This window comes from Heloderma suspectum, chromosome 1 (genome assembly GCF_057233095.1).
Source record: "Heloderma suspectum isolate Gila_16-S chromosome 1, 16-S_ref, whole genome shotgun sequence".
Taxonomy (NCBI): Eukaryota; Metazoa; Chordata; class Lepidosauria; order Squamata; family Helodermatidae; genus Heloderma; species Heloderma suspectum.
The window spans coordinates 382,738,484-382,982,276 of NC_139458.1; the positions used below are offsets into that span (position 1 = coordinate 382,738,484).

Consider the following 243,793-nt stretch of genomic DNA (forward strand, 5'->3'; position numbering starts at 1 on the left):
GGGGGAAACCCCTCTGCATTTCCAGGATTACATTTCCAGCAATTATATGTTTTAGAGTATACATCTTGTTCACTTTACCAGTTCCACTGGTGTATTAACTCACACTGACTTTCTTTGAAATTCAGACACAGAAAATTAATCTATCTGAACATTTTAAAACATTCTACAATTTTTAGCATTACTTCTGAGCCAATTTTTAGTCCATTTTTATTTCTGTAACGTATTAATCACCTTTCTGCCTCAAAGCATCCAAGGCAGCAATAAATACGTTTCTGAAATCTCAGTAATGCATCTTAAAATGAGAAAAATAAGAAAGCAAAGACCAAAGCTTGCCATTGCCCTTTTCAATCCAAAAGGATATTTTAAACTCCAGACTGTAGTTAGTTCTTTTGTGTATCTATTTAAGGAATCTTTTCAAAATTATGTAATTATATACTGACTCATTTTTGAGATTCAAAATGCCCAATTTGAAGATATTGGTAAAATAATGGCTTTTAGCCCTGCATTCTTTCTACTACCACTTAGAATGAAATAATTACATTTGCTTAAATTACATCCTTGAATCTATATAAACCCTGCAACTCTTATAATACAGAGTTTCCTGCAGATTTATTCAAATTGAAGATTCGTTGAGTATTACCAAGAAGCAAAAGGGTTGATGTGAGAGCTAAGTTTCAAGGTTTAGCATGATGCATAAGTATTTGATTAGATACTGGTTTTTTTTTCCATTAGTCCTTTCCAATTACTCTTATTAATCCAAGTCAATGCAAACTGTTGTACAGATATGAAATGTTATCCCAAGTCAGACTATTAAGTTGTAGAATCAAACAGAAACCAATATGATAACTATACTCACTCACTGGGCTCGCATGATCACAGAAGGCTGACCAGGTGTGGCGGGGGATTTGCATAACTCCCCTTGTCAGCGCAGCTTGCCGTGTTGTGTGAACTCAGCAAGGGTGGCTTGTTGCAGTGGTTACCAAGCTACTCAGAAACCATGGGCTCTCTTAGGGTTCTGGGGTGGCTTGTTAACCATGGCAAGGAGCCACCCTCGCGGAGGTTCGCACAACATGGTAAGCCCTGCTCGTAAGGATAATTATGCAAATTCCCTGGCATGCGCAGTAGGGGAAATAAACCACCATGGCTTATTTCGCCTTCTGTGATCATGCAAACAGGCCCACATGCCTCAGACATCATGAAATCAGAAGTCAGCTAATACCATCAGAAGAAGGCACATATGCATTGCTTGACCTGATATAGTAGTGACATATAACTGGTTGAGTACAGTGAGGCCTTTGACCTAACTTGTCAACTTGCCTCTTTATCACAGTTTGTTTGCAACATGTCTCCCTTGAACACCAAGATATCAGCATGAAATGTGTTATGCATGTTCAGGACACAATTCTACATTTCAGGTTGGAGTCCCAGAGTGACGCAACTCATCCATCTTCAAAGAAGGGAGGAAAATGATGTAACAATTGCAGCTTGGAATGCTCCTGTTCAGGATTCCAGCCAGCCAGCCTGGAATCCAAGATACTCCATCCCAACCCATTATCTGGATCCATTCCAGTCTGGGTTCAGACCTGGTTTTGGGACCGAATTGGCCTTGGTCGCCCTGATGGATGACCTTCTTTGAGAGAGGGGCAGTGCAATCCTGTTGATTCTTCTCGATCTCTCAACGGCTTTTGATACTGTTGTCTGGGGTCTGGCTCAAGCATTACAGAAGGCATTAGCACTGAGGGGTCTGGGTCTGATTCCAAATCAGAGAGGGATGATTTAGACTGGTAATGGAAACCACAAGGCCTGAGAACTTGGCACAGCCTGGCTCTGCAACTGATTCCATGACAACGGGGAGTGTAGCTTCAGATCTGGACCAGCTGCAAGATAAGGTGTTATGTCACACCCATGATTTAGTGCCCAAGACAGTGGGAACCGGAGAACAAGAAGACTCTGAAGAGGATGGGGGACTGGGTATGTCACCCAGGGCAAGACATCAAATCAAGAGGGAGGAGCAGCTATGCCCCCTGCAGCGTTCTCTGCATTCACAGGCTAAGGGTTCAGGTCAGGAACAGTGGTCAGAAGAAAGGCATTTACTAGGCCTACCCTAGTATTTAAAGTAGGCCCTAGCTAATGAGACCACAGACAGCGGAGACTGGTGGCTAATCTGACTGGGGGGAGGGGAGGCCAGGTCAGCAGAGGCAGAGCCAATGGGTCACAGGAGGCGGAATGGTCTTTGTATCCCCAACAGCCAGGAACCCATACCACAGAAAGGAAGAACTGAGGCACATAAACTTTAAAATTGTACGTGCAGAGGAAGGGGTGGGAAAATCACAGCCACACAAAAGCACTCCTTTGGACCCACACTCTCTTGTTCCAGAAACAACTCCGATCCCACAGAGAATCATGAGTGAACGGGTGTGTGTGTGTCACACAATCACACAAAACCATGATGCTGCCACTCCTAATGATGAAATTCTCAGAGCCACACAGCCAGGGCCAACTCAAGGCCATGATGCACCCCAGGGTGGCTATCCACAGTGAGCTTCCTACTCTGCCTCCAATACTGAACTCACATACAACTTACAGTGAGAGACAGAGAGAAAGAAAGAGAGTCAACAATATACAATAATAATGCAAAAATGTTTTTCACTACATATTTTTGTGGAAATAATCTTCCATGCTTTCCTGGAAGCAAAAGACATCTATTCCATAGAAGAAAACTCAAATACAAATACAAGCTTTTGCTTTTATAACATACAGCACACAGACACAGAACACATACACATACACTGATGCACTCTGTCATACACACACACGCTCAAGAAAGAGGCATAAACTGACACATGCTGACTCCTCACTGGACACCCACGTACATGGCCACTGCTGGCCCAGGATATTCTGCTGCCTGAGGAGGACCAGCAAATGCCTCCCATTTCTCATGGGATGATCTGGGCCAGTCACTACCTCTCAGCCTGACCTACCTCACAGTATTGTTGTGAGGGTAAAAATGTGGAGGAAAGGCAGAACATAAATGCAATAAAATGAAGTCAATAATTTTATACTAGAGAAACACAATTGTCTTACACTGTGTTCCTAATGAGCCTCCTAGCATGTAAAATGGCCATCTGTGAATCGCATTACTGTGTGCACATCTTTACATTCATGTGCACTAGAGAGGAGAAGCATCCTGTATTCCACTTGTGTATTTATCTTATGCAGACCCTGGGGAGGGAGCCTGAAGCCTGACACCAACTTTTATATATCATACTAAACATTCAAAATTTGTAAAACCTCTTGCTAATCATATGCCCCACCCATACTCACACAACGAGGCATTTACACAGAAAGACACATCTATCCTGTTTCCTTAAGGCTTCAGTCCTATGCATACTTACATGGGAGTAAGTCCCATTGATTTCAGTGAGACTTACTTCTTAGTAGACCTATAGGATTGCTCTACATATCCCATTAACACCTTAACGCCTACCCGCCTCTCTCTTACACACACACACCAATTTCTCCAGAGTATATAACAACACAGAGAATGGCAGAGTCCAGATTTAAAGCAAAAGTAGGAGTGGGGGGGAGTGATGATGATGAAGGATATACTCCTCCCCCTGCCCTCCCCCTATTTAAAGAAGTTAACATACCAGGATTGTGCTGAGCCAGGCTAGCACCTCAAAGTAAACAGAGAAATAGGTAGCAAGTGAGCAAGCCAGCTGCAGTGTCTGCACGCGCACACACACACAGACACACACACACACTGGCTTTTCTCTCTTTTTTCTACCTCTTCTTTAACTTAATGATTGGCTGGCTTGGCCAGCAGAACGACCCCATCGGACAAAAGACCCCCTCCCTTGCGGAGGGAAGGGGTCCTCTCCAATTGGATAGTACAGGCTCAGCATTTGTGCTGAGCAGATTTCATTATTTTTTTTTTTTACGTGCCTCGAGGCAGCGGGCTCACCCAGAGCAACTGGACAGCCTCTAAGCCTTTCAAGGCAGTTGCAGAAAGGAAGCTACCACGCTGGGGAAGGACACTCTCAGCACGGGGACAGGCACGACCGCAGCAGCAGCCCTACTCGCTGCAAAGGGAAGCAGTTGGGCAAAGGCTTGTTTTTGTTTTTTAAATACAGGGGGCGATTTGGCAGCCCCTGAAAGACCCACCGTCCCTGCTCACAGAGATCAACGTCTTTTATGCGTAGATAGCTACCAGTCTGAATTCTCTCGGTCACTCTACGAACTGTTGTTTATGATAATTTGGTATCACGTTTATGAATCGCAACCTTTTGCCGGCAACTACAACACTGAAAGGGTTTTAGCTTAAGGCTGCCTTCCTGAACTCGTGCTGAGGAGTCCTTGCTGTGAAGAAGCCAGTTCTTTTACCCAGTTTAAGTGCTGCAAGCTATTCCACATGTACTAACGAAATTGATTCGCGGTGGGGGGGAGGTGCTCCGTCCCTCCCCCCGAAATTCTGGCGGGCGGGGGGGCGCTCCGTCCCCCCCCCCCCAATCCTGGCCGGCCAGGTCTGCAAATGGTGGCGGCCATAGCCACCACCGTTTGCGTCCCTGCAGTCAGCCGTGATAGGCTACGTAAATGTTTACGTAGCCTATCACGGCTGATTTTAAAAAAAAACAACGCGTGTACGCAAATGGCGGCGCCCATGGGCGCCGCCATTTGCGTACACGCATTTTTTTTCTTTTAAATCAGCCGTGATAGGCTACGTAAACATTTACGTAGCCTATCACGGTATTTTTTAAAAATCTAGCCGTGATAGGCTACGTAAAGATTTATGTAGCCTATCACATTTTTTTTTTGTTTTTTGTTTTTTTTACTCGAAATGGCAGCGGTGGCAGCTGGTTGGAAGACCAGCCGCCGCAGCCACCACTGCCAAACCGCCGCCGAACCGCTGCCGGAGCCGCCGCCGCCAGGAAGATTCACCCAAGGTAAGTCCCGTCCCGGGGGGGGGCAGGGGGCAGACCATTTCGCCACTGATTTCGGGGGGCCGAATGCGCTGGCATTCAGCCTCCCCGAGGTTCGTGGCGAAATTCTCTGGCATCCCTACTTTAGAATGCATGTTTGTGCAACCTGATCTATGGAAATAAAAACCTGAACGCAAAAAGGCCTCTTGTGTTGTATTGCTGGAGGAGCCAGGTAGCCAAGCCTGGACACATTGACCACAGTATCCTCCTGAAATGGCTTCATGAATTGGGAGTTGGGGGACCATTTTCTGGTAGTTCAGCTCTTACTTACTTAAAAGGTCAGTTCCAGAGAATAACATTGGGTAACTGTGTCTTGGCTCCCTGGCAGTTGAAATGTGGAGTGCTACAGGGCACTATTCTGTCCCCAATTTTGCTTTATATTTATGTGTAGCTGTTGAGAGTGGTCAGCAGGAGATTTGGGGCAAGGTGTCATCAGTATGCTGATGACACTCAGCTCTATTTTACAGTAACATCTGAATCTGGAGAGGCCGTGCACATTCTGAACAGGTGCCTGGAAGCAGTTATGGCTTGGATGAGGGCTAATAAATTAAAGCTAAATCCTGGCAAGACAGAGACACTATTGGTACGTGGTTCCCAGGTCTGGAAACTGGGTTATTTGCCTGTTTTGGATGGGATTGCATTCCCTCTGAAGGAACAGGTATGTGGTCTGGGGGTGCTCCTGGATCCATCGTTGTCACCAGAGGGCCAGGTGACCTCAGTGGCTTGGAGGCAGAGCATCCATTACCAGCTTAAGCTGGTGTGCTAATTATGCCCACTCCTGGCTAGGGATAGCCTGGCTACTGTGATCCATGTACTGGAAATCTCATAATTAGACTTCTGTAGTGTGCTTTACATGGGGCTGCCCTTGCACGTCGTTCAGAAACTGCAGCTAGTGCATATAATGGAAAAGCTAGGATGCTCAGTGGCGCACCAAGCTATAAACACATTACACCTGTATTAAAGGAACTGCACTAGTGGCCTATTAGCCACTGAGCCATGTTCCAGATTTTGCTGCTGATATTCAAAGCCCTAAATGACTCAGGACCAGGATTTCTAGCCGATTGTTTTGTATATACCATCAACCCCTGAGAACTTCTGAGGAAGCCTTACTGGTCATTCCAGGTCCAACAGAATGTTTCCAGATAGCAAGGCACAAGCAGGCCTTTTCAGTGGTGGCACCCATCCCCTGGAACACTCCCACATGTGAACCAACCTTCCCCCTTCCGCACTTCCTCGCAGGCAGCATAAAACAGCCCCACACTCCGCACTCCAAAGAGGAGCCAAAGTGGCCAAAACGGGGTGCTCCATGGGGCATTCCAGGGCAAGGAAGGTGGAAATGCCGGAACAACACATCCTATGTGTCTTTCAGCAGCCTCCTCCCCCACTCTGCCTTCTCATGGCTAGACAGTCAAAATCAGCTGCCTAGCCACAATCCCCTCCGTGCTTCTCCTGCCCTGCATTGGATAGGCAGTCACCTCCAAGTTTGGAGGCGGCCGCCTATCCCCATAGGATTGCACCCTCATTCACACAGGCTTTCCCTGACCCATGAGGGACACAGTTACTACCCTGTTTCTATTGTTCTATTATTGTAATGTTTTAACATTTTTAAATTATTTGTTATTTTACCTCAGCTGTTATGTTGTATTTTAATGTGAACTGCTTAGGAATTTTAATATATTAAGCTGTATAGAAGTATTTAAATAAAATAAATCCCTGCTTTTGCCCCTCCCTCCCTCCCTCCCTCCCTCCCCAGTTCTCATTAGGTTGCTTTTGGGGTCCCTGCTTAAGTATTTCCTCATTTTTATTTTTTTTATTTTTTTGGTACTTGTGCAGGCCTTGGGGTTCCCTGAAGCCTGATCTCTCCCTCCTGTGCATAGATGGAAATATTTTGGTTACATAAATATTGATCCTCAGAAAATGAGTTTGCAGATGCACAACCCATAGCCCATATGTGGCCTTCAGGGCCCCCTCTGTGGCCAACCAATGCCCTAGATGTTTCCTTGAATGACTCCCCGGCTGGTGTCACTGAGTTCCTCACCATCACTACTGAAAACATTACCAGAGCCAGCCGCACTCAAAGGCCTGAAAGCAATGTTCTGCCACCTGTTTCCTGCTTCCTCCCAGCTGATTCCAGAGCATGCCAAACAGAGCAACTACCCAGCGCTCTACCTGACGTGCTCTATGGTCAGGCATCACGGACCGGATGTTGTACTACATTTGACAGTCATTTGTTTGTGGAGGGCATCTGAGGAGTACATGTCATTTTCTGAAGAGTGATTTAAATTTTAAAGCAATGTAAGTTGCCTGTGTGTCATCTATCATGGAAGAGGAGGAGTGTGAGGGGGGACTGGGGGGAGGGATTGGCCACACTAGTGGCCAGCCCAGAACCTGCCCACCACTGCCTTCAGCCATGCACACCATTGGCATGTGCACCTTCTCCCTACCCACTGTCCATGTGCAACCCCTGGAGGCAAAAAAAGTTGTCTGCCTGTGCTTTAAGGAAACTCTACAGAAAAGAAATGGAAAGGAGTGTAGAGGACTCCTTGTTTATAACAGATAACACACCATATAAGTTTAAGGTAGTATTTTATTGTACTGGGTAAAATAATGGCCAACCTGGACTGGGTTTTATTTAAACACTTGCTGTATTTCATTGCCATTTTTGTAATTAAATTTCTATATGGAAAGTTTATTTAGAAGTTGTCAAGGTCAAATGGCTAGTACAATAAAATTGCTGATAATAAGGCTACATAAGACTGGCAATTGGAGAATGAATTTGCTATTAGTATTAAATAGCTAGTTATTCCCTTTGCTTTGGCTGCATGGGATACTGTGTGGAGGGAGGATTAAAATGGAGGAGGAAAGAGTGGGATGGGGGTTACGTTCATGTGAACAGAAGAGAAGGCTTAGTAACAGAGAGAGCACTGAGGGACGAGATCTGCTTACTCCCACCTGAATGTGTATAGGATTGCAGACTCTGGCACTTAGGCAGTCCCAGATGCCTGGGAAAATTTATTAGCCCAAAAGGTACCCCAGGCCATGTTGGCCACTCTCAGCCACCAACAGCTTTAAATTTAGTTATTTCTTATATTCTTCATACTATTCAAATGGATTGTCTTAAGCACAGAGATTGTGAGATGTTCAAGGTTATACAGACAGAAACTATACAAGACAGGCAGAAATATAACTTCAGAAAATAGTTATCCTTAATGACCATTTGCATACGGATAGATCCTTCAGCATTCATTTAACAACAGAGGAAGCCAAAGCCACCTCTCCCTTCAAATTCCATCTCAAAAATCAGCCTCTTCCATTAGGCCTTTGGCCTTACCCTTAATTATAATCTCCACCCAAAATGGACCCTCTATTTGCATATAAGTGTATGTGTAACTAGATTTGCTCTCTTTTTTTGGTCTTTATTGTTCCTTATTATATGTGACTCTCCCATTCCTCCCCTCTCACATTTGTTACCCTTGCCTTCCTTGCTTTCTCCTTCTGCTGTCTCCTCCAGTGTTTACACGTATATTGGGAAAGTAAGGACATATCTTAACTACTTATACAGCACCATCAATGTAAACACTGATGGTGCTGTAAAAATATATTAATAATAAATTATAAATCCTGATGGATTACACCCATCAGAATACTGATTTAGGGTGCAATCCTATGGCTGCTAGTCAGTGGCTAGACAGCCATAGGATAGGTCTGTTCCTATCCTATAGGTTGGTTCCAACCTCGGAGCCTGCACTCAGAGCGCCGACCTCCACCTCCTCCCACGCTGCCTCATAGATTGCGCAGATCGGCCCCACACTACATGTTCGGAAGAGGAGCACAGAGCGGTGAAAACAGGGTGTTCCTGGGGGCGTGCCAGGGTAGGGAGGCCAGAAGTGCCATTCCAATGCTTCCCATGTGTCATCTGGCATGTGTGCCCCCCCCCCCCGCTCGGACTTCCTGCGGCTAGACAGCCAAAATCGGCTGTCTACCCGCGAATGCAGGGTGGCTGAAGCTTGGAGGGGATGATCCCCTCTGCACTTCTCCTGCCCTGCATTGGATAGGCAGTCGCCTCCGAGTTCGGAGGTGGCCACCTATCCCAATAGGATTGCATCCTTAATTATGGAAAACAGAAAGGGGGTCAAGCAAAAACAAAAAGGTTGCCATACAAATGCTGGTATGATGTCCATTTATTCCAATGCCCTCCATCTGACTTAGTAAACATTTTATTTTTATTTTTTATAGTACAATGTTTTAGACAGAGAGCAGACAATTTGGCAGTAGACTACGGTGAGACCATTTGGGGGATGTTCTTGCTTAGCTGTCATCCAATTTAATGCCTAAAGCTCTATGGTCTACATTTTTTCATATCAACAGAGATACAGGAATGTATAAGTAACTTTATCCGTATTTAATTATCCTTTTAAATAACAATATCTAAATTACTTTCCTTCCTAATAAGTATATAATCCCATTCTGATTCATTCTGATCTCTTAAACTCAATTTTACCTCATGGGGATGAGCTAAATTATGCATTGTGCAAAAAAAAACACAAAACTCTTCTTTTCCCCTTTCAGTTGAACTGAACATTGTCTTGCTATATTTTGTGAAAGAATAAACAAGAACAGCTGCATTTTATTCTCTTAGAACAAAGAGTCTTGTGGCACCTTAAGAACGAACACATTTATTCTGGCATAAGCTTCTGTGGACAACGTCCTCGAAAGCTAATGCCAGAATAAATATGTTTGTTTTAAGATGTCACAAGTCTCTTTGTTGTTTTTCTTGCTACAGACTAACACAGCCACCCCCCTGGAAATGTTATTCTCCGTACTGTTCATTATTTGGGTGTCCTGTCCTGTTTCCTTGATTCTTGAGTTCTCCATAATGAACAGCTCCAGTCTGTTCAATCTCTACATAGACTTTATTGCATCAATAATTTTAATCCTTGTAATCACAGCAGCTTCTACCTCTAACTGACTTTTGGTTATATCCCTTTTACATTTCTTTTCTAACCGAGTCAGAACTCACTGTATCATCTTATGCCTAGAGCCTGCAATAGTTTCAATATTATGCAGGATATTGTGTGGGCCTGCTAAAATTGTTCATTTGTACAATTGTCACGTCTTTTGAGGTCTTTTTTGAGCAGTGCATAGAGTCAACAAGGATGCCTTCCAAAACTGCTACAGTTAATTTAGAGTCCATTGACATGAAAGAGTAGTTTAAAAGAGTGCATTTACTTTGCGTTTTTCACTACTAGATTTTTACCTGTCACCATACTGTTCATTCAGCGACCACTTCATTAGCCACAACAACTGTTATATGTCGATTTTAACCACCTCATTATTCAGTTCTTCTCCTAGACCTTTAATGGTAAACACTTGAAACATGCAGCAGTTCATTGTTAGCATTTGATTATACTGAGCTTCAGCCATTTGCTATTTTCCTTTGCTTTCGTTTTTTTTAAGTAGCTGTTGATCCATGACTTCGCATCTTGACCCATATTTACTTGTCATAGTTAATTCCTGTTTTCTAGGGACCTTGGGCCTCTTGGCAATCAGAGAAGTATGATATCTGTGCAGTTGTTGTTGTTTTATTAATGCGTTTAGCTGGTTTTCACAATTTAAATTGCAGCCATGAATGAGAATAAGGAGAAAAGGAGAAATGAAAAATAAGAGGCAGAAGTTGTAATAATTTATAACTATGTTATGTGTCCACATGTAGTATCCTTTATGAAATGATAACCCTTCCCTAAATGTTCCCAGATAATGTTCTTCCATGATTAACTAAAGTTCTGATAATATTTAGATTGGACTACTACAATGTACTCTACATGGGACTGTCTTCGAGCATTAGAGAACACACACCTTGCCAGTTTTGAAAGAACTATGCTTTCCTCATCCCAAACCATTTAGAGTTCTAAAGATTATATGAAGGACTGCTTGCACCCATGCAAACCTGCCCAATGACCACTAATGTATTATCTTCAGAGGCCTGTTCTGAGTGCTCACCTCCACCACCTCCTCCTCCTCCTGCCTGTGATGTCCCTTTCCCTGCTGCCGCTGTGCTCTCATCTTCCTCCTCCCACTCCGCCTGTCCACGATTTCCTTCCCCACCAGCCACCACTGCACTCACCTCCTTCTGCTTCCTCCCTGCTGAGATGAGTGGGGAGGAAATAGGTGGTGGTAGTGGGGGTCTGGCAGGTGCCACGGAGTCTGCAGGAACCATGTTGGTGATCTCTGGCAGTGGCATAGCATGTAGCTGAGGCATATCTTTTTGTTTACTCCAGACCCTACAGTAAATGTGTGTCGTTTGAAGTAGGATTGCACCACCACACACTGGGAGTGGAGGATTAAACCTTCTCCACCCCATTCGTTGCTTCCCAAAATTACTGCCCTGCCCCCAATGTTAAAAAAAGGGGAAAAAATCTCAGTGTTCAACAATGGAGGTTCCCCCCACCTTAAAAAAAAAAAATTTCTCTGTGTGTGTGTGGAATTTTGGGAAGCAAATGGTGCAGGGTGGGGAGAGGCTTAATCCTGACCTCCTAGTGCATGGTGGTCCCAATCTGAATCGGGGCCGCAAAAAGATAAGCACTAGCTATACAAAGTAACGTGTAGTTTGACCCCTAAGTGTATATAGGATCACAGCCTTAAATCATTGAATTCTATTCAACTTGCTTCTGAGCAGACATGTAGGATTGCACTGGAAGGGATAGAAATAATAAATAATTCTTCTGCTTTGCTGTGTCTTAACAAGGCCCGTCACAGTGTTTGTGACACTGCCTGCCTGATCCTTAATTGGGGAAGTAGGTCAATAGAAGAGTAAAGAAAGGAGGAGAGAGAAAGGTCAGGGGAGGGTTGCCCAGGTATGGTATAGGAAGGGATACTCAGGAAGGGGCCCCCACCAAGGGCATTTTGCCAAAGAGCTCCCCAAAATCTTACTCTGGCTCTTTTCTCCTGCTTCCCACATAATGCTCTTTAAGAATGATAGGTTTGGGGGGGCGAAGGTCAGGAACCTGAAAAAAAACTGTCTCCCACTAAACTTAGTTAAAAACCTATGGTAACAAGCCACAACTAAGCCACTTCTTTGCAGTTTAAGAGACATTTTGTCATGCCTCTCTTTGTATTTCTGCTTTGAATTTGGAGCAATTGACAGTCCCTGAAAGATCACTCTTAATAGACTTCAGTAGCAATGCCGCACTAAACTTACATTAGTACCTGCCATACCAATGTATCCCAGCAGACTTTCCAAATAATAGATGAAAGCTTCTGCTTTCATGAGCCAAAGTCGGAGCTTTAGAGGACAACAATTAAGTTTGGGGTTTTAAAACAATGACAAGCTTGACGTTATTAGTTTCAAAAGGATAATTCATCAGTACTACAGAGATTTCAGATGGATCAATCAAGGGCAGAAGTAGAGAGGGGTTGCAAATGCTATAAGCTAGGGTCAGAAATGATATAATATTCAATAAACAAAAACCTACAGTTTACCTGCCCCAGCCACCAAAGCTAAGTCTATACATTCAATAAATTAAAAAACCTACAGTGTGCTTTAAAAAAAAGAGATAAAGCTGTACAGTTTTCAACCAAGCACCAAAAAGCAGATAAATTATGAGCTAAGGCTCACAAGCTTTAACGCCACAACCTCCCTAAGGAGGCAGAAAGTGCAAGTGAAATTCTCATTCTCCCAAAGCAGATAACCATGTAGACAGGATGGAGAATATGACCCAGCTTGCATGATCGCCACAGCCCTTTGTGGCTTATTTAAGCCACGGTGAGTTGTGGTGCCTGCTGGCAGCCATTTTGAATATTCAAGTAGTGGTGGGTGTTCCCCGTAGTTTATTGTATCATCTGCAAAAGACAAGGGTGGGTTATAGGCATGGGTAACAAACCACTCACAACCCATGGGCTGTTTCACAACCATGCCAACAACCTACCCTTGCTGGGTTTATATGACACAGTAAGCCATGGTGACCACCTGCTGCAACTTAAATATTCAAAATGGCTGCTGGCATGCACCACAACCCACCATGACTTCAATAAGCCATGGTGGGCTGCAGTGATCATGTGAACTGGATCACTGATATGCAGAGGTGACTGTGGGGTTTTGGAAAACTGATGACGAACAACTTAGGGCCACCTACTTTTCTTTTTTTTAGAGCAGCCTTCCCCAACCTGATGCCCTCCAGATGTGTTGGACTGCAACTCCCATTATTGCTAGCCAGCTGGCAATGATGGGGTTTGCAGTCCAATACATTTGGAGGGAACCAGGTTGGGGAAGGCTGATCTAGAGCACTGTCTTTTCTAGAATAAGGTAATCCACCAAGGAGCTGCAAAACAGGGGCAGCGCTTTAAATAGACTATCCTAAACCAAATGAGGAGACAACTAATGAATCTTGAACACCTAATCAAGACAGTTCTGCAGACTCCAAATTTGGTTCTCAATGCATGGCACAAGTTTCCCATTTATTGAATATCGGATATAAGGTGTTGGGGGACTAACATGGGCGATTCCTCCTTATGTGGTCAGCCATGTACGATCAAAGCAGAGCTAGCACCTAATATTCTCATGTGTAAAAATAATTTAAAAATTAATGACAAAAATGATTTTTGTGTTCCCCATAACATGCTACGACAGCATTGATTTCGTAGGGAATGATGCAGTCCCTCTTTTTTGGCAATATATAAGTGGCTACACTATTCAGCAAGGAAGAAAGCCATAATGTCATTCTATCTTCACCATGATACAGTTTTTAAATAAACTAAGGGTGCAATCCTATCAGGATTCCTGTCAGCCTCTGTACTCGAAGGCTGATGGGAATCCTATTAGGGCTGTGCACTGCTTCGGAGCTGAATCCGAAACCTGAAGCAAATCGGGGTGCTTCGGGGTGCTTTGTTGAGCTCCGAAGTGAGTCAGAACGGCCCTGAGGCAGTCCAAAGCGAATTGGGTTGTCCCCAAAGCACCTTGGTGTGCCTCAGAGATTTGGAACTATTCTGAAGCCCAGACAGCCTGTCTCTAAAATGTATCAACTTGCGAAAGACCAGAGAGGGGGCGAGGAGGAGGTAGGGGGGAAATAGTGAACCTTGGTGAATGGCAACTCTAGTTGCCAGATGAGGGCTGAACGTAACCCAGCATCTCCAATCAGTGACAGTGGTGGAGGAGCAGGGAGAATGTATATAGCAGGAGATCTGTTAGGGATGTGTGAAACCCCCTTAGCTGGCATCCGCAGAGGGGGGGAGGTGATCCGTCCCTCCCCCCTGGAATCCTTGCCGGCCAGCTCCACTCCGTGGCAAGTCCGCCGAGCTGCCAGCCGGCTCCCAAATGCCAGCAATATGGCTGCCATTGCTGTATCGTTGGCTGGGTGGATTGACTGCAGTGCGGCCGCAAATGGCGTCTGGGACGCCATTTGTGGCCGTAAAGTCCTTAGTTTAAGGTAAATGCTGCCATGAATGGCTGCATTTACCTTAAACTAAGGCCTTTACGGCCACAAATGGCATCCTGGATGCCATTTGTGGCCTCAGTCAATCCACCCAGCCAGCGATATGGCAATGGCGGCCATATCGCTGGCACTCCGGAGCCGGCCGGCAGGGAGGATCTGGCCAGCAAGGATTTCTCCAGGAGGCGGAGATAAGTCTTCTGATCCTCCACGGACTCCGGGGGGCCGGATTCTTTTGAATCTGGCCTCACTGGGGTCCGTGGAGGATTTCTCCCCCATCCCTAAGATCTGTCTGCTTTAAGGATGTTGGAGAATTCTGCCACAGACTCCAGTGAGACCGGATTCTAAAGAATCTGGGCCCCCTGAATCTGTGGCGGAACGGCCTCATCCCCCCGCCATCCCTGCCCGGAACGGACCTACCTGGCGGCGGATGCGGCGGCGGTGGCTCCAGGTCGTCTTCTGGGCTGCTGCGGCCGCAAATGGCGGTTGTCATGGCAGCCGCCATTTGCGTCCCTGCTGTAGCCGTGATAGGCTACGTAAATATTTATGTAGCCTATAATGGCTAAAGCGGGGACGCAAATGGCGGCCGCTACACCATTTGCATCCCTGCTTTTGCAGTGATAGGCTACTTAAGTATCTACGTAGCCTATCATGGCAAAAGACAGGGACGCAAATGGCGGCCGCTACGCCTTCCGGCCGTGGCCGGTCTGCAGACACAAATGGAGTCCAGTGAAGGGGACGCCATTTGCATCCCTGCCGTTGGCCATGATTGGCTACGTAAATAATTACGTAGCCAATCACAGCCAACAGCAGGGACGCGAATGGCGTCTGCTACACCATTGGTGTCCCTGCTCTTTGCCGTAAATAAGGAACGCGAATGGTGGCTCCCTATGGGGGCCGCCATTAGCGTACGCACTTTTTTTTTTTTTAAGTCACCCGTGATAGGCTACATGACGATTAACCTAGCCTATCACGGCTGACTTTGCAGATCTAGCCGTGATAGGCTACGTTAATCGTCACGTAGCCTATCACGGGGGCGGGTTTTTTTTAAAAAACAACAACAATGGAGTTCGCGGCCGGGCGAGGCGGGAAGCCTCCTCCCGGCCTGAATTTCGGCCAGGCGAGGCGGGAAGCCTCCCCCCCGGCCTGAATTTCGGCTGGGGCAAGGCGGGAAGCCTCCCCCCCTGGCCTGAACTTCGCGGGGGGAGCCGCGAAGCGCCTCCCCCCCACCGCGAACAAGCTTCGACGAAAGGTAAGTGCCTTTCGTCCACCCCTAGCAGCAACCTCAAATAACCCATGGGCTGTTGTTGACTTATTTGAGGGTCACTGCCCATCCCAAACAAGCCATGCTGCCCAGGTTCAGATGACACAGCAAGCCACACCAATTTAGGGAAATCTGTCTGGCATGCGTGGCAGCTGCAACAAGCCACAGTGACTTGTTTCGGCTGCCATGATTGTGTGAACTGGGCCAGTGTCTGACACCTGGAGGTATCACAACAATTTTAACCTCCCCCAACCTGACATTCTCCAGATGGTTTGGACTTCAATTCCCACCCCCACCCCCTGCAAGCCTGGTCAATGTTCAGGAATGTTTAGAGTTGTAGTCCAAAACATCTGGGGGGCATCAGGTTGGGGAAGGCTGTTCTAAAGCATCTTCTTCCAGAATTAAGACAGAATATATGCACTTCATCAAGGAAGCATAAAACAGGTGCAGCACTTTAAATAGACTATCTTAGAACTGCTTTGATTATGCGTTCAGGTTTCATTATTTGTCTCCTCATTTAGTTTAAGGTAGTCTATTTAAAGCGCTGCGCCCGTTTTGGAGTTCCTAAGTGAAGCGAATATCTTCTATCCTAATTCTGGAAAAGTCGATGCTCTAGAGCATTGCCAGCTGGCTAGCAATAATGAGAGTTGCAGTCCAAAACATCTGGAGGGCATCAGGTTGGGGAAGGCTGCTCTAAAAAAAGAGAGAAATAGGTGGCCTTAAGTTGTTCGTCATCAGTTTTCCACAACCCCACAGTCACCTCTGCATAGCATATTCTCCATCCTCCCCACTTGGTTTATCTATTTTGGGAAAATAAGAATTTCACTTGCACTTTCTACCTCCTTAGGGAGGTTGTGGTGTTAAGGTTTGTGAGCCTTGGCTCACAATTTCCCTGCTGTTCGGTGCTTGGTTGAAAACTGTACAGCCTTAACTTAAAAAAAAAAAAAGCAAACTGTAGGATTTTTTTATTTATTAAATTTCATGAATGTGTTTCATGAACATGAAAACATAAGAACCTAAGAAGAGCCATGCTGGATCAGACCAAAGGTCCATCTGGTCCAGCATTCTGTTTACACAGTGGCCAACCAGGATCCCACAAGCAGGACACAAGTGCAACAGCATCCTCCTGCCCATGTTCCCCAGCAACTGGGGTAAATAGGCTCACTGCCTCTGGTACTGGAGGTAGCATATAGCCATCAGTACTGGTAGCCACTGATAGACTTCTCCAGGAATTTGTCTTCTTGTTGTTGTTCAGTCGTTCAGTCATGTCCGACTCTTTGTGACCCCATGGACCATAGCACGCCTGGCCTTTTGTCTAACCCCCTTTTAAAGCCATCCAAATTGGTGGCCATGGAGGAATGGAATTGCAGATATTATGAAGTTGGCAACCAAGCCACTGTTTCCTTTATTGTTTATCATTTCATTTTACTTCCAAGTGGGGATAGTCTGTACCTGCGCTCCAGGTATCACTGCTTTCCAAAATTGTTAGCTTCCTTAAACCTCTTTTTCATTTAGGCTGCAATCCTACACCTACTTACCTGAGAGTCAGCCCCACTGAACTCAGTGGGACTTGGTTCTGAGTAAACACACATAGGATTGCTTGGTTAATCTCATACCACAATTCACACACATGCACACGCCAAGAAACACCTCTTTAGGCAGAGGGCGGGAGGCATGAATCTGTTTGGAAACAGGTGCGTGAGGAGAGTACACTTCAGGTATCCCCCTGCCCCTCTTCACCAGCCCACAAAACAGCTCTTTGGTGGGGCGAGAACCTTAAATCTGCTGGAGAACAGGGAGAACCAGGCGAAGAATTACCTTTCACTTTCTCAGTTACATTCTCGGCAATGTGAAACTGGGGTCCCACATTAATCATTTCTGAGGTTCAGGTGGAGGATTTCTTGGGTAGATTTGAGAAACCTACAAATATCCTGAAGCTCCATCATGCTTGCTGCCATCATCTCCCCCCACCTCCCCCAAACTCCACCTTGGCACATTCAGAGGTGCGTGGTTGGGGGGAAAACATGGCTGCCTCTTCCAAAACAAACGAACAAGCCAGTCAAAACCTCTTGTTCCTGGTGCCCTACTACTTCTGATCAAGGGAGAGACTGATAGGTTTGAACTCGTTCGGTTGAACTCATTTGTCTTTCCTTTCTCCTAAGGGCTGCAAAATTCTTAAGACTTTGTGGGCAGTTTGAAGGTGGGGGTTGTTACTTTTCTCTTTTTATCAATTAACACAGTAGCTTGTCTTTACTTTTAACTCTTTTCCCCCCTTTCATCAAACAGGAACTGGAGAGGAGGCTGCTGGGAAGAGAAAAACTGAATGAAACTCTGCTAGCTGCCATGGCAACAAATGGCTTGCTGTTGACAGTACATTGTCAGATATTACTGACTCCAAGCTAAAAATTCCCTTGTGTGTCCATAGAGATATAACTGCAAAGTTTAATATGTGATGATCCAAACCCCACCCCCACCCCTGGGCACATAAATAATAACTGGGTAGGAAAGAATCTATATACATCTTAGATTTTAACCTCTGATGTCACTTTTGCCCCAAGCATGATAAAAGTAAACAAACTGATGAAGGAAATCAGACCCATGAAATTCTGCAGGGCAGAATCCAATGGTGTCATTCCACAAATTCAAATACCACTAGCAGAGCTCCGCTGAAACTTTCCATTGCACAAGCCGTTGTGCATTATGCCTGCACAAGCATAATGCGCAGCAAGCATAATGCACAACTGGTTGTGCAACTGCACTTGTGCAAATGTATCTTTAGTTGGATTCTCCTCTTGCACATAGTTCGGAACTTAGTTTCTGCTAGCGCAACATCATTTGCGGTAGTGGAATGACACAGTTGGACACTGCCCCTTGTTACTGTTGCACTTTTCCACTGATCAGAAGCTTCTGCATTGTCAGGGCCCAGCTTCAGTACTGCAGTGGGCCTTGCAGGTTTTAGCCAGGATTTGATCAGAAGTAGCCTGGAAGGGCTTGGGCCTATTTAGTTCTGGAATGCCAGAGTCTGTGTGAGCTTATCTCTGTCAGTGTTCTCAGAGCAGAGCCAGGGGGAGTCACTCAAGTCCCTGTCCACCTGCTGGTCTGGCCTTGGCAGGCAGGGAAGCTGGAAGCTGTCCATGAGAACCAGACAGAGGTGGGGTGAGGTTTGCAGAAGGGTTGCCCAGGTTGAAGCGTCACTGCTGGAGGGCTGAGCAATGATGCCCTGTTCAGACAGGGGCCTTGCTGAAAGGTTAAAGGCCCTTGTCTGTCAGTGGATCTAGAGGGGTGTCCTACAGTCACCCCCTTCATGGATCACTGCCTTATTGTGGCGAAGGGGCTTGCGTAACTCAGTGAAGCCATAAGCTATGCTGTGCAGGGCCACCCAAGACAGACAGGTCATGGCAGAGAGTTCGGACAAAATGTGGTCCACTGGAGAAGGAAATGGCAACCCACTCCAGTATTCTTGCCAAGAAAACCCCATGGAACGTATCACAAGGCTAAAAGATATGACGCCGGAAGATGAGACCCTCAAGTCAGAAGGTGTCCAATATACTACTGGGGAAGAGCAGAGGGTATTTCCAAGTAGCGCCAGAAAGAATGAAGCGGCTGGGCCAAAGCCGAAAGGACACTCAGCTGTGGAAGTGTCTGGTGCTGAAAAGAAAATCCGATGCTGTAAACAACAATATTGTTTAGGAACCTGGAATGTCAGATCAATGAATCAAGGTAAGCTGGAGGTGGTCAAACATGAGATGGCAAGACTGAACATCGACATCTTGGGAATCAGCGAACTAAAATGGACAGGCATGGGCGAATTTAATTCAGGTGACCATCATATCTACTACTGTGAGCAAGAATCCCTTAGAAGAAATGGAGTAGCACTCATAGTCAACAAAAGGGTGGGAAAAGCAGTACTGGGGTACAATCGCAAAAACGACAGAATGATCTCAGTACGAATCCAAGGCAAACCATTCAACATCACAGTAATTCAAGTCTACGCCCCAAACACTGATGCCGAAGAAGCTGAGGTTGATCGGTTCTATGAAGACCTACAACACCTTCTAGAACTAACACCAAAAAAAGATGTCCTCTTCATCATAGGGGATTGGAGTGCTAAAGTAGGAAGTCAAGAAATCACCGGGATAACAGGCAGGCATGGCCTTGGTGTACAAAATGAAGCAGGACAAAAGCTAATAGAGTTTTGCCAAGAGAACACGCTTGATCATAGCAAACACTCTTTTCCAACAGCACAAGAGATGATTCTACACATGGACATCACCCGATGGTCAATATCGAAATCAGATTGATTATGTCCTTTGCAGCCAAAGATGCAGAAGCTCTATACAGTCAGTAAAAACAAGACCTGGAGCTGACTGTGGCTCAAATTCTTGCAAAATTTCGGCTTAAATGAAGAACGTAGGGAAAACCACTAAACCATTCAGGTATGACCTAAATCATATCCCTGATGAATATACAGTGGAGGTGAGGAATAGATTTAAGGGATTAGACCTGATAGACAGGGTGCCTGAGGAACTATGGACGGAGGCCCGTAACATTGTTCAGGAGGCAGCAACGAAATCCATCCCAAAGAAAAAGAAATGCAAGAAAGCCAAGTGGCTGTCTGATGAGGCTTTACAAGTAGCTGAGGAAAGAAGGGAAGCGAAAAGCAAGGGAGAAAGGGGAAGATATATCCAACTGAATGCAGAGTTCCAGAGAATAGCAAGGAGAGACAAGAAGGCCTTCTTAAATGAACAATGCAAAGAAATCGAGGAAAACAACAGAATGGGAAAGACTAGAGATCTCTTCAAGAAAATTGGAGATCTCAAGGGAACGTTTTGTGCAAAGACGGGCATGATAAAGGACAAAGAAGGCAGGGATCTAACAGAAGCATATGAGATTAAGAAGAGGTGGCAAGAATACACAGAAGAACTATACAGGAAAGATCTGAATGTCCCTGATAGCCATGATAGTGCGGTCACTGAACTTGAGCCGGACATCCTAGAGAGTGAAGTCAAGTGGGTCTTAGGAAGCATTAGTAACAACAAAGCTAGCGGAGATGACAGTATTCCAGCTGAGCTTTTTAAAATCCTAAAAGATGATGCTGTTAAAGTGCTGCACTCAATATGCCAACAAATTTGGAACACTCAACAGTGGCCACAAAACTGGAAAAGGTCAGTCTACATTCCATTTCCAAAGAAGGGCAACGCCAAAGAGTGTTCAAACTACCGCACAATTGCGCTCATTTCACATGCCAGCAAGGTGATGCTCAAAATCCTACAAGGTAGGCTTCAGCAGCATGTGAACCGAGAACTACCAGAAGTACAAGCTGGGTTTTGAAGAGGCAGAGGAACTAGAGATCAAATCGCCAACATTTGCTGGATCATGGAGAAAGCAAGAGAATTCCAGAAAAACATCTATTTCTGCTTCATTGACTATGCTAAAGCCTTTGATTGTGTGGATCACAACAAACTGTGGCAAATTCTTAAAGTGATGGGAGTACCAGACCACCTTACCTGTCTCCTGAGAAACCTGTACGAGGGTCAAGAAGCAACAGAAAGAACCAGACATGGAACAACCGATTGGTTCAAAATTGGGAAAGGAGTACGACAAGGCTGCATATTGTCACCCTGCTTATTTAATTTATATGCAGAGTACATCATGAGAAACACCGGGTTGGATGAATCACAGGTCAGAATTAAGATTGCCGGGAGAATTATCAGCAACAACAGATACGCAGATGATACCACCCTAATGGCAGAAAGCGAAGAGGATCTCAAGAGCCTCTTGTTGAGGGTGAAAGAGGAGAGTGCAAAAGCTGGTTTGAAACTCAACATTAACAAAAGTAAGATCATGGCATCTGGCCCCATCACTTCCTGGCATATGGAAGGGGAAGAAATGGAAGCAGTGACAGATTTTATTTTCTTGGGCTCCAAGATCACTGCAGATGGTGACTGTAGCCATGAAATTAAAAGACGCTTGCTCCTTGGGAGGAAAGCTATGGCAAACCTAGACAGCATAGTAAGAAGCAGAGACATCACCTTGCCAACAAAGGTCCGTCTAATCAAAGCTATGGTTTTCCCAGTAGTAATGTATGGCTGTGAGAGCTGGACTATAAGGAAGGCTGAGCGCTGAAGAATTGATGCTTTCGAACTGTGGTGCTGGAGAAGACTCTTACGAGTCCCCTGGACTGCAAGGAGGTCAAATCAGTCCATCCTAAAGGAAATCAAGCCTGAGTGCTCATTGGAAGGACAGATACTGAAGCTGAAGCTCAAATATTTTGGCCACCTAATGCGAATAGAAAACTCTCTGGAAAAGACCCTGATGCTGGGAAAGACTGAAGGCAAAAGGAGAAGGGGACGGCAGAGGATGAGATGGCTAGATAGCATCACCGATGCAATGAATATGAACTTGAGCACACTCCGGGAGAGAGCGCAGGACAGGAAGGCCTGGCATGCTATGGTCCATGGGGTCACGAAGAGTCGGACACGACTGAACGACTGAACAACAACCTACAGTCACACCTTCCCTTTTAAGCTGATGCAAAGGCGAAAAGCCTTTGCTAGGAACGTCTCGTCTTCATTGTCCGAAGCCTTATCTTTTTGGATCCATCATCATCTGGGTTTTTGGAGGCACTTTGCACATGGACTGGAACTTTGGATTGTTAAGGACTTGCCATGGAAAGTACTGTGAGGCTTTTCATAGACTTGAACTCTCGTTGCTGTGGATTGTGTGTCTGCATTTGTAGTCAGCTCAGTGTTCGGCAGGCTGGGTTTGATCTATGACTTTTGGACTTCCCTCTGCCAGAACTCATGCAGCATGGAGTTGCCAGTGCGAAAGCAGTGACCTGGAACTCCTTGTGTGTGTGGGCATACCCTTCCCTTGATTTTGATCGGCCTTGACCATGTAGCCTGGAGTTATCAACAAAAGATTCAAAGTTGGACTCTCTATGGGTGTGGGTTATTTAGGCCTTTCAAGAAGTTATTCCTTGATTGTCTGATGGGTTCATTCCAGGAATCATTCCCTTTCCATGTCCGGGGTTGGATCCCCCTGGATCCAGAGTCCCTTCCCTTGTATTCAGAACTGTGGAGATGGCAGTGGAGAAACCATGTTGATGAGGATCTCAGTCATGGTAATAGTGTTGAGCTTTGGACTGTTCTGGAATTACATAGAGCCTATAGCTACTGACCATCAGCTATGTGATTTCTGAAGAGTGTAACCATTAAGCTTTTGCCATGGGATTCCCTGCAATAAAGAAATCTCACTGATTTGGGTGTCCGGTGTCAGATTGCCTGAGCGTGTGCGCTGGGGGGATCGGGAAACTTGATATGCATATTGTTGCAAAATAAAAATGGCAAAACTAAAGTTACTTGTGAGCACGCCCCACAGAACACAATGGTATTTCTTTTAAGTAAACATGCATGACTGTACCTTACTCCCTTCAGTAGACCTGAAGGAATCCTCCTAGCTCTTATCAATGCAGGTAAATGTTCACTTGTTTCACCCAAAACACCTCATAGAGATGGGACTATCTTTCCCAGCTGAATTTTTGCCTGTGTTTTCTGGAGACAATGGAAGTGGTCCCCTCCCTTCTTTTATCGCTTTGCAGAATTTGAAGCTCAAACTACATTATTGCTCTAACCACTGTACCTTATTCCCTTCAGCTGGGAGTCCTTCCAGCTCCAGCAAGAACTGTGTGGTGGGCTGGGTGTGGGTTGACTCTGTTGGGCAATCAGAGTGTAAGGAGAGTCCTCCTTACATGCTGGTTTCCCAGAAGATTACGCCCCCAACCCACCAAAACTGTTATTTTCTCCTTCTCAACCATGAATAATATGAGGTAAACAGCATTTCCCCCCTCTCAAAAGTCTAAAACAGCTAGGGGAGTGAGGGAGAGTGCTACAGACATGCTCTGGCTTATGTTTAGCCCCATTCACTATCATTTTTGTTGTTGTTGTTTATTCGTTCAGTTGCTTCCGACTCTTCGTGACTTCATGGACCAGCCCACGCCAGAGCTTCCTGTTTGCCGTCGCCACCCCCAGCTCCCCCAAGGTCGAGTCCGTCACCTTCAGAATATCATCCATCCACCTTGCCCTTGGTCGGCCCCTCTTCCTTTTGCCTTCCACTTTCCCTAGCATCAGCATCTTCTCCAGGGGATCCTGTTTTCTCATTATGTGGCCAAAGTACTTCAGTTTTGCCTTTAATATCCTTCCCTCAAGTGAGCAGTCTGGCTTGATTTCCTGGAGTATGGACTGGTTTGATCTTCTTGCAGTCCAAGGCACTCTCAGAATTTTCCCCCAGCACCACAATTCAAAAGTATCTATCTTCCTTCGCTCAGCCTTCCTTATGGTCCAGCTCTTGCAGCCATAGTGTCAGGAGCGCCCTGGCGGCCTCTTTCAGTCTACTCCAATAGCTAACTCAAGACACAGACAAAAGGATTCTTTTCAAGGCTTTAATCCTTTTACAACTTAATGACTCTTTCAGATGCTAATCACCAGCGACTAAGCAAGGAACAGCACTGGGGAAAGATAGCAGAGTAGCCTATGCTCCAGGTTAGGCAGTTGGTCCCTGTTTGAAGGAGAATTACAGGAAGACCCTGAACTTATGGGCTAGGGAGAGATCCTCCCTCTTTCCCTTGGGTCCTTGGGATGCGACCGTTGCTTGCGCACCAAACGAGCGCTACGCCTCCTTTCCGCGCCCTCCAGCTGTCGTCGCTCCCGGTGTCGGCGTCAAGTGTCCAGCAAGCCCCCCTCCAGCGCTCTCTCACTGCCAGGGTCACTATCTCAGGAATGCTGGCAGGAGGAATCTGCCAGCTGCTGTGCCTGTGAGAGATGAGCACGCTCCTCTCCCACGGATTGCTGTTCCTTCTCAGAATCAGAACTGCTCTGGGGTTCTATCGGCTCAGTTTCCACCCTGACACATAGGTTACCACAGGGAATACCATCGCTTTAACTAGGTGGACCTTTGTTGTGAGTGTGATGTCTCTGCTCTTAACTATTTTATCCAGATTGGTCATTGCTCTCCTCCCAAGGAGTAAACGTCTTCTGATTTCCTGGCTATAGTCAGCATCTGCAGTAATCTTTGTGCCTAGAAATACAAAGTCTGTCACTGCCTCCATGTTTTCTCCCTCTACTTGCCAGTTATCAATCAAGCTGGTTGCCATAATCTTGGGGGGGGGGGGGTTAGGTTTAACTGCAACCCAGCTTTTGCACTTTCTTCTTTCACCTTCATCATAAGGTTCCTCAGCTCCTCCTCGCTTTCAGCCATCAAAGTGGTATCATCTTCATATCTGAGATGGTTAATGTTTCTTCCAGCGATTTTAATTCCAGCCTTGGATTCATCAAGCCCAGCACGTCGCATGATGTGTTCTGCGTACAGGTTGAATAGGTAGGGTGACAGTATACAACCCTGCTGTACTCCTTTTTCACTATCATTACATGTAAACAAAACACACACAAAATATTATTTTAAAGACTAAATGAAATGGAACTTAAGATAAAAAACATTTTCCACCAACTCCAATACAAGAAGAATAGAAAACCATCATTGTTTCGGGTGAAAACCCTCTGGTCACTTCAGGAATTTATTTATTTATTTATTACATTTATATCCCACCTTTTCTCCTCTTTGAGGAACCCAAGGTGGCGTACATAATCCTCCTCCTCTCCATTTTAGCCTCTCAACAACCCTGTGAGGTAGGCTGGGCTGAGAGTCTCTGACTGGCCCAAAGTCACCCAGTGAGCTTCCATGGCCGAGTGGGGACTAGAACCCAGATCTCCTGGCTCCCAGTCCAACACTCTCACCACTACACCACACTGGCTCTCAGTTGTGACTACAAAATGGTCGCCAATGTATTTTTCAGTCACTTTAACAGAGAGGGTGTTTGTTTTCGCTTTTTGTCTTCAAGCTGCTCTTTCTCCCTCAAACTTTCACTAATCTTCCTGAATTTTTCAGAGTATGTAAAACCAGCACTTCCTTTCAAACTCCTGAAAATTTCAGACAGATTGATGAAACCATTTCAATTTTATGAGGGTTCAAATGATTTCCCCCACCGAATTACCATTTTACATGGTGGAACCCCCCCCCCCCTTTAGGGCCTTAACAATATTTGCCCCCTGATCTACAGACAGCTTCGCCAGAAAAAAGCTGGCAGACAACACCTAAGAATGTGATTGCCAGTTAACAAAACAAAACTGTTCCTTCTTTTGTCCCTTTATAGAAATTTAACAGATGATGCATTTCCTGGCAAGGGAATATTTTCTGCATGTCAGATTTTGATTTCTGCTATTAAAACACAGTAGCAAGTACTCTTAAAAAAATAAAAACCTGGCAACCCATCCTCAGAAATAAACAGCTAGCGATCTTTTCAACAGCTATGGGTAATTAGAGATGTCAATAAAATAAAGGTTCTGTGAGAGCTTCATGAGTCCCTCTTTGGTGCTGTGGTGACAAACTTAGAGAGAGTATTGTTGTTAACAGATTGTGAGAAAAGACAGACATCACTTCTTGTAGAAATATGTTCTTCATTTTGTTCCTAGTAGATTAATCCTAAGTATGTTTTCTCAGAAGTGCATCCACAGAACTTAATGTATAATCTTCGGTATGTTTACTCAGAAATCTACCCCACACAGCAGGTCTGAGTAGACTTTAGGTTTGCAGGGTCTACTTTGTTTTTCACTAGAACCCCAAGGTCCACCAATGGGAGCAAGGGGCAAAATTGGGGCTCAGGAAAGCGGACATAAAACTTTGGAACAAGATATTTCTGACTAAATGCTCAGCCCAGGAATTTCTTTTCAGTACCAAAGATAGAGCTTCCACACAAATCCTTTCACGCATAAATCTACTCCTATTTCTCTCAAGTTTATTTGATTTCATTTCAGCAGTCTAATTCAAGTGGTAGGGGAAATGGGGGTGTACGAAACGCTGCTTACCTGGTTCCGCCGGGTTCCGCAGGTGGGGGGAGGCAATCCGTTCCTCCCCCTGGAATCCTCGACGGGGGGGAGGCAATCCGTTCCTCCCACCTGAATCCTGCCCGGCTGGCTCCGCTCCGCGGCCAGGCCGTGGAGCCGCCAGCCGGGTCAATCCGCAGCGGGGCCTCCAGCCACTGCCGGGCTGGTGCGGACGCAAATGGGGTCCTGTGTAGGGGACGCCATTTGCATCCCTTTTCTGGCCCATGATAGGCTATGCAAATATTTATGTAGCCTATCACCAAAAAAAAGCGAACGCAAATGGCAGCGGCTACAGCGGTCGCCATTTGCGTTCCCTTTTTTTTCTGCTGTGATACGCTACGTAAATATTTACGTAGCCTCTCATGGAAAACAGAGGGGTGCAAATGGCGGCCACTACACCATTTGTGCCCCTCTGTTTTGCCATGATAGGCTAGGTAAATATTTACGTAGCCTATCACAGCGGAAAAAAAAGGGAACGCAAATGGCGGCCGCCGTAGCCGCCATTTGCGTTCCCTTAGTTTTGCTGTGATAGGCTATGTAAATACTTACGTAGCCTATCACGGCTTCCGCAGGGACGCAAATGGCGTCCCTGCATTAGCCATGATAGGCTACGTAAGTATTTACGTAGCCTACCACGGCTATATGGACGAAGCGAATGGCGGCCGTGGTAGGCTACGTAAGTATTTACGTAGCCTACCACGGCTATATGGACGAAGCGAATGGCGGCCGTGGCTGCCATTCACTATGCAGCGCAGACTGCAGCAGGTGGGTGCTCCATTCCGGGCCCATTTCACGGGGTGGGGGGGTTTCGTTCCATCACGGATTTCGGGGGCCCGAATGTACTGGGATCCGTGGCGGAATTCTCCGCCATGCCTAGAGGGAAAGGCTTGTTGTCATTATTGTCGATCCATTGGGAGCCAGAAACCCTTGTTGATCTATTACAAGTTACCTGGAGATCTATGAGGAGGTCACAATTTACCTTCTGATCATCCTTGCCATAGAACTTAATGGTGATTACTCCATAGTAAGCGTGCTCAGGATTGCAGCAACCCTTTGTAGACCAGTGCCTTTTGCAACCCTTTGGATACCAGTGCCTTTAACCACTGCATCAGAAATTGCATTACAAATAAGGAGAGCCACACAAAGAAAGGGGCTCAGTGGTGGAAGAGCACCTGCCTTGCATGCAAAAGGTCTCAGGTTCAATCCCTGGCATCCCCAGATAGGGCTAAGAAAGATTCCTGCCTAAAACCCTGGAGAGCCACTGCCAGTCAGTGACCGGGTTCAGATACCACGCTGAGGCTTATCATGAGTTATTTAATCTGTGATGAGTTGTGGCACCCAGAGGCACCAGACTGCAAATGGAACCCCCACTTGGGGGTTGTGTCATGTGAACCCAGTGCATGCAAGTTATGTGAGGGTTAAACAACCCTTGCATAACCCTTAAACAGACCATGGGTTGTTTAACCCTCACATAATCCATGCTTGTCAGATTCGCAAGATACAACAACTCCTGAGTGGGGGTTGCGTATTCAAAATGGTGATCACACAGGTCGTGCAAACAGCTCCAGCACTGACAATACTGACCAACGATCAAACTCAATATAAGGCTGCTTCCTATGAAGCCTCATTAAATTCAGATGCACTTGCTTCTGACAAGACACATGCATTTGATTGGCTCTTGTATATAGTATAGCTCTGGAATTGTTTTTCTTATTTAACTTTTATGACTGAGGGTAACCAGCTTATTTTCTGCTCGAAGGGTTCCAGTGCCATTAACAGTGGCATAACAAGCAGAAATTAAGCAGGAGAAGCTTTCCTGTCATCATTGGATCCTGTCTGACATGCTGCTGTTAAAGGTATAGGTGCCTTGGCAGAAAAAGTTGTTGAGCCCCTAGGCTGAGGGCAGTGGCATGATGTATTAAAGTGAAGGGGAAGGAGATGGGAGCGTGATGCAGTGGTAGTAAGGTGAAGGGCTGGGGTGCAACGTGATAAAAGGAAAGGTCAGGGGGGTATGATGTGATAAAGGGAACATGACACAGCAAGGGGATGGAGGCAGCATCCTGAACAGGAGCACTCCATACTGCAGAATTTTGTTGCAGGTCCTACTTGTCATGCTATAGTTTACACCAACAGAATTTGCCTGTGACTAGAAGAATATTTACACTTGTTTTATAATGGCTAATATTGAGCTGGCTCTGTATAATATTCACTCCTGTAGGGAGTGACAGTCACAGCAGAACAATGTGTAGTGCATCCTTCATGTGAGATGACCGGTATTATAAACACACGATTGCCTCTATTTTCATCTGTGTAATGCTGGAGAGATGAAGGCATAGTATGGGTGGCAATTTTCGCTTTGTTTATTAGTAGAAATGTGCCCATTTATTCTAGCACAACTCTTGTAGGCAGACAGAAGGTCAGTTGTTTTCCTTTTTATGAAATTCAACAGGTGAAATATTTTTCAGCATAGTATCACCATGCTGCGAGAAACTGTACCACACTTATTGTCCAGGACTCAGTTTTTCAGTCTGTATAATAGGTGATGCCATTTATTCATTTATTTGCTTATCTGATTTATATCCCACCCTTCCTCACAAAGAACCTAAGGCAGCTAACAACATATATACAACACAGTACACCACATACATAACATTAAAATCACAACTCTAGAATCACAAATATATAATAAAATACAATAAAACCATCAACACAATCAGTCAAAAAACAAATAAAGCACTTGCTTATACCCCCACAGCCTGCACAGATAAATTGGTCTTTAAGTGATTCCTAAATGATGACAACATTGGGGATAACTGAATCTCTACTGGAAGGGAGTTCCAGAGGTGGTGCCACCACTGAAAAGGCCCTGCCATATGTGGTAGCCCCACAGACCATGTTCCTCAAGGGCACCATAAGCAAAGCCTCCCTGGCCGATCTTAAATCCCAGGATGGTCAGTAAGGGGGAATGCAGTCTAAGTATTGGCAGAAGCAGCCTATACAAGTGAAAGAGAAAGCCTGCATTAATGCTGCTTTTGTACATGAATGTGTGTTATCTTTTGGTTTTCTCCTTCTCACCATCTATGGGGGGCGCAATCCTCTGGCCATTAGTCAGTGGCTAGACAGCCATAGCATATCTGGTTTTCCAGGTACCAACCTCAGAGCCCGTGCTCCAAGCTTGTTTCCCAGAGGACCGACCTTCCCCCACTTCAGCGCTGCCTCGCAGGCAGCACGGAACAGCCCCACGCTCTGTGCTCTGAAGAGGAGTGCAGAGCGGCCAAAACAGGGCATTCCGGGGGGCATTCTGGGGCAGGGAAGACAGAAATGCCAGTACGACACATCTTATGTGTCATCCAGCAGCCTCCTCCCCCACTCTGCCTTCCTGTGGCTAGACAGCCAAAATCAGCTGTCTGGCTGCAAATGCAGGGCAGGAGAAGCACAGAGAGAATGATCCCTGCTGTGCTTCTCCTGCCCTGTATTTGATAGGTGGCTGCCTCCGAGTTCGGAGGTGGCCGCCTATCCCCATAGGATTGCACGCTAAGTATAGTAGCAAAGGAAATCAAGATTCATATACCTTTAAGAGTTTCTGAGAAGAGGGAATTTCAGCAGGTACCATGTTTTCAATGCATGAGAATTTGCACTGCTATTGGCTAACCTTACCCTTTCTATGTAACTGTTAAAGGTACAGGAGCCCCCTCCTTCTTTGCCTATGGATACTCTAAGCGTAGAATGCACAGCATTCTAAGTGCATAAAAAAACGAGAGGAAAGGTAAACAGGGTTGCCATCAACCACTAAAAGCCTGTCCCCCTCTTGTCCTTTAGCAGCATCTTAAAAGTACACAAATCAGCAGGTGAAGATTTATACAGCATGAAGATGAACATTATTGCCTGCCTGTTATGCTTGTGCTTCAAGCTGATCCTCAAAGCAAAGCTACAAGGAACAGCTGAAGAGTTGGCAATCCTATCTGCAGAATACATTGAAGTGTTGCTCTCAGCAGTGACTGCTGTAATTTCTTTGTGATTTCTGATAAAACCTTCAGTCTTTTAGGTGAAGATTCTTCAGCCAGTCATTAACTCCTGGTTTTCATTTGTTATTGAGCCAGAGTTCAGATCAATTAGCTACTTAACTGCTGCACCATTGATTTCAATCAGCTTTATATATGGACAGAGCTTGAAGCACATACATGTGAGCCCAAACACAATATTTTCTTTGGGATAGGGGATGATGAAATCATCATATTATTGCTTCTTTCTGTTTGTGGCGGTAGTGAGGAAAGCAGAGGACTGTCCTGTGTGGGACATGCAGCAGCAGCATAAGACATCCCACCACCAGAAGCAGGAGGATGCAGGCTGCCACTCCCCTTGCTGCCACTGTCTTCCTCCCACTCCCCATTACTGTGCTCCCCACCCACGAAATGAGAGATCAGACACACAGCCTCTCTGGAGAGCTGCCCAGTCCTGAATGCCACACTTTTAGGGGTTCTTCCTCCAAGCAAGGTATTGTGAGGTGGCCCTGGAGACTGTCCACCTGACTTTTCACTCCGGAAGAGTCCTCAAAGCAAGGGATTGGATGGACGGGTGGGCTCTCTGGAGTGGCCGCCTGCCTGATCCCTCACTTTGGGAGAGTCCTTAAAGCAAGAGACCAGGCAGGCAGGCGGCTTCTCTAGATTGCCCACCTGCCAGATCTCTTGCTCAGAGCCTTCTCCCAAGGTGAGAGATGGGGGGGCAGCCTCTCTGGAGAGCCCGCCTACCTGATCTCTTGCTGTGGGAGTGGGCTCAGAGTGAAAGTTGGGGGCAGCTGCTTCTCTAGGGAACCCTGCTTGCTTCTTTCCCGCTGTGGCATTTGCTGCAGCAGGCAAGCAGTGGCCAGTGCAGTGGTGGCAGTGCCCACAGGGCCCCTCCTGATTGAGCGTGGAATCCACCTCTCCTCCCAATCCACTGCCTGAGCAGGGGATTCACCCTGCCTCATGGGAAGGCTAGCCCTGGGGGAATGGCTAGAACGGGTCTCCCACCCAAAGCCCTGTCTCCCCCTGCAAGGAGAGAAGAGTTGTCACCTTTTTCTGGTAAGGCTTCTGAACCTTTCATACCTATGAGACAAGGAGAAAAACTGAGCTTGACCCATCTGCTCAAACTATCAATTCAGAACATTATACAGATGAAAAAAATTTCCACAACACCTCTTCACTCCCCCTTTCCCCCTTTTAAAAATGTTGTTCCATGCACTTACCTGGACTGAAGGAAAAAGCCAGTTTCTACAATATCCCCACAGGTGTAGTGCTTGAAGGATCAGAACAAAATAACAATTTAATGTTTTGTTTTGTTTAAGCAGCTGGTACCTATTGTGAAAACCTTTGGGCCAACTTCCTAACTCCTTAAGAAAAAAAAGGGCTGGAATTTGGCTCAGAGTTCAAAGCTTACACAAACAAGATATTAATTTCCCCCCCCTAGGTTTACCAACTTGACTATCTGAATGTGTCCCTGCACTTTCCTGTGTTTCAAATATACTAGACAAAGTTGTGTCTGTACATAATCAACCTGTTCCTTTGTTGTTTATTTTGGTTCAGGTATGATTGCCAATTGAGGTACACATAAGAGAATCCTAAAGAGGGGCTGGTGGAGTAGACCACAAGTGGTACACATCTTTCTTCCCATCTTGAGGGCTAAATTACCATAAATTGAGGAAAACCACTCATATGGTTCCAATCTGTTAGAGAGATTCTTCATCTGATTGAAATAATCACTTTTTAAAACTAACACTCTTCTTGCTATCCTCCCTCCTTCTCTCTCGCCACTCAATTGGTATTCTATTCTCCTGCCTCAGAACACATTTCTCTGAGAATATCACCACTTTTAAAACTCTGAAAGCAAACAACACAGAGAAAAGATGAACAAATAGTGCATGTTTGAATTGTTGGAGTTCCAGAAAGGGAAAAACCACAACAGATCGAGAGAGAGAGAGAGAGAGAGAGAGAGAGAGACTTTATAATCTAGAACCTACACAGATTTTTCTGTTTCTCTGAGATGCTGCTGGCAACAAAGCAATTAGAAAGGCCCAGACAGGTGTTATTACACATGACTCATGCTCAGTGGCATTGGTGACAAGACCTACATAAAACATGTCATCTTAACATACAGGTTTGAATTACCTGTGAATTGAAAGATGTTGGTATTTAAAACATGTGATTTTACTTCAGGGATTGAGTTCAGTTCCCAACCTAGTCACTGGTTTAGTGGACAAAATTTATGTATTTAAAAAAAAAAAATTATACCTCCCATCAACACAGTCTACTGCGACAAGTTACAAAGGGTTGTTCAGAAAACTCAAGTAACATTGTGGGGAAAATAAGTTTCACTTTAAAGTAGGGATGTACGAAAGTCACTTACATTTTCACGGATGTGATTCGCGGTGGGGGGGAGATGCTCCATCCCTCCCCCTGGAAACCTTGACGGGAGGGGGCGATCCGGTCCTCCACCCTGGAATCCTGCCCGGCCGGCTCCGCAGAGCAGCCGGCCAGGGCCGGCCACGGCCGGAGTTCCGGCCGCGGACAGGCTGCTGCGGACGCAAATGGCGGCCACCGTAGCCGCCGCCATTTGCGTCCAGCCAGGCTGCCGTGATAGGCTACATAAGTATTTACGTAGCCTATCACGGCAGGCAAAAAAAAAAAAACAGCATATGCAAATGGCGGCGGCTATGGCGGCCGCCATTTGCGTTCCCTATTTTTCGCTGTTTTATCTTACGTAAATATTTACGTAGGCTATTACAGCAAAAAAAAGGGGGAGCGCAAATAGCGTAGTGGGCGCTATGTGCGTTCCCCTTTTTTTCCCCGCCGTAATAGCCTACGTAAATATTTACATAGGATAAAATGGCGAAAAATAGGGAATGCAAATGACGGCCGCCGTAGTGGCTGCCATTTGCATACGTGTTGTTGTTGTTGTTTTTGCTTGCTGATAGGCTATGTAAATACTTACGTAGCCTATCATGGCCTCCACAGGGACGCAAAAGGCGTCCCTGCATTAGCCGTGATAGGCTACATAAGTATTTACGTAGCCTATCACAGCTATGATCAGGAAGTGAATGGCAGCCGCAGGGCGGCCGCCATTCGCAAGTCAGCGCGGACAGCAGCAGGTAAGTGCTCCATTTCGCGTGACTTTCATGGGTTGGGGGCTCCGTTCCGTGTGCCTTTCGTGGGTTGGGGGGGCAGGGGCTTCGTTCCACCATGGATTTCGGGGGGCCGAATGCACTGGCATTCGGCCTCACCGCGATCTGTGGCAGAATTCTCCACCATCCCTACTTTAAAGAACTCACTTTCCTGAAACCAGACCAGAAATGGTATACTTATCAGTGAGAGCACCTGAGATTTGATTTTAAAGGCCTCATATTCTCCTAGAACATCACCAGGTGCAAATGTGCTCTTAGTTACAGCCAGGAATATTGATAGCAAGGCCTACTATGGAAAATATTGAGAGCCTGTGTTCTGCTTTAGTTTTCCCTCTTAAAATCCCTTTGGTTTTAAAACTGTAAGCATAAACACAATCTGCCAAGTCACAGCAGGAGTCGAAGTGGCACTGATAAAATTGGACTCTTCATAGAAATAGTTCCATGTGAAGTATCTTGAATATATCCAGCTGATACTTAAAAACAAGTATTCTGAAGGATAAAATGATATCGTTTATCCATGCAATCCCATTCAAATTTGCTACAAGCAACGTATTTGACAAGATACATTGACTCTCTAGTCGATGGAAACTAATAAATGAAGTGTAAAAAAGCCCATTTAAAATAAAAATATAGCTTTCCTTCCTTCTTTTTTGTTATATTAACTCAGCCTTTCCAATTTCAGCCTGAACCTGATTATCTGAAGTGTATTGGTTTCAGTCTGATGCTGAAGGCAACCAACCCTAAAGGGCAGTTAGATTTCTAGAATACATATAGATTAACAGGATGAGCTCGCACATGAAGTCTAGGGAAGAGAGAGAACATGAATCATTAGGTCTGAAGACAAGGTTGGTTTTCCTCCTTGTGGATCGCAAATAGTTGTGGGTGACTGACTGGCTGCTGCCTCTTAAATGCATCACATTTTCAGAGTAGGGGTTGTGTGGGGGTAAGGGAGCAACTGAATAAAGAATTAAATTAAGCAAGGGAATGAGGTTATTATGTGAAAATAAGGAAAGCAAAATACACTCTTTGGAAGAGACAGCTGGATAACTGCTATTCCAACAATCAATGGAGTCAATAGATGCCAATCAGAATAACTCTGCCTAATCACATGAACATAAAAGGAAACAACCTTCTGCTCCAGGAACCCTCCCCTCAGAACTACTAATTTGTCAAAGGCACCCTTTTGCCTCATCCTGACCACAAACCCCTAGAAATAGCACACATAAATCAATTGCAAAACAAATGCCTATTTGTGGTGATGTCACGAAGTTCTCACATGGATCTTTGGACAGCCCACCTTGGGTTATTTAACTGACAGTGAGGCTGCAGCACGAGAGACTAGGGATGTACGAAAGTTCCACCACGGATCTCGGGGAGGCCGAATGCCAGCGCATTCGGCCCCCAGAAATCAGTGGCGGAACAGCCCCCTGCCCCCCCCGGGACGGGACTTACCTTAGGCAGATCTTCCTGGAGGCGGCAGCTCCGGCTGCGGCTCCGGCGGCGGGGCGGCGGCGGCAACAGCTGCAGCGGCCGGTCTTCTGACCGGCTGCTGCCACTGCCATTTCCAGGTTAAAAAAACAAAAAAAGTGATAGGCTACGTAAAGATTTACGTAGCCTATCACGGCTAGATTTTAAAAAAACACCGTGATAGGCTACGTAAATGTTTACGTAGCCTGTCATGGCTGATTAAAAAAAACAAAAAACAAAACGCGCGTACGCAAATGGCGGCGCCCATGGGCGCCGCCATTTGCGTTCCCCTTATTTTGGCACGTCTTAGTCTATGTAAACATTTACGTAGACTAAGCGAAAATAAGGGGAACGCAAATAGCGTAGCGTCTATGCTATTTGCGTTCTCCTTATTTTCGCCGTCTTAGTCTACGTAAATGTTTACATAGACTAAGACGTGCCAAAATAAGGGGAACGCAAATGGCGGCGCCCATGGGCGCCGCCATTTGCGTATGCGCGTTTTTTTAAAAAAAATCAGCCATGATAAACATTTACGTAGCCTATCACGGCTGACTGCAGGGATGCAAACAGCGGCGGCTATGGCCGCCGCCATTTGCGTCCCAGCAGACAATGAGGTTTCGCAGCCGGAGGGACGGGGCGCCTCCCCCCCGGCCAGAATTTCGGCCGGTGGGACGGGGCGCCTCCCCCCCGCCCAGAATTTCAGGGGGGAGGGATGGGGCGCCTCCCCCCCGCCCAGAATTTCAGGGGGAGGGATGGAGCGCCTCCCCACCACCACGAAGCAAGCTGCGGGATCAGGTAAGGGACTGTCGTCCATCCCTACGGATGTCCGGCTACTGGCAGAGCCGGCCGGCGGCTCCGCAGAATCTCTGCAGAGCCGGCTGGTCAGGATTCCGGGGGGGAGGAACAGAGTGCCTCCCCCCCCCAGCCAGGATTCCGGGGGGGGGGGAGGGACGGAACGCCTCCCCCCCAGCATCAGCATAATCCGCAGAAAGGTAAGTACCTTTCGCACATCCCTACGAGAGACCGCCATTTTCCATTTGCATCCCCCGCTTGCTGGTTGTCATGTTGTGCCAACCCATGGCTTAAATAACCCACAATGAGCCATGGCGTTCATTCGAAACCATTCACTGAGTTTCTTGAGCAACTTAACTCTGATTTAGTCTGTAGCTATTGTAAGCTTGTACTCACACAGTAGGTTTTCAGAGACTTGGTGGTGTTGCAGTTGTATGCCCGTGAGCATCTTTCTTTGTACAGAACTCTCATTGCCTTTTGTGTGTGTGTGTGTGTGTGTGTGTGTGTGTGTTCCACCATATTATCTAGTGCATCACACATTTATGAAGCTCTTAAAGCTAGGATGTGGGCAAGCCTAAACTTGTCCAGGGATGTGTGACCAGTGTTGCTGCAACAGACACATACCCAAGTTGCCCTTGTATATTGCAGACAACTTCATAACAAGCAACATACATCCCACCCACTCTCATGCCCAGAGTAGTTTTGGAACTGGTAACATTTTTATTTTTAATTATTAAAAGATGAGTGGTTATCCACATAAATGCTAATACCATCTTCTTTTTTCTTCTTTTTTTAAAGAAAGAATAGTGCAAGGCTACCTGCTTTCACTCCAGCAATGCTCCACCGTTTTGGGAACATCTTCTTTTTCTTCTTTAAAAAAACAAATAACAACAAATGTCCTTTGTTGTTCCTCTCCAACATTAACAGTGCAATCCTATTAATCTCTCTTAAGTATGTATATGACTGCTGCCTAAATATCAAAAAAAGAATAATAGACTTCTAAAGGGCTACATCAGCGAACCCCCCGTGCCCCCCCATCCCATATTTACAATTATCAATCTACTGAAGCACCCAAATGACCACCCAGAGAGTGGCAGGTGATGAGGGCAGCAGAAACAAACATCATTTTATTCCTGTGGTCATGATGGTGCTATGATTTAAGTCAGTTAAAAATGCAAATCTGCACATGCTCCGGGAACCGACCTCGGAGCGCAGGCTCCAAGGTCGGTTCCTGGAAACGCACTTATCCTATGGCCGTCTAGCCGCTGACTAATGGCCATAGGATTGCTCCCTCCGTGCAGAGTCTAAAATGGACTAGCTGCACCACTGCTGGTAAGATACTAGAGGTGCTTCTAGATAGAGGGCTGTTAACAGTAACAATCAAAAGAGAATGTGCAGCTATTCTGTCTTTCCCTCTTTAACAGAATGTTTTTCCTGTTAATAGACAGAAGCAGCAGTGGGAAAACACGGGATAGTCATAAATGGAAGATGCCATCATCTGGACACCCCCCCCCCAAAAAAAAAATGCTGTGAGTAAAACAGGGTGATTGCACAATAAAAAGCCTTATCTGGAAGCACCCTGAGACTTGATTCATTGACAATAGCCACCACAGAGACTCAACACAGCAAGCTGGAGTACGCTGGTGGCAAAGGAAACTACTGAGCTGAAGGGAGCAGAAGGATTGGCATGTTTACTGTTTACTGTCATGTTTACTTTATTGGATTGGCATGTTAGAACTTTAAGGTGCAATCCTATGCATGTTTAGACAGAAAAAAGTCCTACAACTCCCAGCATTCCCCAGCCAGCATGGGACATGCATAGGACTGCACCCATAAGTAGATGAACAGATAAGAGATATAGGGCCTTCTAGTTTAATGACTCAGAGCATAGGTCTTTTCTGCTATCCCAAGCATTTCTACCATTATTAGAAGTGTCAATAGCTTGCATTTTAAATGCATCCACTAGCCGCCCCCAGCCCCAGCCCGAAATTTCCTGTCTTTCATAGCAGCCTGACATACAGAAATTTAGCAGGTAAACTTCCAACATGAATATAAAGGGATGGGAAAATGTTTACCTACGTTTTTACTTTGTGTTATTTTCTTCATGGCTGCTGTTAAAGGCACAGGTGCAGGGCTAGTATTTATTTATTTATTTATTAGCATTGTATACCACGCAACTGGCAGTACCCTTGGGTGGTTCACGATAATAAAAAACAAAACAAAAAACAAAATAACCAAACCAAAAACACAACAATAAAAACATCAAAATAATATAACATTAAACATTAAAAACATTAAGGAGCCAGTTGTAAAATTAATAATCAAAGCAACATATTAAAAATTAAATGCCTGCTGGAAAAGTGCCACACTGGACAGCCAGTGTGGTATAGTGGCAAGAGTGTTGGACTGGGAGATGGGAGATCTGGGTTCTAGTCCCCACTCGGCCATGGAAGCTCACTGGGTGACTTTGGGCCAGTCACACACTCTCAGCCCAACCTACCTCACAGGGTTGTTGTGAGGATAAAATGGAGAGGAGGAGGATAATGTAAGCCGCCTTGGGTTCCTTGCAAGAGGAAAAAAGGCAGGATATAAATGCAAAATAGATAGATAGATAGATAGATAGATAGATAGATAGATAGATAGATAGATAGATGAATGTAAGGTCTTAACCAGGGATCTTAACCAGTGCTGAAAACAGCACTGTTGCAGGAGGCATTCCTTAATTGATCAGTTACTGTTCTTATTGGCATTGTGCTTTTAAACAAGTATAATTTAAATGCGGTGTTTTGTTCTTTTTATTCTCCTGTTTTATTTTTTGTGTTCACTGCTTCAAAATCTGTTCTAGATACGGAGCGGTATATAAATATTGTAAATAAATAAACCTGGTGTCTAACTATATTCTGTGAAATGTATACAGTAAAAAAGGTAATAACCTTATTTTTCCACCTGGTAGCAATGCTCTTCTGCATTCTGCATAGGACAAAAAACTGCAGTCTCTATGCAAAAGAATCAATGGACACAAATCTGAGATAAGAAAGGGCAACATCCAGAATCCAGTGGCAGAACATTTCAACTGCCAAGACATTGCTTGTGACCTGGCTGAAACTGAAAGTGGCCATACTTAAAAAAAGGAACTTTAGTGGGAGATTCCAGTGTGAAACTTCACAATTACAGTTTATCAAAAAGTTCATTCCTGTCATTTTAGGCTTGAATAAGAACACTGGTTTGTGTTTCCATTGCATATTTTAACGGAATTGTCTGACTATGCTTTTTGCATTCTCTTGCCATTTGACCCCACTGTTGGCAACTTTGTTTTCTCTTTTGTTTTACACCCATGTATATATAAGCCTGCCAACTGAGGACAATCCTTCATGCATCTGATGGACTTCAGGCCATGAAAGCTTATGCCATTAAATATATGTTCAAAGTACTACAGCACTCTTTGTTGTTTTAGCAGCTTTCAGTGTTTTTTTTAAATCCATATTAATTGTAGAATATACTGAGTAGGCATGCACAGTATAGCGTTACACAGCTAGAAATATTTTGCAGCGCCATAATACTGCAAATCAGATTCCATTCCACTTTTTTCTCTCGCTTGCTCTTTTTAAAACGTTATAACCTCCAATATCACAAAGATAGCAGGAGGCACAAGGCATAGGCAGAGTTGCCAACGTAATGGGACAGCTTCCATCCCCTTAACATGACAGTAGAAAATTTAGCAGAAGAAGGATCTGCAGATTGAGGGACATCCCCCAACCTTGTTGTTGTTGTTCAGTCGTGTCCGACTTTTCGTGACCCCATGGACCATAGCACGCCAGGCCTTCCTGTCCTGCGCTCTCTCCCGGAGCGTGCTCAAGTTCGGGTTTCTTTTATTGTTATCCCCGTCATGCAAGAGTTTAAAGGCACAGAACGGGGGGTCTTTACAAGGAGAGAAGGGGAAAGCTGACACTCTCCCTCAGCCTTTTTCCTGAACTGGAGGCTGTCAGCGCAATCCTATGCATGTTTGCTCAGAAGTAAATCCAGCTAAGTTTAATGGGGTTTACACCCAGGTAAGTCAGCACAAGACTGCAGCTGGAATCCTGCCATCTGAACATTCTCCCCCTCTAGCGTGGAGACTGACTCCCGCAGCGAGGAGAAAAGAAGACACAGGAGAAACCCACGCCGGTCGGGCAACCCCAGCAGGAATTCCCGGGGTTGTTCCCGCCTAGACAGGGAATTCCATAAGCGCGGGGGAGGGGAACCTCCCAGGAGAGGCTCCACTTCACGCTTACTTCCGGGTTTCTACTCTCACGCAAGCGCAGAGCCTTATCTGCCTCACCCCGGACCCAATCACTTTAGACCGTACCATTGGTAGACAATAGCGCAGGGGGTGCCTGGTCGCTCCCTAAATACCATCCTTGCGCTCATTTGCCACTGAACGCTTTCGGCTTTAAAACCAGGGCAGTTCCGCCCGTCACGAAAATTGCCCTTTTCGGCCTCGGGCTTCCCTCCGCTCCATACTCGTCCCCACCTCTCCCGGGACGTTGGTACGCTCCTTTCCCAGCCGATCCTGCGGCCGGGCAAGACCACCCTACTCGCCTGAGGGGGAGGAGCCGAGGGCATTGTTGGGTCAGGGGGCGCGCGCTGCCCGCGGGGGTGGTGTGTTGCGGGCCCGTCACAACCCCCCGGTCGCCGCCGCCCGCAGCTCAGTGTCACCTCGAGCACCACAGGGCGCGGCTGCCTCCTCTGCCGCCGCCGCCGACCCGCCGCCGCCGCCTGTTCAGCCACCCACCCACCCTGCCATCGCCGCAGTGGTAGCGCCCGGCTCCAGCTGACCGGCCTGGAATCCCGGCTTCGAGCCCCGGCCTGCACCGTCCGCCGTGAGCGACCCCTCCTCTGCCCCGGCCCTGAGACCTGGTGTCGCCGCCGCCGCCATGGGAGACGCCGGCAGCGAGCGCAGCAAAGCCCCGAGCTTGCCGCCCCGCTGCCCCTGCGGGTTCTGGGGGTGAGTACGTGGTCGGGGAGGGGGCGAAGGGGAAAGGGCCCGGCCTGCTTGCCCGCCCGGGGCTGGGCGTGGGGTGGCTGCTGGGCTGGGGCGTCCCCAGTCCAGGGGAGTGGCTGGTGAGCGAGGACCACGGTCTGGCCTGGTGGCGCAGGGCGTGAGGCCGGGCCAGGAGGAGCAGAAGGACTGAGGAGGGGCGTCGTTGCTTCCTTGGTCTCCGAAAGGCTGGGCTCCCTCCTTCCACTCCCTGCTCCTGAGAGGAGGGGCGGCCCTTCTCCTGTCACAGGGATCCCTCCCCGAGACTTGGCTCACTGGCGGGCACCGCAGTGGTGGGCAAGTAGGGGCCGGAGGGCCTAGCTGGCCCTCCTGAAAGGGGTGGGGCGAGGTGGTGGCGAAGCAAACCACACTGATCCCCGCTATTTGATCTTCCCCCTTATCTCCTTCACACGCACCCCACTCTGCTCAGTGATTCAATCTACAGGCTGCCTGTTTCTTTCCTTCCTTCTGTCTTTTCTCTTGGAATGTGGTCTGTGGCTGCAATATACTTCTCAGGTATTGCTGTATGTCAACTTTCTCTTACTCCCCCTAGGTGTGACAACTTTGTGTTCCCCTCCCCATTCTTCAGGGAAAAGGCAGAGAACTTTCTGCTTTTCCCATCAACCAAAGTTAACACAAACATTTGCTCCAGCCTCTCAGCTGAATAATAATAATGGCATGAGCAGTGTGGTGACAGTGGCACTGATACAGAAGAATGCTTCCTTTCTTTTGGTTTAAAGACAAAGTGATAATCTTGTCTGTGATGAGCTTGTAGGCCTCTCCTTCTAAAGGTTATTCCTCTGGCCTATAGAAAAGGAAGTAGGGATGTTAATACATACGGTGAAGATCCTGACTTCTAGTTTTTGTTCTTTTGGGATCCTCCCCCCCCCCCGCCCTTACTATAGTTTCTTAGATTAAGAAAGCAGAATGTAGGTGTCTGGCAGAAGCTTGAATGGCTCTTTTTAGGAGTTATCCAATAGGTAGCGGGGAGCAGGGGTGAGGCAATGCAGCCCCCTGACCCCTGGAAGTTGCCCACCCCTGCAATAGAAGCATCCTGGAAAAGAGAAGTTGGTATAAGAAGACTGATTGATTTAGTAAAGTGAACTATCAATAGTCTATTTTATGTGGCTTCAGAATGGTAAGATTATTATAAATAAAATTCCACCTGTGAATTATGACATAAACACTGGGTTGGATCCAGCTTCATACCATCTGACTTCCCCTGGTGCAACAGGACTTCCCCATCCTCTCCCACCCACCCCCGCAGCCTCCTGCATGCATCCTAAATCTGCTCCAAAGGGCCCCCAAACCCTCAGAACAGGGTTTGCGTGTGGAGCTTCAGGGAGGAGGGGAGTTTCCATCCACTAGTGGGTGACCAGTGTTGGCTCCAACCCATTGTGTATGTAATAGGTGGAATGTGACTTCAAAATCATATTCAGTGTGTGAGTGGAATTCATAATCTAATCCAGAAAAGTTTATGCTCTAACAAATTTATTAATCTTTAAGGTGCCACAGGATTCTTTTTTGTGTTTACCTCAAATATGTTGACAAAGATAATGAAGGAACTATATACATAAGCTCAGCATTGAATATTGCTAATATTTGTGGACTCAGTGTCATGTTTCTGTAAATAGTCACCCAGCCTGGTCACCTGTGGTGAATAGGAATTTCCTCTAGGAAGGAAAACTTTTGTACATTGGATCTTTTAATTTTTTTTAACAACGTAGGTATCCCTGGATAGATTGGTAAACTTGATTGCGCATGTACAGCTTGAGAGAATGTGGTGCCTTAATTTTGATGCCTTCAAGAAATGGCTATTTCAACTAAGGGATGTTTGTAATAGAAACTTCCAATACATAGATTAAAGGAGAGCTCAAATTCTTTCAGGCTTTACTGTACCCGAGTTACTTTGACAAGTGGCTGCCAAGCCTTTTAACATTTGATAAAGAAAATTCCATAATTTAGGCAAGTTTTGTTTCCCAAGCCTTTTAAAACTATGAGATCCTTTAATTTGTACTTACTGAATCTGTATGTAGTGGTTTCTTATGCTACACTCGCAGGCATTGAAGAATAATTAATCTCAGACATATTTTTTGCACCTCCCTTACCCTTTGCTCATCTTACTTAGTTCCTTTGACTTTTCCCTAAAGATTTTCATTCCTGTGCTCTTTCTTCTCATTTAATCCCATTTCACTTTGCATTATTTAAAGTGTACTAATATCCCAGACTGGACACGCACCTGCACATAAATTCATAAAGTAAAAATTACAAAAGGTGACTATTGAATATGTATGTAAAGTTAGAATATTTTTTTGCATTTGAAGTTAAAATGTCTCCATCTGGGGACAAATTGGATGTACTATCCAGAAAATCTATCCTGTTCTCCCAGTCTTTTTGCTATTAAGACATAAGGAGCGATAAGGGAAAGAGGATGCAACTAGTACATAATTATTTGGCTATATTTTAAAAACGTTTTTAGCAGTGTGAGGACCTACACGGTTACTTTCAATTTCGTGTTTGTCTCAGCCTGAAAGTTTTGACTATTTTCTTCACTTCCAACTTGGCTATCTGAAACATTCACAGTATTTCTAAATGTACCATGTGTTCCATCAGCAAGAAGTGTAGGGCCTAACTCAAAGAAGTATTGGAGATAATAGTGCATATAGACAGAGATTTTGTTGTACGCAGAGCTGAAGAAGCAAGATGCATGTTGAAATGAAGTGTTTTGGCTATTTAGTAGTGGAAACTTCAAAGAAACCTTCACTTCCATGTGAACATCTCACTGTATATAGTTTTGATTGCATTGCAGCTATACTTTTATGAATAGCAGTGTTGGATGTTTATACACTTGTGGAGGTACAGTTGATGAGTCATACGTCAATATTAATATTAATAATATTAATCTCTTCTGCGTTGTTTGTGTGTGCCTGCCTTATAGTAGTCCTGTATCAGCCGTTTCCCCCGAACTATTTAGCAGACTTCAGTAGGACCTCATCAGTTCTTGCTGAAGTAGTCATATAAATATATTGCATTCCACATATTTCTTCACTTAGCTTTGTTAACAGTAGAATCATTGACTGATTTGGCGCTTTTTTTGTACTTGATCCATTTTCAGACAGGTGCTTATTACAAACACAGCTGTGTTATTTTTCCTTAAGTTTCAGTTTTGGGGGTTCTTAACTGTCTAGGATGTTCTCAAAGAATCTCAGGATAAATAACTTCAAGATCTAGACAGCTAATTTTTTCTTACCATAATTGTAGGACTGTGGTCAATTCAAAGTGATCTAATAACCACATTGAGCTACCACCACCCTGAAAGCCATCTCTGACATCCATAGCCCATCTTTGTTTTTTTAAAATCTTCCTAACTTTCTCTTTGCAATTCTGTCTCCCTTTTTCAAAAAAGGAAACATTGATCAACTTGTTTTGTCTTTAATGGCTCACCTTTCTTATTGAGCACAGTGACCTTGTGGTTTCTTTTGTCCATTAACTGTATAATCCAGTGCATGTTTACTCAGAAGTAAGCTCCACTGTTGTCAGTGAGAGCTTAGTCCCTTGCAAGTATTTAGAACTGCAGCCTAAGTCCAAGTTACCAGTCATTTGACATTTATGTTGACTGAATGTCACCTTTAGTTGAACTGAGGTACGCTGGTAGTCAAAAATTGAGACCACACACCTGCTGTCTGCACAATTTTTTTGAAACTACTCAAAGTGAGTTCTGTTTATCAATAGCATTTCCCAAGACATGTACTGGGGAGGTGGGGAGGACTTTAAGGGAAGGAGGAGGAATTACTGAGGCCAGACAACTTCAGGCACTGAGACTTAAGACAAAGCACAGTCTGCCTTTGCACTTCCTTATTGCAGGGCCTATGCCTATTTTCAAGCCAAGCCAAACCAAACCCTAGAATAGCATAGATCCAACTACATAAACATGCTTTTCCTGTGGTGCATAGCATAGCTGCCAGCATTCAAGACTGGCAACTTTGCCAGGCTCAGATCTGAGGTAGAAAACAATTTTAGATAATCCGGTTCAGAGCCCCCCCCCCCCCCCCCCGCGCGCGCTACTTTACTGAAGTATCTAACCAAGCATGAACTTTAAAACACATTTAAGGCAAATGGAACATGTTCTGCTAAAATACATATCCAGACTTGTAGTTAAATTGTTCAGTCACCTCATTCATTTTTCTTGGGGGGGGGGGGGTGTGTGTGTACACATGTCTGCATGCCTATATTCCCTTTTACCTATTTGATTGTCAGCAGTGGACATTTTTTAAGCCTAAGGTGCATGCCTAAGGCTATCTTGCAAAGTGTCCTCATATTGGCATGTGCAGAGTGGGATGCATATAGAATTCTTTGATAGTTTTGAGAACAAGAACTGAGTTTCAAGCTTTTGGCATTTGCATTCAGATTTCTGTTTGTCTTGTGTACTTTACAATTTATTTCCCAAGTAACTAGTATATTGAAGTGTACTTTGATTTAACTTCCTGAATCTAAGTTTTGTTTCATGAAAAAAAAGTTTATTTGGTCCTGAATATGAAAAGACTGTTGTTGTAATTGATGTAACCAAAATTCTTTAATGTTTGGGACTAGTACTTACCAAAGTTTACTCTTTCTACAGTAACACAGTGGTATTGTAAGGGAAGTGCCTGAAGGCACACACAAAGTAAATAGGTCTTGAATGTGAAAATATTTGCTATTCCTCTTTGCACTAAAATGTGTACTTGGAGTATATTTTGATTGTGATTTTATCAGTTCTAAGTTTCTGAAACATGATATGTGAAAATAGTGTGGGTTGCTCCAATACTGCTTCAAAATGACTTTTGCATAGTTAACATTTTAAAACATTTCAAAAACATACTGGTTTGTTGCTATTACTAGTGGAAGCTCTCATTTTTGCCCAGGGTATAATCACTCTAGTAACTGAAGCACTACTAAAATGGTGGTATTATAGAAGATGAGAGAAAGGGAGCAAATGTTTCTGCTGTTAGGCATGGTGGCTCACTTCTGTTACCAGCACTGCACAGTGGTGATGGCTTGTACTTAGACATGAAAGGCTACTGGGTAACCAATGTTCCAGAGCCAGGATATTGAATTTGAGCATTTCTGGAAAAAACCTGCTTCCTTAACACCTTACCTCTTTTTCATGCAAAGCACTTCTCTGAGAAAACTCAGCATAACTCCAACCCTCATTTTGTGAATGGGCAAGCAGAATATCAGGTGTCTGTGTCAGGATTGAAACTTAGGACTCAGCTGTACCTACCTGGGTATGTTGGTAAGTCAATGACATAGAATAATCTGTTTTTCTTTTGTAGGATCATTCTCTAGTTCTAAAACAAATGAATTCTTCCTCTTGAAATTATGGCTATCAGGAAGAAGATGAATAGAAACAAATTGATTTGTTTTGTTCGTTCATATTTCCAGTAATGTACTAAAATATACTCTTTCAGTTAGACAAAAGGTGTCAGGCTTTGTTGGAGAAGAAGCCCACACAGTTTGTGTAGAATGCTATTATATTTTTATTCTTTCTGACAGTGCATCATATGCATAGTGACACATTTTGTCACAGGGTGCTACTAACAGCAAGGGGGTAGAGATCTAGAATGTTATACTTAAGACCAGATCTAGATGATAGGCTGCTGCTGCTGTGCAGAATAGGTATTTTATTTATTTATATTTCAATATTACATTTCTATACCACCCAATAGTCAAAGCTCTTGTATCCTGCTTTATCATTACGAACAAGTCAAAATGGTTAACTATTAAAAGTAATTAAACAGCAATAGTTTCAGAGCAAGAAGAATAAAATAGAAAAGGCAAGTTACATACAGTGAAGACAAGAATATAATTAATTAATAATTACAGAAAATGTTGGGTATTACCCAGCACCAAATGCCTCTCTGAAAAGCCAGGTTTTCAACAGGCATCCAAAAACATTAAGTAGGGAAGGCATTCTGTAAGGTTTGTACCACCACTAAAAAAGATCCTCCTGTTTGTGGATGCCTACTATGCTTTGGTCAGCAGGGAAGCACGGAACAGGATCTCAGATGCTAAAATGCTATTAAAAGGTTATATGAAAGAAAAATCAGCCTATAAACCTCACAGTAATTATAGTGATGCATTTTTGGCAGCTTATTCTTCTGTTTTCTAAACAAGACTTAAGAAAAATCTGTTGGAAATACTTTGGATGGCCATTTGGGATTGCAGCTGTTCCTTTATTGAAATACTAGGCAATTGTGTGTTCTTACTAATATCTGATCCATCTTTGTCCTTCCTTACAGAACTAAATATATTTTTGTGAGCTTCATTTTGGTTTAACTGGTGTCAAATCGCCCCCTTTGGACATCCAAATCAGACTGGAATGGGAAGTAGTAGAATTTTTTAAAATCCTTTTAAAAATAAGGAAATGCTTTTTCCATTCAGCAGTGCACTAGCTTAGAATGACTTTCCTTAAGAGCTATTATGGTGGAGATGAATGTGAACTGGGAAGAAGCTGTCTCAAATCTCACCTCACTTACCTCATGTGATGGCTTACCGTCTCAATATCTCTCACTTCACCATCTCTCCTGTTGCCTCATCTGCAGTGTTGGTGTCATATGGACCTATTATACAAGGTTCTTGTAAAGGTAATAGAGAGAATGTCTAAAATGCATAAAATATTCTAAACCAGGGATAAGCAACCTGATGCACTCCAAGTGTTTTGGACTGTAACTCCCATAATCCCTTACCACTGGCCTTTCTGCCTGGGGCTGTTGTCCAAAACATCTGGAGGGCACCAGGTTGCCTACTCCTGCTATACGCTTCAGAGTATTCAAGCATTCTAGACACTTTGTGTCTTTAGACCCTAAGGTATTGTACAAATAGTAGTTAGCGGTATTATTATTGAGGAGATGATGATGATAATGCCTGAATGCAAATTCTGGATTAGTTGGGGAAACTTCAGTTGTCCTACTTTTGAGAAATGTCTTGGGGTGATAGGAAACTTATTTAATATTTGCTTTTTAATAATGGGCTAATGAATTGGATTGAGTATTAGAGGCCAAGTTAGAGCTCTGGACAGAGAAAAGGGAATGGATAGAGCATTGAAATTTAAATATTATAAAAAGTGTTTCTTTGCTGATCCTAATGCTTTTCCCTTCATTTGTAACAAATGCTTATGCCAGTTGTTCCTTCAGAGAATAAAGGAGCATCTTCCTTTTACATACTGAGAATAGTAGTGGCAAAATTGGTATAACTTGCTAATAATACTCGTTAATTTTCCTGTTCCAGTTAAGGAATTCCAAGTAACCAGAAGAACTGGGGAAAGGGTGACTAAATCCTACTATGCTCTCTTACCTAGGAGTAAATATAATTGAATATAGTGAGTTACTTCTGAGTAAATATGGATAGGATTGAGCTGTCAGTTACTGATGATTTAAAAGGACCTGATTTATAGCACTTTAATACACTAAGTTGACCACCATTGTTGTAAGTAAATGGATGACATAGTAAGGACTATTAGAACATTTAACAAAATCCTTTGGTCAAATGTTCTTCAGTGGCAGAATTCCCCAGACACAGCCCATTACTGTTATGTGCATTCATTCTCCTCTTATGGTATCCCTTCAGGCAAAAAAACCACTACGATCTCCTTGAGCAACTTTGGGTGGTGGTGGTGGTGGTGTTGTTGTTGTTGTTCAGTCGTTAAGTCGTGTCCAACTCTTCATGACCCCATGGACCATAGCACGCCAGGCCTTCCTGTCCTGCGCTCTCTCCTGGAGTATGCTCAAGTCCATATTCATTGCATCAGTGATGCTATCTAGCCATCTCATCCTCTGCCGTCCCCTTCTCCTTTTGCCTTCAATCTTTCCCAGCATCAGGGTCTTTTCCAGGGAGTTTTCTCTTCGCATTAGGTGGCCAAAATATTTGAGCTTCAGTTTCAGTATCTGTCCTTCCAATGAGCAGTCAGGGTTGATTTCCTTTAGGATGGACTGATTTGACCTCCTTGCAGTCCAGGGGACTTGTAAGAGTCTTCTCCAGCACCACAGTTTGAAAGCATCGATTCTTCGGCCCTCAGCCTTCCTTATAGTCCAGCTCTCACAGCCATACATTACTGCTGGGAAAACCACAGCTTTGATTATAACGAACCTTTGTCAGCAAGGTGATGTCTCTGCTTCTTACTATGCTGTCTAGGTTTGCCATAGCTTTCCTCCCAAGGAGCAAGCGTCTTTTAATTTCATGGCTACAGTCACCGTCTGCAGTGATCTTGGAGCCCAAGAAAGTAAAATCTGTCACTGCTTCCATTTCTTCCCCTTCTATGTGCCAGGAAGTGATGGGGCCAGATGCCATGATTTCAGTTTTTTTAATGTTGAGTTTCAAACCAGCTTTTGTACTCTCCACTTTCACCCTCAACAAGAGGCTCTTGAGATCCTCTTCGCTTTCTGCCATTAGGGTGGTATTGTCTGCGTATCTGAGGTTGTTGATAATTCTCCTGGCAATCTTAATTCTGACCTGTGATTCATCCAACGTGGTGTTTCTCATGATGTACTCTGCATATAAATTAAATAAGCAGGGTGACAATTTAAAACTACCTTGCTGTCAACTGAAGCTGTTGGTGCTTGTCCTTCTCTAGGTGACTTTTTGCCCCACGTGAATTATAAAAGTAAAGTATTATTGATTTATTAAATCTTAAAACTGTACTTGCTTGCATAAGCCTATTCACATGGGAGAACTTGTTCCCTCTAAATGTAAACTTGGTGTTAACATTTAGAAAATGAATGCTGCTGCTGAAGATGTGCTAGCAAAGTGGAAGAAAAGGTTAAACTACAAGTTGGGGTTTCATTTGAATTAGTAATAGTAGGGTTGCCAGCAAACATAATTTAAGATGGGTTTGTTTCAAAATGTGAGAAATAGTAGGCAGGAGAATTGACTTCTTACTGTAACAAATCAGTTGAATTATTACAGAAATAATAAGGCAGAAATAAAAATATCGGACTGGATCCAAAGAGATGTATGACTAATTTTGCATGTGTAAGGGAGCATTGTATGTGTTCCTTGAGCAGCATCCCCCCGCCCCCCATGCCACATAACAAACCTCTTTTCAAACTCAGGGGAGTGTCAGCAGCCATTTGTGATATGGAGCTGGGTGGTGGTCCTCCATTCAAATGAAAAAGTAGGACTGTTGCCCAATTAAAAATGCAGTGGATCAATTAAAGATCAAATGAATCAACCAAATCTGCATATGACTAAACTGTTCTAAAGGAAGGCTGTTGTAGGTAACGCACATGCTTGTTGCTGTAGGTTCCATTTCTGAGGCATTCCCTCTTCTGTGAGAGGTGCTGATGTTCTAAGATGGTATCTGCCACCTATAGTTTTTTATAAGTACCACTATTGTACACTGTAGGGTTTAAAAAAAAATAAAAAAAAAATCTGCCTGATTAAGCAGGAACATCCCCTTTGATAGATCGGCTAAATGTTGCAGCCCTACGCAGAAGTAAAAAATACAATAGCGTGTCTAAAGTAACTCTTTGGATCTTAACCTAGATATCTGTAATAGGTGAAATAAGTCAATCACAAGCCCATATACTAAATGACTAGTAATTAATCTAGATCTATAACTCTTCCTTGTATCCCCATAATCTCTCATAGAATTGAGTTTTTTCTTCACTATGATTTGCATTTCAGTTATTTCATTTCTATACTACCCAATAGCCAATGCTATCTGGGTTGTTCACAAAGATTAAAAGCCTTAAGTATAATATTGCACACATTATAAAAACCACAGACATATGAACATATAAGCAGGTGATATCCATACACAACCTATCTAAACATTTTTGCTTTTTCTTATGAGAACAAACTGAACTATGTAACATTTGAACTACAGACCAAGGATGCATGCGTCTAGGTGAATCCTTTGATCCTGGAACTGAGTGCTATATTGGCTTCATTTTACTTGAATCAGTTGCCTAGCATTATAATTGTCCCTGTGTCTATATCACTGAATACTTGGGTAGCAGGAATCTAGCAACATTCTAAAATTTTGTGTTGCAATGGGAGAGCCAGGATTTGGCTAAAATGTGTGGTCATCGTCTTTATATATACATTGGGCCAGTTCACACAACACAACAGCCCATTCTGTGTTAATTTGCTGCCATGATGAATATGCAAGCCCTGGTCCGGGTTCTCATGTGAACCAGTTGGTGGGGTTTATTTGAGGGTTAAACAACTTTTGAATAACCCTAAAACAGACCATATTTAACCCACAGTGGGCTGTCATGTCATCCAAACATGGTTATTGTGTAAACAGTATTGGTGCCTTTCAGATGCTTTGGACTACCATTCCCATAATCCCTGGCCATTGGCCATCCTGGCTGTGACTGATAGGAGTTCTAGTCTCAAACATCTGGAGGGTACCAGATTGCCCACCCCTGCTATAGAGCCTAGCAGTTCTCAGACAAAAGAATACTACTCGTTTCTTGTCTCAACCTTGGGGGATACGTATGTGAAGATCAGATTGACAAAATAATGTGCATTTCAGGTGATGCATTGATTGTATATAATGTTTTCATATGATAAGGGCATGCCCTTACATTGCTTTCGTAAATAATGGTTGTATTTACAGTTTTTCAGCATTCTTAAATAGTTACATCCAAAGTCATATTTTGTTTTTAAATAAGCCTGGATTCAACAAGCAGACTTCTTGAAGAGAAGACTTGTAAGAGGAACAAACTTTTCCATGTCATTCTAGACACGCTTTCCTAGAAATAAATTCCATTGAAAACAATGGGACTTATTTTGGGGTAAACATACATAGGATTGCATTGTCAAACTGTGATATCCTTGTTTCTAAGAACACTGAATGTTGAGAGGTGTGGAATTAATTTTCAGGGTGTGTGGAAATAATTTTAATTTTTACCTCCCTCTGCCCACGATTACTCCAATAGGGGCACCCCATTCCTTCCCTCGCGCCTGGGATTCACCTGAGCACATGTACAACTTTAAAATACTATAAAAATAAAAACAAAAGGCCAGTACAGCCAAGCAAACAAACCAGGTTAGTAAAAGGTTGTAGCAACAACCTAAAATTAAAATAAGCCTACTCTACCTCCCCCCCTCCAACACTCCACATTTCTACATTCCCATAAGGCTGTCATCCAGGCTATGGCTAGCCAATTGCCCCCACCCCATAGCTCTCACCTAAGGGATGATTGGACCACAGCCTCCGCAGCTATCCCACACTCTCACCCTGGGATAGCGCACTCACCCAAAGCATGCACGTGCGCGCGCACACATGAAGTTGCTCAAGGAGGGGGTGGTGCCCTCACCCTTGTCACTCCCTGAAGGAGCGACCCGAAGGAGCTGCCTGCCACCTAAGCCAGCCAGCTTATATATCTCTTTCCAAGAAGGGAACAGGTGGAAGTCTTATATTATTTTTTGTATTTATATCCCACCTTTTTTCCTCTGGCAAGTAAGCCAAGGCGGCTTACATGATCCTCCTCCTCTCCGTTTTTTCCTCACAACAACCACCCTGTGACGTAGGTTGGGCTGAGAGTCTGTGACTGGCCGAAAGTCACCCAGTGAGCTTCCATGGCCGAGTGGGGACTAGAACCTGGATCTCCTGGCTCCCAGTCCAACACTCTCACTACTACACCAGCAACAGCTGGGACCTGGTCCTGTAGGGAATGGTGGTCTGCCAGGCAGAAGTCCACAGGAAGAGAGCAGCGTTGATGATAGTAGTTATGGCAGCAGCAGGCACACCCTCTTCCTTGTACTACCCCTTTCTTTGATGGTAGCTTCTTCTCTTACAGGTACTGGCTCTCCCCAGTAATGCAACAACAAAGTGAAATAAAAACTGGCCTGGCTTGTAGATAATGCTAACCCATGATACGAGTTGTTGAATTGTGAGTTGGCGTGATGTATGAACATGGTTGTGCTAACAAACCGTAATTTGTTAACAACAAACCACCCAAAAGGAGAACGCATGGTTTGTTAGATTGTAAGCTCTGGCTTTTTTAAACCATGGGTACCTGTTACATATTTAACTTATGTGCAGAGCACATCATGAGAAACGCCAGGTTGGATGAATCACAGGTCAGAATTAAGATTGCCAGGAGAATAATCAACAACCTCAGATACGCAGACAATACCACCCCAATGGCAGAAAGCGAAGAAGATCTAAAGAGCCTCTTGTTGAGGGTGAAAGTGGAGAGTGCAAAAGCTGGTTTGAAACTCAGCATTAAAAAAACGAAGATCATGGCATCTGGCCCCATCACTTCTTGGCATATAGAAGGGGAAGAAATGGAAGCAGTGACAGATTTTATTTTCTTGGGCTCCAAGATCACCGCAGACGGTGACTGCAGCCATGAAATTAATGGATGCTTGCTCCTTGGGAGGAAAGCTATGGCAAACTTTGACAGCATAGTAAGAAGCAGAGACATCACCTTGCCAACAAAGGTTCGTATAATCAAAGCTGTGGTTTTCCCAGCAGTAATGTATGGCTGTGAGAGCTGGACTATAAGGAAGGCTGAGGGCCGAAGAATTGATGCTTTCGAACTGTGGTGCTGGAGAAGACTCTTACGAGTCCCCTGGACTTGCAAGGAGGTCAAATCAGTCCATCCTAAAGGAAATCAACCCTGAGTGCTCCTTGGAAGGACAGATACCGAAGCTGAAGCTCAAATATTTTGGCCACCTAATGTGAAGAGAAAACTCCCTGGAAAAGACCCTGATGCTGGGAAAGATTGAAGGCAAAAGGAGAAGGGGACGGCAGAGGATGAAATGGCTAGACAGCATCACCGATGCAATGAATATGAACTTGAGCATGCTCCGGGAGAGAACGCAGGACAGGAAGGCCTGTTGTGCTATGGTTCACGGGGTCACGAAGAGTCGGACAAGTCTTAATGACTGAACAACAACAACTTGTTACATGTGAACCCAGGACCATGGGTTGTTCATGGGTTTCACCAGGCTACAGAGGCAGTGGGCAAGAGCGATTAAGAACCACTGCCACTCTACATGCCAGTTTTACAGCACCGCAAAGGCATATAGGAGTCAGGGTGAAGTAGGAGGGAAACAAGTAACCCAGGAATTGAGAAAATAAACTATGGTTTGTTCAATCATCTCCTAGACAACCCTTGGGTAGGGCAAGAAACCCGGGTTTAAATAAACCATAGGCTAGCATTATGTGTGAACCAGGCCACTATGTTTATTGTAGGATTGGGCTGACTGCCATCTTTCAAGGTCTTCTTTTGGACTATTGATGTGTGTAAAACAGGTGGGGAACCTCTTTTGGCCCGAGGGCCCAATTCCATTTTGGAGACACTCTTGAGGGCAATGTTCTGGTGATAGGTGGGGCAAGAGGCATACATGAGCAGGGCTGAAAAATCCATCCCCGCAATTCCATTGTTACCAACTTATAGTAGGAAGCATATCTACTCATAAGTAAGCAGGGCTAGTCTCTGCATGTTGAATCAGAATTAAGGAGGACAAGCCGGATAAGGCTCAGAAGGAAGCAGGATTGAATCATTCAGTAGTTTTCTTCCCAGGCCCTGCCCCCCCCCCCCCCGTCCCGCAGGAAAAAGCTCTTATCTTTGATCAGCAGCTGATCAGCTCAGTCTAGAGATGACTTCAGCCACTTTTCGCTATCCCTGATTGGGGAAGGCAAGGGGCAAGCGAAGCCCATCGAGTCAGCACATCAAGGAATATCGATCAGGGAAAGACAAGGGAGGAGCAAAGCCAGCTGACCTTCTCTCTCCGATGGGGCAGGTCTTTGGGGAGTAGATCACCTGATGGGCCAAATTCAGCCCATGGGCCAAAGGTTCCCTGTCAGTGTTATAGACACTTACCTTTGAGTTGAGTTTCATTGAACTCAGGGGACCTTCTCAGTATACATGTGTAGGATTGCACTATGTAGTATTTGCAGAAATCTCTACAATAAGCAGGCATTAGGTGAACCACTGGAAATTGCTAGTGGTTTACTGGAAATGATGATCTACCATTTACTCACCCCAGAACTAGTGTACTCCACTTGGTTAATAGGTACTATTTATAAAGGCTCTACTTATAAATCAATGTATCTTAATGGCTATAACAAACAACGAAGATGTATGTTTAGGAAATATCTATAGTTCAAATGGTAAACATGAACATGAAAATGGTAAACATGAGTTAAATCAGTCGTAATGACTTAAAATAATTTTTAAGGTTACTTAAAGTCAGTCCACCCTAATAAGATGTTATTAAGTATCCATGTAAAGGTGTTGGTATAGTTGATAAAGGGTATTTATTTATTTATTTATTCATTCATTCATTCATTCATTCATTTCATTTCTATACCGCCCAATAGCTGAAGCTCTCTGGGCGGTTCACAAAAATTAAAACCAAACAACACACAATAAAACAATTTAAAATATATAGAACATTAAAACCACAATATAACAATACAACCACAATAAAACCTAGCAGCAGTGCAGGAGTTTAAAATACAGATTTAAAACAGCAAAGCTAAAAATTCAGAAAGCTAAAATGCTAAAATGCCTGGGAAAATAAAAAGGTCTTCACCTGGCGCCGAAAGGAATACAATGTAGGTGCCAGGCAAACCTCACCAGGGAGCTCATTCCAGAGCCGGGGTGCTGCTGCAGAAAAAGTCCTCCTCCTAGTAGCCGCCCGCCTCACTTCCTTTGGCAGGGGCTCATGGGGAAGGGCTGCTGAGGATGATCTTAAGGTCCGGGCAGGCACATATAGGAGGAGGCGATCCTTCAGATAACCTGGCCCCAAGCCGTTAAGGGCTTTGAATGTTAACACCAGCACTTTCAATCGGGCCCAGAAATGGGCTGGCAGCCAGTGCAGCTGGAAAAGTACTGGCATAATATGAGCTCGCATCTTGCTGCCCTATTTTGGACCAGCTGAAGTTTCCGGACCGTTTTCAAAGGCAGCCCCACGTATAACGCATTATAGTAATCCAGACAAGAAGTTATGAGAGCATGGATAACTGTAGCTAGGCTATCTCTGTCCAGATAAGGGCATAGTTGGTATACCAGCCTAAGCTGATAAAAAGTGCTCCGTGCCACTGAGTTCACCTGTGCCTCAAGTGACCCCGCCTTTTTCCTAGTACTGGTTCACAAAGCGGCTTACAAAAAATTGATATGAATAGTTGGAAAACCTGTTGTACTTGCAGATATATTTCAATTGTTTTGACATCTGACCTAATTAGAGTTTCCTGGATTTCATCTCCCAACATTGATCATCTGTTAATGCATTTGTGGCAATGATGGAGCAATTGTTTAAGTGGAAAATAATCTAACACCTTCTAATATATTTTTATTTTTGACATTGTGCACAGTCTAATACAATGAGAGAGGAATGCCTAAACTGTAGTCAATTGCCCTCATGATTCTGTGGATCCTCGGCAAATCAGCTGTACATTGGGCTACCTCATATCCAAACAGAAGCTTTATCATTCTACTTTCACTAATGTGCTGTGTGCATGTGTGTGTATGCACATCAGAGAGACCCCCCAGCTTGACCAGTAAAGAGTGATGAAAGCAGTTGTTTCAGGCTTCCGTGTGAACATGGCAGGCAGATGTTGTTTGCTTGTCTTTCAGCAAATGTGGTTGTTAGGTTTGATGCTGTTTTGCTTTTTAATTTAATGATTGGGTCAGAGCTACCTGCAGCAAAATACAAATCTGGATTTCAGTCAAATATCTCCATTGTTCTGTATTCATGCCTATCTGTGGTGTGATGGATCAAATCCTAGATACCGTTATGAGTTTTTGCGTTAGCTTTCTGTGATAATGTTTACATCTTTCCTCTCAATTGTAATATTTGTCTTGGCTTAACCCACCCTATGTCACAGTTAGGGATGGCTGCCACAGGGAAATCCAGCCCTTTTTGGGAAATCCAGCCCTCACTTGTATGTGCGAGCTGAGCCACAGGCTTTCCCCTGGAATCCGGGAAATTTCTCACATTTTTTTCCTAAAATCACAATTTATGCAAATTGCAGTCACAATTTGTGTAATTTGCATAAATTTTGGCTGTAATTTGCAGCCGTAAATTGCTTAATTTTGCACAAATCGCACTTGCAATTTGCATAAGTGGCGACTTTGGTTGCGGGGGGGGGATGGAAATATGTGAGCTGGCCCAATTCATAAAGATTGAGTTGGGCCAGCTTGTGGGTTAGCAAGCCAGAGTCCGGGGGGCTGAGCTGCTTTAAGCTCAGTAAACTTCACTTCCTGGACAGATTCCTCCGACATCCCTAGTCACAGTACACATGTACCAGTTGCCCTTTATGACCCAGCAGTAACAGTGATGATGGATCTGAGCATAGCCTCCATATAATTGCCCTGTTTAATACTAGTCAGTGTTAATTATATATGCCTGTATGCCTTTTTATCCCCTCCACCAACTTCAAAGGATTATGATTGGGCCAGCTTGTCTGAGGGCATTATTACTTGTCACAAGTGTCCATGCAATCACTACATTATAAAGTTGTTAACCCTACTGATCACACATCATTACTCTTGGTCCATCCCACTTAAACTACACTCTTAAGGAAATCTTTTGCATCCCACATTCATGTCTCTTGTAGTTGCCCAACCTTTCATTGCTTTATAGTTGGAAGTAAAGTTATCCCCTTCATTGGGCCTGATAAATCATTTGCATAAACTTGAGGATTATTTAGCTGATCTGATGGTTTTCTTTGAGGAGAACACTTATTGCACTATGGTTCCATAATGCTGGCAGTACTCATTATAGCATGGTCAGTGATATGGGATGGGAATTTTTCCAGTGCTTAATTTTTCTGCATTCATTAGTAAAAATGTATGTATGCCAGTTACAAATACAATATTAGGCAAACTTGGCAGTTTCAATGATGTAATTAACGTTTTTCAGGTGATTATCCTTAGCAAGTATGTGAGAGAATACATATATATCATTGAAATACATACATGTCTCAGACTGAATTGGAACTAATAAATAGTGACAGTGAAACTGAAGGTGCCCCAACAACCTTAGTGGAAAAGAGTTGAACTCTGTTGAAATAGATGAGTGGCTGTCAGCATGTCATGCACATTTCTTTGGGTTGCTAAAATTAGAGTGTCTACAGTTTTCAATACCTTTGTTTTTTCTTAAATTTAAAAAATGTAGGGGAAGTACATTCTGTGTCTTCAAATTTCTACAAGTATCCTAATAAACATTTCTACATAATATAACATTTAAATCACATTAAGTGTGGTTTAATTTTTCCCCCTCAAATATGTAGGTCAGATACTTCTGATGTATTGGGACAAAACACTAACATGGTGTACTTTTTTAGCATTGTTTACTAAATACAAGTAAAACAAACATGCTAAATTAGATCTTTCTAGGGCAGGGGTGGGCAACTTATGGCCCTTCAGATATTTTGGTCTATGGCTCCCATCAGCTGTAGCCAGCATAGACAATGGTGAGGGGTGATAGGAGTTGTAGGCCAAAAGATCTGGAAGGCCACAAGTTGCCCACCCCTCAGGACATAAGAACATTTTCTGATGCGAACTGAAAATTTTCCTATGCAAATGACCTTATGCCAATGAACTTAATTTGCACTGCAAAACTTTTAAAACATTTTCCAGAAAGCCCATATTACTGAACATAGTTCAGTTTGAGGCAGGCCATTACATTAATTAATTAAATAAATAATATATTTATTAAGTTTCTTAATCACCCATCTGGCCAGTCACCCGGCCACTCTGGGCGATATACAATGGTACAACTTAAAACCGTAAAATTATACATTAAAACATTATTTAAAAATACCCTAGCCCGCCCCAAATGCCTGCCTGAGTAACCAAGTTTTCAGTGCGTGGTGGAAGCTCATTAAAGAGGGGTCATGGCAGAGTTCCCTAGGGAGGGAGTTCCACAGAGTGGGGGCTACCACAGAGAAGGCCCTCTCCCTCGTCCTCACTAGCCTAGCTGTCCTGGCTGATGGGACAGAGAGAAGGCCATCTGAGGCTGATCTTGTTAAGCAGCCTCTCTGGTGTTGCTGGAGGTGCTCCTTGAGATAGGCTGGGCTGGAACCATATAGGGTTTTAAAAGTCAAAACCAACACCTTGAATTTTGCCTGGAAAACAACTGGTAACCAGTGCAACTCCTTCAGCACCGGAATGATGTGATCACGCTGGCGGCTGCCTTTAATCAGGCGAGCCGCCACGTTCTGCACCAGCTGCACCTTCCAAACCGTCTTCAAGGGTGACCCCATGTAGAGTGCATTACAGTAGTCTAGACAAGAGGAGACCAGGGCATGTACTACCGATGGGAGCAGATGGTCGGGAAGTAGGGGCGCAGCGCTGTATCAGATAGAGTTGGTACTGTGCTGTCGAGCTCACAGCTGACACCTGAGCCCCCATGGACAGCTGGGAGTGTAAAATGACTCCCAGGCTGCTGACCTGGTCTTTCAAGGGTAGCCATACCCCATTCAACACCAGGTCAACATCCCCCAGCCTCCTCTTGTCTCCCACCAAAAGTACCTCAGTCTTGTCAGGGTTCAGCTTATTCCTCCCCATCCAGCCACTCACAGTCTCCAGACATTTAGACAGGGATTCCACGGCCAACCCTGGTGAAGATTTGAACAAGAGGTAGAGCTGCATGTCATCCACATATTGATGACACCGCACCCCAAACCTCCTGATGATAGCCCCCAGCAACTTCACATAGATGTTAAATAGCATCAGGGAGAGGATGGAACCCTGTGGCACCCCATATGTGAGTGGCTATGGGTCTGATACCTCCTCACCCAGTGCTACCTTCTGGTACCTGCTGGAGAGGAAGGACCGGAACCACCATAATACAATGTCTCCAATGCCCATCCTCTCCAGGCGGTCCAGGAGGATACCGTGGACAACGATATCAAAAGCCGCTGAGAGGTCAAGGAGAACAAGGAAGGAGCATTCACCCCTATCCAGAGCCCTCCTCATATCATCCACCGACGCGACCAAGGCCATTTCTGTCCCATGCCCAAGCCTGTAGCCCGATTGAAATGGATCTAGATAATCAGCTTCTTCCAAGTGTGCCTTCAACTGCATCGCTCAATGATCTTGCCCAAGAATGGCAGATTCAAGACTGGGCAAAGGTTGTTCAAAACTTGAAGATCCAAGGATGGCTTCTTTAACAGCTGTGTTATCATTGCCTCCTTGAGGGCTGATAGCATCCCTCCCTCCTCAAGGGAGGCATTCACCACCACCCTGATCCCCTCACCCAGTCTCCCTCTGCAGCTCATGATGAGCCAAGATGGGCAAGGATCAAGTAAGCAAGTGGTTGGCTTTACAGTTGAAAGCACCTTGTCCACTTGATTAGAAGGAAGGAAGAAGCTGGAACCAATCCCACAAAACCGGTTTGCCACAGGCCACCTCTCGCTCGCTAAGTGTATCTGCAGCGCATGGAATAACACTCCTGATCTGATCAATGTTATCCGCAAAGTGCCTTGCCAAGGCCTCACAGGAGGCCTTAGAATGCTCCAACAGTTCCAGAGCAACTGGACCAACCAGGCTCTGGACCACTTGGAACAGGCTCCTGGGACAGCACTCTGAGGATGTGATAGAGGCAGCACAGTATTCTTTTTTTGCTGCCTTCACCAGCACGTGATAGGCTGAAGATACAGCTCTAGACCATGTCCGATCATCTTCGGAGGGAGACTTCCACCACCGGCGCTCTAGCCATCTCACCTCCTGTTTCAGGGCTCGTAACCGCGGATTGAACCATGGTGCAGTTCGATCCCTGTTCAGAGGGAGAGGGCGTTTCGGAGCCACCCGATCTAATGCCCCAGTGATTGCAGCATTCCAGCCACCCACTAGGGCCTCGACCGAGTGGCCGTTTGCGTGCTCCAGAGAATCACCAAGCACATTCAGGAATCCATTTGGATCCATAAGATGCCTTGGGCGGACTGTTTTAATGGGTCCTCCACCCCTTTGGAGGGGTTGTTGAACCTAAAAGTCCAACGTCACCAGATAGTGATCTGATGATGACGGGGGGGGGGGGTGGATATACCCCCGACTTCCAGATAACTCCCCAATTCTCCAGAAACAAATACAAGGTGTAGTGCATGACCAGCTACATGGGTGGGCCCAGTTAGAATAGGGTACAGCTCCCAGGAAGCCATGGTCTCCATGAAGTCCCGAGGTACCCCCGTGAGGATGGCTTCTCAATGTACATTGAAGTCCCCCAACACCAATAAGTTAGGGGACTGTACATCTGTGGATAAGGTGTGATTTAGTAGATCTGCTTCACTATTAGCTCATATGTCAGCTATATTGGAAACTAAGGGAAAAGCTTCTCTCACACTTATTAATTACATCTACAAATCTGTCTATGCAGCCAAAAAATGGTTTCTACCTGGGAAAAAATTACTTAGATGGCCTCTTGGTGTTGAAGCTGCTAAGCAAGGCTCTGCTACAATTTGCTGCTTTGGCAACCAAGTTGAGCCGTAAAATGCTACTTTTGCATATGCATTCATAATGTTGGGGTGCATAGGGGGATGTAGGGGAGAGGGAACATTTGATCCACCAGCAGTGTTGTTCCAGTGGCAAAAGGATACCACTGGATTCCACCTTGTGACTTAGCTATGAGGCTAATTGTGTAGCGTCTTGCTCCAAGTTTCCCTGAGCATTCTTAAAAAAATATTCCAACAGTTTCTTGTTACCTCTAATAGATGGTTCACTTTTTAGGTGGTTTTATCTGCATTGATAACTAGTTAAGTTTGTAACTTTTTATTTTTGTCTGAAGAAAGATTCTGTAGAAGTTGATTTAAGAACGCACATTTGGAACCGTATGGAATCAAACTACTGTAGCTTAAGGCTTTCCTGATGGTTGTGAATACGTTCATAGTCATGTTCATGGCTGCAGGTATTAAATCTTACACCAGCGTTCAGTTGAGAGCACTCTAGAATAGCATATACATAAAAGCTTCTAATTGCATTGTAATGTCATCCAGTTGGCTTGAATCTCAAATGAAGAATCAGTTTCAACAATATTGAATATTCTATTGGGTTTTTCTTTGTGTTTTGTTTGTATTTATGTAAGTTGTCCTGAGAACAATTTGATATAAGGTGACTAATTGAATAAGTAAAGAATTTAAATATGGACAAATAATTGACATTGTCACTATGTGTGCACACTTATGTGCTCTCTTCCTCTTTGAAAAAGATCTTATTGAAAGATGGAGTCTGTATGTAATGTAAAAAAAAGTAACCTTTATCTTTCATTGAAAATTCTTAAATTCTTTATATTATTGCGCTGTTTGAAAAAATGCTGGGTTTTTTGGCAGGTATCAATATCCTGTGGTCTGGGCTTGTTGGAAAATCAGTTGTGTCTTTAAAACCACACTGCTTTAATAAAAATCAATATCAGATCAATAAAATGCATTTTTAGCTGAGAAAGAAGCTTATACCAGTTTGCAGAGAAGATATTGATTTTTTTGTTAGATGCAACAATTTTTTATTGTTGCATCTAACAGAAAAATCAATTTTTTATTTTTAGATCTTTCTAATGTTAGGTCTTGAGGATAAAGGAAATTAGAAAAGTTTATTTTGCTGGGGCACAGGGCCCTTTGTTCCATTCATTTTACAGAAATAGGAAAAAAACTGCTTTTGAACTGCTTTCCTAGGTGAGTATGTTGGTTTGCATTCCGAGGAATATAATGGTCTGTGCTGAGAGTTAACCCATAGAGGATCCTGAATGTGTGACCAGCAGGATGTCCTTATTTCTTTTTTCTTTTTTTAAACTGCTTTGAAGGTATCTGGACTCTATCTGGTGCACTCTAGAATAGGTGGTTCTATGAACAAGAATGTGAGTTTTTGCTTGTTTCATTGAGGTGTAACGAGGCTTTCATTTTCTGCTAGTTCTACCCTGATTTATATTATTACATTTTCATTCCAGCCTTCCTCCAAGGAGCTCAGGGTGGTATACATGGCTTCTCCCCCCCCCCGCCCCCCGCAATAACCCTAAGAGTTAGATTAGGCTAAGAGATGGTGACTGACCCAGAGGCACCCAATGAACTTCATGTCTGAGTGGAGATTTGAACCTGGGTCTCCCCATTTCTAGTCTAACACTCTTAATTATTATACCACACTAACTTTATTGCTAACACTCATTTTTGCTCTACCATGTGCCCATCTATTGTGGCACCTCACTTTCCTTTCCCCTGATCAGTCTCGCTGTGCTTTGTAAAAAGATAAAACTTTTTCAAATGTATTTTATAGCTACTAATTGAATTTTTGTCTTCTTTTTCCATCCCTCTTGCTTCACTCTGCCTCGTACCTCCTATTTTCAATTTTACGTTACCCCTCTCCTTCCTTGTGTCTGCTTGCAGACTTACAATCTATAGTAATCTAGTTCTGTATACAGCACTTGTGCTTAATATATATTTCATATATATTAAAGCATACAGTTTTGGCAAGCGTTTGAAGAAAGATTTCAACTTCAGTAGCTTCTAACCTTAACTGCTACCTATTGAGCTAGGTTTCAAAGGTACTGATTATTCTCTCCCTAGCTGGAATTCTGAATGCGCAAAATATTTTTCAGAATTCATGCTTCAGGACCTGTATTACTGAGTGTAAGTTTCATAAGAAAACAGTGCTTTATGATTATGCTTTAGCAAAGTATTGCAAGTGCTTATTTTGATGGTTTAGCTCTTTATGTTCCAACATTTCCACAGGCTTGCTTGAAGAAATGTTCACTAATGGCTTTTAAAAACATTTTGACTTAAAATACACTTGTCTGTGATCAGTGTCTGAATTTAACTGTACAATTAATAGAAAATGCATGACACTATTGCAGTTGAGCTATTATCCTTCCCTTTGCCAGTTTTCACAGTTATTTAGCTTTGACAGCTTGTGATGAGCAATGTGATCTTCACCACTTGTCTTAAGGTTTCTATGGCAACAGAGCAGAAACAGCAATTGACACTAGAGATGTGCATGTGCGTATATGGTGAGTTAATGTTGCTCTGCAAACTAGAAACTTGTATGCAGGGCACTTCTTGCTTTTTATATCATGTTATTCACACAGGTTTTTAATGCATATTTATAATTGCTACATATCAAATAAGTCACTTTGCAGTATGGCAAAGTGTAAATAAACTTGAATCAGCCCTTTAAAAGATTCCTGCTCGTGTATTCCTTCTTGCTTGCTTTAGTTTTCAGTGTTGTTCAGTGTAGTCTGTACATTAAGTTATGTAGCCAAAATATATTTTAAAGTGAGACGAGGGAGTTAAATAAGGAACTGAGAACATGTTTTCTATTGGTTTAATCATTTGTCCTAGGAGTGGACTTGAACATGCTAAACCTTTGATGACAGCCTATGTATTATACCTATGTAGTAACTTGAGCCTGTTTAGCTTTTATATCAGGCTGCATAATGATTTATATTATGGCTGGGTTTCTGAAAACTTAAAGTAATAGGAAACCCCGGCTGGACAGAATTAGGCCAGATAAAGGCTTTACTTGTCTCCAATGGATGATTTAAACCTACTGCTGTCTGACAGTCAAGAACTAGAGATTTTTATTATAATCACTTTTTATTTTTTTTCTTGTATTTTCAGCTCAAGTAGCTGAAACATCATTAAATTCTTGGAAGTGCTGACATGGGAAACTGGTTCTGCTACCTTAATGATACAGAAAAATCATTTTGCTGCCCTCACCTCAATTTGCTGATTTACTAACCTGCTTCTGACATCTGTTTAAAATACCATTTTTACAGAGAGCTAGCTAGCTTTCATAGTAGAACTTTAAAAAGATAAATGTATTGAAAAGTTCTGGTAGAGGATGATCAGTATGAAGAATGTAGTAGTAGTTATTAGAGGCTATTTTGAAAATTAAGGCTGCCATTAAAATAGAAAAGATGTTAATGCTAGTAGTTTCTGTTCTGTCAAACACCATTTTAGCAGATAGCCAGGCTTAATGAATTAGGAACATTTTATTAGCATTTCAGTATTGTATGCCACTTAAAGTAAACATTTTGACTATCAAATCTTCCAAAGCTATGATGTTTAAATACAGTTGTACCATGTATTCCTGTTAGTGTAATGTAAATGTAACTATAGATTATCAGAGAAAAATACATATTATAAAATAGGCAATGATGGCTAAGGTGTCAATGATGGCTAAGGGAGCAATCCTGTGGCCACTAGACAATGTCTAGAGGACCACAGGATATGCTCTATTCCGGGAACTGACCTTGGAGCCTGTGCTCTGAGGTTGGTTCCCGGAAATCCAACCTCCTGCCTCGTCAGCGCTGCCTCAGAGGCAGCGCAGAGAAGCCCCATCCTCCACACTCGGAAGATGAGCGCAGAGCGACTTTAAAGGGGCGGGGCTGGGGGCATTCTGGGGCGGGGAGAGTGGAGCTGCGTGTACATCCTATGTGTTGTATGGCAGCTATGTGTCGTATGGCAGCTTCCTCTCCCAGTCGGCCCCCCTGCCACTACACCGCCAAAAACAGCTGTCTAGCGAAAAAGAGCAAGTCAGGAGAGGCGCGGAGGGAATGATCCCCCCGTGCCTCTCCTGCCTTGCTTTGGATAGGCGGTTGCCTCTGAGGTCGGAGGCGGCTGCCTATCTACTTAGGATTGCACCCTAAGATTTCTTAAACCCAGTTTATTCTAGCTCTGTTTAATTATTTTGTGCATGAGAAATCGATAGCTGCTTACCATAGAGGATGGTGATAACTTTATATTAAAAAGACTTGAGCTATAATATCATGCTTAAAGTGGGTTATGAAGGAATATGTGAAAACTGGGTTGAATGAATGTTCAAAATGGAAGCTGGATATCCCCAAGTTTATACCACTGACAGCTTTAAATAGAAAATGAGGGCGTGTCCAGGTGAGAGCTCTTTTAGCTGAAAATCTGACTGGATGAATGTCTGTGTAGGAGTGGTTATATTTGACAGACTAAGCTGGAGAACTAGACACTAGAAATAATGGGTTCCTAATATTATTCATGGCTTGCTGGTTGAAGAGGCAGTTTTTAAAATTTGAAATTGGGTCTGCTGTGAGATACTTTAAAAAATCTGTCTTAGACCTGAAAGAGTGGGTCATATTTTAGGTAAGCTTTTTGTGAAGCAACTGTTTAACCAAAGTTTAACAGCAATGTTTGAAGACTCGTCTCTGTACTTATGTAGTTTTTCAGCTACAGAAGGTTGAAGTGGATAAACAAACAAACAGCATGATCAAGGAGTAGAACATCTGAGTAGTATGGGCATTATGTCCCAAGGGTAGCTTTTATACTACATTTTCCCCCCAGTTCCAAGTATTATAAATATTTCAGTGCCATACCATAAATATAGTCTTAGTAACCTATTCGGATTGCAGCAAGAAATGTTCGTTCTTTAATTAAAATATTTATATGCTGCCCTTTAGTTTAAACCCTTCCAGGGCAGCACGCACAATGTGATACAACAATATAAAACAGCAGAAACAAGAAAACCAACTAATTGAAATTGGCTACAGTAACATGCTGGTAGACACTGTCAAATTAAGAAGTCTTATTTGGTGGAAGGTCCTGTGTGCCATCAAAAGTCTTTTGGGTCTCCAGTGACAATGCAGAAACTAGTCTGATCCTTCAGGAGGTATGCAAACCTGTCCAGAACAGGTTGGCCAATACCTCCCTGGTCAGAATAACCACCCACCAATGGCGCCACCTCTTGTCTGGATTACACTTCACTTTATTCATCCTCATCAGTCAATAACTGATACCTCATGCTGCTTCAGCATCTATGCTGCATTACTTGAATCTGATAAAAAGGAGCAGTAGAGCTGTACTGTACTGGTAGCACCTCACATCAGTTTCACATTACATAGCAATGGAGATGGAGTGGAACCCTGTGGGACTTAATAGAATAGATGCCAGGAGGTTGAGCCAAAGTCTCCTTATGGAATTGCCACCCAAGTAACATATTTGCCTATGCCCAATATTTTGGTACTGAAATTTGAAATGGTGCAGTATTCCACATTAGCACTGCCATACTTTTAGAATTGTTTTGGTTATGCCGCCATGAGTACTTGTGAAATGTAAGTCTACAGTAGTTGATGTTCACCTGCTAGTCCACAGTATTTACTCCATACAGATCCTGTCCTTCTCTCAACAAAATCGCAGAGTGTGTACTTCTTTCACCATACCATTTTGCTGTGGTATCAGAATATTAGGTAGGTGAATATCAACATTTAAACAAAAAGCACTCCAGAATCCAGATCAAGGAGCAGGTAATAACAGAGGCTCTAAGTGTGTCTACATTTTGTGACCTTTTTGGAGGCAAATCACATTAATAGCAGATAAATAGCAGGTGCTGCAGGTATAACTTGAAAAGGAACAAGAACATATACATCCAAATCTTCTGTGAGTAAATGGTTCCTGGGAATTGAAGCTGCTCTGCTAAACCTGTGTTTTTGTCCCTGTGTTCCTGAATCTATAGACGGCCCACAGATTAAAAGTATTTTGCACACACAGCTTCAGAGGGTCTCCCTTTGTCATTTGAGACTGTAAAGTAAGAGTTAAAGTTGTAGGAGAAAGGTTGTGTCATGTGCATAGCCTTTATTTGAAAGCTATGCCTTGTATTGAATTAATTCTTTAACAAAGTATTAGAAATAAATAGTTATTGCACATTCACAGGTTGACAGTTCAGAAACGGTTTGAAGGAGAAGATTGTGTTTCTCCTCTTTCTAACAGTTACATAATAAAATTTTGTATGTACAGAGTCTGCTTTTTGTTCTTTTGGCTACAATTAATGATAGTTCTGTACCGTAGTATGTTTGACTGGGATTATCTTTACAAATGCATGTAAAACTGATGTAAGAACCTAGCTGTTATACTGTGAAGATAGATGCAGTATTTCATTTGCCTGTGGTGTTCAATGAAGGAATATTATCTGAAATAAGTACAGTGATTATGGTAAATTACTTTCAGTTACTAGTAAATAAGGTAGAGTGTGATACCACTTTCTGCGTTCTTCCCAAAGCAGCTTTAAATGAAGATCACAAAGGTGTTTGTAATAATACACATCATACTGGCTTACACAAGCATGTGTGCCCCTTGATTATCCACTGCAGAATGTATGAACCAGCTCAAATGAAAGATATTGATTGAGGTTATGTCAAAGTTTGATGTGTTCTTCACTGGTGGTTCATTCACACATGCCTCCCTTAATGCTTCAGTCATTGACTTGGTTTGCACGATCACTGTTGGTTAAACAAGCCACGGTGGCTTATGTAAGTTATGGTGCATGCCACTTTGACAGCCTTTTGTTGAAAGGTAGTGTATAAATGTGGAGTAGGGGAAAAGATCAAGATGTTTAGTCCCTGAAAATGCAAGTAAAAGGTAATTAGGATAAGTGAGTATTCCTTATTTTGGAATATAGTTGAATCAAATTAAGTAAGGTTAAGCTGTAAACTTGAATCCCAATACAGGGATAACTAACCTCACAGTATGGAGATCCTGGGAAATGTTTTACAGTCCATGTGCTGGTTTTACTAATGACTTGTTTTAGAATGCAAATTGCAAGCTTAGAGAATTGTGAAATTTCTCTAATGTCTAAGCTTTCCTGTAGTCCTACTGAATTATGGGCTAGAGTAGGTATAGCAAACAGTAGTCTAGGGACTGAGAGTGGTCCATCAATTAAGTGCACTATCTGGCCTCCCATGTAAATACAATGTGCTCTGTCTATTGTACTTTGATGTGGGCATTTTTATGCAATTGCTGAGTTGTGTAAAACTTATTCTCCCCAATAAAAAAGGCATCTTTGCTGCCTCTTACTTTAGATTGTATCCAATGTTAGTCTAACTTAAATCCCATTCATTGCAATGGGTCTACTTTAAGTAGGCCTAACATTGGATATAACCCTTTATTTGGTTATACATAGGTATCCCACTAATCTTGTAATGTGTTTACAATAATTTTGTAAACTTTTCATAGTTGTCTGGTCATGTGATTAATTTGAGCTTCCTAAGAAGTCTTTCTTCATAATTAGGGAATACAATCTATTTCTCAGTCTGGTATCCATACTGCAGGAGTATAGAGACCCCCAGAACAAATATAGTAAATGGATCTAAGCCAGCAGGCATATTGTTCTTAACTATATTGCTTTTTTAAAAAGATAATAGCTTAGAAGGCCATTTTTGATTTCTTGGAGAAAACTATAGCAGTAAATTATAGGCTGGTCTATTAAAAATTGTCTAATGTACCCTCTGAAGGTCACTGTGTGTTAAGTGTATTAAATAGAGGAAGTTGATGTTTCTGTTAAATCTATGATAAAATGAGGAATTTGAAGTAGGTTTAATGGGCTAAGAAAATCCAGTATCCGTACTCTAGCTTTTCTGCTATCAGAACATGATACTAGGCTTCTATAGGGTAGAAGTCAAGAAGCCCAGGCCAGGAAGCTCATGCCATCAGCTCCTGAAGAGATCAACAGCCTGAGAAAACTATATTCTGGTGTTTTGTTTTCTATTTTGTTTTTTTGGTGGAAATAGTTTGCTTGTTTCAGTATTTTCAAAATTGTAAACCACCTTGGGTGCCTTGGCAGGAAGACAGTATAGAACTGTATTACATAAATACATACATACATAATTTGCATCCAATTAATGGTTTGACCTATTCTGTAGTTACAGGTAGGTTAAGCATGTTAGACCTTTATTTCTTGAAATTCTATAGGAATCAGTTTATTGGAATTCTTGATACGCTTTTGGTCATATAGATGCCTCATCATACTCTTGAGTCTTGCATAACTGTTTTGATACTTGATATTGAGAGCCTGTGAGTGACATAATCAAGCTGTTAAATACAAAGACTGTTCTTTGGAAAAGTGGCAGGTGAAGATGAAATTAAGGCATTGACAATGACATCTATTGCCTCCTTGATACTGTGTTGTGAGCTGCATATCTCAAATGTATCTTGTTTATGAAGTTCATTATTTTGCAGAATTTTATCATGGCACCTCTTATCATGCTTTAAGGTTACAGTAGTTTAATATTGTGATAGACTGATATTTTGTCCTTGTAATGTTAATGAATAGGTGTCAATGCAAAGACATCAACGTGGGGATAACAAAACACATGGAAATTATTTATTGGTTCATCTTGTGCATGGTGGGGAACATTTTTAAGTTGAGGGCCACATTTTCTCAGGTGTAAGAACATAGGGACACAGTGCCCAGCCAGCTGCTTGTGGGAAGCCCACAAGTAGGACAAGAGTGCAGTAGCACCCCTTTATGGCACAGCAGTGAGGCTTAGGGGGAAAAAAAAAACTCCTGTTCTTGTGAAGAAAACCTCTGTTCCTAAGCCTAATTGCTGTGCTGGGAGGAGACAGGGAGGCTGCAGGCTGGTTTAAAAGGCACTGTAGGTTGCATCCATCCTGTGGGGCAGAGGTTCCCTATGCATGGTTTGTGTCATATCAGACTTCTGCAGGTAAAAGTGTTGAGTTAATCGGGGCTAGCTAACATTAATAAGTAAAAAAGAATTGCAAAACCAGTTTATGAAGTATCATCAATTTTTTTATAAGATTCGGTCAAGGAATTTGCTGTACACAGGTGGTGCATGGTCAATGCAGTTTTTCTTCCTAATACTTAAAATACAATATTTTAATAATATAAAAGATGGTGGAAATATATATTGATTTAAAGCACTGCATTTGTAAATAAAACGAACGGGGAGGATGTTTATCTCAAATGTTGCAGGGTTATTTCCACAGAAGCATTTTCTCACACCCAAATTGGGAATGGAAATGTTTGACCTTGATACAAAGCATATTATTTCCTAAAGAGTTTATCATCCATCAAATGATAAAATTGGAGGGCACTTCTGTTAACATTGCAGATTACTTTTTATATTTGCATTTTGCTGCATTTCAGCAATAGACAATGGCAAGGCAAAGGTTGCTGTGCTGGACATACTCAAGGGTAAATGGCTTTCATGGTGTTGGAGGGGCAGCACACACTGCCCTGGCTATTAGTGGGCACTAAAATACTCAATGCTACTGGTTATTTTTTTACAAGGAATTGCTGTGTCACTATAACATCTTGTTGTCTCCTCAAGTCTCCATAACTCTCCTTTCTTCCTTCATACGCCTCTAGTATCTACTTATGGTTTCTTAAAGTGGTCTGTCTCATGATTTTGGCCTGTATATGTGATTTTAAATACATATTTGGTGGTAGCTTTTTAAGTATTCATGCTTCAGTACACGTGACTTCTTTGTTCTTTGAACCTGCAAGTATCAAACATATTGTTGCCGTTTTATATTATTAATTTAGTTCATGGCAAATTTACTGCGAGTTCCTCCAGCAATACCACCCGTGTAGCTTTAAAATATCTAACTTAGCATACTAAGTATTGTGGTAATGTGGATGTGTTAGGCACAAATGTCTATATCATATTAAGAAGATACATTCAATTTAAGGAAAAGTGATAATTTACTGTTTCTCATTACATGATAATGAGAATCTTTGTTCCTATGGTATTCAGAGGGTTTATTCAGCTGTTTTTCCTGGTGTTTAGCAGGATCCAGAATGCCTACATCATGCAGTTAATAGAGTATACATTTGTCTTGATCTAAGAGATCTTGATCTTTATAAAATACATGTCCAAATCATAGAGTCCCCCCTTTTAAATAAAAATAAATAAATTTCCTGAATTGTTCAAAAGAGCAGCATGATGGGAAAAATACTTATTAGATCTATACCACATATCCTTACAGACATATGTATCAGGAGAGAGAGGGGTAAATATACAATATGGCCATTGTAACGTATAATAACAGGCATGTGAAATTGTTCTTACAGTTCTTGTTCCTATTGCTGTAACTTATGAAATTGTTTTTGTTTCCAGGTTGATTTAAAGAGAAATTAATTCTCTGGGTTGTTAAAAGTACAATATCTCTGTATCTGTACCTCTGGGCTAGAGACTATGTAACATTACAAGGATTACTATGTTCTGAAAAGAAGAAATTAAGTGAAAGATTCGAGCATTTTCCCTTAGTGAGGTTGATCAGATAGTAGAACTTCTGACAAAGAGAGGGTATGAAAGTTCTGTCTGGAGAAGCAGAGGGAGGGGAAAAGAGGAAAAACATTCTGGAGGCCATCTTCCACCGAAGGACTGGGATAAGCTGTGAGTCCTGAGAGAGATAGCTTCTACATATATTTCCATCAAGGAAAAAAAAACTTACTTGACAAATTTCTTCTCCAGAGATCAATCTTTCAAGAGTTATAAAATTTCCATCTTAGACACTTTTAATCATACAGAAGAACATTAAGTTATATGCCAGATGCATTGAAATCTCAAAAGTATTTATTTGTTGTATATAATCTATTTTTATAATCAAGTCCTGCAATAGATTAATACAGCTGTCACTTTGACTGTTCTTAAAATAATTTATTGGCTCTTTAGTTGACGGTGAGGCAACCAATGTTATGTGAATGGTAAGTTTATTATAACCACTCTTCCTCTCCTGCATACCACAGTTGCACTGTCTTAGAAAGGTGAGCCAATGTCCATGTTGAAAGTCGCCTGTACTATTGTGGCAGCTCTTGCAAACCAAACACCCCATTTTGTTTCACAGGAGCTTCAACATATGTCAGCCGTATCACATACCATTCACTGACCTGGTTCACATGATCATTTTCAGACACAGTGGCTTAAATAAGACACCGTGGTTTATAGCACATGCTGGGTGCCTGCGATCACCCTTCTGTAACCCAACCCCCACTTGTAAGTTGTGTCATCTGAACCTGGTGAGGGTGAGTTGTTGGCATGGTTAATAAACCACCCACAACCTTAAAACAGCCCATGGGTTCTGATAGCAAAAATTTCTAACACAGCATTTATATAAACATTATTGCTAACAAGTAGAGTCTGTGATGGGGTGTCTTAGCTGAAGAGTTCTGAAGCAGAAACAAGCTAGATTGATAGGCAGAGAATAAGACCAAGCTAAAATACGGTAGTGTTATGGGAGCGGCGAAATTCTTATGGAAACTCTGATAGTGGCCATGTTTGCATGTAATGCTAAGCAAAAACTGTACAAACAGTGTGCATGTACACATAGCCCATTTGCTCCCACTTCACATGAACAGGGAAACTAACCAGGAAGCCATATAGCTTTCTGTTGCATGTGAACATAATAACCATTTCGATTATGTATGAACTGGGAACTTTTGTTAGTTTTTACAGTTCTGGCTTATTTGGGAGCAGTTCACCATAATTCCTGGTTTGTACATAATTGGAAACTATGTTTTATTGTAGCTTCCTAGTTATTTCCCCACTTGCATGAAGGGAGCAGTGAAGCAGAAATGAAGCAGCTTTGAACACCTGCTTGCTGCTCATGCATTTCCTGGCTTATTAAGCCAGGATTTTTTACTTGGCGTCAGTGCGAAGGCAGACAGTGGTTCAGTTAACTGCATTGTATAGTCATGTGGATGTTTAAGGTTTTTTTCTGCTGCTAGAATTTTTTTCTTAAGGTAGAAAATAAGAGCCAAGATGGAAGCTGAAAAATTATGGGGTTCCTCATGAGTTGTACTTGCAACTCACCAATGTAAATCCTAAGTCTTAACTAATCACACTCACATTGAGGTTGGACTTGATGGTCTCGTAGGCCCCTTCCAACCCTACTATTCTGTGATTCACATTCGTGAGTCAGGCTGGCCTAATATGGAATAAAGGGTATTGAGCTTACAAGTGTGCACATTAAGCCAGTGTTTAAAACCTTTTAAAGCATTTAACTTGAATTAAAATTGCTGCAATATTTATCCTGAAAGCTTGAATACACTTGTGTGTAGCAAATCTTAACTCATTACAGAAAGTTTATTCCTTTATCAAGTACTTAAATTTAAGTAAGAATAGAATAGACTTGCTTAATATAACAGGTGCATGAGTGAATCAGCTAATCATTATCTTAGATTTGACACATGAATCCTAGCATTTTGTGGCTTTCCCTTACTGGAGAATTTACCTGACGTTGTTCCTCATACACACAAACTTATTTTCTGAATCTTGTGTTTCTTTACATTAATACTTGCTCCCAAAGAAACAGGTTTGCATTTCCTAGTGTGTGTCCCCCACCTAATATGTGGAAGAGGCCATGCTCCTCCTCCAGTGGATTCAGAAGGATCAAGAGTGCATCTAGGGATCATTTGATTTAAATAGCCAGGCAAGTAAAGTCTCCACAAAAACTATATTCAGAATTTCAAAAATAGGTTCCTTCAGGGAGGGAAGAGAAAATATTTCTTCGGTTAGATCATGCAGTGCCTATTCCTATTTGTGAATGTGATGACATTGGTCTCGGACATGTGGATACACTATGAATTGGCAGATTACAAAGACAGCTGGCCAGTGTCAGTGATTTTGGCAGCACATTCCAATTGCTATAATGAATTTTCTGCTGACTGTATCTGAACTGCTAGCTTACACATCTTAAAGAAATTCATGTGAGTATGTGCTCAAGGCTGATCAAGAGTACTCATGTTTACAAAAGTACTATTATGTGAATTGGCCCTCTGTTGACAGTGCTCTCTCTCTCTCTCTCTCTCTCTCTCTCTCTCTTTAAATGATTAGCACACACAAAATCTATGTGGCATCTGAATGTACATGGATTTCTGGATTTCAGCTAGATACCCTGAGGAGTTTCCTGGTCTTTACTAGCAATTGTAAGCTATTCAGACTTGGGCAATGTTAAGAGGATAATACAGTTTTGGAAGTGTCCCTACAATAAATTGTCTAATCAGTTCAAGCATATTCTATTAAAACAGTTTTCAACATCATCCATAGACAGCTGCAGAAAACAACTTGAATTTGCTGTTTTATGGGTACATAAGTACTATGTTAACAGGAAAGTGGCATAGATGGTTTTGCTTTTGGGGGCAGGGGGTGAGGATAATTTTTGTATCCCTTTCCAAGATTGCTTATATACTCTCAGACCAAGTGAGTCTTTTAATAGTGTCCATGTGGACATAATTTTGTTTCAGTGTAGCTGACATGAGAGTAACTGAGGGGGGAAAAGTGAATAATGTAGGTAGCTTCTACCTTCTTCCAAATATTTGCATATTCACAGTTCTTAGAACATCCTGTTAGAAATTAAAATGAGGCCTTTACCTCAGAATTGCACACATTTGTCATCACCGTGCCCTGACATTTTTCTATTTTATGGATAACTTTAATGCTTTCCCTAAAAGGGAACTGTTAATAAGAGAAAAACACTTATTGTGGTCTGTAACTCATAAGAACATGCTTGTTGTTGTTCACTGGCTTGCTTTATTCTTTGCCCAAATTTGTTTGCTGCCATGTTGACACTACTTTGTTTTTTATCTTGAGTGTAAAAATCTTGCAAAGAAGGGCTGCACTTCAAGCAAAATAAGTATAAAAAAACCATTGGTCACATTCAGTAATATAAATTACACCTACATGGGTGTTATCTATCCTCTGTGTTCTCTTTAAAAGTTACCATTTTAACACTTAAGAGTCTGTAAAACCAGGATATTGGCTCATCCATGGTAGCAGGAGGCCTGTGAATAGTGCATTGCCACATTTTCCAACATGTCTTAAATCATGAACTCATTGGTTAACCTTGGGTAAATAAGGGTGCAATCCTATGCATGTTTAGACAGAAAAATCCTAAAACATCCAGCATTAGTTGTAGGACTTTTTCTGTCTGAACATGCATAGGATTGTACCCTAATTTTGTTTTCAACTGTAGCTGCCTACCTTTAAAGTGGGAATAATTTAACAGGGTGATCTCAATGCTGAATGCAAGGAATATCATAACTTACTTTGCTTGCCAGTGTATATGATAGAATGTAGCTGGTAATTTGTTGTCTGGAAAACTGGATACAAAATAACCTGCAGAGAACTTCCTGAATCACCAATTATTATAATGGAATGGAATGGGCTTTCCACAGTGCTCTTTACCAGCAACAGCTTTTTCTCTTCTCTTTTCTCTCCCCCTCCCCCCACTTTTGGATATGAGTATGAGTTGTTGAATCATGGGTTGTTGTGTTGTTTGAACCAGCCATGCTAATAAACCATGGTTTGTTAACCACAAACTACCCACAGTTCACAACCCAGCAACAAACCATGGGTTCTCTTCATGGGTTGTTGGTATCTAACAAACTATGGTTTGTTAGTGTGGATGGGTTCACATAACACAACAATCCATGGTTCAATGACAACGTTGTATTGTGTGAACCCGGCCATTGGCCCGGTTTGCACAATTACCGCAGCTTAAACAAGACTCAGTGGCTTGTATAAACTACAGCAGATGCAGAACACAATTTTCCTAATTACCCATTTGGGCATGGCTTATCATGTTGTCCAAACCCAGGCAGCATGGCTTGTTTGAGGGGAAAACAATCCTAAAATAGCCCAGCAACAGGCTATGGGTTATTTGAGGGTTGTTTCTCCCTCAAACTGTGCATACCACCAGGGTTTGGATGACACAACAAGCCACAACAGCGAGGGTAATTACAGAAATCTGACCAGCACTAGCTACTATCGTGCGAGTGCGTGATGTTGCAAGTTATTTGCCATATAGTCACCGGCCTGGTTCAGATGATGTTGAACAAACCATGGGGTATTTAAGAGCTTCTTCCTTTTGCCGCACACCTAGTTGGAGAGGACGTTGTCATGTTTGAACTGGAAAAGTGATTGAAGCATTTCCTACAAACCTGGATTGTAAAACAGAATTAATTTTGTAGGGAGTACTTAAATCACAATTTTCTGGCTCAGACATCATGGAGGAACTGAGTTTTAACAAACAGAGAGTCTCCTCAGCTGGGTGCATAAGAAGTGAAGGGAAGGAAAAAGGAGGAGGGAATGCTTGAGCTCATCCCTACTCCAACAAACTAGTTTTGGGGCCACTATCTTCATAGCAATAATGTTATCCAGCTAGCTTCCCAATTGTTTTATGATAGGTTTGAATTAATATTAAATAGAAAACAGAAGCTGTTAGGCATCTTTTTGGAGATGAGAGATAAGTTCACCATTTCTGCTTTCTGAATGTGTGCCACAAAGTTATCTCTGCAGATCACAAACTGCTTAATTTGCTTTGGGGGCAAGATTTGATGTCTGCTGAATCTGTGTGTTAAGTATGCATGTTAGGAATTCTCATATGCCTATTTCTGGTTAAAGTGCTCTCGGGCTGCAAGCCTATGGGGAATAGGTGCAATTGAACTCATTTGGACCTTTGAGTAGACATATATAGATTGTGCTGTTAATCTTATGATTTCTGAAATATCTAAGTGCTATAAAAATTGTATGGGAATGAAATTATTGTAGATATTTCCTCTATTAGACACTTCGTCTTTGATCTGTGTATGAGCTAGTGTTAACACTTGGAGCACTGTTATTGGGTATCCCCATCTGCTGCAAACTTTAAACTTTTTTTAGGTGTCAAAATTAGTGTTGGCAACCATTTTATATAATGTATTTTAATGGTTCTAATTTTTGTGAACTGCCCAGAGAGCTTCGGCTATGGGGCGGTATAGAAATATAATGAATGAATGAATGAAAATTTAAAAAACTGCTTTGAGCCTCCCCAGCTGTACCTAGTAGCCACTTCGAATGAGACAGCTTCTGCAAGGATATCAGTTGCACATATGAACATTACGTGAGAATTGTGCTTTGTTGCTCTCAAGGGCAAGAACACAAATGTGGAAGCATAAAGAAAGTCCACTCCTGTTACAATGATTGGATTGTAGCTGTGTGAGGGAGAGTTTTGCTTTTCAGGCAGGTAAAAGAGATAATCTGCTTTGGAAGATGGGATAAGATGGATATTGAGCCTCACATAGCAAATAGTTGCATTTTCTCGGGGAGGTATGTCTTGTACTTGGGAAGCCTAGTTTGAACTGAATGATTGATGTAAAATAGATTTGCCTGCCAGTTTGCATAGTACATGAAAATTGGTGGAGTGGGAACAATATTCATAACCATTTTCCCTTCTCTCCAGTCCCCCACAATGGCCTCCCACTGATTGTGTTGCACCAGTGGGACCCGCCACCGGTGCAATGGGGAGCTAGCACCTCATCAAGTAATTATGGAAACAAGCGGAAACACTCATTTCCAGCACTCCCTTCCGCAAGCTCCCCTGCCCTGTATTGGAAACTAGCGTTTCCGATCATGTTTGGTTGGTTTTACCAACCGCTTAGCTCCCCCGTTGCACTAGCGGTGGGTCCCACTGGCATACAGGCACAATTGGATACTACCTCAATGTATGAACTACTGAAGCTAGAAGCCCCCTTCACATATAGAACAAGGAGCAGGGCCTCACTACTGGTCCTACCCCCAATATGTGTGCATTGTGTATGGATTCAGGAGAGGAACTCCTACATGTGAGCTGCTGCATAGCGCGTGGATATCAAGGGCATGACCAGCCTGGTAGTATGACATCGGGGGTGAGGCTAGCACCACAGACCTGCTCCTTGTTCTGTACATGGACCTTCTTCACACATGTTACACGTGAAGTAGGGAAGTGGTGAATTACGCGTCTGAGGGTGCAGTCTTGGGAGTAAGTCTCATTGAACTCAGTGGGGAGTTACTACTGATAAATAATAGGTAATACTATGCTGCAAATTCTGGTCTTGGATATCTAGAGATATAAACCTGAGGAATAAATCTTCTGTGACAAATGTGAGGGAAGAAAAAAGTATTTGAATCAAGTTCAATTCTAAAAATAGTATTCCTTAGGAATATTTTTCATTTTCAACAGTGATTCTGTGCTGTTAAGATTAGAATGCGCAGTGAGAGTGTGAAATTATGCTACCGTGGAATGAAATCCAACTAAAAGCCAAATAGAAAATTCATCCATTAAATCTGCTCCTGGTCCCCATTTTGACAAGTGTAAGATAAGATGCTGTTGTGAAATGTAGTATATACATCTTTTGCACAAGGACCATTTATCATTTTATCTCCACAATGTCAAAGTATAGTGAAGGGTTTAAAACTCTTAAAAACGATCTGGAAATTTAATTTCAAGCCTTTAGCTTTCAATGTAGACTAGGTAAGTATGGTAACATAATGTTTACCATAGGGTTGCCTGGCACAGAGGTCAAACGGAAATGTTAGCTATTGTTGCACAAGATAAGCAGACCTGTTCCTACTGTAGGGAAGCAAACGTGCAGAGAATAGAAGGGTTCAGCCATACATAACTACCTGCTAGTTCCAGCAAACAAGAGTTCTAACCTGAACTAACTCTTACGGAACTATTTTGTTTGCTCTGGAAAGCTAAGGTTTACATTGAATGATGTTCTAAGAAAGTGGTTCAACTGCCAAGTTGGTGTTAACATACTGTAACAGTAGAAGTAGTGTTAACGTTGTTTTTAATACTTAATAAATGGTATTTCTCAGCTGACTTTACTAGGGCTGTCAGCTGATTTATCACCTGACTTTTAACTGGTTAAGAGATTTAAAAATAAATATGTATATTACCAAAACCTCAGTACAGATTACTTCCAGTTCAGTAAGCTAATGCTGCTACTTATTAGAAATAAAAGTCATTTTTAATATTTTGCTTTTCTGTTCCCTTTTGTGGTAATACACTGGAATCAAAATAGCTTCCAAGAAAAGCAAGTGTGCTCTAAATTCTCAGCCCCACAGATTAAAGTTGATGTCTACCAATTAATAAACCAAAACTTTAGTTGATTAAATTGATTAAAGCTTGCTGCTGTAATTAAAAACATATATTTCTCTCTCACCCATATTAATGTATGATGCCCAGATTCCTCTTAGAAGCCGCTTCCTCTGAAAATAATCCCCATACACAGCCGAGACTGAATGCCAAAAAGAATTCAGAGGGATGACAATAGACAGAAATAAGTGCTAAGGGGGACATACAGATGGACACACAGAGGACATGGCAGGAAAGGAAAACCATTGTGATGCTTCTAAGAAGAGTTTTTCTGACCCACAATATTGAGGTCCCTGACAGAGTCTCTTACATAAGAACATAAGATCAAACCATGTCCTAGTCCAGCATTCTGTTCCCACAGTGAGCAACCGGATGCCTATGAAAAGCCCACAGTAGGACATGAGGGCAGTAGCACCCTCCCACTCTGTTATTGAGAGGCACATTGCATCTCATGCTGGAGGTAATATATAGCCATCATGACTAGTAGCTATTGATTGCCTTATCCTCCATGAATTAAAGCTGTCCAAGTTGATGTCCATCACTACATCTTGTAGTAACAAATTCTATAACAATGTGCTGTGTGAAGAAGTACTTTTAACTGTCCTGAAACTACTACCATTTGGCTTCGTTGGATGACCTTGTATCCCAGTATGATTAGAGAAGTTTTCTCCCTGTCCATTTTTTCCACACCATGCATAATTTTATACATCTGTCATGTATCCCCTTACTCACCTTTTCTCTAAGCTCTGTTGTCTTTCCTCAAACAGGAGTTGCTCCAGCACCTTGATCATTTTGATTGCCCTTTTCCAGCTTTACGATGTCCTTTGTGAAGTGCCGTGACCAGAACTGTGTGGTTGCTGTGTTCCGTGTGATTGCACCATAGATTTGTATAAAGGCATTATGATATTGGTGGTTTTATTTTCAGTTCCTTTTGTAATAATCATGGAATTTGCCTTTTTTCACAGCAGTCACACACTGGTTTAGCATTTTTATTGAGCTGTCTACCATGACCCCAAGATCCCTTTCCAGGGGTGGGCAATCCTCAGAGGCTGCCTCATGGCCTGTCATGGGTGCATTGGCCCCCCAATCCCCACAACTGCTGCAGCTGCCACCACACAGAACATGCACGGAGAGTCATTCCCATCCCTGTTCCCCTTGTTAAAAAGCTGTTTGCAGGCTGATGGGAGCCCAATTCTGCAGGGAAATAGGGTGAACAATTATTTTCCCTTCTCATCCTGGTTCCCACCAGAACATAGACTGCTAGAAAGAAGATGTGCTAGGAGAGTCATTGCTGCATACCTTCCTTCCCAGCAGAATTGCTGGAAGGAGGGCAAGATTAGAGGCTAATCGTAGGGATATGTTACATATTATTTTTAGGAGATCAGCCATTTTGCATTTGCATTCTGTGTGGATCATAACAAATTGTGGCAAGTTCTTGGTGGTATGGGGATACCAAATCATCTTGTCTGCTCCTGAGGAATCTGTATAATGACCAAGTAGCAACGGTGAGAACAGACCACGGATCAACGGACTGGTTTAAGATTGGGAAAGGAGTATGGCAGGGTTGTATACTCTCACCCTACCTATTCACTGTGTATGCAGAACACATCATGTGACATGCTGGGCTTGATGAATCCGAAGCTGGAGTTAAAATCTCTGGAAGAAACATTAACAATCTCAGATATGCAGATGATACCACTTTGATGGCTGAAAGTGAGGAGGAGCTGAGGAACCTCATGACGAAGGTGAAAGAAGAAAGTGCAAAAGCTGGGTTGCAGTTAAACCTCCAAAAAACCAAGATTATGGCAACCAGCTTGATTGATAACTGGCGAATAGAGGGAGAAAACGTGGAGGCAGTGACAGACTTTGTCTTTCTAGGCGCAAAGATTACTGCAGACGCTGACTGCAGCCAGGAAATCAGAAGATGTTTACTTCTTGGGAGGAGAGCAATGACAAATCTTGATAAAATAGTGAAGAGCAGAGACAGCACACTGACAACAAAGGTCCGCATAGTTAAAGCAATGGTATTCCCCATAGTAACCTATGGCTGCAAGAGCTGGACCATAAGGAAGGCTGAGCGAAGGAAGATAGATGCTTTTGAACTGTGGTGTTGGAGGAAAATTCTGAGAGTGCCTTGGACTGCAAGAAGATCAAAGCAGTCCATACTCCAGGAAATCAAGCCAGACTGCTTCCTTGAGGGAATGATATTAAAGGCAAAACTGAAGTACTTTGGCCACATAATGAGAAGACAGGATCCCTTGGAGAAGATGCTGATGCTAGGGAAAGTGGAAGGCAAAAGGAAGAGGGGCCGACCAAGGGCAAGATGGATGGATGACATTCTGGAGGTGACGGAGTTGACCTTGGGGGAGCTGGGGGTGGCGACGGCTGACCAGAAGCTCTGGCGTGGGCTGGTCCATGAAGTCATGAAGAGTCGGAAGTGACTGAACGAATAAACAAATGAACAAAATAATTCTTGGGTGGTTTATTTATTTTCAGTTTGACAATAAAGCCTGAAACCTCACCACTATGTCCCTCAGCTCCTCAGACTCCCCTTTTGAATATATCAGTTCAGGCATGGGTATCTTCTGCAGTGAAGACACACAATAAATTTATTCAACTTTTCTACATTCTCCTTATCTTCCTTTAGCATTCCTTTAACTCCTTTGTCATTAGCAATTTACGATAATTTTGTTTCTGTTTGCAAGTGATGCGAACGTGTCCCATTCGCAACCCCAAATGTGAACGTGAGTAGGAATGCAATTCTCAGGAAATCTTCACAGTTCCCCAACCTGTGTTCATGTTTGAAAGTGTGCACTTTCAAAAATGTGCATTTGTGCATGCATGCTTGTACAAATCTCCCCCAATTCTGCATTTATCCTATGGGGGGAAATGCACATTAAAAATGTATATTTTTTCAATTGGGAAAAAGATCTCCCTAAGCATTTTGGTCAGGGGAATGATAGCATGTCCCATTTTGGGACCTGATATTGTCACCTACCATGATATAGTGGTGGAGTCTGCCCCTTTTGAAGTTTCTAACTTTTTTGATACTATACCCTTTTTAATGTACAGAGTAACTTCACCCAGTACACCCTTCCATGTACTTCCCAGAGATGTAATTTCTACCCAGAGATGTAATTTGTACCCAGAGATGACTGTATCCCACTGGTTCTCATTCTACCCGGTTTCTGTTACGCCCTTCATGCACTCCAACTCCCCTATCCTGGCTTGAGAGGGCCTGGTATTAGCATAGAAATATCTATACCATGTGATCCTCTCCAAATGTTTCTGTGTGTATTTTCCATGATTGCCCTTTTGGCTATTTTAACTACCTATCATATTTTACTGCAGAAGTGGGCAATTTGTAACTCTCCAGATATTTTGGCCTACAACTCTCATCAGCCCTAGCCAGCATAGCCAGTGGTGAAGGATCATGGCAGTTGTAGGCCAAAACATCTGGAAGACCACAAGTTGCCCACCTCTGTTCTGCTGTATGTTCATGGCCTATTTCTACCCTGTCCCCAGTCGAGCAATTAAAAACATTTTTACCTCATTCTGTATGGATTATTCTTTCCACACCAGACACTCCATAGCTCCTGTCAGGTTTCCCCCAGGGAGCAATTTAAAAGCTGCACTACCACCTTTTTGATGTTAAGTACCAGTAGTCTGTTTCCATTCTGGTTCAACTGGAGTCCCTCCCTTTTGAGTAGGCCCAGTTTGGCCAAAAACATTCCCCAGTACCTAACACATCTAACCTGAACTCCTCCATCTCATCCATGCATTAAGACCCCTCAGCTTCACTGGCCTAGCTGACCCTGTGTTTGGACCCTGGAGCTACCTTATTTACTTTCTTTTCTTTTTACATTTCTTAGGGTGCAATCCTATGCATGTTTAGACAGAGGAAAGGCCTACAACTCCCAGCATTCCCCGGCCAGCCTTGCTCCTTTTGGGGTATATATTTACCATAACTGTTACTTACCCATTGCATTTTGTTTACAGGGGTGCAAATGGTAGCAGTTTGAATGGTTCTGCAAAGAAAAAGCAGTTTAAACTTTACTTCTATCTTCTGTGAACCACTTGCATATTGCTTTTGTACCCACCCTTTCCCAATCTGAGAGCAGCTGGTACAAGCAGCAGACAATTTTGGTGGTAGACAGGGCACATCAGCTGACACTTTCATACTGTTTTGTCTAATGCAAGTTATTTTCATCCAAGCAGCCCTCCATGCCACATCCCAGGCTTTTCCTAAGCATCCCCAGGCCATCGGTCTTTGTGAAGGATGGAGAGGAGGGGATGGAAAAATACCTGTTCTGTGAGCAGCCTTTTGCTTCTCTAAAATCTGTATACAGCATTTTGTGTTCTTCCAGAAATTTGGAACTCTAGAACTAGTAGCAACTTGGGTCTTTTACCACTTTAGAAGATTGTGCTAAATACTCTATGTAAATCCATCAGGTGAGCAGAAAGGTTAAATGGCTGTTAATACAATCATGTACAAGCATATTAGTGTGAGATGTAATTGAGGGACCAATTAATGAAAACTAATTTATCCTTCTCCCTATATTTTTCCTTATATAAAGTGAAGTTTTGCCACTTTGCAGACAGTATAGATGAACAGCAGCAAGGAAGTGATGAAAGTATATGTTGATGCAAATTGTGCTTGAGCTACAATCCTGGTTCTGTGGTATATCAATGTTTGTTTCAAACAAATTCTTCAGCAGACTTATACAACATTGAAAGTTGCTTTATAATGTCCATGTTGAAATGTCATTTACCTCTAAGCCGTGTTTGTATTTCTAGTATATGTATAATTGTCCCAGAGTATAATAAACAATAGTTATGAATATATACGGAGTAGATTCCTTGTGCACTCTTGTTATACTCTTCATTTTTTTAATTACACTTCTCTTGGACCTTTCACTTGAGTAACTGTTGGTCAGCGTTCTGAGATTTTTAGGCCGGAGAGCAACACCAGTGTTCTCTTTTGCAATTGCAGTTAGCTGCCATTCCTTTTAAAGTTCCATCCAGCTGTGATGTATGGTGGAAAATATTCTGCAGAAGAACATTCATTTCTAAAAATGCACTGTTTCATAAAAGCAGTAACATAGTGAATGACTACAGTTGCAGTCAAAACTGGAGAGTTTCAGAATTGTAATTCAGTATCCCCCAAGAAAACTACACTGAGCGAATATTTATTTAATGCACAATTCTCAGAGAATGCTAAAATTAGAACTATAGTTTTTCTGTGCCTTCATTCAAGGGAAGATCATGCTATTTGTGTTATCTAAAATATTTACCAGGATTCCAATAAAAATAATTTTCAATTAAAGCTCTAAATATAACATTTAAACCATGTTTAAACCCTTCTCACCTTCCAGCTGCTCATAAATTAAATATGTGCAGGCTGGGATTGTATCTGTTTGTTCCTCCTCCCATGCCCTTCTAGACATCCAGTGTAAAGTGAGAAAAGGCTCTACATGTATACAACTGTACACGTGTCGTGTCTGTGTATATTCACAGAACTGAAGGTTTGCATGGATTGAAAGAAGTTTCTCTAGTCTTTTACGTTAGCATGTTTGTTGATTGTGTATATGTATCTTCTCTGATTGTCTGTATGCATATATGCTAGTCTGTGTTGAATGTATGTATTATGTGAATGAATATGCATATAAATACATAGACTAGTTTTTTTCACATGCTCAGGATGCAGAGGAATCTAAAAGTAGTAAGAAGATCTGAGTTGTAGATGTCTACAGTATATAGGAACTATGACCTAACACTGCAGATTTTTTTACATAGTATTATGCGGGAGGGTGCTATTGCACTTACGTCCTGCTTGTCGGCTTCCCATAGATATCTAGCTGGCCACTGTGGGAACACAATCCTGAGCTATTTTATATTTTTATGTTTTAATAATTTTGTTGTAATTTGCCTTGGATTTTTTTAAAAGAGAAAGGCAACAAAGACATTCAATAAATAAATAAGAATACTTTCTATCCTACATTGGTAACAATAAAATTTAGGGATGTGGATTTTTCAACCCCACCCACTTTTGCCTCTGGCCCCGCTTACTGCTGGAATGTGACTCCCAAGAGCTTCTCCAAAATGGAATCCAGCCCTTGGGCTAAAAAGTTTCCCTACTCCTGTGGTATGTAGATACTGTAGATCTGCTAGTTAAATCTGCTTCAGCTTTGCACTGATATCTGGTAAACTTCTAATTTAATTAAACTAACAATTGCTTGGATAGTTCCTTACGTACCAGTCTTACTTTTAGTAAAAGGTAATATTTGTAAAAGATTGCCTCTAATAGAACATGAATTCTCAAAAGTAAACGATACCTGTATCTCCCAGCTCCCCCACCCCCAATTAGCTATATCCATTTCTTGACTGCATTTCCACTTCCTGGCATGCCTATTTCTCTTTGGGGCTGTCTGCTACACTGTTGTGTCTGTAGTTCAGCCTTCCCCAACCTGGTACTCTCCAAATGTTTTAGATTACAACTCCCAGCATTCCTGACTATTGGCCATGTTGGCTGGGGCTGATGGGAGTTAAAGTCTAAAACATCTGGAGAGCAGCTGGTTGAGGAAAGCTGCTCCAGTTTGTTTTCAGCTTTATCAGTGTTCTTCTCATAGGTATTACATTCCTAAGGAGAGCAATTGCTCTGCTTCCCTCCTTGTATTCTCACTTAAATGGATGTTTATGACACTCTTCTTCCTCTGCGTGTAGCCACATGAGGTGCCTTATGTTCTTCATCACACATCACTTGTTTAATTGTTTTAATCTTAACAGTTAGTACAGTTGAGTTAAATCACTTTGTCAGCTCATTAATCACTTAGTATAAAAACTTTACTTAGCTTCAAAACAAACTGTACAATGATTTGCCCCTTTCAAGGACAAGCCTGAAATACTGGGAAATGAATACTCAGTTTTTTCCATCATTGTTTTCACTGGAGTATTAGACAACTTTTTGTGCTGGGTCCTTGCATCTGGGAGACTTTCGAAAGTGGAAATAAAGTTAAGTTAATGACATAGGAGATATGTTCCCCTTGAAATCATTAGAAGGTATGATTTAGAAGAGGCATTAGAGACTTGTGTGTCCTTGCTGAAAGTTACCTGCTGTTGTTGAATCTGAATTTATTGCCATAGCACTACTGAATTAGCACCAAAATGTGCTAATTCTGCTGTGGTTGGATCATTACATGCCTTTTCAACTTCGTGATTTGACTTTACAAAACAATTTTCTCATAGCAGAAGACTGTTACTTAAATATTAGAAATGCCTGATGGAGTGTTTGAGCCCTCTATTTTTTACTTGAGTATCATAAACACTGGTGATAAGCTGTGTTCCAGGGTAGATTGATTTAAATTATTGCAATTTCACTTTTTTTCAGGAAGAAGAAAAAAGGTTGAATTCAGTCACTGATTTAAATCAAGTTTCTGAACTTTTTCATATATTTCCTGAACAATGGTGCAAATCTGACTACTAAACCATGTTAACCATTCATATTTGACAAGTGATCAAATTGGTTCTTCATTTCCATAGAAAAGCTTCCTTTAATTGTATATGGTAGAGGTTTTGATTCAGTTTACTGTATTGCTACAATGCTAATATCCAGATTATGTAATATTAGACTAATTATTATTTACGAGAAACTTTGTGTTTACATATTTTAATCAAAATGGTTTTTTAAAAATCATCGGTTTTATCCTACTGCTATATTGTCTGTCTTTTTTAACTAACTCCTTCGCCTTGCTTGGTCCAGTCCACCACCACACAGAACAGCTATCCAGCCGGTGTCTTTTGCACATGCTGCTTTAGTCAGAGAAGCAGAAACTGTGAAAGCCCAGAACTTTCAAGAAGCAAGAGTTGGTAGTTAGGCTGGACAGAGCCATTTCCCAGAGTTTTGTTGTATAGAACCCTGTATTTCTGAGCTTGTTCTGGTTGGATGCTGTAGCGGTCAGTGAATGTAGTTCTAAATTCCACATGTGAGAAAAACATTGTAGGTTATCCTGCCACTGCCAACATATGTAACGGAACATCATGTGGGTTGTCCCACCTTTGTTTCTTTCTTTTTACAAAAGAACTCACTACTATTTTTATTAATCCAGGGTTTTATTAATCCATGTCCCAGTTAGACCTCACCACTAGGAATGCTGTATCAGCTATAAAACCTTTAATTGCTGCCACCAACATAAACCCTCTGCACCTAAATGAATAGTTTGGTTTCAGGGGCCTAGGCATGGGATTGACAACACCACCGGAAACAATCTTTCAAAATGAACAACAATTAAGATATTTATTAAGGGGAATTATTTACAAAAGGGAATGAAATGTCACTCTTCAGATAATATGTTGAGATTGCTTAAAGGTTCTTAAATTAAATATGCTAATAAGTAAGAGTGTCTTCCCCAGCTAAATAAACTCTCAATAGCTTTTCCTCGAGACCAGATTTTCCTGAACTCTACCCAAAACAATTCCTCACGATCAGGTACAGATGCTATGCACCAGCCTTCTGCCTCCAGTTCTTTCTCCTCCTCCTGCTTCTAGGATGTTTCAGGTACTACTTGCTGAGTTTCCCCATTGTCAGACATAAAATTATACATTTATTTGCTCATGAAATTATCATGTTTCATATATTAAATTTAACAATATATTTTATTCAGACAATAATTGCACATTTCCTGAGATTACTTTTAAATGTTTTTAATGTTAATGATGATAATTTCATGAGCAAATCATGTTATACATAATACATGTATTGTTCCTAAAGTAACCAAGTGACTTTAGATTGTAAAGGGCGCACACACAAAAAGTATTGTATATTGTTCATTCCCCCACCCCATTTCATTTTTTTCCCAATAAATTCAGGAAAACACATCTTCAGAATTTCCAGAAATTTTATATCTCTATAGGGAATTCAGTGACAGAGCCATTAATTCATTTTTATGAGAATGTAAGTGTAGGTTTAGCATGTTTATGATGAGATTTAATTACAACTATGCTGTTTTTTAAATGAGAGAGAAATTTAGTATTTTATTTATGTTGTTTTTTAAAAAAAACAAACGTTAATTTGTATCCACTGTACTGTGCACCCACTCTTAATCCAAACACCGCAAGCACAACTGATCATCAGAACTCAAATTGGAATTAGTTAATTTTATCACTTAACATACAACTATACCCCTTAACTGCCACAACCTGTTGAATTCTTTGTTCACCTCAGGTCAACAGGACTATAAGAATACTGAGTTAATGAGGTATAGTTCATTCCAGGATCTTAATGAAAGCTGAGTGTGAGGATTCTATGCCAGTTGTCAGATACTTCCTAATTCATGTAAAACTACCAGCACTGCTTCTTGTTGCTAAAGAAAAAGCTTCCTTTATCGGGGGGGGGGGGGGATAATTTAGGCTTGCAGTTGTATTCCTATCTGAAGTCCGGGGGGGGGGGGGTGCTATTCTAAATTGACATGGTATTGCAGAGGTGAGTTGAGAGGCTTCCCGTATAAGGTTATGTAATGTCATGTAAATTGGACACTTTTGATGCGAACTGATTTTTGTCACATTCAGCATCAGTGTGTGCGTGGGTACCATTTTCAGTCCACAGAAAGGACGAAGAAAGCTGTCGAGCTTCATAAAATATCTGCCTTTTTAACTCCATAAAGGAAGTGATGACCTATATATGTTCTTTAGTTTGGAGTTCTAGAAAAAGGAAGAAATAGGAATAGGCTATGCTTCCAGATAGTGCACACTAGTATGCAGCCACATTCAGATCAAATATATAAAACTAGCATTCAAAATCAAGTGGAGAGCTTCCACAAATTCTTCCACAAAAGAACTTTCCTCTTCAGAAAGTTTCGTTCCATGAGTACAGGGTGACAAAAACAATGATGGAGGGGGGTGGGACTAGCACGCTACCCCTCCTCATGTGCTTAGTCTGAATGGATTAGGAATGCCAGAATAGGACTATGGTGCTGTCTTGCAGGTTAATAACAAACAAAATGTACAAAAAGTTGTACTGGCACACCTGTCCAAACATGTAAACATAAGTAGGGTATGGCCTATTTCATCCCTTCCCAGAATCTGTGTGTCACGGAGAGGTTTGCAGAGGAAAATGGAACTCAAGAATATCCCTCGAGGACTCAGTCAAAACGATCATTTGGTAGAAAAGTGGGAAACGTATTGTGCACATAGTGGCCATAATCCAGCTAAAGTTAGTTGCAACTAACTTGTTTCACTGGTTTCCATGGGACTTGGTAGTACTTAACTTTAGCTGGGTTAATGCCAGCATGTGGGAACAGTATAGTATCAGGTACATACTCCTGATGCTCTCCAACAAGGCTGCCTAATGTTTTTTCAGTTCAGGTTATCAGCTTAAAACCAGGGCAGGTTGATTCTAAATTAGCAATTAAAGTCAACAAAAAAGGCTTGACAAATCAAGTTGATACTTCATATATTTTCTAAATAATTATATGTACTAATTGGCTAAATCTATCAATTAAAACTTAAGCTGAACAGAGCATTTGTACTGTTTAAGAGGCTGTAGTCTTAGCAGTGTTGCTACTTTCTAGTTCTCCTCCTCCTATTTGCACAACTCTTATGCCTTCCCCCTGCCCCCTGCAGTGCAAAGGAGCTAACAGCCCAAAACGTTTGTTCACAAGCGCCTTTGCTTATGTCTTTGTTTATTAGAGACAACTAAGTTCCCAGAACTTTCCAGAAGCAGGGACTGGTAGCACAGTGCAGTTTATTTTTAGAAGAAGAAAAGGAAATTTTCATGTGGCATTATAGAGTAAATATTCATAATTTGAGATCTGAGCAAATTGCAGAACTTTAGATACTTACCCTAAAAATAGGAGTACATAAGATGAGTGGGTGTGTGGGCAAAGTAGAATGATTGAACTAATGAACTGCCTCTGTGCTTAATTCTCGGGCCCCCAATGTGGTGCATGTGGGCACCGATGTGTCCTTGGACTCCTCCCTTGGCACTTGCCAGGCTCCCTGCCCCTCTTAATTTTTTTTATTTTTAATAAATTTTTAGAAATCTAACTGGGAGGCAGGAATGCTATAGAGCAAAGTGCTGGCTGCAGTGCCATCTTTATTTCCATTAATGCCTATGGGTCTGAGACATCCTTAAAAAATAAAAAATGGTGAGTGGCTATAGCCCATTTTGAACTGTGCCCAGCTATCTAGAAAAAAAGAAAAGGGTACGCTGGGGTTTGGGGTTTGGTAGGGAATGTAGTGAGGACAGGGCTAGACAGGCCTGGCAAGGAGTGACGGGAGGTGTTTTGCCCATGCTGTGTGTCTGTCTGGTGTGTTTTGCACATGCTGTGTGTCTGGTGTGTTTGGGTTTGTGGGGGGGTGCTGATGTGGTACATGTTTTGTATCAGGTTTGTCTGTGTTTCAGGGGAAGGCTGTGTGGAGTGGCTCTGTGTGTGTGAATTCAGACCCTATGTATGCCTTGTACTTAGTTTCTTAGGCCAAAGGAAAAGTAAATTGCCTCATCAGCTTGCCTTCTGGGATATTGTTTTGTGGGTAGCAAAACACGTCATGGCAGCCATTTTGTGAATGGGTAATTCCCCCATGGCAGCCATTTTGTGAGAGTGATGATTAAAGGAAAGTAATCGCCTGCGGAAGAATCAAGATGTTAACCATCTAGCGTGTGGAATCTCTTGTGTTGATATATAATGCAAGAAAATATAATGCAATTCAAAGTGCAGTCAATCTTTGAACCATTTCTTTAGTGGGGAAGGAATACTAGACATCTGAGTGCCACTTGAAGGTCTTGGTTCATTAAACCCTTTCAATAAAAGGTCAATACTCATCTGCCAAGCTTTAAGGAGCACAGATGTTTCAATAACTGTTTTTTTGAGGCCTAGTTTTCTCAAATAGCCAATGAGGTGACAAACCTGTGCCTGGAGGTTCAGACTTCATGTCAGGGCAAAGACTAGGCAAGAACTTTATGCCCTGACATCTTTTTAAAACCTGTGCAAGGCTTCATTGTATGGAGGAACATTCAATTATGTATCCACACCTGCAGTCAAGTGGTACAATCTATACAAAAGTACGGCATTTCATCTGCTGTTTTGAGGACAAGAATAAGTGTAAGCTGGTAAACTGAGGTATTGAGGAGTATCAGAAATCCAAGCAAGACTATTCTTTGTCATCCTAGTACGTACTAATGTAGTGAATGTTGAATCTGTTTCTTAAGATGATCCAAGGTTAATTGGTAAAATGGCACATCTCAGTTATATTGCTAACAGTATAATGAAGTTAAAACAGACATCTGAAGGATGTCGCATTAGTCTCCACTTGATTGGTCCAGCAAGGTACAGTGTGTAAATACTATTTTCCTTCATGAAAATGTCATTGGCAGTGTTCCGATGATCGTGGCGGGGAAAGAAGCTATTGTGGCTTCTCCCCCCACATGTGTGATGGCCATATTATCTGCACTGCAGCGTGGGTTGACGTGTCATCCAAACGTGGCGCACAGCAGGGGTGTCTTCATACCCACCCTACAGCCTCTACTGCTCACCACAGGTTGTAGGGTGGGTGCAATCCACCCGTCGCACTGCGTGGGAAATAATGCAGATGGCGGTGTCGGCGGGAGAAGCCATGATGGGTTCTTCCCCCTCCGCAATCATCCAAACCCAGTCACGCAGTACTCAGTATATGCATGTTGTGGGTCAAGTTCAACTCAGCTGCAGCAAAATTGTAATGTCCCCTCTTTTGAAATGCCTTGTGAAATAGTAAGTGGTGTACATCCATTTACATAAAGCTGATAGCTTACAGATAAAGCTGCTTTATTTCTGCTTGAAAAGCAAATATTTCTGAAATGAGCATATCTTATATGTTACCCTAGGTGTATTCTTTGCTATCGCTTGAAGATGAACTTGTTCATTTACTTCATGGTGTTTTCCATTTATTGTTTTCTTACTGTTTTTGTTTTTTGTATCTTGTAGCTCTGTGACCATTGGCATTTGCAGCTTCATAAACAGCGCTTAAAGTGTTCTTTTCCTTAAATAATAAACATGCTTTTTTCAGAGTTCATAGTTCTGTGGTAGTATACTTTTTACTGCCTCAGCTTTGTTGCATGTTCCCCTCCCTTTCATGTACATTTGAAAAAATACTATGAAAGCTTGGAATTGAAGCTACATGCCCTGGCCTCCTCTCGTTTAGACTACTGTAATGCGCTCTACATGGGGTTACCCTTGAAGACGGTTCGGAAACTGCAGCTGGTACAGAACGCGGCGGCTCGCCTGATTAAAGGCAGCCGCCGGCGAGATCACATCACTCCAGTGCTGAAGGAGTTGCACTGGTTACCAGTTGTTTTCCGGGCCAAATTCAAGGTGTTGGTTTTGACCTTTAAAACCCTATATGGTTCCGGCCCAGCCTATCTTAAGGAGCGCCTCCAGCAACACCAGACAGGCCGCTTAACAAGATCAGCCCCGGATGGCCTTCTCTCTGTCCCATCAGCCAGGACAGCTAGACTGGTGGGGACGAGGGAGAGGGCCTTCTCTGTGGTGGCCCCCACTCTGTGGAACTCCCTCCCTAGGGAACTCCGTCATGCCCCCTCTTTAATGAGCTTCCGTCGTGCATTAAAAACGTGGTTGTTCAGGCAGGCATTTGGGGTGGGTTAGGGTATTTAAAAAAAAAAAATTATGGTAAAATTTTATTGTTTTAAATTGTTTTATGGTGGGTTGTACATCGCCCAGAGTGGCTGGGTGACCAGTCAGATGGGCGATTAATAAATTTAATAAATAAAATAAATAAATCCTACCTCAGTGCCTACACACTGTTGAAAGCATCCCTGGCATAAATATGAACTGTTTGAACTCTGCATTTTCTTTCTTTGCTGGTCCTGGATTTTAATGGCTTCTCAGGGAAGCACCAGTGTATTTGAGTTACTTCAAACAGTAACATCTAAGCAAAAGGCACATAAGAGCAGCATAGTAACAATGTTGACTTAGCCTGCTGCTTTAATTGCAGTGTTTTTGAAGGTAGATAATTGGTGTGAGTTGTTGGCACAGAGATTAGACTTGGAGTTTATATACTTTTTAGTGGGATACACACAAAACTAGGAAAGCCTACTCTTTATTTCCCTCTTCAAATAGAAGTGTGACTATATTCCTCCTGGTATTTGGATGGATGGATGGATGGATGGATGGATGGATGGATGGATAGATAGATAGATAGATAGATATTTAAGCTCTTTGCCTCACTTCTTACTGTTTCTGGTAGATCCAGTCTGTCTCTAAATTACAGTAACCTTAATCTTATTCAAGCGGAGAACATACCACAATTCAGGAGGGGAAAACGCAAGCTCTCTGCAAAGAAAAGCCAAAATCTGCAATTGGAATAAGCTCCAATTAAGAGAATTTGCATTCTTGCTGGTTTTCATCGTTTAGTTCTGCTAGCAGTGGGATGGGAAGACAACATGATGTGGTTCAGGAGGCCAAAGCCTTCCTTTCCACTAGAAGAATCAGGCATCTTAGACTTTTGAGATTTTAGGAGGCATCACACATTTTTCAGTCCTAAATTAACTTCAGCTTTAAAGGTGAAAGATGGCTGGTTGTGGTGGTGCTGCTGCTAAAAAAGAGCAAAGTGAGAGGCATTTAGTGTAATGGTTAAAAACAGAACCTATGAATTGTAAGACAGCATGAGTGTCCTATTTCTGTGGGTTTGAGGTAGTGGTATATGAGTGTGACCAAGCAGTAAAGCCTTCCCTAACCATGTACCTCCCTGAAGTTTCGGACCACAACTCCCAACACTCCTGACCATTGGTGATGCTGGCTAGAGCTGATGGAAGCTGAAGTCCAAAATAAATGGCAGGCACCAGGTTTGGGAAGGCTGAAGTAGTATATAGCTTGGAGAGTAGATGCATTCCTGTAATTGTTTTTGTTTTGTATTACAGGACTTTTTGAGCCCAGCTAGGTTTCTACTATGAATGCCGTACTCCATGTGCTAAGATGTTTGTAGTGCTAGACATGGAGATGTCAGACTGATTACTGAAACTGATTTGGATACTTTATTTTTCACCAGTAGTGAATGCCTTCTTTGCTACTGACTTCAGCAGCCACTTGTCTTTATTCTTAAAAAAAGGAAAATGCAAGCTTCTCTTAATCATTCTCAGCCAGTTCTTATGGCTTCTTAATGGGTAAAAACACAACATGACAATCCCCACCCACCCACCGGTCACTACTACATATGTTGAATGTGCATTAGCAATCAAGGGTCTACTGGTGCTTTCCAAAAAAAGTGTGCTTGTGCTCAGTGGTGCAGTAAGGCAGTTTTAGACGTTATGTATTACTTCACTCACTTCAAAATGTGATAAACCAGTTCTGCTGTGGCTGGGGGCCCTCCATTATGCTGAGAGGGGCCCTGGACATCTGCCCCACAGTTCTGCCCTGACGGCACTATTGCTCTTTCTGTGGAGTAGGGAAGTTTGGTTGGTCTGAAGTGGCTGAACCAGTATTTTCTTAGCTTACATATTATAGATAAAAATAGCTGGCCAGAGTTTTGCTATTGTTGTCTTCTTTTTCCATGTCAGCTTGTTCAAGTCCTTAAACTTCTGTATTAATAATTGCAAAGGGTTTTTAAGCTCTCCTTTTTTTTCCCCCCTTGCCCCAGGTCCAGCAAGACTATGAATCTCTGTTCCAAATGCTTTGCTGGTAAGTGCAGTGTCAAAGTTTGGTTTTGAGGGTTATTTTCTCTGCCTTTAAAAAAAGTAGATCTAAATCAGTTAGCAACAACCTCCTTGGAGTTTATGCGTGGGTGTCTGTTTCTTAGTGTGTGTGTGTGTGTATGAAATCAGATTCTCCTCACTCCAGTGCTTCATTTATTTGCTCAAGTTTGTTGAAACAATCTCCAGTGTGTATAAAAGCAAGAGCCTCTTGCATACAGGCATCAATCAAGCCTTCACTCAGTGAAATTTACAGAACTCTGGAATGCCCTTGAACTAGGCAAGTCTTGTCAGACTGACTTGCATTAAGAGTTCAGATTACCATTTTTAGGATTTTGAAATCAATTTAATTATGTTAATTTAGCACTAAGGTTTGTGTTTGTAGCTTCTTTTGTGGATGGGAAAGTATTCCTGCCCTAGCCATAACTTTCCAGTGATGGAATATTTAACTATATTCACTTATGATGGTGGCAAATAAATCTGTAACCACCACCCCTGCAAATTTTGTTATACGTTATTACTGTTGCATATGTAAAGTGCTTTTACCTTGTTTTATTTTGTCCTCTCAGCAGCAGTCACTATTATTCCCATTTTATAGATGGGAAACAAAGACAGAATGATAGGGATTTACCTAGACTTGTGCAAGCCTGCAACTGGGCATGGTTTTGAACTATGTTCTCATAGGTCTAAAACAGGGGGGAACATTTCTGGGTCCTGCCCCTAAAACCCCTCCCCCGATGTCATCAAGGCCCTCTTCCACACCCATTTTTCCTTTCTGCATGCATAGAGGAGGACGGAGTTCCATGCCTCTCTCTTCCTGGAGAAAGAGACTTGGCTGGCACTTGAAGGAGCGGCTCCTCCAACCACCAGCCAACTAGTACACATGGGAATCCCTGCTGTTCTCTCTGATAAGCACCAGTAAGATAAGAGATATTCTCTTATATTCTCTCTGATAAGAGAGAACAGATATTCTCTCTGATAAGAGATAATATAAGAGATAAAAGATATTCTCTCTGATAAGAGATAATATAAGAGATATAAGAGATAAAAGATATTCTCTCTGATAAGAGAGAACAGTGGGGATTACTCTCCCAGTGATAGAAAAAAGGAACAACCTTTCTCTAGCACTGGGAATCCCTGGTCTTATCTCTGGTCAGTGATTGGAGATTAGACTGGATTTCCTCTCCCATCATTAGCACTGGAGAGGGGCCTCTGGGAGGAAGTGAGGCATCTGAGTGTTGAGGCCTGGGAAATCTCCACAAACCAGGTGGGAGCTCCTGTGGGTTAGATTTGGGCTGCAACTTCCTCACCCCTGATCTAAACCCTACAATCTTGGTTGCACAAGATGACCTCTAACTCATAGCAGAGATTCTTAGTTCAAATCTGTTGCAGCCCTACAGCATTATAATTAATAGACAAACTGCTAAAGAATTTGGTAAACAGCATTATGCAGTATAATATATTTACAGTCTGGGTGACTTTGGGCAAGTTGAATATTCCTGTCCTCTGTTTCTGATAATTTAAAATGAGCGAAAGTATGGCCCAACTTAAATAGCAGTTGTGAGGATAACAGGAGATGAGGACTGTAAAGCCCTATTAAATATGCAAATAGGAGAAAGTATGCAATAGAAGAAAGTAGCAATTAAAACACACACACACCTTTGTTATGCCTATATCAGTTTCAGGGCTGTAAGTGCTCTTCTGCCTAAGTCAATGTGGAGCAATTCAGATGTTACAGTCCCTACCCCAATCCCAGAATTAGCAAGATACCACTGTGATAGTATGAAAACTCTTGTGGCTATGTTTACTGTTGAATTTGGTAGTCTAGGGTTCCTTTTTAGAATTTTAAGCTATTTTAAATGTAATTAATACAGTTTAAACTATTTATAAAAGAAGAATGAATATCAAAGAACAATGAGAGATTAAATATTTGTGTTATTGTTTTGGTCAAAATAGTTTGGAACAAATAACTAGAAGAGCTCAGAGTATTTAGATTGTGCTGCATGTGGGAATGGCTGTTTCAAACAACTATTACACAGAATCAGTAGCTTGGGAGTATGCAAAGAGTCAGTTCTCAGTGGCTGCCCCACAACTATACAACTCCCATCTCCAATATTGGATATTCGGTAGCAGAAATCATGAGGTATTAAGGCACTAGTTTTAACCATTTATCTTGGCATAAGGCTTTGAACAAAAGCCCACTTCATCAGATATAATTGTGATCTAGCCTGCAGAAGCTTATGGTACAAGAAATTTCTGCATCTTTTTAGATGCTTGAGTGTTCTTTGTAGCAGAACTGGACTTAGACAGCCGCCCTTGTAGGTTTCTAGATTGCTTCTGAAGGATGGAGTTGGCTAGCAATTTGAATTAAGGGTAGTATCCAGTGATGTCACAGTGCTAGTGCTAATGATGTTGCGCTACAGTAAACCAATGTTAGTGCAATGTGATTAGCCCTTGCTAGGCAAAGGAAACAGCAGGCATTTGCCACTGAATTTCAGTGACCATAAGGATGTGGTCACTTAGCACACTGTCAGGGAGTTATGGACAATTAAGCATAAAGTGAACTACAAATATGATTAGCTTCCTGGATGCCGGTTGTTGTCTTCCATTATCAGATTACTGTTAGTACGATAACAGGCGTTCTGCCTCTGAGACTTGAATGCATTAATGTAGCACCGTGGGATTTTAGCCAGACCACTTCAATAAGAAAAATGTTGACCTTTAAAATTGAACTTTAATGTAATTCAAAAGGTTTAAAAAATCATGAGCTTAACTTCTCACATACTGAAACACTTTTAACATGTGTATAAGATAATTTTTTCCACATTTATATAAAGTTAGCTACACTTCCAAAGTGAATGTATGAAGGAAAACCTGATGCTTTTTTATCTTCATCGTATCTTTCTCTCTTTTTTCTTTGTTTTTTAGAAAAAAGAAATCCACACAATGAAAAAGGTTAGTAACTGACTAAATTAATTGAAAAGTTTAAAAACAATTCAGGTCCCCTATCCATGTCCTTTGCATAATCCAACTGCCTTTGCTCCAAACTTCATAGAAATAAGACAGTAAATTACAGGGTCAACTAAGTTATGAAACAAAATAGTGACTGTTCTTAGTGTATCCGAGCATTTTCTTTTAGGTGCTGGATATAATTTTATTGCTTCCAGCTAATTCTTCCGTATTTCAGATTTATTGTGATCTGATGCATCCTGTAGTGACAGGAAATATGCCTAAATGCTATGGGAATTTACCCTAAACCAAGTATAAGACAAAAAGGCCAAGGAGGGAACCAAGGAAACTGGCTGGAAAATGTTCGAAGTAGTAAGAATTAAGTGCCAAATTGATCAAATACTGCTTAGCCACCCCAATTGAAAATAATAGGGGGCCAAGTACTTCAGTATTAAAATAAAGGATAGATTTTAGAATCAACATATTGATTTGGCCCAGCACACTAGTGATAGAGGACATAAGGTACCAAAGGCTGGCTACTGGAGGCCCCAGTTCAAGACCCCCCTCAAAATCTTGCATCCTATCACATATTGTCAAGTTGTACCACTGTAATATCAGAGGTATAGGTGGAGTAGCATATGTTTTTGCCTTAAGCTGCTATCCTGAGTACATTTATACTTTGGATGTGTACAATGCACACTATATAAGTAAGTGTTCATAAGTTTGTACCCAGTGATGGAAGGCAAAGGGAAAATGGATAAAGTATTGTATTTCTAGGCACAAAGATTACTGCAGACGCTGACTGCAGCCAGGAAATCAGAAGACGTTTACTTCTTGGGAGGACAGCAATGACAAATCTTGATAAAATAGTTAAGAGCAGAGACAGCACACTGACAACAAAGGTCCGCATAGTTAAAGCAATGGTATTCCCTGTAATAACCTATGGCTGCAAGAGCTGGACCATAAGGAAGGCTGAGCGAAGGAAGATAGATGCTTTTGAACTGTGGTGTTGGAGGAAAATTCTGAGAGTGCCTTGGACTGCAAGAAGATCAAACCAGTCCATACTCCAGGAAATCAAACCAGACTGCTCCCTTGAGGGAATGATATTAAAGGCAAAACTGAAGTACTTTGGCCACATAATGAGAAAACAGGATCCCCTGGAGAAGATGCTGATGCTAGGGAAAGTGGAAGGCAAAAGGAAGAGGGGCTGACCAAGGGCAAGATGGATGGATGATATTCTGGAGGTGATGGACTTGACCTTGGGGGAGCTGGGGGTGGCGACGGCCGACAGGAAGCTCTGGCGTGGGCTGGTCCATGAAGTCACGAAGAGTCGGAAGTGACTGAACGAATAAACAACAACAACAATTGTGATTTGCAACTAGAGCACCCCTGACAAATGGCCGTCCAGCCTCTGCTTAAATACTTCCAGTGAAGGAGAGCCTTCCAACTCCTGAGGCAGTCTGTTCCATGGTTGAACAGCTCTTATTGTTAGGACATTTCCTAATGTTTAGCCAATGTGTAGTCTTGCTTTACGTTAAGTGAAACAGTGACCCTGATAAAGCAATTTGGTTACTACAGCAAACGTATTACGTAATAGCAGACAGAGGTGAACATGATCTGCCCGCAGATAATTAGTAGCCATTTTGCTGATATTGGTCAATTGCTTCTTTTGTTTGGTTGCGAAGAGGGATAGAGAAAGTTTGCAGCCCACTCTCTCAGTTGCTAAGTAATTGTCCCATGTTGGTTCCCAATCTCTTTTGAGTTATTCTAAATAAAGGAGCCCATGAAAGTGCCATACCTTTTCTTAAATTCTGGAATCTTTAGCCCAGGTGCATATGAGGAGATGAACAGAAGTGATGATGTGAGAAGGAAGTATTTCTTCAAACAGCAAATAGACAAGCTACGGAATTCGCTACCACAAGACGTAGTGATGGCCACCAATTTGATGGCTTTAAAAGGGGGTTAGACAAATTCCTGGAGGAGAAGGCTGCCAGTGACTACTAATCCTGATGGCTATATGCTACCTCCAGTATCAGAGTCAGTATGCCTGTGTACACCAGTTGCTGGGGAACATGGGCAGGAGGATGCTGTTGCACTCATGTCCTGCTTCTGGGTTTTCCATGGGCAGCTGGTTGGCCACTATGTGAACAGAATGCTGGACTAGATGGACTCTTGGTCTGATCGAGCAGGGTTCTTCTTATGTCCTTAGATAAATGTTCCCTCTCTCTGCCACCCAGGTATCCTGAAGGAGTGGGAAGAGGGGGAATCTCTGGAATTCGCAAAAACACAAAGAGAGAATAGGCCTACTCTAAAATCTGCTATCCTGCCACACTATTTCCATGCCACAGCAGTAGATTCTGCAGCATGTGTTCATGTGGTCATTGGCAATATTTTAGAAGTGATGGATAACTTAACAACTTAAAGATACTGCACCTCTAGTGGGTTCTTGGTTTGTAAACTAGAATCTACTAGTTTCTTGCATTACAATCAGAATAAGGAGAGACATTCTAAGTAGAGGCTGGTGGCGTACTCTGTAACTAATGTGAAATTTAAAAAATGACACATTACAAACTGGAGAAAATGCAGCATCTTTGTATGACATGAAAACTAGAGGTGGAATAACTGGTTTATTGTGGCATGAGCATTCATAGGCAAGTCTTTGATTTGAGAAAGTTTCAGTCTTGAGGGGGCCACCACCAAGAAGGTCCTCTCCCTTGTTGCCATACTTCAAACTTCCCTCAGAAGAGGCTGTTGGAGGAAGGCCTCAGATGTCGATGACAGTGTATGGGCAGGTTTGTACCAAGAGAGGCGCTCCATCAGGTATTGTGGTCCTGACCCATGGCTTTATAGATCAAAACCAGCACCTTGAATTGGGCTCAGAAACATACGGGCAACCAAGACAAGCAGGCCAGAACTGGTGCTATATGCCTAGACCTTCAAGCCAACATTATCAGTATGGCTGCCAGATTTTGCACAAGCTGCAGCTTCTGAACCATCTTCAAAGGCAGCCCTCATGTAGAGCACATTGTAGTATTCTAACCTGTAGTTTACCAGAGCATAGATGATTGAAGCCAGGTTATCCCTGTCCAGATAGAGGCATAGCTGGGCCACCATGCTACTAAAGCCACTTGAGCCTCAAGTGACAATGATGACTCCAGGAGAACCCCCAAGCTACAAACCTGTGCCTTCAGGAGTAGCTCAACCCCATCCAGAACAGGCAGAATGTCCTATTAGTTTCTGAGGCTTGAAGGATTGTATAAGGTTCTTCTAGTAAGTCTGTGACTTGTGCAGAGATAAAGGTCCAAGTCCCATACCTGATCTACTGGACCATACTTGATAGCAAGATGTTCATTTTTTATCTGTACTGCCATATAAACTGAGTATATATCATTGCAGCTATACAGCATGCCCTAAGTAGCAACCCTGAAGGATGTGATTGATTTTCTTTGGGTTACATCTTGAAGTCTTCCCTCTTGGTCAACCATTCTGGCAAGTTAAAATAGTATCAAATAATTATTATTCAATTCTGTAAGACAGTAGACATTATTATTGTTAATTGCTGTATGTCTGTAACAAGAAAATAGAATATAACTATGTGCAAAATGGAATCTTTCCTGTAAAGTGGGTTTACTTAAATCAAAATTGTCTTTGTTTTATCTTCAGTATAGGTTTAGAAAACTATAAAAGCTGGTTTAGTGCCCAATTTTTATACTTCAGATTACCGCTTCACCTCCCTTTGTGGCAGGTTGAAGGACTCAACATGTCATTTTATGGGCTTATCAAATTGGCTCATTAAGTGGCTAAAGGCATCAACTCTCTACTGCAATACCAGAGCTTTGTGCTCTCTCCCCCCCCCCTTTTTTTTTTAGCTGAACCTGCTGAACAGCTTTTAGTTTCACAGTGCTCTCTACTGCTGGTACAGGAGTCTAGAACTATTGTTTTCATCAATTGCTTTAGCAGGCTGTATTCAAAATCCAGACATGGCTGTATTGCAGGCTTCATTTTGCACTATTATTGAAAGTCTAACGCTGTCCACCGCAGATTTTTTAATAGTCTTGTGTGTTGCAAATATAGCAGCTCTTGCTCTGTTAATGTTTCCTTAAGCATATTTATTTTCAAATATAATGCTGGTAATTATGGTATATTTGAATATTCCAGTTCTGCCATTATACATTAAAATTTGGTAGTTTTTTGTCAGCAGCAAGAAATGTCCATACACACAAAAGCAGAACATGACGTGATCGCATTCAGTGAAAGGGTCAGTTGTGCTCTGAGCTGTCTGTTCCAGAACATCCTCTTGTGAATAGGAGGGCTGCAGTACAATTTCTCCTGCATTAAAGCCTGATAGAAGTTGGCACCTCAATTTGTGTTTCTCCATTAGGCCAGTGCTTTGTGGTGTATTTTAACAGCATTCAGGCTTGCCTTTATAGCTGTAGCCTGTTGAATGTCTGTTGCAAGACTGTTACCGAAGTCATTCTCTGACTAGGATTGTGAGGCTGGCAGCACTTTGTGTTCCTGTCTGTTTTATACTGAGCTGATTTAACATGCTTTTAAAAATGTTAGCATAACTATTGCTCGAAATGGTAAGAATTGTGGCCAATGACTATGTATGTATATAGCCACGAGACCCATCTTTACACTGTTCCCACAAAGTATGTAGGTCTTTAAAATGCCCAGAATGTTTACTTTGGATACTTGGTGATTGTTTTTGTTCCCACAAGATTAGATTATCAGTTGAAATTCACAATTAAGTTATAACAATGCAGAATGAAAAAGTGGGTAGTGGTAAGTCTATTCCAAACCTGAGGATGAAATCTCTTTGTTTAAAAAATATACCACCCTTCATGGAATTTGTTCCAGGATGGTTTACAAAATTAAGATATCAGTGAACAATAAAACTACATAACACAACTAGCACATAAAAATAGAGCAGTCAATAAGATTTTAATATGCCTAAATATACATTTAGAAGCCTGAGAGAATAAAAAGTTGTTCACCCAGTAGCGGATGAGTTTCCTTGGGGAGGGTGTTCTACAGATGGGGTGCCATGGTCAAAAAGACCCGTTTTCTGGTTATTTGCTTGACCTCTAATATGGGGGGAAGAGACAGAAGGGCCTAGGCTGATGATTTCAAGAGTGTGGGCAGAATGAAATGGGAGAAGGCACCTTGGTCCCAACTGTGAAGTGAACAGTTGGGTCCTAGTAACTTATACCATGGATCGATTCCCTGTAGTTAAATACCTTGGGAACCATTGATGTGTCATCAGAGTACCCATAACAAGGGCATTCTCCTATGTTTTCCCCAAACAATGGAATGCTCTCCCTCAAGAACTATGATTGGCCCCTACTCTCTAGATCTTTAGAAAGGGTGTACAGACACCTTTTTTCAATTTAGCCTCTTAAAATGTGGTTTTTTAATGTGTCAGTGTTTTTACTGTTAACGTTTTTATTGTTGCAAAGTTTTATTGTTGTACATTGTTGTACACTGCCTTGACAGCTATTGAGCACATATGAAGGTATATAAATGTATATTATTATTATTATTATTAATAATAATAGCAACAGCAACAACAATAACAACATGGCTTAGTCCAGGATATCTTTATTGTGCATACGTTTAAAAGTGTGCGTTCTTCATATTGAATGGCAGAAACATGGTAAGTGTTAAGACACTAGCTACCCTAAACATCTGAAACATGGTTTATGATGATATAGCCTCATCCTGTTGCCTTTTGACACTTGCCATAGTGGTTTTATGACTGTCTGGCAAACTTCACTAACCATCACTGAAGATCTGTAGTCAAAGGCCAGAAGGATGTAATGAAAATCTTTCACAAACATCTGTGTGTGACAGAGCACCATTCATTCATTCATTCATTCATTTTTATAATTTTCTTTACATTTCTATACTGCCCAATATCTGAAGCGCTCTGCATGGCTCACAAAACACAGTTCACATTTTCTTCTCTTGCAAAATGCTTTCTATGTGTTTACTTTGTGTTTTGTAATAGTCTCTCTCTCATACTTTTTGGCTTATTAATATTGCGTTCATCTAACTTCTAGCTCATTAACCTCACTCTCTGCATGGCCTGCTGAAACATCAGCTCTAATTTAGTCCCTTGTGTGTTTGTGGTCTCAGATGATTAAAAATGCTTATAATATCACTTAATTGTGAACAGGCTTTTGCACATTGTCAGCGTAAAGGCAAAAGGGAGTTGAGGATTGGTTAGAATGAATTTTTAAAATGCTTTGTATTTAATTTTATTTTGATAGCACCCATTCTCTATTTCATGAATGCAGGAGGAGGATGGAAAGAATCTTCTCTTCTGTCCATGTTCAGCAATTTGGGTGAATTATGGAAAAGCCTGTCCTCTGTTTTCTGTATTTGCTCATTTGGAAACCTTGTATAGTTTATAAAGACACTAGTGATTTGTTCCCCAGCCTCCCTGTAGAGTTGGTTCCATATTACAATCTAATTCCATGTCTGTGTCGTGCACTCCTGAGCCGTTAATTTGTACATTTCGATGCAGTTTGTTTCATCGTGTTTTTGTAATCCAAACTGAATGTAACGAGCTGTGTGCTTTTGGGACCTTGCCTTGCCTTGCCAATTAGAACAAGTGGTTACTGAGAGAGAGTATGTTTTAAATAAAACATGGCACCACAGAGTGGGATTAAGATCTTTGGGGAATAAAAGGAACTGTTTAACTCTTTCTCTCCAAAAAGGAGCCCAGCCTATGAGAGGATGCTTTTAAAATGCCTAATTCATTCCTTTTAGAAAGGTAACCAAAACCATATTTTGTTAGTGCCAGCTAACTGGGAACCTGTAGTACTCATAATTGTTGGGGGTTTATAGAAATGCAGTAGGATGCGCCATGTCTTCAAGACTACTGCTAATTGATAGCAAGTCGGAAAAAAATAGAATACCTAAGCACCCTCCTTCTCTATTCTTTCAGCTTAGAATGACAAGCAATTGAAATAGTAACCTCAGTAAAGCTAGGGTCATTTTTGCTATTACCTACAAGAAATTTGGTGGGGAGAAGATTCATTTGTTTAACTTGTTGCTGGCATTAATTGGCTTGTAATGAGCACTGGCCTCCTGTAGACACTTTACAAATACAAAAGCTGTTCTGAACAGCTAATAAACCTTATTATGAAGCACTCGGACTCTTCCAAATTGAACATTTTATACACTGAGGAGGAAAGGTGTCATCACTTGAATTCAGTAAGAATGCCCTTCCCAACAAATTTCTTGACCAGTATATAGTATCACTTGTCAAGATTGAGATATATCTACAGAGCTTCAGGGTTTTATCTGCTGTGTGCTGACTATTTGCAGCAATGGTAGAAACCAGCCAGTGGTATTTTGTGTACATTATAATTCACCAAAAGCAAACTTACCTCTTGAGAATGGTAGAAAATGTCAAAGAATTACTCAAGGATACACAAAGTAAAATAGAAACCATTTATTTCCTTGTAAACTCTGCTTACCCTAGGACAAAGTTGTTTCCAGTGAACCAAGTCAACAATAAGAACCATTTTTCTCTTTTTCTTCTATAATGGTTGAAGGTCTTAGGCTTTGCCCTCTTACCAGAGGTGTTTATCTAGCTTTAAAAGGAAGAAAACAGCTGGAGTACTTTGAGGCAATCCCACATTTGGGTTACTTTTAAAGCAAAAAATGCTATTCATCTCTGTATACACCTATCTACCATTGTATTCCTGACATGCTGGTCTGTGCACTTTCTCTCAATAATTAAGGTGTCACAGACAGCTGTAGGTTTATGTATAACTTAAAATAATAGCTCAAAATGCTGCATATCTACTTTGAGGAGCATTTCACACACTATGCACTGACAAAGGCTGGCTTATCAGAATGTACACTCAACAGGGAGCTGCAGCCGATCATGGTTCCCTGATTGAGTGTATGTCTATGGAAAATGTGATTGCAGACATGTATTTGCCATATTCCTATTCAACATTTTCAGGTGCACACCTGGAATTATCAAGCGTGAAGAACTCTGGATACGTGTTATCCAAAACCTTCTTAGTAAATTTCAGTAACTACTGGTCTTGTCTTTTTTCACAGATGTATAATTCAGGTTATGAGCTATTACTAACTACAGATTATGGAGTAGGTACCTATAATCATTATATTTCTTTTTTCCTTTTAAAATGGACACCGGAATCAGTTAACTACTAAATGGAAAGTGTTGGTCCTATAGCCAGCATATAATTTGATAGCTCTGTTCAGAGTTCAGCTTCTAGCACATGCCAGAATGCTGCATTATGGTAACATTTATCCAAAACATAAGTTACAGATGTCAGTGTCCCAAATCCTGCATTTCTTAGGGTACATTTTTATGATGAACTCCATTTATAAGTGAAAAAGTCACACCATGTTTGTACTGCTGTTTGAGCTGTCTAGTAGAAAGAATCAAGAACCTTCAGTTTTGGAAAGATATGTTACTATGAGTATAGCATTAACACCAACTTGTGAGCATTTCTTGAATAAGTTGTCTCTGCCAGGTGAATTATGAGGAGAGAATTAAACATTTTGGGTCTCATGAACTTCCATAAAAACTTGTGTGAACTTTGTCATTGGTTTAGTGGACTGTGGATTGTGGTAATGTTTTAAATTTTCCTGGCCTTTAATTAATTTTCTGCTGTATTTGAAAAGAGCACTCATTATGTTTAATAGGAAGTCAGATTATTCATTTTTTTTTTATTTGTTTTAGTTGATATCCCACCTTTGCACACGGCACTCAGTGAGAGGTTATCTGTGCATGCAAGTCATCATCATGGCAATCACTCATGACTGAGTAAGATTGTCTTCCAAAGATAGAGTTTGTATAGATAACTCTTTAAAAGGATTAGACAGATTCATAGAAGATAGGTCAATCAACACATTAATCTCTAGCAGTGAGTCTGCAGGTGGCTGTACAGGCCGATTCTGGATCTACACAGCCTCCCACAGTGAGGACATAGGTTTCCAGGTGGAAGGCGGTCATGGTTAGGGTTTGCTTGACGTGCCTTCCGCTGAGCTCATTTCTCCCTTTCGCTCTGTACTCATGCTTCTTCAAAGTCCATAGCGCCTTTAATATAGGCTGACCTCCAGTTGGAATGCTCATGAGTTAGAGCTTCCCAGTTCTCAATGCTTATGTTACCTTTTTTTAGATTAGCTTTAAGAACCTCTTTAAATTTCTTTTGCTGTCCACCAATATTCCATTTTCCATTCATAAGTTGGGAATAGAGTAACTGCTTTGGAAGACGATAATCAGGCATTCGAACAACATGGCCGATCCAGCAAAGTTGATGTTGGAGAATAATTGTTTCAATGCTGGTGGTCTTTGCTTCTTCCAGTATGCTGACATTAGTCCGTCTGTCTTCCCAAATAATTTGCAGAATTTTTCGGAGGCAGCGTTGGTGGAATTTTTCGAGAAGTTGGGAGTGGCGTTTATAGATGGTCCATGTTTCAGAGGCATACAGTAAGGTTGGTAGTACAGTGGCTTTGTAAACAAGCATTTTGTTCTCCCTGCGAATGTCCCAATCCTCGAACGCTCTATGCTTCATTCGGGAGAATGCTACAATTGCAGAGCTCAGGCGATGCTGAATTTCAGCGTCGATGTCGGCTTTTGTGGAGAAATGGCTGCCAAGATAAGAAAAGTGATAGACATTTTCCAGCATCACATTGTTAAGCTGGATTGATGGCGCTACAGAGGGATTGGTTTGTGCTTGCTGGTAAAGCACTTTGGGTTTTTTGATGTTAAGCGAGAGGTCAAGCTTTTCATATGGTTCTGCGAAGATGTTTAGGATAGTTTGGAGATTTTCCTCTGAATGTGCACAGATTATGTTATCATCAGCATATTGAAGTTCTATGATAGAGGATGTAATTACCTTACTTTTTGCTTTCAGCCTACTGAGATTAAAAAGTTTTCCATCTGTTCGATATATGATTTCTACACCAGTGGGAAGTTTCCCTTCAACAAGGTGCAGAATCATAGCGATGAAGATAGCGAATAAGATTGGGGCAATGACGCATTCCTGTTTAATGCCTGATCCCGCTTTGAATGGATCACTTTGCGAGCCATTGTTATCCCAGATTGTTGCCATCATGGAGGAGCCGCAAGGTGTTCACAAATTTATTAGGGCATCCGGTTTTCAGAAGGATGGTCCAGAGAGCACTACAGTTTACCGTGTCGAAGGCCTTAGTCAGATCAATAAATGCCATGTACAGGGGTTGGTTTTGCTCCCTGCATTTTTCTTGGAGCTGTCGTGCGGTGAAGACCATATCCACTGTCCCTCCGGAAGGGCAGAGCCATTTTGGGATTCAGGGAGGATGTCTTCTGAGATAGGTAGAGGGCGGTTTGCGAGGATCCTTGCCAGGATTTTGCCTGCCGTAGCTAGAAGGGAGATGCCTTGATAGTTTCCACAATCTGTTCTATCACCCTTTTTAAAGAGAGTAGCAATTATGGCATCCCTGAAGTCTGCTGGGATCTCCTCCCTCATCCAGATTTTTTCGATCAGCTTGTGAAGCTGTTGTGTAGCTTCCGGCCCACCTTCTTTAAAGACTTCAACAGGGATCCCATTGGGTCCACTAGCTTTATTATTTTTCATTTGGTTAATGGCTGTTCTGACTTCCTCCAAACTAGGGGATACTGCAAGCTCATCTCTGGTTTGTTTTTGTGTGATTTGCGAGAAAACCTCATCAGCCACAATAGAGTTATGGTGAAGGAGGTTGTGGTAATGCTCTTTCCAATGCAGTGCAATAGACTCTTTGTCCTTTAGAAGTTCAGCACCATCTATTGAGCATAAGGGGTTGTACCATGGTTTGTTGGTCCATAGATGGCCTTTGTGGCATTAAAAAAGCCGTGTGCGTCATGGGCATCTGCAAAATGCTGGATTTCTTGAGCTTTCTTTATCCTCCAGGTGTTCTTAAGTTCTCTAGTTCTTCTTTGGACTTCAGCCTTTGCACTGGCATAGATTTTTTTTCTTAGTGGCACAGTTGATGTCTTTTTGCCATATTTGGAAAGCTTTCCTTTTCTTATCAATAATATGTTCATTCTCCCTATCATTCTCATCACACCAGTCCTGATGTTTCTTAGTTTGGTATCAGATAGTTTGTTCACAGGCTGCGATAATGGAAGTCTTCAGTTTATTCCAGTGTTCCTCGACATTTTTAGAGGTTTCCATAGGTAGATGTTCCTTGGGGGTTGTTTGAAGCAGGCTCGCTTAATAGGGTCTTGAAGGGCTTGGGTGTTCATTTTACACCTTGGTTTTCTACCTTGGAGACTACATTGAGGGACAATCTTAATGGTCATTGTGGAATGAATTAATCGGTGGTCTGTCCAGCAGTTGTCAGCACTCGTCATGGCTCTAATGAGGAGTACATCGCAGCGATCTCTGGCTCGGACAATTACATAATCTAGAAGATGCCAGTGCTTCGACCAAGGGTGCTTCCATGTTGTTTTAAATCATTGTGCTTCCATGATGTTTTAAATCGCTAGTCAGACGGCCATATGATATGTGGGTTTCCAGGAACCGACCTTCCCTCCCTTCGGCAATGCCTCTTGGGCAGCTCAGAACGGCCCTGCGCTTGGAAGAGGAGTGCGGAGCGGCCAAAACATTCGGGGGGGGGGGGCATTCTGGGGCGGGGAAGGTGGAAATGCCAGTATGACACATCCTATGTGTCATCCGGCAGCCTCCTCCCTCGCTCCACCTTCCCACAGCTAGACAGCCAAAATCAGCTGTCTAGCCACAAATGCAGGGTGGCTGAAGCACAGAGGGGACAGTTCCCTCTACGCTTCTCCTGCCCTGCATTGGATAGGCAGTCACCTCCGAGTTTGGAGGCAGCCACCTATCCCATAGGATTGCACGTTAAGTCTTCTTAATGGATTTCAGAGAAGCACTTGCACAAGTAAATGTCTACATCATTGCATCATATTTTGTGTAAGGTTGTATGACTCTTGAGTTCTCTCTCCCTCCCCCTTTCAATCAGTTAACTGGCTACTTACATTCCTGGATAAGGTAATTCGAATACTTTGTCAGTGTTGCACCTTAATACCAGAAACTGGAGTATTTCAGCCCTCTAGAAAAGTGTGTCATGTAGCTTCACGGTTCCAGATCTGCTTGCATCCTGTGGAGTTCTGTTATACCTCCCCCCTTTTAAAGCTTTTGGGTAAGAAACCTCACAGATTAAAGCATATTAAACTATAAACGTGCAGACTTTTTAAAAGCACTTCCTCATCTCTCGTCACTGAGTACCCAAATAAGGTTTTCCACACAAGTAGAAGTTGCATAGATTCGGAATTTGTCAAACCTGTTAGAGTTCAAATAGTGGAAAGCGTCATGAACAGTGCCTTTAAAATACAGTCAGGGCCAGAAATATTGGAACAAGGATAACTGTTTTGGCAATTGGCCTCTGTACACCACCACATTGAAGTTGAAAGGAAACACACCCAGTTGGGAGCGAAGTCAGACTTGCAGCTGTAATTGAAGGGGTTTGACAAAAGTGGGGCACTAACCATTCAGGAAGGACAGCCAGTGGCATACACACACACCCATTGTTGGTGGCTCATAAGTAATGGAACGAATGGCTGACAAGCAGCTGCATGGCCAGGTGTGGCCTGTTTCCTGGGTACCCCATGACCAATCAAGCAGATAAAAGGCCTGGAGGTGGTTCTGAGTGTTACATTTGCATTTGGTAGCTGTTCACTGGAACTCCCAACATGAGGTCCAAAGAGGTGTCCATGCGAGTGAAGGAGGCCATCATTAGGCTGAGGAAACAAAATAAACCCATCAGAGAGATAGCAAAAACATTGGGAGTGGCCAGCACAACAGTTTGGAACATCCTGAAAAAGAAGGAATTAACTGGCAAGCTCAGCAATAGCAGAAGGTCTGGAAGACCATGGAAGACAACTAAAGTGGATGACCGCAGAATTCTGCTCATGGTGCAGAGGAACCCTTTCACAACATCTAGCCAGGTCAAGATCACTCTTGAGGAGGTAGGCATGTCATTGTCAACATCTACAGTCAAGAGACAGCTTTATGAATGTAAATACAGAGGCTTCACAACAAGTTGCAAACCACTGGTAACGCTCAAGAACAGACAGGCCAGATTAGCCTTTGCCAGCAAACACCGAAAAAGCCTGCTCAGTTCTGGAATGAGATTCTTTGGACTGATGAAACCAAGATTAACTTGTACCAGAATGATGGGAAGAGAAAAGTATGGAGAAGGAAAGGAACAGCTCATGATCCCAAGCATACCACATCATCTGTCAAACATGATGGAGGCAGTGTTATGGCATGGGCATGTATGGCTGCCAATGGAGCTGGGTCACAGGTGTTTATTGATGACCTGACTGCTGATAAAAGCAGCAGGATGAATTCTGAAGTGCATAGGCTATACTTTCTGCTCAGATTCAGCCGAATGCTGCCAAACTGATAGGACACCGCTTCATATTGCAGATGGAGAATGACCCAAAACATACAGCAAAAGCTACCCAAGAGTTTCTGAAGGCAAAGAAGTGGGATGTTCTTCAATGGCCAAGTCAGTCACCTGATCTCCACCCAATAGAGCATGCTTTTCACTTACTGAAGAAAAGACTGAAGGCAGAAAGACCCACAAACAAGCAGCAGCAGAAGGCAGCTGCAGTAAAGGCTTGGCAAAGCATCTCGAGGGAGGAAACTCAGCATTTGGTCATGTCCATGGGTTCCAGACTTCAGACAGTCATTGACTGCAAAGGATTTTCATCCGGGTATTAAAGACGACCCTTAAGTTTGAAACGATGTTGGTTTGTTCCATTACTTATGAGCCACCAACGACGTGTGTGTGTGTGTGTGTATGCCACTGGCTGTCCTTCCTGAATAGTTAGTGCCCCACTTTTGTCAAACCCCTTGAATTACAGCTGAAAGTCCTGACTTCGCTCCCATCTAGGTGTGTTTCCTTTCAACTTCAATGTGGTGGTGTACAGAGGCCAACTGCCAAAACAGTTATCCTTGTTCCAGTATTTCTGGCCCTGACTATAAATGCACTTGGTGTTCATACATGATGTCCAAAAGGGAGTTTTGGACATTACTTCCAGTTGACCATGAGCATCATTAAGAAATGTAGGGGAAGGTAATTTGTGTGCATGTGTGAGAGATTTAATTTCAACTTCAGAAACAACATCTGAAATTGTGCTGAAAACTAGGTACATGAGAAGAAAGCTGATACAGAGGCTTGAGCATTGCAGGGGTAGGCAACTTGGTGACCTCCAGATGTTGTGGACTACAACTCCCATAAGCTGCAGCCTCTTTGGCCACTGGTCAGGGAGTTTTGTAGTCCAAAATATCTGGAGGGCACCAGGTTGTTTACCCCTGGCCTAATGGATCCCAACAGTTCGCTTTTGGAGATGAGTTGCCAGATGTTAGACACTGCATGGAGAGTTGCCTGCACAGAGCATTATACTCTTCAGGTCTTGTGCTTACAAAAGCATGAAGAATGGTTCCCAGGTCAGGATGCTATCATAGCAGAGCATTTGTAACTTGGGAAATAAAATCAGACTTTGCTGCTTCTGTTTTCCCTCCTGTGCTGCTTACTAAAAGACCAGCAAAACACCTATCCAATAACATACTTGGGTTTTTTTGCTAAAGATGCTGACTGAGGAATTATCTTGAAGGTAAAGGTAACTGTGAGCAGTGATGCTTTCTGTAGTATATGTTTCTAAAATAGTGTGGCCTTCAGTGCAGCTTTAAACATGTTTGCTGTTCATTGTCATAACTAGGGATTTCACTGATGTATAATTTGATTATTAGAGAGAACATAAGAACATTGAAAGAGCCATGCTGGATCAGACCAAAGGTCCATCTAATTCAGCATTCTGTTCACGCAGTGGCCAGCCAGCTGCCTGTGGGAAACCCACAAGTTGGACATGAATGCAATAGCACCTTCTTGCTCATGTTCCCCAGCAACTGGTGTACATAGACATGCTGCTTCTGATACTAGGTAGCATATAGCCATCAGGACTAGTAGCCATTGATAGCCTTCAGGAATTTGTCCAATCCCTTTTTAAAGTCATCCAAATTGGTGGCCATCACTACATCTTGTGGTAGCAAATTCCATAGTTTACTATGCACTGCGTAAAGAAGTGCTTCCTTTTATCTGTTCTGAATCTCCCACCAATTAGCATCATGGGATGATCCCAGGTTCTACTGTTATGAGAGGGGGAGAAAAAATGACTTCATATCCACTTTCTCCGTGCCATGCATAATTTTGAATACCTCTAGCATATCTCCTCTTTTTTTCTCTAAAGTAAACAGTTCCAGATGTTGTAATCTTTCCTCATAGTCGAGTTGCTCCAGCCCCTTTATCATTTAATTGCCCTTTTCTGCACTTTTTCCAACTCTACAATATCTTTTTTTAAGTGTGGTGACCAGAACTTGTGCACACTATTCAAAGTGTGGTCACACCATAGATATGTATAAGGGCAGGATGATATTGGAAATTTTATTTTGATTCCTTTCCTAATTATGTCTAACATAATTTGCCTTTTTCACAGCAGCCACATACAGGGTCAACATTTTCATGGAGCTTTCTGTTCTTTAACCACCTACTGATACATAAAAGGACCTCTCCTCTTATTCCATGACTGCTAACCTTGTTCAGGAGTCTTTGGTGAGGGACTTCGTTGAAAGCCTTTTGGAAGTCCAGTTTGTGTTCCTTTTTGTTCTCCTCATTTGAGCAAGACTTCTATTTTCTGAAGAAAGCCTTCTTTTCTCTAATAGTTTGCTTGACACTGCTTGTTAACCGTGTTGTTGACCTCTTGAACTTAATGCTAACTTTCCTAACCTGTAGTATACATTCTAGTTGAGCTTCTGTTATTATGGTTTTGAGTAACCTCCAAGCATTTTGAAGGGATTTAACCTTCTTGAATCTTTCTTTCAACTTTCTTTTTACCAGTTCCCTCATTTTAGCGGTTTCCTCTTTTGCAGTCAAATGTGGCTATTTTGGACTTGCTTGGCAATTTTCCAAGTAAATATATATTAAATCTGATAGTGTGGTTAGTGTTTCCATTTGGTGTGACAACACTCAAATCTTGCACTAGGTCCTGGGCAGCACCACTTAGTATTAAATCTAGGGTCACCTCCCCTCTAGTTGATTTCCTGACCAACTTTTCTTGGGCACAGCTGTCTAGGGTATTGAGAAATTTAACCTCTTTAACTGAACTTGTCTGTGTCTTCTTAGCTTACCGTATTATCATCTTCCTACATTCCACAGTGATATGCACCTATTAAAGAGAGTTCAGTTTCTGCCAAAATAAGGAACAATGCCTCTTTACATGGGCTCATTTCTAAAAGAGCACTTTATATAATAGAACTGTTTGTACCAGAGCTTTTTTTTTTTTTTTTTTGTCCCAAGGTCAAAGCTTTCTCAGTTCAGGAGGGAAGCATTAATCATCGACTAGTCCAAGATGTTGTTGCCACCTTCTGTTGAAGTGCAATGCAAGATGTCTCATGCAGTTCATATATCTACTGCATCTTGTCTGCAGTCCTGAGGATGGTGCCCACAAGACATTTTTCAAAGGCCTCATTTCAACATTGCCCTTGTATGTGATGGAACAATTGGCTCCTTACCATACCAATCCAGTAAAGTATGGAGGGGCTGCCAGCATGTTCCATGTTATCCCACCCAACATCTGGGAAAACCAGTGCTGGCGTAGTAATTGCATTGGTTGCCCCTCCTGTGTGGCCAGACTTCTGCATTACTGGAATGGCATGAAAAGGATCTGTGTTGCAGTGGCTCTCATGTCACTGAGGTGAAATGTGAGGCCTTAACCTCTGTCCTTTGCACAGTTTAGAAGGACTAGAGAAGACTTCTGACATCTTCTGAGATTTTAAAACTTTTCACCTCAAGTACATATTTAGGTGACTGAGGTCTTCAAAGGTAGCTCCAAATAATTGGACAACCTGTAGTACAATCTTATTCTTAGTTAGGATACTATCATGCTAAGTGGAATTCACTTAAATAAGATATATGTATAACCCAGAAAATACATGCCTCAGAACGTAATCAGTATGGGTAGGATCCAACAGTTCCCTACCACCGGCGGCAACAATGTAGCACTTCTAGGGGCAAGCCCCCAAATGACTGAAAATGCAAGTTTCTGGAAGGGGCAAGTCGCACCTTCCAGAAACTTGCGTTTCTGGTCGTTTGGGGACTTTCCCTCGGAAGTGCTACATTGCTGCCACCAGTAGGAGCTGTGCGCGCGCCGCTGGGGCCAGTGGCACTCACCACCAGTGGTAGGGCCACGTTGGATCTTACTCTGGATGTATACAATGTATTCATATGGAGTGGAGAGAGGATTAATGGTTTAAATAGCTTTCCCTTTCACTTTTTGTATAAAGCCTTGTACAAAACTAGTAATGTAAAACCAGATGAGATCAGGATAGTGATGGTGATGACATTTAAAGCCCTAAGCGGCTTGGGACCTCGATATTTGAGGGAGCGCCTCTCCCTATATATGCCTGTCTGAGGACTGAGATCTGTTGGAGGGGCCCTCCTCTGCATCCCACCAGTACGAGATATACACTATGGTAGGGCGTAGGAGAGGGCCTTCTCTGCTGTAGCACCCCAGTTGTGGAATGTCCTCTCCTTGGAGACCCAATTGGCATATACATTGGTTTCATTCAGCACCAAGTAAAAACATGACTTTTTACCAAAGCCTTTGAGGGCTAAATGCATTACCTAAAGTAGCACACTGTTTTAACTGTTTTATTGTTTTAGATTTTAGTTGGTATTAGCTTGTTTAATGGTTTAATATGTTTTTAACTGTTTAAATCATTTATTGTTTTGTACTGCTTAAATTGATTTTATCTATACGCCACCCTGAGATCTTAATGATATAGGGCAGGATACAAATGTTTTAAATACATACATACATACGTGAACAAATTTATAATTGGCAACAGTAAAAGAATATACTCACACTGTATTCTGCAATGACATCCACATTAGATCTGCATAGCTGACTCAGCAAAATAAAAGTTCAACATTTTGTTTGTTTGTTTTTATATTCAAATTTATATACCGTTGTCCACAAAGGTATCAAAGCGGTGACCATAAATACAGTGACATGAAACGATAAATATAACAATAAAACAACATAATACAAATTAGTCAGGAATAAAACTAGTCAGGGGAAGGAGCCTGGGGAAGGAGGACCAGCCAGCAGCTGCACCAGGTGGAGCCTGAGCCTGAGCCTGCTTCTGCCCCCGCCCACAGGTACTTAAGGCGGGGCTGCCAGAGGCTGCTCGGGAAGGAGCCTGGGGAAGGAGGACCAGCCAGCAGCTGCACCAGGTGGATCCTGAGCCTGAGCCTGCTTCTGCACCCGCCCACAGGTACTTAAGGCGGGGCTGCCAGAGGTAGCGCCTCGGCGTCGCGCCAAGTGCGACGCTAAGTGCGCACTTAGCGTCGCACTTGGAGTCGCGTAGGACCTGAAGATCTACCCACCTGCCTCTCCAGAGACACCAGCAGCCACAATACCAGCAGCAAATAGCAGCAGCAGCAGAGGGCAGCAGCTTTAAAGACAAGGGGAAGGGGCAAACGTGGACTATCTGCTCCTTCTTAGCTGCTGTTCTCTTTTATCTCTTTTATATTCTTTTAAACTGTTGTGTATTTTATATCTTAATATTTTAATATGTGCCTGGGAGGACTATTGGGCAACTCAGGGGGTCGGGGAGGTGCCACCATAACTGTGGTCACCGGCAGGGGGAGGTATGGCGTTGGGGGATTAACAGGCCAGCTGAGGACAAGAGGGGCTAGACACCCTACAGCTGTCCCCTCTTCTGGTTCTTCCCCCAACCTGATGGTTCCTGGCAGCCTTACCAGTCTGCCCTCGGGTCTGGTGGTGCTGCTGCTGAATGCCAGGTCGGCCCAAAATAAGACCTCCCTCATCCATGATTTGATTGTGGATGAGGGGGCTGACCTGGCATGTATTACTGAGACCTGGGTGGGGGAACTGGGAGGGGTCACTCTCTCCCAGCTGTGCCCTCCTGGGTACTTGGTGCAGCACCAACACCGACTTGAGGGTCGGGGAGGGGGGGTTGCCGTGGTCTATAGGAATTCAATCTCCCTCTCCAGGCTTCCTGCTCATTCGAGTGCAGATCTTGAGTGTTTGTACCTTGTGTTGGGTAGCCGGGACAGATTAGGGATTCTGTTGGTGTACCGCCCACCCTGCTGCCCATCAGACTCCCTGCCTGAGCTGACAGAGGTGGTCTCGGACTTGGTGTTGAGGACCCCCAGGATGATGGTCCTGGGGGATCTCAACTTCCATGCCGAGGCTGCTGTATCCGGGGCGGCTCAGGACTTCATGGCGGTCATGACAACCATGGGGCTGTCCCAACATGTCATCGGCCCAACGCATATAAAAGGACACACGCTTGATCTGGTTTTCTCGACTGGGCAGGTGGATGGTGATCTGAAAGTGGAGGAATTAACATCTGTCCCTTTGTCATGGTCAGATCACTTCCTGCTGAGGTTTACACTTCTGGCGGCCTTTCCCCTCTGCAAGGGTGGGGGACCTATTAAAATGGCCCGCCCCCAGAGGCTAATGGATTCCGACGGATTCCAGAGGGCTCTGGGGGATTTTCCTGCTGGTATGGCTGGTGCTCCTGTCGAAGCCCAGGTCGCTCTGTGGAATGCAGAGATGACTCGGGCGGTTGACACGATCGCGCCCAAGCGCCCTCTCCCTCTGAGCAGAGCCCGGCCAGCTCCTTGGTATACACCTGAGCTGAGGGCAATGAAGCAAGAGGGGAGACGGCTAGAACGCAGGTGGAGGAAAACTTGTGCTGAGTCTGACCGAACACAGGTAAGAGCCCACTATCGAGCCTACTCTGTGGCGGTGAGGGTGGCAAAGAGGCAGTTCTTTTCCACCAGCATTGCATCTTCTCAGTGTCGTCCAGCGGAGCTTTTCCGAGTGGTTCGCGGCCTGTTACATTCTGGGCCAGGGAGAGAGACAGTGGAACCCTCGGTAGCACGCTGTGACAAGTTTGCGCGGCACTTTGAGGATAAAGTCGCTCAGATTCGTCATGAATTGGACACCACCATTAATGCAGTTCCATTGGTAGAGGCGTTCAGAGCACCGTCTGGTCCAGTTTTATTGGATGAGTTTCAGTTACTGAGGCCTGAGGATGCGGACAAGGTGCTTGGCCAAGTCCGATCGACCACTTGTGTGCTTGACCCTTGCCCTTCATGGCTTATTAAATCAAACAAGGAGGGGATGTCCGGCTGGGTCCAGGAGGTTGTAAATTCCTCCTTGAGAGAGGGAGTGGTGCCTGCCGCTTTAAAAGAGGCAGTAATTAGACCACTCCTGAAAAAGCCTAACCTGGACCCAGAGGATGTTAACAATTATAGGCCAGTGGCCAACATCCCCTTCCTGGGCAAGGTGCTTGAGCGGGTGGTTGTAGGACAGCTCCAAGCACTCTTGAATGAAATGGATTATCTAGATCCATTTCAATCGGGCTTCAGGCCTGGTTTTGGAATGGAAACTGCCTTGGTCGCCCTGTGGGATGACCTCTGCCGGGAGAGGGACAGGGGGAGTGCGACCTCTCAGCGGCTTTCGATACCATCGACCATGGTATCCTTCTGGATAGGTTGTCTGGGTTGGGAGTTGGAGGCACTGCACTACAGTGGTTCCGCTCCTACTTGGATGGCTGATACCAGAAGGTGGTGCTGGGGGATTATTGCTCTGTGCCATGGCAATTGTGCCATGGGGTTCCACAGGGCTCTATTTTATCCCCCATGCTGTTTAACATCTACATGAAACCGCTGGGGGAGGTTATCCGGAGGTGTGGGCTGAGGTGCCATCAATATGCGGATGACACCCAGCTCTACCTCTCTTTCTCATCAAAACCAGGTGAAGCAGTGGCTGTTCTGAACCAGTGCCTGGGCACAGTAATGGACTGGATGAGGGCTAATAAACTGAAACTCAATCCAGACAAGACAGAGGTACTGTTAGTGGGTGGTTCGTCTGCCCGGCTAGGTGATATTCAACCTGTTCTGGAGGGGGTTGCACTCCCCCTAAAGGATCAGGTTCGTAGTTTGGGGGTGCTCTTGGATCCAGAACTGTCACTTGAGGCACAGGTGAACTCAGTGGCACGGAGCACTTTTTATCAGCTTAGGCTGGTATACCAACTACGCCCTTATCTGGACAGAGATAGCCTAGCTACAGTTATCCATGCTCTGATAACTTCTCGTCTGGATTACTGCAATGCGTTATACATGGGGCTGCCTTTGAAAACGGTCCGGAAACTTCAGCTGGTCCAAAATAGGGCAGCAAGATTGTTAACAGGGACTGGCCTGCGAGCTCATATTGCGCCAGTACTTTTCCAGCTGCACTGGCTGCCAGTCCATTTCCGGGCCCAATTGAAAGTGCTGGTGTTAACATTCAAAGCCCTTAACAGCTTGGGGCCAGGTTACCTGAAGGATCGCCTCCTCCCATATGTGCCTGCCCGGACCTTAAGATCATCATCAGCGGCCCTTCTCCGTGAGCCCCTGCCAAAGGAAGTGAGGCGGGTGGCTACTAGGAGGAGGGCTTTTTCTGTTGTGGCACCCTGGCTCTGGAATGAGCTCCTTAGTGAGGTTCGCCTGGCGCCTACATTGTACTCCTTTCGGCGCCAGGTGAAGACCTTTTTATTTTCCCAGGCATTTTAGCTTTCTAAATTTTTATCTTTGCTGTTTTAAATCTGTATTTTAAACTCCTGTACTGCTGCTAGGTTTTATTGTGGTTGTATTGTTATATTGTGGTTTTAATGTTCTATATATTTTAAATTGTTTTATTGTGTGTTGTTTGGTTTTAATTTTTGTGAACCGCCCAGAGAGCTTCAGCTATTGGGCGGTATAGAAATGAAATGAAATGAAATGAATAAATAAATAAATAAATAAATAAAACAGCACACTCTGCTGTGTGCTACAAACCATGGCTAGCTGGGTCACACTTCAGGGAAAGCCTCTGTAATGAGATGAGTTTTAAGAAGATGTCTGAACATCAGAACTGTGGGGGCCTGTCTAATGTCAACTGGTAAAGCATTCCAGAGGGTGCTACAGCACTAAATGGTCTATCACAAGTGCTCTTGAGGTCAACCTCAGGAGCATGTGGCACCCTCAGAAGTGGTCCCTCAGATGATCACAGAGATCGGGCAAGGACATAAGGGGTGAGGCACTCCCTAAGGTAACTATAGGTATCAAGCAGCATTCTTCCAGTATCATGCCCCATCACCAATAAAAGATTCTGAAACTGGACTTTTCCTGACAATTGAGCCTGCTTTATGCTGTGGAGCTAGATCCATGTCACCTCCACGGTAGCAACAGCATGATAGCTCCATAGTGCTAGGACAGGTGTGTGTGAACATTCTATTAAGAAAATTAAATAGAAATTGCTTTGGGAATATCGTTGGAAATCCTAGTTCTCACTCTACTTGGTTTTGCTATTGTAGCTACCTTTATTGTAGCCTATTTTTGATGTGTCATTAGAATCTCAGTGTTGGAAGTAAAAACACCTGTTCTTTAATAATCACTCTAACTGTTACACAGATACGTTACTGGCTGTTGATACATTTGCAATTTGTGATCCATAGAGGGGGATAGCTTTGCAGATTCTGACAGCATGGTAGATTCCAAAATGATGTAGTGATATTAAGATAAGCTCTGAGATGTTTATGTGTATCAGAAGGAATTTGGTATTAAGCTGGCAGCTAACTGGCTAAAATTTATTTTGCCTCATGTTGGCAAACTGATGGCAGTTGGTAATCACTCTTTTACTATTTGTTAGTTATTTACATTATTTACTTATTTACATTCTGAGTGAAATGTTCCAGAAGCTGTGACTAACTTTTCTCCTCCAATCTTGACTCAGCATTTTAGTTAGTTATATAAAACACTTTAGCATGTATGACCCTTTACAGAAATGAGCTCAGAAGCAGCTTGGACTTGAAGCTTAGCATGGAAATAGTTCTCATTAAAGAGGAACATATGGCCTTATCCAAGAGTAAAAAGCTTTTGATTTAGTTTTGAGGGTTTAAAAGTCAGACTGAATATGAATAATAGATCCATTTTTGTTGATCTTTGCATAATATATAGCCAGAACTACTTCAGTGTAATACATTAGGAGTTCCTACCTGAACTTCCAGTGCTATATAACCACAGGATATTTTTCAAGAAATATGAATGTGACGGTATTTCTCCACCAAAGTGAAGACAATGTTCTTTTAAGAATTTCTCCCATGGCAAAGTGTCCTTAGCGCTTTGCCAAGATGCACCAAACACAAGCTGAATGTAGCCAAAGCTTTGATACAGTATTTTAAAAAAACAGTTAAGTACAAACCATAAGCCCAACTTTTGTCATAGGTAGATGAATGGGACGCATTTAGAAAGTCTCCGGTAATCAATTGTATAGCAGGAACATGACTTGTTGAGGAAAAGAAAAGCCTTGCAAAATGAAAACTTGTCTTGCTAGCCATCCAGAATTCTCTGGAAGGTGTCAGCAAGCATATAGATAAGGATTAGGCATGGCAGTGGCAGTGTTTGGCTGTCCTGCTAAACCATAGTTTGACACAAAATGAGTGAGACTAGGCATATGCCCCCTTCTGTCTTCTCCCTTGTGACTAGAAGGAGGAGTCTAGAAGCTTTCGCTTCCACTTTTGCTTAACTGTGGTTTGTCATTTCACCTGAACCACACAGGAGGAAAAGAGGAGGGGAGCACATGAGCCTGAGGCATAGGGATTGAATGTAGTGAAGGGAGAAAGGGGATTTGTCCAACCTCCCTGCAGTGTAGGCAGGAATACACTATTATTTTGACAGATTGCCACCACCCCTTTACATCCACCTCAGCCTGAGCCAGGCGCCTCTCAGACCTTTCAGGACACTTTTGAGGTTGCAGAAATAAGGGTTTAAGCCAATACCCTCTATTTCAAGCCTCTAAGCTTAACACATTACATGGTAGCAAGTAACCTTGCTGAAGGTGCTGAACTTAGTATTGAGGTTTACCTGGAAGGAAGCACAAACAGCTCTTGAGGTAGATATGAAGTTTATTGAGGTAGGGGGAAAGGGGGAAAGAATAAAAAGGTATACAGAAGTCAAAGAGCCTTTGGAACTGTGCCCCAGGCAAAACAAGAAAGAAGGCCTAAGCCTACCCTATACATCATTGAAGTAAGGGTCTCCCCACAGGACAGGGCACAATTCAAGATCCAAGAGCTTATGAACCTGAAGGCAAGTTGACACAGGTAGGTGGAGGTGAACGGGCCTCTCTCAGCTCCTTTTTTTAATCTTCAGGTCCCTGACAATTCCGGAAGGATCTCCTGCAACCAATCACAGGCCAACTCCAGCAGTGTTCTGGAACCCTAGAAGGGAGGGGGATACTTTCCCATAAGAATGCAGCTGAGATCATTCAACCCAATTAGCGAAGTCTTACTCTGGTCTTGGAGGCTGGAGCTGCCCAGGCTATCTCAAGATAGCAGATTCACAGGAAGTTGCAGCCCTACGTGCAGTTTCGGCTTGACCAAATGGAGAAGGCTCTCCATCAATACAGAAATAAAATGGAACTTTTGACATGTTCTCACAGTCAGAGTACAAAAGCAAAATTGAAGTTCTTGGTAGTTGTATACATGGAATTTTGCAGAGTTCTGGATTCAAGGAGTTGGTCTAGTGTTCAGAAATGTATTTGAACACTTAACATTTCACATCACACTGTTTATTATCTGGTGCTATGGAACCAAATTAGCTTCCTTGTTTACTGGGGAGCTGTGGGCTATGAAACAGGCTGGATGATGATTTAAATCCAGATAGCACAAATCTCATAGGGACTCTTGTGTGCTCTTGAACACAAGTAAGAGCAGATTGTCATGTCTATTGTATGGCAGTGATGGTGGTGAAGTGGTCTTACTTCACTACCACCATTGCATCCTCGAGTAGCTTTCCAGCAGAGCTGTTCCAGGCTGTGAATGCCTATTACAACTAGATGATGGGGCTATACTAGACCTGCAGTGACAGTTTGAGGGTAAAGTTGCTCATATTTGCTCTGATACAGCCCCTGTGGGAGGGGTCTAGAGCACCATCTGGTCTGGTTGTGTGGAATCAGTTGCAGTCTGAGAATGTAGACACAGTTTTTGGAGGGGTTCATCCAGTCACCTGTGTTCTTGACTCTTGCCCATCTTGGCTGTTAATTCGCCAGAGAAGATTGTGTGAATCCAAGAGGTTATGCTGCTTTATGACAAGGAATAGTGCCGGCTGCCTTGAAAGGGGAAGTTGTCTGACCAAACCTTAAGAAATTCTCTTTGGGCCCAGAAGATTGTAACAGCTATCACCAGATGTGGTTCTTGGGCAAGGTATTTGAGAAAGTGGTGTTGATTCAACTTCACGCACTTGGAGAAAACAGATTATCTGGATCCATTTCCGTCTAGATTCAAGCCCAGGTTTGGCACCAAAACAGCCTTAGTAGCCCTGGTGGATGACCTCTGTCAGGAGAGAGACTGGAGGAGTGCAGCCCTGCTGATTCTCCTTGATCTCTCAAATCTTCTTGATACTATCAACCATTGTATCTTGCTGAGTATCTGGGACATGATAATACGGCGATTCCTCATTGTGCTAGATATACTGCTTCCAGATATGTCTATAATCAATAGCTTTTTTGCCATCTTTGGCAGGTGGCTAGTGCTGTTGCCTGATACAAGCATTTTGTGTATGTAAAGCTGCCCAACCTGTTGCCCTTCAGATGTGTAGGGCTACAACTCCCATCACCACCAGCTACCATGACCTTTGGTCATTGTTGACTGTGGATGCTGAGAGTTGTAGTCCAACACACCTAGAGGGCAGCTCATGCAAAGTATAAGCAGCAGACTTGGCTAAGTTTAGAAGAACTCTTTAATCACAGTAATGTCTGGCTTTTATGGAGTTGCTACTTGCTTGGTATGACAGTTTAAATCTGGCCATCTTATTTTGTTACCAAATTACCTTAGATCTCCCTCATAGTCATTACATGACGAAATGTAAGTCATGTTTAAATTTGGTCAGCTTCTTCCCTCTGGACTAGGTGGAGTCCATCATGCCTTCTGATACACTTAGAACAGGATGGGTGTGCCACAAAATGACTGATATTAGTTAATGCACAGGACAAATCTACATTCCATCTGTCTTCTTGCTACAACCCAATGCTTCTCTTCTTTTGACCTCGCTGTGCATTTGATTTGACTTCAGCCCATCTACTAGTGCCAGCCAGGTATGAGATTTCTAAGGAAATCAGACAAGGCTTAGCTCAAGGAGCTTGCTGCAGGGAGTGAAAGCAACTTGGACATCTGATAGGATTGCCTTTTTCTTTCCCTCCTGAGTTACAGATTTCTTATGAACGTGCTTGGAACAGTTCACAACCAGTGAAGAAATCTTCCCTTTGCCAGCTGAAACAGGATTTATTTTGCCTTAGAGAAAGCTGCTTCTGACATGTACTGTTTTGGTATGTGTTGACCACTGTAGTGAAAACCACTGTAGCGGCACTCCACTGATTTCCTTGGCAGAGGATTCTTGAACTGAATACTTTTTCCTGATAAATTTAGAATTCATTTTCTGAATTGTACCTGTTGATTTGAAGCAAATGGGAAATGTCCTGCTTGAAGCCATTGATCCTTTTTCCTTTCTGATTTTGCTGCTGGCTGTCAACTGTGGTTGATTCTCTCCACCCCCCACCCCATTGTAAGCTAATACCTTTCTGTACAATCCAATATTAACAGGCTCTCAGATGTGCCCTGCCCTATTAGCAAGGATATACAGTGATACAAAAATGAATTTGTCAAGAGGTTTATGGCTCCATGATCTATGGTACAATATTAATCCTGCTGCGGTGTTATTAAGTCATTTTTCATCTCCCCTCAAATTAATGTTGACGTTCGATTACTGGAATTGTTCTTGTCCCCAGATTAAAACAAAAAAGGAAAAAAATCTTCCCTGCTAGAATATTGAAATTAATTGTAGCATAAGCAGGACCTTGCTTGAAGTAGAATCCTCCTAGATAGTCTGTAAATTTATTTCTGTACTTTGTGCTTGTTTTCTTGTATGAAAAAAATGCTGTCTCACACCCTCTAGGGCGTAAGAAACAAGAGAGGTAGAGAACAAATTAAAAGTGTTTGGGTTAAGAAATCTTTTATATTACCTTCTGTGTCAGACTTGGGCAAACCTACCTATCTTCATCTTTAAAGAATGTAGTACATGCAGAGTAACTTTGATTTTTATGCCATGGTTTCCTTCTCAAGTTATCTTAAAAGTAACAAAAATGACAGCTCTGTGACTAAAGCAGTTATTTTTTGGCTCTTTAGTTTATCTGTAGCTTGATCTGTTTGACTGTTCAAACATACATATACACTAGCAGTCATGCAAGCTTGGATTGCCCCTAGTTCCTGTAGTGAAGATGCATACCAGTAGCTGTGAAACCTGATCTCTGGAGGCTGTGGCTGGCATTCCAAATATTAGGCATGCCCTATATTTTACTTAAACAGCAGACCTTTATTCTGTATCACAAATGGTTTTTAAAACTCCTGTCACGTTCAGAAAGGGTGTACGATATGGCATGGGAAGTTGCTGTTTGATACACACAAGCGTATCATTTGGACCTGCAGAACCAGTTGTGCACTTCTTTGGATCCTGTCCTATGTGAGCATGGTGTGGTTGCCATCTTATAGTACATGAATATCGTGGTTTGCGAACATTCAGCCCAGGGGAACAAATCTGGGTAGTCTTGACAGGAAGTGAGGAGTGAGCAGAAAATGAAATGACACCCCCAAACTTTTACAGTAGAAATTAATGTGGACTCACTGCTTAGTACAGCTAACAACGAGCTGCTGGATGTAGGTTAGGTAGAGACTGATTCAGGCCAGCTCATGTGACTACAGATCAGAGCACTTCATCTATTGAATATTCATCTATTAGACACAGACTTTGGGGTGTATTTCATAGGGGGCTGTCACCTGATTAGTGAAACTTAGTTGATTAATCATGGGTTTTAATTGATTAAGTCTGAATAAATACAATAGTGTATTGCGTCTTGCAAGACTATTGTATTTATTCAGTCAGATTTAAGAGAATTATTTTACATATCTATTTAGTTAGTTATTTGAGGGTATTTATATCCTGCCCTTCAGCAAGGCTCTTAGGGCAGCTAATACTGAAAACACATTGTTAAAAATACAGAGGGTGGTATCCTATTTGGCACTAGCGCTAATGTACTAGCTTAAGCTACCTCTAGCACAATGCCAACAGCATTTGCTGGCACAATGGGTTTCCCCCAAAAACCTGTATGAGCCAACAAATTCTGTTGGTGTTGTGCTAGAAGAAGCTTATGCTGGCACACCATAATTTATGTTAACTATAGTGCTGAATAGGTTACTGGCCAAAGAATACATAATACTGAAAATACATAACACAAGATAAAAAATATAAATCTGCAAAAAATGTAAGCAGCCTCTGATCCCATGAAGATAAGTTTAAGTTGGATAATAAAATAAATTTAAAGGCCTGGGAGAAATAAAAAGGTTTTCATCAGGCACTGAAAAGACATCAGGGAAGGCAGCCCGCAAGACCATCTGGGAAAGGCACTCCAAAATAGGGCACCACCACAGAAAAGACTTTCAAACAGGCTTGCAAACATAACTGGTTTGCAATGCTCTGAAGACAGGAAATGTTAGCAGCGATTAAACAAATTCAAATTTGTATTTATGTACACAGAATTATACTACTACTTCAACTTCCTCCTCCCATTTGGAGAATGAGCACAGCATAATGGAATAACTTGTAGTGTAGACAAGAACATGCCCGTTGCTGGAGTATTAACTTGAAATACCGTAGCTGCTGGGAATCATAGGTTCTGTCCGCCCACTAGAAGGAAACAGAATGAGTATATTATGCTGAAGCATGGTATCTGGACAATATGAGGTGTAGAACTGGGGATAGATGTTTCATCTCCATGTGGCTATGGATTATGCTGCTACCTATCTGACTTACTGTTTCCTCCTGGATGTATTATTCCTACTAAGCAGCTTTTCATGTCCTTGCTTTTAGATCTTGCTTCAAGAAGTGAATGATATATACTGATCTGTCAGTATGAAGTATGCTACAGCATGTATTTAGGAGAAATCTCCATATCTGGAGTGGACGTTTTCATCTTAAAGCCTTGATGGGGATCCCTCTCTTGTGTTAAGAGTTCTTTACAAATCTGAAGGATTGTGATGACGTCATCTCTTTTAAATCTGTATGTCCCAATCCTATGGGGTTGAAGAACTGTAAAGCTATGTAAGGAAACTGCCCTGGGAAACAGATGGATATTAAAATATTGAATAGTGTCCTTCGTATTTACACTATAAGGGAGGGAATAAAGTTTTTTTTTTAACTTCAGGTTATAAAATGTCATATAACCTCCCCTTCTGCTTCTTTCCCATATTTATGTGGCCTTCCCATATTTATAGGTGGCAAATGTGGACTGCATTTTTAACGTATCATTCTGCTATTTAAGCTGTCTGTTATTTAAATTGATTGGGTCTTTTCTTTTAACTCTTGTAATGGGGTTTCAGAACTGTTTTGTTTCCAGGTCTAAGCCTTTAAATTTGTTCACCCTTGAAGAGTACTGAGCTATGTGCAGAATAAATATTTTGTGTCTCTGCCTATTACCTTTTCTTAGAAAAAGAAGACAGCTTTTAAATCCACAGCTGACAGTGCTGGCTGGATCTACATGATTTTTTTAATGATCAGGGGACGCAAAATGCAAAGTAAATTCAGTGAATAACTCAGAAGATGACTAAAGCTGATTGGTTAAATTTTTGTGATGTTTCCAGTTCTGTTACTTAATTTCTCCTGTTCAAAATATATATCAATAGATCAGTGTTTGTTTTGAAGAGACCTCTGGCCTAGTTTGCTTGTTCTTAGGGTCAAAGAATTGGAATTGGAATTTAAGATTGGCTGCTCTGGCTCCTCTCATGTTTGAATTCCCTGACCCACTCTACCCTGGTTCAGTTCTATATCTGACCTAAGTTAATCATATTTAAAACAAATCTGACAGTGCTCAAAATCTAGCTGGATCCTAACAAGAGCTGGTAAAGTTGAAGGGGAAAGGGGGTTTGAGGTATGTGCTCCTCAGATATCAATGTTAGTACCAATCTCCTAGTTTTACGTATGAACTGGCCCTGGAAAACAGAAGTTTACTATCCATCCCCTACACTGTTTAGTGGAATGTTTAGTGGAAATGGCTGAGATGACCAAATCAGGCCACCTGTCTGTAATCTATTCCCCACTACAAAGGGGAGAAGTCATGTGCTAATAAAGAATAGGAACTTCTGGAACTCACTGAAAACTCTCTCAGAGAAACAAACAGGGTGGGGTAGGGGATGGACAGATCCTGAAACAGCAGTGATTTGCTGGATAGGGTAAATCCTATGAGCCACTAGATGGCAGCATCAACGCAATAAGACAAAGCAAAATTTAACTTCAAGAGACAATGAAGAAGGATTTATTTATTTATTTGTTTGTTTGTATACCGCCTAATAGCCGAAGCTCTCTGGGCGGTTCAGAAAAATTAAAACTACAGAGTACAACATAAAACAATATAAAATATGAAAGCTTAAAACCACAATGTAACAATACAATCAAAATACAACCTAGCAGCAATGCAGAGATTTAAATACAGATGTAGAACACCAGAGCTAAAAGATTAGGAAGCTAAAATATTGGGAGAATAACAAGGTCTTCACCTGGTGCTGGAAGGAGTATAATGGAGGCACCAGGTGAACTAGGGAGCTCATTCCACAGCTGGAGTGCCACAGCAGAAAAGGCCCTCTTCCTGGTAGCCACCTGCCTCACTTCCTTTGGCAGGGATTCCCAGAGAATGATCCCTGAGGATGATCTTAGGGTCTGGGCAGGCACATATGGGAAGAGGTGATCCTTCAGATAACCTGACCCCGAGCTGTTTAGGGCTTTGAATGTTAATACCAGCACTTTGAATCGGGCCCAGAAATGGACTGGCAGCCAGTGCAGCTGGAGCAGTACTGGTGTAATGTGATCTCGTTGGCCAGTACCCATTAATAATCTTGCTGCCCTATTTTGGACTAGCTGAAGTTTCTGGACCGTTTTCAAAGGCAGCCCCACGTATAACGCATTGCAGTAATCCAGACGAGAAGTTATCAGAGCATGGATAACTGTAACTAGGCTATCACTGTCCAGAAAAGGGCATAGTTGGTATACCAGCCTAAGCTGATAAAAAGTGCTCCATGCCACTGAATTTGCCTGTGCCTAAAGTGACAGTCCAAGAGCACCCCCAGACAATGAATCTGATCCTTTAGGGGGAGTGCAACCCCCTCCAGAACAGGTTGAACATCACCTAGCTCTATACAGATGGCTGTATTTATATCTGTTATTCTAAGGTGAATGTCCCCCTTATGAGTGTCAAGGGCTCCTTGGAGGCCTCTCTCAGTCTAATCCAGTAGCCAAGTCCAGACACAGACAAAGAATTCCTTTCAAAGCTTTATTCTTCTTTTACAACTTAACAACTATACCGATTGCAACTAGATCTGAGCAGCACAGTACCTATGCTCTAAGTTGGAACAGTTGGTCCCCGTTTGAAAGGGAATTACTGGCGGACCCCTGAACTTAAGGACTAGGGAGAGTCCCTCCCCTTTTCCCTTGGATCCTCTGGGTGCAGCCGTTGTTTGCGCGCCAACCTGGCATTACGCCTCCTTTCCGCGCCCTCCATCTGGCACTGCTCTCTGCGTCTGCGTCGCACATCCACCAAGTCTGCTATCTGTGCTTGGTCACTCCCTGGACTGCTAACTAAACTATGAATGCTGGTGGGAGGAATCTCCGTCAGCTGTTGGTCCTGGGAAAGAGGAGCACGCTCCTCTCCCAGGAGCGACTGCTCTTCCTCAGAATCAGAACTACTCTGGGATTCTATGGGCTCAGTGTCCACCCTGACATCGAGTATTCCTGGAGTCTGACTGGCAGGGATGGGAAGAAAGGATACTTAATAGTAGACACACAGGCGCGCGCACGCGCGCGCACACACACACACACACACATCAACACTTACTCCTGCAGAAAAATAGTGAGACCTGCTTTCCCTACATTGGTTGTGCATGCACACTTCTCTGATGCCAGTGGGGTGGGTGTCCAGTTTCTTGGGAGATGCAAAGTCAATTAGTAATTGGTCCAGGGAAGAAGTTGCTTCTTGAAAGGAGGTGCCAACGCCAGCTATCAATCTTTCTGTTGGAATAGTAATAGTAGTTATGTACAGCTTGAATGTTTTTACCAGCCTTAAGCATGCTAATGTAAAGTCAGGATTTTGAATAATATGAAGCACAAGCTGCTGCACCCATTGGCACCTGGCATATGTTCCACCTTGACACTTTCTCATGTGGCCTCTGTGGCAGCCACTTTTTGTAAAGTAGGGCGACTGAGTTACCCTTCTCTTCCCTGCCCAAAGACTAACAGATACCTTTCTCTGAGACATTTGATTTGAAGCATCAAATGACAATGTGGTGATTAACTCTAGAAAGCATATTTAAAGAAATAATGTACAGTCCATAAATGTTTCCCAAATGTGAAGGTACTTTGAAAATAAACTTTGATTTGAACAAGGATTTCATAACTCTTTTCAATCCAGCATCTACTTCTGTCGCTCTTTATGTAAATCTTAGGTAGTGAGCATTGTAGCATATCTGTTATAATTTGCATTTGTTTATAAACAGTCTTAACTTTTTCATTAATACAAGATATTCTTCTCTGAGCATATGTTAACCTCGCAGATCTGTGCAGTAATTGATGGCAGTGAATGTTATATCAGAATACTAGGTAAGGTTTTTTCTTGCCTGTATGTTTCCTAAACCATATGTATTCAGTCACTTAAAGAAGGAGGGAAGAATGCTTTTGATGTACATCCCTTCCTGGTTTGACAGCTCTAAGAGGAAAATCTCCCTCCACTGCAGCTAGTGGAGTAACAGTTGATCAACTCCATTGAATGTGACAGTGAATGAATGGAAAAAAGAAACGTGGGAGTAGAAAAGAGAATGTGACAGCATCATAATGCAGGAGACACTTGTGAGAGAGTATTAGGTCTATCAGTGTATTGTGCCATGTCAAGGGCACAGAAGAAGCTATTGAGGCTTATATAGATCCTATTAACTAGCTTTTTTGCTCAATTTTAGAACTTTCATGGTAGAAATTTAATTTGTTAGTTTGAGATACAAGCTGTTCCCACCCCCTCCCCCCATCGTACCATGTTAGTGCAAGGAAATGTATTTGTATTGTAAGTTTTACTCCATGGTTTGTAGAAGACTTGGGGCAGAAAAATCAGTCTTGAGGTTGGCCCAAGACATTCTGTTGCCTGAGGCAAAAGACACAATGGTGCCACTGCTTTCATGTACACAGGTTGATTGGACTGGCAGCTGAATCTTATTTCAGTGCTAGGACAGCATCCTCCTGAGGACAGCACACTAGCTTAAGGGGGTGTAGGAAAGGCAGCATGGCCCACAGAACTCTGTCCTCCAATACCTCACTGCCACTCCCTACCCACCCTAGCAGCCATTTCTTTCCATCTAATAAGCTAACCCTTCTCAATCCTCATCCTCTCTAAAGGACAACAATGAACTCTTTTAGAACCTCTTCCTAATTTTTCAAGGCTGTAAATACAGCCATAATACTAAGCTGACAAGTCCTTTGCCTTTGGACCAGACGTCTAGATTGTATATTTATTGTTTTCTCATTAAAGAGGTAAAGTGACAGTTACTGATAGCAGACAATGGAGAAATGTATAAAATGTTAATTTTTAAACTTTGGGAGAACATCTCTTGCTTGAAATAATGTGATTTTATGAAAGGCAGAGCTATTTCTTGGAAACATGCTTATTTTGTGTTTGACATTTGAAAATGCGAGAACTCAACTAAGCATTTCATTAAAAGACCCTACAGTCTTGTAGTGTAACTATAAAATGGGCAAAAAAAAGGACGGGTGAATAAAATACATATCACTATGATATTGTTTTAGCTTTCTTTAAGATCAATACGTGCAGAATAACTATGAACACTAGCGAATAAGCATTATCTGAGGAGGTTCTGTTTAGATCCCGTTACTCTTCTTGTTTTGGGCTCTAGTGCTATTATAAAAGACAGTGTCTGTTGCTGAAATCTCTCATATGCAAAGGCAGTATACATTTGATTACCAGATGCTGAGAACAAACAGGGTATCTCTATCACCGTTATATCTAGCTTTTAAGCTTTCCAGAGGCATCTGGTTGGCTACCGTAAGAGAGAGATCGCTTAACATAATGTAAGTGGTGGTCTGATACTCTAAGACAGTTCTTATGCTAATATAATTGGCACAATTATAGCCCTCAGAGGACCACCACCGGCAAGAGGGCCTTTTCCTTTGCTGCCCCTCAGTTGTGGAATGACCCGCCGGTTGAAATGCCCCTGCTGACCTCTTTGAAGGTTTCTAAGCAGGTATTAAAGACTCTATTATTCCAGCAACCCTTCCCTTTTGTTCCTTTTGAGGACTTTTGTATACTGTTTTTAAGCTGTGTTGTTTTATTGTTGGGGGGGGGGGTTAAAAATGTTTTTAGCTCAAAGTTGTTTTTAGATATATGTTGTTTATATATATTGTCCGTATGCTTCTATGTAAATGGTTTTTAAAGTTTGTATACTGTATTTTAACATTTTAACTTTTGTAAACTGCCCAGAGAGCTTCGGCTATGGGGTGGTATATAAATGATATAATAATAATAATAATAATAATAATAATAATAATAATATAAATAATGAAGATGTCAGGTTTAGACAATAACCTGATTCAGACAACATGCTGTGGCTCATCATGGGATATTTAAACTATGATGAGCTACAGTGCTTGTGGTTGCCAAGGTGAATATGCAACCCCCGTTCGGGGGTTCTTGTGTCATGTGAACCTGGTGAGCATGGGTTATGCAAGGGTTAAACAATCCTTGCAGAACCCTAAACCAGACTACGAGGTTATGTGATGGGGTGTTTTTAGCCCTCTCATAACCCACACTTACCAGGTTCGCATGACATGACAACCCCTGAGCAGGAGTTGCATATTCAAAATTGTGGTCACATGCGCTGCAGCCTCACCATGGGTTAAATAAACTCATGGTGGGCTGTTGCATTGCATTGTACAAACAGCTCCATTGTCTCTTGATTGAATTGGTCATATAATACTTAAAGTCAAATTTTTAATTTGTTTTCCCAGAGTTTTACTGAATTTCTTTGTCTTATACAAACTGATAAGGCTTTTTAGCTTGTGGTCTTTCTTATTGACCTCATTAAGAATCCACATTTTCAAAATAAGATTGTTCAGCCAGATATGATGATTTCCCCAGAACTAGCGACTGATACCTAGAGCACTTTTCCCAATACATACACTAGAGTAGAGATGGGCAATTTCAGAGGGTCTGGGGACTAATTTTGGAAACCCAGAACCTACTGTGGGCTACATGCATGCAAAAAAAAAAAAAAGGTAAAGGTGTCCCCAACCAGTCGTGTCTGACTCTAGGGTGTGGTGCTCATCCCCGTTTCTAAGCCAAAGAGCCAGCGCTGTCCGAAGACGCTTCCGTGGTCATGTGGCCAGCATGACTGAACACCGAGGTGCACGGAACGCTGTTACCTTTCCCGCCGAGGTGGTACCTATTTATCTACTTGCAATTTCTTGTTTTCAAACTGCTAGGTTGGCAGGAGCTGGGACTGAAGACGGGAGCTCACTCCGTCACGCGGCACTCGGGTCTCGAACTGCTGTCCTGCCGACCTTCCGGTCTGCAGTTCAGCGTCTTAACCACTAAGCCACCGCGGCCCTTGGTTTTTTTTTTTTACTTTACATGCATGCACCCGCTGCCAAATTCCCCTCTGCTGGATTTGGTGGCAGCAAAAAAGCTGCATTTTCACTTTAAAATAAGGCAAGTAGGGAACACACATTCTAATGAAAAATCATGCTTCTGGCAGCCCCGGGGAGCACAAATTTGAGTTAAAACAAGGCATGCAGGGAAATTTGCCTTTTTTCCACCACCAAATCGCCACCAGTTTTGGTGAGTTCAGGCAGTAGGGGCTGTGCGTTGGCCACCACTGAACTAGAACATCTAGCATTTTCCTCTAACAGCAGTTCCTGACAAGCCTAATTGGAAAGCATTTTTTAACTCCCCCTTCCCCCCGTTTTTTAAAAGCTGCTTGTAATGCTCTTTTCTTATGGAAAAGCTAAAAGGCTCAAATGTGATGTGTGTGCATTTACATACATACATACATACATACGTGTGTGTGTGTGGGTATACATGCACATGCAGAACAGGTTTAGGGATGGCCACCCTGCCTGGCTTGCAAAGCTATTTCAATTTTCCAATCTTGCTTTCTAGCACCCATAGAGCCTCAGGTTTTATGGATGCTTGCTTGATGGGCATGTTCTCAAAAACCTGATGGGCATGCTCTCAAAAGCCCTCGCCTCTCCTTCCAGTCTTCCCCCTACCCCTCTGCAAGCAAAGGGGGATAACCAGCAGTGGGAGGGAGCTCGCCACCCTCCGCTGAGAAAAGGCTCACCTTGGGAATGGAGGAGCATAGGAGCTGAAGGGTAAAAAATTTTCCCATTCGTGAATCATGGGCTGGATACCTGCCCTATGATTTCCCTGGCATGAAATGAGTTGCACAATATCATTTGCAATTACTGAGAGGCCAGCATATTTGCATATAATGCCGTGCACCTCACTTGCTTCCAGAGAATCATGGAGATCCATTATTCCCTGGCAGGAAAAAGTCTCTCTGTATGTCACTTGCTACCTGCCAACTGCTTTGAGGATTCAGGGAGCTCTCCTCCACCTGCAGTTTACTGCTCCTTCCCCAACATGAAGGAGTGTGTGTGTGTGTGCATGTGCGTGGGGAGGGGGGGTTGTCATACTTAGGGGATATGTAATGGGAGGAGGAGTAAGAGCCCAATTGAGGAGGGCCCACCAGTTGCTTTGCCTGTCTACTTTTTTCACCTTGCTATTTAAAATTGGAACAGATGTTCACATAGTTGAACACTCAGTTATTTCAGATTCTAGCCCTGTCCCTACACAGCTTGCTCCATGATCCTCTGAATTATGGTCACTGGTTAGAAACATTTCAATTCTAATAAATCCATTGATTCAAGGAAGGATGTTAGAATTGTCCATGGTATATACTGAATCTCAAACATTCATTGAAATGCTATGTTAAGATTAAAGCAGGAAGTTCCGAAAATGAACATGGGCATCTAGCACACAAGGATAACAGCACGTGAAATCGGCTAGCTTGAATGATTTTAAAATCCTTCATTAACATGGTTATTTGGATTTGCGTAGTTAATAAGCTGTAGTTTGCTGACAGGCAAGGACTTAAAACTGGTGCATATCTGTTGAATCAGTTTCTTCCTCTCTTGTCAGTGAAAGGTTAAACATTGGTACAGTAGAATGTGTTCCTACTAATTAGTTGACCTGCACAATGTGGTCAATGAACTATATGTTGAAAGTACATATATCATAGTCACCTTGGGCATTTTTGTATGGATAGGTAGAGTAGAAATGTAATATTTCATGTAAAATATTAGAATGGAGATTACTAAACAAAATGCATTTGGAGTTTCCTCGCTCTGAATATGCAACTATTTTTGAGAGCAACTCTAGATCACTTGGTAATCCATAAGAAAATACTACAGAAGATGGCCATTGCATATTGTCCTATGTATTATGAAGGTATGAAAACTCACACACAGCTTCATATTTCATTAGCTGAAATTTGTAATATATTGTGCCCTAGAGAAAGGTCAATTTAATCCTTTTGTATTGTGAGTAGTAAGTCATTTATATTGTTTTTCCACTAGAAAAGCAGTTTAATGGTCCTGCAGGTAATGTTTAATAACTGAGAATACAAGTTAAATTGACCAGCTGCTGCATCTCTGCCCCTTTGTAATGACATGCGAGACTGTGAGAAATTTCACACTCATTTTATTTGATTATTCTAATTGTTTCTTTTAAATGCAAAGCATGAAAGAGGTCCCACAACTGAAAATACCCTCTCTACATCAAATGTAAATCCAATGGTGTATAGAAGCTTGCTACCCTGCTTAAGAATATAAGAAGAATCTGTGCTGAATCAGTCCAGTCTAGTCCAGCTTTCTGTTCACGCAGTGGCCAACCAGCTGTCTATGGGAAGCCCACAAGTAGGACATGACTGCAGTAGCACCCTTTCACTCGGGTTCCCCAGCAACTGGTATATAAAGGCATACTACTTCTGATACTGGAAGTAATGCATAAGGATTATGACTAGTAGCCATTGATAGCCTTATCCTCTATGAATTTGTCTAATCCCCTTTTAAAACCATCCAAATTGGTGGCCATCGCTATTTTTTGAGGTAGCAAGTTCCATAGTTTAACTATGTGCTGTGCAAACGAGTATTTCCTTTTATCTGTTTTGAGTCTGTCTCCAATCAGCATTATGGAATGACCTTGGGTTCTACACCATGCATAATTTTGTACACCTTCACCATGTTTCCCCATACCTGCATTTTTTTAAGCAATACAGTCCCAGGCTTTGTAACCTTTCCTGATAGAGGAGTTGCTCCAACCCCTTGTTCATTTTGGTTACCCTCTTCTGCATCTTTTCAGACTCCACAATACCATTTTTGAAGTGTGTTGACCAGAACTGTACCCAGTATTCCAAGTGTGGTCTCAATGTAGATTTGTATAAGGGCAGTATGATATTGGCAGTTTTATTTTGAATTCTTTTTCTAATTATGCCCAGCATGGAATTTGCCTTTTCATAGCAGCTGCACACTGGGTCAATATTTTCATTAAGCTGTCCACTGCAACCCCAAGTTCTCTTTCTTGGTCAGTCACCACCAGCTCAGATCCCATCAGTGTATCTATGAGGTTAGAATATTTTGCCCCAACATGCAGTGCTTGACACTTGCTTACATTGAACCACATTTGCCACTTTAATGCCCATTCTTCCAGTTTGGAGATACCTTTGGGGAGCTCTTCAAAATCACCTCTTTGCTCACTTCTAATTCCAGATCATTTATGAACAAGTTAAAAAGCACCAGTCCCAATATAGTTCCCCTTGTGGGACCCTGCTTTCATTCCTCCATTGCAAGAATTGGCCATGTATTCCTACTCCCTGTTCTTTAACCAGTTACTGATCCACAAGAGGACCTCTCCACTTATTGTATGCCTGCTGTGAGATGCTTTGTTGCTGAGAATCCTCCTCATGCTCACTGAGTTGGACTCCCTCACAAGCAGGATACTTAATATGCGTAAGACTCGTTTTAGTGGACACCTTTAAGGAGGACGTTCAGAATTCTCTAGTACTTGGAGAAAATATTCAAGAAATAGCAGAACACCTAGGGCTTCTCTGTACGCCAAAACAAACTTGCCCAGATTGCTTGTTTGCCGAAGTAGCACAGCATATTCTGTCATCCTGAATATTTTTAAAGCTTACAGTATCACTTATCTGTTTGATACGCTTGCATGAAGCTGTGCTACTAGCAAGTTGCCCATCCTAATGTACTGACCATTCTAGGGTCAGCTTCAGACTTGGGAAAGATGAAAGAACCCATTGGGGGAATGCGCGCAAACCTTGTTATAGTCACATCGGTAATGAGCAAGTTACAGTTAATTAGCCATAAGATAGAACAATAGGCAGCTTATTCAGAGGATGTGTCCTTGCTTTTGACATATAGATTACATAGTGGCTACTTGTACACCAAAGCATTTACATAAATAACCAGCTCTTAGGGAAAGTGGGCATATATTTCATTTTATTACAGTTTAGCAAACTTCCTAAAATTTGATGTTGTGCTCCAGTCAAATTATTAGAATCATAGAATAGTCGGGTTGGAAGGGGCCTACAAGGCCATCAAGTCCAACAGCCTGCTCAATGCAGGAATCCAAGTCAGAGGATCCCTGACAGATGGCTGTCCAGCCTCGTCTTGAATGCCTCCAGTGTGGGAGAGCCCACTACCTCCCTAGGTCATTGGTTCCATTGTCGTATTGCTCTAATAGTCGGGAAGTTTTTCCTGATGTTCAGCCGGAATCTGGCTTCCTGTAACTTGAGCCCATTACTCTTTGTCCTGCACTCTGGGATGATGGAGAAGAGATCCTGGCCTTCCTCTCTGTGACAACCTTTCAAGGACTTGAAGAGCGCTATCATGTCTCCCCTCAGTCTTCTCAAGGCTAAACATGCCCAGTTCTTTCAGTCTCTCTTCATAAGGCTTGTTTCCAGTCCCCTGATCATCTTTGTTGCCTTCCACTGAACCCTCTCCAGTTTGTCTGCATCCTTCTTAAAATGTGGTGCCCAGAACTGGACACAGTACTCCAGATGAGGCCTAACCAGTGCAGTATTGTGAAACAGCCAATTATCATGCTTATTTAACATCAGTAAAGTGGCTCTGAAGAGCGGAGGACAGGAAGACCTGGCGTGCTATGGTCCATGGGGTCATGAAGAGTCAGACACGACTTAATGACTGAACAACAACAACAACAACAAAAGTGGCTCTGAAAGCAGTGTTTAAATTTATCATTTGTCAAAATATGAAGAAACCAAGGTGCTTCTGTCAAGCTATTAGTTAAAGGAAATACTTTTTAGTTGAAAGAAATGTTCTTTTTGAGAACACAAGATGCCTTTCCCAGTAGAAGCTAAAACAATAATTCCAAAAATATGTACCATGGGAGGACTGGTTACTGTGCAGGGTGGATTGATTTAAATCAAGGTCAATTTAAATCAGGTTTCCCATTGAAACCTTTGCATGTATTTTCTGAACAATGGTGTATGTCTGACCACTAAACCATGTTAATTTACCACTAAATAGATTATTATTTACACTGTTTCATTCTTACAAGCAGGCATTGTATCTCTTTGTCTCACTGTATATCTTTCGCATGCATTCCTTTTTACTTATAGAGGGAATCTCTTTAACATATTCCCATATAGGGTCTTTCTTATGACCAGTGGGTATAGGATTGCAGCCTTAGCATGAGAAGTGCCCTAACCCCGGCGCCAGCTTGTCTGGCAAAAGGGGGGGGATATTGCGGGCGGGTGGGGTGAGAAGAGGTGGCTGCTGCCTATTGGGTGCCCCCCATGGCACCACCAAGCAGGGGAGGAGTCGGCAGAGCCCTCTTAAGCTCTGCGCCCCCTCCAAACCAGCTCTCTCGCTCTCGCGGCTCCCTCCCGCCCTCCCTTAAGCAGTGTGGGTTTATGCTGGTTGCCCTTTTGGGAGCCATGTAGGAATTTTTGGCTCACAGTTAAAATTGGCCTTCTACTGTGTGTCTTTTTGCCTACTTCACACTGTTATCGGGGCTAGGGTGCGTCCAGTAGGCAAATACAGTCCAATATCTCATAGGTCACATTTTCGTGGTGGCTAGGATGGGCAAAAGCAGAAAGGGATTAGGGATGGTGTGCATGCAGAGGCACTTTATGGTGACAGGTGACGCCTGAGGCCCCCCGAACGGGTTGTGCGGCTCGGCGGGGGGATAAGGGTTGCCTGGGAGACCAACCCTCCTCACTCACCCAGGTGTTGTGCGGCACCGGGTTGGGGGTGACACCGGAAGGTCTACCTCCCCCAGAAGGGGCAGTCAGGAGGGGCGGCAAGATCAACGCCACCCCTCAGGCTGGGTGTGCTTTCTCCCGAGAAGTGCCAGCTAGTCGCTGGCACAGTCAGATGCCCGTCCTAGGTTCCCCTTTGCAGATATTTCAATAAATGTGGCCCAATTTTCGACCCAAGTCTTGCTGTCTGGCTCTTCTTTGACCCATCTCCGCTCGCAATACATTTTGTTGTCTCTTTTTCTTTCCAGTGTTGCTCCTTTCTGCCTCTCTCTGTCTTTGTGCAGCCTTGCCCTCATAAAAAAAAGTAGCAAATAAATGAAATGCCCATGCCTGATAGGTCAAAGCAAGGCTTGATAGTTACTGGGCTGAAAAAAAGCCATTTTAATTTTTTTTTATCTTTTTTTTGTATTTTTTTTTTAACAGCATCAATTTTTATCCACCCAGCTATATTGTCTCAACGAACTGCTCTCCCTTGCCTGGCCCAACTCAATCACCACATCAGCACAGAACAACAATCCTATCTAGCTTTTGTGACTTTAGTGAGAGAAACACTTTCTCTTGGTTAGTGAAGATGCCTCATGTTGTCCTGGTACTATATTGCCTTATAAAGTATGTAGCCTTATTGCTAGAAGAGGGCTCCCTCTCGCTGTTTAACTCATTCTGCCAGCTACTGATGAAATCAGCAAACTGGCATGTGTCAACTCACAGGAGGATTCCTCTAGCAAAACTTGAAGGCTCAGATGCTTCATAAGGCAGTATAGGAAGGACCAGGACAATGTAGGTCATCTTTGTTGGTCCTAGGCACTCCATCCTCCCTATCTGGATTTGGGCCTGGAAGTCGAAGGAAACATTTGGGTGCATGGAGGGTAAGTTGTAAGCAATCACAATTTGTGTCATTGCACAACATCATCACTGATCACGAGGCATGTCAGTTAAGGCATCAGCTTAAGCTTCCAGTTTCCTGACATTGTGGATCTTGAGCCAACATGACATAGCCTTAACTCTTGTATTAAACCAGCAGGTTTTTTGATTATTGAATAATATTGATCTGCTTATAACACAGCAGAGATCTTTTGAGTTTTAGGTTACGTTGTTTTTGCTGGCTGTTGTGGTATTTTATATTTTCAAATTAAGTTAGCTACCTTGAAGGCTCATTATGGTAGAAAGGTGGAATAGATTTAAACAATAAATAACGTAGACTTACCTTTAGGATGCATAGGAGTAAAGGATATCAACAATTTTAGTTTAGAAAAGTGTTTCAAGTATTAGATGTTTGAGATGTGCAGTACTAGATTCTGCAATTGATCATTATTCTGATTATATTCATCTGAATTCAGTAACAATCAAATACTTACAAAACTCATATAGCAGGAACAATCTGCTCTGTAATCTTCATCTTTATGCACTAGTATTTGCATTTTTACTCTTTCTGGAGTCAGGGCTATACTATAACAGAGCCATATATCTGTGTTAAAACAAATTTTTATCTCCTGGATTACAATCTTAGAGTGTTACGTTGCCTGCAAACTGTAAATTTGTTGTCTTCCTTCAAGTTGCAATCACAGTGGGGCTTTCTCATCTTTCCACTGGAAGCCTTTTGTATAATGCCAGAAATTCCAGCTTTTAGTCAGAAAAAATGCAAATTGTAATCTTAAATCTGTCATACATCTGTTACGCAGCAGCAGCCTGTGAAAGCAAGCTTCTGTGCCTTTAGAGGTTTCTGCCATATTCTACAATGTGCACTGACCTTCTGATTGCATTTACATTCACTTTTGTGCTTGGAAATCAGATGCCACAAAACTTTGTCCTCAGTTTTCTCTTTTGGTTCTGATAATGGAAGATGTTAGCTCTTCAGTTTAGTTACCATATTTAATATTCACAAAACTAACTAGGTATTGGTTCTTATGTTGCTTTCTGCCTCCAAACAGCAATTTGGATGAACATAGTAGTGTTGGTTAATTGAAGTATGAAGATCATTGATGTTAGAATTTAAAACACAAAATAGTTATCCAGTGGAACAATAAAGGATACAGTACAACTTTCATACATAAAAGTACTTTTTTGCCAAAATCTCTTTTGGATAGAGAAGAGTCAAGACCAGGGGATTTGGCGAGGATGTCAGCAGGCCAAGGCTCATCTGGTGAACCTACTTTCTTCTGTACCAAATGGAATGTAAAGTAATAGAGACCTTTAAGTACCTCTAAGCATGTGCAGAATGAATTTCTCCCAGTTCAGAGTAACCACGGCTGGTTATGGGTGAATTCTATTCAGAGTTTGGGAAGTATAAGTGATAATGGAGAATGCAATGGATGTTGGGATCCCTGGAGAAACTACATGTCTCAAAGCCCCTGGTGTGTGAGATGCTGCTGTGACAACGTTAGGAGGTTGGGGGAGAAAAGACTCTCCTTCCCTTCACTGCTTGGAGAAGCAGCCAAGTAAGTAGATGGGAGTGGGAGGAAAGATTTTTTCTTTGACCCAGATTACAGTCCAAACTTCAAATAGGTATGCAATTCTGGAACCATATTGTTGGGATGGTGATGATATCATTGATAATGGGGTGTATTGCCCCATTTGAACTCTTTGAACTCTTAATTTAGAGGTGCCAAGATAGTGATAAATTAGATCCAGGTTTACTTACAAGGAGTACTTTATTGAGTACAATCAGCACACAGCCGTACCCAATGGTTGGATCAGACAGTTTCTCTGAACCCAGAGCCATGGGGTAAAATGGGTTTTATACCATACATATTAGCAGTGAGGCAGCATGACAACAGCAAGCGTTACTTAGCATTCATTCTCAGCATAGACTAACAGTGCTTATTCAGAAGGAAAACAATCAGAACTTTCCCATCACAGACACCTGCAGCTTTAAGGGCAACAAGCTTCACTTCCCAGGCACATCCTGCTAAGACCCTCTAGCTCATTAGTATGGAATGCGCTGAGGCCGCTACTATCGACCTTTGACTCATCCTGGTAAATCAAGAGGCCTGTTAGGGAAAACAGCCTGCCAACTGAACCAAAGTCAGAGGGCATTATGGATCATCTAAGCCCCTCTAAAACTACTGATAGCTTGGTTCAGGCCTGAGGCCTTACATGGGGTTGTACCTTCTGTCTTCCTTTTGGAAAAGTCAATTGAACAATAATCTAACAGGTGATCAGACAATCTTGGTTGCTAGAACAGTAAAATAAATTTATGAGCAATTACATGAAATAAGAGGCAAGTTGGAGCCGATTATCTCAAAATGCTTTTATTCTTGTGATTTGATTGACTTCTTTGGAAAGATTGAAACCAATGGAACACTGCCGGCCCCACCATTATGTGGGGTTAAGCACCCACATTTTTTATTTATATACAATATTTATATACCACTCCACATCAAAAGATTTCGGAGCAGTGAACAACAAAGATAAAAGAACAAAACACCATATTAAAAAAATTAAAACTTTTTAAAAGAAACAGATTCTTTTAAAGAAAGAATGTGGCAGCGGAGCAGAAAAGAGTTGCTTGCTCCTGCCTGCCTGGTTGCTTCTCTGGCGATAGTTTGTGCACAAGGCTGGAGCAGCAGCCACGCCGCAGGGAGGAAAGGACAGATGGAGGAGCATGGGCAGCGGAGCTGCCACCGAGAACAGCAGTAGGCTAGCCGGTTGGGTGGGGAGCAGGACTGTTTCTCCTGCTACCAATTATCACCAGGTTCCCTCCCTCCCTGAATGAGGGATTGTCAGGAGCTGAGGACTGGGGCCCTCTCCCCTACTGAGCTGCTGCCCTCCCATCTCAACCAGCCCTGAAGCCCCTGCTGTTACTGTGCGGTTTGGGAGGGGGAGAGAAAGCGGGTGAAAGAGAGAGAGGCATTGTGTGTCTTCTCTCCTTGGTGTGCCCCCCTCCCCCGCTGCCAAATCTGGACGCCAGCAGGATCTGGAGAGACTAAAGTGAACGTGGTCTCTTCTGTCCCAGAGCAGCTAGAATCTGAAAGGGGGAAAAAAGAATTGCGATGCCGAGGCCCTTGCTGTCTAATGAGGATTCAGCACTGCCTTTCTGCATCCAACTTCAGGTTTGCAACAGTACAGGAGTGCTTGCTACACCAATTCCTATCTGCCCCTGCTTATTTTAGGATATCCAACCCCCTTTTTTCAAGCAAATATGATGCAGTAACCAGCTAGCTGTTCATTTGGTAAACATTGTAAGCTATTCTCTGATTAGGCAGAGAAAGATACCCAGCCAATTACTACACTTTGCCATTGTAGGCAGTGAGGCTCCTGGCAAGGGGGAGAGTAGGTGCACTGGCTGCTGACATGTTCAATAGAGTGCCAGAGGCCTTTCTTAACTCTTGTTTCTTCCAAGTTGGCACAGGCCCCTTATATGGGTCAGGGGGACAGAGGTTGTTTTCAGAGCATCTTTCCTGCTGGTTGCATGATCCACAAGGCCAGGAGGTGGTGGGTGCATAGTCATCCTTGACAGCAGGGGTTTGCACTTGCTAGAGAAAGGTGAACAGATATGAAGAAGCATAGGGAGTGCTTCTTTTGTGTTCAAAAGCCACAAAGTGTCTTGTGGCATCTTGAAGATTCACAAATCTATTACAGCATAATAGGCCTTTGTCAACTGGCTTCAAGTGTCAAAATAACTTGACCGGCTTATGCATGGTGACTTGAGCTGGGGTGGTGGTGGGGGAGCGGGCAGGCACCATGTGCTGTTCTGCCTCAGGCAGCAAAATGTCTTGGGCCAGCCATGTAGCGGAGGACCTTGTCTACTTAAGAAATTGAATAACCAAGAATTAATTGAGATTAGTCCAAACTCACCTTTGAAGGAATGTGTTTATATGTCAACACTGATGTCTCTTTGGGAATGGTGACAAGGGCGTATACTGGAACCATTTGAGATATGGACACCCCACAGGGGAAAATTAATCTTATTCACCAGACTTTGCAGCGCAAGGGAATGGGTGTGTCTATGTAGACATGGTATGGTAGCTAGATGTTCTCAAACTTCTGAACTCACAGTTAACAATGCAGAAAGAATCGGTGCTCAAAATTCCCTTCTGGAATATTGCCAGATGGGCCAACAAAAGGTGGGATAATGATTTTGCAAAATATATTAAAACAATATATCTTACTATTCCAAGAAACATGGGCAAAGGATAGTATTGAATTAAGTGGTTACCAATACATAATCTCAGGGGGCATAGTATTGGGAAAGAAAGAGAGACTTAGTGCAGTACTTGCCTGTTTTATTTCTTCTACCTTAAATGCCAAAATAGTACCACTCCCACCATATGACTCAATGGCATCTGCCTTCTTTTTACATTTTAAACAGTTAAATGTGATTGTAATAAATGTGTATGCCCTCAAAGTCTAAAAAATATAAAGAGGACTGTTGGCACATCTTAGAACAGCGTGATGCAACCAGAACTTAAATATTCCTCAGCATTCATAGTCATGGCAGGGGATTTTAATTCAGGTCTGAATTGGACCTGATGATTATACCTTTTTTCTTCTAAATATAATCAGTCAGGAGATAACAAAGATGAGTATGGCACAAGTAGGAGGAACTCTACAGATACAGTTTTAAATGCAGTGGGGGCAAATAATTTTAATTTAAACTGAGAACAGGATTGAAGCTTCTGAATGGCTCTACTCAAGGGGACGCCTTAGGGGAATACACTTACCACTCATCAAAGGGTAATAGTATAATAGACTATTTTTAATTTCCCATTCTTTAGACGCTAGGACAAGAATTTGTAGTTGACTTTCAGATTGGTAGTGACCATCAGCCCTTGCGATAATGCATGCAGCTTAAAATTTGTCCATTGCACACTGAAGATTGTGAAAGTGTTTATGAGTTGTGGATAGTGCTAATGTTAGGGGGATTAAATGGACACTAAAGTTGGAAGATAAATTTAGCAATCTCTTAACCTCGGCTGAGTTCTCACAGGTTAAAACTGCAATGGAAAATAAATCTATACTAACTTCATTAACAGCTTATGATAACCTAATTAGAGCTCTGTGTGAACATCTAGTTATTAGCTGTCGAAGTGGAGCTGTCCACGCCCATAAATACCAACTAAAAGCTGGTTTGGTAGAGAATGTATAGACCAAAAAAAGAAGTTATTTGAATCCTACAAACAGTGCAGAGCCTCTGGAGCTAAAGATTTGCCTTAGACCTAGATTCAAATAAAGAAGTATTATTATTAAAATCTTTTAATTAAGAAAAATGAATAATGGAAATAAATAAGTGGGAAAATCTTATAATATCTGCAGAAAATAAAGATTATAAGTTGTTCTGGCACATTGTTACAGGAGCTCTGGACAGTACTGACAGAGCAAATAATTGCATCTCTGCCAATACTTGGGAACACAATATTTCTCAATATTTAATAAGGCAGCACAAGATCTACAGAAGGTTCATGCTGGGAATCCCACTGAAAATCTTGAAGAATGGGATCCTGTACCAGAAGCAGAAATGTTTGGCCTCATAACACAATTAAAATTAGCGAAATCTCCAGGTTTAGATTTTTTTTTCCTTCTGAGCTCCTGAAATCGAATATTAAATGGTGAATGACGCCTCTTGCTTCTCTCTTTACTCATATTGACAAATCTGGATATATACCTCCTAGCTGGTTTAAAGCCATAGTAGTCCCAGTGTATAAAAAGGGCTCTAAGTCAGATCCTTCAAATTATAGACCTATTAGTCTATTATCAATCATAGGGAAATTATATGCCATGCTTTTAAATCATAAGTTAACAACATGGATGACGGATAGTAATATTATGGGCACAGAACAAATTGGCTTCATGTTTTTCTCCTTTTCCAAATGACTGAGAAATACTCTAAACATCAACAGAGTAAAGTATATTGTGCCTTTATAGGCCTGAAGTCGGCTTTTGACTCAATACCTAAAGATAGATTATGAGGAAAACTTGAGGCTTCAATTGACAAAAGGTTACTTTAAAAAAAAAGAAAAAAGACAGCTATATGGCAATTCAAGTATGCAGGTCAGGTGCAACATAATGGATAACCCAACTAACCCTATCCCAATGAGATGAGAGTAAAAGAAACATGTGTTTTAGCCCCTCAGTTGCTCAGTTTTTATATAAATGTTCTTGCTCCCAGGCTACATGCCAAAACCCATCATTTGCTAGTCTGACTGTATAGAAATCCTGTTTTTACTGTATGCAGAGGATGCTGTCCTACTTTCACAAATGCAAGTGGGCCTTAAGAGCCTCTTGACAGTATTCTCAGGCTGTTGTAACGAAGAAAGACAATTAACTATGAAACAATCAAAGTAATGATCTTCTCAAATAAATGGGAAAAAACATAGATGACTTTTGGATAACAAGAAATTGAGCAAGTATATAATTCGAATGGGAGTAATTTTTCAATCAACGCTATCATGGTCACATCAGATATAGAGTGCGACTTCAAGTGCCTCAAATATTATTGTGGTGCTATTGTGTTGGTTTGTTTTTTATACAGAAGGAGGCCAGCAGATACCCTCAATAGTGAAAGCTGATAAGGCACAAGTAGTTACCAAGATACTGTACAGGGTGCAATTATGAATTCTAGGGATAACTAATTTTCTGGAGAGAATACAAACTGCCTTTCTAAGGAGAGTCTTATGTGTCTCAAACTGTGTGTCTAACACAGTTTTATAATTAGAAATGGATATCTGCTCCCTGGAGTCAATTTCATGGTCCTCTGCAATGGGATTTTGGTTACGCTTATATTTATCATCAATAGACCTGGGCTATTTATAATTAGTTTTGATTGACCCATGGTGGGTCATGGTTAAGATCTGTTAATAACAAAATAAAATCTATTGAATACTCCTTGCTGTACTTCTCACCATTTGAGTTGGGTAAAGCAATTGGATGCATTCAACAAGCTGTTGGATGTATTTGTGTGTTATGGTCTGTAGACCAAAATAAACCAATTGAAATGTCCCCCTAACCCCAACCAGTTCTCTTCCAGTTTGGACGTGAGGTTGGGTCCAATTCAGAATACAGCTGTATGCAATGAGAATGCCAAATTCATATTCTGAACTGAGTTCTTACAAAATTCAGTGGCATTACTAACTATAGCACAGCCAACCCGCACCTAACAATAATGGGAAAGACTACAAGGACAGCAGGCCTTATTTCCAAGCAGTGTTGTACCCCAGCACTTCTAATTTGAGGGAAAGATTTAAATACTGCCAGCTCAGTTCTTCATACATTGTGACTTAAAAGTTACAAACACGTTCTCAAATTTTGCAGTATTGGCAAAAAATAATAGTCAGGGTATCATTTAAGATAGTCAGACACTGTATCAGTGAAGATGATCTTTTGGGACCCTTCTTTGGCTGCCCCTGCCTTTAGTGGATAGGCAGGTAGATACCAGGGAGATGATATTTTCTGTGTCAGCACCCTGGCTGTGGAATTCCTTACCCAGGGCAATTCAGTTTTCTCTCCTATCTTTCAAGTGTCAGGCCAAGTCCATCCATTTAGCTTAAGTTTTAAACCTAACTACTTGCAACAATTTCATCGGTATTTATGCTGTTGTTTTACTAATATTTGTGTATGCTTTTATGCTGGCATGGCATTTATGTTTTATGTTGTTTTAATTAGAGTTTTGTTTGCCCTGTTGAAGGCTATTAACAGTGCAAAGGTGGGGTTAATATATTTATAATTTTAATACATATATAATATAAATGCGATCCTGGTTTGCATAACCTGTTTTGAACATTTGAAGCCCTGCTAACACTTGTCACAGTCCAGGGACTACTCTGGCTGACCACAAGTACCTATATTTGTGAACAAGTAATGTTAACACAAATGCATCACAGCTAACCAGATTTCCTCTTAAGCCTGTCCTTCTATCCAAGCAGATAGGAGTTCCACAAATGTTGAGTTGAGATAGCACAGATTTATGCATATGTCAGTTTGGATGATTTCCCAGCTTTCTGTTTCTCCTCTCAAATACCAAGTGTACTTTGCTTTTGGTGATGTTTCATGGCTAGTGAAAACTTCAAACAATGCCAGGAGAAAGACAGAAACTACTAAACGAGTATAAGACTTATTCAGACAAACATAAGCAATACATTAGTTTCAAAAACAAAATAGTATTCTAGCTAGTACTCTTGCTTACAATACGGTAAACACCATAAGTAAGGGCAACTTACTTGCTTACAGTCGATCTATATGTACTTTAGTGTGGTAAGATGCAGTCTCTGACTTGGAGTAGGTTTTATTTTAATTTGCTTGCCATAGTAATCTGTGAGAATTCTTTCTGTTAACCAGCCATATAAAAACATTACATTCTGAATTCTACTAGGAAAAAATATGAAAGATCAGTGAGGTTAGCGCTGCATTTTTCTAATGGACAGAATTTTCTTAATAAAACAAAGCTGTTGAAGTAGATGAGTCATGTTTTAAAACTTTTTAAGCAAAAAAAAAGATGCTTCTCATACAAAGTGCAAGAACCAGTTAAAACAAGGGTGAACTCTTGCTTCTAATGAGCAGAATGAGTGCTGCTTAGGGTCTTTATAATCACGTTTCTGATAATATAAAGAAGGTACTATTTTAAAACCAGCCATCTTCCACTTGACGATTTCTGCCAAAAAGAATTGGCATCTTTTAATAGGCACACACAAATGTTCTAAAAGTACTATTATGTTGATAAATCCAACCAAGGCTATTGTAATGAAGGAAAGAAAAAATGAGTATTTCATATGGAAACCAACAATAAGTGATAAGCTAGCTAGGGCTGCAGCTCTATACACCCTTGCTTGGAGGTAAGCCCTATCAAACTCATTGGGCCTGTTCTAAGTAAACATGCAGAAGACTGTGCTCCAAGTCTGTTAGAAGATGTTTGGTATTCCTCCAGTCACCAACACTTATAGCTTATATAATATAACTATTTTGAATCATTTCCACTTGAATCGTCAACTTCCAAAGCCTCTAGAGCCAACCTATATATCATATATCCTGTGTAGCGTGTTTCACTAGTATACAACTGTGGCCTGATATCAAGACTGTATGCATGACAGATGGGAACACAGGGGCAGCAAGGGTCATTGTCACCACAGGTACAGAACATGCATAACATGGTACCTTCCACCCTGTTCTCTTAAGTACTTCTGGTTCCTTGCAGAATGAGCTTAATAAAAATTGGAAATTCTATCACATTGTGCAAATTGCAGGTTTAAAAAAGTTACTCGCCTTGGAGATTTGACTTACTGAAGCACTAGGTATAACACTAAATGTAAAGACCAAGTAGTTAGTACTACACACTTTTACATACATCTAGGAGTTCAGTTTAGTTTTAGTTCTCAAAATCAGTTCACTGAGGAGGAAAACAAAGGTTCATGAATCAAAAATTCTATGCACAAGAAAACAGGACAAATGAAGAATTAAGCTGCATTTCCTGTTTGGCATTCAGTTAGTAGGACCACCATTCTAGTAGAGCTACTTCAGCTGGTATTTCAAGCTGGTTATTAGTGTGCCTAGCGAGCCATGGTTTGCTAGGGTAGCTCAGTATTCTTAAAAATAATGTCTAAAAACTTGGTCTGCTTTGTTCCGCTAAAGCAGTATTCTTGATTTTTAAGGCACTTTAGCAGATACCATCTCTATTTTTGCTTGCAGAGCTTCAAAATAAACAAATCTTTCACAATAAGTGTATATCTCATACTTTTCTGTCATCTCTTAGTAGAAGAAATGCAGGTAGAAGAAACAAATCTGTGTCTCGATCTTCCTTTCTGCTTTGCTGGAAGGAGGAAGATGAGAAATGCATGACCTCTGAGGCAATTTGCATTTATTCCTTTTTTATTATTGCCCACACTCTCTCAAAGGCTTTGTATTCCAGGTATTTATGTTACCACTGTATAGCTAGGTACCTAAATGCTTATGCCTCTTGGTTCTTCTGTCAACCTTTCTCTCCAATCTAGAGTTTCTTCCTCTTCTTCAAAGAAATGTTATGTGAAATGTCAGGGAGACCATTTCAAAAATGTCATATAGCCCTATCCTTACCAAGCTGACTTGTGCGGTTTGGCCTAATAATTTGCCAAACCCAAGCTACACAAAGGAGACAAGCCCAGGAAAAAGAGACATTTACTGAAATATGCAGTGTTCTTTAACAGCTTTGATATTAAACCATACATTAACCATGAAATTAAGCAGTAATTGCAATGTAAAGGCAGTTCTTCAGGCTGCAGTTTGCTTAATTATGCATGTTGAGTGATCAAACAGCTCTCTATGGGATTTCAGTGAGAACACCCCTGAGTAACTCTGGTCTATGCAGCCTTATTTACATCCTCAATAATAAACAGACCTGTCAATTAAGTCCAACTAAAGTATACAGCAATAATGCTCACCAAGCACTTCATTTAACATCTTATATAGCCTCCCTGTTCATTCTGAACCCTGCTAAAGGCTTTGCTATTGTCATTAAGGACCACTCCACACTTTATGCACCAGCAAAAACTCATGTTTGCCACCATATGTGCACAGAACAGGACTATAGCAGCAATCCTGACTCCTTGAGAAGCATGGCTTTCTTGTCAGTGTATTACGCACTCAGTCAGAAATATATGTACCCCACCTCCACACATTAGATTTAGAGGTATATATGATACATTTTGTATGCACTACTAAAACATTATATTATGAAGCTGACCTGGTGTACTTGGGAGGCTTGTTATTGCCTGTAGTTCATTCACTATCCAATTATTATTTTTACTGGTGTACTTAGGTTATAGATCTTGCTAGGGGCAGATGCATCTCTCTGTACTAGGCTCGGTACCTCTGTGCTTTGAAATGCAAACATTAAAACTGTTAAAATATTGAAAACATGTGACAGTTCTGTCTGACTTGTAATTAAGGGTGCAATCCAATCTATGTTTAAATAGGAAAAAGTCCTACAACTCCCACCATTCCCCAGCCAGCAATAGTAAACTTACTATTACGCCCTAAGTGATTTAAAATATTTTTTCTGATATCTGTACTCCTTAATATGGAGCATTTCTTAGATTTACTGTCAGTAATAACACATTCTAGATTGACAGCAAGTGAAGTTTAGATTTTGGTCATAAATAGAAGTATCATTTAAAGTGCAGCCACGTGCAAGTGAATCTGAAGAAAGCATCAGAGAGTGGAACTGTTATAAACATGAAAATCTCCTCTGAGCTCAAGTCTTTGACATGCTTTGTCCATAGAGTTTACAGAACTATACAAAAGCACTTCTTTCGCAAAGCATAAGCAGCTACTAATTTGTGCACTAAAGCAACATGCTGAATAGAAAGACATGTGAAATTAATGACCGTCATCTCCTTGAAAGGAAATGCAAGAGGTGCATCTTCCAGTTTCTCCTCATTTTTCTGCCCTCCCAATGCTCATTACAGAGTTTCATGTTGTCAGGTTCTCTGTGGTTCTCCTCGCTAAATGAGCTTTGTAGCACTAAGTTAATTTTCTACCAGTATTGCTTCAGCCTGATCACTGTAGGTGTTTGTGTATCCATTAAGTATGCTGCCAGGACATGTCCACCATTTTCCACCTCTTCCATTAAATGGCTGTCAGCAGGTTTACAGAAGTGGTCTCTTACTCTGCACTAATTGCAGAAAGGCTGCTAGATGTGATGAAAACCCTCCATTAAAAAGAGCAAGATCTTGTTCAGAGATCTCAGAAAGTAAATAGAAATGCCATGACCAGTTAAATCAGATTCCACATATAGTCACAGTATGATTAGCAGGATGATGATATAATTTCTTTCTAAATTCTTACTTTGAGGAGCTAACCTATCTACCACCACTTCTCCTACACATCAAATAAAATTTGTGCAGTCATATACAACTTCCCTTGTGAATAAGGAAAGCTTAATAAAGTTGTATTTATGTACTAAAACCCTGGCCGGTTTTACAGTTGATTTTCAAAACATTTCTGCTAATATAGCATTAAGCTTTATTTTCGTTAAGGTAAATGACATGGGGACAATGATTGGGGTTTGTTCGTAACATTCAGTACATAACACATCATGTGCTGGTATGGGGTGTCTAAGGAGAGGCTGCATAAAGCATGAAAGCTTAGGACTTAGGCTTCAAATCCTTGAATTCAGTAGCTGTTAACAATAATACAGCAATGTACACATAGGGAGGTTTGCCTAGATGGCTTTTCTGAACCAGAAACATGCAAAACTAAATGCATGTATCAAGAATTTTTAAACTACCAAAGAATATTTGTACTATTTTGAATTTTAAAATGTAGACATGAATCTAAAATCATGATACCTCTTATTTTCCTATGGCTTGGTTTTATTAAAGCAAAAACCCACAGAGGACAAAAATAAATTAGATGCGTCACTGCTCAGTTCTTACTGGACTGGCTTTGTGAACTCTTAGAGGAAAAATATGCTTAAGTACTATAGGCACATAATATATTACCCTAAAGTTACTCTATTAGTGAAAAGCCACCAAGAAAAGAACTAAGGCCATGTTGCTGGAAGGCATTATAGCTTCTGGTAATTTAGAAGCCGTTCCTACAACCAAGACAAATGGACTTGTAGCCATTTAGAATTTAAAAGGGTCAGGAAACAGAAACTCAAGATGAAATATGGAAAGGAAGTGACTTATGTTTCACTGCTCTCTCCTACCTCTAGGAAAAGTATGATCCAAGCAGGCTTGAAAAGATAATTGTGTGCTCATAGCCCCACACAGGCCTCATTGACACAATCGTATAGTGGCTTAATAAATGCACCCAACCCCTTTGCTCCTCCCTTCCAGCACACAGTAAGCAAGTGAAGTCTCTAATTAGCCTTAGTTTCATTTTTTTGCCTCAACCAGGAAACTCTAGTTATCAGCTTTGGAACAAGCCAGCATCTTGAACGTCTGTTGGCTTACAATCCTGTCTTACACAAGCTGGTAACCATCTTTTTCCCGTTAAGATGAAACAGAAAAATGTGGTTAATTAGAGATTTCCTGGATTATTTGCAACTCACAGGAAAGGATGCATGCATGTGCATATCTCCTATGCCTGTCTGTACAAGACCGTAGTCTGTGCCTTGTCTGTAATGCAGGTTTTCTACCTGTTTCTGCAATATCCAACTTATTCTGCAGTACTGATCCTTGCCCTAGCAGCATGGCAGATACTCAGGATGCAACATGAGCAAATCCTATGAATCGCCCTTTCTGCAACATGCATCACCTAATCTTCCCCCTTTGTAGGATCAGGGCAAGCCAGACATCATGTGGGGTATGCCCAGGCTCTCTGTAATACACCGGCTTCTCATCTACACACCCACTGCTCTGCATATTGATCGGCTTTTTGGTGGTCATAACAGCTGAAGATAATTGCTGCTATAATAAGACTTTTTTTCTTTCACTCATAGATTTAGTATGTTACATCCACTAAAATACGCTTTTTGTAAGTCCAGAACTTCTTATCTTTTCATACTTCAAGGATTTTTTGTACTTTTTGGCAATGCTATGTAATGCCACTCTCTACTTCTAGGATTCAGTTTAATAAAAGATTTGCCTATGTCATTAGTTTTAAATATAGAGCATAAGCAGCTTTGAATTTTCTGCTTTTTAAAAGTTCTTTTGAGTGCTAGGGTTCTCTTTATATAAACAATGATTTCACCGTGAGCTTGGAATAAAAAAGATATCTACTTTCTAACATAATGGGCAATGATGCCTCTCTGCTTACACAGTTGACATAGTGCAGGCATAATTTATCTGTAATGCAATGACAATAGCGTATGCTGGGGCAACAGGATTTCTGGGGAAACATGTTGCACCAGCATACGCTATTGGCATTGTGCTAGAGGTTGCTTATACTAGTGCTATATCAGTGGTGTAAGCAGAGCAGCAGCAGCAGCTTTGGATATTGCCCACTGTCAAGAAAGTTGCTAGACATTGGCCCAGATTGGACTATCATATGTATTTATTAAACCAATTTATGTAGAAGTCTTTTCTCTGTGCACTCAAGCGCCAATTAAAACAGGAAGTCTCTAGCCATAGCCTTCCATTATGTCTGACACAGGAAATTATGGTTACCACTTTTGGAAAAAGCTAGGGTCTTAAAACATAGATTGAAGTTGGTTTAATATCCTGGCTTTTTCTGAAGCTGGTGCCCATAGTATGAATGAAATGGGAAACTATAGTTAATTAGAGATTTCCTGTTTTGCTGCATGCCGTGAAGGGGGGAGTGAAAGAGCTCATGAATATCTTGGCTTAAGCCAAGTTATTATCATCTGAACATAGTCAATATGAGTGTAAAACAAAGCTGATGTGTGTTGAAAGTACAGTTTGCATTTTGTCCATTATTTTGATACACTAATTTTCCACTGTACAAACTTGCCAACATTATGCTCTCTATCGAATTAATAATTAATAATGAAATATTATTTTCCTGCTTAAATTCATTTATATTTATAGTTATTAGGTGAGATATTATACTTAACTTAGAGACTTCAAGCTTCTTTTTATGTAATTCTGAAAAAAATGTTCTGTTCTTAAAAATACTAACGACATATTTGCCTTCATTTTCTCCTGGTTTGACAGTGAGGAGAACCAGAGATGGCTCCCTCAGTGTAGGCTGCTACTCAAATTTTTGTAGAAACATTGCTCAGTTTGGCAGTTCCAGTATTTCTTGCACAGCAGGTTACCTGTTATAGTCAAACACTATAGATGTTGAATTACCAAAAGAATAGGTCTAGGTGACATTAGGAAAGCAGCACCATTGTATATCCTCCCACATAATGACCTAAGTTCTAAGGCTGGCACCTTTTCAAGGAGTTAAAATTAAGTTTTTATGCTTCTTAGGCCAATGCCTTTCTTACTTAATTTCCTGTTTAGTTGTAGCAAATTGCTGTTGTTTCAAACTTTATAGCATAAAGAAGTCTAGGCCAGTTGGGTATTCTTAAAATACAGTCTCTGGAAAGGCATATAGAATCAATTTGTCTGGGTATGAATTTTCTCATATTTCTTGCACTGAATGTTCTCACTACTTTGAAAATGTGTGTAAACTTACAAAAATTGTAATGGGCATTATGAGGTTCAGTATAAATGTATAAATTTGCAAATACCACTTCCCCCTCTCTTAGCTAATTTTTATAGCTCTTAGGGTATAAAAACATAAGAAAAGCCATGCTGGAACAGACCAAGGGTCCATCTAGTCCAGCATTCTGTTCATACAGTGGCCAATCAGCTATCAACCAAGAACCCACAAGTAGGATGCAAGTGCAACAACACCTTCCCATCCATGTTCCCCAGCAACTGGTGTACATAGACATACTGCTTCAGGTACTGGAAGTAGCACATAGCCTTCAAGTCTAGTAGCCATTGATTGCCTTCTCCTCCAGGAATTTGTCTACCCCCCTTTTAAAGCCATCCAAGTTGGTGGCCATCACTACATCTTGTGGTAGAGAATTCCATAGTTTAACTATGTGCTGTGTGAAGAAGTACTTCTATTTATCTGTCCTGAATCTCCCACCAGTCAGCTTCATGGGATGACCCTGGGTTCTAGTACTATGTGAGAGGGAGAAAGATGTCTCCCTATCCACATTCTCCACACCATGCATAATTTTGTAGACCTCTATCATGTCTCCTCTTACCCTCCTCTTTTCCAAGCTAAATAATCCCAGCTATTGTAACCTTCCCTGGTAGGGGAGTTGCTCCAGCCCCTTGATCATTTTAGTTGCCCTTTTCTTTACTTTTTCCAGCTCTACAATATACTTTTTTAGGTGTAGTGACCAGTATTTCAAGTGTGGTCGCACCACAGATTTGTATAGGGGCAGTATAACATTGCCAGTTTTATTCTCAATTCCTTTTCTAATTATGCCTAACATGGAGTTTGCCTTTTTTTTACAGCGGCCACACACTGGGTTGACATGTTCATCGAGCTGTCCACCACAACCCCAAGATCTCTTTCTTGGTCAGTCACCGCAAGCTCAGATCCCATCAGATTATACTTGAAGTTGGGATTTGTTGCCCTAATGTGCATCACTTTACACTTGGTTACATTGAACCGCATTTGCCATTTGGATGCCGATTCTCCCAGTTTAGAGAGATCCTTTTGGAGCTCCTCACAGTCCCTCTTTGTGTTAACCATCCTAAATAATTTAGTGTCATTAGCAAACTTGGCCACTTTACTGCTTGCTCCTAATTCCAGATCATTTATGAACAAGTTGAAAAGCCTCAGTCCTGTGGGACCCCACTATTGACTTCCCTCCATTGGGAGAATGCACCATTTATTCCTACTCTCTGTTCTTTAACCAGTTACTCATCCATAAGAGGACCCATAACTGCTAAGTTTGCTCAGGTGTCTTTGGTGAGAGACTTTGTCAAAAGCCTTTTGGAAGTCCAAGTAGACAATGTCTATCGGATCACCCCTGTCTACATGTCTCTTGACATTCTCAAAGAACTCTAAAAAGTTAATGAGGCAGGACTTAACTTTGCGGAAGCCATGTTGATTCTTTTCCAGCAGGGCTTGTCCTTCTATATGCTTACTAATTTTATCTTTCATAATGCCTTCAACCAATTTACCCAAAACAGACATTAAGCTAACTGGCCTGTATTTTCCTGGATCCCCCCTTGATCCCTTTTTGAAAATTGGTGTTACGTTGGCCATCTTCCAGTCCTCTGGTATAGAGTCTGATCTTAGGGACGTGTTGCATATTTTGGTTAGAAGATCAGCAATTTCATATGTGAGTTCTTTGAGAACTCTAGGATGGATACCATCTGGGCCTGGTGATTTATTTGCTCTCAATTTATTAATAAGGTTGAGAACTTCATCTTTTGTCACTGCTATTTGCCTCAGTTCCTCAGACTCCCTTCCTGAAAACACCAGTTCAGGCAAAGGTATCTGGCCTACATCTTCTGCAGAGAAGATGGATGAAAAGAATTCATTCAGCTTCTTCGCAATCTCCTTGTCCTCCATTAGTATTCCATTGTCATCCAGTGGTCCAACTGCCTCCCTAGCTGGTTTTCTGCTTCTGATATATTTAAAGAATTCTTTATTGTTGGCCTTGATATTGTTAGCGATATGCTCTTCGAAATGCTTTTTTGCATCTCTTATTGTCTACTTGCATCGCCTTTGTCCAAGCTTGTGCTCCCTTTTATTTTCCTCACTTGGGCAAGACTTCCATTTTCTGAAGGAAGCCTTCTTTCCTCTAATAGCTTTCTTGATGCTTCTCGTTAACCATGATGGTGACCTCTTGGACTTGGTGCTACCTTTCCTAACCTGTGGTATACATTTTATAGTGTTATAGTAGTTTTGAGTAACCTCCAAGAACTTTGAAGGGATTTAACCCTCTTGACTCCCCCTTTCACCTACCTCTTCACCAGTTCTGAAGGTGAGTAAATGTAATTTTGCATTTTCTACTTTGGGAGATAAATGAGAAGTGTGTCATTCAATGCTATTAGACAAGTAGGTGGCCTTCTCTTTAGCTTATATGCACTGATTCAGAGAAGCTTGAGCAGTCTCAAAAGTGACTGGTGTAGCATTTTGTCTTTTCATAGAATCATAGAATAGGAGGTTGGATGGGGCCTACAAGGCCATCGAGTTCAACCCCCTGCTCAATGCAGGAATCCAAGTCAGAGCATCCCTGACAAATGGCTGTCCAGCCTCATCTTGAAGGCCTCCAGTGTGGGAGAGCCCACCACCTCCCCAGGTAATTGGTTCCATTGTCATATTGCTCTTACAGTCAGGAAGTTTTTCCTGATGTTCAGCCGGAATCTTGCTTCCTGTAACTTGAGCCCATTATTCCGTGTCCTGCACTCTGGGATGATCAAGAAGAGATCCTGGCCTTCTTCTCTGTGACAACCTTTCAAGTACTTGAAGAGTAATATAGGATGAAATATGTAGCTTTATTGTAATCTTCATGCTGCTATGACATCTTTGGTGTCTCATCACTTCTTGGAAAGGTCTGCATGTTCTTCTGCACTACTACAAATACTGAAAAGATGGTCTTAAAAATGAATCATAATTTGAATTAGTGACTGCATTCATGTTGTGGTCAGACCTGTGGAGATTCTTTGATATCCTCAGGGCAGCTTTTCAGGCTATATAGACAAAATGGCATGTATGAAGCAGCTATTAATATAACATCAGATGCTATATAGTGAATTTAGATCAGGCTTCTGCATTTTCAAACTCCTTTTTTCCTCTCTCCATGTTAGCCAATACTACACACTGAAGCATACTTTCATGCATGTCAGTACTCATTTGCCGCTGATAACATCCCATCAGAAAACAGCATCACCGATGTTTCCCAGTGGCATATGATCAGCAATACATATTCACATATGTTGTCATGAACATCAGTATATGGTATTGTATAAAACCCAGTGGGAGTGAGAAGTACACATCCAGATCTACACAGTGAAATACAAAGAGAAAGATCATCTTGGAATCTGATGCATAGTTGGTTGTGTGAAAGCAGCTTCACTGAAGAGCTGAGGGAGGGGAAGTGGCAAGAGGGCTCTCCTGCCACTTTCCTTCTCTGCTCTTGAACCAAGCAGCCAGCACCAAGCATGAGCCCTCTGGGCAGTGAGAGGCAAGCTTCAACTAAGCTGGAATTGAATCTTGTTGACATGGACACGAGCTTGGTTGAATAGAAGAGGGTTTTCCTCCCACTTCCCAAATCCTCACCTTTTCAGATTAGCAGCTATGGCTCTCTTTGCCTCTGCCCACATAGAGAAGAAAAATAATGTGGTGGCTGTAGCTGCACTGCCGCTTCGTAGAAAAGAACTGGGAAAATGGCTGACCTCCCATTTCCCCACTCCAGCTAGTCACTAGTGATGGAAGCTTTGGGAACTAGATCCCATTAAGCACATGCAACCGTTGGCGAGAGAAGTTAGCATGGCCAAGAGACAAGTGCCCCACTTCCTTTTTGTCTGTGTACATGATGTTAACCTGTTAAAACTCTTTAAATTTACTATTAGATTCTTCCATTTCATTACTAGATTACTGCACGAGCTAAGTTAATGTCCAGTTGGACTGAATGAATAACAGTCAAATGTTTTGACTTCCAAAGCAAAGTCAATGTAATTTGCCTTATTTAAAGGCATCCATTTTCTTACCTTAAACTGTGTAATGACAAGCTATGGAGCTGTCCACTTTCTATTGTTCCTTAAAGAACCATTTCAGTGTAGCAGATAATACTAGAGTGTAATTCAGGTGTGAATTTTCATTCAAATCTTTGGTCATTTATGAACCTAACTGTGTGGCCATGGCCAGGTGCCCTTCTGTCATACTGTTTAGCGTCACAACTGTGCTGTGAGAATATAGTCATCTACGCTTCTTGGAAAAACACAGGTACAGATGTTACAAATAAAGCACAGTCGATATTTGCCAGTTACCTCCACTCATATTATCCTGTGTTCTGAGCGTTTGAGTGTTAGCCTAGTCTGAGGTTTGTTATGGGAAATCCTTAGAAGTCTTAGGCCACTAGCCATAAGTTGAGTATCTTTGTGAATGGAAATTAATATTATTTGTATTGAGGGTTTTTTTCCCTTACAACATGGTATAATACTTAAACACAATTTATTCTCTTTTATTAAAGTATCAGATGCTGCCTATTATGGTCAAAAACCTTCTAATTCTTTTGCTAACCAAAAACCACACAACCAAACTTACTGCAAACCACCAGGTAGCTAAAACTATTAATCAGAGGTTGCATTGCAATTGAGTGCCAATAGACTTGGAATCATGAAGAATTTTACATAACCTAAGGTTCACCAAAATAATGGGGTTGTTACAATAGTGTCACCACCAAGCAGGTTGAGAAGAACACATTTTATGCTGGTTTGATGTCATTTTTATATTATTGAGATTCATGTTTGCAGTGGGTGGCTTTTTCTTCTCTCCCTCCTCCCCCGCTATTTTCTAGAAGGCTTAATTCAAAATATTTACGTTGTTCCATCTTGAAACTTCCTGTCACTTTTTTTGAGACAAACATTTGAAAGTGTTTTGAGTTTCAAATAACAGAAAATTAAGCAACACTTAACTCTGATTAGAAATCTGTAGGTTAGTCTAGAGAAAATAATTAAAAATAATAGACCTGTGTTCTTTAAATGCGGGGATTCTCTCTAGACATCTGAAAGGGCACATCACTGAGGACTATGAAGATGCTAGCAGTGCAAGAGTCACTAATTGATAGTGGTTTTTTATTAAAACAATATGAAATCCTGCATGCTTTCTCATTGAAGTGTGCAAAGTAAATATAAGATGTAATTAAATTTCGTATCTATCAGTTAGGAAGCCCACTTCAGAGATCTTTTAAGCTATTATCAGTATTGAGCTAGAGGTTCCTTTATCCTGCTCAGTATCACAGATATCTCCCAATGCTGCCAGCTTGTGGTTTTCTATATATTTATTTTCTAATGTGAAGAGTTTGTTTTCTTTACTAAAGTATTTTATTATTATGTATTTGCTAGAACATTTTATTTTATTATTATGAAAAAATGAATGTGTGTGTTTCTACTCTAATTAATATTCTGGTTAGAAACTTGCACTCCGAATATCCTTGAGGAGTGTCACCGACTAGCAACAACCTGTTCTGTAGGTGCAAGAAAAAACAGGCAAAATAACATGTCTGCACTGCTTTTTGCCTTTCTTTTCTTTGGCCCTATGTTGCGTTTTACTCAAAGTTTCAAATAACAGCATTTAATTGTACTGAAATTTTTACTGCCCAATAAATGCAGCATAAGAAGCAAATAATTTCTAATGCTTTTACTACTGGACATTCCATCCTTTAGGTGCTGTAGGTATGAAAAATCCATGTGAGACTGCAATTGCATCATTGAAACAAATTATCTCTAAATTCTGAAATAAGATTTTAACTTGGTGGTTTCAACTGTAAAATTTGTTCACATTTTATGATGCACTTTATTTGTGCAGGATATTTGCTTCTATGCCAGGTTTATGACATAAGAAATAAAAATACGAGCCTGATGAAATTCCTTTCCACTTGGGAATGAAAAATTGAATGCAGATATTTAAGTAACCCATTAGGATGTGAGCAGTCATGAAATAAGATGACCTTACACATAACCTAAACCAATGAGCACTCTTGTAAAATACCTCTCACTTTAGTCTGAAATTAAGGACAAATTGGTATATCTAAAGTTCAGTAGAAAAAACTTTTGTTTGCAGTGATGTTGGCTTGGTCATATGAAACAAGATATGTTGAAGAAGCAATACCAAACAAATGTGGTTGTGACATTCAGTGGGGAGCTTGCACATCATTTACCGTTTCATTGCCATATGAGTTTTTATTATATGAATTGTATTGCTCTTAGCTGCCTTGGGAGGGCTCCTGTCCTGAAAGATGGCCGAGAGATATTTTAAATAAATACATTTTCCTCTCTGTATCACCACACCATAATCAGATGTACCAGCTGGCTTGGGAGCTCCTTTTGAATATTTCAAAAAGAAACACCAGCTGATGGCTGACATAAAAATGAAATAAATAAATAAATAAATGCTTGCCTTCACCTGGCGCCACCAGTAAGTTCCAAAGCCAATCTCAAAATAGGATATGTCTGCTCATGTAGGCAAAAGCTAGAGTTGTAAAGAAAAGGCAGGGTTCAAGTTTTAAATTAACTAATTACAAAGTAACACCCTGCTATAGGATGGAACAGGATGAAAATAATGAAACTCATTTTATTCATTGCATATTTTTTATCTTTCACTTTCAAGCTAGTGAAAGTAATAACAAACTGGAGGAAATTAATTTATATGCTGGGGCATACATTTTTTATTATTTTTTAATAGTAGCAGGTCCTTTGGTTCTTCTCTTGTTCTCCCTTAAGTTGTTCCTATTGATGTTAACATAGTATAAATCGCATTTTATTGAACTTAAGATTCTGCAAATTTTGAAGAACAGTCTGTTTTGTTATCAACTTGGGCTTAATAACCTCCAGTTAAATACATCATTTCACAACTCATTGCCAATTCTTAGGATGTATGAGTGAAATAAAATTGAAATGTAGTTTCTCGTTAATAGACAAAACCAAAGGCAATCCTTAAAGTTTAGATGTGGAAAACAAGCTAAGAGAAATTGAAACTGATATTAGTCTCTCCAATGCACAATTAAAAATAGTTCCACCGTGCTTAGTGGAACTATTAGTGTGGTGTAGTGATTAGAGTGTCAGACTGGGACTTGGGAAATCCAGGTTCTCATCCCCACTAAGCCATGAAGCCCATGAAGACTTTAAGCTAGTCACTGACTCTCAGCCTAACCTTCCTCACAGACCTGTTGCAAGGATAAAATGGAGTGGAGGGGGACCATGTAAGCTGCCTGGAGTTTCTTGCAAGAGGAAAAAGGCAGGATATAGATGTAATAAAAATGAATAAATAAAAATAAGACAAGGTATTTCTGGGGTTTGTTTCCTTATATCGAGTGGTTTTCCAGATCAGTGTATTTTGGCCTTCATAGTGAAAATGGCTAAAATGTAGCCTAAGAGCAACCACTGGAGTATAACTAACACAGAGCTTGATCCAGAGGGACACTATGTGCACCTTTATTTTCTAAGTTTTCCTTCCGGGAGTTGTTTCCACAGACCTCACCAAACTTTTCTGTTAATTTGTTTTGAGTTCAAAACATAGTTTGAGTTTTTGGACAAGTCAGTAAATGCAAACCCTTCTCAATTTTTAAAAATCCTTTAATTTTGACATTCCCGGGACTGATAGAACTCTGTTAAATTCCACAGGTAAAGCTGAGCACATCATGGTGGGTTTAAAGTAAGGATGGTCGTCACGGGGAAATCCAGCCCTTTTTAGGCTCACCAGATTTCCCCAGAGCCCCCAGCTCAGCTTGCATTTGCAAGCCAAGCCACGGGCTTTTTCCCCAAAACCAGGAACTTTTCTCATAGTTTTTTTCCCTTTGAACCAACATTTACGCAAAGTGCCGCTGCAATTTACATAATCTGCGCAAGTTGCAGCTGTAATATGCTTGATTTGTGCAAATTGCAGGTGCAGTTTGCGTAAATTAAGTATATTATGGTCACAGTTTGCACAAATTAAGTAAATTAAGGCCGCAAATTAGGCAAGGTGATATTGATGTCTTTCCATACAGAGGGAGCTTTTCAGGACATGATTATTTCATACCTTGGTTAAATTTAGTATTGATTCACATTTCACTAACTGCATTCAAATGAGATACTATAATCTCAAAACCAAGTTAATAAATGGATTGGCCTTATTTGAGAAGGAGGCAACTGGCAAGGTGCCCACTTTCCTTAGTATTTCCATTGTACGTACAAACTCTCACTGTTAGCATTAGAATCATGATATTAGGCTTCATAATTCAAAGGAAATTAAAGATCATTTGTATCCCTGTGATACCAAAGCATTTACTACACTTGTCTAGACAACAGAAAGGTCAGTTTAGAAAATAAACTCAGAATAGAAGTTTAAAAGTAGACTTAAATTGGGATCCTGGAAACCTCTTGGCCATTGGTTTGATTTCCATAACTGAAAACCTAATAGAAATCATCAGTCAATTAAAAATGTCCAAAATAGCTTACCCATCTTGGTTCAAGGATATACAGTTGTCAATTAAGACATATCTTGTCCCTGGATGATATATTTTAGTAATGTTCCAATTCTAGTTTCTCCAATAAATGTGAAAGGTTGTTACTAATCCTATTTGTGGTGCTATACTTGGAAAAACACTTCCCATGCACACAAACAAAAATATCATTTATGAGTGGTACACAAACGTATGTACTGAGTCTTTTGTATCACTACTTATATAGCTCCACACATCCATGTTATTTATTTGAACAAACATTTGAGTATACAAAAGCATCTGAATCCTCTTTTAGTCTTGAGCGGACAGCAAAACGGCCAGCACAATGAAGAAAGTTTTCGGAGAAGATAAACATTTTAAGTAAACATTTTTGAGTAATATTTTAATACAGCCTGTTATTTTCAGATGAACCTTTCATGCAGTAGGTTCATGCCCTGTTTCTACAAGTTGAGCATTATGCAACCACAGGGCTGCATCTAAATATTCATCAGTTTTTCAGGTCAAAACCATACATTTTTTAATCTTTTATCCCACAAAAAAGACAAAGAAAATATTGATCTGCCCTTGAATCTTCTTTGTTATCATTGTTTCCGTATTGCCACTTCTTTGGCACCATTTTCCTCAACTGCTGCTATTTCCTCTTTCTTAATTAGGCACTTGGGTGGTCCAGCACAATCAGGGATCATATTGTGACTGGGATGATATCATAACATAGTCTAATGTAATGATGTCACTGGACCTCAATTTTTAAAAATCACAACAAATTAGATTTGACTCCTGAGAGAAAGGGCAATTCAGATTAAGAGGGTATTTTTAAACTAGCAAAAAGAACACTTTCGGAGGAGTGCTAAAATAGTTTAAAGACTTTTTTAAAATGCTGTTTGCGATGTTTCTGAAAACATTGCAAAGTTTGGCTGAAATCTAATTCAAGCTATTGTCATGCTCTGTTGAGATTAAGGCACTGTTATTTATTTTTATTTATTTATTACATTTATATCCCACCTTTTTTCCTCCCTAAGGAACCGAAGGCAGCGTACATAATCCTCCTCTCCATTTTATCCTCAATACAACAACCCTGTGAGGTAGGTTGGGCTGAGAGTCTGTGACTGGCCCAAAGTCACCCAGTGAGCTTCCATGGCCGAGTGGGGTCTAGAACCCAGATCTCCCAGCTCCCAGTCCAGCACTCTAGCCACTACACCACACTGGACCTATGCTGGTAAAATCTAAAGAGCTCAAGGCAGCATACATGGTCTCCCTGCCACCACCCCACATGACACACCACATAAATTTATTTATTTGTGTGTTTGTTTGTTTAATACATTTATATCCTACTTTTCAGAGATATAACCTCACAAAGTGGTTTACAAACAATAAAAGCATTGGGCATAAGCACATTTATTCAAAAACAGAATTGAGAAAATTAAGACAGGTTTTGTTGAGAGTTGAATGTATGTATTAACTTACTACTCAAGAAAGACTAGTTTCAACAAATAAGTTCTTACAGCTTGCTTAAGGGCCTGCACCAAAGTAGTAAGGCATAAATCAGCAGAAAGGGAATTCTGTAATCTGACATGGTGATGTCACTAGCAGCAAATAAAGCCAGTTCAATTCCTCAGTAAGCAAACAATCCCACCGCTTTCAAAGCAATAACTGAAAGGGGGCACCTTTCTGCTCAAAATTTTATTTATTAAAATATTTCTGTACTGCTTAATATATTAAAATCCCTAAGTGGTTCACATTAACGTACAATATAACAGCTGATCTAAAATAATAAATAATTAAAACATTAAAAACATTGTAATACTATGACAATATGAACAGAACAGTATCAGAGTCCCTCACAGGTCAGGGAAAGCCTGTGTGAATAGGCTGTGTGTGTTTTCAAGAGGCATTTAAAATTCGCCACCATTTCTGCCTGTCAAATCACATGTGGGAAAGTGTTTCAGAGGGTAGGTGCCACCACTAACGTCTACTTATGCCCCACTACGTAGTGACATAGGCTGTGGAATGACCAACAAGGCCTCCTCAGAAGATCTCAGTGCTCAACTGCATATATACAGTCAGGGCCAGAAATATCGGAACAAGGATAACTGTTTTGGCAGTTGGCCTCTGTATACCACCACATTGAAGTTGAAAGGAAACACAGCCAGATGGGAGCGAAGTGGGGCACTAACCATTCAGGAAGGACAGCCAGTGGCATACACACACACACATCATTGGTGGCTCATAAGTAATGGAATGAATGGCTGACAAGCAGCTGTATGGCCAGGTGTGGCCTGTTTCCTGGGTACCCCATGACCAATCAAGCAGATAAAAGGCCTGGAGGTGGTTCTGAGTGCTACATTTGCATTTGGTAGCTGTTCACTGGAACTCCCAACATGAGGTCCAAAGAGGTGTCCATGCGAGTGAAGGAGGCCATCATTAGGCTGAGAAAACAAAATAAACCCATCAGAGAGATAGCAAAAACATTGGGAGTGGCCAACACAACAGTTTGGAACATCCTGAAAAAGAAGGAATTAACTGGCAATCTCAGCAACAGCAAAAGGCCTGGAAGACCACGGAAGACAACTAAAGTGGATGACCGCAGAATTCTGCTCATGGTGAAGAGGAACCCTTTCACAACATCTAGCCAGGTCAAGAATGCTCTTGAGGAGGTAGGCATGTCATTGTCAACATCTACAGTCAAGAGACAGCTTTATGAATGTACAAACAGAGGCTTCACAGCAAGGTGCAAACCACCGGTAACGCTCAAGAACCAGAAGGCCAGATTAGCCTTTGCCAGCAAACACCTAAAAAAGCCTGCCCAGTTCTGGAATAAGATTCTTTGGACTGATGAAACCAAGATTAACTTGTACCAGAATGATGGGAAGAGAAAAGTATGGAGAAAGGAACAGCTCATGATCCCAAGCATACCACATCATCTGCCAAACATGGCGGAGGCAGTGTTATGGCATGGGCATGTATGGCTGCCAATGGAACTGGGTCACAGGTGTTTATTGATGACCTGACTGCTGATAAAAGCAGCAGGATGAATTCTGAAGTGTATAGGGCTATACTTCCTGCTCAGATTCAGCCGAATGCTGCCAAACTGATAGGACGCCGCTTCATATTGCAGATGGAGAATGACCCAAAACATACAGCAAAAGCTACCCAAGAGTTTCTGAAGGCAAAGAAGTGGGATGTTCTTCAATGGCCAAGTCAGTCACCTGATCTCCACCCAATAGAGCACGTTTTTCACTTACTGAAGAAAAGACTGAAGGCAGAAAGACCCACAAACAAGCAGCAGCTGAAGGCAGCTGCAGTAAAGGCCTGACAAAGCATCTCGAGGGAGGAAACTCAGCATTTGGTCATGTCCATGGGTTCCAGACTTCAGACAGTCATTGACTGCAAAGGATTTTCATCCAGGTATTAAAGGCGATCCTTAAGTTTGAAATGATGTTGGTTTGTTCCATTACTTATGAGCCACCAACGACGTGTGTGTGTGTGTGTGTATGCCACCGGCTGTCCTTCCTGAATGGCTAGTGCCCCACTTTTGTCAAACCCCTTGAATTACAGCTAAAAGTCCTGACTTCGCTCCCATCTGGGTGTGTTTCCTTTCAACTTCAATGTGGTGGTGTACAGAGGCCAACTGCCAAAACAGTTATCCTTGTTCCAATATTTCTGGCCCTGACTGTATAAGGGAAGACGGCCGGCTAGATATCCTGGTCTTGAGTTCTTTGAGGCTTTGTATGTCAACAGCAAAACCTTGAACATGGCTTGGTAGCTAATAGGCAGCCAGTACAGTTCTTTTAATACAGGTATAATGTGTGTATAGCTAGGTGCTCCACTGAGCATCCTAGCTGCTGCGTTCTGCACTAGCTGCAGCTTCCAAACCAGGCACAAGGGCAGCCCCATATAGTGCACATGATAGTAGTCTTGTGAGGTTACCAATTGTGAAGTTTCTTGTAAACATATACCCTTATTGACTCAGTACTAATTGCTCTTTTATTTTTGTTTAAATATATTTGGTAAATGTATATTCTGTCTTTCCACTGGTATAGTGTTCCAAGGTGATTATACTGAGTTCAGTCACAATGTCTTGCTACAGAGAAGGTGCGATTAATAGTGGGATTAAATCACTGTTATAAAGATGACTACATTTATAATTTATATATAAAACATTACCAAGTATGTGTTATCAGTATTGAACAGTAGCATGTTTTGTGGTCCTGTAATTGCTTCAAGCATCGTTTCCCTATATTTGTGTCTTGCTAGATTTTCAAAAGAAGCAGCCAGATGATGACTCCAGTCCCAGCACAAGCAACAGCCAATCGGATTTGTTCTCTGGAGAAACAAATAGCGACAACAGTAATACCTCCCTATCTACACAGACTGTTAACTCCAACCAGCAACTATCGACAGAACTGAATGTAACTTCACCGAGCAAAGAGGAATGTAAGTGCACAATCTCAGAGGAGAACAAGCTAGGCTCTGCTCTTTTCTAACAGCTTTAGTTTTTAGCCCTTAAGAATATACTGAAAGTGCATGAGAATGATAGTTGTGTGTTAACTGCAGGAAGAACAAAGGAAGGAATCCATTTTTCCATCCTAATTGAATAGTTAATTGTTAAGAGCTAGCTTACATTTGTCCATTTCAGAACCACTCTATCTGTCTACCCACAAGTTAACTATTAGGCTGTGCCATGGAAACTAGAGCCCATGTTATCACTGTAATATATTGTGCTGATGTTTCTGAAATAATTGCACTGAACTAAACATGCAGAATAGTGACCTGTGTAGAGTGAGGGTAAATACATCCTGAAACTCTTGAGTACTTCAGGGATAAGTCTTACCTCATTCTTTTACTGTCTTTCTAATAGATGGGCAATTTTCGTTAAAAGTCAAGGATTGTTGAGGAGTTTGAATTCAAATTCTGTCAATACTGCTTCATCAAAAGTTTTGACAAATTCAGAATTTATTTGTGCTATTTATAAAACTCTATTCTGTAATATATAAAGCCTCAAAATGCTTCAAATGTGTTTTCTTCCTGATCCAAATGAAGAAGTGATTTAAAGGGACAAAATCCAACATTACATGAGTGGACTTCTGCTCATGCAGTTGGACTTTCCCCTCCTCCCCTCCTTCCTGCAGTCCCCTGCACCTCCCCAAAATCTGCTTCAGAAGGTCCCCCAGCTCTCCAGAACAGATTTTGAAGGCACACAGGGAGGCTGCAGGGTGGAGGAGGAATCACCCCCTCCCTGTTCCACTGACATAAGCTGTCAGTTGGCGGGGTGGGGGGTCGTTAATTGGATACAACTCAAAAAGCATTTTTCACATTGTCCCAAAGAAAACTACTAAAAAGTATAGGTATTTCAAAGTACCGTAAGTTCTCAACAATAATTATGATTTAAAAATTGCATTTGCTTTACTTTTAATAAATATGTTATTTCACCAGTATTGGTGTTTATTACATTTATATTTTGCATTTCAGATAAAGCTCAAATAATAGAAGCAGAAGTTAACATTAGCCCGCACTTTAGAATCAGAACCCATTAAATAGGGACATTTTAATCAATTTTCCAAAAAGCTAATTATATTCAGCATGTGGAGGGACAGTTCCACAAAACTGAGGCTGCAACCTCTCCTATATCAAAGAGATGTCACCTGGTAGGCCTAGAAGACAGACACTCTGACTCCTGATATGAAATCCAGAGTATGTTTTGGATCATCTTTTTGCTGCTGGCTGGGGATGATGAAAGTTGTAGTCCAACATATCTGGAGGATGCCATTTTGGGGAGCGCTGAGGTAGCTCTTTGAGAATGTCAGTGTCCAACAAGATGCCCTCTCCTCCCACTACTGGAGTGGCCACTGCCAGGGGTTCAGTCCTGCTGCTGCCTCTTTCGCCAAAAGAATTCTCCATCCAGTAGGAGTGAGCTAGCTCTCTGAGCTGAGGTGAAGCTGCTTTCTCTGTTCCAAACTGCTCCTGCCTGCAAATACTAGGCATCGGAATTGGGGGCATGGCTTATCTGGGCATGGGCAGTGCCAACACTATCTCTGCATCTGCCTCCTTAGGGCAGAGGTGGAGAACTTGTGGCCCTCCAGATGTTTTAGCCTACAACTCCTAGTGTGCTTCACCATTGGCTATGCTGGCTAGAGCTGATGGGTATTGTAGGTCAAAACATGGGTATTGTAGGTCAAGTATTGTAGGTCAAGTATTGCTCACCCTGTTCTATGGGCACCATATTGTCTGTGGGCACCACAAACTGAGTTCATACTGAATGTAAATAATATGTATTATAAGTGTTATCATTTGTTGTTCAGTCGTTCAGTCGTGTCCGACTCTTCGTGACCCCATGGACCATAGCACGCCAGGCCTTCCTGTCCTGCGCTGTCTCCCGGAGCGTGCTCAAGTTCATATTCATTGCATCCGTGATGCTATCTAGCCATCTCATCCTCTGCCGTCCCCTTCTCCTTTTGCCTTCAGTCTTTCCCAGCATCAGGGTCTTTTCCAGGGAGTTTTCTCTTCGCATTAGGTGGCCAAAATATTGGAGCTTCAGCTTCAGTATCTGTCCTTCCAATGAGCACTCAGGGTTGATTTCCTTTAGGATGGACTGATTTGACCTCCTTGCAGTCCAGGGCACTCGTAAGAGTCTTCTCCAGCACCACAGTTCGAAAGCATCAATTCTTCGGCGCTCAGCCTTCCTTATAGTCCAGCTCTCACAGCCATACATTACTACTGGGAAAACCATAGCTTTGATTAGACGGACCTTTGTCGGCAAGGTGATGTCTCTGCTTCTTACTATGCTGTCTAGGTTGGCCATAGCTTTCCTCCCAAGGAGCAAGCGTCTTTTAATTTCATGGCTACAGTCACCGTCTGCGATGATCTTGGAGCCCAAGAAAGTAAAATCTGTCACTGCTTCCATTTCTTCCCCTTCTATATGCCAGGAAGTGATGGGGCCAGATGCCATGATCTTCGTTTTTTTAATGTTGAGTTTCAAACCAGCTTTTGCACTCTCCTCTTTCACCCTCAACAAGAGGCTCTTTAGATCCTCTTCGCTTTCTGCCATTAGGGTGGTATCATCTGCATATCGGAGGTTGTTGATAATTCTCCCAGCAATCTTAATTCCGACCTCTGATTCATCCAACCCGGCATTTCTCATGATGTACTCTGCATATAAGTTAAATAAGCAGGGTGACAATATGCAGCCTTGTCGTACTCCTTTCCCAATTTGGAACCAATCGGTTGTTCCATGTCTGGTTCTGACTGTTGCTTCTTGACCCTCGTACAGGTTTCTCAGGAGACAGGTAAGGTGGTCTGGTACTCCCATCACTTTAAGAATTTGCCACAGTTTGTTGTGATCCACACAATCAAAGGCTTTAGCGTAGTCAATGAAGCAGAAATAGACGTTTTTCTGGAATTCTCTTGCTTTCTCCATGATGCAGCGAATGTTGGCGATTTGATCTCTAGTTCCTCTGCCTCTTCGAAACCCAGCTTGTACTTCCGGTAGTTCTCGGTTCGCATACTGCTGAAGCCTAGCTTGTAGGATTTTGAGCATCACCTTGCTGGCATGTGAAATGAGCGCAATTGTGCGGTAGTTTGAACACTCTTTGGCGTTGCCCTTCTTTGGAAATGGAATGTAAACTGACCTTTTCCAGTCTTGTGGCCACTGTTGAGTGTTCCAGATTTGTTGGCATATTGAATGCAGCACTTTAACAGCATCATCTTTTAGGATTTTAAATAGCTCGGCTGGAATACTGTCATCTCTGCTAGCTTTGTTGTTACTAATGCTTCCTAAGGCCCACTTGACTTCACTCTCGAGGATGTCCGGCTCAAGTTCAGTGACCGCACTATCATGGCTATCAGGGACATGCAGATCTTTCCTGTAGGGTTCTTCTGTGTATTCTTGCCACCTCTTCTTAATCTCATCTGCTTCTGTTAGGTCCCTGCCTTCTTTGTCCTTTATCATGCCCGTCCTTGCACAAAACGTTCCCTTGAGATCTCCAATTTTCTTGAAGAGATCTCTAGTCTTTCCCATTCTGTTGTTTTCCTCGATTTCTTTGCATTGTTCATTTAAGAAGGCCTTCTTGTCTCTCCTTGCTGTTCTCTGGAACTCTGCATTCAGTTGGGTATATCTTCCCCTTTCTCCCTTGCTTTTCGCTTTCCTTCTTTCGTGAGCGACTTGTAAAGCCTCATCAGACAGCCGCTTTGCTTTCTTGCATTTCTTTTTCTTTGGGATGGATTTCGTTGCTGCCTCCTGAACAATGTTACGGACCTCCGTCCATAGTTCCTCAGGCACTCTGTCTATCAGGTCTAATCCCTGAAATCTATTCCTCACCTCCACTGTATATTCATCAGGGATATGATTTAGGTCATACCTGAACGGTTTAGTGGTTTTCCCGACGTTCTTAACGGTAAGAGTGTTAAAGTGACCAAACTAGGTCACTCACAGGTGTGTGTGTGTGTGTGTGTGTGTAAAATAAAAATTCACACACAACCACAGTTTATACACATAACAAACATAAGTAAGAGACCTACAAATCACAAAGAACATACACACCACAAAGAACACAGTGAAACAGAATACGGAAGTATGTAATAAATTACTAACATGTACTAGTAATAAAAGAAGAGATAATATAGAACTTGATTTGCAATAAAACATAACCTATAGAAGTAGGGCCAAGACTCCATTCTCCCTACCACTCTCCATCCTGATGTTTTCCCTACATGGAAAAGCGAAAGCAAGGTAGTGATTATTATTATTATTATTATTATTTTTGCAAACACAATGGGCAGTATCCAACAGGGCCACTTCATCTCCACTGTTTCCATTGCACTTGTGGATCCCACTGTTTGTGCAATGGGGCTTTTTCATTTCTAAAAATAATCTGGGAAACTAGTGGAAACACTAGTCTCCAGATCGGGGCACATTAGCAGACTCCCTTCTGCAAGCTCCACTGACTTGCCCCATTCCAGAAACAACCGTTATTGCCCATTTTGGGGGTGCTTTAGAATCACAAAATCCCATTGCCCAAGTGGTGGGTCCTGCAAGCACATGGGGCATGATAAGATACTACCCACTGTCTGTCTTTCTGGAGCTCTCCAAAGCACCAAATTGGTCATAAAGCTTCTTTAAAGTCCAGATTCGATTCTGACCACTTCAAAGAGAATCCTCTTCACATCTGGGAGCCAACAAATCTTTCAGAAGAGTTACATTGCACCTAAATCTGTGGTGCTCTGAGATGAAAGACATAATAAGACACCTTTATTTAAAGCCCAGTGAACTCTTGTCACATACTGTATTAAATTTACTTGCAATATGATGATTTGTGTTTGCATACATACATACACATGCAGAACACTCACTCAAACACATAGTCTCCCTCCCTCCTTCTCCCTCTCATTCATTCAACAATCTTGCAGGTAGTCCCAACTCAACATTTCTTCCATCCATCACTACTGCATGGAAACATCAGGAGGATGCTATAAAAACAGTTCTAGCTGCAACTTCCTCTCTGTTAGCTGCACCCCAAGATACATATCCTTCAGTTGTTCAACAGCTTCAGTTCCCTATCTCTCATAAAGATCTTCCATTGTGTTCCTGAATAGCTACATTGTTGGAACAAGCTTTTATAATTTTTTCAATAAAGAGTTTAGCAGTAAATATATATGAAGGGGAGAACTTATTTTTTTCTGTTCTAGGCTTCTGTACACGCGCTAATGCATGCTCCAAGATGATAGATATTAGGAAGCACAGCCAGCAGCACATTTGAAAATATTACCTATAAAAAATTCTTTATGACTTCCTGTCGGGATGGCTGTAAGTGAAACAGTGGTTAGATTTATTTACAGTTCCAGCTATCTCTCTTCCCCCCCTCCCCCACACCCTCCAAACAGTAGTTCTCTAATGTAGCTCATATTAGTGTCATTTATCAGAGCTAATTATACAGCAGATGGAGCTTTTCTGATTGATGATGGTCTCAATGTGGAAGGTTCTTTCCCATAATGAAGAATGCCCAAACTTTAAATGTCTTTTTTTATTTTAATTTAGGGTGGCTTTTTCCTGTTATTTATCTTGTTTTTTAGGGAGTTCTATAATGCATACACTGCTTTCATTATAGCAGTGTTTCTTAAAAGATTGATATTTTTCTGTACAGTGTGGTGATATACAGCTGCATATTCTACTGAATAGATTTGCTTGTATTTCGCTACGAATCAGTGTAGGAGATCATTACATTAATTCTTACCAAAGTGTGAATAGATCTGAGTGCTCAGAAGTGGTGTTCTTAATATAAACAAATCAGATGGCAGCCTTTTGGGATCTTTCTCCCTTTCAAACCAACCCCACATCAAGGTGCTATCTCTGGGTAATTGCTCTACAGGATAAACAGAGTATAATTGTAGTAAATATTTTATTCATCATGTTGCAGTAGAGATCTTCCGTGTTAATAGTTTTGTAGAATGAAAAAAAAAATGTAAGTTCTTTTTTTTTCCCAGAAGTGTCAGGTTAATGTAGGAAAGGAAAAAATCTATAGTTTTGCAGCAGTTGGGTCTGGCAAGATATTAATGTGATTGTATGAATTCCTGTAATTCTAGTCATTCTTCTTATGGGGGGTTTCTTTTTGAAGCCTCCTGGTATACAAACCCATTTATTTCCTACAAAATCTGTATCTAAAAATATACCTGAAGTGCAAGGATTTCTTAATTAGAGTTACACCCATTGCCAATAATATTACTTTCTCAGAGGAAGTGATATTTCTAACAGCACTCCTGAAGAGAGGGGAAAGTGGTCAAGTATGCATCCTCAAAAAGACCAAATATAAGCCTTGCACACAAGCTGTGCATCACTTTAACTTGATGGCCAAACTACACTGAGAGCCAACGTGGTGTAGTGGTTAGAGCGTTGTATTGGGACTAGGGAGAACCGGGTTCTAGTTCCTACTTGGCCATGAAGCTCACTGGGTGACTTTGGGCCAGTCACTGACTCTCAGCCTAACCTACCTCACAGGGTTGTTGTGAGGATAAAATGGAGAGGAGAAGGACCATGTAAGCTGCCTTGGGTTCTTTGCAGGAGAAAAAATGGTGAGAGACAAATGTAATAATAAATGAAAATAAAATATGTGATCATATTTAATCTGTGGGGATTTTGGTTAAGTAGCAATTGTGGAGGCAGAGAGATGGTTTTAACTCTTTCCCTCCCACACTCCAGACTAAAATCCCTCACCTGGTTGCTGTGGGTGGAAGCTGATGATGGCACTGATAGCAGCTTTCACCCTACAACAGATAGTAACAGGGTGGGGTGGGGGATTTTCATCAGGAATGTGCTGTGGAGGGGAAAGATTAACCACCTCTCCCTGCAGTCCTGGGGGCAGGGGGCGGGGGGGAACAGCTATGGTTTATGGTAAAAAGCAGATGTTAACAGACATTTATCATTGTTTGGGTCATGATAACTTCAGCACAAGAAATTATCCTTCCCCCCTCTCCCATTTCCCTTCTTCGGTTTTAGGATTCAGGTCAGGAAAAATAATACAGAAGTAGCTCTAGAAGTAAAAACTACATGGAGAAAATTCTTCCAGCTTAGCTTACTCATGGTTAGGGCTGCTTCCCAGAGCACACTCCTGTGAGTTCGCTAAACTTGTCCTGCTGCCATAACTTAACTGCTGGTGAAGTGTATGTTCTCCCCCCCCCCTTTTTTTTAGGTAACTGTAGGAATGTTTATAGTTTTCAGAATGCATCTTTGTGTTATGTCCTTTCTTCCTCTACAGTTCTCTAGCTTCTTCTTCTTTTTTTGAGGATGTGTTGACGTTAATAACTTCACCAGCACAAGGATACATTTAGCCTGCATTGTCTGTAGATGATTTGTTGGATTTCTTAGTAGGTGGCTCTCTCTAAAATGTTGATTATACAGATGGGAAAGAGGGAGCTGAAAGACTTTTCTCTCCTAAGTACTCCTTCAAAATTTGCTTATTAGAGAAGTCTGTGTACTTTATTAAAAGGTCATGCCAGATACTTCAACAATTTCATTTAGTTTGAACCCTTCATCCCCTTCTCGGGGGCTGTCACATTCTTTTCCTTTTTTCTGTGCAGTTGCAGTTATAGCTGACATGGTGCAGGTTTAAGTGAAGTCTTAACTATAATATGACATGAAAAATGTCAGAGTGGAAAATCTGACTTTAGCAGTTGGGTCTGGTTTGATATTTCAGGAGCACTGCACTGCAGAGGACATGATTTCATCTTAATTTATACTTAACTTTTTCCTTGACTTTACAGACTTAGATTGTTAAGCATAATTACATTGTTCTGAAGATTTATATAAATATGATATTCCTGTAATGCTTTATGTCATTTGAAAATAAAACATGCAGCTGCCCTTGGATGTATTCACATAGTTGTAAGTGGGATTTAATACTAAAATTTCCATTGCCTAGAATGTTCAGACTGTGTTCCATAATAGTTCTGGTTTCAGTCTTAATACATGTGGTCAAAAAGCTTACTTAAGTCACTTGAACATCCATAGCTCCTTAGCTCTTCAACCCTTTAAAAATTACTATTATATATCTGTTTTCAAATGTTCAGGCTCCCCTCTGCATGTTCACTGAGCATGTGTAGGGTAGGGGGTACCATTGAAGTAAGAAGTTCTATCATTGCACTTCACTGTAAATGTGTTAACCTCAAACAAGATTCCCAGTTACATAGAGATGCCTACATGAAGAGAAACATGTGTTTACAGTAGTACTGCAGTGCCATCCCCTACCCTATGCACATGCCAAGGGAGAAGCTCAAACATCTGAAAATGTGTTGTGTATGTTGTGTAAGTTCTGACTGAAGAGTTTTTCTTTCCAAACAGCCATTTGAACCCTCCCCCTGCCCCAAACAGTCACATTTCCAAAGCAATTTTCAGTGTAGGGAAAGAATTAAGGATGTTATTTGCAGCAGGTTCACATTTTTGCAGTATTTTCATCACTGTTCCTCAGGGGAACACACAAAGTGTGATGCTGACATACAGCCCGAAACTTCAAGGGATGTAGGGTGAACATAACACTAGGGGGGATGGGCACTGTTAGTCATGACTCCCTGAAATGTATCTACTACATTTCGGAGGGAGAGAGTCTCCCCTTCATGTGATCCCAGCGGGGAGCAAGGTCTGCCACCATAAAGTGTGAATTGGTCCTTTGTCTTTCCATACATAAGTTGGAGAAGAGAACCCCAACTGGAAAGGACTAGGCTAAGAAAAACAAAAGGTTGAAAGAACAAAAATGGGTGGGCGGGGGAAAAAGAAATAAAGTAAATAATATTACCGACCAATATTGCTTTGGAACACCAATCACAATACTTCCAGAGAAATCAGTATTCAGCAGTCAGTGGAGCTTATTTGAGTTCTCTTTTCAGTGTTCTGAAAAGACCTCAAATATCTTGAAAGCCATGTGGTCACATTTCCGCAAGCCTTGACAGTCATTCCACTCATTTCTTGAGCATCTTTGTAGATCTAGATACAACTGCTAACAAACGGGAAGTGATTATAGGGGCCCAGATATGCCTCATGTTTGTTGTATGGCATAGTTTTTCCATTGACCATAGAGCATTTTTAATCAGGGACCCCATTTTAAGTAGGGGAGCATTGTTTCTATGTTACAAATAGGAATGGTGATGCAAAACAAATTGTGTTGACACAGCTACCTTAATCTCAGTACCCTGCTTTAATATATTCTTTACTGGAAACCAGTTAATTAGAGAAAGACTGTAAAGCTTTTAAGCTTTGACAGCAAGAGGTTGCATTAAAATATGTGCATGAAGAATCTGAATTTTAGTCTCAATCCATTTAACTAATTTTAATAACCTGAAGCTATAAGACTTGTTGACTCTTGGGCAACTATAGTTTCCATATGTGGCTGAACGTTACCATACATGCAGATGGAAAGCAATGTCTCTGAAGGCTTCCATTACTGATTTTGTTTCCCTCTAGTTTTTATATCTTATGTGTTTGTAGTTCTAATTCATGGCTCTTTTCAAACTTGATTATGTAGATAAATTAAGCATGTCTCTTCTAATTACACACATTCATGGCTAGATTCAGGGTGTCGGCAAGTTTCCCAAAATGCCAGAATCTTGCTTATACTATCTAGAGTATCTTTGTTGGTTTGTGTGCTGCCAACTCTCACGATGGTTTAAAAAAAATTTTTAAAGCCTGGCTACTCGAAGTTCATGAACAATCTTGTGAGTTTCTATTCTCCAAAGATTCTAGTAAAAAGCATTTAAGTCATAGCATACCTTGAAAGCATTTTTTAAAAACTGGATTTTAGATGTTTGAGCTGCCTTTTCTTTAGAGTGGGTATCTTCTAAAAGTGTTTCAGCGTTAGTTTCCCAAGCAATAGTAGCTTCAAACTTAGAGGTGAAAAATACGTTTTCATGGACATGACAGCTATTACAATCTTGCTTGCAATATTGTTGCAGTAACATTGTTGGAGCTCTGAATTTGTCTTTCCTCTAGGACTCTGGCCTTCTTTCTTTCCTTCTTTCATACCTGTCTGTCTGCCTCTGTCTGTGATTTTTATCTTCTACAAAAATTCTCCTCTGTCCCAGTCCAGCCAATCATGAGAGTAGTTGCTTGTTTATTCCTGCCAACTGAGAGAGCTTTTTGTGCTCTTGTTGAACTTTAGAACATCTTGCCTTCTTCACTGGCTTTTCGAGCTTTGCTGAACTTTTTATATCATTCTTCCTGGGATAAACTTCCTAACATTTACATTCTAATTAAACCTTTGACCTCTAAATTATTAACCTTATGGCTGAAACTAATTAGTACACACACACAAAAAATATAAGCCCCATTTTATAATAACATAAAACCAAACTAAATGCCAAAATGGAGGACAGCTCTGTTCCTTAACATCCAGCATGCAGTGAGACTGACCAGTTCCACACTACAGAGTCTTTTTAATATGTACTGGAGGACTTAAGAAGGGTATTTCATTCTGGACAGCAGACCCTGCTGAAGAAAGGATCTAGCCCAGTTTGAGTTCTGCTAGGGGATTGGCAGAGGGTAAGTTTAAGAAGTGTGGTCAGACAAGTCCAAGGTCAGGTTTAGGATAGGCAGAACAAAGAAGTTGATAGCACCACAGAGAGCTCTGAGTGAGGCTGGAAACCAAACAAGCTTAACTTGTAAGTTGCTCCAACAAGTAGACTTCTCAGATTTTGACTGAAGCAGCCTTCAGTAGCGTTTTGCCTTCCTCTAGGTCATCAGCTCCATCTGCACACTGAATGGGGGCTTCTCCCTTAAAGGGACCTTGTTTAGCTTAGAACACTTTGACTGTAACAGTGCAGAGGTGACTGCTGTGTTGCTGTGGCTTCAGAGCTGGAGTCCAAGGATGGTAATACAACCTCGTTGGGATGTAGGGAACTAGCCCCATGGGCTTTTCTGGGGAAGAGACGCCTGAGATGTGCTTCTGGAGTACAATCCTCTTCCTCATCTGAGAAAGTATCTATACTGGAGGCCTCTTCCCCTAAGGAGAAGGGATTGGCATCTCAAACTTGACAAGGGTAAAGATTAGTTATAACCAAAATAGGCTGCCTACCATTCCTAGTAAAAATTTGTAGATTTCTCCTAAATAGCCTGAGCTGAGCCAGTGAGGAAGTGGCTATTCTTTGCTAGTATGTTCTGTTGCAACCAGAACTCCAGTCTGCTTCACAGCAGGTGAAACAGAAGGGTGGTCAAAAGAGTCATTGAAGGAATAGGGTGGGAAGCACCATGGCTGCATCCTTTCCTAGTGCCTCAAAGGTATCTTCAGGTACACTTTCCTGGATGTTGTTTTGCAGCCTGATCCACCATGAGCTTTCAGAATAAGGCAGGTTCATAGAATCATAGAATGGTAGGGTTGGAAGGGGCCTAGACCATGTGAATATACTTTTTTTCCTGGAGAGAGAACGATATGTAAATTTAAGGGATACCTCATGCCATCCTGTATACCGGTGTCAGCTCCAGGTTTTTGAGAGCCCGTGGGCAAGACACCCTCAGTGGCCCCCCTCTCTCAGTGAATCTTCTCACTGCCATTACCACCAATGCTATTTGCTCCTTATTCTCTTTCTCATCATTGCTATTACTTGCTTGTTTAACAGGCAGAGAGCCAGTAAGCAAGTAGGCAGTGGTATTTACTGCACCTGCTTCTCACTGCCACCATTGTCTGGGTCAGAGCAAGAGGCAGGTGAACAAACAGGTTGCAGTGGTGAAGAGGAGGGGTATTCCAGGCTGTTCTTGTCAGTGGGCCCCTGCTGGGATGTGGGCCCTTGGGAGGTGGCTGAGCATTCCTTGCATTGATGTCTGCCTTGTTGTATACCATTAGTAACTATGGCTAGAATATTTAGCTCTTTCAAATCTGTTTCACCTCCTAGGAAAATAAAGTCTTAGAACAGTTCCTTTCTGCAATATTCTTAAGCAGATTGTGTAGAAATAAGGTGCTCTCAAGAAAGTGTTGGAATTTTAATAGAAATAGCTAAGGGCATGGTTTTTAAATCTTTTTTCTGTTAGGCTCTATTACAGTTTTCTAAGATAATTCTAGTGAAGAATTTTGTATATACTGTGTTAGTATTAGTAAAGGCAAAGGATATAATTGATTGCATAAATCTGTTTGTTGAATGATATCATAGCAAAAATAGTACTCATGGAAATTGTTATTTATGTGTCTACATATGCTTTACTTCTAATGTATATACCCAGAACTTTATCTGAACATAAGAATTGGTATACCAGTATGTCTAATCCTGCAAAGGTAAAATCATCAAGGAGATTATGATGGGAGTAAAATTGACAAGGTATTTAATAAGGGATGATGGATTTCTAATTAGTCTACAGTGCCTGTAGTTGAAAATTAATTGTGGTGTTATGTAAATGTCATGTTAATTAAGAGGTAATATGGAAGTACAATAAATCTACAAAAAAGTTACCTATTTTTGTTACTATTTATGCAAAGTTACAAGAGGCTCATAGCAAAATGAGTATTGACCTACCTCAACTTTTAGTTGACAGTTTGACAACTTGTGTTCTTAATTGATGTTGACTGGCTTTTTACTGCATGCATTCAGGAATACTGGTCTCACAGCAACATCCAAAAATCTGCCTCTACTGAGTTCTGCAAATGGTGTCAGCATTCATATGACTGCCTCACCTCATGGTACCCTCAGCTGGAACTCAGCCCAGACAGATTCCAGACCATAGTTCCCACACTCTGAGAGTCATAGGAATGAGGCCTTAAGATAGCACATTTGTATTCAGATCCAGATGTAATTGTTAAAACCCTAATTGAGCATCAGTTGCCTGTAAGGGTAAACTAATACCATGCTTCTCAAAGTGTGAGGTAAGTCCCTCTGTTGGAGGTGCAGGTAGTTGCTAGAGGAGGCTTGACAGCACAACACATTTATGTGCTTTGATTACGCTATATAATTATCTGTCACTACATTCATTTTATTAGTGTCTCTTCTTTCTGTATGACCTAGTTATTTCCAGAGTTGGGTTATGCATGAATATTGTTAATTTTAAGGAACGTGCGTATGTCATTTTTTTATATATATAGTTAGAGACACCAGAACAGATTTCTTTCTATAGTATTGGGAATACTATAAAAACTACCAATCCAGTACTTGGATGCTATGAACAGTAGCATGGTAGGCAATCATGGTAAGCTACCTTGAGTTCCTTGGAGGAAAAAAGGTGAGATACAAATGTAATAATAAATAATATTTATAATAATAAATATATTACTATTATTTATAGTAATAATATAAATAATAAATATAAATATAAATAAATAATCTGATAAGGAGCATATGTCTTTTGCATAGCAAAAGGCTTCCTTCTGTACTGGGACAGTGGGTTACTTAGGACTATCCAAATGGTAATTTTATATTGGAGAGTAATTGATCATAGAGCAACTTCAGTCTGTCATTCAAGGGCTTCAAATGGTATGTTCTGTTCTTTAGCCACCTTGGAAAAGTGTCACATAAGCAGCTGATTTGTGTAGAGCTAAAAGCAGTTGCTGGAAATATTGCTGCTTAGTTGTTTTTCAGTCAGTGTTCCTTGTGAAATCTATAATTGGACAATGCACAAAGCAATTATTTATTATAGTTCTCAGTAACAGAGTGCAAAAGCTTAGTAAGTGAAGTTCTGCATTAGAGGATAATTGTAAAGTCCTGGGTGTGCTTTGTTGCTTAAATCTACAAAGTTTGCAACTAAATATTTTACCCTGCAATAAATGTGGGCCTCAGATTAATTGCTTTTTCCACAATAAGATCAACTTGTTACATTCTGTGAAGTCTGTAATAAGTTTAATCAGGTTTTACTTCTGAGACTAAAACTTAATGATAGCGTAGAACTACTTTATCATGACTCAGGCAGTGTGTTACATGCGTGGTAGAACATTAATGTTCATCTGTTCTTCAGATAAAATATGCAATCAAATTTGGATAAAGTTCCACACAAAACATGTTTATAATCTTCTCTGTTATACTGATATTTCAGAGTACAAATACTTTTTCACATGGCTATCCTGCTTCCTTTGTAATTACTTTAATCTTCTCTGCAGGAATATATGGCCACCAAAATCTATCTGAAAACACTCATCATTAAATTGGAACAATAACACTGTTTAGTTTAAGCTTTGATCAGTGTACGGTAACAAAGCAGCTCTACACACATTGAACCTATTCATAAGGCTGGTTTCCAGGAAACCATGGAGTTGCTAAAACTGAGAGGTTAATACAAAAGACTACCTCCAGGTGGGAAAAAGCCACTTTTAAGATTCTTCTGCCCATGGGTCACAATATTCTTTAGGATGTTGTTGTTCAGTCGTTCAGTCGTGTCCGACTCTTCGTGACCCCATGGACCATAGCACGCCAGGCCTTCCTGTCCTGCGCTCTCTCCCGGAGCGTGCTCAAGTTCATATTCATTGCATCCATGATGCTATCTAGCCATCTCATCCTCTGCCGTCCCCTTCTCCTTTTGCCTTCAGTCTTTCCCAGCATCAGGGTCTTTTCCAGGGAGTTTTCTCTTCGCATTAGGTTGCCAAAATATTGGAGCTTCAGCTTCAGTATCTGTCCTTCCAATGAGCACTCAGGGTTGATTTCCTTTAGGATGGACTGATTTGACCTCCTTGCAGTCCAGGGCACTCGTAAGAGTCTTCTCCAGCACCACAGTTCGAAAGCATCAATTCTTCGGCGCTCAGCCTTCCTTATAGTCCAGCTCTCACAGCCATACATTACTACTGGGAAAACCATAGCTTTGATTAGACGGACCTTTGTCGGCAAGGTGATGTCTCTGCTTCTTACTATGCTGTCTAGGTTGGCCATAGCTTTCCTCCCAAGGAGCAAGCGTCTTTTAATTTCATGGCTACAGTCACCATCTGCGGTGATCTTGGAGCCCAAGAAAGTAAAATCTGTCACTGCTTCCATTTCTTCCCCTTCTATATGCCAGGAAGTGATGGGGCCAGATGCCATGATCTTCGTTTTTTTAATGTTGAGTTTCAAACCAGCTTTTGCACTCTCCTCTTTCACCCTCAACAAGAGGCTCTTGAGATCCTCTTCGCTTTCTGCCATTAGGGTGGTATCGTCTGCATATCGGAGTTTGTTGATAATTCTCCCAGCAATCTTAATTCTGACCTCTGATTCATCCAACCCGGCATTTCTCATGATGTACTCTGCATATAAGTTAAATAAGCAGGGTGACAATATGCAGCCTTGTCGTACTCCTTTCCCAATTTGGAACCAATCGGTTGTTCCATGTCTGGTTCTGACTGTTGCTTCTTGACCCTCGTACAGGTTTCTCAGGAGACAGGTAAGGTGGTCTGGTACTCCCATCACTTTAAGAATTTGCCACAGTTTGTTGTGATCCACACAATCAAAGGCTTTAGCGTAGTCAATGAAGCAGAAATAGACGTTTTTCTGGAATTCTCTTGCTTTCTCCATGATGCAGCGAATGTTGGCGATTTGATCTCTAGTTCCTCTGCCTCTTCGAAACCCAGCTTGTACTTCTGGTAGTTCGCGGTTCGCATACTGCTGAAGCCTAGCTTGTAGGATTTTGAGCATCACCTTGCTGGCATGTGAAATGAGCGCAATTGTGCGGTAGTTTGAACACTCTTTGGCGTTGCCCTTCTTTGGAAATGGAATGTAAACTGACCTTTTCCAGTCTTGTGGCCACTGTTGAGTGTTCCAGATTTGTTGGCATATTGAATGCAGCACTTTAACAGCATCATCTTTTAGGATTTTAAATAGCTCGGCTGGAATACTGTCATCTCTGCTAGCTTTGTTGTTACTAATGCTTCCTAAGGCCCACTTGACTTCACTCTCTAGGATGTCCGGCTCAAGTTCAGTGACCGCACTATCATGGCTATCAGGGACATTCAGATCTTTCCTGTAGAGTTCTTTTGTGTATTCTTGCCACCTCTTCTTAATCTCATCTGCTTCTGTTAGGTCCCTGCCTTCTTTGTCCTTTATCATGCCCGTCTTTGCACAAAACGTTCCCTTGAGATCTCCAATTTTCTTGAAGAGATCTCTAGTCTTTCCCATTCTGTTGTTTTCCTCGATTTCTTTGCATTGTTCACTTAAGAAGGCCTTCTTGTCTCTCCTTGCTATTCTCTGGAACTCTGCATTCAGTTGGGTATATCTTCCCCTTTCTCCCTTGCTTTTCGCTTCCCTTCTTTCGTGAGCTACTTGTAAAGCCTCATCAGACAGCCACTTTGCTTTCTTGCATTTCTTTTTCTTTGGGATGGATTTCGTTGCTGCCTCCTGAACAATGTTACGGACCTCCGTCCATAGTTCCTCAGGCACTCTGTCTATCAGGTCTAATCCCTGAAATCTATTCCTCACCTCCACTGTATATTCATCAGGGATATGATTTAGGTCATACCTGAACGGTTTAGTGGTTTTCCCGACGTTCTTCAATTTAAGACGAAATTTTGCAAGAAGCAGCTCATGATCTGAGCCACAGTCAGCTCCAGGTCTTGTTTTTACTGACTGTATGGAGCTTCTCCATCTTTGGCTGCAAAGGACATAATCAATCTGATTTCGATATTGACCATCTGGTGACGTCCATGTGTAGAGTCGCCTCTTGTGCTGTTGGAAAAGAGTGTTTGCTATGATCAGCGTGTTCTCTTGGCAAAACTCTATTAGCTTTTGTCCTGCTTCATTTTGTACACCAAGGCCATGCCTGCCTGTTATCCCGGTGATTTCTTGACTTCCTACTTTAGCATTCCAATCCCCTATGATGAAGAGGACATCTTTTTTTGGTGTTAGTTCTAGAAGGTGTTGTAGGTCTTCATAGAACCGATCAACCTCAGCTTCTTCGGCCTCAGTGGTTGGGGCATAGACTTGAATTACTGTGCTGTTGAATGGTTTGCCTTGGATTCGTACTGAGATCATTCTATCATTTTTAAGATTGTACCCCAGTACTGCTTTTCCCACCCTTTTGTTGACTATGAGTGCTACTCCATTTCTTCTAAGGGATTCTTGCCCACAATAGTAGATATGATGGTCACCTGAATTAAATTCGCCCATGCCTGTCCATTTTAGTTCGCTGATTCCCAAGATGTCAATGTTCAATCTTGCCATCTCATGTTTGACCACCTCCAGCTTACCTTGATTCATTGATCTGACATTCCAGGTTCCTAAACAATATTGTTCTTTACAGCATCGGATTTTCTTTTCACCACCAGACACATCCACAGCTGAGTGTCCTTTCGGCTTTGGCCCAGCCGCTTCACTCTTTCTGGCGCTACTTGGAAATACCCTCTGCTCTTCCCCCGTAGCATATTGGACACCTTCCGACCTGAGGGGCTCATCTTCCGGCGTCATCTCTTTTAGCCTTGTGATACGTTCCATGGGGTTTTCTTGGCAAGAATACTGGAGTGGGTTGCCATTTCCTTCTCCAGTGGACCACATTTTGTCCGAACTCTCTGCCATGACCTGTCCATCTTGGGTGGCCCTGCACGGCATAGCTTATGGCTTCACTGAGTTACGCAAGCCCCTTCGCCACAACAAGGCAGTGATCCATGAAGGGGATTCTTTAGGATGATTGGTACCATATCTCTCCCCACCCCACCCTGAACATTTCATAGGCCTTATCCTATCTTGATATTTTAGTGAATCTTAAATGTACAAAAACTGTAGTTCAGTTACCTTCTGTGAACAATGTCATATTAGCCTATTTAATCATTCCTTACTGCAGTTAAGGAACATAAGAAGCAGCATTTCTAAAAATAAAGATACATGGTAACCTAGCAAGCACCTCATTTTCATTGCTTTATCATTCAAATAAACTTCAAAATTGTGAACAAGTAGTAACTCCTGCCATGATAATTATAATAAGGACTCACTAAGATTACATCTTGTTTCATTTGTTGCCCTTTTAAGCATCAACTTGAAATGTGGGGTGGAAAATATCCCTTAAAATTCTTGCCTTTTAAAGTGTAAATGGATTCATTGGAGGGCAACAAAATTGATGTCTCATCAGTGCCCAGCTAAGTGCTCCTGTGCAAGTTAATATTTACCATGTGGAAACAACTCTTCTTGATAGCTCGTTCCCATTGCCACTGTAATATCTAGCTCTAATAGCATGAGGAGACACCCATATTGTGAGCAAATAGGACTTGCTCACCAGTGCTATGTGTGAAGTGTGGCAATGGGGACATGTTATGCAGAGGCATTTTATCATGGGAAGTGTGCTGGGTATGTTTTATTCTGAAGCTTTTTATAGGGAAGGGACATACTTAGTATTTATATGTGATGATTTTGATTGTTCAGATGTTTAACAACCCTGTAAAATAGGGCAATTTGATCCCCATACTGCAGATGGAGGGCTGAGGAAATAGTGCCTAGCTTAAGTCCACCTAATAAGTTCATGGCTGAAGTGAGTTTTGGTTCACAGGTCACACTCTTAACTAGTACAGAATATCAGGTGTGCTGGCTTCCTGATGCATGCATACTTAACAACTAATAACTACACAGCTAGCAGCCCATCCACATAGCAAGAGGCTTACTTTGAGAAAACGGTTTTGCATTCCTATTGGTACTTGAATATTCACCTTTTATCATAATTACTTTATTTTAGGTGATAACATTATAATAAGCCAGTGATCAAGGCTGCAATATAGTAATATTGCCGGTTACATTTGCTGTCAATTTGTCTCAGTTTAAGTGTTCAGGTATGTGTGTTTATTCCAATTGAAAAAAAAAACCTATTAGGTGGTTGGATTAACAAGCTCTGGAAAGTTGTTCTATGATGCATGTTGAGAGCCTCTAGGAAATCTAGAAGCCAGTTACCAGGTGGCTAAGCATTTGCCATTTTTTCTTCACATAGGTAATATTGGTTTTAAAGAATATATTTAAATATATATTTCTCTCTAGTGGTATATGTCACTTCCTTCAATAATTCTAGCCATCATTCTATTCTCATCTGCCCACTATATTATCCTCTTGCATGTTTTACAAGGTGTAAACATTTTGGTAGAAGAACTACTTCTAAAAATGGGAAGAAATTGGAGTACAATTTAATAGTTCAGACCTAATACTTCGTAACATAACTAATATGATAAAGAATTCATTTGATAATCTGGAAAAAATATTTTTCTGCTTAAAACTAAATTTCCCAGTCTAGTATCTAATAACATGGACTAGTATCCAAAAATCTGCTTAGGCTCATGGAAGGGATATGAACTAGTCCAGTAGAGTTTTCCACTTGCTTTCTTTGGACAGCTGACCCCCATGCCATTGCAGAGGCCACTGTTGAAACTCCCCTCCCATTTTGAAAACTGTTCTATAGCATGGTAGATTGCAACCATAGCTGATTGCAAAAGGTCTAAATCCACCTTGGAGTTGAAGAACTGTGTTTCATGGTTCTGTGGATCCTACCCAAGGTAAAGATGAACTAGAAAGAAATGGCTGGTGGAAGAACAAAAAGCTCCAGATGCATTATCGTTGTTCTGTCTCATCCATTAAACTTTGTAGTGTGTCTTACGCAAACGTATATTAGTTATGCATGTATTGGAAGTAATCCTGTTCTGGATTATCAGTATAGAAATGCAAAAGTAATTTGCTGGAACTGACTGACTGACTTCTGTTTCCAGGTGGGCCATGCACAGATACAGCTCATGTCTCCTTAACCACAGCAACCAAAAGATCTTGCGATTCAGGTAAATCATAATTTCTCAGACTATATATTAAGCAGTATACTGAAGGAGAGACCAATATTCAAAAATAAAGCTGGGAATCAAGAGCAAGCTTTGGTGAACTGTCACTCTGGATAATTGATTCATGACAATTATGTAGAATGTGGAGGCAGTCCAAGGGTCCTGGAATCCAAAATACACCCAGTCTCCAGCTTGATAACTAGCTCCATGTATTTATTTAAAACATTTCTACCCCACCTCTCCAAATGTCAAGATGGCTTCCAAAAAAATTAAACAACAGAAGTAAGCAAAAACAAATCAAAGACAATAAATACAAAATCAGCACAGGCTCACAATGTCCACTCAGCAATAATGGGTCTCACAGACTAGGTAGGTTTTGCAAACTTTCCAGAAAGCTACAAGACCGAAATAGCTCTGTACCTTATCAGGGAGGTCATTTTACAGCCTTGGAGCAATTGAGATAAAGGTCCTATTTGTAGCCACAGATTTCTGCATCTCACAGAGTATTGGCACGTGAAGCAGGGATCACCACACAGAACAGAGGTAGCAGCTGGGCTCATATCGAAAGAATCGGTTACTTAGGTGTGTGGATCTGAGGCCATGGAGGTCTTTTTAACAGTAAGAACTGGTACCTTGAATTGGGTCCCAAAGCTTATTGGTAACTAGCACAGTTACTGCTAGTTGGATATGTTCCCACTTCTCATCCTCTACCAAAGCCCAGGTAGCGGCATTGTACTCTTGTTTAAGATTCCCAGTCATTTTTACAGGCAGCCCCACGTAGAGTACTTTATGCTAGTTGATCCTAGAGGTTACAAAAGCATGGATCAACATAGTAAGATCTCTCCCCCCCCCCAAAAAAAAAAAGGCCACAGCTTAACGATGAAGCTGATAAAATATGCTCTTGGCCATCACTGACCCCTGTAGCTATGAATAAAGGGATCCAGGAGTATCCTTCGGTTCTAAACTGTTCAGAGGAAAACTACTACTCTTATCCCAGGAATAACCATCCTCTCAAGAGCATTGGCATTGTCTACCACATTACCTCCATCTTGTCTAGATTCAGTTTCAGTCTGTTCATCCACAGCCTCATAAAACTGGGTTAGAACCAATTTGAGAAGGGTTGTTGAAGGATGTGCCACCCAGATGTGCCTGTGGTTCTTCTGCCACCAGACCCTGGATTACCTTCCTTACAAAGAGAATATCTGAAAGTGAATTAAAACTAACAAAACTATCCCTGTCTAACAATTGTTTCTTCAGGAGCAGGTAAATGAATACTAATAGGAAAGGAACCCTTCCCACGTATTTTTGGTTTTACTGGTTCAGCTAGCAGCCCTCTAAGCTCTACTCAACTAGCCTTAACAACTAAGATGGGCAGAGATCTAAACAACATGTGCTTGGGTTATAAAGGCCATCATTTGAAACTGTACCTTCAAGAAATCAAGCAAAATCCTCATAGCAATCTCTTCCTCTGGTTGATCCTGTTTTAGGCATGTCATTTGACAGCCTAGAACTGCTCCACTCAATATGATTCCACTGCTGCAGTGATGGCAAATAAGAGATTTCTTCACTGCAACCTCATAGGCCTACAGATGAGCAGCCAACCACATATCATATGACTCACAGAATCATAGAATAGTAGGATTGGAAGGGGCCAACAAGGCCATCAAGTCCAACCCCCTGCTCAATGCAGGAATCCAAGTCAGAGGATCCCTGACAGATGGCTGTCTAGCCTCGTCTTGAATGCCTCCAGTCTGGGAGAGCCCACTACCTCCCTAGGTCATTGGTTCCATTCTTGTATTGCTCTAATAGTCAGGAAATTTTTCCTGATGTTCAGCCAGAATCTGGCTTCCTGTAACTTGAGCCCATTATTCCGTGACCTGCACTCTGGGATGATCGAGAAGAGATCCCGGCCTTCCTCTCTGTGACAACCTTTCAAGTACTTGAAGAGTGCTATCCTATCTCCCCTCAGTCTTCTCTTCTCAAGGCTAAACATGTGCAGTTCTTTCAGTCTCTCTTCATAGGGCCTTGTTTCCAGTCCCCTGATCATCTTTGTTGCCCTCCTCTGAACCCTCTCCAGTTTGTCTGCATCCTTCTTAAAGTGTGGTGCCCAGAACTGGACACAGTACTCCAGATGAGGCCTAACCAGTGCCGAGTAGAGGGGAACTAGTACTTCCTGGGATTTGGAAGCTATGCTTCTATTAATGCAGCCCAAAATAGCATTTGCCTTTTTTGCAGCTGTCAGGAGCGCCCTGGCGGCCTCTTTCAGTAGACTCCAATAGCCAACTCAAGACACAGACAAAAGGATTCTTTTCAAAGCTTTAATCCTTTTACAACTTAATGACTCTTTCAGATGCTAATCACCAGCAATTAAAGCAAGGAACAGCAGAGTGGCCTAAGCTTCGAATAGGCAGTTGATCCCCTTTTGAAAGACAGTCACTTGAAGACCCAGAACTTATGGACTAGGGAGAGATCCTCCCTCTTTCCCTTGGGTCCATGGGAGGCAGCCGTTGCTTGTGCGCCAAACGGGCGCTACGCCTCCTTTCCACGCCCCCTATTGCTCATTGCTCTCTGCGTCTGCATCAAGCATCTAGCAAGCCTCGTTCCCGCACTTTCTCACTGCTAGGATCACTATCTATCTCAGGAATGCCGGCAGGAGTAATCTCTGCCAGCTGCTGTGCCGGTGAGGGATGAGTTGGCTCCTCTCCCATGGATTGCTGTTCCTCCTCAGAATCAGCTCTGGGGCTCTATGGGCTCAGTTTCCACCCTGACATCATCCCTGCTCCCATGAGGCCCCCCCCCTTGTGCTCCTCCCCTGGGGCCCCAGATTTGTGGGGGTACAGCTGATGGAAGCCCCTCAGCAGCAACGGAGCATGCACATTTTCCGCGGGTTCCCAGGATCACTCATCAGGCCCGTACCCCTTCCAGTCCACTAGATATTGCAGGCGGCCGCGAGAAAGGCAGGAGTCCAGAATCTCTGTGACCTCAAACTCCTCCTCCCCCTCCACCAGCACTGGCGGCAGACGAGAGCCGGCCGAGCGATGAGGGTCGCCAGAAACCAGAGGGGACAGCAAGGACCAATGAATAACAGGATGGATTTTCATGGAGCAGGGGAGAGCCAGGCGAAAAGCAACAGGGTTAATCTCGGCTGTAATCTGGAAAGGCCCCGTGCGGCGAGGCACAAGCTTCCTTGCGGGCGAGTGAGGGGGGAAGTATTGGGTGGACAGCCAAACCCAGTCCCCCAGTTGCAGAGACGGACCCGGCTGGCGCCGCCAGTCTGCAGAGGCCTTGTAGGCTGTCTTGGCTTGCTCGAGGGAGTCCCGTAAGAAGTGGTGTACCGCTCGCAACGCCTCTAAAAAGTCATGGGCCGCTGGCACCGAAAAGGGAGCTAAGGTGGATGGGAAAGCCTTGGGGTGGTAACCAAAATTGGCAAAAAAATTGAGTTTGGCGGGTGGAAGCATGGCAAGCATTCTTATAAGCATATTCTGCGAGAGGCAGCAAGGAAAACCAGTCATCTTGCTGGTAATTGACATAACAGCACAAATATTGCTCCAGAGCCGCATTGGTGTGCTCGGTCTGACCGTCCGTCTGCGGATGGTGGGCGGAGGAAAGACGGAGCGTCACATGGAGAAGACCAAGTAGCTCCCTCCAGAAATGGGCAGTGAATTGGGCCCCCTATCCGAAATGAGACCCTTGGGCCATCCGTGGAGCCAGAAAACATGCGCCAAAAACAACTCCGCCGTCTCCCTGGCTGTGGGCAATCCAGAGCAGGGGATGAAATGGGCCATCTTAGAAAACAAATCCATCCATCCATGGTGGTCTTACCGTGTGAGGGAGGCAAGTCAGTGATGAAGTCAAGGGAGAGCAGTTTCAAGGCCCTGAGGGAGTAGGCAGGGGGTGAAGCAAGCCTGTGGGCTTGCCTGGGGGGGGGGGGGCCTTCGCCCGCTGGCAGGTTGGGCAGGAGGCGACATAGACCTTGACGTCCCGACACACACGAGGCCACCAAAAATCCCGCGTCACTCCGTGCAGGGTCTTGGCGAAGCCAAAATGCCCAGCAGTGGGGGAGTCGTGGCACTGATGGAGGACCTTCTTGCGGAGTGGTCTAGAAGGCACATAGACCCGACCGGAATGGTAAAGCAGGCCACCTCGCAAAGAGAAGGGGGTAGAGTGGGGGGGGGGCAGAGGCTAGCCCCAATTCCTCCACTTCTGTGCCAGCAAAAGCATCCTGAGCCTGCTCTTCCCAAGAGTGAGCTACCGCAGCTGCCGCCAGGCTCTGGGGGGGAAGAATCAGAGGGGGGGGATTTCCCTCACCCCCTGGCTGGAGGTCCGGCTTACAAGAAAGAGCATGTGCTTGTAGGTTGTCGGAGGCCTTCACATGGCAAATCTTAAGGTGGAACCAGGGGGAAAAAAAGCGACTATCTAATCTGCCTCTGGTTTAAGGCACGGGCTGTCTGAAGATGTTCCAGGTTGCAGTGGTCAGTTCTAACTTCAACTGGGTGCTGTGCCCCCTCCAGAAGGTGACACCAGGTCTCCAAAGCGGACTTGATGGCCAATAGTTCCCTCTCCCAGATGGTATAATTCCTCTCAGACATGTTCAGCTTCCTGGAGTGGTAGGCGCAGGGTTGCAAACTGCCGCCCGCCCGATCTGGCTGAAAAAGCACCACCCCCACCACAAAGTCAGAGGCATCAGTTTGCACCACAAAAGGCTTCCTCGGGTCGGGATGTAACAGGATCAGCTCAGAACTAAAAAGCTTCTTAAGTTCCTCGAAAGCCTGTTGGGCAGATGCCGCCCAATGAAAAGGAGATTTCCTGCCCTTAAGGAGGTCCATGAGAGGAGATGTCCCCCGAGCAAAGTTGGGCAGAAACTTCCTGTAGAAATTAGCAAACCCCAGAAAACGTTACAAGTCCTTCTTGGTGGATGGAGCCTGCCAGGAGAGGCCAGCCTGGACCTTTGCAGGACCCATGATGATACCGTCAGGTGAGATAATGTAGCCAAGGTAGTCCAAAGAGGTTAGGTCAAACGCACATTTCTCCAGCTTGGCATAAAGATGGTACTCACGGAGGCGCTGGAGGACGGCGGAGACATGATGCTCATGGGCGTGGGGGTCCTCAGAAAATATAAGTAAATCATCGAGATACACAATGAGGAAAGTGTCCAAATAGTCTCAGAAGATGGCGTTCATAAAACGCGAAAACGTGGGGGGGGGGCACAGGCGAGCCCAAACGGCATCACTAGGTGTTCGTACGCTCCGTACCGGGTGCCGAAACAGGTCTTCCACTCATCCCCCTCCCGGTTCCGAATCAGATTGTAGGCGCCACACAGGTCCAACTTTGTGAAAATCTTGGCTCGCCCCAGGCACTCCAGCATCTCAGGGATCAGGGGGAGGGGGTACTTGTCAGGGATCGAGACCAAATTTCGTGCACTGGGCGGAGTTCTCCAGATTTCTTGGCCACAAAGATGGTAGGGGCGCAGGCGGGGGAGGAGGAAGGGCGAATGAAGCCACGTTTGAGGTTTTTGTCCAAAAACTCGCAGAGCTCGAAGTTCCAGCTCCGACATCGAATACAGTTGTCCAGCGGGGATGGTCGCCCCCGGAATGAGATTAATGGCACAGTCAAATGGGGGGGGCTGGTCAGCCTCCTTCTTGTCGAATACATCCCAAAAAGCTGCATACTTCTCTGGGAGGATCACGGTAGCTGAAGAACTGCCAGAAACAGACGAGGAGGGGAGGAAAGGGTTAAAGCCTGGACTGGGACTGGTGCCTTGATCGGAAGGCAATGCTCCCAGCAGCAGGGAGACGCAAACTCCACTTGCTGAAGCTCCCAAGAAATCTGAGGATTATGCTTAGAGAGCCAGGAAACACCCAGCACAATTGGGTATTGGGGAACCTTGGCCAAGTGAAACTGAATCTGCTCAACGTGGGACTGGGTGTGCAGAGTGAATGGAGCTGTAATCCGGGTCACCGCGCCCGAAGAAAGAGGACGCCCATCCATGGTCTCCATTGCCAAAGGGGCAGGAAGAGGCAGAGTAGGAATCTTGTGGAAGAGGGTGAAGGTTTTATCCATGAAACTGGTCGTGGCCCCTGAGTCTACTAAGGCCAGGGCCTCTACCCCACCCCACTGGGAGGAGTGGAGGTGAACATGTAATAGCAGATGGGAGGGTGGGGGGGTTGCAAAAGTCACCCACCGGGTGTGAAACCGACCCCCACACTGGAGACCCCCAACAGACTTGGGGGGCAGCCTAGTCAGGCCTGGGGAGGAGGAGGAAGGAGAGGAGGGGAAGGCAGAGGTGCTGCGGGTCTAGCGTGGCAGGTTTTGGCGAAATGTCCCAGTTTTCCACACTGAAAGCATCGTAGCTCAGCACGCTGCTGCTCTAGTTCCTCTGGGGGCAGTGGGGCTCAGGTAGCTCCCAGCTGCATCGGGGTCTCCTCCGCCCCCACCACAGGGCCGGGGGGGGATGGGCCAGGAAACATGGGGGAATGGGAGGAGGGAAATCTCGGCCCCTGGCGCCCCGCCGGGTCTGCCGCCGGCCCTGCCGCCGGCCCTCCAGCCAACTATCTATGTGGAGGCAGGTCTGGATGAGGTCCTCCAAAGTATGCGGGCTAGGCGTGCGCGCCAACTCACCCAAGATCTCGTCGTTCAAACCGTCCAAAAACTGAGCCACCAGCACGGCATCATTCCACTGTAAATCCTGCATCAGCAAGCGAAAAGTTTGGAAACTGAGTCCTTGCCCTGCCTGAAGCGGCAAATCTCCTGACAAGCCATCTGCGTGCGCAGGGGGTCACCGAAAAATCTGGCCATCGCTGTCATGAAACCTTGATAGTCCCCGAGCAGGGGGTCATTAGCGAGAAGAAGTCCCGAAGCCCATTTAGCTACCACACCTGAAAGTAGGTTAATGATGAAGCCCACACGAACCTGTTCCGTCAGGAAATCCTGAGGTCGAAAGCGGATGTACAGCTCTGATTGGGGCCGGAAAATCTGAAAAAGTCCTTTCTCCCCAGAAAACTTCTCTGGCAAAGCCACCAGGCACTTGCGGCGGGGGGGAATCGGAGGTGGCGGGGGTTGAACCGCAGCTTGCAGATTCTGTACGGCAGTCGTCAGTTGAACCACTTGATCTGGGGCTCTATGGGTTCAGCAGCCACATCACATTGTTGGCTCATATTCAGCTTGTGATCGACAACAATTCCAAGATCCTTCTTGCTTGTAGTGTTGTTGAGCCATGTATCCCCCATCCTGTAACTGTGCATTTGGTTTCTTTTTCCTAGTGCAGAACTTGGCATTTATCCCTATTAAATGTCATTCTGTTGTTTTCTGCCCAGCACTCCAGCCTGTCAAGATCACTTTGCATTTTGTTGCTGTCTTCCAAAGTATTAGCTATCCCACCCAATTTTTTGTCATCTGCAAATTTGATGAGCATTCCCTGCACCTCCTCCAAGTCATTAATAAAAATGTTGAAGAGCACTGGGCCCAGGACTGAGCCCTGTGGTACCCCGCTCATTCCTTCTCCCCAGATTGAGAAGATCCCATTGATAAGCACACTTTGAGTCCGATTCTGTAGCCAATTGTGGATTCACCGGATCGTTGTTTCATCTAGCCCACTTTGAGCTAGTTTGCTCATCAGGATATCATAGGGCACTTTGTCAAAAGCTTTGCTGAAGTCAAGGTATATTATGTCTACAGCATTCCCACAGTCCACAAGGGAGGTTACTTGATCCAAAAATGAGATCAGATTCGTTTGGCAGGATTTGTTCTTGACAAATCCATGTTGGCTTCAAGTAATCACTGCATTGTTTTCAAGGTGCTTACAGATGGATTGCTTTATCATCTGCTCCAGAATTTCCCCAGGGATTGATGTCAGACTGGCTGGTCTGTAGTTCCCAGATCCCTCTTTTTTGCCCTTTTTGAAGATAGGGACAACATTAGCCCTCCTCCAGTCATCTGGCACTTCACCCATCCTCCATGATTTCTCAAAAAGAGAATAGATAGGAATCTGCCAGTTCCTTTATTACTCTAGGATGCAGTTCATCTGGCCCTGGAGATTTGAACTCATTCAAAGTAATTAGGTGTTCCTTGACCATATGCCCATCAATCTCAAGCTGCAATCCTGCCCCTTCAGCCTGTACTTCACCTTTGCCAGGGGGTCATAGACCCTCTTTTGGGAGAAGACTGAACCAAAGTAGGAATTGAATGAGCACTTCTTCCTTTTCTTTGTCATCTGTTATCTTTTTGCCATCCTTATTTAATAGCTGAACCACTATTTCTTTCCTCTGTCTTTTACTATGAACATAGCTGAAGAAAGCCTTTTTGTTGCTTTTAGCACCCCTCGCTAACCTCAGCTCGTTCTTAGCTTTAGCTTTCCTGATGCCATCCCTGCAAATCTGTGCTACCTGCCTGTACTCTTCCTTTGTTGCTTGTCCTCCTTTCCACTTCCTATGTGTGTCCTTTTTTGTTTTCAGGTCATCTCTAAGCTTTTTGTGAAGCCACATTCTGTTGTCTTCCACCTTTTTTTCTTGTTGGAATTGTTTGTGATTGTGTCTTGAGAATTTCCTTTTTAAGAACTCCCCCCCCCCATATTGGACTCCTTTTCTCGTTAGTGTCGCTTGCCAAGGGACCTTACTGATCATTGTTCTGAGTTTATTAAAATCAGCTTTCCTAAAATCCAGGGTACGTGTTTGACTACACTGGGCTTTTGCTTCCCTTAGAACCAAGAAGTCAAGTATAACATGGTCGCCTGACTCAATGCAGATCAAGTCAGGCCAGCTCACTGACTGTGGGGGGGGTGTCTTAAAGTGACATTTACACAAATTGTGGGTGCAATTTGCACAACTTGTGCAACTGCCGGCCGAAATTTGTGCAAATTTCATCTGTAATATGCTTAATTTGCACAAATTGCACCTGAAATTTTGCAGCAATTGCAAGCACAATTTGCACAAATTACAGCTGAAATTGTGGCTTTAATTTGGGTAAATATTGCTTTAAGAAAAAACATCCAAGAAAAGTTCCCAGATTCCAGGAAAAAGCCGAGCCCAGGGCTCTGAAGAAATCCAGCAGGCTTAAAAGGGGACAGATTTCCCCACAATGGCCATGCTTATGCTTAACACTGTTAAAATAGCCTACCAATACAGATCTAAATCAATAACAACCTAAATGCTCAAAATATAATAGTCATATGAGCATTCACAAAGGGGGGAAAAACAGGGCCCTTTCCATGTAGCCTTAATTTTTAGTTCTATAAAAAGTGCTTGGGGCAAGCCTTCTGCAGCAGTACTCACAAGCAGACTAGAATGAGGTCAACTGAACAGAGTATGGGGAATGTGCGGCCCTCCAGGTATAGTTGGACTGCAACTCCCATCATCTCACACCATTGACTGTACTGGCTACGGCTGATGGGAATTGCAGTCCAACAACATCTAGAGGGCCATATGTTTCCCATATATCAGATTAACCCTTAAACTAACTGTCTCTAACTATATATATGTGTATTTAATTTGTATCACACCTTTCTGCCAAAAATGGCACTCAAGATGGCTAATAATAATAAAATACAGATTAAAAACAAAATCTTAATTAAAGAAAACATCCAATCCATTAAAAAAACAATTAAAAACACAAGAATAAAAGAAACAGACAGCACCCAACCAATTAAAAACCTCTTCGGCAGCAGACCAGCTTACACGCCAAAGATCTTCCATTTATCATGCTAAGACAAGATAATGGCAGCTACTGTAGACCCATCTTCTTTAAAGCAAGGGTGGGCAATTTCTGGACATCCGGGGGGGGGCATTTTTGACCCCCAGTGTGGGCCACAATCTGTGGGGCACTTGGGGGGGGAAAGTTGAAATTGCTGGTTTGCCACCGAATTTTGGTGGCAAATGACACCATAGCACTACAGAGTGCTACAGTGGTTAAATTTAGGTTGTTTTGAAGCTAAATTTAACTTTTTTGGCCATTTGGCACTCTGTATCCACTATAGATGGCATTGTTTTTCAGGGATTTTTAAAGGGGAGGGGCAACAGGAGCTGCAATGGAGGACGGTGAGGGCTGCATTTTGCCCATCCCCACCTTAAAGGTTTAAAATATCAAGCCTCAGAATTCATGCAGATTCATTAACTTTTGGGAAATGATGAACTGAACTTTTAAAATCATTATAACATTTAACAATGTTACGTAACATTTCTATAAGTGTGAACACATCACTAAACAGTTGTTTTCTTTGGGCTGGAGCACCAGAGTGAACCTCTAATTGCTTACATACATACATACATACATGCATGCATGCATACATATATGTACATTGCCATGCATCATCAGTATTAGCAAGCAAGATGGAGTCACGGGCAGTCCTAGCCACCAATGACTGCTTGTATTCCTGACTGGAGGTGCCTGCAGTTATTGAAACAGAGAATAATGTGTGGGGTGGTTGGAAACAAACAGTTCAGAAATTGTGACACAAAACGGTGATTCTTCCACATTTGCTAGCTAGCATAATATAATACTATTTATCTTAAGGTGGAGGTAAATGAAAAATGCACTGGAATGGTTAGTTCTAACATGTTGGATGGTGACGTACTGGGGTCCAGCCAGTCTTATCTATCCCAGTATTCTTTTTTCTTAATTTCTGTAACTAAATAGCCAGATATGGTTGGTGGAGGAAGAAAATGCCATTTCCTATATTTTCCCATCCCACCTCTGGCATTTTAGGTGTCCCTCATATGTTAAAGACAGTAAAATGTTATTTCAAAACCCAACAAAAATAACACATGAAAATGTGCATGCTTTCCAGATCTCTTCATTAGATGTTTTAAAAAGCAGGGGAGGAAGAGAGAGGAAAAAAACACTGGCTTGATGTTGACGTTGCGGTATCTGCATGATCACAATCTTGAGATGGAATGGGGGAGGAAGGATCTGCAAACATTCAGATAAGGCTCTAGCAGGTGATGTGATGGTTTCAGGTTTCACCTGCAGTTGCTGGAGCTCCCCTGGCTGCTTGGTGGAAGAAAAGCATATATTTGATTCTCTATTTTGATAATATAAAACCCAACTATATACTCCGAAATGTCTCCATCTTGGGCGAAACACACAGGCTCCTTTGGCAGTGGAAACAGAGAGAAAATAGGCTATATTGACAAAGCTGGAGATGTTTTTAGATCATCTAAAGTAGGTAAGAAGTCAGTCAAAGGCAAATTGGATTGTTTTACCTTGTAGATGGAGGGATTTACCTCAGAGAATAAAGTCCCAGCTTCAGGTGGTATAGAATCCTCTTCCTCCAGTGTAGAGTCCTGCTGTATTAGCATAATGCTTTTGTTAGGTCAACCAAAAGATCACCATTTTTGTGATCTTTTGGTTGACTTACTAAAGGTATTAAACTAATATGGATTGTGGAATTTTGCTGATGGCCAACATGGCTACTTGTGCTTTTTGTGTAAAATATTTATATTGAACAGTGCACATAACAGCTATTGGCATTTTCTTCATTCATTGGTCTGTCTTTTAAAATGGAGTTACTAGTATATTTGGTAGGAGTGATTTTCTCAGGTTAGCTATGCTCTGTGTAAGAGAAAGGGTCATAAAACCTATGTGCATTTGAGTATCTTTTTAGTTCCACTGTTACTGCATAATCATGCAACTGCAGCCCTGCAAGAAGAAAAGCAGCTTGTCAGTAGGAGAACTGAAGTGGAACATAAGTGGGGAAAGATGTCCCCTGTCTGTGGAAGAACCTGACCTATTAAATCTGTTTTTGTTTACAAAAATAGCCCTTTTAGTTTCATTACACATGTTGACAGGTAACATGTAGTTGGCTCTTTACCACCATAGTGTATAGTTGGTTTGTAGATTCTACTGGTAAGAAAAATAGTCCCAGTCAGACAGGTTTTGTTTTGTTTAAATGAAATGCACATGACATAATTCCACAGTTATAGTTATTGTTATTGTTTGTGTTATTGTTTGTGTTGTGCTTTGTTAGATTGTGGACAGCAACTGTGATGGAGCCTCTAACGCTACAGAAGATGATAATTTAACTGGAAATGCAGTAGAAATATCAAATCCAATGACTAGTTCCTTGGGTTTGGCTGTATGTTTAAGCTCCCTCTTTCATACTCACATTTTTATCATGCATAACATGTCCAGCAAGGACAAAAAGCTCTGGTCCTACCATTAATTAGGTATTCTATCGCTCTGCAGTGGTAAAGTGTCTGTGCTAACTGTATAAAAAAGGTTAGTGAGGCTTTTTATTATAAAAACAACTTTGAGAGAATTTTGTTGTTCAGTTGACCTTTAAGGTGCTCTTTAAGGAGCTCTTTAGTATTTGAATGGTGGAATTTAGCACTGTGTTACAAATCCTGCTATCTTTGGACCATCTCACTGGAAGGCATGTGATGATAGAACAAAGGTGTACTGTACATCATCAGTCCTGCAGTGACAGTGCCTATTAATGACACTTTTTTTACCCTGTTCACTTCTCAGTTGTACTAATAGAACAGCACATCAAGCAAGGCTGTAAATAAAAGTTATTACCTAATAGGTGGGCAGTGAAGTGGAACGTACAGGAGCTGAAGCATAGAGGCCTTATTACCACTCATCAGCAATTATAAACAGGATAAAGTGTCCAAGACTTGCACTGACACAGCAAAGGCTAATAGAGGCTGCGAGATGATAATGTACCAGGATAGCATGATGGATGTTGATGGAATTTTATTGTCTAATTTGGTGCCTATTTTTGATATCACATGTATTATCTCCCATGTTTCCATATTTTGGGGGAGAGAGACAAATCACTTTCTTCTCCTACCAAAATGTGGAGAGATACTTTGCGGACATTGCATTGGATCCTGTCAGTTGTAGTAAAACAATGAAGAAAACTGCCATGTTCACTAAACATTAAAATAACTATTTCTGGCATAAGCTGCCCACCTTAAGGGGATTTTTTGCTAAAGATTGTACTTCTGTGAGCTTTGGGTTCCCCTGAACATGCTGATATTTATTTGGTTTCTTTTTATTTTAAAGATTTCTAAGCTGCCTACATGTACCACTTCCTTGTTTAGCAGTGACCCCATTTGGGCTACAACCTAGTTGGCACTCACCAGTGGAAAGTACATAAGGCCTTTCTCACACTATTAACTGACCACAGCTAACCAAAGTACATTTCACCATTTAAATCACTTAGGGCGAACTTGGAGGCTTACGACCATCCAAAGCAGAGCAGGAGGCTCGGCCGAGGCAATCTTCATCTCCATGCTCCTCCCACTCTGTATTTTCGCTAGATGAGCTTTTCACCCATCTAACTGAGGCATCAGGGAGGGGGGAGGGAAGGAGGTTGGGGAGGCCTATGGATATGGCATCAGCTGGGGAGGCCTGGGGATATGGCACACCCCCTTTCCCTTCCCTCCGAGTTTGCCTTTGTGGGAGAGGGGGCAGAGAGCTCGGGCTCCTGGCCCAAGGTTGGAATGCTGCCTCCGACCTCAGATCCAGGAATCTGAACTATCCTATGGCCCTCCAGATTCTTTCTAAGGGCCATAGGATTGCTGTCTTAGTTGTAAAACGTATATATTGTGTTGGAGGAGGAGATTTCATGTGCGTATTCTTAAAAGTAGAGTTTATAGTAACTCAGGCTGGAGTTCCTTCTTGTCTGGTTTAACAGGGCAAAGTAAAGGAGGGAGTGATTTAGCAGCATAAAATGAGGGGGAGGAGATCTGTCCAATCACCAACAAAGGAGTATGAGGGCTAAATCCAATGTTACGTGAACCGATTGCACTTGTGAAATGAGAGTTTACCATCCTCCCCCTTGCAGCCCCCTGCACACCCCATCTAACTTTGGAAGGTTCCCCAACCCTTCGGAGCAAACCTGGGGAGGGAGGGGCAGATCTGCCCAGGCGGGCTGCAGGGGGGAGAGGAGATTCAATCCAACTGCAGTGTCTCTTCTGCTGGCAGGAGGACACCATTGGATACAACCCTGAGCTTTTAACAAAAATGGTGTTCTGTCCGATCTGAAATACAAGTCTTTCACATCAGTGGCCTTAACAGTGCAAAGAGTATATTCCTTTTATGATCAGTTTAAATTACAGCATGATAAAGCACAGCATTAGGCACTTTTAAAATGTGACGGTTTTCCTGTACTAATATTGCTCTATGTAGGACAAAATATGCATACTGTACACAGGCACATAACACTGACGTTTATCTCTTTCAACCCATGTAAATGCAGTAGGGAAGCTACAGTTGACCACAGTTTCTCATCATGCTGTCTGAAAATTTTATATCTCTATATTTTGAAGCTGTGGAAGAATAATATTTGTCCGCGCTTGCAAAACCACTGGAAAATATAAATACAGGATTGCAAACATTTTAGTTAAAATGTTGGTCCATGCTGGTCATTGATCATAACAATAAATAATGGATTGATTAATATGTACAATAATGCAAAAAAAATTTTTAAAATACACCATTTTTAGAGGGTCAGATTTCTTAGCACATTTTATCCTTATTTAGTCTTCCTGTGTCTTCCTTACGGAGAATGTGTTAAAATTACTGTTTAGTGACAGCCAATTTCTATTTCTGCCTAGCAAATATTTCTCAAATTTTGGGGAAGGTCACCCTGCCCTAGTATATCCTCCAGCCTTCTAAAAATATCAAATCGGCGATCAGAACTTCATCTTAGTTAACTGGGGCAAATTCATTCCATTCTTCCTCAACTATTATTTGTGCTTTTTTATCAATATTTGTGTTTTGTGGGTGTTTTTAAATTGTTGTAAGCTGTTCTGTGCATTGTGATTGTAACAGAACGGGGAAGATATGTTTTCTAAATGAATAAATAACAGAACACATTTTGAGGGAGTAAAGTGCAACTAAAACAATATATTTTAAAACTTGTCCTAAAAAAACACAAATTCATCATTGTAAAAGAGAAAATATTTCATGAGAAATCTGTGTACACAGAACAAAATAGACATGTGTCTATTTGAGAGCATACACGATTTCCTAAACAAAAGTGATCTGTGTAAGAAAACAGTCTTCTTTGAACTAGCCTGAGATATCTGGGTGTGTTGAAAAACACTTATTTCATGTACCACATTAAACACCGCATTAAACATTTCAATCCGTAGAAAAGCACCACCTGATTGCTCTTGTGACATGCCAAAAATGAGTATTTGTAGCAGGGAAACTAATCTTTGGAGGCTGATACTTCTGCAGGCTTTGGCATGTAAAAAGCATCCCAAAGGTGGTGCTTATTTCTACATGTTTGAAAGAAGCAGTTTTTCAGCATCACAAACTTAACTTCAGTAGTCATTGTGAAATCTTGTGAGTGTACAGTTGTGATTTTCAAGGGTATTTTGCAACTTCTGTGCTTACTAGGAGGAGACTGGAAGTAGCTCTGTTACCTTACACCATAATGATATGGGTTCTTCCATGTCAGTGTTTCTAGGGGACTGGAGAAGGTTGTCTAAAATTCCACAGCCCCCTATTTTGAGGCTACATCTGATCCAGTAAAAGCTAATACTCATTCTAAAAGCCAGTGTGGTGTAGTGGCTAGAGTGTTGGATGGGGAGTCGGGAGATCTGGGTTCTAGTCCCCTCCTGGCCATGGAAGCTCACTGGGTGACTTTGGGCCAATCACAGACTCTCAGCCCAACCTACCTCACAAGGTTGTTGTTGTGAGGATAAAATGGAGAGGAGTAGGATAATGTACGCCACCTTAAGGACGCCACCTTAAGGAGAAAAAAAAGCAGGATATAAATATAATAAAGAAATTACAGAAAGAAAGAAAGTTTTGTGAAAGAGAGGGCATCAACATCTATTCTTTGCTTGGGTTTACAACTCCCCACGTTCCAGATTAACCTGTATAACATAGTTATACCTTTCATTCTCTCATTTCTGGAAGGTAGTTGCAAACCATATTTTATACTGGATAGGAACTATAGATTTTCCTCTGTCCGAACTATAGATTTTCCTCTGTCCAACTTATGTTTTATTTTTATTTATTTTTTTTTTACAACATTTATATACCACTCTCCATCTAAACAAATCCTGGAGCTGTGGACAATAAAAGATAAAAGGAATAAAAAACAATATTAAAAATAAAATAAAAAACAGATTACCAAGGTAATCATGGCTGGTCACTCAGGGAAGACTTGTTGAAATGAAAATGTCTTCAGCAGGTGCCAGAAACAAAACTATGTTGGTGTCTGCCTGACAACCAGAGGGAGGGAGTTCCACAGAAAGAGAGCTTATACTGAGCAAAGGATTAAATATAGTGTCACACGAGCAGACGTCCACTGACACAGCAGGACTTTCTCCTCATCTCCTTCCCCTTGCAGCCCCCTGTGCCCCACAATTTGCTCTCGATGGTCTCCCAACCCTCTGGATCAGATTTCGAGGGTGGGCTGCCAGGGGGGACTTGCCCTTCCCCATCAGTAGGAGGAGTTAATTGTATACCATCCTATGTTGATATGGCATGGTGCCAATTGGCTACAACAAGACCATAATCACCAAACACCTCTTGGTATTTAAATACCCAGTGCAAATAATGAGCAACTTGTGACCCTCCAGACTTTTTGGCCTACAACTCTAATCTTCCCTCACCATTGGCTATGCTTGTACAAGCAACATACAGGCATGGATCAACTCACAGGAGGATTCCACTAGCAATACAGTAAAACGCAGATGCTTCATAAAGTAATACAATGCCAGGACAATGTGGGGCATCTTTGTGGCCCCAGGAACTCCATTCTCCCCATCTGGATTTGGGCCTTTAAGATCTAGGAAAAGTGTGGGTGCATGGAGGGTAAGTTGTAAGCAAACAGAATTTTTGACATTGCGCAACATCATTACTGATCATAGGGCATGTCTGTTAAGGCATCAACCTTCGCTTCCAGTTTCCTGGCTTTGTGGAGCTTGAGCCAACATGAGATAGACTTAACTCTGGTCTTAACGTGGCAGTTTTTTAATCATTGAATATTCATGTGTTTTGTTCAGTTTTACAGTAGTTTTGTAGAACAATTTTTGTATGCTTAATTTTTAATCATAATGTCATGGTTGGTATATCATAGACTTAGAAGTTATAAAGCTTTTTCTCTGGGGTACTTTAAGTCAGTGCCACAGAGTATTATATATTTCCCTTAGTCAGCAGCATAGCCTTCCTTATGAGTAATTTGTTGTTAAGGACTAGCTAAAAAAATCTAAATAGGCTCTTTCCATACAAAATTAGTTTTCTGCTTCAGCCTTTCTCATTGCAGAAGTAATTCAAAATAAGGTTAAACATAAAATCTTAGAAGGTTTTGTTTTTAAAAAGCAAGTTTCAAATTCTCTATAGTAAAAATTCTCTTCTGAGTATATTCAGTCCAGAAGATGAATTGTAGGAAATAATGGAAGGCAATGGAAGCTGGAATGAGAATACTTATACTGTCTCTTATACAGATGTTTCTGCTGGCACGCGACAACTCTAAGTAGGAAACTAAACAGCAACTTTTAAAAAATGGTTCTCCTATATTTTAAATATTTGGCAGCTGCAAGCAAATGCAGCTTTCAAAGGCTATGATTTTACCTTTGAAATTCACATCACATACATTGCAGAGAGCTTTGTTCCACAGTTCCAAATTTGTAGCAATTAACACTCAAGGCAAAATATTGTGTGTGCACTAAATGGTGCATACTTGGAAATGTAAATAGTGCTTGTTGTGGAGAAATTTCTTTCAGCTAGGGCAGGCAAACTCATCTAACTGAAGAATTCTTGTCTATCACTTATGTCCAGTGTGGCCATGGTTCTTTAATGTGACCTAAAATTGGCTTTGGGACATTTTCACATGGCAGTTATTTAAAGCTTGTTGTTAGTTCTTGGTCTTTTCATCTTCCCCCCCACCCACCTCCACCCAGAAATCAGTGAGATCTGGTCTATGTATGTTTGTGGACTACTCCTGGGTTCTCGTCAGATCACACTGTTGCCTCCTTTTACTCCTAGATACTTGCTTCTCTTCCTCCCCTCCTACTACTTCCCTCTTCAGCCCATGCCTAGTTTGCAGAATTCTTGATGGATTTATTTTTGATGGCTCAAGTTCCTTTTTTAAACAGTCTGAGGAACTGTGGCAGTGATGTTTGAAGGTTCGTTAGTTAATGCCCTTAGTGATGTTTGCGTAGGCAGTTGCGATCATAAATGTCAATCTCTCAGGCTATGATAGGTCTTTGAGTGGGGGAGGGACCTGATGGTTGCCTCAGATACTGTCATCATGCCAGAGATTACATTAACTATAGTCTTTTCTTGAGAAGCAAGTAGAGATGGATGAGCTTTTTCTCCCCTGACACTTCCTAGCCTTTTTTCTCCTCTTTTCTATTTACGAATTCCATTGTATATCTTCCACGTGCTTATCTCTATCGGGGAGAACAATTCCCTGAAACATCAAGGAAGTGCCACAGTGCTGTTAGTGAAGCTATGTTTGTACAGGCTGCAAACTCTGCTATGGCAGGAGATTAAAAGAGATTGAAATTCAGCACTGACAGCCTTGACACAATTTATTTGGAAATTATGGGGAGAGAACATTGAATAATGAAGACATGAACAGTAACAGTATGAACAAATGTAAGTTGCAGCTGGAGACAAAACAATTTTTAAGGACAGCACTCTTGTTTTCCCTCAAGGCTGCAATTTAAAATTTTCCTCTTCTGAATTACTTAATTTTTATTTTTTTTCAATGTTGTAGACTGTCTACAATGAGAAAAACTTATATCCTTAGAAACTGTAGTCTAGAGAAATCCTTATTTCCTATCTGTTGTACAAAAATAAAACTGAACGTATAATCTAATTAAAACAGAAGAAAACACGAATAAAAATTGAGGGGAATTAAAACAAAATTCATCAACCAGCTAAAAGCCACACAATCAGAATAAAATATAAACAAAGTTAAAATGCTCAAGCAAAAGAAACCTGGCACCTAAAAAAAAAATACAGTGTTGGCATCAGATCTCACTGGGGAGGGCATTCCAGAGCCAGGGCGCCACCACAGAAATGGCCCTCTCCTTTGTACCTCCATAATGCTTGCTGAAGGAACTTAGAGAAGAGCCTCATAGGATGATCTTAATGCATGGTCAGGTTGGTACTACAGGAAGCACTTCATAAAGTGTGTGGGTCTCAAGCTATTTAGGGTTTTAAAGGGTAAACACTAGCACCTTGAATTAGGCTCAGAAGCAAATCAATAGCAATGTAATTCCTTCAGAATGAGTGTGATATATAGCTCCACCTAGACAAATCAGTCAGAATTTTACTTGCCAAATTCTGCACTAGTTAAAGCTTCAGAGATGCCCCACATACAACACATTACAGTGATCTAACCTGAAGGTTACTAGAGTATGAATCAGTATAATCAGGTTATGCTTGTCTAATAAAGTTGGCGGTGAACCAGCCAAAGCTGACAAAAGGTACTCTGAGTCTCTGAGTCCACCTGGGCCTCTTGGATCAAAGAGGAAACCCAGGCTACACATGTGCTCTTTCACAGAGAGTGCAACCCAAAGAGGATGCACACCAACTTTCTGGACCTGGGAACCGCCTATCCACAGCACCTCCATCTTACCAGGATTCAGATCCAGTTTACTAGCCCTCATGCAGCTCATTACTGAGTCTAGACCATGGGTTCCCAACATGGTGCCTCTAGGCACCATGGTACCCATGGGGACCTCCCGTGGCACCTATGAAGTTCTCCCCTCCCTGCCCCCTTTAAAAAATGGTTTTAAGAAAAACTTCGGAAAATGTTAGGGCATTCTTCTTTCTCTCCCTTTCTAGCCTCTACCCCCTTGCCTTGCTATTTCCCCTCCTCAGTCTCTAGCCTCACTATTTCTCTCCCCCAGCACCACCTCTTTAACTCACTTTTGACTAGCCAGGCCTGCACAGCAGTTATTATGTGACTGGCCACATCCACTGTGAGAGCCATTTTGCGGTGACGCCCACAGCAGTTTCTCAAATTCCCAAACATGCCCATGGGTCCAAAAAGGTTGGAGACCCCTGGTTCAACAACTCCACAGCCTCACCTGATTGAGATAACATCAGAAAATAGAGCTAGGTGTCACCAGCATACTGATGACACTTCACTCCAAGACATGATGACCTCATCCAGCACCTTCAAATAGATGTTAAAGAACATAAGGGGTAAGATAAAATGTTGTGGGACTCCACAATTCAAGTGCCATGAGGCAGAGCAGAAATCTGCCAGAGCTACTTTCTGAAACTGGCCCTACTGGTGAGAGCAGAACCATAATATCGCTTTGCCAACCCCACAGCCTTAACCCTCAGAGCTGTTCTAGCAGAATACCATGGTTGAGGCAATCAAAAACTGCTGCGAGATCAAGGAGAATCAACATGGTTGTACTCCTCCAAACCCCAACATAAACCCAAATTGAAATGGGTGTAGATAATCTGTTTCATCCAACAGAATTGAACCGTCACCCTGTCAAGCATTTTCCCAGAAAGGCGATATTAGCAGCTGGGCGATAGCTATTACTGTTTTGTAGAGGCTTCTATACAGAATACCCCCAAACCAAGATCAGAGGGAGGGAATGCCTCTCTTTCCCTCTTGACCCCTTCCTGGAGGTCCTTCTTTCAACTTTCCTTAAGTGAAAAGGTTGCAAAGTGTTTGCCTACACAAGTGATCTACTTCCAGCCTTGAGAAAGGAAATTTAAAAACTCACCTTTTTTTTTAAATAGTTTGAGCTCTTTTTTAAATATTTTATGTTATGTTGTAAGATGCTTGAATGTTTCTTGAGAAATAGAAAGGTATACCATGTACATGCGGAGTAAATCCAGAACACATTTATCCTATCCTAAAATCTTATTAAGCTATTGTCGCAGAACTTTAGGGATGCAACAGATTAAATTGCTTAAATTATATATAATTTCTAAGTTTATATCTAAGTGACCCAACTTGCTTTCCTGTTTTAAGGGACAAAAGTACATGTTGCTACCATTAGTTGACCTTCTGTTGCACTCCTGCCCTGTATCCTAAAGCAGCTTATGCCTATGCCATTGCATCAGTTTTTCAGACAAGGTCCTATACTTACACAACCAAGATATTAGTTAGGGGTCTTTAGATGGAGTTAGCAGAAACTATGCTCCCTGAATTACATACTGCATCTTCTGCCAAGAGGGCAGAGAAAAATTTTGATTTCTCTCTCCTGCTACTTAAGACTATGATTCTGCTAGTTTCACATAACACATAAGCTACCTGTATTTTTATCAGCTAGTGCAAGTATTAGACCCGGTGTTTTATCTGCTTATTTCCTTTACTGCATTCCTGTGTTCTTTGTCTTTTATCTTAATTTTGGGTTAAGTAAACTGATTTTGAGGGGATTATAGCTAAACTTATTTCATCCAACGTTATTGTCTTAGCCTCTCTGCCATCACTCTAGGATCGTTGAGTGGATTGAGATTGAAAACTGATAAGAGTTGTAGCTCAGTATCCCAGGAAGATGTCTCTGCCATAGTATACAAATGTCCTGATGCTCCTTAACTCAGAAGGTGGTGACAGATAGAGATCCATTGAAATATTTTACGGTGGATTTAACTCCAGTGGTAAAGCAGAAGAAACTAAACCCCTATCTAATTTGGCTTACCTAGCCTCCCCCCCACCCCCGCTCTTGGGTGCCAGGGAAGGAGAGGATTCTCTAACATACCCTAAGGGAGTCACAACTATGTTCAGATGTAGGCACTTCCAAGCCTATGAAGTGATTTGATTTGCCAGCATATCTCAGCATCAGCAGAAGTGATGGGGACAGAATCCATTTCAGCATTCTAACCACTTGGCTCTTATTTGAAGCACATGCCCACATAGTCTTTTAAAGTGGGTAGTAGGTTTGAAAAGGGTTTTTTACTCCTTGAAGGTATTCTGAGTATTACAAGTGTAAGGTGCATTAGCTCCCCACCCTCTTCTTATAAATGGTTTACCTCAAGCACCTTTCAGTTTAGAGCTTTTTAAAGAAATGTATTTTCATATCTCAACTCTTTGTCAACAACATTATTTTCCAGAGAGACAGAAAAATTACAAATAAGGTTATTAAAATACGTGGTGCCTTGACTAGTTTTAAAGAGAGATCCTCTGAGCATTTTGTATCTGTAGCAGCATGTACATGTTGTGTTTAGTTTATCTTGTCTGTGTATAATCATTTACATTTAGATTGTTATCCTTGTAGAGAGAGGGAGGCACAGTATGATACTTTCATGTGCCTTCGTTTGGTTATTGGACGTACAGCTAGCTCACTGTGCCCTAAAAATCTCTCTCTTCCTCAGCCAGGGAATAGGCCGAATTTGTGTTCAGTTGCTTTTCATCAGAAGCAGCATTGTTTTGTATAAGGGAAGTGGGGCTAAAGTTGCATAGGAGAACCTATAAATGAGACGAAAAACGAAACCTATACTTGTCTAGGCTGGTATTCTCTCTCCATGTGTTGGCACAATGCACAACCATGAAGAGTTAGCCAGTTCATTTTATATTTGGTTTTCTGAACCAAGAAGGGGGCTTTTGGGGAGCAAAGCTTATATAGATTCCTTACCTGATGCCTGTTTTGACAATAAAGAGGGTGTATGCATTCAAGGGAATAAAAAGGAATGCACTGTTGGCAAGTGAGTCTGTTTGCAAGTTGCAGGCCATTAATTGTGACTGAGTAGAGGCCTCACTGAAGAAAAGCTAATGCTGTACTCCTAAATGTTTCTCCCAAAACAACAGATTCACAGTTGGAGAGCGAGGCATCTCCTGAGAAGCGACCACGGTTACTGGAGGACAGTCATGACAGGCCTGAAGAAATCAGCCGTTCCAAACAGAAGAGCAGACGCCGGTGTTTCCAGTGCCAAACAAAACTGGAGCTGGTACAACAGGAACTGGGATCATGTCGCTGTGGTAAGGACTGGCAGCCAGTTTTGAGAATAAGCTTTCCTTTAGGGACCTGTTAAGCCCCCCTTGCATATCTGGAGAAAATCTGGGTCATGTTATTGTGATGCAGTTTTCACTGTAAAGAAACAATATAATGAAATCTCTCTAATTATTTAAAGTAGTTACAACTAGGGCTTTGCAGGGACGCCCCGATCCGACTCAGAAGCCCCTTCATGGCTTCGGAGGCAGGCCTAATTCGGTTTGGGCTGATTCGGGGGGCCCCCGACCCAACTCGGCCCCAAACCCAAAGTGGGATTCAGATGGCCGAATCCCACTTTGGGGGGGGCCTGACACCCCCACACAAACCCCCAGCTCCTTACCTTGCCACCTTCTCCATTGCTGTCGCTGCCGTCATCGCCAGAAAGTTGCTATTTTAAAAATGGTGACTCCCTACAATAAGACCTGGCACACATCCAGGCCTCAGGAGCTGGCGACGGTGATGACAGCGGTGTGGCGATGGCAACAGAGCCAGCGATGGCAATGATGGTGGTGGAGGCAGTAGCAACAGAGGCGGTGGCGGCGGCGGCGATGGGCAGCTCTCAGTGATGGTGATGGGCGGCTCTCAAGGACCTGGAGGTGCCGGCGCGGCTGGGCCGGGGGTGCCGAAGCTCCAAAGCACACCAAGATGCTTCAGAGAGCCCCTGACCCGCTTCGTGCCCCCTCCACTTCGCCTCAGAAGGGGCTCAAAGTGACCCGAAGCACCTGCTCGAAATCAGGCTTCGGGCCTCTGTCCAAAGCAGTGCACAGCCCTAGTTACAACCTAACAAAGTGAAGGGCTTTGAGAATCCTGACAAATAAACTAAAGCATTGTACTCTTGTGTGTAAAGAAGTATAACTTACCTTTATAACCTACACTGAGGTAAAGGTATAATCGGCCTGTTGAAGGGCCCTTATTTAGAAGTAGGTCTATGTTTCTGCTCTTGTGCCATCAGATATAGCAGTCTTCTTGTATAAAAGGCACATGCCCAATCCAGTGACTCCTGACACATGCAAGACTGCCACTGCATAGATTTGACCTCCCTGAGGTTTTATCTGTTCACTGTAATGTGAAGAACAGCTTTGTATGAGGGATCTCCATATAGGACCTTGAGACATCATGTGTAAATGGTTCTTTATTGAAGTGGGGACAATCAAGCATGGTGAGTCATCATGAAAAGAATCCCAGTGATAATCCACAGCGTAGCAGCAAATAGAAATACACTTGCCTTTTTTTTCAATAGCGCTACATCAATATGTCAGTATGGTATGTTACTGAACCAAATTTGTTCATATGTATTCAGAGATCATCTGTGCATAATAATGCTATTCTTCATTGCATGCAACCTGTGTGACTAGTACTGCTTCGGGGTAATGTGTTTCCAGATGTATTATTTTAGAGGCTTAAAAATTAAAAGTGGCCAGACTGTACAGATGTAGCTGAGAGATTTTCAGATATGTCTCGTTACATGGACAGGAAAAAGCAGGCCACTGACTACATCACTGCCTAACATTAGCACATAGAGGCTTCTGATTGAAACATTCTTCTTGGGCTTGCTCAGTAAAATGCCGGCTAAGGTAATGAAAAGGCCGCCGTTGCACCTGTGTATATATATTTTTGCCAAACATGATTGGTGAACTAGGTGCTGTTTTATAGTTGCTTCTGTCACAGTTTGAATGAAGGAGCGTGTTAATGTCTTTCTGAAATCTCTCTCTCACTCTCTCTCTCTCCATGGGCACAACATTTGTCTTTATATATGAAATAAAGGAGAATAGTGAGCATGAAATGTGATAGTGCCTAACCAAAATTATTCCTTCGAAGTCCAAGGTTTTAATTGAAAATGTACTTTATAATGGGCTTTCTTTAAAAAAAATGGAAACAGTTAACATGCCGGCCTTTTAACCTGGCTTGCCAATTATGGGTGGGATCCAGATTTGTGCTCAGCCAAGTTCCACTGACACTGGAGGGAAGCAATTTTCTCTGATTCTCCACTCCCCAGGCAGCCCACAGTGCCACCATTCTGTTCCAGAGGCTTGGAGGAGGGATAATTGTTGATCTGCCCCCTTCCTCCAACAGAAAGCATCCACTGGATCCTAGTTACTTCTGCAAACAGAAGAAGGCTTTCCATTTGTAGAGGGACAAATCTGGATCCAACCCTAGGGAGTACATAAATAGCATCTACAAATATTGAATATTGATACCCCACACATGCGCGCGCGCACATTTAAACACGTAGATATAAAAGCATTTTTTCTGCTTAAAGGGAGCCATTAGATGTCATTTTTTTAATAACGTAAAAACTCCTTCTCCCGACCTGTAGTGATACCTTCAAACCAAAATATTTATAGGTTTATATGTTAAATCCAGCATTGCCTCTCCCCCCCCCCCTCTGTACAGGTAATGTTGCCCTTTGAGATGTTTATGCAGGAGTGTAATATCATCCCTGGATATATTTCTTCTGCAGTTAATGTTGATAATGTTGTTTATGAACTTGATTATAAAACTGACATTTGCAGACAAGTCTCCTTGAAAACCTATAAGGAAACGGAACAAGCCACAGAACCCCCATCCCTCTCTGTGAGTTGAAGTTGTATTCTGTTCAAAGGATGAGTTCCTTGAGAGCCTGTTGGAGCATCTATCTAAATGTTTGTTGATGCACACAGAGATGAGCATAGAAGATGATAATATGCAGCGTAGTCACCATGTTTATTTATTTATTTATTACATTTATATCCCGCCTTTTTTCCTCCAAGGAACTCAAGGTGGTGTACATACTCCTCCTCCTCTCCATTTTATCCTCACAACAACAACCCTGTGAGGTGGGTTGGGCTGAGAGTCTGTGACTGGCCCAAAGTCACCCAGTGAGCTTCCATGGCCGAGTGGGGACTAGAACCCGGATCTCCCATCCTGTTAACCACAGGATGCTCAGCAAACCTATTCCCTGGCCTGCACTACAATGATACCTTAATAGAACAACACTTTGTAAAAATACATATTTTTAGAAAATTCACTGTGGGGAAGCTTAATAAATAGGGAATTTGGAAGGCCTCATCAGGGCTGGATAAAGTGATACAAACTTACAAACATCTGAGGCAGGTATTACAGAAGCTGCTATAGGCCAGGCCAGTGCTTACGTTGAGACTACTTTGTAATGTTTAAAAATATTAAATGTTAAGGCCCTGAAGCTGGGATGGGTAATATAATAACATGATATACACCATGTTTATGACCTGACAAAGTAATATAATTATTGTGAGGTAGCTGTGATTATTCACTGAAGCCATTTTTGTTCACAACTTTTTTCCAACGTAGTCCTTGGTGCTGAGCACACTGGTCACTACCGACTTATTTGAGATAATAAATATATTTTGAATAGTGCCCCAAGTAGGTGCAAATAGATATATTGGGTAGTATCCAATGGTGACCATCAGCAAGCAGAGCCCACCACCAGTTCCATTCTGCAAGTGGCCAGCCCCGCTGATTCCATTGCACAAGCAGAGCCCACCACTTGCACATTTCTAGAACAGAGCAGGTTGGCAAAACTCCAATAGACAGTCAACATTGGTATGGTTTGGGATTGTTTCTTTGCCCTTTACTACGTGCATGTAGAAATTGGAGTACCCAAAAATCTATTTCTATTTGTGGCAGTCTTCCACAAGTTTAGTGAATTTTTACATTGTAATAACAAATCCTTGTGAAAACATATATTCAGCAAGCTTATATTCACTCCCGATCAACTCTGTGGAGAACTGAAGACAATTCTAGAACTAAAATATTTTGGGTTGTTTACTTTCAAATTGGCATCACCCGGAGACACTATGTGAGGAGTTCATATTGCGAAACCACACTACATGAACATTTGTCATACATTCTCAGGATGGCACAGCTAGATACACACCAGCACAAGCACTTTGAAAAGCCACAAGCAGCCCCGGTGGGTGGCATGTTCTGGTATTTTCTGGGGTCTTAAGACTAGCAAAGGCCCCACTGCCCAGACAGCCCTGCTATTCTTGCACTGTTCAGAAGGTCAGAGGCAACAAAAAAGAATTATTGGTTTGCACACGTTGCCTGTTTCAGATTAAAGGGGCCCACTAAAGGTATCTTGCCCAAGGGCCACCAAAATACTGGAGCCGGTACTGACAAGAGCAGTACAGTAGAGCCACAAAGTAGATGAAACTCTTGAGTGCACATTGAAGCGTTAACAAGGCCAGCAGGCATGCAGATAATTCACCCCAGAGTGATTGGGGGTGGGGGGAGTTTCCACACAGTGAGGAATCTATTCCAAGATTGGTAGTGGCTTGCTGACCTGTTACTGTAAATCAGGGCTGGGCAATACGCAGGCTGTGAGCTACATAGGATTTCACATACCCCACTGGGCCCCCTGCAACCACCTTGCTACCGGATTCCCAGCGTTTCTGCTGGGAAGCAAGGTGTGTGGAAGCACATAACCTGTTTCTCTGCAGAAACAGCAATTCTGTTGGGAAACGGGACATGCTGGGAATTGCTGGGAATCATGTTGGGCAGCCACTTCCAGTGGCAGGGGAGGGGTGCAGCCCTCAGTGGGTTCCAGGGAGGCCAGTGCAGCTCCCAGCCCACTGAAGGTGCCAACCCCTGCTATAAATAATGATCGACAGGAGAGCAAGGGCATGGGGTTTGCATTCTGCCAGTGGAACTGCAAATATCCATTATATTTGTTCCATAGCAAGTAATAGAGAACCCCTAGTAATGCATGTGGATCCCATTTGCTGGGTCGTGTTGATAATCCTGTGTCATAGAAAAAACAATTATTGTGCTTAAATACTGTATTATTGCATATAGTCAATAAAGAGCACAGTGTCATTGGAGAAATTCATGACGTCTACAGACAATATAAGCTAGACCCATATGAGAAAAAACAATAAATCAGCAGAACTTACTTTTTACTGTTCGCTGAGTACATTTTTGATACTTTGCCAATTGCAAATAAGATGCAGTGACGCTAACTAAATACATTCCCAAATAAAATTACTATGAAACAATTTGTTGAGTATTTTAAAGACCTATTCTTATGTTTTACTCTTTATATTTTGTAGCTTTGTCTACCTCAGGAAACAAAATTATCCACATAGCAAAATCACAAAATGATGAGTCAAAAAACCAAAAGTACTAGCATTGGAAGTAATACAGGTCATTTTGTCCTTGTTCTTCGGTTTAAAAAGCAGCACCGAAACACCTCATGCCAGGTCTCCTGAGAAATTGCTAATTTTGATACTATAATTCTTTCCAAAAAAAATCTCAGTCTCTGTGTTTTCTCTCTGTGTGTGTATGTGTATGCACATGTGTGTGTGTGTGTGTGTGTGTGTGGCTTATTAATTTTGAAGGACAAATCCCGTTTAGGAATCATCGTTGTGGGGTTAATACAATATGCAATTTATCTGTTTCACTGGAGAGTAAACCAGCCAGATCGTAGTACCAACCAAAGAGGACGAGGTGGTTGTCTTCTTTGGAATACTATTCAGTTACTGAAGAACACATTTTCTTTATCTTCTGTGGGTGCAAGTTCATTTTACAATAGTAATAGCTGGGAGACAGGCTGGCAGTGTATCCATATGAATACTGATTAGCACAACATTAATGGAGAATTTACTTGGATTTCTTCATAATTCTATATTGTTGAACCATCATCCTCTCAGCAGACTTTAGAATTCAGATTGGTGAAAAATGTGATAAACATAAAAAGTAATGGATCCCTGTGCAAAAAAAAAAAAAAAATGTATTGCCTTTTTCAGATGTGCAAATCTAAATTCAGGGGTTCTTAATGCCTGTTTCACCCAGTTTGTTAAAATACATTTTAGTACTGGTAGTGGGGAAAAAATGGGCAACATGTTGGAAATCTTTCAGGTATTTTAATTTCCTCAGAGTGGGGCTCCCTGATTTTGTTTGCTTATGCGTCTGTTTGTGATAATGGAAATTATGCACATATCCTCATTCCCTTTTGGTTTTAATTTAAGTTTTTGTGTTGTCAATTATCATTAAATAGTAGTCTCCACAAATAGCTGATACCACCCTGACAGCATAATATGACAGCAAGAAATAATTATTTCAAAAAGATACATATCTGCCTTTTCTTATTTTACATTTTGTTTTTAACTCCTTTCTGGGTCCCAGTTATTATATAAAATTGGTAATATGAGTATTCTTTTCTGTAAGCTTAGAAATGTCAGGATCTTTGGTTCTATCAACACTTTTGTTAGTGGTCAGTGTAAGGTTTTTACATATATTTAAGCTTTTTATGTTTCATTTCCCTCTGACCTCACTTTTACAATCCTCCCCCCCCCTTTTACAACTGTGTGTGTGTGTGTGTGTATATATATCTGCCAAAGTAGGATAATACTTTTTGCATATGATGAAGTAGACTCTAGCTCATGAAAGCCTACTCCATAATAAATATGTTAATCTTTAAGGTACCACAAGGCTCTTAGTTGTTTTTGCTGCAACAGGCTAACATGGCTAACCCTCTGGAAAATATTAATGACACTGGCCATATCCAGACAATCATATCTAAGCTTATTAAGCCATTATATGAATAAGCCTTTTGCCAACGAATGCAGCCTCTTCATTCCTCCCTTCACAGTGCGAGCAATCAAACCAGAACATCTCTAATTTGAAGTTGGTTTGATATCCTGCCTTGTTCCAAAGCTGGTAACCATAGTTTCCCACTTTGGATGAGACAGGAAACTCTGGTTAATTAGAGACATCCTGGTTTAATTACTTGGGCTGCTAAGGGGTTGAATACCACAGGGAAAACACTTGTTCTTATCTTGGCTTATTAGGCAAAGTCCATCGTCCAAACTGGACCACTATCTGCTATGCAAGCAACTCTCACAAAAATTAGGTCTCTCAAATGTCTGTCCGTCATACTACATTCATTATTGGGTAGATTAGAAATGCACTAAATAAATAAATATCTACCATGCTGGTAATTTGTACTCTTAAGAGAAGTATGTACATTTCAAAGTGAACACTGTGTCTCTGTATTACAAAACTGCAGGGCTTTTGCTTATAATGTTAGTGTTAAGTGCAGGTTTTACACTCCATTTATTACCTGCCTGATAGATGGCCAATCAGCAGTTTCGGTGCCTCACAATTGTCACAGACAGCCAAGGTTTATGATACACCTGGATGAAATCAGGAGGGCTTGGGTGCCTGGCTCAAATATAGCCTGAATTCCTGCTTCCCTCTGTGGCGCCTGCTCAGTAGACTGGAGGGAAAACTAGATCAAGGCACTGAGGGTTCCATAAATACTGTAGTGATTGCTAGAATTGACCTGTCTTATAATTATGACTTAATTTGTGGGAATCTTTCCAAAAACGTTGGCCACCTATAACTAATGACACAATTTGCTCTATGGAATGCTGCTTCTGGAGGCTTTTGCTTCTATGCAACATGGTGGCAATCTTGATTGATGAAGGGCTTGGAGACCAAGTACAATGGGGAAAGGTTGAAGGAGTTGGGTATGTTTAACCTGGAGAAGTAACAATTAAAAGGCAATATCATAGCCATCTTCAAATATTTGAAGGACTCTCCTATAGATAATGGAGCAAATTTGTTTTCTATTGCTTGAGGAGGTAGGACCTGAACCAACATGTTCGAATTACAATAAAGGGTATTGCAACAAAACTTTAGGAGGAATTTCCTGACTGTATATGCTGTACAGCAGAGGAAAAGTGGTAGACTCTTCTTCGTTAAGAGGTTTTTAAGCAGAGGCTGGATGGCCACCTATCAGGTGTGCTGTAGTAGTAGATTTGATGAACTGGCAGTAGGTTGGACTAGATGTCCTATGAGATCTCTTCCAGCTCTGTGATCCTAGGTCTGGACCACCGGTAGTACACAATACCAATTCTCTAGGATCTATATTGCCTTCTTTGGTTTCTTCAAAGCACTTTTTAGCATGCTGTCTTCGACCCCTAAAGTTTTAAAAGGCTATAGTCTGCATAATTCACAGATTACCATTTTCCATGCACTTTGATGTATTGCTTATGCCTTTTATAGCTTCTAAATTAGAGGTGTGGATACTGTGGTCCTCCAGTTGTTGGACTACAACTCCCATCATTTGTGACCATTGGCCTTGCTGGATAGGGCTGATGGGAATTAAAATCCAAGAACATCTGGAGAGTCACAGGCTCCTGACCTCTGTTCTAAATCCTAATAATATAAGGGGGACCATGACCCAAAAAGAACTCATGCAGGTGGGAGGGGACTGGTCTCTAAGAATGCCTACCAGATGGTTTGATGGATCATCTAAACCAAATTTCCTTTTCCCCAAATTCTTTCAACACTGAAGTTGGGCTAAGCTCCCCTCTGCTGCCAAAAAGTTATTTTTGGGATACGGGGAGGAATCCAAGCCTACATCATCAAAACTCTCTTGCACTCTTCCCTGATTCCTTTGGTGTCAAAGGATGGCATCAGCCTCCCTTCTCTGCTAACAGGACCTTAGAGTTGGGGGTGGGCTCACATGATATGTACACTCTGAGGAATATGCTTTTAGCAACTGTATTGATGACGGTGTGTATGTGTTTTTAAGCTCAGAAGTGATAACAGTGGCGCGGGGCTGCTTCTGTTTATTCTCTCTCCTTCCAAAAAGTGTTCATTATTATGAACTATTTTAATATATCCCAGAGCCAGCAACATTATGGCTCTAATTTTGTTCTAGGATATTAGGTGCATTTAATAGAATGGTAGGAGTTGTAGCAGGGGCCGTCTCTGAATAGTTTAGTAGAGAGGAAAACCACCACAAAGGTGCTTCAAACACAGAGTCTCTTTTCTGCTGAAACATTTTCTTGTGTATGCTCACAATCTTTTTCCCATTCTCTTCTATTCTGTATAGCTTATTAACTGCTGACAAGAAATTCACATCTCATAAATAATGCTTAAGAGCCATTGCTATATAAATTGAATGTGTTATGAATTGCGATGGGGCTTTTTGTAGTGTGCTGTGCCTAGAGCAGGAAGAAGAGAGGATGTCATTTTCATTAATTTCTAATGAGGTGCCAATTAAAGGCAAGGATGGCGCTCAGAAGGGAAGAGTCACAGAGCTCCCCTGAATCCTTTATCCTGGAGCTGTCATGGGAACATGCCACGAAACCTTCCCTGAAAATTCCATTAAATTACAATCTCGTCTACTGCACACACAGACAAATTCCGCTTCCCTTTGATCTTCAAAAGAGCAATTTATAAGATGAGTTCTGAGCTTTCTCACACAGCGAACTGGGAGAGGTGAGGGGAATTGCTAATTGCCAATGCATTTTTCAGGCTGTAGTGAGGAACAGAAATGTGAAAGCAGATTTTCATTCTGCACCTTTCTGATTGGCTAACCTTTAAATCAACAGCGGTGAAGTAATGCCACTTTCCTATAAAACATTTCTCAATGCCAGTTCACCAACCATATGTTCATACAGTGATAATCCCTAGCATTGGGTAGAGTATTCATTGGGTTAGCTTCACATGATGGTTAATGATTGCACAAATGCACTATCGGTATCATGTTCACTTGGTAAAAGACCAACTATTTTTTTTAAAGCATATCATCTAGCAAAAAAAACCTTGCCAAGTAAGAGCAGATGCAAAGCCTGCATAGCCTTATTCTTGAGTAGTGATACTAATTCTATACAATCTTTAAAAATGTGAACTTAACATTAGCAAAGTTTTAATTTGCTGTTCCAGATGCCACAGTGATACCCCCCCAAACTGGATGTTAGTTTCAGAGTTTCTACTATTTGAGTTGTAACCTAGACACAATTTTCAGAATTTGACATTTTGAAATAAAATTTGCAAAACTGCGTTAAACCTCTTATATTCAAGGCAATTTTCTTACCTTAATTCAAACAGTAATTTAGAGTACAATCCTATGCATGTTTAGATGGAAAAAAAGTCCTACAACTCCCAGCACTCCCCAGCCTGCATGGCTGGCTGAGGAATGCTGGGATTTGTAGGACTTTTTCCATCTAAACATGCATAGGATTGTACCTTTAGCGAGTGTTTTAGCACTGCTGATTTTTTTCAAAAAAAAATCCACTAAGTTAACTTGAATTCCTTTTCCAGTGTGAATTGTCATATATTACTTTAACAGTGAAAACCTATGCATGTCTACTCAGAAGTAAGTCCCACTGAGTTCAGTGAGGCTTACTCCCAGGTAAGTGGGTATAGAATTGCAGCCTAAATGTGATTTAGTTTAGACTTTGATCAATTAGATAATTATAACTTGTGAAAATTAATTGAAGTTGGGCTAACCCAACTAAATCAGAGATTCTAAAACTCTTTTTCCAGTACTATTTGAATTTTCAACTTGTGAACTGTAAGATTGTGAAATTTCTCATAACAGGATTGGATTTACAATGACTTCCTGGAGTGGCATAAAATTGCAAAAACAACCTGTTAAGCTGAGCTGCTTTCTCCGGGAGTAAGGTCTTTACAAGGCTTACAAAGGTGGAATAGGGGATTGGTAATGGGATGTGAAGCTTTTCACCTCTGTCACCATTTCAAATCTGGCACTGGTCAGCAATGACAGGAAAATTACCACCATCTGCTGGCTGTTAGTGATCCTTTATGAAGTGTTTTCTGCTTTCAGTCCAATTCATCGTAGATGTATGTGCCCATATCTGAAGAATGATGTTCCAGCTCGAGTTAATTGCTAATCACAGCATCTAGAAACCACATGAGCCATAAAAACTGAGTAAATTTCTGTAGTCCGAGAGTGGTGTAAAAATACACTGATGTTCCTTATGGAGCTATTTCTTATGACTGTTAATGACCAAAGTAATTACTTATGTTACTTATGCATGGTAGTTTTGATTAACTCATGCATTGGCAAAGCCAATCTATAAATACAAATGTATCTTCTAATTTCTAGTGGTGATAGAGCCCTGTTCCATTGTTTAAAAAAAACTACTCTAGTGTGTATGGGGTCCCAAAGTGTGTCATGCTCTGCGTTAAAGGCATATACAACATATCTCCAAACAAGATGTTAATGATTAATAGTCTTCATTTACATAACCTTGACAGATATAATCCCCAAACTCTGTCAGTATTACAGAATGCCATATAAACTTCATTACTAAAGGGAATGTTATTTCAGGATGATAGAATAAGAATAGTTTCTTGTGTCAGAAAGATGGTGTATCCTTATGGTGTAGGGTCCTCAGGCTGTATAACCCAGCTTTCCCCAACCCAGCACTCTCTATATATATTGGACTATAACTCCCAACATCTGCCCAGCCAGCCATGCTGGCTGGGCAGATGCTGGAAATTGTAGTCCACACATCTGGAGGGCACCAGTTTAGAGAAGGTTGGCCTAACCTGTAACCACAGAGTTTTCCTCCTCATGAAAGGCATATAGACTGAGACTTCTAATGGTATTGTTAAGGCTGATTGGTTTATTCATAGGACATCATCTTGAAGAATTAAAATGAAAGCTATTTTTATAGATGTGTCCCCATGATATCACAAAATCACACAAGTCCTCTTATAGCTGTACTATTGTAATAATTCACAATAACAAATATGTATTTGAGCAAAAAGCCTGAAAAATGCTTTTTCTAGATTAGCATGTTTACATATTAACTGTGATTTAGTGAAAGAACACTCTTAACTAGCTGTACAATTTTTAAAAGGGAAACATTCTGATTTAGATTGTATTTCCCCAAATAAACCTTTTGAGTACATGGCCTAAGAAAAGCTTTTATTTTCTTCACAACTGTGGCTTCTAGGATAGCTGAAATAATGTGTCTTTGGCAAAAAATATCCCTAGCTAAAGTAAACCTTGATTACATAGAGAAGAGGATTGGTTGTGGTACCCAGACTCCAGGTTCAGCAAGCCAAGTCAGGAAATTCGAGGCTTTGAAGATGAATATATGGCAAAGGGATATAAATCCAGATCCCCACTACATGAGTTGTTGGAGTTGGTTTTTCTTTGAAGATAGAATTAATGTACATGCATCAGGTCATATTATTTGTCAGACTATTTTTGGATTTTTTTGCATTGGAAATATCTATTCACTATTGTCTTGCATACTTTGGTTTTTAATACAAGGCCTGGATTGTCTTTCAGGAATACTCACAGTACATCATCGTAATACTAAGAACTACTGCAGCCTTCATGATAGACCCAGGCTCCCTCTCTCCCCCACATTTTTTTCCAAACCATATTAACTGTGGGCAGGGAGTTGATTGACCTCTGCCCATACAGTTTCCTTCGCAATGGCTTTTGCTTCCTGGTTCATCCATAATGCACAGAAAAAATTGAGTGGAGCAGGTAGTGAAGTTTCCCAAGTTTCTGCCCTGCCTACTAGAGAGGCCCACCACCCACTTTGAGAGATGTTTGGGATAGTATAATAAGAGGCACTTGGCCTTTTGAAAACTATTCTGCACATAATTTTCTTTATCAGTCTTTACTTGCAAATGGTAGATGAGTACACTTTAGCCAGTAAAAGTGAGAGAGAGGGGTAATCAAGCTGACCCATTTCCCATGAGAGGCAATATGGTTTGAGGATAGAAATTGGGCATCAAGTCCCACCTGAGCCATGGTAATCCTAAGTAATCACTGTTTCTCAACCTTTTCCCATCTATCTAAATGGAAATAAAAAGTAAGGGCTCTTTTGACAGCATGCACAAAGATTGTAAAGAGCTTTCCTAATTAGAATGCTGTATAAATAACAGAGACTAACTTTCTAAAGGTTTGAAAATATGTCCACATCTGAAGAATCAGGAATATACTCTATCTTCAGTGGTTCCATTGGTCTCTCAGCATCCACCACTTTCACAACCAGGCTTTTGTGATTTTAAAAATAACCCCAGAAATGAGGTTATTTGGGATAGACCAGCAGAGCTCCCTTTTGCAAGCGCCACTGACCTGGCCCATTCCTGAAATGAGCATTTCTGCTCGTTCTTGGTTATTTTTAGTATCGCAAAAGCCCTATTGTGCAAGCAACAGATCATGCAAGTGCACGGGCACAATAGGATACTACCCATAATGTTCCTAGGGGTTAAAAGTGCTTTGAGTACATTGTATTGTTCCAGATTATGCCATTGCTCAGAGCCTAGCATGCTGATAACAGCCTTGGCATGAGGGAAATGCTTTTAGGAGTGCAGATGCTTAAAGCATATTGTTACTGAAGAACAAATAAACACTGGAAAAATGGCTAGATGAATTGAGAAAGTATTTCCCCTATAATCAGCAGCTCTTCCTTGACACAGCTAGTAATAACAGTTTGACACTGAAATGTGTGCATGCACCTCACAAAATTCACACTGGACCTCAAGCTAAGCCTGAGGCACAGCTCCAGCTGTGGCTGCCTAACAAGATCTAAACTTCTCAAACTTGCATGGAGGAGTGACAGTATTCAACTCTTTCCCAGCCATCACACTTTTAGATTATATTAAAAAAAACATTTGTATTAAAAATATTGTTATATAGGTTATGACTAGCTTGCTTAAAACACTCCATCCAGTAAAATTATATGAATGAATATGCATCTCTAGTTAAAAGAGCTGAAGCTGTTGTCCAGTCTTACATATAAAGGCTCAAATGACAACTGGGATGTTTTTAACATAACCTGTTCTCATCACTTTATTGCATAGGAAGACACTTCTTCCTGAAGTAGTCTAATTTTAATATGGATGAACTATGGACAGTATCCAACAGTATCATTCCGCTAGCACAAATGATGTTGCGCTAGTGGAAACTAAGTTCCAAACTATATGCAAGGGGAGAATCCAGCTAAGTTCCACTTGTGCAACCACTTTCAGGACAAAGTGCTCTGTTTGTGCAACTGAAAGATTTGGTGGTGGACTGCTAATGCTATTTGAGTTTGCCAAATGACACAGTTGGATACTGCCCAAAGTCTGATGCATCCTCCTCATTCCCCCAACCAAATGTTGGCAGAAGAGAACATTGTGCAGGTGGAAACTATTTGTCACTGGGGCTGGGAGTTGAGCTGAATGAAGAATGCAAGCTTAATTTAGTGGTAATAGTATATGATGCAAAGTAGCTTTGGCCTCACACACTGTTATGGTACTTCACTAGACTACCTGAAGATCTGAATTTTTTTGTATATGTAGTGCAATCTTGAGTTACCCAGAAAATCTGAAAAGGGTATGACTTTGCTTAAAATGGAGGGTTGATTTATTTATTTATTTCTTAAATTTATTAATCGCCCATCAAGCTGGTCACCCAGCCACTCTGGGTGATGTACAAGTGTATAATAAAATAGATTAAAACAATAAAATTCTACAATAAAAACATTTTCTAAAATACCCTAACCCACCCCAAATGCCTGCCTGAACAACCACGTTTTTAATGCACGGTGGAAGCTCATTAAAGAGGGGGCATGGTGGAGTTCCCTAGAGAGGGAGTTCCACAGAGTGGGGGCCACCACAGAAAAGGCCCTCTCCCTCGTACCCACCAGTCTAGCTGTCCTGGCTGATGGGACAGAGTGATGGGACACAAGTGATGGGACACTTGCTATACTTCAATTAGTTATGTTACTTCCACACTAGCCTAAGAGCTGGAATTTGGAACATATAGCCCAAGGCATTCTGTTTACAACAAAAGTCTGGGGGCAATTGCACATATCTCCCTTGAAATAGGGGCATGAGATGTAACCCCATCCCCCCACCCCATGATTATGCTATTGCCACACTAGCTAGGGACTTGAAATTTAGTACATACATGGTCCAAGGCATCCTAACTGGTAAAATTTTAGAGATTTTATTACTCCCCCAGGGGTCATAAAATGTACCCTGAAATAGACATTAAAGGACAACTACATGAAAACTAGGTTTGTTCCCTGGTTTAAAAAATCACTTCAGGAAATTCTGGAAGAAGCAGATTATCTAGATCCATTTCAATCTGGCTTCAGGCCTAGTTATGGGACAGAGCTGCCTTGGTGGATAATTTACACCAGGACCAGGACAGCGGGACTGTGTCCATGTTGGTTCTGCTGAACTTTTCAGCACCTTATTATGCCACCAACTTCTGAGGTGTCTATCTGATATGCGACTGGGAGGCACTGTTATACAGTGGCTTTGTTACTTTTTGGAGCAGCAATTTCAGAAGGTGTTGCTGGAGGATTCCTGTTCAATACCATGGCCGTTGGCCTGTAGTGGCCCTCAGGGTTCCATTCCATCTTATCCTCCATGCTATTTTACTTGTCCATGAAACCACTGAGAGAGAGTGTCTGAAGTTTTGGCGTTCAGTACCACCAGTATGCTGATCCAACTCTATCTCCAAGGAAGCTGTTGTGGTTCTAAATCAGTGTCTGATGTCAGTAATGAACTGGATGAGGATGAACAAATTAAAGCATAATTCAGAAAAGACAGAGGTGCTCCTCATTAGTGAAAATGCAGATCAGGGAATAGGGACTGTGCTGGATGACAGTACACTCCCCTTGAAGACTCCGGTTTGCAGTTTAGGTGTGCTCCTAGACTCAGCCCTGAACCTGGATGCCCAGGTTTTGGTAGTGGCCAGGAATGTGTTTGGGCAGCTGAGGCTAGTGTGCCAACTGCATCTATTCCTGGAAGTGTCTGATCTAGTCACAGTCATACATGCCTTAGTTACATTGTGTTTGACTATTGTAATGTGCTCTACATGAGGCTGCCTTTGAGAACCATTCAGAAACTTCATCTGGTCCAGGATGCTGCAGCCAAACGGTTGACATGGGCTGGTTACAGGGAGCATGTGATACACATGCTCCCTGTAACCATTCCTTGTTACAACAGCTTCACTGGCTACTGGTCTGTTTCCTGGCACAATTCTAACTGCTAGTTATGATCTATAAAGCCCTATATGGCTTGGGACCAGGCTACCTGAAAAACTACGTTCTCCTATATTCTGAGATCTTTGGGAGAGGACCTTCTTTCAGTACTGCCACCTTCAGGGGTGCCTTTGGTAATGACACTAGAGAGGGCCTTCTTGGTAGCTGCTTCCAGGCTGTGGAACTCCCTGCTGAGGGAGGCTAGGTTGACTCTCTCTCTCTGCTTCCCTTGTGCTGGCAAGCAAAGATGTTTTTATTCAACCAGGCCTTTGGCATATGAGCTGTTCTGTTTCGTAAGGTGCTGTTTTTATTCTATTAGTGTGTTGTTAACTATGTTTTAAATGTATTTATTTTATTATAGTTTTAATCAAGTTATTTTATTTATTTATTTTGGTTCTTATGATTGTAAGCCACCCTGAGTACCATTTTCTTGGTAAAAAGGCAGGGTACTAGTCACATAAATAAAAACTTAATTGATTATGTGTTAATCTGCATACGTTTCCGTATGAAAAACATAGCTCTGAATATTAAACATTATTTTATTTATTTAAGGATTTGTACCTATCCCTTTAACAGGTTCCCTGGGAAGCTTACTTTAAAAAAAAGATGCATTCATGTGTCAGAGCAGGTACCACTTAGAAGAAGAATTCCCTCCTGTGTGAACAAAGAGGAATGCTCCTCTAAAATATTGTCTCCCACCTACAAATCAACAGACTTTGAATCAGGGGGACTCTCCTCATCTAATCATGACAATTTCATGATAAACCACTCTTGTCTGACACCTGACAATTGATGCATGTAACCTCGTCCTGTTTCAATTTCACTGGCTAGTTGTTTGTTTCAACAATATAAAGTGCTAATTTTAGCATTTAAAGCCCTAAATCAGGGGTGGGGAACCTCATGTCCATGGGTCAAATGCGGACCTTGGTGCATTAACAGTTTTCAATTAACACAGGATACTTTTAAGCTGTTATTAAATATAAGTAAAATGCACATACTAAGGGCACAATCCTATGCGTGTTTAGACAAAAAAAAGTCACATCTCCCAGCATGCCCCTAGTTGGCTGGGGCACACTGGGAGTTGAAGGACTTTTTTCTGTCTAAACATGCATAAGATTGCACCTTAAATTAGACCTCTCTACAGCAGGAGTGTGCAACAAAACCCTCTAGATGTTTTGAACGTAACCAAAACGGGATTTCTCCCAACCCCTTAGAAACATAGCAAGAAAACAACTGAATACAATAATAATGTATTCTTTCTTATTGCCTTTATGTATATGTTTTAACTGCATAGATTTTTAAAAAATCATTATTAGATTTTGTTCCAATTGTATCTACTGTCACCAGTACACCCAACCCAGTTGTTTTGTTCCTCTAGATGTTTTGGCCTATAGCTCCCATCGGGTCTAGCAAGCATAGTCAATAGTGAGGGATGATGAGAGTTGTAGGCCAAAACTTCTGGAGGGCCACAAGTTGCCCACCCCTGCTCTAGAGCAGCAGAACATTTTCCAATGAAATTGAAATTTTTCCTATACAATAACTAATTTGCATCAGAATTTTTTCCAATAGAACCTGAAAATTTCCCCATGCAAACAACCCTCTGCGATTCAAATTTTTCCAGAAGACCCACATCACTGCAAGTAGAAGAGAGGGATAAAAATATTTAATAATTTAGTTTATAGGGCATTTAATGTTCTGCCACCTGCCAAATTTTTAAAACTAGGGTTAAGTTGAATCTCGGCAGAAAAACCAAAGTGGTGCATTTACTTGATAATGTATTGGTCAGTCTTATCCAAGTAATGGCTGACATACTTTCCACTGCAGCAGATATATGGGTATTATTGTCAAGCGCATAGCCTTAATTGCAAACAACTGGAATTTTTAAAGCATGGATATATAATGCCTGTAGCTACTCATGAGGTTAAAACATGTGGACTTATGTAAATGCCTCTGGAGTTTCTGTAATAGACGAAGTGTCTCAGCCTGGAAACTTGCCATTATTTATTCTTGTTCCTTACTAATGTCTTATCTGCTTTGCATTTTCTTTGGGCTGAAGCAAAAAACAGATGATACACATATATTATCAGGCTGCCTAGTACTGCTTGCTTGTTTTAATTACATTTTTGGATACACTTTGGCTTTTAATTAAATCCTCAACTTTCGGGAGGGGTGTGTTAGTATAGATAAATGCACCATGCAGAGTCTCTTAGAGGTATGCATACTAACCCTGGTAAATATTATATATCTACAGATTGTAAAAGAAAAGAATTCAGAACGAAGGATAGAGGGTAGTGATTTGGGGCCAATTCTGGCAGTCCAACTTTGTGATAAAATTCACGTCTATTTAGGATTGAATGGAAGGACAAGGGCCTTCGCTTTTAATGGCTCACTTTCAATTACCTTTGGGGGACTGACACAAGGGGTTGCAAAAATGTTTGACTAATCCCTGATTGGCTAGGATCACCTCTAGGACTAGTAGAGGAAACAATGCATTCACTCTAAATGAAACTCATTTACCCTTGGTGAGATTAGCAAGTAGCCAAATTGGATTGACTATATATTACTGTGATTTTTTCATATCCAGCATGTGATGCCTAATTAGCTAGGATCACTTGAGGAAGAATAAAATGGAGAACAAAAGTGGTCCTGAAGCAGCAAGGGTGGGAGCGTGTGTAACAGTGGCTGCAAATAACCACAAAGAAAGGTAGGATTGTAGGTTTTTAGACCTCTCAAAGAAGAACAGCAGACTTGGAGAACATTCAGACCAGTCCTACAAGTATACAGAATTCCAGAATTCTTCGTTAAGGTTTGGCTTGTAAATAGATACTGATATATGCCCTTTCACATGGTGTCATTGTCCTTGGGTAGGTTGCAGTATACTTTTATCCATAGTCTGATGCCATGTATTAGATCCCTTTAATATATGTTCCACTTCCACCAGCATCCTGCCATGTAAGGAAGATAGTATACAGCCCCAAAGTAGGTATACAGTATAGTTTATTTGCATTTTATTACATTGTTTATTACATTTACATTTGTTTAACACTGTTTAATCTCGTAAGTGCTCGAAATGTATTCCACTTAACTGATTTAACTGTCACTCCCTGTCACTCACTCTTCCCAACTGTCATTCTGACTCCACCCACACATCTTCTACTCACACATTCTCTCCCCCTCTCATCAACATTCTAAACAACTGTATACCTACTTTTGGACCGCCTGGTATGTAAGTTTGGTTCTTGATTAAACCCTGGCTGGCTTTTTCTAAAAAGTTAGACTGGATGAACTATTGTGGTTTCCCTTCAGCTAGACACACATACAGAAGAAGGGGAGAAAGCAGCATCTGTCAGTGTGACTTTTAGAGTGGCAAGGCAGATAGGGAATGAGCCAGCGGACTGTCGCAGCATATTTGCTTTTCCATACAAGGTTCAAGGGTGTTGCTAAAACCATCCTCTGTCCATTTATTTGGATTTGTTCTTTCTACACACATAGTCAACATTCTTAAAGGGCTACACTGTGTAGGGAAGTCACATGAGCTAGCAAATTGATAGATTGTATCAACCACATTTAGCCAACAATGGGGGTGGGGGACATCCATGTGCTGACAATTATTATTGAATTAAGAGCTGTATGCATTTCAAGCTTGGAATCTTGATCAAAGGCAGACCCTATATGATCTTCCCTATTCTAGCCAAAGTAGTATCTTCTGTAGATATTTAAGTAAAGTGGAGAAAGTAATTCCAGCCACACCACACACACATAATATTCAGATAGAGATGCCAATTATAACATAAGCTCGAGGTTAGAAATAAAATGCTAAAGGTTTACCCTAAAAAATAAAATCCTTTTTTCCGTATGCTAGATGCATCTCGGTTTCTAGTCCTTCGGATGTCATCATGTTTTGCTGTACTGTTTGAATTCATTGGCTCAGTTCTCTTTTCTGAAATAGTCATAAGTTCAAGTAAGTATGAAGTTCATGTAGGCATCATCTTTTGAAAGAGAATTTGCAAAGCAATCAAATAACACTTCCAAGTTACCTGGAAATATTCCAGGATTCTAATTTCAGTCATTTAATACTTTAGCGTTAGTTTAGTTAGTGACAAGATGAGCTTCATCGGCTAAATTCCTAAACCTCCTTCTGCTATATGTCTGGCTATATGAGCTGTTTTCTTACAATTGCAACCAACCAAAATTCTCTTTTGAGTATTTATTTACACATTCATTCAACAGGCAATTCATCCTGATGCTGGAGCTAAATGGCAGGCACCAAACAATTCGGTCTTTATGTATTATGAACCACTTCAGCAAACTTTTCTAATTCAGATATGCCACATTGAGAGTGTTAAAATTAGATCTTATTCATGACTTTTATGTGCAGTTATTAAGATATGCTAATAAAGGAATGGCAGTGCTAGAAGTAGCTATAGCTTGTTTAAAATATTCCTAGACTGCCTTTCTATCAAAGGTATCGAAGGTGGTTCACCTGGGAAATGGTGTTTCATAACTGCAGTGAGCATGCTCTGACTGCTAGAACTTCTTCTGTCCTTAGTAGAAAGCAAGCATCTCCTGAAGATTTTTAAAACTATTAACATTTCTGGTACATAGTTATCAGTGGCAGTTGATGCGTTGATTATTCTGGTCCACCGTTAAATATATTATACATGTAATAAATGAAGTCAAAGCATCCCAAGAGGTTTATTATTACAACTTTTTTTTTTCAAAATACTTAAAAGCCTGAGACTGTCTCTGTACAATGACTAGTGCCATAGCTTAGTGGCAGAGCACATGTTTTGCATGCAAAAGGTCCCAAGTTCAATCCCCAACACCTCCACATAGGGCTAGGAAAGACTCCTATCTAAAAACCTTGGACAAGCTCTGCCAGTCAATATAGATAGTACTGAACTACAGGAGCCAATGGTCTGAATCAGTATAAGCGTTCCTAACCAGGGATACTACTGTAGACCACCTTTATTTTGTATGGTTAGTGTGTACACCTTTGCAAGCATTTGTGAGGGTCATTGACATTGTATCCTGGAGAGGTAGGCTAAAGGGGAAAACATAATTTGAATAGTATATGTGGGGCGGGGGGGTGAAGAGAGAGAGAGAGAGAGAGATGGTTTGCCGAAGTGTCATGTTTGGACTGGAGCCTGGTTGTTAAATAGTCCAGCCTTGCTGTCTTTAGGAAACCAAAAGACATTCTGATGTGCAAGCAGTTCTTCAGTAATGTGCATTCCAAAGCATATTGAGAGGCTATCATAGAGGCTATTAAGGGGTTATTTTCCTTCCCCCCACCCCCAACCATACACACATGAACACTCATGTCTTACATGAAAGGAATTCCTCCAGTTTTCCATGGCATTCTTGCATCAAAAAAAGTTTGTATGCTTTTAGAATGATGCTCTGGCAAATGGCTGTCTTTATAAGAAGAGAGAGAAAGGAAATTCTTCACTGTATCCTGTTCTTTTCCATTCTACTGTACTCTTGCCCATCTTGCATGTGCATCTTTGATCAGAAAAAAAAATCATCTCTAGAAATGAATTGCAAGACACTGCCTAACCTTTTCAGAGCTTTGAGAAATAAATGTCTCTACTTTGTATCACAGATATCATAATGGTCATGTGAATCCATTATGAGAACTATTGCCTGCAGCCCAGATAGGCACTAAAGACCTAAAGCATAAGCAGACAGGTTTAGGGAAATATTCCAAATATCTTTCTGTATTCCATTCCTCCTGCTGTGAATGCAGTTCAGTCATTATTTCCTTGGTAGCTCCTAGCTGGTATGCACTTGAAAAGAAAACCTTTTTTTTAATATTTAAAAATGCTTTTCTGTTTTGGTTAAAAAAAAAAAAACTTGTGGGATAAAGTAACCAGCCTTCTTGAATACCTATTGTGCCACCTGTGAAGCAGCACTGTATGAATATCACAGGGAGGTGCTGAATTGCCTTGGGACCTGCTGATTCAGTCTAAGGCAGTTTGTTTTTAATATGAGAAACTATAACTTCAGCACAAATGAATTAACACTTCTCTCTAGAATTTCATTTTGAGAAGAAAATGCCACTACTTTGGCAAAATCCCATATTAGATCATTTGTTTCCAAGTTTATTAAAAAAAACACATTTGAATAAAAAATGTATTTGGAATTATTCATAATGGTGATTTACATCTGGAGAAAACCTCTAAATTTCAAGTCTACAACTAATATTTTGGGAAAGATCTCCAAACTAGACTTGTATCATCCTCCCTTGGACATTTCTTGAAAAAATCATGTTCCTTTTTAGTTCCAGAGTAACATCTTCCACAGGGTATTTCTCCTTTGAAAACATTTGAGAAGCAGTTTCTAGACAGAAAACTTCACAGTGGAACCAGCCCCATTGGGTTTCCATTAACATGTTTCAAATGAAGCTGTATTCTTGTTCCTCTAGCTGTCTCAGATCTCTTACATTAAGGGCAGTGATGTCAGGGTGGAAACTGAGCCCATAGAGCCTCAGAGCAGTTCTGATTCTGAGGAAGAACAGCAATCTGTGGGAGAGGAGCTCGCTCATCTCTCACAGGCACAGCAGCTGGCAGAGATTCCTCCTGCCAGCATTCCTGGGATAGATAGTGACCCTGGCAGTGAGAGAGTGCTGGAGGGGGGCATGCTGGATGCTCGGCGTAGACGCAGGGAGCGACGACAGATGGAGGGCACTGAAAGGAGGCACTCCACTCGTTTGGCGCTCAAACAACGGTTGCGTCCCGAGAACCCAAGGGAAAGAGGGAGGATCTCTCCATAACGCAGAAGTTCAGAGTCTTCCCATGATTCTCCTTCAAACGGGGGCCAACTGCCTTACCTGGAGCTTAGGCTACTCTGCTAACTTTCCCCAGTGCTGTTCCTTGCTTAGTCGCTAGTGATTAGTATCTGAAAGAGTCATAAAGGAATAAAGCCTTGGAAAGAATCCTCATCGTCTGTGTCCTGAGTTGGCTATTTGAGGGGACTGCAAGAGGCAGCTAGGGCGCTCCTGACAAGTAGGAGGAAGAAGGGCCTTGGTTTGTCCGTTTTATTTCCAGAACTGGGTTGACAGTATTGATTTGGAATGTTGGCTTTGGAGCAAGGGTAGAATTGGGCAGGGCAAAGGGTCATTTGAATGGAATATAGCTACAATAGCACACAATGTTCTTTGCAGAAGGAAGAAAGCAGTAATTACAGTTTGTGTACAGATGGAGCTTCCTAAAAGGAGACAGAGAGTCAGCAAGAGAGATTTATATAAACTGTTGTGGGAGCTACTGTAACATGGTTTTATTTGTTTTTAGAGCAGTCTAATAGAAAGTTCATATGGATCTAGGTTTGCATCATTTGCCATAATGCTGCATGACCTAATAACTGACTTCGTAGTAGATACTTTCTTGTAAGTTTTTCCTATAATAATCAGTTGGCTGATTCTACTGTCAAGAGAAGTTTGTTTAAATGGTTAATCGCTAAAGATACTTCCTAGAGATCTTATTGAATTGATTTGTTTACACACTATTTTTGTGATTTGAGGTATGTTCATATTATTTGCAGACATGTTGTTGTTGTTCAGTCGTTCAGTCGTGTCCGACTCTTCGTGATCCCATGGACCATAGCACGCCAGGCCTTCCTGTCCTGCGCTCTCTCCCGGAGCGTGCTCAAGTTCATATTCATTGCATCCGTGATGCTATCTAGCCATCTCATCCTCTGCCGTCCCCTTCTCCTTTTGTCTTCAGTCTTTCCCAGCTTCAGGGTCTTTTCCAGGGAGTTTTCTCTTCGCATTAGGTGGCCAAAATATTTGAGCTTCAGCTTCAGTATCTGTCCTTCCAATGAGCACTCAGGGTTGATTTCCTTTAGGATTGACTGATTTGACCTCTTTGCAGTCCAGGGGACTCTTAAGAGTCTTCTCCAGCACCACAGTTCGAAAGCATCAATTCTTCGGCGCTCAGCCTTCCTTATAGTCCAGCTCTCACAGCCATACATTACTACTGGGAAAACCATAGCTTTGATTAGACGGACCTTTGTCGGCAAGGTGATGTCTCTGCTTCTTACTATGCTGTCTAGGTTTGTCATAGCTTTCCTCCCAAGGAGCAAGCGTCTTTTAATTTCATGGCTACAGTCACCGTCTGCGGTGAACTTGGAGCCCAAGAAAATAAAATCTGTCACTTCTTCCATTTCTTCCCCTTCCATATGCCAGGAAGTGATGGGGCCAGATGCCATGATCTTCGTTTTTTTAATGTTGAGTTTCAAACCAGCTTTTGCACTCTCCTCTTTCACCCTCAACAAGAGACTCTTTAGATCCTCTTCGCTTTCTGCCATTAGGGTGGTATCATCTGCATATCTGAGGTTGTTGATAATTCTCCCGGCAATCTTAATTCCGACCTGTGATTCATCCAACCCGGCGTTTCTCATGATGTACTCTGCATTTGCAGACATGCATGCCCCCAAAGTGTTGGGTCACAAAACTGACCTCTGCAGTTTCTAACACTAAAACTTCATAAAACTGAATTATTTTTGGTGGAATCCAGTTATGTCCTTTTGCTGATGGAACAGCATCCACCAACAGAGGAGATTCCCCCTCCCCCTTACAGCCCTTGCAGCCCCTTTCCCACAAATCTCCTCTGGAGAGTTGGGGGCTCTCCTGAGCACATTTTGGGATTGCATAGGGGCTGCAGGGGGCAGGTGAGGACAGGAGAATTCCTTGAAAGACCCGGTTAACATCAGTTTTGTCAAGAAGAGTCAGGATCCTTGATCTTCCTTTACTAGGCTGCTGCGTTTTGATGGCAGGGAAGCATACTAACCATTTTCAGTTCAGATTTAATTATTTGTCTGTTAGCAGCAAAAATATATTCACCATTTGTAGTTGCTTTGCTTTGCCACTGGCATGCTGAAATAAAATGTTAAGACCCCTTAATAAACTTGTGTTTTACAATTCTGCCTTGGGCAGTGGGTCAGGCACAATATCACTTAGGTTTTTTTTTTAAAAAAATGTTTTTTTGCTAGTGAGCTATAAACAGCTAACATTTTCTAGACAACCATTGCCTGTAACTGCTTCCAGCTGCAAGCATGTGCTTACAAATTAGCTCTATGGCCTTCACCAAAGAGGCTTCCCTGTTATTTTAAGTTTCATGTGTGAAAGCAACCATATTTGTGGCTACTTGTAATTCAGCCATGAAGTTAGAGCTGAAGTGGGAAGCCGTCTTACTTACTTACTTACTTACTTACGATATTTATATACCGCTCCACATCAGAAGATTTCAGAGTGGTGAACAACATGATAAAAGAATAAAAAAACAGGTTAAAAGAGTTAAAACATTTTTTTTTTTAAAAGACAAACCCCAACAAGTTGGAATTTTTGAGCAACTCCATGCATGGTTAAGCATTAATCATACCAAGACAACCCCTTATTTGGGAGGCTTTGACGTATTTAAAATCTGACTGAAGGTGTTCACAATTACCAGCTTCCATTGCTGCCAGGAGAAATCAAAATAGCGGGGCGGGGGGATGCTTGTAGGTTTTTTGGTTTAGTTTGGTTTTTCAAGAGAGATCTTGAAAATAGTTTAGAAGTAGTTAATACCAGTTTTTCTACTGCAAAATGGAGATCCATTCTTCCTGGATTGTAGAAGTTGAACATTTATGCCAGTAATGATTTGATTAATCGTTTGATTTGCTACAGTACATTTGCCTCCTCCCAATAGGCCAGCATTTGGAGCAGGTCATAAATACGTTTCAGAAGTTATAAGAAACACAGACATGCCATAGGATGAATGGTCATTAATCAGAATTACTGTCATTTGCCTTAATGTTTGCACATTTCAGTATTTAAACTTGGGATGCTTACAAAATTTCCCCCATCTGAATTTTTCTCTGTATGTTTGTGTCTTCAAAATACTTAAACTTACTGCAGAGCAGCACCAATGCCTTGAGGAATGTCACTATTCCACCCTTCTGGTTTCTGGATTTTGTAGATCCTTCTGCAGATGTGTAGCTTGCCCCAGCTTTAATTTCCTTCCATTGGTTCTAGTCTTCTTTCCCTTTCTCCTTTACAGATATGTACAAGCACGTTTACATGTTGGTAAAACACAGTGCAAGAAGGTTTCTTGACATGATCGAGTGCTGAAACATGCTGTACTATACCAATGCTAATTTGTGTGCAGTGTGCATCAATAATGAAAATCAAGAACAAATGGAAATAAATTAAAGCTGCTGCAAATGGTGCATGCACCAGTTCCAGAACCAATTTTAGAAATCCTCCATGCTAAACTGAAGCTCAGTCCAAACAAGTCTGAGATGCTGTTAGTGGGTGGTTCTTCTGACCAGATGGAGGGTGCTCAACCTGTTCTGGGTGAAGTTACACTCCCCTTGAAGGAGCAGGTTTATAGTTTGGGGGTTCTCCTGGAGCCATCTCTGTCACTTGAGGCTCAGGTGACCTCAGTAGCACAGAGTGCCTTCTACCAGGTTCAGCTGATGGCACATCTACACCCCTGTCTGGGATAACCTGGTCTCAATAATGTATGCTCTGGTAACCTCGAAGTTAGATTACTGCAATGCACTCTACGCGGGACTGCTCTTGAAGACTGATCAGAAGCTGCCCCTTATGCAAAATGCGGCAGCCAGATTAACGGGACCAGGAAGTCTGAACCTATAGGGCCAATTCTAGCCCACTTGCATTGCCTGCCTGTATGTTTCCAAGCCCAATTCAAGGTGCTGGTTTTAACCTATAAAGCCTTACATGGCTCAGGACTGCAGTACCTGACGGTGCACCTTTCCTGACCTGAACCTACCTGGACACTACTATCAACATCTGAGGCCTTCCTCCGACTGCCACCCTCAAGGGAGGCTCAGAAGGTGGTAACAAAGGAGAGGGCCTTTTCAGTGGAGCCCCCCCCCCCCCCATTATGGGATGATCTTGCCACTGAGGCCTGCCTGGCACCAACACTATCTCATCCTTTTGGTGCCAGGTTAAGACTGCCCTCTACCATTTAATTTAGGCATTTAATAGCATATGATGGGCATTTATGTCAACTGTCCTTAACAGATTTAGTATTTTATTGAAATTGTTTTTAACTGTTTAAATTGTTTTAAATTTTGTATATTGAAATTTTATGCTGTATTTTAATATCTTGTATCTGCGGTTTGTGATTTTGTGAATTGTTGTGAACCGGCCAGAGAGCTTCGGCAGTGTAGAGGAGATGATGATGATGATTGTGATGCAGGAAGAAAGGTGGAGCTGAATTCTGGGAGAAGCGAAGAGAACCAGGGAAATCTGCACACCCCAAATTTAAACATGTTTACAGTATATGTATCTCAGAATGCCAGTGCTATGTTCTATGAGCCTCTATCCAAGGGGTATAAAGGTGTGCAAAGATTTTTATATTCCAAGAACCCTTCACTGACACACACTTCCTGAGATAATACAGTAGCGTGTAACTATTGCAGTGCCTTCATTTCTGAAAGTTTCCAGGTATTTTTAGGTTAAGCATTCATCTTTATCAATTAGAATTTCAAATCACTAGGAAGTGTAAATTTTCATGTGAGAGGTGAAGGTGACAAGAGCTAGAGCAAAATTCTGTACAGGAATAATGGTGTCATTATTAGGGTTGGTTTTGAAGTGGCTCCAAATGTGTTATCTGTAAAGAAACAAATGTATTATTAATTCATTTCGGCACGTGACATGAACTGCAGATTATGGCTGATTCGAACTCTTTGTGCCCTTTCACTCAGAAATAAAGCTGACAGCCAGCAACATTTGCATGAAGTTAGGGCTAAATTTAAAATGTCAAGGGTCCCGAGTTTAGATGAGATTTTTGGCTCTGCTCCTAGCCCATAAAACCCAGGAATACTTCCCCTTCTAATGCTGCCAATGGAGTCACTGTTGCATACTTGCAGAAGTTAGTGTTCAAAATTAATTGTGCATGTAGTATAATCCTTCATTAATTTTGAAAATTAAAGGGTTCCTGTCTTAAGCCTGTATTTGAGAGGTTTCCCCATCCTTTCACTCTAGGCAGTGAACGAAAAATTACTCTGACAATACTCAGGAACAATTTTATCATCCTCGACAGTCAGATCAGTTCATACTAATTATGGATAGTTATGTTAAAAATGTACATCCTACCCTTCAATATGTCTATTCCCAGGGCACCTAACGAATCATATTACAGTTTAAAAACAATAAAAGCCTCAAAAACAAATTCAAGCAGCAGAAACAATAAAAGCATAGCAGGAGCAGAATAAAACCAGTTCTGATGGTATATTAAAAGGCTTGGGGAAATAAAAAGGCCTTCACCTGCCATCAAAAGGACATGAGTAGGCACCAAGCAAGCCTTCCTAGGAAGAGCATTCCAAAGGCTACAGACAAAAAGACCTTATCTCCATTCGCCACCCACCTAATCTCAGATGACAGTGACTCCTGAAGAAGTGCCTCCAGAAATGACCTGAATGTATAGTCAGGAAAAAACAAGTCCTTTGGTTACCAATGAAGTTGTGTTACCTTCCACTGCCCCCAGTTAGTCCAAAGCACAGTTGCTAGGTAAGGCAGCTGAACATATAATGCATTGCAGCATTCTAATCTGGAGGCTACCAGAGCATGGATAATGATGGCCAGTCTGGTTACCCACACTAGACAAAATCTGGGAGATCATGATAAGATCTCCTGATGTCTCCTTTTTTCCCTTAAAAGCAGCCATGTGAACAGATTGGGGCCACAACACTGGGGTAGGGGGTTGATCTTTCCCCATGCCATTTTCCTGATCTCAAGATCACTTCTCTTACACTTACACACATGCACACGCCCGACAACTTTTTTCCCTGCTAAGACACCATGGGGCAAACGCTTTGGCCCTGTGGCACACTGTTCTTAAAGAAAAATGATCAGCAGTGCTAAGCTGTTAAAATGTCCTCCCGATTGCCCAGGGGCAATTCTTCCTTACCTTAACTGCGAAGCTATTTACAAGCCTGTCTTAGTTGACTCTGGCCTAACTCCTATTGAGATCATAAACCTGTGTCTGGATTGTACTGATGGTACTGATTGTACTTCAGGTGAGGACCTCACATGCCTGAATGTTTTTCCATACAAAATATCTCCCTGCACACAGAAAACTAGTATGTCCATTTCTTGAAATAAATACTTCACGTAAGCAGTTGTAAAAATGATTTTCCACTTCATCAGACCCACAGAGAAATGGACGTTCTACAGCAGGAATTCCTGCCACACAACCCATTAATAGAGCAGATGTAAGGCATTAAATCTAAGAAGTGAAAAAGGCTGGTAGATTGTATAGGAATATGAATTGCCCATGCCCGCTATGGCGCTGCATAAGTCACTATTCTGGGGCTGTTCCTGTAGGCAAGACAAGAAGTAGCTACCTCTGAGTGGGTAATTCTGAATCATGCACAGATGTAATGGATAGCCACCTCTGACTGTGGGTACTTTGGGCTTCCAGAAGGCATTAATCATTTAATTTGTTGTGTGTGGCAACAAATTTGGGAATTACTGCCCTAGATGGGGAAGAAAAGAGCTGCGCATTGTGCAGAGTCTTACCAAAATGGATCTGTAATTCCAGTAATTGCTAGCCTAGTCCTTTTGCTTTTGTAGGATTCCCGTTTTTAATGCTGTGTTCTCTTCTCTTCCCTCCCCCACCTTTCTTCTGCCTTTACAGGTTATGTGTTCTGTATGTTGCATCGCCTGCCTGAACAGCATGATTGCACGTTTGACCACATGGGACGTGGACGTGAGGAAGCCATTATGAAAATGGTGAAACTGGACCGGAAAGTGGGGCGATCATGCCAGCGCATTGGCGAGGGCTGCTCCTGAGTTGCAAGACTCTCTACAACCAAATGCCGTTCTCTTAGTTCACTAATGTTAGCCTTATTTAGGACAAAGTCAACCAGCCACCTTGTACTGGGCAAGTTTCAGACTACAGCCAATCAATTTCCTTTCTTTAGCCAACCATCCTGGTACTGTAGTTTAGGGGTTAATGGTGATTGACATTGATTTCTGGCTGGTTGTTAAGGTGCCTGCTAGCCACCGTATTAAAAAAAAATGAAGAAATATTTTTGAGCATGGCTAGTGGATTTTAACAAAAATCTAAAGACTTCTATTATTGCAGGAGTCAAGCTCTTTAAAAAAAAAAAGCCTTATGCTGGTAAGCTTCCAGCAGCTGAGTAGAAACTGATGTAAAAGACTGCTATGTGCACACCTCTCTGCAAGAAAGTACCCTTAATAGTCTGCTTTTCCTATCCTCACGTCTAGCTAACTTTGAAGGGGTGAAACTCTGCTTAGAGCAGGCAGTGTAGCTGCTGAACCTAGAAGACCTAAACGATCACTTACGCCACTTTCACGCGTGTCTTCTGAGGTTAGGTAGCATCACCAGCATCAGGGAATCTCTTCGGGGTGGGAATGTCTTTCTGGGAAGTCAAAAAGAGGGAGACAGATTCTTATGACAACTTTTATATCAAACACATTACAGGGAAACTGTTTCTTTATTTAGATGGAGGAGGAAGATCTTGCTTTAAAGTTAGCTCCATTCTGGAACAAGCAGTAAACTGTGTGCATTTTCTACGCAGCATCTATGTTTCTTAAGCAGTGTGATCGAATTCCATACGCCAACCATTGTGGCTGTTTTCCATCAGCCCAAACCTGATCGGCTCTTGTTTGCCTTTTGCTAAGTGCAGGTATCTGATAATTGATCAAATAAGGCTAATTCACAGCACAGTAGCCATGGCTGGATCCTACAGACTGACTTTCTGTAGCTAGACATATACTGAGGGGTAAAGGACGTTTTCTAGCAAACAGAATTCAGTAACAGTATTGGGGAACAACCAGGAAAATCACCCCTTACTGAATTGAGTTTGTATGCCTCACTTCCAGTGTGTTAAGGAGATAATCAAATGGGCTGTTCCAGCCCTGTGACTATGCAGCTCGGTACTCTCAGTGAAGGTCTTCGCCCATCATCTGTTGCAAAGCAAGGGATTGTGAAATGCATTGCATAGAATTGGGACTCTCCAGATCTGTTATTTAGAGCTACAGTTCTGTATTGTAGTCTGTCAATCTCATTGAGGCAAACTGCACACATTTTTAATGTGCAGTGGCAGGAAAATGGCAGTTTCTGCCTCCAGCTACAGGCAAGGTTTCTGTAGGAAAAAGAACTCATATAGATGGTGGCTTAGTGTGGAATTACACCCCCCCAAAAAAAACCATTTAGTGCACCATTAGCAATTAAGAATTAGGTATATAGTTGGGAGTTGGGGGGGGGAGGGGGGCAGCTGCTGGAGGAAGGGTGAGAATGAATTGTCTCATACTTTCACAAGTAGGTTACTTTTAAGCCACCCAAAGAGTGAATTACCCTCATGTTACTCTAAAAAAAACGTTGTGGGGTAGAGCAGTTTAAATAAGTTACTGACTGTTCCATTTGTGCTGAAGGTAAATTACCGGTTTGTGGGCTGAATTGTATTTACTCTGGCAGCCATCTATGGCCAGTGACAGAGACTCAGCCTTTGCCTGTATTACAGCAATGCAAATTAGTAATGAAGTAAATCTGAAATATTCCACCATTACAAAGTTCAATATGGAAAAGCCATTCTGTGTTGTACTCAAGGCTTTGAAATCGGCAATGGAATTTCCAGCTGCATATTCTGTTTCCTAAGGAAGTATTCCCCTTCCATCGATATGAGGGGGAAATCAGACAATTTTCTTTGCGTTTGCCATGAAGAGTTTAAAAAAAAACATGGACTTCAGCTGCTGCCGCGCTATGCACTTTCTTCCCTTCTAAAATCCTAGCATAGCATTTGATGGACATTCTGATTGATACACAAGACTTTTGCAGATTAATAACGAAGATGCTGTTTTTTCCTTGTTAATCCTTTCTTTAGCCCTGTTACAAGTGCACAGTTGGTTTCAAGGTGGCTCTTGAGCGAACACTACTCAAAGTTCATGTGGATTATGGACAATGTTCACTTTAAAAAAAAGTGTGGGGGTTGTTCCTTTGCAGTATCTGTTCTGTGAAGTTTGTTAAACGTAAAGAAAGCTTAAGTTCTTGTATCTTTAAAGAAAATCTTATTTAACCCTTTTTTGTGTTCTAGATTTACTTACACATGTAGCCTAGAGCTCAGTTTTAGTTTAACATTGTGAAAATATTAAAAGGATTGTAATTCTTTTTCCTCCTGCTTAAAAGAAACAAACCATTAAACAGATCAGATTAAAGTTTGAATCCTTCTCCGAGTTTTGCAGTAGGTTTTGCTCATCAGCATAATTTCTGCTGTGGCTTGATCATTCTTTTTAAGCAATTGCATGTGGGGAGGAGAGGAATGACAGGGATCTCATCACTACTCCACAGGTTTCAAATGTAGTCATTTCCTATCTATTATATTGGAGCAACCACTTCAGATTGGGAAACTTGGGGCGTGGGTGAGCCAAAACGGAGTGCTTAAGGCCGCAACCCTATGCATGTTTAGACAGAAAAAAGTCCTACACCTGCCAACATTTCCCAGCCAGCCATGCTGTCTGTGGAATGCTCAGAGGTATAGGACTTTTTTTTGTCTAAACATGCATGGGATTGTGTCCTAACTCTTTCCGATAACAATAATGATACCTGGTTAATCAGTATTAACTCTGGCATTTTGCACCCTGTGTAAAAAACTGAGTTCAAGAGTGTCAAGCACTCTTAAAATTCAAT

At 41.9% G+C, this 243,793-nt stretch overlaps 1 protein-coding gene across 3 annotated transcripts; it reads left to right on the plus strand.

Moving 5' to 3' along the window:
- The first annotated feature begins 40,600 nt into the window (after positions 1-40,600).
- On the plus strand, positions 40,601-243,540 carry ZFAND3 (zinc finger AN1-type containing 3). 3 transcript variants are annotated; one of them, XM_084828515.1, is made up of 7 exons: positions 40,601-41,004; positions 95,246-95,286; positions 98,226-98,252; positions 168,594-168,773; positions 188,420-188,485; positions 211,167-211,337; positions 240,779-243,540. In XM_084828515.1, the coding sequence occupies exons 1-7, from the start codon at positions 40,934-40,936 to the stop codon at positions 240,931-240,933; spliced, it is 711 nt and encodes a 236-aa protein (XP_084684641.1). In that variant the 5' UTR covers positions 40,601-40,933; the 3' UTR covers positions 240,934-243,540. The 3 variants fall into 3 exon arrangements, with proteins under 3 accessions (XP_084684641.1, XP_084684642.1, XP_084684640.1); XM_084828514.1 differs by lacking the exons at positions 40,601-41,004; positions 95,246-95,286; positions 98,226-98,252 and adding an exon at positions 160,184-160,454; XM_084828516.1 differs by lacking the exons at positions 168,594-168,773; positions 188,420-188,485; positions 211,167-211,337; positions 240,779-243,540 and adding an exon at positions 99,024-101,845.
- The last annotated feature ends 253 nt before the right edge of the window (positions 243,541-243,793 follow it).

What these genes read in the sequence shown, in the direction of transcription:
- ZFAND3 (XM_084828514.1), top strand. Translation starts at nt 160,280, where the DNA reads ATGGAAATTAATATTATTTGTATTGAGGGTTTTTTTCCCTTACAACAT. An exon ending in AACTTACTGCAAACCACCAG is followed by an intron (nt 160,455 to 168,593) that starts GTAGCTAAAACT and finishes GTGTCTTGCTAG; the next exon opens with ATTTTCAAAAGAAGCAGCCA. An exon ending in TTCACCGAGCAAAGAGGAAT is followed by an intron (nt 168,774 to 188,419) that starts GTAAGTGCACAA and finishes TTCTGTTTCCAG; the next exon opens with GTGGGCCATGCACAGATACA.